Source organism: Misgurnus anguillicaudatus, chromosome 8 (genome assembly GCF_027580225.2).
Source record: "Misgurnus anguillicaudatus chromosome 8, ASM2758022v2, whole genome shotgun sequence".
Lineage (NCBI taxonomy): Eukaryota > Metazoa > Chordata > Actinopteri > Cypriniformes > Cobitidae > Misgurnus > Misgurnus anguillicaudatus.
In genome coordinates this window covers 19,269,050-19,557,407 of record NC_073344.2, presented here as the reverse complement: position 1 = coordinate 19,557,407, position 288,358 = coordinate 19,269,050, and the positions used below count along the sequence as shown (strand labels likewise).

The window sequence follows — 288,358 nt, the reverse complement described above, 5'->3', positions numbered from 1 at the left end:
TCTAATTGAACCGAAAGCCCTCACTGTCTCTTGTGGTAAGGGAGTGAGAAGCAGTAGCTCTTTTGCACTTAGGTACAGGTACAGACACGAAAACAGCTAATTTTTGCTCCCACCCAAATAGGGGCATTTTGGAGATATAATAAATGATCTGTGGGAAATTTTGAGCTGAAAGTTCACAGACACATTCTGGGCACACCTGAGACTTATTTTACATAAAAAGTGGGCATAATAGGTACCCTTTAAATTGCATTTACCTCTTCTGCCAACTACCCTATACTATCCTTATAATTCAGGCCTTGTGACAGCTCCAGACACATGTCAATTATTTCCTCCATAGTTGCAGTGTTGCTAGGTTGCTGTAAACAATGAACCACTAAACAAACATGCTTATTATGGGTTACTAAATGTCATTCATGAATGATATTCAGAACTGAATCTTCCTCCCTATCCAGAACAAGTGTTTTCAAATTTACAAGTCATGTGAACTTACTATTACTATTACTATCTGAGTTTCAACAAAAAAAATTCTGTGACATTCCGAGTTGTACAGTAAATTCCACTATTATGCTTGAATTCCATGATTCATTCCGTGTTTTCCACATCCTGGAAATCATAGGGCCTTACCTATGATTACAAGCTTAGTATTATTAAGCACCAATTTTTTTTTTTTTTGAGTGTGCCAAAGAGGGCTTATTAGTACCTAAATGATGCATATTAGTAACTCAGAGGTACATATTGGTATAGTTGTAGTTTCTTCAAATAATCTCACAGCATACAACATAAATAAGAATAGATAATTTCTGTAAACTTTATGGTGTGAATGCACTTTTATAAGTTATAAACGACAATTAAATATAATTAAGATAAAGATATAGTTAGTTGTGCTCAAGAACACCCTGTATACCGCCTCAAACAAAACTATTAAATGTGACCCTGTCTGTGAAATCCATCCAAGTCTCGTAATCTAATAATGATGATATTAGGAGCATCAAAGTTTGATTTCACATTGATTTTAATCTTTGACATGACCTGACTCAGTCAATATTAAAGACAAAAGCTGGGATTTCACAGACTAGGAGACATAAGATCTGACTAAATGAACCTTAAAGGCTTTATAGACTAGTTCCTCTTGCTCATTGCATGACCAGACAGTCATTTGTAATAAAAACACGTGGACCCTTTAGTTTGTCTGTTGATGTGCCGTCTAGTATTGCATATTGGTAAACTATGACATGAATAGTTAAATCAATATTTGGTAAAATAGTTGCCTATGAGTTCAAATAGAGTACAGCTTACTGTAACTTTGTAGGCAAGTCAGTATTGCATCAGCTAAAGCAGACATTTCCTGTAGATGAGTCATTTTCGATAGAAGTCATTCTTATTATGTGTTATCTTTACTATTTCTAGTGGGCGTAAACGATTTATTGATGAAATGACATCTGCTTTGTAACTTTGGAAGAAACCTTAACTGTGCTTGAGCTAAACATGTCATAACTGTTCACCACAAAAAATATGAACCTCGACAAATCACATCGTGCCTTTTCAAAACCACAGTTACATTCTGCCAGGTTTGGTCTAAGGCGCAATTATTATGTAGACCAATCAGAATCTACTTTTATTTGTTTTATAATCTGGGGCAGAGCCAATGACTTCTACAATATGATATAATTACACTATATATTAAAAATATATTATGTCAGCAGGTCCTAGTTTGCACAGCGATAAAACATATGCAAAACATTTATGCAAGGTGAAACTATAGCTGTGGGTGAAAACACCAATGCACATTTTCTGTCTGAAAGAACTGAATCCTCCAAACACAAAAAATAAGGTTCCCAAACACTTTTTTATATATGTTGCGCAACTCCCTCCAGAGTTTGCACATCAGGAGTTAGTTATATTACACTTCAGCCAGAAGTTTTACCAGAAAACAAGCAAATATGAATTGGAGAAGCAGGTTATGAAAGTTAGTTATATTACACTTCAACCAGACATTTTACCAGTAAACAGGCAAATCTGAATTGGAAAAGTGGGTTATAAGGAGTTAGTTATATTACACTTCAACCAGACGTTTTACCAGAAAACAAGCAAATCTGAATTGGAAAAGTGGGTTATGAGGAGTTAGTTATATTACATTTCAACCAGACGTTTTACCAGAAAACAAGCAAATCTGAATTGGAGAAGCGGGTTATGAAAAGTTAGTTATATTACACTTTAACCAGACGTTTTACCAGAAAACAAGCAAATCTGAATTGGAGAAGCGGTTTATGAAGAGTTAGTTATATTACACTTCAACCAGACGTTTTACCAGAAAACAAGCAAATCTGAATTGGAGAAGCGGGTTATGAAGAGTTAGTTATATTACACTTCAACCAGACGTTTTACCAGAAAACCAGCAAATCTGAATTGGAGAAGCGGGTTATGAAAAGTTAGTTATATTGCACTTCATCCAGATGTTTTACCAGTAAACAGGCAAATCTGAATTGGAAAAGCGGGTTATGAAAAGTTAGTTATATTACACTTCAACCAGAAGTTTTACCAGAAAACAAGCAAATCTGAATTGGAGAAGCGGGTTATGAAAAGTTAGTTATATTACACTTTAACCATACGTTTTACCAGAAAACAAGCAAATCTGAATTGGAGAAGCGGGTTATGAAAAGTTAGTTATATTACACTTCAACCAGACGTTTTACCAGAAAACAAGCAAATCTGAATTGGAGAAGCGGGTTATGAAGAGTTAGTTATATTACACTTCAACCAGACGTTTTAACAGAAAACAAGCAAATCTGAATTGGAGAAGCGGGTTATGAAAAGTTAGTTATATTACAATTCAACCAGAAGTAATTGGAAAAGCGGGTTATGAGGAGTTAGTTATATTACACTTCAACCAGAAGTTTTACCAGAAAACAAGCAAATCTGAATTGGAAAAGCAGGTTATAAGGAGTTAGTTATATTACACTTCACCTAGACGTTTTACCAGAAAACAAGCAAATCTGAATTGGAGAAGCAGGTTATAAGGAGTTAGTTATATTACACTTCAACCAGACGTTTTACCAGAAAACAAGCAAATCTGAATTGGAGAAGCAGGTTATGAAGAGTTAGTTATTACACTTCAACCAGAAGTTTTGCCAGAAAACAAGCAAATCTGAATTGGAAAAGCGGATTATGAGGAGTTAGTTATATTACACTTCAACCAGAAGTTTTACCAGAAAACAAGCAAATCTGAATTGGAAAAGCAGGTTATAAGGAGTTAGTTATATTACACTTCACCTAGACGTTTTACCAGAAAACAAGCAAATCTGAATTGGAGAAGCAGGTTATAAGGAGTTAGTTATATTACACTTCAACCAGACGTTTTACCAGAAAACAAGCAAATCTGAATTGGAGAAGCAGGTTATGAAGAGTTAGTTATTACACTTCAACCAGAAGTTTTGCCAGAAAACAAGCAAATCTGAATTGGAAAAGCGGATTATGAGGAGTTAGTTATATTACACTTCAACCAGAAGTTTTACCACAACACACGCAAATCTGAATTGGGGAAGTATTTAGACATTGCACAAGAGTTACATAACAGAGGACTGACATACAGCGAGCCTTTGAGATCAACTGATATTAAATGGCTTTGTGGATATAACTTTATGTCTGCCTACAAATTAAACATTGGGTCGAAAAGGGATGAACCTAACCTGTTGGGTTGTTATTGAACTTATAGTATCCTAAGTTGTTTCAAAGTATCTGTACTAAAATGGTACTATACATATCAGGACCTTTTTAAAAGGTAATGTCCCAGTAATACATTTTTAGCCTTTTTCTTAGAATGCAGGAAATTAAAAACTCAAATGATATTTCAAGAATGGCAAATATTAACATACAGTGAGCCTTTGAGATCAACTGATATTAAATGGCTTTGTGCATAAAACGTTGTGTCTGTCTACAAATGAAAAAGAAAATAGGTTATGCAACTTATTATATTAATCAAGACAACGGACACACTTTAACCCTTTGACCCAGCATTGGGTCAAAAAGAGACGAAATGAACTTGTTGAGTTGTAATTGAACCTTTAGTACCCTGGGTTGTTTCAACCCAAAATGCTGGGTTGTTTTAAAAAACCATTGTTGTACAGTACAAACAAACTCTCAAAATAAAAGGTACAAGAAGGTACAAAAGTTGTCATAGGGCTGTACCTTTTTAAAAAGTACCTAAAAGGTGCGTATTGGTACCAGTGGTGGCTGGTGACCTCTTTTTCGTGAGCGCACAATGCAAAGCTCATCACAACATGTATTTAGCCTGTCAGGTATGTTGCTTATCATGTTAAAATATGTGTTTGGCGCATCATGTAAACTTATGTGCATCATGCGTCATGTGAAAAAATGTGCCTGCTGCACACGCTGTTAAAATCACAGTGTTAATGGAAATATAAAGAGTTCAGAGTTAATTTAACACTGGATTGAGTTAAACATTAAAAAAATCAACTCCTAAGTGTACCCCTGTGTAAGGGGTTTATGATAAAATAGACGCTCACGAACACATATTTTGACTTGACGAGCAACACACATGACACTCCAAACACATATTTTGAATTTGCGCCCATCGGAAGAGAACTCACCGGCCGCCACTGATTGGTACCTCAAAGTATCTGTACCAAAATGGTACTACATATCAGGACCTTTTTAAAAAAAGGTACTTTCCCAGTAATAACTTTAGTAGCCTTTTTCTGAGAGTGCAGGAAATTAAAAACTCAAATGGTATTTCCAGAATGGCAAATATTATGAAATACGAGCCTTTGAGATCAACTGATATTAAATGGCTTTGTGGATATAACTTTGGGTCTGTCTACAAATGAAAAAGAAAATAGAATATACAACGTATTATATAAACCAAGACAATGGACACACTTTAACACTTTGACCCAGCATAGGGACGAACCTAACCCATTGGGTTAAAAATTTTACTTATAGTATCCTGGGTTGTTTCAACCCAAAATGCTGTGTTGTTTTAAAAACCCATTGTTGGAGTACAGTACAAACACACTATCAAAATAAAAGGTCCAAAGTTGTTACTTGGCCAGTACCTTTTTAAAAAGTACACTTTTGTACCGAAAAGGTGCGTATTTGTACCATTGGTGGCTAGTGACCTCTTTTTAGTGGGGGTACGATGCAAAGCTCGTCACAATATGTATTCAACCCGTCATGTATGTTGCTCATCATGTCAAAATATGTGTTCAGTGCATAATGTAGATGACGCATCATGTCAAAATAAGTGCCTGCTGCAGACACCACAAAGGGTTTTAAGATAAAATAGAGCTCATGTTTGCCAGATACACGTTTAATCTTATATGTACTCAGAGTTTAGTGTTAAAGGAATAGTCTACTCATTTTCAATATTAAAATATGTTATTAACTTAACTTACATCCCTCTATCATCTGTGTGCGTGCACGTAAGCGCTGGAGCGCGCTGCGACGCTTCGATAGCATTTAGCTTAGCCCCATTCATTCAATGGTACCATTTAGAGATAAAGTTAGAAGTGACCAAACACATCAACGTTTTTCCTATTTAAGACGAGTAGTTATACGAGCAAGTTTGGTGGTACAAAATAAAACGTAGCGCTTTTCTAAGCGGATTTAAAAGAGGAGCTACATTTTATGGCGTAATAGCACTTTTGGGAGTACTTCGACTCGGTGCAGTAACACCATCCCTCTCCCATTATGAGAGTGAGAAGGGGAGCGGACTTTTCAGGCGAGTCGAAGTACTCCCAAAAGTGCTATTACGCCATAAAATATAGTTCCTCTTTTAAATCCGCTTAGAAAAGCGCTACGTTTTATTTTGTACCACCAAACTTGCTCGTATAACTACTCGTCTTAAATAGGAAAAACGTTGATGTGTTTGGTCACTTCTAACTTTATCTCTTAATGGTACCATTGAATGAATGGGGCTAAGCTAAATGCTATCGAAGCGTTGCAGCGCGCTCCAGCGCTTACGTGCACGCACACAGATGATAGAGGGATGTATCAACAATTCTTAGTTAAGGTAATAACATATTTTAATATTGAAAATGAGTAGACTATTCCTTTAAGTTAGTGTCTTGCAAGTATTTTGTGAACGTGAGCATCTCTTCTATCATTAACCCTTTCGACGCATGTGCAGCAGGCACGTATTTTGACATGACGCATGATGCACATGGTTAACATAACGCAACGGACACATATTTTGACTTGATGAGCAACACACATGGCACTCCAAACACATATTTTGAATTTGGGCCCTTCGGAATAGAAGTCACCGGCCATCACTGTCCTTTTTAAAAGGTACTGTCCCAGTAACAATTTTTGTATCCTTTTTCTGTGTTCTGAGAATGCAGGAAATTGAAAACTCAAATGGTATTTCCAGAATGGCAAATATTATACGAATATACACATATTGTATACAAATCAATTATCAAAAGTAGCCATAGGACCTAGCATACCATAGCATAGTAAACAGATGTTACTTTAAAGAAAAAGCTGTCCAAAAAATATTAGCCACAAAACAAATACTACTTTGTTTAAAGTGTATCTCTTAAACCCTGAAATTCCATCAGGCTAATCTTATTATATAATAAACCACTTTGCACATTTCAAATAAATACTTATCCTAAATCCTCTATTCAACTTGTAAAAACATTTGGCTTAGAGCTGTAACATCGACCTTCATGAACCTAAATGAGAATTAGTTTCTGAAACTAATCCAGTTGGAGCATACAGCTTATTTGTTCTTCATGTATTTTGTTTTAGGCTACATTTTATGAACATTTGGTTGTATTTGTTAATATCAGTTAATGTGTTAGCTAACATACAGCATTTATTCATCTTAGTTCATGTTAATTTTAGCATTTAAAAAGCCTAGCTGTTCTTTTATAAAGAGTGCCGACTGCTTGAATCTTTAATATGCCTGCTATCATGTGGTTGTATTAACAAGCCTGTAAGACACGCTATGCCTTCTCTCATCGCCCTAAATAGTGGCCATGACTCAGCAATGGAAGGGCTTGGCAAAACTGGCAGAAAGGACATTGGCTGTTGTCGCAGGCTCGCCAGTCCTGCAACCAATGTATCAGATTTCACGGCTAAGAAAAACCACTGCCTTGTCACCTTTGGTGTTAAAATGTCATATGTAGAGTAAGTTTAGATGTAAGAAGTACAAGCCTTGGATGATTTGGCCTGGACCGTGGCTGGATTCTCCCCCAGTGGCTCAGATGACACAAAGACACGACTGGATTTTTTTATTGGGCCTACGGTGCTTGTGGATTGTACCCACGGATGCCGGCTGACTTGGCATCAGCTTGGACAGCTAAAAATATGGATGAGGGGTCCTTCAGCACCCCTAATTTTTGGACACCAAGGCAGAATGGCGTAATGCCAGTGCTCATTTAATTTTTGGACTGGGAGTTTAGTCTATATTGGATTAATAAAGAGCATAAACTCCAATGCTAACTTTTTTAAACGTTGCTTATAATACACCCATCCTCAGATTCAACAGCTTGCAGAGAAAGTGCATTGAAATATGTACAGTAAATAATCTGAAATGAAGGTTGGATTGCAGATATTGAACTGAAGAATAAAAGAAATCAGATTGTAGGGTTTTCTATCTTGCGATTCACAATTTTACATTTCCTTTGATGTGTATTAGGTGTATATTAGTACATGTTAATGATTTGCAAAAGGAACAAACACCGATGTAAACGATGACGCAAGTTATCGTCTCCAACGTAAATCTCTTTTCTTGAACTACAACAAACACACGGATTGTAGGCAACAGTTTACTTCCTAGGATTGGCAATAAAGACAGACATTATGATAATTCCTCCCGCTTTTGGCTCACAACCTGCAAGTTAACTCCTGTTAGCATTGCATTGTGGGCGAATCTTTCAAACATGGTAAGGAGCGTCACATTTCCGGCTGAGGTCAGAGCTATTCAGACCAATCACAACTTACAGATTAATTGGCCATTCAGGGACACAGAGCTTTTCAAATCGATGAGCTTTGTACAAAATCTGTGCGTTTCAGGGAGACAGGAATATCAGGAGCTACAAAAATGCACGGTATGTGGAAAATAATAGCCGTTTCTCAATACCAAGTACGCCAAACTCGGACTCGTGTCCTTCGTAGTTCGAAGAACGAACTCCTGACGCGAAATGCATTCTGGGAAACTTCGCTGTCGTCATAAGTCCACACAAGTCTCCTCTGATGCATCCTCGATAAAATGGGTGGATCAAGAACACATCTGAGGATTTTATGTAAACTTGCGCTTGATGCGAACTTTGAATTGGAACAGTACTTGGGCCGGGACTGATGACGTTTCACAAGTCCACAAGCACGCAAGTACAGACAAGAACGCATATTGAGAAACGGCTAATGTGTTTTTTGAACCATAAACCATGCGAACACATTGTAGTATACCAAATACACAAAATAACATTTTTAGCAATAAAATAGGTGCCCTTTAACACTTACTTCTTAACACTTTTCACACTTAGTAACACTACATTGCTAACTAGACTGTAGTATTTGCTCTTTTGGAGGAGTTATGCGGCTGGAGGTGAAAGGTCAGGCAATGAGTGCTGTGTTGCGCATCCATGTTTTGTTGTTTGCATTTTTTGTTGCATCATAATGATCATATTATTCACACAGATAAGGCGTAGAATCTGTTTTAATTGGATGTGAGCATATCCGTTTTATACCAGGATATTATTCACCCTGTTTTATCATCCAATACTAAACCACCCATTAATGGAAAAGACCTTTGGACGTGGTTTCGAAATAAAACCCCTTTGTGCCATGAACTCAGGCCTGACAGATTTGTGTATTCTAGCACAGCTGAAGGAAAACCACCCGCTTGGATGTGAGGTGTGATTGTTTGTCACTTGTAACTCAGCCTGTATGTTTCCGCGTTCAAAGATGCGGGTTATTTTTCACACCTTTCAAGTCAATGAAACACTTTATCTCAAGAGGCTTGAATTAACCCAAAGTACTACTAAACTTTGATGCGTAACTCATCCTGTGTAGTTTACTTGAGGCCTTAAAAAATGAGAAGAGGAGGTCAAACTTATACATTTTACCTCACTCTAAAAAAATGCTGGATTATTTTCGAAATTGGGTCAAAAAGGGACGAACCCAACCAGTTGGATTGTAATTTAACCTGTTCTGAGTTGTTTTAACCCATTGTTGGGTCAAATATTTAAAGAGCACCTATTTCATTGCTAAAAAACAACGTTATTTCATGTATTTGGTATAATACAATGTGTTCATGTGGTTTATGGTTCAAAAACCACAATTTCCACATACCGTACATTTTTGTAGCTCCAGATTTAACTCTCTTCCTGAAACGCATGGATTTAATCTGTACGTTGTGATTGGCCTGAATACCAGTGACGTCAGCCGGAAATGTGACGCTCCTTACCATGTTTGAAAGATTCGGTCACAATGCAATGCTAACAGGAGTTAACTTACAATCTGTGAGTCCAAGTGAGAGGAATTATGATAATGTCGGTCTTGTCTACTTCACCAATCCCAGGAAGTAAACTCTTGCCTACAATCCGTGTGTTTGTTGTAGTCCAAAAAAGAGATTTACGTTGGAGACGATAACTCGCGTCATGGTTTACTTTGGGGAATGTTACCTTTTGCATAACACCAAAATAAATGTAAAAATGTGAATCGGACAATAGGTGCTCTTTAACATTTTCTAGGTTATAACCCAATGGCTAAGTTTGTCCTTTTTTGACCTAACACCGGGTTGTAAGCAGCCACCCAAACATTTCTAGCAACCACATAACAACAGACTAAAAAATCTCATTAAAACTTGCATAGCAAAGCTCTGGCAACCACCAACAATACTGTAGTATTACATTTCCTTTTAGATGCCTCCAACTATGGGATTTGTAAACCAACCAAACTAAACAAAATATAAGGTTGCTAAAAATGTCTGTAAAAGTTTACTTTTATCCATACTTTGCTTCCTTCAGCCATCATGCAGATGCAAAGAGATGTCAAATTTTCACATCCAGATGTGTTAGGGTTAGAAATTGTATTATATAAAATATAAAGTAAGGTCAATGTAAAGATGAGTGCTTTTATAATACGTTAGCATACAGAGTTCCCCATGAAGTGTATAACACAAGTGGTTGCTGGTTAGTCTGGTTGATATGCACTATGGAATGAGTGTGGATGCCGGCAAGCACATTAACAAAACAAAAGCTCACATTTGTTAGCCCCATACGTGCAAAACCTCACAGACCCTGCCAAGAGGGAGTACGGCAACTGCCCTAGACTGATTGACGATGGTTTTATGAATAAGGTCTACACACCACAGCCTGTTGCCTCCCAAGGGAAATCCATGCATTTGAGGACAACAAAATATGCCTAAGATGTAGTTTATTTTTCTAAAAATGTTGCTGATATTTCTGCTATCAGGCGTCATCATACCACATAAGTTGCATGTGATTGAAGGGTTTCTTGCAAAAAGAGACGATGAAGATTTGTTTCAGTTTTGTCACTGTTTTATGTCACTGTTTTCCTGGTAATCACTATGTTACAGCAACTCATATACATATATGAAATAGTAAGTTGAAATGTTTTGTACAGCCAGTTTGGTAATACTAAGGCAGCAAAAAATGTTTATACTGTATAACAATGCAGTGTTCATTGACTCCAATATTCTTTGAAGTTTAGAGACGACGAACATCCTGCAACTGTGACGCTTCTTTTTCATTTATTTATTTAATTGAGTGTCACAATGAATCCCTTTTTAGAAATGTCGGTTTTTGTTTATTTTTCGAAAATCAAAAGAATTTAACAATGAGACAAAAGGTGTGTACTTTTTACTCTATGTTTACAAAATTCTAATTTTTTTGTGTGTGTACTTTTAATTCTTGTCTGAATGTTTGGTTGTTTCCTGCCTTTGCAGGTTGATTATTTTGTTTTCCAGTTGTTACGTATTATCCCGTCTCATCTCAGCCCTTTCCCACGATGCACTGTGAATTGTCTGTAGTGGGACACAATCCCCCCTTTGAGTTTCTCTCTAAAAACTGGTTTAATGTGCCCACAAATCTAGTTACCTAATCGTTGATCTGGCATCTACTGTCCTAAGCAGTCTTGGCACATCATGGACAGTGGAGTACAATAGTTTGAGGTGACTCCCCCAGCACAAAGTGTCCTTGAAACGATGTTGACTGTTTTACCAGAATATGCACGTGTCATGATTGCATTAATAATCTTGCCACAAAAACCCTGATACTCATTTATGCATTTGGCTTTTATCCAAAGCGCCATTATAAGGTATACATTTTTACCATACACGGTTCACTGGGTTCGAACGTATGACCTTTTGACTGTATTTTTACGTCTATACCACTGCATTACATAAATAAATAACCATTTATTAAAAAACACACACGATACTAAGCCTGGGATTTGACAATAGCATAATAATAAGCGTTCCTATAGTTAAATTGGTGAAATGTTGTGTTAGCTGTGCAAAGGTTGTGGGTTCAAATCCTATTCCTATACTGATAAAAAGTATGTAATAAAAATTTACTTTGAATGCAACGTAAGTTAACTTCATATAAAATCGTCTCCAAAATGTTTATTAATACATCAGATTTGTTGTATTGTCTTGTATTTTAGTTGCGTCTCTAATAAAGTTTGATGATTAAATATTGTCCAATAAAATGAACTAATAAGTCTTCATAACACATCCCGTATTAATCTCTTACAATTAATAGTTAAAATAATAACTTTTCAAAATAGTAACTCTTTTAAATAAAATAAAAACTCTCCAAACAGCAAAGTCATGATAAATCATCACTGCTTAGTAAAAAAAACTGTCTTGGTTATTCTAGAAAAATTGACTCAATACTAATGATGTATATGCTTGCACGCATTTGCGCATTCATTACGCTCTTTCTTAGCCAATCACAGGATAGGCCTCAGTCTGGCCCACTTCACCCTGACATTGTTGCATCATGTGCCTGCATATTGGAATTTCCCATCCATGGTCCTAACAGTATTGGCACATGAACAGTGTAGTACAATTGTTTGAAGTAACTTCAGCACAAAGTTTCTTGGACACCTATGTTCTGTTTTATTAGTGTCACGTTTGCATTAATAAACTTGCCACAAAAAAACTGATACTTATTTATGCATTTGACAGATGCTTTTGCGACTTACAGTGCATTACAAGGTATACATTTTTAGCATACACAGTTCTCTGGGTTCGAACTTAACTTATGACCTTTTGACTGTATTTTTACGTCTATAGCACTGTATTAAATAAATAAATAAATAAATAAACATTTATTAAAAAACGCACACTATACTAAGCCTGGGATTTGACAATAGCATAATAATAAGCGTTCCTATAGTTAAATTGGTGAAACGTTGTGTTAGCTGTGCAAAGGTTGTGGGTTCAAATCCTATTCCTATACTGATAAAAAGTATGTAATAAAAATGTACTCTGAATGCAACGTAAGTTAACTTCATATAAAATCGTCTCCAAAATTTGTATTAATACATCAGATTTGTTTTATTGTCTTGTATTTTAGTTGCGTCTCTAATAAAGTTTGATGATTAAATATTGTCCGATAAAATGAACTAATAAGTCTTCATAACACGTCACATCCCGTATTAATCTCTTACAATTAATAGTTAAAATAATAACTTTTCAAAATAGTAACTCTTTTAAATTGTTGCATCATGTGCCTGCATATTGGAATTTCCCATCCATGGTCCTAAACAGTATTGGCACATGGACAGTGTAGTACAATTGTTTGAAGTAACTTCAGCACAAAGTTTCTTGGACATCTATGTTCTGTTTTATTAGTGTCGCGTTTGCATTAATAAACTTGCATTTGACAGATGCTTTTGCGACTTACAGTGCATTACAAGGTATACATTTTTAGCATACACAGTTCTCTGGGTTCGAACTTATGACCTTTTGACTGTATTTTTACGTCTATAGCACTGTATTAAATAAATAAATAAATAAATAAACATTTATTAAAAAACGCACACGATACTAAGCCTGGGATTTGACAATAGCATAAAATAAGCGTTCCTATAGTTAAATTGGTTAAATGTTGTGTTAGCTGTGCAAAGGTGGTGGGTTCGAATCTCATTCCTCACACATACTGATAAAAAGTATTTAATAAAAATGTACTTTAAATGCAAATGTTTTTTAAAACATCAGATTTGTTGTATTGTCTTGTATTTTAGTTGCGTCTCTAATAAAGTTTGATGATTAAATATTGTCCGATAAAATGAACTAATAAGTCTTCATAACACATCCCGTATTAATCTCTTACAATTAATAGTTAAAATAATAACTTTTCAAAATAGTAACTCTTTTAAATAAAATAAAAACTCTCCAAACAGCAAAGTCATGATAAATCATCACTGCTTAGTAAAAAAAACTGTCTTGGTTATTCTAGAAAAATTGACTCAATACTAATGATGTATATGTTTGCACGCTTTTGCGCATTCATTACGCTCTTTCTTAGTCAATCACAGGGTAGGCCTCAGTCTGGCCCACTTCACCCTGACATTGTTGCATCATGTGCCTGCATATTGGAATTTCCCATCCATGGTCCTAACAGTATTGGCACATGAACAGTGTAGTACAATTGTTTGAAGTAACTTCAGCACAAAGTTTCTTGGACACCTATGTTCTGTTTTATTAGTGTCGCGTTTGCATTAATAAACTTGCCACAAAAAAAACTGATACTTATTTATGCATTTGACAGATGCTTTTGCGACTTACAGTAAATTACAAGGTATACATTTTTAGCATACACAGTTCTCTGGGTTCGAACTTATGACCTTTTGACTGTATTTTTACGTCTATACCACTGTATTAAATAAATAAATAAACATTTATTAAAAAACACACACGATACTAAGCCTGGGATTTGACAATAGCATAATAATAAGTGTTCCTAAAGTTAAATTGGTGAAACGTTGTGTTAGCTGTGCAAAGGTTGTGGGTTCAAATCCAATTCCTCAGACATACTGATAAAAAGTATGTAATAAAAATGTACTTTGAATGCACTGTAAGTTTACTTCATATAAAATCGTCTCCTAAATGTTTATTAATACATCAGATTTGTTGTATTGTCTTGTATTTTAGTTGCGTCTCTAATAAAGTTTGATGATTAAATATTGTCTGTGCTGATAAAATGAACTAATGTGTCTTCATAACACATCCCGTATCTCTTACTATTAATAGTTTTAACATAATAACCTTTCAAAATAGTAACTTTTTTAAAGAAATAATAACTCTCCAAACAACAAGTCATGATAAATCATCACTGCCTAGTCAAAAAAACTATGTCTTTGTTATTCTTATCAAAGAAAAATTGACTCAATACTAATGATGTGTATGTTTGCACGCTTTTACGCATTTATTACACTCACTTATCAGCCAATCACAGGGCAGGTCTCAGTCCGGCCCCTTTACCCTGACATTGTTGCATCGTGTGCCTACAAATTGTGGATTTCCCATCTATGGTCCTAAACAGTATTGGCACACGGACAGTGTAGTAGGCCTACATTTGTTTGAAGTAACTTCAGCACAAAGTTTCTTGGACACCTATGTTCTGTTTTATCAGAATATGCACGTGTCGTGTTTGCATTAATAATCTTGCCACAAAAAATATGCATTTGGCAGATGCTTTTATATCCAAAGCGACTTACAGTGTATTACAAGGTGTAGATTTTTTATGTTTGTTTCCTGGATTCGAACTCATGACCTTTTGCGCTGCTACAGTATACCACCCCTACTGAAAAATCCAGCTAATGGTTTTAGCTGGTATTGCTGGTGTAACAAGCTGGCCCAGCTGTGTTTTGGTCACTTTTTAAGCTGGTCTAGCTGGACTTAGCTGGTCATGCTGGAAGACCAGCTGGCCCACCAACTTGACCAGATTTGCCAGGCTGGAAGAACCAGCTTAGACCAGCTACTGCCACCTCTTTGCTGAATTTTTCAGTAGGGACTGCATTTTTACAGCTATACCATTGTATTTAATAATCTTTTTTTTAATTAAAAAACACACAATACTAAGCCTGGGGTTTGATAACAGCATAATAATATGTGTTCCTTTAGTTTAATTGGTGGAACATTGTGTTAGCTGCGCAAAGGTTGTGCATTTTAATCCATTTCTCACACATTGATAAAAAAGTATGTAGGTTAATAAAAAAAAAGTACTTTGAATGCACTGTTAGTTAACGTTAAGTTCTCGTCTTCTACATGTTAATTAATACATCAGATTGTTTGTATTGTCTTGTATTTTAGTTGAGTAAGTCTCTAATAAAGTTTGATAATAAAATTCTGTCAAAATCAACTAATGAGTCTTCATAACAAATTCTTGTATTAATCTATTACTATTAATAGTTTTAAAATAATTATAGTAACTATTTAAAAGAAATAACAACTCTCTAAATGAACAAACTCGTGATAAATCATCACTGCTTAGTCAAAAACGACGTCTTGGTTATTCTCATCAAAGAAGAATGGACTACTCGTGTATGTTTCCACGGTGGCACGCTCTTGCGCATCTCATATACGTCGTCACCGCAGTAACCAATCACAGGGCAGGTCTCAGTCCGGCCCATTTTACCCCGACTTGTTGCGTCATACATATTAACCCGGCGACCCCCCGACAGCATCTCACACTTTTACCGGCACGAGCAGACGATAGACATAGTCGAGACAAGACAGAGAAGGAGAAAAAACGAGACGTAAACGAGAAATAGACGATTTCGAAAAGAGAAACAGAATGCTCATAGTCTTCGCCTGAAGATACGTTACCAAGTTGTATTATTTATTTATTTATTTGATTATTTACTTATTTATTTGTCATTGTGAGTTATATTTGTAAGTTTTACGCCGAAGAAAAGCGAAGTTTGAGCCGAGTTAACGCGCGTCAAGACGTCATCGAGATTTTTGACAGAGCACGATGGAGGACGGAAAGGTACGTTAACTCAAAAAGTATTTTTCAGTAAAATGGAAAAATAGCTAAAAAGGTGAAGAAGTAAAGCCTAACAATACCATAAACTGGAAAATATACTGTTTTTACTGGTGTGTGTTGGCTTTGTATGTGTCTAATGTTAGGTAAATGGTTTTCTCTGTCAGTCAGAAAAGATTAGCAACATAGCTTCACAAGCCCGCATTTCAAGCGACAAAAGTTGACAAACTAGTTGAGTAACAACTAAATCTGACCAAAGTCATGCCATGAGGGTGTTAAAGTTTCTTACTGCCTGCCAGTGTTGGTGGTTTCCCTCAGTCGATGCCGGGAACTCGTTTGTTTAAGCTGAGAGAATGTGTCTCAAAATCCTAGGGTGCTACCTACCTAGACAGCATTTTTGAAAATCCTGGACCCTTAATTTTTGACTGTGTCTCAAAACCGTTGCTGTTAGATAGGTCAAAGCTTATTAGAAATACTGCTTTGTCTTACAAAACTAGTGATTTAAATATATAGACAGCATTTTTTTTTGTATTAACGTATGTTGGATGACTAGAATGCTGTGTTAGTGTAGAGTAGGTATTGAGACGCGGCCGGAGTCGTGGTGTACGTGCCCACCTTCATCCTTCTTTCATCCATCCTACATCCTTTCTTTCTTTCTTTTTTTCTGACCGTAGTATGCTTTTGTGTTTACTATAGTAAACTGTAATAATTCCTAAGTACAATAGTGGTTTTTAAAACCTTACTTTGGTAAATTTAAAAGTATATTAAGTACAGTTTAGTAATTCACTATAGTTAATACTACGGTTATTACCACAGTTATGTACCATAAAGTGTACTACTTCAGTTTACTACAGTTTAATATAGTAAATATTACCAAAGTATGACACTTAGTGTCTTTCTTTCCATCTATGAATAACACGTTTTTTCTAACAGTATATTTCTGCCATAAGTAGGTACATAATGTTTAAAAATACCTTGTTTGAGTACAAATTTTATTAGGCATCTTAATAGTAGGTTTAGAGCCAGAAGTGTGATGTACGTGACTGCTTGCATTCAATTGCTGGAATCAATTATATATAAGTGGCATCTTATTGGTCTGTGTTTCTTTGTTAACTGTGGGCCAGGCCACTGACTAATTCCGAGACTCATACGTGACTAGTAGACTGTTATACATGGCTAACCTAACCACTGATGTGATAGATGGAGTTAGTTGCTCAACCATGAAGCTTTACACTGTCCTGCTAGACAATAGAATGAATAAAGAGCTGAATAGGTTAAGACAAATTCATTTTTATTAATATTTGCAGTGTGTTTTTCTCAACTTTGTCCAAATTAGCACTAGTTAAAAAGTGTGGTAGTCTTTCTACAGTGTGTTGTGATATTGCTGGATTTATTTTAGTTTTCAGTAGACGTGCTGGGAATGATGGACCATTCCTTAGGGAGAGGAGAGCTTCAGCTGGCTTCTAGATGGGGAACGTTGAGCTCAAGGCTCAACCCTAAAGGTCATGTTCTTGACCTGTTCCCAGCACACACAGTGTTTTGCATTTTCAATGCTTTTCAATCAGCACAATTGTGGTCGTGTGCTCAACTAATACTAGAGAAATGTGCATACATAACATTGGTATTAACATATCCCATGTGCTTGGGCTTTTCGTTCCAGTCCTGCTTCTGGTTTGAGCTGATTTATGATGTTTTTTGTGTGGAAGAGGTTTACATATATTATCCAGCCAGACAGAAGAACATGCTCGAAGATTTCCAACAATAGCCGTTGCTTGATGGGCATCATTTGTGTTGGGATGACAGTTTTGTCTTTTTCTCTTTTGTCCATCCACATTGTCTTTGCTAATACCTTCAATATTGTGCACCCTTAGGGTGCTTTCATACTTGGTTCATTTGCCTGGTCTGAACCCGAGTTTGATTGCTCCCCCTTCCCCCGCTGGTCTCTGTTTGCATTATATCATTTGGTTCTGAACTGCGGTACATTTGCGTCATCAAGCTGCAGCCTTGAACTGATATTGCTAGGCAGCGGCTATGAACGGCTTTGTTCTTCATTTGAATCTTTGGTTTTGTTATCAAAGAATAAATACAGAAACCCACTTGCATCTGTCTGCTAGAAAAAATTCTTAAATTGTACCAAAGAAAGTGGGCCCTCCATTGTCATTTGCGGAGGCAAGCAAAAAATTAACAGAAATTATGTTTACGGCGCGTCACTTCTTATAGACTCTGAGGCGGAATTGTAAGTGCTTGTCACACCATGTGCAATGAGCACAAACACACCCATGTGCGTCATTAATAGCGGTTACTTCCACGATGTAGTTCGATTTCATTCATATGATTAGCAAACCATACCGCAATCCACACGAATCGTACCCCAGACTACCCTTTTTAAGGGGACTTTGGTGCGGTTCGCAGGTGCGCACTTGAGTTCGTAAAACAGTGTTCACATCAACTCTGGTGTCAGTCAGACCTGGGTCTGCACCAAAAGTGCTCACGTGGAACCTCCCTTAATTGGGATCTCGTGACAGAAATGATATAAAATAATATATGTAACTATATTATCAGTGGTGTTTAAAGACCTGTATTGTTTTTATTACCTTAGAATGAGCCATTTTCCTATACATACACCGCGGGACTCCATACATGGAAGTTGCCGTCATGTGACGGTGGCAGTATTTTACCACCGCAATGGTAATGCTCGAATTCATGGTTATTGAATGTGTATGTATGTGGGCGTACACACGTGCATGCACGCATTGATGCATATAGGCTTATGCTACGTATACACCAAACGCGGGGCATCGCGTTACTCGCTCTAGATTACTTGCGCGATTTAACTTTGTGTCATGCGAATTTTTCGCTTGAGTTGAATATTTTCAACTTGAGGGAAGGTGCGTTTGAGGCGAATAGCGCGTGTTTTTGCGGCAAATGCGCTACCCATATTGCGTCATTTGCATCCCCCCACACGAGGAAGCGTCTGATCGCGTCTTTGGATTGCCTTTGTATGTAATCTATTCGTGCATATCGTTGAACTCGCATTTGGTGTGTATGCCCCATTATATATAATGCATACATATATTTTGAAAAAAAAAATCGGCGCCTATGTGCATATTTATTGCAGCACTTCCATCTGTGAAACAACACATGGTTCAAGTGGTGAACTTTATTGTGGTTATAATATTTCCAGTCATTCTGAAAATGCATTGGTGTACTGGAAGCGCAGATTGATACTTTTTCACAACCTTGAGTGACCAAAAGAGAATATCTTGCCTCATTGCCAGCGGGTCATCACTGATATCAGTTGCCTTCCCTTGCAAACAGCGCACTAACTAGTCTGCTGGCCGTTTGCGTTCATATGAATTTGAAGACATCTCGCTGAGCGAGATTGTACTTTATATTTTTCATAGTTTGTGATCTGCAGATCACCGCGGTTCGCACTTCACCACCGCGATGCACCATATCACCACCATTACAACCATCACAGCCCTAATGTTTCTACTGTAGCCCTAAACGGACAAACTGATCTGCAATGCTTGTTTCGTCTCTACATTGTCTCAGACGACAAAATGTTTGTCCTGTGGCAGCTACTGTAGTTTCTCATTGCGTTTCGAAATTGAGGTTGGTTGAAATTGCAATCTCACAGCTAGTTTCTACTAAAAACATAATTAAAAGAAATGTTACAAAAGCTGTCACTGGGATGGTATCTTTTAAAAAGGTCCTAATATCTACCATTTCAGTACATATATGTATGCATTTGGCACAACTATGTGCCTTTGAGGTACTAATATGCATTCTATAGGATAGATACAAAAAAGATAACACCCCAGTGACAGCTTTTGTACCTTTTTTATGAAAGTGTGAAACAAGATGACTGTGAAATAAAATAATTGCAGGTGTTCACAGTTGACCTGTACCATATAAAACTACAAAGCTTCACAAATTCACAGATTTGTGAAAAGAGTAAGACATACATTGAAATCTTTTGATGAAACCTGATTTTAATGCAAACTGTCAGAAGACTTTGATTTCTCAAGACAGGCCGTCTATATTTTTACCTTTGCATGACTGCGTCTGACTATGCATGTTACTGTATTTCAGTCTAATATGCGCTAATATGTGATCTCTAAGGAGAGCAGGATTATGAAATTATGGAAAACAAAGAGTCATTACAGTAAATTATTCCCTTGATAAATGATGCAGAATCTGTACTGAAATGTTGTTTATCCCAAACTTTACACAGGGAGGAGAAAAAATTCTGTGCAAGATGATTCACTGTAGGTTACATAATATTGTTTGCAAGGTAATAGCCTTGTAATAACATTTCATAGCGACAGACCCAAGATTTGTAAACTCGTGTGTAATAAGTTCAAAGTAAACAACGTAAGTCAAAATGACCAATAAATTAGTTGAGTGACTTTCAAAGTTTATGAAACTAAAAGCTTCAAGTAGATGCTAGAATAATGTTGATGCTTCCAGAGAAAGGGAAACATGCCAAATGCGGCATCACTTTGAGATAAAGAAAGTTTGTCTGAGAGAAACAGAGACATCTTTGTCTGGGTTTGCAGAGTAAGCTCTTGTACTCGAGTGTCTTCTAAAAAGTTTTTGAACAACAAAGTCATTATATAAAATTTATACATTTTAATAACATGTGAAAAACAAACAGTGGCAGCTGCAAAGCATAATTTCTTTGTAATGTAAAGTGACTTTTAACAAACTGGTGTCATGGTAATAATTTGTGTGGGTGTAAGAGGTCACGTATACGTTCGCACTTGTGTCGTTTTCCACAGTCGAGTCTGAAAACCAGAAAAGATACAAAAGTTTCCAATATAAGGGTCTTCATTTTAAACAGTATTAGTTCAAAGTGTTTATTTGGCACGAGGAAACAAATTAGTCATTCTAATATGCAGTTCTGGGAAAATGATGTGATTATTATGCTTACCGTGGTACTTCTAAGTAAAAACGTCAACAAGACATTGTTTCCTTGTAAATGCTGTGGCCGTAACTATACACAGACATAAAAGCTAGACTACGGAAGTTGTTTTGTTTATCTAACTTTTTTTATCTAACCAGATACGGATCTTCACACCATTGGAGTTAACAAGGCAGAAATTTGGCCACTTACAGTTAATCCTTAGTTTAAGTGTTATTGCACCTATTTTATGATGTGTTTTGTCCATGAACAACTAACATAAGAGAGTGCAGACACATATACAGCACTTGGCTTTGGCTGGTTTCCAAATCCTGGCTTTAGAAACCTATGCAGTGTGAATATCGACTCAAATTTGTTGTGTAAGTCTACAATGAAAGAACAACCTGAGCTTTGTCATGAATAGCGAAAATCATTTGCATGCTAGTTTGGTTGCATGGACAGAGGTGATGTCAATTTGAAAACACAAATGCTTTGAACCTGTAAATATGCATTGTGATGTTAATCATGAACTAGTTTTGCCCTACCTAAACTGTATATAACTGGATATAACAAGCATGTATCGACAAAACATGACATGTGTGTACAAATGTTCATGTGTCTCTAAGTTAACTGTTGGCATGTGATATCAGCAGAAGGGCGTGTCTGTTTATGACCGCCATGTATTCGGAGAGAGAGAGAGAGAGAGAGAGCATGACAACGCTAGAAATTTCCACCTATAAACATAGGCTAGCGTAATGTTATTATAAACCATGTGAAGTTGTCAAACCGGTCCACGTCCCAAATACAAACACACTTTGTTCTATGGGAAGGGTATTTATTAATGTACTTAGTGTGACACTGTGAACAGTATGCATTATAGTATGTACTGCTGGTAGTTTAAGCGTAAAGGCATGGATCAAACAAAGGAATGTTTTATTATAGCCCTACCCCTTGGTAAGGCGCAAGTAAAAACTTCCATATTTAGAGAGTTTTCAAAGCTTTCATCTTCTTAAAGAGATACAAACCCTCTCGAGTTGTGTTTGCTATCAGAAATAATGTTTTACCAGCAGGAAGGATGTACTTAACTCCTTAGGGAAGTTAACTTGGCTACTGTTTATGGCTTTTCATATGTGAGATTATGAAGCAAGAGCTACCACTCTGACAACATTTTTTACATTATGAGCTACCAAATAAATGCTTAAATAGTCTCGCCTCTAGACAGACCTCACAAGGGTTTTGTTTGTATGTATACGTGGCATCCTGATCCAGGGCTGGTTTGACAGCCTAGCCATAAACTCAATGAACTACATTTTTCTCCTATACTGTAGGAATTAGCAAAGGTGTGTCCATCTCTGACCCCTTTTTAGTTAGCTCTTGCATGTTAAGCCGAAGTGTGTACAAGTGTGTACACGATGGCGAACACATTCGAGGATGACTCCAAAACTGGAGTCTTGTTCTTCCCAAGCCATTTGTTTATAATGAAAGAATGTAAGTGCTTAAAATTGTTCAGACATGTTAACATCTATCTAAAAAAAACAGGCTGTTGAAAGTAACCTTTAGTGCTGCTTTAAAGGGGTAGTTCATCCAAAAATGGAAATTCTTACTTATTCTGATCAGAAGCCCCATTGCCTTCTATAGTATTATTTTTTCCTACTATGGATGTCAATGGGGCAATCTTATCGGTTTGGTAACAAACATTCCTCAAAATATCTTCCTTTGTGTTTACTTTGTAACAACATGAGGGTAAATGATGACAGAATTTTTATTTTTGGGTGAGCTATCTCTTTAACATCATCACGCAACTACTTAGAATACCTTTAGCAAAGTACACTACAAATAGTGCTCGTAACAACTTGCCGATCACATAGCAATGCCCTAGCCATGTTGGCATATCCAAGCATCATGACATCTTAAAAAATGCTAATGTTTTGTAGTTTCTTAAGCCCGTAATAGCCTAGACGAAATTATAGGCTGCACCTTGAAGTAGGGTAAAGTGAAGTAAACTTTACCTAAGGAGTGCTTCAGGCTTTCTGTACAAGTTTTCGCAAGCATGTGACATCACGCCACCAGGGTTTGTTTTTCATATATTTCTACAGCTGTCAAAGATTCACATTGACAGCTCCTGTATATTTTAGGGGTAGAGCATTGCGGCAGCAGCGCAAAAGGTCATGGGTTTAAACCCAGGGAACACACATGTAATGCACTGTAGTTCGCTTTGGATAAAAGTGTCTGCCAAATACCATATGCACCATTTTTGTTCACCAAGTTTTAAAAGTGACTGTCTTGTTGGTGGGAAACTTTGCGTGTGGAAGAAAAGTCAATCTCTTTGTTGGATTAATTCAATTCTGAGATAACAGGAGCTAAATGCTGCTGACGGTGTATTGCGCAAGCCCTTTTCTTTTGGGGGTCAATTTGATTAACCCGAAATTCGAGACCAAAATGCCCTCCAAAGACTTGCATAACAGTCTTTTATAAGTAAAAGTTCAGTTACTGTATTTCCCAGACAACTTTAGCGTCTCATTCAAATCACTGCGACTGTGTCTCATTATTGCAAAAGCACTCAATAGTTTAACAAAATCAGCTTTCAGTTCCTCTTTAAGTTGGTATGAGGAAAATGATTATTCATGAACTTCCCCGTGACTCTGTTTACAGCTGGCGTTAAGATGCATAATTGGTCGATCGGATCACAAGTGGACGAGAGAGACACATGTTCATTCACACACAGTGTTTAATCCGTCTTTTTTTTTCATGTTCGACCATTTCTGCCCTAAATTACTACGAGGGGATGGTCTATGGGCGAGTCGTTAAAACATGAGCGGGAGAAATGACGGGTTTAAGTTGACTCGCATTAATATTATGTCAGAGTACCGCTGCTTGTGTTGTTAGTAAACACGCTGCACAATGTTTTGTACATGTATATGTAAGGACTTTCTCAACTATTTACTAAAATAAGCTTACGCAACTTTCACACAGTCGCAATAAGGAAAGGCAGACCGCAGTGGCTTTCGTTTCATCAACGATAGTCTAAGGAACGTGCCGAACACTGTGGGTTTGCACTAGAAGTTAGGACAGATACAAAAACATTGTGCTCGGTACATCGCACAGTACATCAATTTTGCTCTAGAAGTTAGGACCGATGTAAAAACATTGTGCTCGGTACATTGCACATTACATCAATTTTGCGCTAGAAGTTAGGACGGATGTAAATACATTGTGCTCGGTACATCGCACATTATATACATTTTGCGCTAGAAGTTAGGACCGAAGTAAAAAGTTGTGCTCGGTAGATCGCACATTACATCCATTTTGATCTAGAAGTTAGGACCGATGTAAAAACATTGTGCTCGGTACATCGCACATTACATCAATTTTGCTCTAGAAGTTAGGACCGATGTAAAAACATTGTGCTCGGTACATCGCACAGTACATGCATTTTGCTCTAGAAGTTAGGACCGACGTAAAAACATTGCGCTCGGTACATCGCACATTACATCAATTTTGCGCTAGATGTTAGGACCGATGTAAAAACATTGTGCTCGGTACATCGCACAGTACATCCATTTTGCTCTAGAAGTTAGGACCGATGTAAAAACATTGCGCTCGGTACATCGCACATTACATCAATTTTGCGCTAGATGTTAGGACCGATGTAAAAACATTGTGCTCGGTACATCGCACAGTACATCCATTTTGCTCTAGAAGTTAGGACCGATGTAAAAACATTGCGCTCGGTACATCGCACATTACATCAATTTTGCTCTAGAAGTTAGGACCGATGTAAAAACATTGTGTTCGGTACATCGCACGTTACATCAATTTTGCGCTAGAAGTTAGGACCGATGTAAAAAGGTTGTGCTCGGTACATCGCACATTAAATCAATTTTGCGCTAGATGTTAGGACCGATGTAAAAACATTGTGCTCGGTACATCGCACAGTACATCCATTTTGCTCTAGAAGTTAGGACCGATGTAAAAACATTGCGATCGGTACATCGCACATTACATCAATTTTGCGCTAGATGTTAGGACCGATGTAAAAACATTGTGCTCGGTACATCGCACATTACATCAGTTATGCCCTAGAAGTTAGGACCGATGTAAAAACATTGTGCTCGGTACATCGCACAGTACATGCATTTTGCTCTAGAAGTTAGGACCGATGTAAAAACATTGCGCTCGGTACATCGCACATTACATCAATTTTGCGCTAGATGTTAGGACCGATGTAAAAACATTGTGCTCGGTACATCGCACAGTACATCCATTTTGCTCTAGAAGTTAGGACCGATGTAAAAACATTGCGCTCGGTACATCGCACATTACATCAATTTTGTGCTAGATGTTAGGACCGATGTAAAAACATTGTGCTCGGTACATCGCACATTACATCAATTATGCCCTAGAAGTTAGGACCGATGTAAAAACGTTGTGCTCGGTACATCGCACATTACATCAATTTTGCACTAGAAATTAGGACCGATAGAAAAAATTGTGCTCGATACATAGCATGTTACATCAATTTTGCGCTAGAAGTTATGACCGATGTAAAAACATTGTGTTCGGTACATCGCACATTACATCAATAGCCGGAGAGTAGGTGGACTTTTGTGGCTGCTCGAACACATCCGATCACATGTGAGCCAACAATGCGAATGCTTTTTCCACTACAGTCTCGGAATATAGTCAAAAGTGGACAAGCTCAAAACGTTTTATGCCTGTATTTAGGGTCGTCCACATGTGATCCAATCGACCAAAACGCATCTTAATATCAGGTGTAAACAGCCCCTCTGTGAGGTATTGAATCACAACAGCCCAAACACCACAGGGTTGATATTTTCTATTGTACTGCAACAGAAGGAAATGCTTGCCCAAAGCTAATCCATAACATCCCGAAAGGAAGGGGGGTGAAGCTGGATATGGAAACAATGGAAAGCTGAATACTTTATATTTAACGCTCTTTGAAAAGGCAGCTGTTTATTATTAGTATAGTTGCTTGAAATACTTGACAAAATAAATGTTTTTTACGTTCTCCGTTCATTGGATGCCGAATTATGGGTTGTATCCAAAAACCCACAGCCACTTTTTGAGCCAATGTTTAATGTAAAAATCATAATTTGAGCCAGAAGCTGACATGTCATGTTTTTGCTTATGCAGTACTACAAGAAACAGTAATAGACTTTCATACCATTGTATTGCTAAAAATTGCCGGCTAAATTTTGATATTGTTCCCTCAACAGAAGCTGACCTTTCCGCTTATGCTGACTGTTGGGACAGCTGTGATCGGATCACTTCAGTTTGGCTACAACTCAGGTGTCATCAATGCCCCGCAAAAGGTGAGTACACACATCCGTAACCCTCCACCAGATTACATTTGACTTTGCTTGAAATCCAACCAGTGCAATTCATACGTGAATGATATATACAGCATTAGATTACACCATCTTTACAATTTCATGTACCAATCGCCCTCAAACCTTTGACGTTATCAGCCGCCCATTCAAAATAATGACAGCTGCAGCTGTCCAAAGCCCTGACTGTCAATGGCCACACACATACACAAAGATAACATGCCGTATGTTTAGTTTCAGAAAGGTAACTAAGAGGAGGTAACCTACACTGCTTCACATGGAGATTTTACCCTTTATCTACATATTCTAATTCAATTTGGACAGAAACATCGAATGAATAATAATAAGCCAGCCAACCAACCAGCCTAGATTTTGTATTGCATTAAACATTCACTGTTCAGGTACATCCTGGTGTAGGTCATTTTACACATAGCACAGCTTGTTCAGATGTACATGTTGGATTAGGGGCCAGGTTTTGCTTATGTGAATGAAGCTTTTCTGGCATTTAGACACTGGATCGAGTGTATTGATTTTAAGCTCTTACTCGTACCGTGCTTTTTTCCTGTCCTTAGAGCCCATGGCAATCTGAGTCACCAATACAAACCATAAAGACAAACACGACGTTCAAAACTTTCTTAAAATGTTTTTAAAAAATTTAAAAACCTTTTGATTTCTCTAAATGTTTGAAATGAGACAAACATAAACAAAACAAAAAGGCTTTTCAATGGAGGACTTAAACCAAATAATAAAGCAAACGCAGCAAAAAAGCATTGTGTATAGATGGAAACTTATTCAATATTGTTTATAAAACATATCAGTGTGAGGTCTTAAGAATTTCTTAGGCTTGATATGATGCCAGAAGTATGATTCTGCAAAATCTAGGCGAAGGGTGACTACTTTGAAGTAGAGATGAAACAGTATAAATTATAATCACCGCGATTATCAAAATTATCATTGCTTTGTGAACAATGTCTATAAATGTAAAAAATAAAGTACTGATGCAAACCAAATTTAAAAATGATTTTACATGTAACTGCAGTTTTTTTGCATAAACATCACATAAATAACATTAACTTTAATCATGGCACATTTGGGGTTGTGAGGTAAATGTTCATCTAGTTCAGAAAAAACACATAAACACCGGACAAATCAGCAAGTCATCTGCCGGCGTATGTTGTGAGAAATCGAGTGTACTTTATGACCCAGGAGTAAGTTGCACGATGTGCATGACCTGCAATCAAACAAACAAGAGTAGAAAGGAGCTTTAAACTCATCAGATTACATCATTTATGAAGTAAACGTGTATCAGTACAACTAGATTTCCATAAATGTGGAAAACAATTTTAGTCAGTGAAGCACTGTCATTACAAACACATGGGAGCAGAAGTGAATGAATGTATTTGGGTGATTCTCACGAAATCCAGATTTAGAAGGTGTCCAGCATCAGAACTTTTAAAAAACCCTTGAAGCTATTTTTTTTTAAATATATAAGATGAAGGTCTGTGCCCGGTTGCATGAAACTCCTTAAGTGAGGGTTTCCCTGAAGGAGAAAAAATCCCTGAGGTAAGGGATTTATTTAAGAGCGTTGCAACAAAGGTCTTAACTGTCACCCTTACCTAAGTGTTTATACTAAGTATTTTACGGTAGTCTCTGCCAAAACACGGCAGCGGAGACGCGGTTGCTATGGTTACAAAATCTCACAGCGGTAACAAATCAACGCACGCAGCTCGACAGACGGCGGATTTGTGTACAATGAAACATCGCAAATAACAGACTGTAAAGTGCCGCATGTATAAAACCTCAAAGTAATTCAAACTGGAAACACTTTAGATTGACGGACGATCAAACCGCTATTCTCCTAATAAATACGCATCACTTTTCTCTAGGGATTATTTCGATCGTTAGAAATGCGCGTTGGTACTTCATTTTCATAAATAACCATACAATCAGCCATCGCGTGTGACGTTAAGGGACCTGTTATAGTCCCTTAAGTTTTTAAGGGAAAATTGGACTTAAGGACTTTGTTGCAACGCATAGCAGAACTTAAGGTAATACTTTAGCATTTAAGGGTAAATACTTATTGACAGCCTTAAGGTTCACTTAAAGGTTTTTCTTGCAACCCATTTTTTATTAAGGGCACCCTTAACCTTATATTTAAGGGATTTCTTAGCTTAAGGACTTTCATGCAACCGGGCACTGAACTTACTATAACCATTATTTTTAGAGGATTTAAAAAATATTTCCTATAGAATTATTGAAATTTTTTAGATTATCATTCCCAAAAATTATCATTACTGCAACATGATATTACATGAAAAATATGCATTTACAAACTCATGTTTCGGTAATGAGCACTAAAAAGTTGTCTAGGTACTATGACAAACAAAAAAATAAGAACTGCTTACCTGGTAGCCATTTTGAGTGTCACAGTCAATCATGTCCCTTACAACATTTTTTTTTAAATGTTAGTTCCTTGAGGGCTTAAACAATGATTGAAAATTGTTGCGGAGGATGAGGTCTTGGACACATTTATAATTCTTATTGTTGTCTTACATTTACCAATGATCACCAAAAACCACATGTTTCTTTACTGTAAGTGTTTATAGTATAACATGCCCTGAAGCTTTTTATTTTTTAGATTTTTTAATTATAAATATTTCCATGTCAAAGAACCCAAATTCAGTCATGGACATGTTGCGGTAATGAACATTTTCCCCTTAAATGCGGAAAAAAGACCAAAATTGGTTTGCATGATGTCATTTGAAATCATGTGCAAAATAGTATGTGAAGAGATGTTTGTAACTGTATGCTTCTTTTGATACTCTTACTTTGCATTTACTTTTTTATCAACATGGTTCATGACACCTTATAAGTCTAATTTCGTGAGAATCACCCACTTGTTATTGCTTAAATTGGTTGATGCTGGACAAGGGTTTTCAAGCCATGACACTGGCACGATTAAACGGTAAATATAAAAAAATATTGCAGTAATACTAACTGTTGGGCATTTTTATAGCTATTATAAACCAAGTTGAATTGATTCATCCGCAGGCATGTATGATATTGACATATGTTTTGTAGGCTACATGTCTGCGTTACTAGTAAGATCAATAGTTTTTTCAAGTGAAGGAGTGTCTCGATAAGGGTGTGTCTGTGTGTTTGTTTGACGTAGACCTGCTCTATAAATAATCACTGAGATAAGATCCTCCAGTACCTGTCAACTAAATACTAGTGTCTTTGAATGGTTATTTCATTTCAGAGTACTTTATCTCTGGCATACGAATACAGTTTGGCCACACAACAGGCACCTGACCAAAACAAATTACTTTTAGTTTCGCACCCTGAGTGAAGCTCGTGCCTGGTGGCTGTTAAAAAACAGGCACCATAGTGTTATGTAAGTGGTTTTATACTGAGGGATTGAGACCTCAGGCACATGACTTGAACTTTGTGTGATATTTAGGTGATGCCGATTCGCTGAAGGGCTTTCTGCATACCGAACGTGTCAGACAGCTGACAGTGTGAAACAAGGAAGTGGTCACAGAGACCTGCTTGGTGACCTTAGTTGTGACGCCAATGGATCGTACAGAATATTTTGTCAAATTACGCTGGCAGGTGACAAGGAGAGAGAGTGTTTAATCCTCTTAAAGTGACAAGTTCTTTATTCGAGTTACGGACAGCGTGTGTTTATAAACACGAGCTTGTCACGTAGCACAGAGATGCTGTAGATACTTGACTCCCTTTTGTGTGTCTCGGTTTCATTACGAAACCTAATACGGCACAGTTCAGCGAGCCATCTACTGGATAAAATAGCTTATTACAGTATAGATGACTATATTATAAAGTCTGAAGAGCTTATTCATAAAAAATGTAGAATAAAAAAATCTAAAATGTGACCCTGTCTGAAATCTCAAGTCTGATTTTAACCCATTGATTTCACACTGATTTCAAACTTTGGCATGGTTTTACTTAGTTAATATTAAAGCTATCAAGGTTATCATTTCACAGAATGTACTTTACATTATGTAAAATGATTTTATTTAAATCGCAAACAATGTTTACAGCTACTGTTTATGATGCAAATGTTTACCTGATGAGTGATAACAAACTATAATAGACTATCATACACTTAAAGCCCCCATGAAATTAAAATTCAACTTTTTTCATTTTAGTATAAATACGTTAGGCTTAAGAATAACTATAAACTTGTATGGTCCAAAACGCTGATAACATTTTCATACAGAAGATATAAGCATTCAAAACCTAGTCTGGCACATAGGCTAATAAAGTCTAGAATTTTTATGAAATCACCCTGCACTTCAGCTTCTGATCAAATTTCCTGTCCAATCAAATGCTCTTTAGATGCTAAAGCATCCCGCCCTCTGGGTCTCTCTCGACTGTGTCGAAACGCCTGGTTATTAAAAAATAGAAAAAATAGGGAGGGTCTTCTGGATAGTTCCGTTATGACTTACTGTTTCAGTTAAACTAGCGTCACCACATCAAAAAAAAAATGCTGCACATTTCAAGGCACTTCAGTGGGTTATATATACAACTATCTATTTTATTATTGAGACTAGAGATGCACCGATATTTAAAAAATAATTCAATTATTCACTGCCAAAAACAGTGCCAATACAGATAGTTTGGTGGTTATATTAACTTGCATTAACTAAATTCTGAAGATGAAATTGAGTTCATTCATAAATGTTATTAATTCATATTATGACTAGTGATAGACCAATATATCGGCTGGCCGATATTTGCGAGTTTTATGTGTATCGGCTGATATGTGGCTGCTGTGCTCGCCGATTTTTCCCGCCATTATTAACAGACAGAATGCTGGATGCCGCAAGCGATTGCAGGTCATGTGACTAAAAACAACCAACCTTTCCATGACAACATCGAAAGCTCAGCCTAACAGCTGATAATGGCTGCACAAAGCGAGTTTTTATTTCTACTCTCTATGTATATATGTAGTAGTAAAGTGCTAGAAATTAATATCCTTTGCTAGTAGTTCCTCGTCATTGTGGAGAGTGCAGTTCATGGTTCCATAGCACCCTCACCTGTTTTTACTATTTGTTAAATATAGTTTTTTTTTTTTAAGTTCAATAAATGTTACTTTTTTAAATTGAGACTTGTAACATTTGGCATCGTTGCATTTTTATGATGTAAATTGAGTGAGCAAAAGCAGTATCAGCTCCAAATATCGGCTCAAGAAAATCGGCAGCCTGTATCGGCTGATGAAACATAAATCGGCACTAAACAAATCCATATCGGTCGATCCCTAATTATGACCATTTATATTAAACTAGTGATGTTTCTTTAAATTTTCTATACACAGAGCTCAAATTCATTGCATTTTCTTGTTCTCTTTTGATTGACAGGATATATAGGCCATGACTATAGGCTGTTTTTAAACTATTGGCCGATAGTGTGAAAATTGCTTATATTGTTGGATAACGATTATTGGCCGATATATCGGTTCACCTCTGATTGAGACATTTATGTAATAATCAATGACTATATGTGTTTGTTTCAGATCATTGAGATGTTCTACAACGAAACATGGTATGATCGATATAAAGAGCCCATTCCTAAAACGACCCTGACCACTCTTTGGGCCTTCTCTGTATCCATCTTTTCTATCGGCGGCATTATTGGATCCTTCTCCGTTGGGTTGTTTGTGAACCGCTTTGGAAGGCGAAACTCCAGATAACGTGACCATCACCAGTGTTTGAAAATGATTTATTAAATTTTTTATCCAAATAACAGGCCGTATATTCAATGCCTCATATCTGCGCCTGGATATATCTCATTTCCTCTTTCCTTCTTCTTTAGGCGAAACTCCATGCTCATGGCTAACGTCTTAGCTTTTATTGCCGCAGCTTTGATGGGCTTCTCCAAGATTGGTGCATCTTGGGAAATGCTCATTATTGGACGGTTCGTAGTGGGCCTTTACTCGGGTCTGTCCACTGGTTTCGTGCCCATGTACATTGGTGAGGTGTCACCCACAGCCCTCAGAGGCGCCCTGGGCACTCTTCATCAGCTGGGCGTCGTCATCGGCATCCTCATGACACAGGTACACTTTCATGAACTTGTACTGTATTCAATACTGTTTCATTTGAGGTTCGTATTCAAGTTTGTTCTGTTTGTGCGCTGTAGATCTTCGGTTTGGAGTCTATCATGGGTAACGCCGACATGTGGCCGTTTCTTCTGGGCTTCACCTTCATCCCAGCCCTGCTGCAGTGCATCTTACTGCCCTTCTGCCCAGAGAGCCCTCGATTTCTACTTATTATGCGCAACGAGGAAAATAAAGCCAAAGCAGGTAAGCGCAGACCCACGATGACAACCTTACCAGCAACAAAGACCTCAAAATGACCATCTCGCATGTTTTTAGTGCTGAAAAAGCTTCGCGGGACGACGGACGTGAGCGCAGACATGCAGGAGATGAAGGAGGAGAGCAGACAGATGATGAGGGAGAAGAAGGTGACCATACCCGAGCTCTTCCGCTCTCCGTTGTACCGGCAGCCTATCCTGGTCGCCATCATGCTCCATCTATCCCAGCAGCTGTCTGGAATCAACGCTGTGAGTGCTTCACATTTCTCTTTAATGTCACGATGTATCTTCTAGACAGCAGTGAGGTCAAAAAGTCTTCAACTTCTCGGATGTCTAACCTTTAGTTTGTGTTAATGCTGTGCAGGTGTTTTACTTCTCTACAATGATTTTTGAGAAAGCGAATGTGGAGCAGCCTGTTTATGCCACTATTGGTACTGGAGTCGTCAACACTGCTTTTACTGTAGTATCAGTAAGTATAGTAAACATATAAGCGTTTATACACTTCTAAGAGGTTGCTTAGATGTTAATCAATAATCTCTTACGCAGCTGTTTGTGGTGGAGAGAGCAGGCCGCAGGTCTCTGCAACTCTTGGGATTGTTGGGAATGGCTGGATCTGCTATATTGATGACCATCGCTCTTGCCCTTCTGGTATGCACATACATGAAGGTTATATTTATGTTAGGTAGTTGATATAAAATGCAGTTTATCTGACGGGCCAAATCACTCTCACAGGATCAGGTCAAGTGGATGTCCTACGTGAGCATAGTGGCCATCTTTGGATTCGTTGCTTTCTTTGAGATGGGCCCAGGCCCCATCCCATGGTTCATCGTGGCCGAATTGTTCAGTCAAGGTCCGAGACCCTCTGCCATGGCCGTTGCCGGATTCTGCAACTGGACGGCGAACTTTATCGTGGGCTTTTGCTTCCAGTATGTGGAGGTAAGAGACCGCATTCATGTAGCTCAAATCGTAGTGAATGATTTTGCGTTCCCAATCAGTGTAACGTTTTTAACGTTTGCTTTAATAGGAGCTGTGTGGGCCGTACGTGTTTGTCATCTTCACGTTGCTGTTACTCGGCTTCTTCGTCTTCACCTACTTCAAAGTCCCAGAGACCAAGGGTCGGACGTTCGACGAAATCTCCTCCGGCTTTCGTCAGACAGCAGCAGGTGCAGAAAAGCACGTGCCCGAAGAGCTAAACAGCCTAGGGGCGGACTCCCAGCTTTAAGCCCCACCCTTGAACGCGACTACTGAGGAGAGGGGGACGCTGGGCTGTCAATCAAACATTTCCTTCCTCCCCGGCCACTCTCCTTGTTCCCACTGAACACAAGGCAGGGAGTAAGAGTTTCATAATCCTTTTATAAAAAAAGATGTTTATTGTAAGAAGTCATGTCTGCGTCAGAATCTCTTCTTTTTATTCTTTTTTTTTCTTTATTGTTACTTCTGCTTGGGGTGGAAGATTTTACAGTCAACTGAGGTAACCTGGTCTTTCTCGAACTAGCATTTTGAAAGGTCAATGCTGAATGACCTCTTGCTGTTCAATACTTCATTACTGTATTCCAGATAACTGTAATCCCCACTGTCGTCAGTCTTCACACAAGTGCAATTGCATGAATTTGTGTATGTATGATGTCACCAGTCTGCATAGATAGCTTTTTAAAGACTGATTTTAACACGTAGGTTTATCTTGTTTTTAAGATATCATTTTTATCATATCTTTTAAATGTATTTATATTTTTGTTCACAAGGTTTTTTTTCTGGAGTGCAAGCTTTGAATTATACTTTGAGGTGATAAATACATTTCTAAAACAAATAAATATTTGTTAAGTATAATTATGTAACATAGCCAAACATCACTGATGCCTTTTTAAGAAATAGGTCACTCAAAGAATGAAATCTGTCATTAAGCTTTACATTAAGTGGAGACAAAATGACAAAAATTTAAAGGTTTGGGTGAACTAATACTTTAACCAAAGATCAGTCACTTTGTAACACACGATGGAGTGATACTTATATGTAACCATGGACCACAAAACAGTCATAAGGGTCAATTTTTTAAAAATATCATCCAAAAGCTGAATAATTGATGGATTGGGGTGCAAAAAAATCTAAATATTGAGAAAATTGCATTTAAAGTTGTCCAAATGAAGTTTTTAGCAACACACATTACTAATAATTAATAGATTTTTTATATGTTTATGGTCGGAAATGTACAAAATATTTTCATGGAACATGATCTTTTGTTATAAAAGTTGTTATAGAATTATTTTCACCCATGCAATGTTTCGTTGGCTATTGCTACATATATACCCGTGCAACTTTTGACTGGTTTGTGGTCCAGGTTCACAATATAGTATTTATAAGTTACTCTTCATCTTTTCTCAGAAAGTATTAGCATCAGTCCTATATCAACTGAATGTCAATAAAACAGCAATAAGTACTCCTTTGTTTCCCTTAGGTCACATATCCATTCAGACAGCTTTACTTCGCTTGGCTTAACTTTTACTTAGCTTTCCAGAACCAAGCTAGGTCAGAAGTTTGAACGAATGCTTTTTGCACAGTCGACTGATATATAGACTCACTGAACAGTTGTCCAGTTAGAAAACACTTTCTAAAAGAGAGACCAAAATGCACTGACTCCCATGGCATAATAGTGTACTGTACAGCCTCATATGTTGCTGCTTGCTATAGAAATGGTTTGAAAAGAGACAATAGAATTAAGATATCTGCAGTTAAACTTACTCTGAAAGTTAAGCTTGTGCCTTGCCATGTTTCTATCTTGTAGAATTTCTTTTACAAAATTTCAAATGTCTTTTAGGCATAACAAATTTGGATTGCGTTTTTTTCCATTTACAATTAACTACAGAATTTGCTTAACTTATTTTCATTTTTTTCTAAGAGAGGAAAGGCAAATGATGGTCAGCCCTATAAATTCACCCTCGTATGATTATCAAGGTGCATCAAAAGAATGCCGATGATTGAGTTTTGTGTGCTTGTGGTGTAAGTTAATATTTTCCAGACAGCATTCCTTATGGGAGTATATTTCTGTGTATTTGTAAAGTTTTTATACATTAAAAGTCCACACAGGATGTTTTCCAGCTTGCATGCATGTTCACGTATAAACTGAATGCTCAAACTGAGCGAATCCAATAGTTTTACTGAAATCTTATATTGTGTGTGTATGTGTGTGTGTTGCTGTTAACACTGAATGAAATGGATACACGCACAGACTTTTAATGTATGGAGTTTGAGTAACAGCTGTAATGTAAATAGTGAATATTGAATGTATGATAGATTTGGTTATTTTATGCATAATAAGTAGTTTTGTAGTATGGTTTGTAGTAGTACATGTATACAGGTTTCTATATCTGTTTCTTGTTTTGTTTTTTTATGTAGTATATATTTCACTCTACCCCTGATGCACTCATGGTCAATACTGTAGTGTAAGACAATGTTAACACCTTGTTGTCTTTTTGTTTACCATACTGTATTTATTAGGTTAAGTAATTTATTTAGTTTATTTTGCTTTTAGTTTTACTACTGTTTATGGAAATAAAATTGTTGCAACAACTGTACCATGCATTTTGCGTATTGTGTTTGTGAACTTTAAGAATCAGTGTGACTCGTTTTATTAATAGAGAAGTTATCTTATAGTTTTTTTTAATCAGTAATGCTAACGATAAATAAATCCTGTATGCAGTGTTGAAGTGTTAAACAACACAATTCTATAGTCGAAGCTTAATGTAACCAGGTTTCCCCTCAAATTGGCATAATATTAAAAATATTATTTGTGTAAAATATTTTCATTTATAAAACAATTAGTTCTAGTCCTTCATTCTGATTGGTCAATAGCTGTGTTTTACGATAAAAGCGCTGCACTCAGATTCTGTGTATCACTCACTGATCTGCGTAGCAGTATCCTTAGCAACGTTACGTAAACATAACACTATGCTTGGTCGACTTTATGCAGAGCTGCAAGAACCGACAGGCGGATGACGTCAAAGTACCGCGAGCGTGATTCGAGAAATCTTAGAGAAAAGTTATTTCGACTCGCTCTCGCGGTACTTTGACGTCATCCTCTTGTCAGTTCTAGCGGCACCGCATGAAGTCGAACAAACTTGTTGACGTCAGTCAGTCAGTCTTTTTCCCGCGGAAGAAAGGTTTGTAGAGATTTTACTTCATGAAATGTACTTTAATATTTGTATTGTGTGGTAATCGTTTTATGAAAGCAATAAAGTACTCTGGGTAAGTGCTGTATCGTGAAAGTCACGTCCGAAGGGTTTGCTTTAGCTTTATGTTACATTGACTTCTAGCGGTTGAACTTGGTACAGCAGTCCAAATACAAAATATTGGAGACGTTTTATCCCTCCCACCCTTTCTGGTTGAAACAGATAACGTAACAGGAGCGCAACTACTGCAGACAATGAAAAAGCACAGATTTATCTGCTCATTTTTACGTTTGGAATGTTTGTGTTGTCTGCAAATTACAAACCCGCTCGTGTCGAACTCAATCTTTGGCTCATTTCGGAGATGGCGCGTCCTCATTTGCAGTCTCATTTAAAGGGATAGTTAACTAAAAAATGAAAAATCTGTCATCATTTACTTACCCCTAAACGTGTATAAATGTATTTGTTTTGCTGAACATAAATGAAGATATTTTGAAAAAATGTTAATAAGCAAACAGATCTGGGGCACCATTCACTTCCATACAGTGGCGGCTGGTGACTTCTTTTTCGGGGGCGCATGATGCGAAGCTCGTCACAACATGTATTTAGCCTGTCATGTGTGTGGCTCGCGTTTGCCAGATACTCGCTTAATCTCATGTGTAATAAGTTTAGTGTAAAGTTAGTGTGTTGTATTTTGTAAACGTGAGCGTCTCTTTTATCATAAACCCTTTCGACGCGTGTGCAGCAGGCACTTATTTTGACAAGACTCATGATGCACATGGTACACATGATGTAACGAATAATCAAAAAATGAAACAAACGCACTCCGTCCGAGGTGCAAGTCAAAACGAATATATCCAAATATTTAGCAAAAAAATTTGACTGCACGCTCACTTGCAAAATAATTTTATTTTAACCAACGCTTCGGCAAATAGCCTTCGTCAAGGTATGTGATGTAACACATGATGTAACGAACACATATTTTGACATGACAAGCAACACAAATGAGACACTGAACATACAAATTTGCGCCCTTCGGAAGAGAAGCCACCGACCGCCACTGCTTCCATAGTATTATTTTTTCTACTGTGGAAGTCAATGGTGCCCCAGATCGATCTGCTTGGTTACAGACGTTCTTCTGTAAAATATCTTATGTTGTGTTCAGCAGAACAACATTTTTACAGGTTTGAGACAAAAAAGGGTAAGTAAATGATGACAGAACATTTTCATTTTTGATTAACTATACCTTTAAGCAACCGTTATAACTAGCACCGAGGTGGTAAAATACACTATTGGGTAAATTTGCAATAGGTAGGATAAAAAAACATAAACAGACATTTAGACAGGGAAGGGGCATTTCAAAAAAATAATAATATGGCTAAAACATTGCAAACTGATATATAAACTTAGCATGTTTCTTAAATAACTACAAATGTATTATAGTTTTCATTTTATTTTGTTAAAAAAAAACTACATATAGCCCCTTAAACTCAACTTCACTTCATACCAATGCCCTTCAGCCAAAACTTATTCATGATACAATTCAGGATGTGTTTCTGTATAGCTCAGTGGTAGAGCATTGTGTTAGCAGCGCAAAAGGTCATAGGTCGAAACCCAGGGAACACACATACTGATAGAAATGGTATACCTTGTAATGCACTGCAAGCCGCTTTGGATAAAAGCACAACCTTGCGTATTATTGCTTACAAATAATTCACACTGTATTAGGTACCATCTCAAATTTATTCTGGTAATAGCCTTTCTCTTACAAAATACATCAAATAACGTAACAGAACATGTCATGTAAACTTTATGCCAAATTTAAGTTCTCTATAAATGAATAAAATGTGTAAAAGTATGCCAAAATAAATTTAGATAAATATGTCATCTATGCATTCAAGCCCTCAACAATTTTCTTAGCATCAAGCACATATATACACAAAATATAAGGATTATATTATGCAATCTAAGACGATAAAGAGCACTTTGGTTTAAAACCCAAATCCTGAGTTTGTCTCTACTCCCACTGCCCTGCAGAGGAGATATACACTATATGACAGTTCAAGTACCCTTGACTATCTGTACTCATCAACCAGGGCACACAATAACAATATTTCAATACAAACTTCTCGAGTGCAATAAAACAATAACAGCATGTCGAAACAATGAACTACTTTGATCATGGAGGTATAAGTTCAATGATAGCTTGTATTACACAATTACCTATTACAAAATTAACTAGAGAACTTTCAAAATAAACAAGCAAATTAAACTAATAAAAAGCTTGAAAAAACACTGCTTTGCGGTAAACCTAGCTACAAATAAAACTTGTTTTGTAAGCTCCTATTCCTCCATTCAGCCTTTACTGTAGAAATGTACAGTTTGCAGTCAAAATCAAATTATGGTTACATACTTCAAAAGCCTGTCCTTCAAAACAAACGAAAACATATTTTCAGTCATTATTCGAAACCAGTGCCAACTAAAAATGCAGTCTCGAAATCAAATCAGTCAACGGATACATCGCTTAAGAAGAAGTTAGCATTTCCATAATAGTACACATTTGCATGTAAACAGCAGTTTTTGGTCGTAGTACATTAGGAAGCTGTCTGTTTAATTAATTCTTTGTGAATCCAGTGCATTTTTTTATTATATTATTTTTGCATAGAGTAAACCAGAATGATTTGAGATCCGCTCTCATGCGAGCAGGGGCTCTCCGTGGACTCTGAATCGATACACGCAGGTGTATTCCAGGTGGCCCCAGTTGCTTAAAATTCTCAGTTCCACCATGCCGTACATGTCCGATGTTTCCTTCAGGAAAGTGAAGGAAAAATGATTAAAGCTATTACCAATCAAAACCACTACTAGATTTTTGATTTCCTGTGTGTGGATGACTTACAGGAAGCTTGAAAGTCTGGATGGGCTCTCCGTCCTGGTCGTACGTGAATGTCGCGAGCAATTTTCCGTCTTCTTTCTCATTAGACATTCCATAAACATGCGACAACTCCACGTTAGACTTTTAGGGTTTTCACTCTAAGTCAACTTCCCTGACTTTTCCTAATTAAATGAACAATAAGTAGGATTTTCCCCCATCTAGTGGTGAAATTGTATTTTGCATTCAAACGAATAGTGCTCTCTAGCGCCTCGCTTATCCAAATAATATTGTAGTCTCAATTGAAATCAGTGGAGGCTTGAACCCGGAAACAGCATTCCTTACGTCAAAACTTAACAGGCAGATTACATTTTAATAAATGCAAACTGAAATTTAAAGTGGCAAAACAAAATCCCTGATATTCCATAACTTGGACAAAAAATATAAAATTCCCTGACTTTCAATGTCTGGAAAATAAGTTTTTAAAATTCCATGATATTCCAGAAATTCCATGGCCCGTAACATACAGTAGTTCAAAAGAAGAACAAATACACACAGCAAAAAATGACTTTTGTCTTGTTTTTCAAATTTCAAATCTTAAATTAAGATATATTTTCTTGATGAGCAAAATGACCTCGGAAAATAAGTCAAAGTTTATATTTTTGTCTAAAAACTAAAGTAAATTTGTGCTTAAAACAAGCAAAAAATATATATATATATGATAATGGAATAAAAGTTTACTTTTTTTATAAACACTTAATTCAAGAAAATTTTTCTTGTTCCATTGGCAGATTTTTTTTGCTTGTTTTAAGCACAAATTCGCTTAAATTTTATATTTTTTGTCTAAAAACTAGATTTTTTTTTTAGGTAATTTTGCTCATCAAGAAAATACATCTTAATTTAAGAATTTTTAGATATTTTACTGAAAACAAGACAAAAATACTAAGTAAGAAGTCATTTATGCAGTGCAGATTGTGGACTCACATAAACGGCGAAATCCTTCGGCGCGCTGTCGATGCTTCCCGTTGGCGAGAGCTCTTTGGGAAGGTGTTCGAGTGACACGTGAGTGATCCTTATGGGGTAGGACAGCGAGATCACCAGGAAACCCTGCGAGCCTCTAAACGCCCAACATTTCCCGGGAGACAGCTCTGGCTAAAACATGAACACAAAGTTTTAAAAACTCAAATCTGGTGAAACTAAAGTTGACTAGTCTTGGCGGTGTTGTGAGTTACCTGTATAACCGTGCGAGGGCTCTCCGACTGATACCAGAGGGGTATGCCGAATAAACTCAGACATGCAGATCTGGTCTTATATGTCTCTGAGCAACGTGTGTTTATTACGCTGGCACCTGTTTAAAACACACACTTACTGTTACATCATATATACAAACAAAAAAGACTAAATTACAAAAGGGAAAGAGAGGGGTTATGGGATAAAGACATGGCAGAGTCCAATAAGCATGTACACTATTCACCACATGGCTCCAGACTGTCACCAAAATTTGAGAGTGTGCCACTGAATTTTACATCCAGTCGCACATGTGCGACCAGTAAATTTGACCTTTTTTGTGATGTGACACTAAATTTGAAACAGCACATTGTACTTTCTGCATCTATCATTAAAGTATTTATTAGTAATACAGTGGAAATTAGTAGAAATGTGAATGTTTGGTAAGCATATTGATTTACAGTGTGTGCCCCTAAATTTTCTGGTTGTGCCCCTAAAATTTTCAGTTGGAGGCCACAGTACTCCTAGTGAAAAAAGTTAGTCTGGAGCCCTGCACCATGCCATGACAACATAAAGGGATATTTCATCCAAAAATGAAAATTTTGTCTCATCCTCATGATGGTAAGCACGCAGTTGATGATACCCATTGACTTCCACAGTAGGAAAAAACAACTACTATGGAAGTCCATGGGTATCGTCAACTACGTGCTTAACATTATTCATCAAAATATCTTCTTTTGTGTTCAACAGAATAAAGAAACATGACGATGAGTAAATGTTGACAAAATTTTAATTTTGGGTGAACTATCCCTTAAAATGACAGATATGACACTATATATACAGTAATATACAAGTCAACAATAAACTTGAAAAAAAGTTATTTTACGAGTTTACACGTACATGAAAATCAAAATAAAATAATTTGTATATTAAAGGGACACTCTACTTTTGAAAATAAGTTCATTTTCCAGCGTAATAATCAAGTTTCTTCCAATCCATTCAGCTGATCTCGGGGTCTGGCGGTACCACTTTTAGCATAGCTTAGCATAATCCATTGAATCTGATTAGACCATTAGCATCGCGCTTAAAAATTACCAAAGAGTTTCCATATTTTTCTTATTTAAAACTTGACTCTTCTGTAGTTACATCGTGTACCAAGACAGACGGAAAATTAAAAGTTGCGATTTTCTAGGCCGATATAGCTAGGACTATACTCTCATTCTGGCGTAATAATCAAAGACTTTGCTGCTGTAACATGGCTGCAGGAGGAGCATTGATATTACACACGAAATAGTGCCCACTTTCAATAGCTGAAAACTATTTTCGGGCGCTGTGCAATATCATTGCGCCTCCTGCAGCCACGTCGGTCTTAGTACACTATGTAACCACAGAAGAGCCAAGTTCCAAACAGGAAAAAATATCAAAACTCTTTGGTTCTTTTTTTGCGCGATGCTAACAGTCTAATTAGATTCAATGGATTATGCTAAGCTATGCTAAAAGCGGTACCGCCGACCCGGAGATCAGCTGAATGGATTCCAAAACGATAAAAATCCAATATTTAACTAGAGAGGAGCTGGAAAATTAGCATATTTTATTGAAAAAAGGGGAGGGTCTCTTTAATTCATGCGTATTTTTGGTGTGCTGTCCGAGGAGGACTCCAAGCTCGGAATTTGGCCCGAACCTCCCTCCTTAACTGGGAAAACTAAGTAACCAGCTAAGAGTGAGGTGATGGGGTGGTGGAGGGATGCTGTGAAACTTGTCTCGGGATAGAGGTGAGAGACGGCTTTATATACGGCTTCCTCTTGCACTGATTGGCTGATTACCTGAAGCGCGCCACCTGAATTGTGTTAAATAAAACTTAATTTTTAGGAAAATTATTACCAGATGATTCCAAAGCATAGTCCGCCATTCCGATTCCATCGGCCCTGTACAGATTAATCGCCCTGCTGACGATTTCTTTCACATCCTGTTACACATAAAAAACAACAATTCAAACTTCAGGATCATTGCCCTGTGGAATAAAGTACTGTATGCACTACAACAGGAAGTGATGTGATAATGTGTGACCCTGTCTAACCCCAAGTCTCATAATATCAGAACATAAACAGTACTGTGCAAGAGTCTTACTGTAGGCCACCACCACCAGACTTGTTGTTTTAGAAGTTTTAATGTCCATTTATATCTATTTTTCAATCTATTTTATTAAGATACAAACAGAAAATACAGGAAATGTGTACAAAATTAAATTTTCAGGAATAAATGTCTTCTTTAGAAATCTTTTGGCACTAAATACATCTTGAGTGTGAATGAAGTAAAAAGACTAATTTCTTTTTTATTAAATTAGGATTTAATTTTATTTAGGTTTAAAGGTGCAGTGTGTAATTTTTAGAAGGATCTCTTGACAGAATTGCAAAATAATATACAAAACTATATTATCAGGGGTGTATAAAGACCTTTTTCATAAAGAACCATTATGTTTTTATTACCTTAGAATGAGACGTTTTTATCTACATACTGAGGGTCCCCTTACAATGGAAGTCACCATTTTGTGCCACCATGTTTCTACAGAAGCCCTTAACGGACAAACTTTTTTACTAAGTTGTCTCCGAAGATAACATGTTTGTCTGGTGGCGGCTACCGTAGCTTCTCTATGCGTTTCAAAAACAAGGGGTTAGCAGTGAACTGAGCCATAGGTTGCAATTCGCAACCTCACCACTAGATACCGCTAAAATTTACACACTGCACCTTTAAGAGATCCTGCAGTTTCCTGCTATTGCTCAAGTGGAAGGGGAGTTTACCCTAAAAACCTGACACATCGGTTTACATTTTTATACAGTTTTTAATACTATATACACATTTCCTGTATTTTCTGAATATATATTATATTAAAGAAACTGAGAAACAATTATATATGATCACTATAACAATGCAAAAACAACAAATGTAATTCTGGCATGGTGGCTAAAGACTTTTGAACAGAACTGTATGTTGTATAGTCTTTAAATGGAGAAAAAAAGGTTTCTGTAGTGTCTATAAACCTGTATTGTGACCGCTCCAGCTCCTTCCTGTTGAAGTGTCTCTCCCACAGTTCTCCACGCATCCCTCACGCTCTCTTTTTCATGCCTTAGTTTGTCTAATATTTTTTTCTCCAGATCCTCTAGCACCCCCTGCAGCTCAGAATGGACGACAACGGTGGATTTCGGTGAGCTTGAATCCTTCAAGTGTTTCACAAGCCACTCCGACAGCTCTGCCTTCAGCTAGAGAGGAAATGACATCATTACTTCATTGCAGAGTTTGTCTTGTAGTCAAACCACTGTGAAACTGTGCATGTTCTCACATTGGCTTTGTGAGCCTCTAGGGCGTCAACTCTTTGTTCAAGGACGTCCAATGCCGACTGCTGCTTTGCAAGACTTGACTTCAGGTCTGAATTCTGCTGCACATGCTCAGTCTCGACACTGAGGGAGGACAATGAACATTAAAGGAATAGTCAATTTTCTTTAAAAAATTCCAGATAATTTATTCACCACCATGTCATCCAAAATGCCGATGTCTCTCTCTGTTCAGCCGAGAAGAAATTATGTTTTTTTGGGGAGAGCATTTCAGGATTTTTCTCATTTTAATGGACTTTAATGGACCCCAACACTTAACAGTTTTAATGCATATTAAAATTGCAGTTTCAAATGTCTCTAAACGATCTCAAACGAGGCATAAGGATCTTATTTAGCGAAACAATTGTCATTTTTGACAAGAAAAAAAATGCACTTTTAGACCACGGCTTTTGTCTGTCTCCGGTCCTGTGGTGCGCCAGCGCGACCTTACGTAGTTGCGTAATTCCGCTGAAAGGTCACGTGTTACATATATGAAACGCACATTTGCGAACCATGTTAAACAATAAACTGACACAAAGACATTAAACAACGTTGGAACGGTCCTCTTTCTCCACACTGGGACGTAGTTTCGCATACGTCATCCGTGACCTCTTGACATGATGACGTATTGCGTGAGGTCGTGCTGGGGCGAGAAGTTGTTGTTTAAAAGTGCATATTTTTTATTAAAATGACGGTTGTTTCGCTGGATGGGACCCTTGTGCCTCGTTTGGGATTGTTTGGAGTCCTTTGAAACTACAATTTTAAACTGCATTGAAACTGTTGGGTGTTGGGGTCCATTGAAGTCCATTAAAATAAGAAAAATCCTGGAATGTTTTCCTCAAAAAAGTATTTTCTTCTCGGCTGGGCGGGGACAGACATCAACGTTTTGGATGACATAGTGGTGAGTAAATTATCTAGATTTTTTTTTTTTTTTAAGAAAATGGACTAATCCTTTAAACACACTCTGCAACGGTTTTATTTAGTATGTGGGTGAGTTATGCATAACAAAAAAAAAAAACACAAACTTTTGCATTCGATCCTTTATGAGCCTCATATCGGTTTGCTGCATCTAGGAGACAAGCAAGCAAATACAAACTGCAATTAGGTAAATTATATCATTTCCTGTTTTGTGCTTTGTTGCCATGACAGAAAGGCGGAAGGGGTGACTGTAAAAGCGAAATCTAGAAATTGGTAATGTATGCAAATATACAGAAACCGTGTGGGTACATCACACCTACCTCAGATCTGACCTTCTGTCTGTCACTCTCCAACTTCAACAGTTCAATATCTCTCTAAAGTAAGAAAGAAAGAAATAGATATTTTATTAAGTGCACTTGTCCTGTTAATACACATACATAAATGACGGATATCATTGAATGACACACCATCAAGCTGGCTTCTCTTTCATATAAGCTGTTGATCTCATCCTTCAGCTTAGACAGATCGGCATGTTGGAAATTATCCTAAAAATAAAAAAATGCGTTGTCATGAGTTTATGCAATTATAAATAAACCAATGGCGGCCGGTGACTTCTTTTTTTGAGGGCGCTTGATGCGAAGTTCATCACAACATGTATGTAGCCCGTCATGTGTGTGGTTCGTAATTTCAAAATATGTCTTTGCGCGTCGAGAGTGTGCATCACGTGTCTTGTCAAAATAAGTGCCTGCTGCAGACGCATCTAAAGGGTTTATGATAAAAGAGACGCTCGCGTTTGCCAAATACTCGCATAATCTCATGCGTAATCAGAGTTTACTGTTAAGGGAGTGTCTTGCGTGTATTTTGAGTACGTGAGCGTTTCTTTTATCATAACAGTTTTGACACGTGTGCAACAGGCACTTATTTTGACAAAACACGTGACGCACATGGTTCACATGATGCAACACACGACACTCCGAACACACATTTTGAATTAGCGCCCCTCTGATGAGCAGTCACGAGCCGCCACTGGAATAAACTATCAATCAATTCAAGAACCAGAATCAAAGTGAATAAAGTATATGTAACAGGAGGACTCACATGAGATCTGCTCACATGAACTTCTGCTCTCACGGGTCTGTCTGAATGTTTAACAGGTGGAGGTCTTGAAACAACCTCACGAGGGCGAGAAGAGGCGACAAATGGGAACCAGTACCATATTCCTACAAGGCAAAACATTACATGTTATAATAATGCCTCACAATTCCCATGCAGCTACAGAACGGTAAAGGTTCAATTATGTACCAAATAGGAGGAAGATGAGGAGGAGGATGAGCAGAGTAGCCTTTCTTATATCTGCAGTGCACCTATAAAAAAAAGAGAGAATACATGAGGCCTTATTCAGCCTGCCGCCATGTTGACACTAAAACGAGGCTGTGAGAGATGTGAGTGTGCGCTTTAAACCTATCGTTTTGTGCCGAGATGCTGGTCAACATTTTCTAATGTTGTAAGAATGTATTTTTGTGTTTTGATGGCTGACCAGCATCTCAGTCAGTACAAAACAATACACATGCTCTGTCTGGACGTCCATCCCTCACAGCCTCGATTTGAAATCAACATGGCGGCGAACTGAATAAGTCATATAATGTTACAATTACATCACATGAGTGCATACATCGTGTGTCAGCTAGTGGTCATGGGCTTGCGTACAACAATGCCTATTAGTACATTGCATAACCAAACGCATGAATTTGTGTTATTTTTTTTACAATATAGAAGCACGAGTGCTGTACCTGCTGAGCAGAAAGACGTTGATCATAGACACACGAGAGGTGAAGCAGTACCATGTGCTGCCCACCCACCAGTAGAGCATAACCAGAGCTTGAGCTGTAACACACATGTGAACATGTGACCACATCCATTAAACTGCAGGAGAATACCAGCCATTGTTCATGTTAGTGGAGTTAATACGTAAGGAGTTTAATACCTGGAGATCGAAGCATGTCCCAAGTGGTAAACTCTGGTTCAGAGACAGATTCGGCTGATTCTGGAACAAAAGGGTTAAACGAGCTATAACTTTAATGCTGCATAAACATCAAACGTGAATCATCGCCTTCCTCGCTCTAGATTACTTACAGAATTTAACTTTGTGTCATGTGAACTTTTTGCTTTCAACTTGCTCAAAGACGCGTTTGAGGCAAATAATGCGTTTTCGCTGCAATCGCGACATTCGATTCGCGTCATTCGCACCCCCCCGCGCGAGTTCACATTTATTCGCGTTTTGCATTGACTTTATAGGTAATCTACTCGTGCAAATCGTTGAATTCGCATTTGGTGTGTACGCCCCATAACTATTTTGATCCATACACACCAAATGCAAACATCGTGTTCCTTGCTCTAGATATCTTGCGGGATTTATCTTCGTGTCATGCAAACTTTTGCTTGAGTTGAATATTTTCAACTTGCGCAAAGATGCTTTTGAGGCAAATAGTGCATGTTTTTTTGCGGCACCCGATTCGCGTCATGCGCATCGCCCCGCGCGAGTTCACATCTATTCGTGTCTTGCATTGACTTTGTAGATAATCTACTCATGCAAATCGTTGAATTCGCGTTTTGGTGTGTACGCCTCATAACTATTATGCTCTATACACACCAAACGCAAAGCATCGCGTTCCTTGCTCTAGATATCTTGCGGGATTTATCATCGTGTCATGCAAACTTTTGCTTGAGTTGAATATTTTCAACTTGCGCAAAGATGCTATTGAGGCAAATAGTACATGTTTTTTGCGGCACCCGATTCGCGTCATGCGCATCGCCCCGCGCGAGTTCACATCTATTAGTGTCTTGCATTGACTTTGTATGTAATCTACTCGTGCAAATCACTGAATTCGCGTTTGGTGTGTACGACCCATAACTATTATGCTCCATACACACCAAACGCAAAGCATCGCGTTCCTTGCTCTAGATATCTTGCGCGATTTCACTTCATGTCATGCAAACTTTTGCTTGAGTTTAATATTTTCAACTTGCGCAAAGACTATTTTGAGGCGAATAGTGCATGTTTTTTACGGCAATCGCGGCACCCGATTCGCATCATTCGCATCGCCCCGCGCAAGTTCACATCTATTCGCGTCTTGAATTGACTTTGTATGTAATCTACTTGTGCAAATCACTGAATTCGCGTTTGGTGTGTACGCTCCATAACTATTATGCTCCATACACACCAAACGCAAAGCATCGCGTTCCTTGCTCTAGATATCTTGCGCGATTTCACTTCATGTCATGCAAACTTTTGCTTGAGTTTAATATTTTCAAATTGCGCAAAGACTATTTTGAGGCGAATAGTGCATGTTTTTTGCGGCAATCGCGGCACCCGATTCGCATCATTCGCATCGCCCCGCGCGAGTTCACATCTATTAGTGTCTTGCATTGACTTTGTATGTAATCTACTCGTGCAAATCACTGAATTCGCGTTTGGTGTGTACGACCCATAACTATTATGCTCCATACACACCAAACGCAAAGCATCGCGTTCCTTGCTCTAGATATCTTGCGCGATTTCACTTCATGTCATGCAAACTTTTGCTTGAGTTGAATATTTTCAACTTGCGCAAAGACGCTTTTGACGCGAATAGTGTATGTTTTTTGCGGCAATCGCGGCACCCGATTCGCATCATTCGCATCGCCCCGAGCGACTTCACATCTATTCGCGTCTTGAATTGACTTTGTATGTAATCTACTTGTGCAAATCGTTGAATTCGCGTTTGGTGTGTACGCTCCATAACTATTATGCTCCATACACACCAAACGCAAAGCATCGCGTTCCTTGCTCTAGATATCTTGCGCGATTTCACTTCATGTCATGCAAACTTTTGCTTGAGTTTAATATTTTCAACTTGCGCAAAGACTATTTTGAGGCAAATAGTGCATGTTTTTTACGGCAATCGCGGCACCCGATTCGCATCATTCGCATCGCCCCGAGCGACTTCACATCTATTAGTGTCTTGCATTGACTTTGTATGTAATCTACTCGTGCAAATCATTGAATTCGCGTTTGGTGTGTACGACCCATAACTATTATGCTCCATACACACCAAACGCAAAGCATCGCGTTCCTTGCTCTAGATATCTTGCGCGATTTCACTAGCCTGGTTAGCCAGACCTACATCAAGATGTAAGGTCTGGCAACTCTTCACACAAACGGCTCAATGCAAGGGGCGGGATATAAGGTTGTCCCTCAAAATGCCTCTGTACGCAATAGGATAGCGCTATGACCAATCAGAGCAACGAAGAAGGTGACGTATGAGTCCCATGCGTTTCCCCACCAGTGGAGCTAATTGGTATATCAAACTTTTACCGTAACCAGTCGGCAAAACTCCAAACACACCTTTCTTGCTTAAAAAGGACTTCAGTAGGGTTATTTGCTCTTCACTCAAAGAAAAACATAAGTCTAAGTCCTCCAGAGTCGCGGCCAAAGCCGCTTCAAAAGAAAGCTGTTCGCCAGCAGCAGCAGCCATTCTTTGTTTTCAAGTAGGAACGTCGCAGGCAGCTCTGTCGTCATCATGTTAAGCCCGCCCCACAGACGCTACACACGATGTGATTGGCCTGACCAAATTTTGGTTTTTGGAGCTGTTAAGTGTATTGTGAGTGCCTAGACTAAACCCTGGCAGCAAATATATTTTGCGGCCGCTAAAGTGCGTCTAGATTTCTAGGCTACGATTTCACTTCATGTCATGCAAACTTTTGCTTGAGTTGAATATTTTCAACTTGCGCAAAGACGCTTTTGACGCGAATAGTGTATGTTTTTTGCGGCAATCGCGGCACCCGATTCGCATCATTCGCATCGCCCCGAGCGAGTTCACATCTATTCGCGTCTTGAATTGACTTTGTATGTAATCTACTTGTGCAAATCGTTGAATTCGCGTTTGGTGTGTACGCTCCATAACTATTATGCTTCATACACACCAAACGCGAAGCATCGCGTTCCTTGCTCTAGATTACTCGCGGGATTTAAATTTTTCACTTGAGTTGAATATTTTCAACTTGCGCAAAGATGCTTTTAAGGCAAATAGTGCATGCTTTTTGCGGCAATCGCGGCGCCCAATTTCGCGGCGCCCAATTTGCGTCATTCGTATCGCCCCGCGCGAGTTCGCTTCTTTGCATTTACTTTGTGTGTAATCTACTTGCCAAAATCGTTAAATCCACGTTTGGCGTGTATTCCCCATTATTTTTAATGCAAAAATAGACTCTGTGTCCGAAACCGCCTACTTCCATACTATGTTGTAGCCAAAAAGCAGTGGGTGAGGTGTTTATTTGATGGACACTTTACTATACTAACTCTATAGAGGAGTTATCCAACGAAGAAGAAGGAGAGGCATTGTTTTATTAAAAAATGCCTGAAAGTGGTAACGCGCCTCTATTCAAATGCAAATACATATATTAAACGGCTGTCCCTTGTGGTTAAATTGAGCTTGTTTAACGTCATTCCAGTTAACGACTAACTTCTTGTTATGACAACATATGTCAATTTATGTATTTACATGGCAGATGTATAGGGTTGCCAACTTTCTGAAATGGAAATAAGGAACGCCGGGGGGGGGGAACTAATTAATACATTTAGATACATATTTCATACAACTTCTTAGGCCTAAATATTTAATGAATAGCAAAGTATGCCTAATAAGTATACAAGACTGAACCACATAGATGTGAAATATAAAGGCTATCATGATCATTTTGCCGACAATGAACCATGGTTTTGTTAAGTTTATAATACGCCCTCTTCAAAGACCCCACCCCTTTTTAAACCTTGAGCTATCTAAATCCATAATTATTTAATAAGAAACCCATCAGAAATGATTGACACATTATGAGACGAGGGGGAGCGGGACACAGGAAAGAGGGAGAGCACTGGAGAGATAGTAGAGGTTTAGCCTATCACTTTCTTATCAACTATATTTGAGTTTTAAAAATCCACATAATTACATACCATATGAGCCTCTGGAGACGACTGACGGACAATGAACATTGACATTGCTCCATCCTGTGCCCGCAGCCTCTCGCTCCTCTTGTGATTATCTCCTCATGCGTGCTGCTTAATATCACACACTCCGCCGTGACAAACAGAAAAAACGCGACGGCATATGGTACAATTGGCCTTGTATTCATTGCCCCTCACGCATTCCAGCCACAGGTAAATATTTTCCCATTCAATTGTATATTTTTGTGCTCGTTTCTTTTTCGCCGGCTGCTCGGATGCAGTCATTTTTACATTTCCCGCTGTTGTCACTTGTCGTCATCGTTGCTATGATACGTGACATCACAATGACTGAAACGACCAATTAAAAGGGCATTCCCTGATGGGGCTGGAAGATGTTAAAAACGCTACGCTGATCATAGACAAACAGAGGGAGAAATGACCGCACCGTCAGGGTTTTCTTATACAAATGACGCGGTCTTCGTTCATGGCTGACATATTATAAGCTATGTGTCTGTCATGTATTTGCACTGAATTAATTTTCATAAAATACGGAACAAACTGCGTTCCGTATCAGTTCAATACGGAACAAGAATTTTATGTGTCAAATACGGGACGATTCCGTATTATACGGAACGGTTGGCAACCCTACAGATGTAGTGTGTCCGAATTCATTCATACAATTCATATTCCTACTATACAGCAGTACCTACTGTTCAACGGTCGATGAGTAGGTACTTAATCTAATTCAGTACCTACTGTCACAGTATGTGATTTCAGACTGCCAGTCAATGTGTTATTTCATAAATGAAATGTACACGTACTTGGGCTTGAGTTGAAGGGTTTGTCATAACGCTCCTCAGCTGAGGAATATCCAGAGGAGAAACCAGGAACAGCAAACGTCTTGCCTAAAAACAGAAATTAATAGAGGCAAGCTGTGATATAAGCTCTCAGCTTTAAATACAATTACTCTTGGCTGTCCTAAGACATTGTACATTATTTAATTCAGCAAAATTCAACAACTTTTCCCCCACAGTTACTGTAAAAGAGTGTATAAATTTAAAGGGAACACATTATGCAAAATTCACTTTTACAAGGTGCTTGGACATACATGTGTGTTGGCCATTGAACCAAAGCAGAGTCTCATTAGCAGTGATGGGAATAACAGCGTTATAAATAAACGACGTTGCCTTTTTCAGTAACGAGTAATCAAACAAAGTACTGTTTTCCATGTTGTAACGCTGTTATCGTTACTGACAATAAAGTGCTCAGTACTGACCGTTCTCGCTGTCATTGGCCGTGAAGCCAACGCCTTGTCCGCTTTGTATCTGACTCACGCTGCTGGCTCGGCTTGAGTTACGGGACACGCTGCCTGTGCCCTTGCGAGTGCTCCTTTTTTTAAAGATCCTGCAGGAAAGCATGTGAGACAGAGTAACAAGTTAACAGTAAATACCCACGTAAAATAAGTATTATACACTATATAGCAAACAGACACATATGCAGAGCAGCCCACCTGACAGGACTCTCTTTGTAAGAGACATGGCTGATGGATCCAGTGGAGCTGGTGCTGGCGGCATCATCATCATCGGGTGTGGGCGTCCCTTTGGTCACTAACCTTGAGCTTCTCCTGGACATCTCTGCATAAACACATTGTAGAGGTGTAAAACATGAAAATAGTGTTTAAAAACCTGTTTGTTGTGATTACTTTACAATTACATCCATGTCTAACAACAACACTCAACCCAAATATAGCACTTAAACATGGGTGATTCTCACGAAACCATTGAAACACCACGGCACTAATGATTTTAGCTTTAAAATGTGTAATATAGTAACATTAAAAAGCATCAGAATTAACACAATACTGTGTTCTACCTTGCAAAATGTGTGATTTCAACATAAGAATTTATAATTGTAAATTTTATCTAATTTTCTGCTGAAATTCTCATTACCGCAATGTGTCCGGCTGTGTTTGAACATGCGTTATGTTGTAATTTAATCAAATTAACACAAAAATATTAAGAAAAAAATAAATGAATGTTTTGCTAGACTACTTTAGATGACAGAAAAAAGATTTACTGAATATTCATGTATAATAATAATGAAGAAAAATTAGGAAAATGATGTGTCCATGCCTGATGTTCTCATCCTCCGCAACACTTTTTGAGAACAGTTTAAGCACACATACAGAATTTTAATAAAGTTTGATTTTGAGTGACCAAGCACATGGACCAGTTACTTCAAGATGGCTACCAGGTAAGATCATTTTTTTACAGTTAATTTGAAATATTGTCTTGTCAGAATGCTTACACGACATTTTGATTATCATTACCGCAACAGATGCTTATTAAATGTTAATTTAATTAATAGAAGCATAATACTTTGATTTTAAATGCATGTGGAGAATCTCCAAATTATGTTCTTTCAGGTTTGTCATGTCATTTTGAAAATATGTCAGTGTTGATGTTTTCTGACTGTTGCGGTAATGAGATTTTTTAGGTCTAATTTTTTTAATTATGTTACAAAAAGTGTTAAATGATAAGTAAAAGTTTTTAAATTAATGTTCCCATTTACTCCAGACTTTGTTTTTCAATGTCTGGTGGGAAAAAAAGTAAATTTAAGCAATTTTTACATTTTCATGCTTGACATTTTTAAAACCAAGTTTTCGTGAAAATCACCCAGTAGCTCTCCAGATTGTTTTTTTATTCGTTGTGGATCTAGGTTAAGTATAGATCCGATATAGTCCGGCTATGACTAACCCAGCTCTAGCCAAAATAAACTTTTTTTTAAGCAAGGCATTTTGTTTAATTCATTATTTATTTCTGGGCTACGGTTAAGCTAACGGTTAAATTTTCACTGACAGCCTTATTTTGGGCTGTGTTTGGACCGCTATTAGACGTCTTTCCAATGTAAAATTGCTTGCTGAGATGCAATATAAGCAGAGGCGGACACCACCCGAGTACTTTGAGTAAATTTTCCAAGCATCTGTGCTTTATCAGAGTGTTTGTCTTGGGAAAAAAATTATTTTACTTTACTAAAAAATGTTTACTACATTCCAAAGCATAGAGTCTGTGTATTCCTTTTATATTGCATATTAAAATTGATTTAATACCTAATTACATTTCACTACTTCACCTGCGCATTCAGGTCTTAATGATTAATGGTAAACAAACTTGCTGTCCTCGATGGGAGCTCTGCACCTGAGCGCTGAACCTTCAGAGAGAGCGAACCTGAGGCTGGATATTTAATGTACTTAAATATTAAATATAAACTAAAAACTTGAAATTATGAAATGTAGTGGAGTAAAAATTATAATATGCTTTGAAATGTATGTTTTCCAAAGAAAAACACCTTTAAAATACGAAAACATGAAAAGTTACTTTTATGTAGAAAGTAAAAATACTTAAGTAGTGTCCGCCTCTGAATATAAGTTTCCTCTTTATTATTATATTAACTTGCTAACAAATAAACCAAACGTTAACCGAAAACAACAACAAAAAACGCAGTCTGAAATTGATCTTTGTCTAATTCTTAATCTGAAACTGCAGGCTCATCCCGAGCACGGTGACAAAGCTTTTAGCTGAAGATTACCTGAAAGAGAGCAGACAGGACACGTGGAGCAAATGCCCAAACCAGAACAATCGACTTTATCCACTTTCTCTATGATTCAGCTGGTTACACAATGCTCTATACTCCCTTTTGTTCAAATAGACCGTGACACAATACAGTATTCATGATACGGTAATGAAAGAGTACATTCTGTTTCCCTACAAATCCCTAATCCTGATACAGCTAATACTCTTAAGCAGTATTAAACATCTTACAAACTAGTCTTTAACCAATACTAGAGAAGAAAACACTAAACTGAGCGTTTTAAGAGCAATGTGCAGCACATGTCACAATCCAGTCGCAAATCTGATAAGTATTAATATCTCTTCTTGGGTGAACAGGTGTTTTGAGTAACAAAAAATATATCTGGCTATTAATTTGAGTGTTTGAAATCTTTGGTGTCCCCAGAATACGTATGTGACGTTTTAGTTCAAAATACCATATAGATAATTTATTTCATTATTTTAAAATTGCCACTTTGTAGGTGTGAGCAAAAAGTGCCGTTTTTGGGTGTGTCCTTTAAAATGCAAATAAGTGTCATGGTTGGATAGTGCAGATTAAGGTATTATCCCTTTGTGACATCACGAGGGGAGCCAAATTTCAATGACCTAATTTTTCCACATGCTTGCAGAGAATGGTTTACCAAAACTAAGTAACTGGGTTGGTCTTTTTCACATTTTCTAGGTTGATAGAAGCACTGGGGACCCAATTTTAGCACTTAAACATTGAAAAAGTCAGATTTTTATGATATGTCAACTTTAACATGTATATTACCTGTCATAATTAAAGTATACTGATTAAACACTGCAGAGAAATAATACTGAAAAACAACCCAGTTTGCGTGTAAAATAAGTTAGTACTGAGCAAAAGTTAACAGCAGAAGTTATAAACTGTGTTATAATAAACGACGCTGCGCATATCGATTGGCGTATGACATTTATTATCGCGAGAGCACAGCTATAAATTCGCTCTCGCGGTATTGTGATGTCATAGGATAACTGTCTGCGCAGAACCTCATAAAATGCGCCAGTTTTAACCGCAAGCAGCATGTCAGGGCAGAATGGGTTTTTTTTTTTGCTTCTCCATCTATTTTGAATGTACTTCCTGTACTACAAACCCGTCCATATAACTTTTATCTAAAGTTATAATTAGACATATATGCACACAAAAAGACATTTTCCTACGGTGCAGCGCTTAGCATCATTTCAAGCCTGTGTGATGATGACTCGTCCCATAAACACGCGAGACGACGTTTTTAAACTGTGGTCACATTACAAGCTTTCACACCCGCCTGTGATCATCTTACCTTCTCGGTGGGTCTCCAGGAAAACATTCAGCCTGTCAAAAGTGTCTGCGGAGAAGCGCTCTTCCGAAACAGGTCAACGATAACGGGATAGCGAGAGATTCGTTGAGCACGCGCGAGTTCCACTACACGACGGCGCGAGTAACGCGAATTGTGTGATTTATAACGGACTTGACAAGAGTTGAGATGAGATGCTTCAGGACGGAAGCGCTCGTGTTATCAGGAAGGGTCTCTCTCTCTCTTGACAGTTGTCACAGCTCCACCTCTCGTCGTCGGTTCGGGTTGTTTTTAGAAAAGTTGAGGTAACGCCATCTTGTGGACATGCATAGTTACCTTAAAGATCGGGCTGTTCTCAATCCGAAGGCTGCAACCGCCAAAGGTCGCATTTCCAGGCTGCATACGTCATCAAGACTGTCTTATTTCAGAATATTAACAATTATAAAGTTGACTTTTATACTTAGTTAATCGTAATGTGTTGTGATATGCTTATAATTGACGTATGCAGCCGGCATATGCGACCTCCGGAGGCTGTAGCTTTCGGATTGAGAAACGGCCCGAGTCAAGACTCGTTCCTAAATGTTTCACTAAAAAGACGTTTAGTTCAGTACCATGGTAGATATAAAAATATTCAACAGTATTCAGTACATAAGACTGTGGTATACATTAACAAAATGTAAAATTATGTCAAATTTACCTATTCTCAAGCAGTTGACGTTACGTTGATGCTGCGACTACAAAGGTCTTGTACAAAAATTCGTAAGTAAATAATAAACATCATTACTTTAAACATCGCTCAGTTTGGTACATAAACAAACAAACAAAAGACCTACATCATGAAACACGAGGAAACATTTGGTGTATAATATTCATATAGTTCAATAAATCAATAAATAAAATCAGTTTAGATATATTTAATATAAGTAAGCATGTATACAAAACTATTTTAAAATTAAACACTTTTTAAAAATATAAAACAAACCATACAGTATTTGACAAGCGTAGGATTATTTTTTATTAAATATATATTTTCTGTATCCCCATTAGTTTTACATGATTCTTTTGAAGGATATAGTTATTTCATTATTACAGAAGATGGCGCCATTGAGCTTTTTTAAGACTTTCATAGACTTAAATAAGCTTTTACATATCCTTTATTTGAAAACCTTCCCTGGCTGCATTCCAATTCGCATACTATTATTACTAAAACGTCGAAATTATTTAGTATGTGCACTGTATCTCTTTCAATGCACCCAAAAGTCTATACTCCCCCCCTCGAAAAAAAACCAGCAAATATTTTTAAGGCATAGTAAGTGGGATGCAGGTAGCTATTTGTTTGCTACTTCAGTACTTTAAGTTCTTATCCACCTGTTAAATATAATTTTCCATCCCGAGTTTTTATTACATTCCCTTTATTGCTATTTTATTTAATTGATAACATTAACATAAAATTTCCTTTAAACCAGAGGTGCCCAAACTAGGCAAAAAGATACACGTCATTGACGCAGATGTTCATATTTCTAATTAAACATTTTCTAAAATGTAACACTTTTTGTTTTATTTGTACATTACAAAAATTAAATGCAAGGAATTCAAAGGAACAGTATGTAGGATTGTGGCCAAAACTGGTATTGCAATCACAAAACTTGTGGCTAAAACTGCAATCACACAACTGGTGGCCAATAACGAGGCATTTGTTAAAGATATCAGTTTAGCAACTAGTCAGACCATTACAAAAATGAAACCGGAAGTAAAGTTCGGATCCAGACGTGTATCACGTCAAGCGCACGTGCATCCGATGAAACAGTCTATACACAACATGACAACATAAACATCAGTTGAGGGCTGCAACTACACTTTTTAAATAACAATATTCTGTCCGGACCACTGTCGTGAGTGATATAAGTATTTGAATTGAAAATGGTTTCTTAATGTCTAGTGACATATCAGGGCCATTTTATGATTCATTGATATACATTTCTTACAAACTGTTCCTTTAAAGTGATTTTTTATGTACATTAATGTGTATAGCATGCATCATGAAACTCAATGAACTCGGGTACTATTGGCCAAAAATGGAGAAGTCGAGGCAGTGGCACACAGACAAAAGAAAATTTAGAAATGATTGGCAAAATGATTTATTTTTTTACAACAGCATTATTTATGCAAAAACAGAGTCATTTTTGCTTATTTGTTTTTTTAAATGTAAAAGTTTGGGGACCCCTGCTTTAAACCTTTCAAGTAAACCATAATGCACACACCTGCTCATTATAAACCGTGCGTATATGCACAAAACGGGGCTGGAAACGTGCTTACGGCAGTTTGCAAAGGTTGTGATCTGTAAAAAAACAAACTTAATGGGAGAATGGGCTTGCAGGGATCTGAGGATGATTCATGTACGCACATATGCAGGTGATCTGGGATTTATAAAGGGAACTTTACTTTGTTTTATAAGTCTTAAAGCTTACGTATCACACGCTGTTTCTGCATTTCTGATGTTAATCTGGAGTACCTATAGAGTAGTATGACATCCTTTATATCTCTGAAGAGTCTTTAGTTTAATCAGATTTATAAAAGAAAGATTAGCTTTATCGAATCTTTCCGATAACGTACGAAAAAAATTAAGAAGGAGTTACTACCGCGGGACGAGCGAGTACGAGTCATGCAACACTATACAACACTTATAACTTATTCACTACATGTTCGTGTCATTTATATAATGTGCACGCGCCTATTTCCAACATAAGACAGAAGTCTTACTTACCGCATGCAACTCATGACCCGGCTGGGAAAATCCAGCGCATCAAACACAAATGCAAAAATCCGCTGCTACCCCGGATAATAAACTATATCCATTGTTTTCATAAGGCTGTATTTCTTCTCCTTACATCCAAAAACACACTTCTTCTTTCGTGCCATTGTTGAGTTTTGAAATTAAACAAAGCTGTCGCGTGATGTGAATGTTTGTAAATTCTTGCGTCTCCCGCTGATTGACGGGTGGGCGGGGTTTTCCGGCGGAAGTGCCCATATAAAGAAGTGATACGTATAGAAAACCCCTGAAACGTCAGTTGGACCTGTAATCGAAAAAAACTTTCCGAAACTTGTACAAACCCTGGCGAAGTCCATTCGGCACAGAAATACTCTGTAACACGCCCAACTGCTTTTTTGACATTTTGCCTAAGTTTAGCATGAGGAAGCAACTATATAACTGTGTTAATAAGTCAGAATGCTTGAAATACCATTGAACCACCCCTTTAACATTCTTGGCTTTTGGGTGAACGTAGACTTTTAGTAAGGATCCTATGCACATTTAAAAATGAGGCCCCTGGTCTTGAAAAATAAAGAACACATAAGTCTATTTTACTTTGCCTTTAAAAAAGGCTTTTTCAAAGTGTTTTCATTTATCTTTTTTTTCTACATCCAGACAGGTTAATGTGTTTCGTGATCTTCTGACAACACAGACAACGCAATTTGTATCCTTCTCAAGTCAATGACTAGAGGTTAACAAAAAGCTATAAGAGCAAATGGTGTCTGTGAGGATTGGAATGATGTTGGAAATGTCACACTCATTTCCCAGAGGTACTAATGAAAATGGAGCTCATACTGAGCCTATCTTGAAGGAAACATTATAAACAAAAAGCTCACTTTCTGATACACTAACCGGGTGATTCTCACGAAAACTTGGTTTTAAAAATGTCAAGCATGAAAATGTAAAAATTGCTTAAATTTACTTTTTTTTCCCACCAAACATTGAAAAACAAAGTCTTGAGTAAATACTTATCATTTACCACTTTTTGTAACATAATTAAAAAAATTAGTTCTAAAAAATCTCATTACCGCAACAGTCAGAAAACATCAACACTGACATATTTTCAAAATGACATGACAAACCTGAAAGAACATAATTTGGAGATTCTGCACATGCATTTAAAATCAAAGTATTATGCTTCTATTAATTAAATTAACATTTAATAAGCATCTGTTGCGGTAATGATAATCAAAATGTCGTGTAAGCATTCTGACAAGTCAATATTTCAAATTAACTGTAAAAAAATGATCTTACCTGGTAGCCATCTTGAAGTAACTGGTCCATGTGCTTGGTCACTCAAAATCAAACTTTATTAAAATTCTGTATGTGTGCTTAAACTGTTCTCAAAAAGTGTTGCGGAGGATGAGAACATCAGGCATGGACACATCATTTTCCTAATTTTTCTTCATTATTATTATACATGAATATTCAGTAAATATTTTTTCTGTCATCTAAAGTAGTCTAGCAAAACATCCATTTATTTTATTAATATTTTTGTGTTAATTTGATTAAATTACAACATAACGCATGTTCAAACACAGCCGGACACATTGCGGTAATGAGAATTTCAGCAGAAAATGAGATAAAATTTACAATTATAAATTATAATGTTGAAATCACACATTGTGCAAGGTAGAACACAGTATTGTGTTAATTCTGATGCTTTTCAATGTTACTATATCACAGATTTTAAAGCTAAAATCATTAGTGCCGTGGTGTTTCAATGGTTTCGTGAGAATCACCCAAGTTTGAACTTCATTACCATGCATTGTAAGAAAAATGGTCCCTAACTGTCATTGGGGCGGCACTCTTTTATAAAGTACACATTTGCACCTAAAAAGTGTATATTAGTACCTCAAATGAATCAAATCCATATTAATATCTGTACTTAAATGGTAAATATTAAGATATTTTAAAAGTTACCTCTGCCCCAGTGACAGCTATAGGAACCATTTTTGACCATTTGTATACAGTATATATACATGATAAATGTATTTGTATATAGGATGGGACATTCTTTATCTACAGCATTTTATTGAATTAAAAAGGTGTATAACCCTTGAGTGCCATCCATGCTTTTAGTCAATTTTCTTGGAAATGAACGACATCTGTTATTTTGTCAACTGTAACAGTAAACTAGCTAGTCTGCTAGATGGCCTAACATATTTGATGTTAAAAGCCACAAAATGTTAATTTAATGATTCATTAGGAGAGACTGCAGTATTCATTTATTCCTCATCCGCTCAATGGATTACACTGTTTTATCAGACCCATGCTTTGCTCAAGGTCACAAAGAGCTGACATCACTCACAAACCTACAAATTAAGTCCAACTCTATTATAACTCAAACATGAGCATTTCATGACTCACGCAGGTGACAGTCGGCTTAAAGGTCATCTAAGATGAAAAGCAGGTGATGAATGCAAGTAAAAGTGACTTCCCAAAATTTGATCTTCAGTGCCATTTTGCTGTTGCCAAGGAAACCGCACGTGTGTCTGGGTGTATAGGACCTAGTTCACTGAATGCTTTTCAAAGTCAAAGTCAACCCTAATCAACCTCACTTGCACTTTCTTGTCGCTCACACACACACGAACATGAAACAAATCTCACACAAGGTCTTAGATCTCAATGCGGCTCTCAGTATCAATAGACATCAGACCCAGACTGAATCTGAATGGCTGGATATGTTGCGTTCCAGCTCAATCAGCTGGGGGATTTATTCATTATTTGGAAAGCCGGTCCTGATGCAACAGCTATTCAATTGTATGTGAATGGCAATATTTTCAAAGGTTGATACCACCTCTAAGGTTCTTAATAAGATGCAGAAAACACTATCTTGTAATTATGAATATGGATTAGTCTTAACAGCTGTGGGGATGAAGAGGATAAATACTGCTGATTTTTTGCTGTTAAATGCAACGCTCATTGCATTTAAGATGTTTTGTTTATGATATTTTTAAACTATTACATTTCCCCCGCATTTTAATGTGAAATATTGCACAAAATGTGTTGTTAATGTTTGATATATGTTGATGAGTTTCATCAAATCCAAAGGGACCCCAAAATTCCAGTTTATTTTGTTTGTGCAGATGAATTGGCTGATTTACAAAGAAAAGATCCATTCACGCCTTTTGTTTGTTTGCTTGTTATATATCTTGGGCTCATGTGCACCATTTGACAAGAAAAATGTTTGTGCACATGACAAGAGATACGCAAATCCATTATCACTTCCAACCAAAGAGAAATATTTTATCCTTGAAACCGAGACGTGTTTATGGATTGTTTACTTCCTGTGAAACAAATGCTGCAATATAGCTGCCGTAGCCGGTTCTGCACAATTGCAAATTCGACTTACATTACGCAGAAGCCTTTTTGATTGACAGAAAGTGGAAAGTGCTCACGGGAGAGTGTGTGTAAAAATAATTCAAGTGATGCCGAATGCAAAACAGAAATAAACAAGTATGAAGGGAAAATGAAAGATAGAAGAGAACGATTAATTATTCATCAACACTGCAAACCTGGCGGTCCCCGGGAGAGGTTGTAGTATGGAAATGCTGCATATTAAACCCCCTCACCCCTTCCCAAACATGCTAGACCCAAAGTGCACTAAGATTACTGAACTCTTGAACAATACAGGACTTTTCGGTCCTGGTAGAATGAAGCTATCTTCAATTTGTACTCCACCACTTCAGAATAATACCTGTATTATATGTATCCAAATATTTTGATACAGAGCGGCAATATATGAAATTGTCTTCTAGGAAGGTTTCCCGGAAAAAAGCTTATTCTAGTCCCAGACTAAAATGCATGTTTGAGCTGCCTTAATTTCAAAACACCTTGTAGTGATATTTTAACATAAATCAGTCCCATTGTTTTGTCTCAAGATGCATTTGTTTGTAAAAACTTAAATGTCCTAATATAAAACCTAATCCAATAAAAGCAGAATAGGGATACATTAATTTCTGTCCTCTGTTACATGATGTTATAACTATAACAAAATTTGTAACAGTGACAGTAAAAGTTATCTAATATTATTTTGCTCTTTACTTTTAAGTAAACTTACAGCAGTGTATTTACAGTAATCAACATGCAGCAATGGTTTGAGTTATGTTTAACCCTTAAATGCATACCTTTGGTCTTTAGTTACCCGGGGCATCATTCACTACCTTCCCCTTCATTCATTGTTTTAAAATACACCTCCACCATCTTAATATGTCCCAATCTGTCTTATCAAAAATAAAAAAATAGAGTCAAATATGACCCAAATATGTAGTAATGATTGTGGAAACACTCATGCATTGAGGTTTAGAAACATATGGACAGTTTAAAGACTGGGTGCATGACTAAAAAATAAACACTTTGGAAAAGGGATTCGGGGGTCGTGTCTACTAACTGACATTGTTGCCTGAGTTGCGTATGTTTGGGGCATCAAAAGAAGGTCCAGATTCTATTGGGGTAGGGGCGTGTTTATTAAGGTGATTTCAAATGTCAACATTGGCTTTCAGAGATCATGCACCCCGCCTTTAAATTATTAAAGCATCTGTCAGTGTAAAATCAAAAATTAATAAATATTTGCCAGGCTGGGTAAATATTTTTGCATTTTTTATATGCATTTCACATTTCTTTGAAAAATAATATACATTTTAATCTTTTATTTTAATCTACGTTTCATTTTACATTTCATTTATTGAAAACGTATCTATAGATAATGTTTTTTGAAGCACTTTTTAATACAATGGTATCTCTACACCTGCATAGTTGCCAATAATTGTTTTGTCATAACAATGCATGCTGGTTCTGTCTTGATAAACTTTAAATTTTTAAAGAGCCGCTTGTAGAAATTGTATTAATCGTATTATATTTTCAGGTGATCCACGTGCTTGGGAGGTGGATTGTGGCATTAACAGCGGTGTGAGGAAAGTGGGGAATACATTATTTTTTAGTTTTTTTGGATGTGAGAAATTCAACCTGCGTTTCAATGTTCCACTGGTTTAAATATTTTCTTATTTTTTATTAATATGTACTTAACCCAAAGTAAAACATAGCTCTGGTTTTTTTTTGGTTGAATTTTTTGTATACAGTTAGATACAGCCTTGATAGCATCTGCCATTCAGTGCGTGTATCTGCTGTAAGCTCCGTAACGAATATAATAAACAATAATGAGTAGTAATGTACTACAAATATTTCGAAATGGTGATTCACTCATGTTGCAAAATTACTTTTTATGTACTACAAATACAATTTACAACATCATAACCCTTGGTCAGTGCAAAGAAACAAAAACTGCATGCATCCTAATAGTGTGACTCACATTGACATCATCATGAGTCTTTTTCACTCTCAGCTCCCCTAACACGCTGGCCTTGTCTAGATTTAGGTCGCAAAGACTGCAGTGGATGCCTTTTAGTTATTGCTCTTTGATATGACCATGCTTTAAGGGTCATTACATCTACTAGAGCTTTCCATTGGCTTCCAAGTACGCTTTTATGTCCTCGCAGTGCATTCTCGGTCACTGAGTTTCTTCTATCTATACAGAAAACACACAATCACTGGTTGTGCTTTCTGAAACATCAAGCCCCTCTTGTGTAAGCAACCACTCAGAAAACATTAAAATACACTTTAAACCATTCAGAAAGCATTAATTATTACCCAATAGCAATGCTCTATGTTGAAGTGGTTGGTTATAATGTTTGCATTTACCCATGCACGTATATTCCTTTCTCTCTTGCTTTGCTATAGACCCCTTCAAGGTTTGTAAACATTGAATGACTATCGGGTGTGCGCGCAGCATGGGGTCAAACTGTTCATACCATCCAGGCTTTATAATTTAATATAACAGGTCTGAAAAATGACGACTTACCTCAAATGAAGTGAGCACTACAAACACAAGCCTCTTTGATATTTGTATTGTTCCAGTCTGCACGTTAATTGCTTGCAGCTGCAGATGTTGTATTTTTTTGTTTTTGAGATTCTGCATGAATCGCGAAAACTTAACGGAAGACCTGGTGCGATTTTCACAGCCCACGACGTAAGTAGGCATTTTTGACGATACCGAATAATACGACACTCAATCTGCTGTAATGGCTTTTCTGACCCCGACATGCGCAGTGGGAACCGCCTGTGACGTGAACCGTGAAGGGGTCTATTGGGCTTTTCAATGGATAAATTTGCAGATGGGCCATCAGTCAGACTAAACCAAGGTGTCAGGCTTTGGTTTGACTATACTTGATGATGCTGGTACCCCTGCTGTGTCTCCCTCTGTGCTGTATCATTCCAACACTGACTGATATCTTCTCAGCGTGCTACACTAAATAAATATCTTTAGGGAATAAGTATATTATACAGGATTTAGTGGATCTGCAGTGAAAGTCTGAAAGCATCTGTGGTTCTATGTTGTGTTAATCAATTTTTATTGTAAATTATATTAGCAGAATAACAATTTGAGTACATTTTGGATTTGAAAAGTTTACCTTTCGCAATTTTTTAGTATTTGGCAAGCCCACCTTTTGATTTACTGAAAGAATAGATTTGATCTGACAAAAGGTAGACATGAGTCCACACACCAGCGTGATTTGAGAATTTTTTAGGACTATCTTTTCTGACCAAAGCACTTAAAGGTGGAATGCACGATATCTGAAAAACACTTTGGAAAAGGAAGTCGGGCCAATTACCAAAACACACTTGTAGCCAATCAGCAGTAAGGGGCGTGTCTACTAACCAACATACACTGAAAAAAAAAATCCTTTCAATTTACGTAATTTTAATGTGTACATCGGTCCCACATGATCCGATTGTTTAAAACCAAAATAATTTTCTCAAATTAATTTTTATGTGTCAGACCAAAACATTTTAATTACTTTAAGTAGTCTAATAGAAATATGTTGACTCAAAGTGCTATTTCTCTTTACTATAACACATTTATTTTGTAATGTTTAAGTAATTTTATTATGTAAGGGGACTAGATTTTCATCTGTAATTCCAACATGCTTTTTTAATGCTTATATTATGGGATTATGTAACTCGAAAGCAATTTCACTATGTCTCTGGCACCAGAATAATCACCCATAATTATCCAAATGTTATTTATTTCTTTTTTAAATACAAAATACATTTGCATTGGCATAAAAAGCAAAGAGTTTTGTACAAATGTTTAGTGATATTGAGGCAAACCACTGCTTTCAGATCATCAATTCATTTAAATCACTACACATTAATTCAATAACAGTCAAAAACTATTTCAACAATCAGCACATGCAGTACATACATAAAGGGGCAATTTCCCAAATAGGTTGTAGATTAATCCATGACTAGGCCCTAGTTATATTAGGATATTTTTACAAAAATAAAGTTTACAAACAAACCTACCTTACAAAAACAACACTGGAGTACATCTTTAGACAAAACAATGGCACTGATATATGGCATTGCAAAAGTCTGGGACTAGGAAAAGCCCCATCTGTAAAACTGACCCAAATGTTTAAAATAGTTACTAGTTACTAGTTACTACAGTAGATTTAGAAGTGCTAAAGCACAAACACTGCATTCCAAAGAGACATGCAAAACAGTAAGTACTATTATTTATAAAATGGATTTACAAACTGGAAAATATCACTCCTTCAGAAAGTCAGAGCTACAGCATTTATAAACTGTTAATCAAAGATTCAACAAAACAAAATACAACAACCATTTCCAAAATTGACTCTGAGCAGCAAACTGTTAATGTATTAATAAGAGAAAACACTTAAAACAGATAAAAAAGTCAAAAATGAGCAGCACAGTCTTTCTGATCCTTTCACTGAAAGAAACTGTTCGTTAAAGTTACTCTCAATGCAGTTTGGATTTCCTCAAAAATAAAGCAGAGATCAGGATAGCTCAGGTTTAAGGCATACATCAGCTCAAACACGATGTTGCAACACCTTCATGGCTTTCAGGACTATACAAAGATCCTCTTCTTCATCACAAGAAGCATGTTGTTTGAGAGCACAAATCCCAACATTGGTGTCTTCAAATGACCTCACTGATGCTGACTTCATCCATGCCCTGTACAAAAAAAACAAATGTAGTTAAAGAAACAGAAAAAAGGTTACTGTGACAATAAAATTGTCATTGGAAATTAGTACAATGCAATCGAATATAAATGTAAGTATACAGACCCATGTGCATTGCCACAGCATGTTACAATTGGTTACAAATACATGGGTTACAAAGCAAGGCAGCTGCACTGTCCACTGCTCTGGGTGTGTGTGTGTGTGTGTGTGTGTGTGTGTGTGTGTGTGTGTGTGTTCACTAGGGATGCTCCGATCGATCGGCCGATAATGGCATTAAATGACTCGATCGGTGCTCGCTAAATCTGCCGATCTCATAAACCGATCTTTCTGTTTACTTTTGTCATCCAAAGGATCCTGAATGTGGCTGCAATTAAAGACATTTTTTTACGTAGCACAAGCATTTTTACAACCCTTTGCTCATGTGCGGCGTGCAGATTTGTATGTCTCTCTTTGCCTTTACAGAGATATGCGTATTTTCTATGAGGACGTGCTCCGGTCAACAGCGCGAGGCGTCTTCACATCCCCATCAAACAGCGTATACAACACATATCTATCACGGACAATTGCATCCTCATGCCAAAAGTTTCTTATTTGCATGCGTCTTAAAGTTTTGAGCGTTTAAACTTTTATTTTCCTCACAGCTGCTTGTCTGCGTTCAGCCGCCGCCCACACACACAGCAGCCTGTCATCAGTGCACGTGAAGAGAGCGATCTCTCTCTCTCACGTCTTAAAGCTACAGTAACCTAATTCATCTCTCGATAAAATCACTCTCTGCCCTTCACTGAAGAACTATTGTACTTCATACGAATGCATGTATATTTAATTTATACAGTAAAGACTGTGAAGTGTTTTATTTTCAGTACTTTTAGGAGACAAAAGCCATATTAAAGCCATAATAAAGTTCTCTCTGCAGAATAAATATTTGTTGTGCTTATTTATTTGAGTCACTATTAACACAATAATATACCTAATTACTGCAAGTAATATAACAAAGGCAACATCCGTGGTATTATTTTATCTAGAAAAAATGTAACAGTTACAGTCATCAAAGAGCTTGCATATCAGCTTTAAAAAAATCAGAATCGGTATCGGCCGATCACGAAGATTACAAATCGGTGATCGTATCGGCTGCAAAAATCCTGATCGGAGCATCCCTAGTGTTCACTACACTGGAATGAGTTAAATAAAGAGGCCACGTTTCGAGTGTGTGCTACCACACCTGACAATCACATCAAAAGTGAATTATCTCATTTTCTCACTCTCATGTTGTTACAGACCTGTATAAATGTCTTTGTTCTGATAAACATGAAGGAAGACATTTATTTTGAGAAATGTTTGCAACCAAACTGTTCATGAGCCCCATTCACTTCAATAGTATTATTTTCCCCACTATGGAAGTGAATGGGGCTTATGATTGGTTTGGTTACAAACATTCCTCAAAATATCTTCCTTAGTGTTCATCAGAACAAAGACATTTATACAGGTTTGTAACAACATGACAGGGAGTAAGTGATGAGAATTTTTATTTTTGGGTGAACTACCCCTTTAAATCTTCCCAGGTGTTTTAATGACCCGTGTGCCAAAAGATGTTGTAACTAAAACATACTAAACGTTCTGTACCTCCAACAATGTTTACACATTTTTATGTCTATGAATCTATATTACTTACTTCTGTCATTTGATCATTAATTGTTTGAAGTCTTTTTGCTAGCTGTCATCCTTTCTGAAAGAAGAGTTTCATCAGGTTTTTGGATTGGAGGTCCAGGTGACACGCAGGAACATTAGACAGTAGTGATTCTTTTAAATTCAGCATTTATCTGAAAATTAACCAACCATTGTATATTTGAGTACTGCGAGTAAAAGAATAATAATTGTATATTAGTTACAAAAATAAGATATAGCTCCTAACAGCAGTACAAAAGTGAAAGAAATGACTTACCAATGCTGTGTAGTGCATGAAAGGATGATGGACCTATAAGAGGAAATATTTAGAGGTGAAATCAACACACAACCTCAAATGATGAAGGTCACACATACACAGAACAATAATAAAATAAGTATTATATCTGTCCTGGGACGCAATTTTGGACAAAATGAGATCTTAAAACACGGTTCTCTTCTGAAAACGTCAGCTCAAGGTGTGGTCACTTCAAAGCAATTTTTTTTCAGTTAATATACCAGACGTCACGCGAGACATTTAAAAAAGCTTTTTCTAATAGAATCAAGTGTTGCTCGTGGCGTAGCGAAGTCACGAATAACTGACGCGGGTCTGATAATCTGATTAAGCAGACAGTTTGTTTCATACGCAATGTCATTATTAATGTAGTCAATTGATATCATCTGGTAAATTACTTACATGGATAACGTTACTCTGGACAGAATAACTTTTGGTTAGCGTTTTATTTGTCCTGATACGTTTCCATAGAACAGCTGAGTAAAAAGTGCCTCAAAAGTCAACTCAAAGCTGACAGTTTTCAACTCGGATAAAACTACCAAACGTGAAATAACGTTAAACAGCTGACATTTTTAAAACGCTGTGTTTTTCTTTATGAGCTTGACTGACTGTTAACTTACTCCACCAACCTCCTCCAAACTAATATTTACTACAAGTCATTGCAATGGCTACATATTGTAAACAAAAATAGTCTATCTAGTGAAGATATATCACGTATGAAGCGAACATAAATAAATAATAGAACGTACTTTAATAACGTGGTGTCCGTCTGAGGGAGTTCTTCTGACTGACTGACTGCTGCTGAGTCTTCATTTTGGCGCCCAAAACAAACGATCTTTATTCTTCTTTAATGGCAATCGATGTCCTTCTCATTGAGCTATACTGCCCCTGCTGCTCAGGAGGTGCCGTTTTGTGTGCGAACCCAATTTTATTGCTTTAAGTATTCAATTCAATCAATTTTAATCAATGTGAGAATAATGTGTTCATTTTACATTCAAACAAAACATTTTAATCCTAATCAATTAAATTATGTTTACACAAGGAATATAAATATTTTGTGTTGCATATAAATGTTTATTTTATTTAAATTCAAAGACCCACTAAGTCCATTTTTTTCAGTGTAGTTGCCTGGGTTGCGTATGTGTGGGGCGGGTCTATCAACAGAAGGTCCAGATTCTATTGGGGTGGGGCGTGTTTGTTTCGGGGATTTCAAATATCAACATTGGCTTTCAGAGTTGTGTTCTCGGCTTTAACATAATCAATGAGATACATTTGCTTACATTTGATTAGTGAGAAATATCAATATTTTCTCTTTGATTTTAGATTTGAACTAGACTTAATTCAGATTTTTAATGTGCAAAAAAAATGCTGGGTTATTGGGTCAAAAAGAAGACAAACCCAGTCATTGGATTAAATTAAACCACAAAATCTTTATATTTGACCCAACACACAGCAAAAAGATATTCTTTCTTAATTAGTATTTTTTTGTACAAATATTTAAAAAAAGCAAAAAAATCTGCCAATGAGGTAAGAAAAAAAGCCTTAACTTTTTTCTTAAACACGTACTTAAAAAAATAGCTTATCCAAGAGGCAGATTTTTGTTTGTTTGTTTTAAGCACAAATTCACTTAAAGGTGCAGTGTGTAAATTTCAGTGGCATCTAGTGGTGAGTATGCGAATTACAACCAACGGCGTAGTCCACTGCACACCTCTCGCTTTTGAAACACATAGAGAAGCTACGGTAGCTGCCACTGGAAAAACATGTCATCTTCGGAGACATCTTGGTAAAAAAATTTGTCCGTTAAGGGCTTCTGTAGGAAAATGGCGGCACAAAATGGCGACTTCCACGTAAGGGGACCCTCTTTGTATGTAGATAGAAATGTCGCGTTCTAAAGTAAAAAACACATAACGGTTCATTATGAAAGGTCTTTATACACCCCTGATAATATAGTTTTATATATTATTTTGCATTTCTTAAAAGAGATCCTTCTAAAAATTACACACTGCACCTTTAAATTTGATATTTTTTGGTCTAAAAGCTAGACTTAAAATACTAAGTTAGAAAGTAATTTTTTTCAGAGCAATCGGTTAAACACAAGCCTGATCTCACGAGAATTTGTTCATGTTTTACGAGTTGGCTAATTCGTATGAATTCATATGAAGTTAATCGAACAAAAACATATGATTCTCATGAAAAAACAACAACGAACAACAAACCCCTAACCCCAATGTCACAGGGGTCAAGGCAAATCGTGCTAAACCGTACGAATTTGGTCGTATGAATTAATACGAATTAGTCAATAAATATTTACAAATTCTCGTGAGATAGCAAATTAAACATTGCAGAGGTTTTGCAGTCTATATAAACATATAATGTGTTTATTATGTAGTTCAATGTGTAGCAGTGGCGGTCGGTGACTTCTGTTTTCGACGGGGCACGATGCGAAGTTTGTCACAACATGTATGTAGCCCGTCATGTGTGTGGGTTGTAATTTCAAAATATGTGTTCGCCGCTTTGAGTGATCCTATGTGCATCACGTGTCTTGTCAAAATAAGTGCCTGCTGCAGACGCGTCTAAAGGGTTTATGATAAAAGAGACGCTCGCGTTTGCCAGATATATCGCATAATCTCATACGTAATCAGAGTTTACTGTTAAGGGAGTGTCTTGCATGCATTTTGTGAACATGAGTGCGTCTCTTTTATCATAAACGGTTTAGACGCGTGTGCAGCAGGCACTTATTTTGACAAAACTCGTGATGCACATAATTCACACATGACGCAACAAACACATATTTTGAAAACACGAGCAACACACATGACACTACGAACACTTATTTTGAGAGCAGTCACGAGCCGCCACTTATGTGTAGTATAAATAGGGAGTTTGGTTTTGATGGGTTTGATTCCCCGGGAGCACACAACTGTAAAATGTACTGTAAACATGCCTAACAGTTGCAAAAAAGCATTTATTGGGTTGATAGTTGGATCTGAAACTTCTGACCAAACCTCATCTTGCACAAAGAATCATTTTATATGAAGCAACAGAACAATAAGCTCTTAGTGTTTTCACAATATGCCTCCATTTATTTTCTAGCCTCCTCCCTGCAGTCGGCATTTATTGCTTTTTTGCTAGAAACGTACTGTACAAACTCTCTTACAAGCACCTATTGATCCTGATCTTACTATGATTAGAAATTCGAAGTGGACTGCCTACACAAAATTACCCATGAGGGAGGGAATGAAGAGGAGATAGACAAACTTCACAGCTTGATCCTCTGATTCTGACAGAATGTACATCTGTGCTGGCAGTCATGGCAAACCAGACTTTCTGATATTTTTGGGATGGAAACATATGCTACAGAATTGTAGGTACCCACGAAAACACACACACACTTCAGATTTAAAAAAAAGGAGGATCTTGGGGGGATTTATGCATGATCCATTTGATCAGGAGAATACATGGATTTGTTCTGCAGAAACGTTGGATGCTATTTTGGGCTGCACGAATGGTCTGTGGTGGTAGATTCTGCAGATGTTTTTCATGGCATGCACCTTTGTTTTTTTCTCCTGCGTTGGATTTAAATTTACCCAGAATTGAACATCCCTAGTAATTATCCTTCAATTAAGCTGGCAGTAAAGCTTACTTAATTGGTAGCACAACACGAGCAGAGATTTCATTGCCTGGAGCTGTTTTGCACTTATTTAACAGTCAAAGATACAGTCAGCAAGAAATTCCCTCTCACATCAGGTCTCCAATTTCTCTGGAATAAATGACTCAGATTGTTTTATACGTGCGGCGACCAATGGCTGTGGCAGACAAGATAACGGCAATGCCATTAATAATGGGTTACTGTGTGTGGTAGTTAGCAGCCTCTGTTGCTCGATGGACCACAAATAGTTGGTGAGAACATAATTATAGGTCGGAGTGAGGGGTTTTTCCCTTATGGGTTAAAAAATGTGTTTGTGACATTGAGAGTGAACTATAAATGCTTTTTGAGTTCGAATACCTTCATATTATTATGACTTCATATAATTATTATAACAGACAGTGTCTGTTTGTCTAAATGGGTAGATGGCATATTATTAGCATGTGAGCTTTTTCAAAATGAATACAATAAATGTATACAATGTTAACTGCAGATCGGCTGCCAAACCTCCCTTCCAGATTTCACTCTCGTCTTGAACCGCATGGATTTGAAAAGCTCTGTGTCCCTGATTGGCCGGCTAATGTTATGCTCCTTACCATGTTTGAAAGATTCGTCACATTGCAATGCTAACAGGAGTTAAAGCAACACTAAAGAGTTTTTGCTCTTTGCTCCCCCTACAGGTTAGAAGCGGAATTGTATACACTGTCGTAAATAATTCAGCCTACTGCAGCATAGCTGGCTCTGATTGGATTGTAGGTCTTCCCCAAAAGCAAGTTTTTGTAGTTTTCACTCGAAACTACAGGACCGCGACCCGACGGTTGGAAACTTCTTTAGTGCGGTTTTGGCCGATAGAGGGCTGCAAAGCGAATGTGAAAGGGCCGTTCACCCTGTTTTGAGTGGATGAACGACTGAATTTTTTTTGTAAACGTTATTTTAAGGTAAAAAAACCTCTTTGGTGTTGCTTTAACTTACAGGCTGTGAGTCCAAGTGGGAGAAATTATGATAATGTTGGTCTTGTCTACATCACCAATCCCAGGAAGTAAACTGTTGCCTACAATCCGTGTGTTTGTTGTAGTACAAGAAAAGAGATTTATGTTTGACTCGTGTCAATGTTTACTTTGGGGTATGTACCTTTTGCATATCATTAACATGTACTAATACACACTGGGGGACCGTGGGTTCACACCAGCCGTGGGTTCACACCAGCCGCGTTTGAGGCATCAAAATCGCGTCTACCGTGCCTAGTTTGGCGCTTGAACAGTTTGAATGTATTCGCTCGTCTAGAGCGAATTAGACAAGTGGCGGCGCGAAAAAAGCAAGCATTTGACGCGCGTCAGAGGCGAAATCCGCTTCTTGTGGGAGGGGCAAGTGCTATGCGGTTGTTTGCAAGATGGCTAATGTTGATTGTGCATTTATCGAGAGAGTTACCGGTATGTATTTGGTCACCTTACTATAGGGGAAAAATATACTTGTCAACATTTGAAGTGGATCAAAAACGTTTATCAAAGTTATCCTAAGACAAGAACGGGTATTGGGTACTGGTTTTAAGACAACTTTTAGAAAAGGTTTTGATCCACTTCAATTGTTGACTAGTGCAGTTTAAAACGGCGGGAATACCGCGGGTCAATAAACGTCACGTGACTCAAAAGTGAAATGTGTATTTACAACTTACCAGGTTGCCCAATGTCCTCACTGACACTCTTCTAAGCGAAGTCCTTTTTATTCCTGTCTCTATAGAAATGCCTTGTCTCAATATCAAGCGTTCCTTCATGTTGAATGAGTGACTCCGGGCGGGCTGCCGCCACAGCAGCAAGCAGGCTCCTGATTGGTTAATGCAGCGCGAAAATCCACCAAAGTTCAAAATTTTCAACTCGACCATCAGCCGCAAATTCGCGTCAAATGCAGAATGCACAAAAAGCACCATTCGGGCGTACCGCGCGAGACGCTCAATTTGTCCCATTCGCGCAAACTAGATGCGCGAATGAGGTGGAATCACGTCTACCTTGCCGCGCTTAACGCCTCATTCGTGCCGCGAGACCTCCAGACGCGCATCAATGCGTCTTCACATTGACTTAACATTGAAATCACTCGCGCTTGACGCCTCTTGACGGCTGGTGTGAACGCAGCATTACACACCAAAGGAAATGTAAAAACGTAAATCGGATAATAGGTGCTCTTTAAACAAACAGAGACCGGAAGTTAAATTCCATCAAGACGCATAACAGCGATAATGCACGTGCTGCCGATGAAAGCGTTAATAGGCTACATAACATAAGTAATTACAAGACCCACCAAAATATTTTTTAATGGAAATATGGAGAAAATAATAATTAGTTATCTTTTAGTAGAAAAAGTTTTATTATCTTCTCATTGTACAAATTAAAATTTAATTAGTTTAATTGCAATACCAAAATAGGCCACCTTATGGAATGATATCAAAACCAATGGCATTCAATAGTACTATCATTAATCGCTCACTATCCTGTGTGACTCACAGAGTTTACAAACCCCTTCAAATCTTCAAATCCATTCCACTAGTTGAACGAACTCGTTTTATAAATGTAAATGTATTAATACAAGTATGTTTTAAATATAAGCAGATAAAATAAAAGAGAATGTGTGCTGGCCACAGTGTGTGCGCTCGTGCGCGTTCGAGCGCGTGCGTTGAGGAGTAATCACGTGACTCGGGCGTTCTGTATCACCGTGCTTTGAAAGAGAGGACACGCGACGCGTTCGTGGCTCTCGAGCATCTCTGAGGGGAGCGCTTTCCTCCTGTTTTTGCCTATTAAAATTAACCAACTAACACAATTCATCGTTCATTTCCTCTCAGGTCGTCAACCTTTAGTTATTGTATCACTGTTTCAACAATAAAGGTAACCCAACCTCGTTATTTTTGAGGAAGAGAGGACTGCACCTGTCCCGCATCATCTGAAGTGAGATTTCACACAACTGCTGGTAAGCCAACACTTATATGAATACGTTTTTATTAAGAACGAGCAAGTTGCATGCTTATATACAATATAATGTAATAAAGTCAAATACAACCTATCTTATATATAATGCGAGTAAAGTGAATAAACGAATGAACTAAACGTAGGGACCCTCCACGTTAGAATATACTGTAGTGTACTCTTATATTTACTATACTATAAAATTTATTGTAGTAAAAGATACTATGTGGTTTTTTAACCTTACAATAGTCAATAGTTTTAGTACAGTATCATTCATCTATAGTTAATACTACATAATGCTATAGATACATTGCACTGCAATAAGTACCATAATATACTTCAATTTACTATAGTAAATATTGAAGTATATTATAATGTTGGTTAATGTCAGTTCATCACGCTGTCCGGTTAAACCAATGATCAAATGCACTTTAGGAGCACGTGAAAATGTTCCCAGGGTCCTTTCTAGTAAAGACACATTTTAAGATTTTTAAAATTAAATCGCTATTGAGAAGTGAAAGATATTAATGTAGCTTGTTAGTAAAAATGGACCACACTGGTTAGTGATAATCATAGATAAGAAAAAATTTAGGAAGTGCACAGAGAGGAACACTTATCTCTCTTGTAGGCTATATTTGTTTTGCAAAATGTGACACTGGCAACCTTTTTTTGCTTTATTGTCCTTGTGAAGGTTGACAGCGTTCTTAGCTAAACTGATGTGTGGCTCTACTGCAACACCAGATTATGGGTTCGAACCAAGGGATAGGGCTGTTACGATTATGACATTTGGCTGGCGGTTAATTGACTAATAAATTGTGACCATTATGACGATTAATTGTCTGTTTTATTGTCATTTACTTCTCATAATTTTTTTTGTTTGTTCATGGAATAATTTTCACACTTGATCCTGTGTATTGGCCACCAGTTGTGTGATTGCAGTACCAGTTTTAGCCACAAGTTTTGTGATTGCAATACCAGTTTTGGCCACAATCCTTACAGATTCTTAAGTATAGCATCCTTCTCTTCCCTAAATTTGGAATTGCTGTTTTGAAAATGTATGTTTTACCTGGCAGTTCATACTGCTTATCAAAGTTTTGCAGCATTTCTTTAAATGTTTTTTCCACTGTATTGAATGGCTATGGCTTTACAATGTTGTAAGCGCTGCAGCCCCCCCTTGTGTTTTTTAAAGAGATGTGCAATCATTGCGGTGATCTGAAATCATCACGATTAGGTCAAACAATCGCAAGGCGAGTATTTACTCATTGTGACTAGGGCTGTCACGGTTATGAAATGTGACTGACGGTTAATTGTCTAATAAATTGTGCCGGTTATGGCGATTAATTGCCTGTTTAGGGCTTTGGCGATTAATTGTCTGTTTTTTATCGCTTTGGCATTTAATTCTCATAAATGTTTGTCCATGAAATAATTTCCACACATTGTTGTGATTATTTAAATTAAATCTTTTGCAAGGTTTACCTGGCACTAAATATTAATACACATACACAATTACTTAATGAATATATCTTTCAAAAACTGAAAATTCTTCATCAGAAATAAACACAAAAAAGTGTCTGAAAATAACTAAAAATAAAAATGCAATCAAAATAAACGGAATATACCAGAACAGGCCTTTAATAGTAGCCAAACATGTCTGTAGTGGCTGCAAAAACACAATTCCTTACAGATCCTTAAGAATAGCATTCTTTCACTTCCCTAAATTTGGAATTGCTGTTTTGGAAATGTATATTTTACCTGGCAGTTCATACTGCTTATCGAAGTTTTGCAGCATTTCTTTAAATGCAGTTTTTTCCACTGTATTAGATGGCTTTGCAATGTATCGTGTTACACTGTCAGTTAAGGAGCGCCATCTGATACGGTCCCGTTAATACAGGCTCTGCAGCTCCCTCTTGTGTTTTTTAGAAAGATTTGCAATCATTGCGGTGATCTGAAATCATCCCGATGAAGTCAAACAGTAGCAATGAGACGATTATTTAAAGCAACACCAAAGAGTTTTTGCTCTTTGCTCCCCCTACAGGTTAGAAGCGTAATTGTCCATTACCCACTGTCATAAATACTGAGGCATAGCTGGCTCTGATCGTATTGTAGGTCTGCCTTAAACAAGTTTTTGTAGTTTTCACTCGAAATACAGGTCTGCGACCCGACAATTGGAAACTTCTTTAGTGCGGTTTTGGCCGATAGCGTGCTGCAAAGCGAATGTGAAAGTGCTGTTCACCCTGTTTCGAATGGATGAACGACTGAACTTTTTTGGAAAAGTTATTTTAAGGTACAAAAAACCTCTAGGGCCCTATAAAATCCGTTTTATTTTTTCCCAAATTCCGTTTTATTTTTCCCCAAATTCCGTTTTCTCCGTTTTAATTTTTGCAAATTCCGTTTTATCCGTTTTAATTTTTGGCAATTATATTTTTTACCCTTTACTTTTATTTTAGTCATAAAAAGAGTGTGCCTTTAATGTTAATGATTAAAATGTAAATGATTTGGGGGGGAAAACTGGATAACAGGATTACTTAATGACTATAAAAGATGCATTTACACACGCACATACACGCGCGCGCACACACAACTCAATTCAATGCATTGTTTTTTAGTGTTGTTGCAGGAGGCTACAACAAGGTGTCAACGCAGTGGTGCCTTCAGAAGTGCCTTAAACACATCAATCCAGCGGAACGCGATCCATATTTTATACACAATCGCTTGAAATGCATATAACTTTACAAACATACACAGGATAGTGATCTGACTTAGGACAGCATGAGCACGCAGCTCTTTGCACGTGCGAGCGAAAGAGAGACAGAGAGCGGCGCCATGATGCAGATGATTATATTTTAAATGCGAGGGATAGTTAGTTTGGCTCAGCTTGCTTGAAATGCATAAAACTGAACAAATACATGAGGATTTGTGTTCGCACTTCGGACAGATGCGTGAGCGCGTGACCGTGAGAGGTACAGTGAGACAGACATGGATGAGAGAGTGCATGCGCTCACCGTGAACAGAGTGTTGACTAAACTTCCAAAATAACAGTTCTCCGGTCACATAAAAGTCATGTGAGACCTGCTCGGAACTAAGTGCTTAGCGTCGAATTTCTTAATTTTTTCGCTGACAAAAGCAGAGTCGTGGAGAGCCGCTTCGCCATGGTTTCAGTGTTTTGGAGGAGGTCTGAAACGACGGGAGGGGGCGTGTCGCCCAGATTTTCTTCCCCCGGTCTGCATTTCCCCCAGACATACGTTCGTCTCCCACACAAAAACATAATTTTATTCAAAATATGTAAAATTCCGCAAAATTCCGCGTTAATACTAGATTCCGTGTTAATTAGCCAATTCCGCGATTCCGTCCGCGATTCCGTGATCGCGGAAATTATAGGGCCCTAAGCCTCTTTGGTGTTGCATTAATCATTGTGACAGCCCTAATTGTGACAGCCCTACCAAAGGAACACGCAAACTTAATGTATACCTTAAATGCACTGTGGGATACTTTGAATAAAGGTGTGTGCCAAGTTTGTAAATGTAAACAACACACCCCTTACAAATTTTGCGTATGATGTATGGAAATAAGCAGGCAACAGGGCATTCAGCAGTTTATCTCCTTGGTTTGTAAGAATTGTCATTGTGCAATGTTTAAAATTAAATAAATATGATGATGACAATATTTTTTGATGAGGTAACGCTTTTAAAATTGAGCTGTGGTTTTAGTGTCAGGTCAAGTGCATGGGCAAGCTCGCTGCTCGGCATTATCATATTGCTATAATACCTGTTCTCTATTGTAATAAACTCTTAAAAATAAAGGTGCCTCACGATGCCATAGACGAACTGAATGGTTCCATAATGAACCTTAAACATCCAAAGAACCTTTCTGTTTCAAACATGTGCCTGTGTATCTAATGTGTGTTACTTTTTTAACAACCATACTTTTTTAAAACAATACACACTCTTAAAAATAAAGGTGCTGAAACTTGTCATAGCGATGCCATTGAATAGCTATTTTTGGTTCGATCCATTCAGTCAAAATTTATTTCTCAAAATTTTTCTGAAACAAAACAAAAATGTTCCTGTGTTAAAGGTTCTTTATTGAACCGTTTAGCCAAAAATGGTTCTTCTATGGGATCGTGAAGCAACTTATTTTGTTCCTAGATGTGCGCTCTTTTCTTTTCTACTGACACATTTTTTTACTTTGCATGTCTTTCTTTCTTTCAAACATTCAAGGACAAAGAAAAGATAAAAACAAACAAATAATATGGTGGCCCATCTTCCACCCCTTTATCGCCTGTGTTCCACCCTTCTTTTGCCCCCGTCGCCTCTCTTATCAGCCTTCACCATTCCGACCTCTCTCTATCTTTCACCCTCTCCCTCTTTCTCTATCTCTATCTCTCTCATCTCCCCCCTTCACTTTTCTTTCATGCTCTCTGTCATGTTTCTTTCTCTCATTTTCCTCACTCTTCTTCTCTAACAACCTCCGCTCCGTCCCTGCCCGTGGCTGCCATTATTTCGTGCTAATGTGTTTAAAGAGATGGACAGCTGTTGAGCAAAAGGTCCTGGAGCTATTTTACTGATTGTTGGCTTTTTCTCCAACCTCACAAGTCTAATGACCCTGCAGCGTTTTCCAATACAGAAAAATAACACTATTAGATTAGTCGGTGCGAGGGGCGGAGTATTGGCTTCTAGCTCCTGGCCTGGGCTAAAAGTTCAGCGTTTTCAGTTATGGAAAAGAAGCAAAACGGATTAAAGGCCAAAGATGGACAAAACAAAGTTAATTGAGTAAAAATCTAAAAGGGAAGGATTATGTGGTTATTTTTAAACATGGAGGAGATAAAAGCTAAAAGGTTTCTGTGGGTGAGACCGAACGCTGCCTCCACTAACAGCCTTTTCAAACGAACTCTGTAAAGCGATATTCTCAGCGAAATTGAACGTGCTCCAAATCTTTTACCTCTCTGTTTTTTGGATCTAAAATCACATTCAATCTGACGCTTTGTATTCTGATCTTGGCCAATTTCATATGTATGGTTTACGGGAGTTGACATTTTTGCAGTGTGTGTTCAGCGTGAACATTTGTGTCAGAATTGAGCTCTAAATTTGTCTAAAGGCATTTATCACAAGTGTGAGTCATAAAATAATTTATAAATGGTGTTGCATGAAGCATTACATACTTGTATGGCTTTACAAATGTTGCACTTACACTGCATACTGCAGAAACAGTAGAAGTTAATAAGTTTATTAGTTTATCCGTGAAATAGATTTGTTGTCTATGAAATCTGTGTTGTAAGAACAGGATGATATAGGACTTGATGGCAAATGAGTCATTAATATTTATGCAAATGGAAGCATCACATTTAAAAGGTCATTTGGCTTGTACGATGAACATAGCATAAACAAAACTATTGTAGATCACTGAAATAGATTTAGGAGCGTTTTCTGGAAGATGTGCACACTTAAAGTACATTTTTACTTGTCATTTAGAGAAGCATCTTTTTCTGTGCAGACTGAGCCTGATTCATCATCATCATTATATAATCTTAGTTTCTCATGTTCTACCATGACAGATCAGACAATGATGAGTTAATTTACAGTGTTTAAAAGTTTTTGCAATGGCATAGTGGCCATATATCATTATTTCTCAGTCCCTTAGCATTAGAATTCAATAAAAATCTGCTTATTTTTTGTATTTAGTGTGACATTCCCTTTATGTGTACATATTTCCTGTATTTTCAGTTTTAGAGACCCAAAAATGTATATGGTCAGAATTAAAAAAAAAGCTTGTGGTGGACTTTTGCACAGTACATATGCGCACGTACACACACAGTATATGATAAAACACAACACACAGACATCTGTGCTGAATATTCTTGCCAAAAAAGGTGCTAAGGGGAACAAGGACACATTTTGTGGTTTGAGCTTTCGGCATTAAGTACTGTATTTTCAGCAAGGGCAATCATGGCCAAGGATGTTGAGTGTACCATGTGTGTGTGTAGAGAGAGAGAGAGAGAGAGAGAGAGAGAGAGAGAGAGAGAGAGAGAGAGAGAGAGAGAGAGAGAGAGAGAGAGAGAGAGAGAGAGAGAGAGACAGAGAGAGAGAGAGAGAGAGAGAGAGAGAGAGAGAGAGAGAGAGAGAATACTTCCTACAGTCCCAGAATGCACCAGTCAAGTGTAGTCTCATCAGAACCACTTCTGCAGAACTAAGATTTTTTCCATTCCTTGTTGATTTTTATTTTAACAGAATCAAATTTTCTAGATTGAAACACCTGTTCTTGGAAGGCAGCACAAGAAAATTGTTTTAGAGAAGCTTGATAGTTTGATAGCAGGTTTGCTGTTGACATTGCAAACATTGTTTTGTGTCTTCTGTGCATGACAGTCAACACATAACACAATACATCTTTGTGTTGGAAGAAACGTCAATCAAAATGTAATATGCAAAAATTTTAATGATGCAATCATGCAATTGAAACCCTTCAAACTATGTTAAATTGAAAGTCAGTAGGAGAATATCTCCTTAGCCTTTAAACCCAGGGAACACATATGCGGATAAAAAATGATGTACCTTGTAATGCACTGTAAGTGCATTGACAAAAAGTGTCTGCCAGGTGTGTAGCGGTACATTCACACGGTGCGAAAGCTTTAACGCTTGACCGAAGGCTTGTCTGAAGCGTGGCCAGCAGCCAATCACAGTGGCCGCAACACATGCTCTGGTCTTGCATAAACATAATTGGCTGGCTCGCACTAGGGTATTTGCATAAGGTGACCTGATTGGCTGAAGCACGTGTTGGCGCTTGAAAAGGGAGAAATGTTCAACTTTTGTGTGATGTGACGTTGACGGATCCACAATTCAGTTCGGCAATGCATAATGTCAGTCACCCATTAAAAGTAAATGAGAAGCGTTAAATCCTTCCTAAAATGCATTAAACTTTCGTTTACAAAGAAGGGAAACTCACCGAGTGGTCAGGGGTGTTCACTGATATGCTCACACAAAAATCGCTGCAAAAGACGCATTCCAACAGGTTTTATCGTTGTTTTTGCCAACGCCATTGACTTGTATTAGATGTGCTGTGAGGTACGGTATTACTCCGTGCCGGGAACCCGTTTGTATTCTTGCATTTGGCAAAGGCGGATTATCGCCACCACCTGGGCTGGAGTATCTATTATTCAAGCTCTCAGCGGAAGAATGTACGGGTGTGAGGCATTTGGAAAAATAGGTCCACAAGTTTACAACGAATGGTAAAACAGCTGTTGGAAAGCATCTTTTGCAGCGATTTTTGTGTGAGCATATCAGTGAACACTAGGGCTGTGTATCGCCAACAATTTCCCGATACGATGCGCATCACGATACAAGACTATTTTGAATTTTTTTTTTTCAGAATTAAGTAACATTATTACTATTATTGTTTAATGTACATTGAATAAGCAGTGTTGTAACAGTTGTCTTTTTTGCCATTCATTTATTAGCTTTTGGTGTAACTCATAGAAATTCTTAAAATCTCAGAGTTAATACTTAACTTATTAGGGGTCAAGCCCAGAATGGGCGAGACCCCTATTGGGATTGTTAGTTTTTAGGGGTCAAGCCCCGAAGGGGCGTAGAACCCTATTGTATTTGTTAGTTTTCTTTTTATTAGGGGTCAAGCCCCGAAGGGGCGTAGAACCCTATTGTATTTGTTAGTTTTCTTATTATTAGGGGTCAAGCCCCGAAGGGGCGTAGAACCCTATTGTTATTGTTAGTTTTCTTATTATTATTATTAGGGGTCAAGCCACGAAGTGGCGTAGACACCTATTGTTTCTGTTAGTTTTCTTATTATTATTATTCAGTTTCTTGTTCTTCCGCCATTGAAGTCAATGGCAGCCCATAGAACCGTACATAGGAAAGTTATGAAATTTGGCACACATGTAGAGGACAGTCTCAGAAGTTACTATAGCAACATTGGTGTGTCTGACTCAAACCCTCTAGCGCCACCAACAGTCCAAATATGCACTTATGTTCATGCTCACAACTTCTGACCCGTGAGTCCTAGAAACTAAATTCTTGTTTCCTCTGAATCCTTGGCTCATGATGATTCAAATGCACACATTGATGTCATTTGTGTCATGCACATCTTTCCGCCATTTTGAATTTTTTGTAAAACCTACTTTTTCGAACTCCTCCTAGACCGTTTGTCTGATTTGCATGTCCTTTGGAATGTAGCATCTAGAGACACCCATGACAAAAAGTTATCAAAAGCTTTTTGATAGACCAATGCGTTCTCATATAAATTGACAACATATATGGCGGCGAGCACGCCAAAACGGACGTGAGGCCTTATCTTCGCAAAACTTTATTGTATCGACACGAAACTTGGTATATGTCATAACAGTCATGACCTGAGGGTGCCTGCAACGTTTCGTCACAGCGCCACCTAGTGGTCACGAGATTCGAAAAATGCCTATTTTCGCTTATAACTACTTCAAACTTCAGTCTAAAATCATGAAGGTGGTCTTGTTAGATTCCTTGAGGCATGCCGAGTCAAACGATACCAAACGGTTTTCGGTTGGCCATTTTGGGTGTCGGCCATTTTGAATTTTCTCATTAAGTTCAATATTTCACAAACAGAATGGCGTATCGCTACGAAATTTGGCTTGGTTCATCAGTGACATGTTCTGAGCGCACTTATAAATCTTTAGGACGGCGCCACCTAGTGGTCAGGATATGTAAAAACAATTTTTTAAATCTTTATATCATTTGATTAAATTGCCACTATGACATAAGACTTCACTCTATTGATTCCTTGGCTCATGCTGAGTCCGACTGTACCAAATATGTCTGAGTCAAACCTACTTCCTGTCGGCCATTTTGAATTATATTGAACACATACTTTTTCAAACTCCTCCTAGAGCGCTCGTGTGATTGGCTTGATTTTTGGTATGCATCATCTAGAGACACTCTAGACAAAAAGTTATCAAAAGATTTTCGGTAGACCTATCCGTTGTCGTATAACGTATCAAAGAGTGCGAGGGCGAGCACGCCAAAATGTGTTTGAGCCTGTATCTTTGCAAAACTTTTGCGTATTAATATGAGACTTGGGATATGTCATAACAGTGATGACCTGAAGGCGCATGCACCATTTCGTCACACTGCCCCCTACTGGTCACGAGATATAAAAAATGTCTATTTTTGCTTATAACTACTGCAAATTTGAATGTAAAATTATGAGACTGGTCTTATTAGATTTCGTGAGCCATCCGAGTCAAACGATACCAAATGGTTTTTGGTCGGCCATTTTGTGTGTCGGCCATTTTGAATTTTTCTTTAAGTTCAAGTATTTCAGAAACGCAATTGCGTATTGTTATGAAACTTGGTATGGTTCATCAGCAACATGTTCTGGGAGGACTTGTAAACGTTTCGGTGCCCCCTAGTGGTCAAGAGATTTGAAGCTATATCTCTGCATCTCTTTATCGTATTTACACCAAATTTGGTGGGTGTCATCACAATCAAGACCTAAGTCACCTTCTATTGTTTTGGTCAGTGCCCCCTAGTGGTCAAGTCATTTAAGGCTATATCTCCGTATCGCTTTATCGTATTTACATTAAATTTGGTATGTGTCATCACAGTCATGACCTGAGGCACCATCTATTGTTTCGGCACAGCGCCACCTAGTGGTCTCAATATACGAAAAAATTGCTTTTTTTTCATAAAACTAATGCAAACTTAGATCTTAAATCATGACAGTCATCACGTATGAATAATTTTTTGCCATGTTTGGCTTGACCCCGGTATCGCTGCTTGCAGCTATATTTATTAGGGGTCAAGCCACGAAGTGGCGTAGACACCTATTGTTATTGTCAGTTTTCTTATTATTATTATTCATCCTTGTTCTTCCGCCATTGAAGTCAATGGCAGCCCATAGAACCGTACGTAGGAAAGTTATGAAATTTGGTACACATGTAGAGGACAGCCTCAGAAGTTACTGTAGCAACATTGGTGTGTCTGACTCAAACCCTCTAGCGCCACCAACAGTCCAAAAATCCACTTATGTTCATGCTCATATCTTCTGACCTGTGAGTCCTAGAAACTAAATTCTTGTTTCATCTGAATCCTTGGCTCATGATGATTCAATTGCACACATTGATGTCATTTGTGTCATCCACATCTTTCCGCCATTTAGAATTTTCCGTAAAACCTACTTTTTCGAACTCCTCCTAGACCGTTTGTCCATTTTGCATGTCCTTTGGAATGTAGCATCGAGAGACACCCCAGACAAAAAGTTATCAAAAGCTTTTTGATAGACCAATGCGTTCTCGTATAAATTGACAACATATATGGCGGCGAGCACGCCAAAACGGACGTGAGGCTGTATCTTCGCAAAACTTTATTGTATCGACACGAAACTTGGTATATGTCATTACAGTCATGACCTGAGGGTGCCTGCAACGTTTCGTAACAGTGCCACCTAGTGGTAACGAGATTCGAAAAATGCCTATTTTCGCTTATAACTACTTCAAACTTGAGTCTAAAATCATGAAGGTGGTCTTGTTAGATTCCTTGAGGCATGCCGAGTCAAACAATACCAAACGGTTTTCAGTCTGCCATTTTGGGTTTCGGCCATTTTGAATTTTCTCATTAAGTTCAGTATTTCACAAATAGAATGGCGTATCGCTACGAAATTTGGCATGGTTCATCAGTGACATGTTCTGAGCGCACCTATAAATCTTTAGGACAGCGCCACCTAGTGGTCAGGATATGTAAATAAATTGTTTAAAATCTTTATATCATTTGATTAAATTGCCACTATGACATAAGACTTCACTCTATTGATTCCTTGGCTCGTGCTGAGTCCTACTGTACCAAATATGTCTGAGGCAAACCTACTTCCTGTCGGCCATTTTGAATTATATTGAACACCTACTTTTTCGAACTCCTCCTAGATCGCTCGTGTGATTGGCTTGATTTTTGGTATGCATCATCTAGAGACACTCTAGACAAAAAGTTATCAAAAGCTTTTCGGTAGACCTATCCGTTGTCGTATAACGCATCAAAGAATGCGAGGGCGAGCACGCCAAAATGTGTTTGAGCCTGTATCTTCGCAAAACTTTTGCGAATTAATATGAGACTTGGTATATGTCATAACAGTGATGACCTGAGGCTGCATGCACCGTTTCGTCACACTGCCCCCTACTGGTCACGAGATATAAAATATGTCTGTTTTTGCTTATAACTACTGCAAACTTGAATGTAAAATAATGATATTGGTCTTTTTAGATTTCGTGAGTCATGCCGAGTCAAACGATACCAAATGGTTTTTGGTCGGCCATTTTGTGTGTCGGCCATTTTGAATTTTTTCTTTAAGTTCAAGTATTTCAGAAACGCAATTGCGTATTGTTATGAAACTTGGTATGGTTCATCAGCAACATGTTCTGAGAGGCCTTGTAAACTTTTCGGCACCCCCTAGTGGTCAAGAGATTTGAAGCTATATCTCTGCATCTCTTTATCGCATTTACACCAAATTTGGTGGGTGTCATCACAATCATGACCTGAGTCACCATCTATTGTTTTGGTCAGTGCCCCCTAGTGGTCAAGTCATTTAAGGCTATATCTCCGTATCGCTTTATCGTATTTACACTAAATTTGGTATGTGTCATCACAATCATGACCTGAGTCACCATCTATTGTTTTGGTCAGTGCCCACTAGTGGTCAAGTCATTTAAGGCTATATCTCCGTATCGCTTTATCGTATTTACACTAAATTTGGTATGTGTCATCACATGCATGGCCTGAGGCACCATCTCTTGTTTCGGCACAGTGCCCCCTAGTGGTCAAAAGATACAAAAAATGTCTATTTTTTCCTAAAACTAGTGCAAACTTAGATCTTAAATCATGACAGTCATCACGTATGAATTATTTTTGCCATGTTTGGCTTGACCCCGGTATCGCTGCTTGCAGCTATATTTATATATTATTCTTCTTCTTGTTCTTCCGCCATTAAAGTCAATGGCAGCCCATAGAACCGTACATAGGAAAGTTATGAAATTTGGCACACATGTAGAGGACGGTCTTAGAAGTTACTTTAGCAACATTGGTGTGTCTGACTCAAACCCTCTAGCGCCACCAACAGTCCAAAAATCCACTTATGTTCATGCTCATAACTTCTGACCCGTGAGTCCTAGAAACTAAATTCCTGTTTCTTCTGAATCCTTGGCTCATGATGATTCAATTGCATATGTTGATGTCATTTGTGTCATGCAAATCTTTCCGCCATTTTGATTTTTCCGTAAAACCTACTTTTTCGAACTCCTCCTAGAGCGTCCGTCCGATTTGCATGTCCTTTGGTATATAGCATCTAGAGACACCCCAGACAAAAAGTTATCAAAAGCTTTTTGATAGACCAATGCGTTCTCGTATAAATTGACAACATATATGGCGGCGAGCACGCCAAAACGGACGTGAGGCCATATCTTCGCAAAACTTTATTGTATCGACACGAAACTTGGTATATGTCATTATAGTCATGACATGAGGGTGCCTGCAACGTTTTGTCACAGCGCCACCTAGTGGTCACGAGATTCGAAAAATGCATATTTTCGCTTATAACTACTTCAAACTTGAGTCTAAAATCATGAAGGTGGTCTTGTTAGATTCCTTGAGGCATGCCGAGTCAAACGATACCAAACGGTTTTCGGTCGGCCATTTTGGGTGTTGGCCATTTTGAATTTTCTCATTAAGTTCAGTATTTCACAAACAGAATGGCGTATCGCTACGAAATTTGGCATGGTTGATCAGTGACATGCTTTGAGCGCACCTATAAATCTTTAGGACGGCGCCACCTAGTGGTCAGGATATGTAAATAAATTGTTTAAAATCTTTATAGCATTTGATTCAATTGCCAGTATAACAATAGACTTCACTCTATTGATTCCTTGGCTCATGCTGAGTCCGACTGTACAAAATATGTCTGAGTCAAACCTACTTCCTGTCGGCCATTTTGAATTATATTGAACACCTACTTTTTCGAACTCCTCCTAGAGCGCTCGTGTAATTGGCTTGATTTTTGGTATGCATCATCTAGAGACACTCTAGACAAAAAGTTATTAAAAGCTTTTCGGTAGACCTATCGGTTGTCGTATAACGCATCAAAGAATGCGAGGGCGAGCACGCCAAAATGTGTTTGAGCCTGTATCTTCACAAAACTTTTGTGTATTAATATGAAACTTGGTATATGTCATAACAGTGATGACCTGAGGGTGCATGCACAATTTCGTCACACTGCCCCCTACTGGTCACGAGATATAAAAAATGTCTATTTTTGCTTATAACTACTGCAAACTTGAATGTAAAATTATGAGACCGGTCTTGTTAGATTTCGTGAGGCATGCCGAGTCAAACGATACCAAAAGGTTTTTGGTCGGCCATTTTGTGTGTCGACCATTTTGAATTTTTTCTTTAAGTTCAAGTATTTCAGAAACGCAATTGCGTATTGTTATGAAACTTGGTATGGTTCATCACCAACATGTTCTGGGAGGACTTGTAAACTTTTCGGCGCCCCCTAGTGGTCAAGAGATTTGAAGCTATATCTCTGCATCTCTTTATCGTATTTACACCAAATTTGGTGGGTGTCATCACAATCAAGACCTGAGTCACAATTTATTGTTTGGTCAGTGCCCCCTAGTGGTCAAGTCATTTAAGGCTATATCTCCGTATCGCTTTATTGTATTTACACTAAATTTGGTATGTGTCATCACAGTCATGACCTGAGGCACCATCTATTGTTTCGGCAAAGCGCCACCTAGTGGTCTCAAGATACAAGAAAATTACTATTTTTTTCATAAAACAAATGCAAACTTAGATCTTAAATCATGACAGTCATCACGTATGAATCATTTTTTGCCATGTTTGGCTTGACCCCGGTATCGCTGCTTGCAGCTATATTTAGGGGTCAAGCCCCGAAGGGGCGTAGAACCCTATTGTTATTGTTAGTTTTCTTATTATTATTATTATTATTATTTTTCTTCCTCGTTCTTCCGCCGAAAGTCAATGGCAGCCCATAGAACCGTACATAGGAAAGTTATGAAATTTGGCACACATGTAGAGGACAGTCTCAGAAGTTACTATAGCAACTTTGGTGTGTCTGACTCAAACCCTCTAGCGCCACCAACAGTCCAAAAATCCACTTATTTTCATGGTCATAACTTCTGACCCATCAGTCCTAGAAACTAAATTCTTGTTTCCTCTGAATCCTTGGCTCATGATGATTCAAATGCACACATTGATGTCATTTGTGTCATGCACATCTTTCTGCCATTTTGAATTTTCCGTAAAACATACTTTTTTGAACTCCTACTAGAGCGTTTGTCCGATTTGCATGTCCTTTGGTATCTAGCATCCAGAGACACCCCTGACAAAAAGTTATCAAAAGCTTTTTGATAGACGAATGCGTTCTCGTATACCGTGACAACATATACGGCGGCGAGCACGCCAAAACAGACGTGAGGCCGTATCTTCGCAACACTTTGGTGTATCGACACGAAACTTGGTATATGTCATTACAGTCTTGACCTGAGGGTGCCTGCAACGTTTCGTCACAGCGCCACCTAGTGGTCACGAGATTCGAAAAATGCTTATTTTCGCTTATATCTACTTCAAACTTGAGTCTAAAATCACGAAGGTGGTCTTGTTAGATTCCTTGAGGCATGTCGAGTCAAACGATACCAAACGGTTTTCGGTCGGCCATTTTGGGTGTCGGCCATTTTGAATTTTCTCATTTAGTTCAGTATTTCACAAACAGAATGGCGTATCGCTACGAAATTTGCCATGGTTCATCAGTGACATGTTCTGAGCGCACCTATAAATCTTTAGGACGGCGCCACCTAGTGGTCAGGATATGTAAAGAAATTGTTTAAAATCTTTATATCATTTGATTTATTTGCCACACTGACATGAGACTTCACTCTATTGATTTCTTGGCTCGTGCCGAGTCCGACTGTACCAAATATGTTAGAGTCAAACCTACTTCCTGTCGGCCATTTTGAATTATATTGAACACTTACTTTTTCGAACTCCTCCTAGAGCGCTTGTTTGACTGGCTTGATTTTTGGTACGCATCATCTAGAGACACTCCAGACAAAAAGTTATCAAAAGCTTTTCGGTAGACCTATCCGTTGTCGTATAACGCATCAAAGAATGCGAGGGCGAGCACGCCAAAATGTGTTTGAGCCTGTATCTTCGCAAAACTTTTGCGTATTAATATGAGACTTGGTATATGTCATAACAGTGATGACCTGAGGGTGCATGCACCATTTCGTCACACTGCCCCCTACTGGTCACGAGATATAAAAAATTTCTATTTTTGCTTATAACTACTGCAAATTTGAATGTAAAATTATGAGACCGGTCTTGTTAGATTTCGTGAGGCATGGCGAGTCAAACGATACCAAATGGTTTTTGGTCGGCCATTTTGTGTGTCGGCCATTTTGAATTTTTTTTAAGTTCAAGTATTTCAGAAACGCAATTGCGTATTGTTATGAAACTTGGTATGGTTCATCAGCAACATGTTCTGGGAGGACTTGTAAACTTTCCTGTGCCCCCTAGTGGTCAAGAGATTTGAAGCTATATCTCTGCATCTCTTTATTGTATTTACACCAAATTTGGTGGGTGTCATCACAATCAAGACCTGAGTCACAATTTATTTTTTGGTCAGTGCCCCCTAGTGGTCAAGTCGTTTTATATCTCTGCATCTCTTTATTGTATTTACACCAAATTTGGTGGGTGTCATCACAATCAAGACCTGAGTCACAATTTATTGTTTGGTTAGTGCCCCCTAGTGGTCAAGTCATTTAAGGCTATATCTCTGCATCTCTTCATTATATTTACACCAAATTTGGTGGGTGTCATCACAATCAAGACCTGAGTCACAATTTATTGTTTGGTTAGTGCCCCCTAGTGGTCAAGTCATTTAAGGCTATATCTCTGTATTGCTTTATCATATTTACACTAAATTTGGTATGTGTCATCACAGTCATGACCTGAGGCACCATCTATTGTTTCTGCACCGCGCCACCTAGTGGTCTCAAGGTACAAAAAATTGCTATTTTTTTCATAAAACATATGCAAACTTAGATCTTAAATCATGACAGTCATCACGTATGAATCATTTTTTGCCATGTTTGGCTTGACCCCGGTATCGCTGCTTGCAGCTATATTTATTATTAGGGGTCAAGCCCCGAAGGGGCGTAGAACCCTATTGTATTTGTTAGTTTTCTTATTATTATTATTAGTTATTCTTCTTCTTCTTCTTCCGCCATTGCGGTCTATGGCAGCCCATAGAACCGTACGTAGGAAAGTTATGAAATTTGGCACACTGATAGAGGACAGTCTAATGTGTCCCCACAGCAAATTTGGAATCTCTATGTCTAACCCGCTAGCGCCACCAACAGTCCAAAGTTGCACTTATGTTTTTGCTTATAACTTCTGATCCGTAAGCCCTAGAAACAAAATTATTGCTTTCTCTTATTCATTGGCTCAAGACGATTCGATTGGACCCTATGGCGTCTTTTTTCGACATGAAAATTTTCCGCCATTTTGAATTATTCGTAAAACCTACTTTTTCGAACTCGTCCTAGAGCTTTTGTCCAATTGCCACGAAAATTGGTATGTATCATCTTGAGACACTTAAGGCAAAAAGTTATCAAAAGAATTTCGATACACCAATCCGTTGTCGTATACCGCCTTAACGAATTTTACGTAGAGCACAAAAAAACAGATTTTAGGCTGTATCTTCGTCAAACTTAGGCCTATTGACACGACACTTGGTACTTGAGATGCCAGCCAGGAACCGAGGGTGCATGCATAGTTTCGTTGCAGCGCCACCTAGTGGCCAGAGAAATGTTTTATACACCTATAACTTTGGCTCCGATTGACGTATTTTCATGGGACTTGCTTCTTTGGAGTTCTGAATAGTTGCCGAGTCAAACGATACCAAACATGCCAGAATTCGCCTTACGATTAACCCTGCGCAGCAAAATAGCGCTTAAAAAACACGCGTGAATATCTCCGCGAACGTTTTTCCGATCGACTCGAAAACACCATAGGAAGAAACTAACCTTACCTTCTGAACAAAAAGTTCTATTGGTGTTATATTAAAATTTTCATCAGAAATGGCCGAAAATTGCAAAAAACGAAAAATTACCTTCAAATTTTGTGTTTTTTACACATAAATGGTTGTAACTTCGTAACAAAAAGAGATTTTTTCACCAGATTTGATACGCTGATGCATGAGCACATTCTGAGGCTACACAAAAAAAATTGTATGCTTGCACCACTAGATGGCCTTATAATTGAACAAAACCTTTGATAACAAGCCAGCCCTATGGTCATACAACTGTTTCTTCACTAAACTAAAGTGTATAGACATAAAACTAGCTAGATGTAAAACAATCATGACCTGATGTTGCATGCACAATTTTGTCATTGCGCGACCTACTGGTTTTGAGATAGAATATGGTATTTTTGCCTAAAACTATTGCAACAACACATCTAAAACCACGAGTCATCATGGATTATTCCTTTCATGGCTTTGACTATAATCACTGGTGTTTGCCAATTCACTCCCCAGCAACCATTGAGAATACCTTATCAACCGTTTTTGCAAAAGCTATATCTCTGCATCAGAACATCGTAGAGACATGGGGATGGTCTCGTTTGATTAATTAAACTTGTTGTAACATGATGTGACCCATGTTTTGCAACTGCAAACACCACGCACATGCCCTTCAGTGCTCTAATGTTCCATGATTGTCAATAACAGAAGGACGATTGCAGTAGTCAAGAACTTAAATTATTTTTGTTGATTACTTTTTTGTTTTTTCATCTAAAATTATTAGGTTTACCTAGGTTCTTCAATCTGCTTATCCAATCTCAATTTTACATCCTTTTGTGCCCTTTTCGGCTTGACCCCGGCATTGCTGCTTGCAGCTATATTTATTATTAGTTATTCTTCTTCTTCTTCTTCCGCCATTGCGGTCTATGGCAGCCCATAGAACCGTACGTAGGAAAGTTATGAAATTTGGCACACTGATAGAGGACAGTCCAATGTGTCCCCACAGCAAATTTGGAGTCTCTATGTCTAACCCGCTAGCGCCACCAACAGTCCAAAGTTGCACTTATGTTTTTGCTTATAACTTCTGATCCGTAAGCCCTAGAAACAAAATTATTGCTTTCTCTTATTCATTGGCTCAAGACGATTCGATTGGACCCTATGGCGTCTTTTTTCGACATGAAAATTTTCCGCCATTTTGAATTATTCGTAAAACCTACTTTTTCGAACTCGTCCTAGAGCTTTTGTCCAATTGCCACGAAAATTGGTATGTATCATCTTGAGACACTTAAGGCAAAAAGTTATCAAAAGAATTTCGATACACCAATCCGTTGTCGTATACCGCCTTAACGAATTTTACGTAGAGCGCAAAAAAACAGATTTTAGGCTGTATCTTCGTCAAACTTAGGCCTATTGACACGACACTTGGTACTTGAGATGCCAGTCAGGAACCGAGGGTGCATGCATAGTTTCGTTGCAGCGCCACCTAGTGGCCAGAGAAATGTTTTATACACCTATAACTTTGGCTCCGATTGACGTATTTTCATGGGACTTGCTTCTTTGGAGTTCTGAATAGTTGCCGAGTCAAACGATACCAAACATGCCAGAATTCGCCTTACGATTAACCCTGCGCAGCAAAATAGCGCTTAAAAAACACGCGTGAATATCTCCGCGAACGTTTTTCCGATCGACTCGAAAACACCATAGGAAGAAACTAACCTTACCTTCTGAACAAAAAGTTCTATTGGTGTTATATTAAAATTTTCATCAGAAATGGCCGAAAATTGCAAAAAACGAAAAATTACCTTCAAATTTTGTGTTTTTTACACATAAATGGTTGTAACTTCGTAACGAAAAGAGATTTTTTCACCAGATTTGATACGCTGATGCATGAGCACATTCTGAGGCTACACAAAAAAATTGTATGCTTGCACCACTAGATGGCCTTATAATTGAACAAAACCTTTGATAACAAGCCAGCCCTATGGTCATACAACTGTTTCTTCACTAAACTAAAGTGTATAGACATAAAACTAGCTAGATGTAAAACAATCATGACCTGATGTTGCATGCACAATTTTGTCATTGCGCGACCTACTGGTTTTGAGATAGAATATGGTATTTTTGCCTAAAACTACTGCAATAACACATCTAAAACCACGAGTCATCATGGATTATTCCTTTCATGGCTTTGACTATAATCACTGGTGTTTGCCAATTCACTCCCCAGCAACCATTGAGAATACCTTATCAACCGTTTTTGCAAAAGCTATATCTCTGCATCACAACATCGTAGAGACACGGGGATGGTCTCGTTTGATTAATTAAACTTGTTGTAACATGATGTGACCCATGTTTTGCAACTGCAAACACCACGCACATGCCCTTCAGTGCTCTAATGTTCCATGATTGTCAATAACAGAAGGACGATTGCAGTAGTCAAGAACTTAAATTATTTTTGTTGATTACTTTTTTGTTTTTTCATCTAAAATTATTAGGTTTACCTAGGTTCTTCAATCTGCTTATCCAATCTCAATTTTACATCCTTTTGTGCCCTTTTCGGCTTGACCCCGGCATTGCTGCTTGCAGCTATATTTAGTTATTCTTCTTCTTCTTCTTCCGCCATTGCGGTCTATGGCAGCCCATAGAACCGTACGTAGGAAAGTTATGAAATTTGGCACACAGATAGAGGACAGTCCAATGTGTCCCCACAGCAAATTTGGAGTCTCTATGTCTAACCCGCTAGCGCCACCAACAGTCCAAAGTTGCACGTATGTTTTTGCTTATAACGTCTGATCCGTAAGCCCTAGAAACAAAATTATTGCTTTCTCTTATTCATTGGCTCAAGACGATTCGATTGGACCCTATGGCGTCTTTTTTCGACATGAAAATTTTCCGCCATTTTGAATTATTCGTAAAACCTACTTTTTCGAACTCGTCCTAGAGCTTTGGTCCAATTGCCACGAAAATTGGTATGTATCATCTTGAGACACTTAAGGCAAAAAGTTATCAAAAGAATTTCGATACACCAATCCGTTGTCGTATACCGCCTTAACGAATTTTACGTAGAGCGCAAAAAAACAGATTTTAGGCTGTATCTTCGTCAAACTTAGGCCTATTGACATGACACTTGGTACTTGAGATGCCAGTCAGGAACTGAGGGTGCATGCATAGTTTTGTTGCAGCGCCACCTAGTGGCCAGAGAAATGTTTTATACACCTATAACTTTGGCTCCGATTGACGTATTTTCATGGGACTTGCTTCTTTGGAGTTCTGAATAGTTGCCGAGTCAAACGATACCAAACATGCCAGAATTCACCTTACGATTAACCCTGCGCAGCAAAATAGCGCTTAAAAAACACGCGTGAATATCTCCGCGAACGTTTTTCCGATCGACTCGAAATCACCATAGGAAGAAACTAACCTTACCTTCTGAACAAAAAGTTCTATTGGTGTTATATTAAAATTTTCATCAGAAATGGCCGAAAATTGCAAAAAACGAAAAATTACCTTCAAATTTTGTGTTTTTTACACATAAATGGTTGTAACTTTGTAACGAAAAGAGATTTTTTCACCAGATTTGATATGCTGATGCATGAGCACATTCTGAGGCTACACAAAAAAAATTGTATGCTTGCACCACTAGATGGCCTTATAATTGAACAAAACCTTTGATAACAAGCCAGCCCTATGGTCATACAACTGTTTCTTCACTAAACTAAAGTGTATAGACATAAAACTAGCTAGATGTAAAACAATCATGACCTGATGTTGCATGCACAATTTTGTCATTGCGCGACCTACTGGTTTTGAGATAGAATATGGTATTTTTGCCTAAAACTATTGCAACAACACATCTAAAACCACGAGTCATCATGGATTATTCCTTTCATGGCTTTGACTATAATCACTGGTGTTTGCCAATTCACTCCCCAGCAACCATTGAGAATACCTTATCAACCGTTTTTGCAAAAGCTATATCTCTGCATCAGAACATCGTAGAGACACGGGGATGGTCTCGTTTGATTAATTAAACTTGTTGTAACATGATGTGACCCATGTTTTGCAACTGCAAACACCACGCACATGCCCTTCAGTGCTCTAATGTTCCATGATTGTCAATAACAGAAGGACGATTGCAGTAGTCAAGAACTTAAATTATTTTTATTGATTACTTTTTTGTTTTTTCATCTAAAATTATTAGGTTTACCTAGGTTCTTCAATCTGCTTATCCAATCTCAATTTTACATCCTTTTGTGCCCTTTTCGGCTTGACCCCGGCATTACTGCTTGCAGCTATATTAATAATTATTAGGGGTCAAGCCCCGAAGGGGCGTAGAACCCTATTGTTATTGTTAGTTTTCTTATTATTATTATTATTAGGGGTCAAGCCCCGAAGGGGCGTAGAACCCTATTGTTATTGTTAGTTTTCTTATTATTATTATTATTCATCCTTGTTCTTCCGCCATTGAAGTCAATGGCAGCCCATAGAACCGTACGTAGGAAAGTTATAAAATTTGGCACACATGTAGAGGACAGTCTTAGAAGTTACTATAGCAACATTGGTGTGTCTAACTCAAACCCTCTAGCGCCACCAACAGTCCAAAAATCCACTCATGTTCATGGTCATAACTTCTGACCCGTGAGACCTAGAAACTAAATTCTTGTTTCCTCTGAATCCTTGGCTCATGATGATTCAATTGCACACATTGATGTCATTTGTGTCATGCACATCTTTCCGCCATTTTGAATTTTCCGTAAAACCTACTTTTTCGAACTCCTCCTAGAGCGTTTGTCCGATTTGCATGTCCTTTGGTATCTAGCATCTAGAGACACCCCAGACAAAAAGTTATCAAAAGCTTTTTGATAGACCAATGCGTTCTCGTATACCGTGACAACATATACGGCGGCGAGCACGCCAAAACGGACGTGAGGCTGTATCTTCGCAACACTTTGGTGTATCGACACGAAACTTGGTATATGTCATTACATTCTTGACCTGAGGGTGCCTGCAACGTTTCGTCACAGCGCCACCTAGTGGTCACGAGATTCGAAAAATGCCTATTTTCGCTTATAACTACTTCAAACTTGAGTCTAAAATCATGAAGGTGGTCTTGTTAGATTCCTTGAGGCATGCCGAGTCAAACGATACCAAACGGTTTTCGGTCGGCCATTTTGGGTGTCGGCCATTTTGAATTTTCTCATTAAGTTCAGTATTTCACAAACAGAATGGCGTATCGCTACGAAATTTGGCATGGTTCATCAGTGACATGTTCTGAGCGCACCTATAAATCTTTAGGACGGCGCCACCTAGTGGTCAGGATATGTAAAGAAATTGTTTAAAATCTTTATATCATTTGATTAAATTGCCACACAGACATGAGACTTCACTCTATTGATTCCTTGGCTCGTGCTGAGTCCGACTGTACCAAATATGTCTGAGTCAAACCTACTTCCTGTCGGCCATTTTGAATTATATTGAACACCTACTTTTTCGAACTCCTCCTAGAGCGCTCGTGTGATTGGCTTGATTTTTGGTATGCATCATCTAGAGACACTCCAGACAAAAAGTTATCAAAAGCTTTTCGGTAGACCTATCCGTTGTCGTATAACACATCAAAGAATGCGAGGGCGAACACGCCAAAATGTGTTTGAGCCTGTATCTTTGCAAAACTTTTGCGTATCGATATGAGACTTGGTATATGTCATAACAGTGATGACGTAAGGGTGCATGCACCGTTTCGTCACAGCGCCCCCTAGTGGTCACGAGATATAAATAATGTCTATTTTTGCTTATAACTACTGCAAACTTGAATGTAAAATTATGAGACTAGTCTTTTTAGATTTCGTGAGGCATGCCGAGTCAAACGATACCCAATGGTTTTTGGTCGGCCAGTTTGTGTGTCGGCCATTTTGAATTTTTTCTTTAAATTGAAGTATTTCAGAAACACAATTGCGTATTGTTATGAAACTTGGTATGGTTCGTCAGCAACATGTTCTGGGAGGACTTGTAAACTTTTCGGCACCCCCTAGTGGTCAAAAGATTTGAAGCTATATCTCTTCATCTCTTTATCGTATTAACACCAAATTTGGTGGGTGTCATCACAATCAAGACCTTAGTCACAATTTATTGTTTGGTCAGTGCCCCCTAGTGGTCAAGTCATTTAAGGCTATATCTCCATATCGCTCTATTGTATTTACACTAAATTTGGTATGTGTCATCACAGTCATGACCTGAGGTACCATCTATTGTTTCGGCACAGCGCCACCTAGTGGTCTCAAGATACGAAAAAATTGCTATTTTTTCATAAAACTAATGCAAACTTAGATCTTAAATCATGACAGTCATCACGTATGAATCATGTTTTGCCATGTTTGGCTTGACCCCGGTATCGCTGCTTGCAGCTATATTTAGGGGTCAAGCCCCGAAGGGGCGTAGAACCCTATTGTTATTGTTAGTTTTCTTATTATTATTATTATTATATATTATTCTTCTTCTTGTTCTTCCGCCATTAAAGTCAATGGCAGCCCATAGAACCGTACGTAGGAAAGTTATGAAATTTGGCACACATGTAGAGAACAGTCTCAGAAGTTACTATAGCAACATTGGTGTGTCTGACTCAAACCCTCTAGCGCCACCAACAGTCCAAATGTCCACTTATGTTCATGCTCACAACTTCTGACCCGTGAGTCCTAGAAACTAAATTCTTGTTTCCCCTGAATCCTTGGCTCATGATGATTCAAATGCACACATTGATGTCATTTGTGTCATGCACATCTTTCCGCCATTTTGAATTTTTCGTAAAACCTACTTTTTCTAACTCCTCCTAGACCGTTTGTCTGATTTGCATGTCCTTTGGTATGTAGCATCTAGAGACACCCATGACAAAAAGTTATCAGAAGCTTTTCGATAGACCAATGCGTTCTCATATAAATTGACAACATATACGGCGGCGAGCACGCCAAAACGGACGTGAGGCCGTATCTTCGCAACACTTTGGTGTATCGACACGAAACTTGGTATGTGTCATTACAATCATGACCTGAGGGTGCCAGCAACATTTCGTCACAGCGCCACCTAGTGGTCACGAGATTCAAAAAATGCCTATTTTTGCTTATAACTACTTCAAACTTGAGTCTAAAATCATGAAGTTGGTCTTGTTAGATTCCTTGAGGCCTGCCGAGTCAAACGATATCAAACTGTTTTCGGTCGGCCATTTTGGGTGTCGGCCATTTTGAATTTTCCCCTTAAGTTCAGTATTTCACAAACAGAATGGCGTATCGCTACGAAATTTGGCATGGTTCATCAGTGACATGTTCTGAGCGCACCTATAAATCTTTAGGACGGTGCCACCTAGTGGTCAGGATATGTAAAGAAATTGTTTAAAATCTTTATATCATTTGATTAAATTGCCACACAGACATGAGACAACACTCTATTGATTCCTTGGCTCATGCTGAGTCCGACTGTACCAAATATGTCTGAGTCAAACCTACTTCCTGTCGGCCATTTTGAATTATATTGAACACCTACTTTTTCGAACTCCTCCTAGAGCGCTCGTGTGATTGGCTTGATTTTTGGTATGCATCATCTAGAGACACTCTAGACAAAAAGTTATCAAAAGCTTTTCGGTAGACCTATCCGTTGTCGTATAACGCATCCAAGAATGCGAGGGCGAGCACGCCAAAATGTGTTTGAGCCTGTATCTTCGCAAAACTTTTGTGTATTAATATGAGACTTGGTATATGTCATAACAGTGATGACCTGAGGGTGCATGCACCATTTCGTCACACTGCCCCCTACTGGTCACGAGATATAAAAAAATTCTATTTTTGTTTATAACTACTGAAAAGTTGAATGTAAAATTATGAGACTGGTCTTGTTAGATTTCGTGAGGCATGCCGAGTCAAACGATACCAAATGGTTTTTGGTCGGCCATTTTGTGTGTCGGCCATTTTGAATTTTTTCTTGAAGTTCAAGTATTTCAGAAACGCAATTGCGTATTGTTATGAAACTTGGTATGGTTCATCAGCAACATGTTCTGGGAGGACTTGTAAACTTTTCGGCGCCCCCTAGTGGTCAAGAGATTTGAAGCTATATCTCTGCATCTCTTTATCGTATTTACACCAAATTTGGTGGGTGTCATCACAATCAAGACCTGAGTCACAATTTATTTTTTGGTCAGTGCCCCCTAGTGGTCAAGTCATTTAAGGCTATATCTCTGCATCTCTTTATTGTATTTACACCAAATTTGGTGGGTGTCATCACAATCAATACCTGAGTCACAATTTATTGTTTGGTTAGTGCCCCCTAGTGGTCAAGTCATTTAAGGCTATATCTCTGCATCTCTTTATTGTATTTACACCAAATTTGGTGGGTGTCATCACAATCAAGACCTGAGTCACAATTTATTGTTTGGTTAGTGCCACCTAGTGGTCAAGTCATTTAAGGCTATATCTCTGTATTGCTTTATCATATTTACACTAAATTTGGTATGTGTCATCAGAGTCATGACCTGAGGCACCATCTATTGTTTCTGCACCGCGCCACCTAGTGGTCTCAAGATACAAAAAATTGCTATTTTTTCATAAAACTAATGCAAACTTAGATCTTAAATCATGACAGTCATCACGTATAAATCATTTTTTGCCATGTTTGGCTTGACCCCGGTATCGCTGCTTGCAGCTATATTTATTATTGTTATTCTTGTTCCTCGTTCTTCCACCCAAAAGTCAATGGCAGCCCATAGAACCGTACATAGGAAAGTTATGAAATTTGGCACACATGTAGAGGACAGTCACAGAAGTTACTATAGCAACATTGGTGTGTCTGACTCAAACCCTCTAGCGCCACCAACAGTCCAAAAATCCACTTATGTTCATGCTCACAACTTCTGACCCGTGAGTCCTAGAAAATAAATTCTTGTTTCCTCTGAATCCTTTGCTCATGATGATTCAATTGCACATGTTGATGTCATTGGTGTCATGCACATCTTTCCGCCATTTTGAATTTTCCGTAAAACCTACTTTTTCGAACTCCTCCTAGACCGTCCGTCGGATTTGCATGTCCTTTGGTATGTAGCATCTAGAGACACCCCTGACAAAAAGTTATCAAAAGCTTTTTGATAGACCAATGCGTTCTCGTATAAATTGACAACATATATGGCGGCGATCACGCCAAAACGGACGTGAGGCCGTATCTTCGCAAAACTTTATTGTATCGACACGAAACTTGGTATATGTCATTACAGTCATGACCTGAGGGTGCCTGCAACGTTTCGTCACAGCGCCACCTAGTGGTCACGAGATTCGAAAAATGCCTATTCTCGCTTATAACTACTTCAAACTTGAGCCTAAAATCACGAAGGTGGTCTTGTTAGATTCCTTGAGGCATGCCGAGTCAAACGATACCAAACGGTTTTCGGTCGGCCATTTTGGGTGTCGGCCATTTTGAATTTTCTCATTAAGTTCAGTATTTCACAAACAGAATGGCGTATCGCTACGAAATTTGGCATGGTTTATCAGTGACATGTTCTGAGCGCACCTATAAATCTTTAGGACAGCGCCACCTAGTGGTCAGGATATGTAAATAAATTGTTTAAAATCTTTATATCATTTGATTAAATTGCCACTATGACATAAGACTTCACTCTATTGATTCCTTGGCTCATGCTGAGTCCGACTGTACCAAATATGTCTGAGTCAAACCTACTTCCTGTCGGCCATTTTGAATTATATTGAACACCTACTTTTTCGAACTCCTCCTAGAGCGCTCGTGTGATTGGCTTGATTTTTGGTATGCATCATCTAGAGACACTCTAGACAAAAAGTTATCAAAAGCTTTTCGGTAGACCTATCCGTTGTCGTATAACGCATCAAAGAATGCGAGGGCGAGCACGCCAAAATGTGTTTGAGCCTGTATCTTCGCAAAACTTTTGCGTATTAATATGAGACTTGGTATATGTCATACCAGTGATGACCTGAGGGTGCATGCACCATTTCGTCACACTGCCCCCTACTGGTCACGAGATATAAAAAATGTCTACTTTTGCTTATAACTATTGCAAACTTGAATGTAAAATTATGAGACTGGTCTTGTTAGATTTCTTGAGGCATGCTGAGTCAAACGATACCAAATGGTTTTTGGTCGGCCATTTTGTGTGTCGGCCATTTTGATTTTTTTCTTTAAGTTCAAGTATTTCAGAAACGCAATTGCGTATTGTTATGAAACTTGGTATGGTTCATCAGCAACATGTTCAGAGGGGACTTGTAAACTTTTCGGCGCCCCCTAGTGGTGAAGAGATTTGAAGCTATATCTCTGCATCTCTTTATCGTATTTACACCAAATTTGGTAGGTGTCATCACAATCAAGACCTGAGTCATAATTTATTGTTTGGTCAGTGCCCCCTAGTGGTCAAGTCATTTAAGGCTATATCTCCGTATCGCTTTATTGTATTTACACTTAATTTGGTATGTGTCATCACAGTCATGACCTGAGTCACCATCTATTCTTTCGGCACAGTGCCACCTAGTGGTCTCAAGATACAAAAAAATTGCTTTTTTTCATAAAACTAATGCAAACTTAGATGTTAAATCATGGCAGTCATCACGTATGAATCATTTTTTGCCATGTTTGGCTTGACCCCGGTATCGCTGCTTGCAGCTATATTTAGGGGTCAAGCCCCGAAGGGGCGTAGAACCCTATTGTTATTGTTAGTTTTCTTATTATTAGGGGTCAAGCCACGAAGTGGCGTAGACACCTATTGTATCTGTTAGTTTTCTTATTATTATTCATCCTAGTTCTTCCGCCATTGAAGTCAATGGCAGCCCATAGAACCGTACGTAGGAAAGTTATGTAATTTGGCACACATGTAGAGGACAGTCTAAGAAATTACTATAGCAACATTGGTGTGTCTAACTCAAACCCTCTAGCGCCACCAACAGTCCAAAATCCACTTATGTTCATGCTCATAACTTCTGACCCGTGAGTCCTAGACACTAAATTCTTGTTTCCTCTGAATCCTTGGCTCATGATGATTCAATGGCACACATTGATGTCATTTGTGTCATGCACATCTTTCCGCCATTTTGAATTTTCCGTAAAACCTACTTTTTCGAACTCCTCCTAGAGCGTTTGTCCGATTTGCATGTCCCTTGGTATGGAGCATCTAGAGACACCCCAGACAAAAAGTTATCAAAAGCTTTTTGATAGACCAATGCGTTCTCGTATACAGTGACACCATATAAGGCGGCGAGCACGCCAAAACGGACGTGAGGCCGTATCTTCGCTAAACTTTTGTGTATCGACACAAAACTTGGTATATGTCATTACAGTCATGACCTGAGGGTGCCTGCAACGTTTCGTCACAGCGCCACCTAGTGGTCACGAGATTCGAAAAATGCTTATTTTTGCTTATAACTACTTCAAACTTGAGTCTAAAATCATGAAGGTGGTCTTGTTAGATTCCTTGAGGCATGCCGAGTCAAACGATAACAAACCGTTTTCGGTCGGCCATTTTGGGTGTCGGCCATTTTGAATTTTCTCATTAAGTTCAGTATTTCACAAACAGAATGACGTATCGCTACGAAATTTGTCATGGTTCATCAGTGACATGTTCTGAGCACACCTATAAATCTTTAGGACAGCACCACCTAGTGGTCAGGATATGTAAAGACATTGTTTAAAATCTTTATAGCCTTTGATTCATTTGCCACACTGAAATGAGACTTCACTCTATTGATTCCTTGGCTCGTGCTGAGTCCGACTGTACCAAATATGTCAAAGTCAAACCTACTTCCTGTCGGCCATTTTGAATTATATTGAACACCTACTTTTTCGAACTCCTCCTAGAGCGCTTGTTTGATTGGCTTGATTTTTGATACGCATCATCTAGAGACACTCTAGACAAAAAGTTATCGAAAGCTTTTTGGTAGACCTAACCGTTGTCCTATAACGCATCAAAGAATGCAAGGGCGAGCACGCCAAAATGTGTTTGAGCCTGTATCTTCGCAAAACTTTTGCGTATTAATATGAGACTTGGTTTATGTCATAACAGTGATGACCTGAGGGTGCATGCACCATTTCGTCACACTGCCCCCTACTGGTCACGAGATATAAAAAATGTCTATTTTTGCTTATAACTACTGCAAATTTGAATGTAAAATTATGAGACTGGTCTTGTTAGATTTCGTGAGGCATGCCGAGTCAAACGATACCAAATGGTTTTTGGTCAGCCATTTAGTGTGTCGGCCATTTTGAATTTTTTCTTTAAGTTCAAGTATTTCAGAAACGCAATTGCGTATAGTTATGAAACTTGGTACGGTTCATCAGCAACATGTTCTGGAAGAACTTGTAAACTTTTCGGTGCCCCCTAGTGGTCAAGAGATTTGAAGCTATATCTCTGAATCTCTTTATCGTATTAACACCAAATTTGGTGGGTGTCATCACAATCAAGACCTGAGTCACAATTTATTGTTTGGTCAGAGCCTCCTAGTGGTCAAGTCATTTAAGGCTATATCTCCGTATCGCTTTATCGTATTTACACTAAATTTGGTATGTGTCATCACAGTCATGACCTGAGGCACCATCTATTGTTTCGGCACAGCGCCACCTAGTGGTCTCAAGATACAAAAAAATTGCTATTTTTTCATAAAAATATTGCAAACTTAGATGTGAAATCATGACAGTCATCACGTATGAATCATTTTTTGCCATGTTTGGCTTGACCCCGGTATCGCTGCTTGCAGCTATATTTATTATTATTATTATATATTATTCTTCTTCTTGTTCTTCCGCCATTGAAGTCAATGGCAGCCCATAGAACCGTATGTAGGAAAGTTATGAAATTTGGCACACATGTAGAGGACAGTCTCAGAAGTTACTATAGCAACATTGGTGTGTCTGACTCAAACCCTCTAGCGCCACCAACAGTCCAAATATCCACTTATGTTCATGCTCACAACTTCTGACCCATGAGTCCTAGAAAATAAATTCTTGTTTCCTCTGAATCCTTGGCTCATGATGATTCAATTGCACATGTTGATGTCATTTGTGTCATGCACATCTTTCCGCCATTTTGAATTTTCCGTAAAACCTACTTTTTCGAACTCCTCCTAGACCGTCCGTCCGATTTGCATGTCCTTTGGTATGTAGCATCTAGAGACACCCCAGACAAAAAGTTATCAAAAGCTTTTTGATAGACCAATGTGTTCTCGTATAAATTGACAACATATATGGCGGCGAGCACGCCAAAACGGACGTGAGGCCGTATCTTCGAAAAACTTTATTGTATCGACACGAAACTTGGTATATGTCATTACAGTCATGACCTGAGGGTGCCTGCAACGTTTCGTCACAGCGCCACCTAGTGGTCACGAGATTCGAAAAATGCCTATTCTCGCTAATAACTACTTCAAACTTGAGCCTAAAATCACGAAGGTGGTCTTGTTAGATTCCTTGAGGCATGCCGAGTCAAACGATACCAAACGGTTTTCGGTCGGCCATTTTGGGTGTCGGCCATTTTGAATTTTCTCATTAAGTTCAGTATTTCACAAACAGAATGGCGTATCGCTACGAAATTTGGCATGGTTTATCAGTGACATGTTCTGAGCGCACCTATAAATCTTTAGGACAGCGCCACCTAGTGGTCAGGATATGTAAATAAATTGTTTAAAATCTTTATATCATTTGATTAAATTGCCACTATGACATAAGACTTCACTCTATTGATTCCTTGGCTCATGCTGAGTCCGACTGTACCAAATATGTCTGAGTCAAACCTACTTCCTGTCGACCATTTTGAATTATATTGAACACCTACTTTTTCGAACTCCTCCTAGAGCGCTCGTGTGATTGGCTTGATTTTTGGTATGCATCATCTAGAGACACTCCAGACAAAAAGTTATCAAAAGCTTTTCGGTAGACCTATCCGTTGTCGTATAACGCATCAAAGAATGCGAGGGCGAGCACGCCAAAATGTGTTTGAGCCTGTATCTTCGCAAAACTTTTGCGTATTAATATGAGACTTGGTATATGTCATAACAGTGATGACCTGAGGGTGCATGCACCATTTCGTCACACTGCCCCCTACTGGTCACGAGATATAAAAAATGTCTATTTTTGCTTATAACTACTGCAAACTTGAATGTAAAATTATGAGACTGGTCTTGTTAGATTTCGTGAGGCATGCCGAGTCAAACGACACCAACTGGTTTTTGGTCGGCCATTTTGTGTGTCGGCCATTTTGATTTTTTCTTTAAGTTCAAGTATTTCAGAAACGCAATTGCGTATTGTTATGAAACTTGGTATGGTTCATCAGCAACATGTTCTGGGAGGACTTGTAAACTTTTCGGCGCCCCCTAGTGGTCAAGAGATTTGAAGCTATATCTCTGCGTCTCTTTATCGTATTTAAACCAAATTTGGTGGGTGTCATCAAAATCAAGACCTGAGTCACAATCTATTGTTTGGTCAGTGCCCCCTAGTGGTCAAGTCATTTAAGGCTATATCTCCATATCGCTTTATTGTATTTACACTAAATTTGGTATGTGTCATCACAGTCATGACCTGAGGCACCATCTATTGTTTCGGCAAAGCGCCACCTAGTGGTCTCAAGATACAAGAAAATTACTATTTTTTCATGAAACAAATGCAAACTTAGATCTTAAATCATGACAGTCATCACGTATGAATCATTTTTTGCCATGTTTGGCTTGACCCCGGTATCGCTGCTTGCAGCTATATTTAGGGGTCAAGCCCCGAAGGGGCGTAGAACCCTATTGTTATTGTTAGTTTTCTTATTATTATTATTATTCATCTTCTTGTTCTTCCGCCATTGAAGTCAATGGCAGCCCATAGAACCGTACATAGGAAAGTTATGAAATTTGGCACACATGTAGAGGACAGTCTCAGAAGTTACTATAGCAACATTGGTGTGTCTGACTCAAACCCTCTAGCGCCACCAACAGTCCAAAAATCCACTTATGTTCATGCTCATAACTTCTGACCCGTGAGTCCTAGAAACTAAATTCTTGTTTCCTCTGAATCCTTGGCTCATGATGATTCAATTGCACACATTGATGTCATTTGTGTCATGCACATCTTTCCGCCATTTTGAATTTTCCTTAAAACCTACTTTTTCGAACTCCTCCTAGACCGTTTGTCCGATTTGCATGTCCTTTGGTATGTAGCATCTAGAGACACCCCAGACAAAAAGTTATCAAAAGCTTTTTGATAGACCAATGCGTTCTCATATAAATTGACAACATATATGGCGGCGAGCACGCCAAAACGGACGTGAGGCTGTATCTTCGCAAAACATTATTGTATCGACACGAAACTTGGTATATGTCATTACAGTCATGACCTGAGGGTGCCTGCAACGTTTCGTCACAGCGCCACCTAGTGGTCACGAGATTCGAAAAATGCCTATTTTCGCTTATAACTACTTCAAACTTGAGTCTAAAATCATGAAGGAGGTCTTGTTAGATTCCTTGAGGCATGCCGAGTCAAACGATACCAAACCGTTTTCGGTCGGCCATTTTGGGTGTCGGCCATTTTGAATTTTCTCATTAAGTTCAGTATTTCACAAACCGAATGGCGTATCGCTACGAAATTTGGCATGGTTCATCGGTGACATGTTCTGAGCGCACCTATAAATCTTTAGGACGGCGCCACCTAGTGGTCAGGATATGTAAATAAATTGTTTAAAATCTTTATATCATTTGATTAAATTGCCACTATGACATAAGACTTCACTCTATTGATTCCTTGGCTCATGCTGAGTCCGACGGTATCAAATATGTCTGAGTCAAACCTACTTCCTGTCGGCCATTTTGAATTATATTGAACACCTACTTTTTCGAACTCCTCCTAGAGCGCTCGTGTGATTGGCTTGATTTTTGGTATGCATCATCTAGAGACACTCTAGACAAAAAGTTATCAAAAGATTTTCGGTAGACCTATCCGTTGTCGTATAACGCATCAAAGAATGCGAGGGCGAGCACGCCAAAATGTGTTTGAGCCTGTATCTTCGCAAAACTTTTGCGTATTAATATGAGACTTGGTATATGTCATAACAGTGATGACCTGAGGGTGCATGCACCATTTCGTCACACTGCCCCCTACTGGTCACGAGATATAAAAAATGTCTATTTTTGCTTATAACTACTGCAAATTTGAATGTAAAATTATGAGACTGGTCTTGTTAGATTTCGTGAGGCATGCCGAGTCAAACGATACCAAATGGTTTTTGGTCGGCCATTTTGTGTGTCGGCCATTTTGAATTTTTCTTTAAGTTCAAGTATTTCAGAAACGCAACTGTGTATTGTTATGAAACTTGGTATGGTTCATCAGCAACATGTTCTGGGAGGACTTGTAAACTTTTCGGTGCCCCCTAGTGGTCAAGAGATTTGAAGCTATATCTCTGCATCTCTTTATCGTATTTACACCAAATTTGGTGGGTGTCATCACAATCAAGACCTGAGTCACAATTTATTTTTTGGTCAGTGCCCCCTAGTGGTCAAGTCATTTAAGGCTATATCTCTGCATCTCTTTATTGTATTTACACCAAATTTGGTGAGTGTCATCACAATCAAGACCTGAGTCACAATTTATTGTTTGGTTAGTGCCCCCTAGTGGTCAAGTCATTTAAGGCTATATCTCTGCATCTCTTTATTGTATTTACACCAAATTTGGTGGGTGTCATCACAATCAAGACCTGAGTCACAATTTATTGTTTGGTTAGTGCCCCCTAGTGGTCAAGTCATTTAAGGCTATATCTCTGTATTGCTTTATCATATTTACACTAAATTTGGTATGTGTCATCACAGTCATGACCTGAGGCACCATCTATTGTTTCTGCACCACGCCACCTAGTGGTCTCAAGATACAAAAAAATTGCTATTTTTTTCATAAAACTAATGCAAACTTAGATCTTAAATCATGACAGTCATCACGTATGAATCATTTTTTGCCATGTTTGGCTTGACCCCGGTATCGCTGCTTGCAGCTATATTTATTATTATTATTATTATATATTATTCTTCTTCTTGTTCTTCCGCCATTAAAGTCAATGGCAGCCCATAGAACCGTACATAGGAAAGTTATGAAATTTGGCACACATGTAGATGACGGTCTTAGAAGTTACTATAGCAACATTGGTGTGTCTGACTCAAACCCTCTAGCGCCACCAACAGTCCAAAAATCCACTTATGTTCATGCTCATAACTTCTGACCCGTGAGTCCTAGAAACTAAATTCCTGTTTCTTCTGAATCCTTGGCTCATGATGATTCAATTGCATACGTTGATGTCATTTGTGTCATGCAAATCTTTCCGCCATTCTGATTTTTCCGTAAAACCTACTTTTTCGAACTCCTCCTAGACCGTCCGTCCGATTTGCATGTCCTTTGGTATATAGCATCTAGAGACACCCCAGACAAAAAGTTATCAAAAGCTTTTTGATAGACCAATGCGTTCTCGTATAAATTGACAACATATATGGCGGCGAGCACGCCAAAACGGACGTGAGGCCATATCTTCGCAAAACTTTATTGTATCGACACGAAACTTGGTATATGTCATTACAGTCATGACCTGAGGGTGCCTGCAACGTTTCGTCACAGCGCCACCTAGTGGTCACGAGATTCGAAAAATGCATATTTTCGCTTATAACTACTTCAAACTTGAGTCTAAAATCATGAAGGTGGTCTTGTTAGATTCCTTGAGGCATGCCGAGTCAAACGATACCAAACGGTTTTCGGTCGGCCATTTTGGGTGTCGGCCATTTTGAATTTTCTCATTAAGTTCAGTATTTCACAAACCGAATGGTGTATGGTTACGAAATTTGGCATGGTTCATGGGTGACATGTTCTGAGCGCACCTATAAATCTTTAGGACGGCGCCACCTAGTGGTCAGGATATGTAAATAAATTGTTTAAAATCTTTATATCATTTGATTAAATTGCCACACTGACATAAGACTTCACTCTATTGATTCCTTGGCTCATGCCGAGTCCGACTGTACCAAATATGTCTGAGTCAAACGTACTTCCTGTCGGCCATTTTGAATTATATTGAACACCTACTTTTTCGAACTCCTCCTAGAGCGCTCGTGTGATTGGCTTGATTTTTGGTATGCATCATCTAGAGACACTCTAGACAAAAAGTTATCAAAAGCTTTTCGGTAGACCTATTCGTTGTCGTATAACGCATCAAAGAATGTGAGGGCGAGCACGCCAAAATGTGTTTGAGCCTGTATCTTCGCAAAACTTTTGCGTATTAATATGAGACTTGGTATATGTCATAACAGTGATGACCTGAGGGTGCATGCACCATTTCGTCACACTGCCCCCTACTGGTCACGAGATATAAAAAATGTCTATTTTTGCTTATAACTACTGCAAACCTGAATGTAAAATTATGAGACTAGTTTTGTTAGATTTCGTGAGGCATGCCGAGTCAAACGATACCAAATGGTTTTTGGTCGGCCATTTTGTGTGTCGGCCATTTTGAATTTTTTCTTTAAGTTCAAGTATTTCAGAAACGCAATTGCGTATTGTTATGAAACTTGGTATGGTTCATCAGCAACATGTTCTGGGAGGACTTGTAAACTTGTCGGCGCCCCCTAGTGGTCAAGAGATTTGAAGCTATATCTCTGCATCTCTTTATCGTATTTACACCAAATTTGGTGGGTGTCATCACAATCAAGACCTGAGTCACAATTTATTGTTTGGTCAGTGCCCCCTAGTGGTTAAGTCATTTAAGGCTATATCTCTGCATCTCTTTATTGTATTTACACCAAATTTGGTGGGTGTCATCACAATCAAGACCTGAGTCACAATTTATTTTTTGGTCAGTGCCCCCTAGTGGTCAAGTCATTTAAGGCTATATCTCCGTATCGCCTTATTGTATTTACACTAAATTTGGTATGTGTCATCACAGTTATGACCTGAGGCACCATCTGTTCTTTTGGCACAGTGCCACCTAGTGGTCTCAAGATAGGAAAAAAATGCTTTTTTTTCATAAAACTAATGCAAACTTAGATGTTAAATCATGGCAGTCATCACGTATGAATCATTTTTTGCCATGTTTGGCTTGACCCCGGTATCGCTGCTTGCAGCTATATTTATTATTAGTTATTCTTCTTCCGCCATTGCGGTCTATGGCAGCCCATAGAACCGTACGTAGGAAAGTTATGAAATTTGGCACACTGATAAAGGACAGTCCAATGTGTCCCCACAGCAAATTTGGAGTCTCTATCTCTAACCCGCTAGCGCCACCAACAGTCCAAAGTTGCACTTATGTTTTTGCTTATAACTTCTGATCCGTAAGTCCTAGAAACAAAATTCTTGCTTTCGCTTATTCATTGGCTCAAGACGATTTGATTGGACCCTATGGCGTCATTTTCCGTCATGAAAATTTTCCGCCATTTTGAATTATTCGTAAACTCTACTTTTTCGAACTCGTCCTAGGGCTTTTGTCCGATTGCCACAAAAATTGGTATGTATCATCTAGAGACACTCATGGCAAAAAGTTATTAAAAGAATTTCGATAAACCAATCCGTTGTCGTATAGCGCATCAACGAATTTTACGTAGAGTGCAAAAAAACAAATTTTTGGCTGTATCTCAGCCAAACTTAAGCCTATTGACACGACACTTGGTACGTGTGATTCCAGTCAGGAACTCAGGGTGCATGCACAGTTTCGTCACAGCGCCACCTAGTGGCCAGACGAATGTTTTATATGCCTATAACTTTGGCTGTGATTGACATATTTTCATGGGACTTGTTTCTTTGGAGTTCAGTATAGTTGCCGAGTCCAACGATACCAAACATGCCAGAATTCGCCTTACGGTTAACCCTGCGCAGCAAAATAGTGCTTAAAAAACACGCGTGAATATCTCCGCGAGCGTTTTTCTGATCGACTCGAAAACACCATAGGAAGAAACTAACCTTACCTTCTGAACAAAAAGTTCTATTGGCGTTATATTAAAATTTTCATCAGAAATGGCCGAAAAATGCAAAAAACGAAAAATTACCTTTACATTTGGTGTTTTTTACACATAAATGACTGCAACTTCGTAACGAAAAGAGATTTTTTCACCAGATTTGATACGCTGATGCATGAGCACATTCTGAGGCTACACAAAAAAAATTGTATGCTTGCACCACTAGATGGCCTTATAATTGAACAAAACCTTTGATAACAAGCCAGCCTTATGGTCATACAACTGTTTCTTAACTAAACTAAAGTGTATAGTCATGAAACTAGCTAGATGTAACAGTCATGACTTAAGGTTGCATGCACAGTTTTGTCATAGCGCCACCTAGTGGTTTTGAGATAGAAAATGGCTATTTTTGCCTATAACTACTGCAACAACACATCTAAAACCATGAGTCTTCATGGATTATTCCTTGATTATTCCTCCATGGCTTGGATTATAATCATTGGTAGTTGCCAATTCAATCCCTAGCAACCAATGAGAATACCTTATCAACCGTTTTTTGCAAGAGCTATATCTCTGCATCAGAACATCGTAGAGACACGGGGGCTCTTGTGACTCATTTAACTTGCTGTAACATGATGTGACCTACGTTTTAGCACTGCAAACACCATTCACATGTCCTTCAGGGCTCTAATAATCCATGATTGTCAATAACAGAAGGACGATCACAGTAGACAAGAACATAGATTATTTTTGTTGGTTACATTGGCGTTTTTTTATCCGTTATCATTAAGTTTACCTAGGTTCTTCAATCTCCTTATCCAATCTCAATTTTACATCCTTTTGTGCCTTTTTCGGCTTGACCCCGGTATTGCTGCTTGCAGCTATATTCTTCTTCTTATTATTAGGGGTCAAGCCCCGAAGGGGCGTAGAACCCTATTGTATTTGTTAGTTTTCCTATTATAATAATTAGGGGTCAAGCCCCGAAGGGGCGTAGAACCCTATTGTATTTGTTAGTTTTCTTTTTATAATAATTATTAGGGGTCAAGCCACGAAGTGGCGTAGACACCTATTGTTATTGTTAGTTTTCTTATTATTGTTAGGGGTCAAGCCCCGAAGGGGCGTAGAACCCTATTGTTATTGTTAGTTTTCTTATTATTATTATTATTCATCCTTGTTCTTCCGCCATTGAAGTCAATGGCAGCCCATAGAACCGTACGTAGGAAAGTTATATAATTTGGCACACATGTAGAGGAAAGTCTTAGAAGTTACTATAGCAACATTGGTGTGTCTAACTCAAACCCTCTAGCGCCACCAACAGTCCAAAAATCCACTCATGTTCATGCTCATAACTTCTGACCCGTGAGACCTAGAAACTAAATTCTTGTTTCCTCTGAATCCTTGGCTCATGATGATTCAATTGCACACATTGATGTCATTTGTGTCATGCACATCTTTCCGCCATTTTGAATTTTCCGTAAAACCTACTTTTTCGAACTCCTCCTAGAGCGTTTGTCCGATTTGCATGTCCTTTGGTATCTAGCATCTAGAGACACCCCAGACAAAAAGTTATCAAAAGCTTTTTGATAGACCAATGCGTTCTCGTATACCTTGACAACATATACGGCGGCGAGCACGCCAAAACGGACGTGAGGCTGTATCTTCGCAACACTTTGGTGTATCGACACGAAACTTGGTATATGTCATTACAGTCTTGACCTGAGGGTGCCTGCAACGTTTCGTCACAGCGCCACCTAGTGGTCACGAGATTCGAAAAATGCCTATTTTCGCTTATAACTACTTCAAACTTGAGTCTAAAATCATGAAGGTGGTCTTGTTAGATTCCTTGAGGCATGACGAGTCAAACGATACCAAACGGTTTTCGGTCGGCCATTTTGGGTGTCGGCCATTTTGAATATTCTCATTAAGTTCAGTATTTCACAAACAGAATGGCGTATCGCTACGAAATTTGGCATGGTTCATCAGTGACATGTTCTGAGCGCACCTATAAATCTTTAGGACGGCGCCACCTAGTGGTCAGGATATGTAAATAAATAGTTTAAAATCTTTATATAATTTGATTAAATTGCCACTATGACATAAGACTTCACTCTATTGATTCCTTGGCTCATGCTGAGTCCGACTGTACCAAGTATGTCTGAGTCAAACCTACTTCCTGTCGGCCATTTTGAATTATATTGAATACCTACTTTTTCGAACTCCTCCTAGAGCGCTTGTTTGATTGGCTTGAATTTTGGTAGGCATCATCTAGAGTCACTCTAGACAAAAAGTTATCAAAAGCTTTTCGGTAGACCTATCCGTTGTCGTATAACGCATCAAAGAATGCGAGGGCGAGCACGCCAAAATGTGTTTGAGCCTGTATCTTCGCAAAACTTTTGCGTATTAATATGAGACTTGGTATATGTCATAACAGTGATGACCTGAGGGTGCATGCACCATTTCGTCACACTGCCCCCTACTGGTCACGAGATATAAAATATGTCGGTTTTTGCTTATAACTACTGCAAACTTGAATGTAAAATTATGAGACTAGTCTTTTAAGATTTCGTGAGGCATGCCGAGTCAAACGATACCAAATTGTTTTTGGTCGGCCATTTTGTGTGTCGGCCATTTTGAATTTTTTCTTTAAATTGAAGTATTTCAGAAACGCAATTGCGTATTGTTATGAAACTTGGTATGGTTTATCAGCAACATGTTCTGGGAGGAATTGTAAACTTTTCGGCGCCCCCTAGTGGTCAAGAGATTTGAAGCTATATCTCCGTATCGCTTTATTGTATTTACACCAAATTTGGTGGGTGTCATCACAATCAAGACCTGAGTCACAATTTATTGTTTGGTCAGTGCCCCCTAGTGGTCAAGTCATTTAAGGCTATATCTCCGCATCTCTTTATTGTATTTACACCAAATTTGGTGGGTGTCATCACAATCAAGACCTGAGTCACAATTTATTTTTTGGTCAGTGCCCCCTAGTGGTCAAGTCATTTAAGGCTATATGTTTCGGCACAGCGCCACCTGGTGGTCTCAAGATATGAAAAAATTGCTTTTTTTTCTAAGACTAATGCAAACTTAGATCTTAAATCATGACAGTCATCACGTATGAATCATTTTTTGCCATGTTTGGCTTGACCCCGGTATCGCTGCTTGCAGCTATATTTAGGGGTCAAGCCCCGAAGGGGCGTAGAACCCTATTGTTATTGTTAGTTTTTAGGGGTCAAGCCCCGAAGGGGCGTAGAACCCTATTGTTATTGTTAGTTTTCTTATTATTAGGGGTCAAGCCCCGAAGGGGCGTAGAACCCTATTGTTATTGTTAGTTTTCTTATTATTATTATTATTATTATTATTATTATTATGTTTCCTCTTCCGCCATTGAAGTCAATGGCAGCCCCTAGAACCGTACATAGGAAAGTTATGAAATTTGGCACACATGTAGAGGACAGTCTCAGAAGTTACTATAGCAACATTGGTGTGTCTGACTCAAACCCTCTAGCGCCACCAACAGTCCAAAAATCCACTTATGTTCATGCTCACAACTTCTGACCCGTGAGTCCTAGAAACTAAATTCTTATTTCCTCTGAATCCTTGGCTCATGATGATTCAATTGCACACATTGATGTCATTTGTGTCATGCACATCTTTCCGCCATTTTGAATTTTCCGTAAAACCTACTTTTTCGAACTCCTCCTAGACTGTTTGTCCAATTTGCATGTCCTTTGGTATGTTGCATCTAGAGACACCCCAGACAAAAAGTTATCAAAAGCTTTTTGATAGACCAATGCGTTCTCATATAAATTGACAACATATATGGCGGCGAGCACGCCAAAATGGACGTGAGGCTGTATCTTTGAAACACTTTGGTCTATCGACATGAAACTTGGTATATGTCATTACAGTCATGACCTGAGGGTGCCTGCAACGTTTCGTCACACTGCCCCCTACTGGTCACGATATATAAAATATGTCTATTTTTGCTTATAACTACTGCAAACTTGAATGTAAAATTATGAGACTAGTCTTTTTAGATTTCGTGAGGCATGCCGAGTCAAACAATACCAAATGGTGTTTGGTCGGCCATTTTGTGTGTCGGCCATTTTGAATTTTTCTTTAAGTTCAAGTATTTCAGAAACGCAATTGCGTATTGTTATGAAACTTGGTATGGTTCATCAGCAACATGTTCTGGGATAACTTGTAAACTTTTCGGTGCCCCCTAGTGGTCAAGAGATTTGAAGCTATATCTCTGCATCTCTTTATCGTATTTACACCAAATTTGGTGGGTGTCATCACAATCAAGACCTGAGTCACAATTTATTTTTTGGTCAGTGCCCCCTAGTGGTCAAGTCATTTAAGGCTATATCTCTGCATCTCTTTATTGTATTTACACCAAATTTGGTGGGTGTCATCACAATCAAGACCTGAGGCACCATCTATTGTTTCGGCACAGCGCCACCTAGTGGTCTCAAGATACAAAAATGCTATTTTTTCATAAAACTAATGCAAAGTTAGATCTTAAATCATGACAGTCATCACGTATGAATCATTTTTTGCCATGTTTGGCTTGACCCCGGTATCGCTGCTTGCAGCTATATTTATTCTTGTTCCTCGTTCTTCCACCCAAAAGTCAATGGCAGCCCTTAGAACCGTACGTAGGAAAGTTATGAAATTTGGCACACATGTAAAGGACAGTCTCAGAAGTTACTATAGCAACATTGGTGTGTCTGACTCAAACCCTCTAGCGCCACCAACAGTCCAAAAATCCACTTATGTTCATGCTCAGAACTTCTGACCCGTGAGTCCTAGAAACTAAATTCCTGTTTCCTCTGAATCCTTTGCTCATGATGATTCAATTGAACACGTTGATGTCATTTGTGTCATGCAAATCTTTCCGCCATTTTGAATTTTCAGTAAAACCTACTTTTTCGAACTCCTCCTAGAGCGTCTGTCCGATTTGCATGTCCTTTGGTATGTAGCATCTAGAGACACCCCAGACAAAAAGTTATCAAAAGCTTTTTGATAGACCAATGCGTTCTTGTATAAATTGACAACATATATGGCGGCGAGCACGCCAAAACGGACGTGAGGCCATATCTTCGCAAAACTTTATTGTATCGACACGAAACTTGGTATATGTCATTGCAGTCATGACCTAAGGGTGCCTGCAACGTTTCGTCACAGCGCCACCTAGTGGTCACGAGATTCGAAAAATGCCTATTTTCGCTTATAACTACTTCAAACTTGAGTCTAAAATCATGAAGGTGGTCTTGTTAGATTCCTTGAGGCATGCCGAGTCAAACGATACCAAACGGTTTTCGGTCGGCCATTTTGGGTGTCGACCATTTTGAATTTTCTCATTAAGTTCAGTATTTCACAAACAGAATGGCGTATCGCTAAGAAATTTGGCATGGTTAATCAGTGACATGTTCTGAGCGCACCTATAAATCTTTAGGACGGCGCCACCTAGTGGTCAGGATATGTAAATAAATTGTTTAAAATCTTTATATCATTTGATTAAATTGCCACTATGACATAAGATTTCACTCAATTGATTCCATGGCTCATGCTGAGTCCGACTGTACCAAATATGTCTGAGTCAAATCTACTTCCTGTCGGCCATTTTGAATTATATTGAACACCTACTTTTTCGAACTCCTCCTAGAGCGCTCGTGTGATTGGCTTGATTTTTGGTATGCATCATCTAGAGACACTCCAGACAAAAAGTTATCAAAAGCTTTTCGGTAGACCTATCCGTTGTCGTATAACGCATCAAAGAATGCGAGGGCGAGCACGCCAAAATGTATTTGAGCCTGTATCTTCGCAAAACTTTTGCGTATTAATATGAGACTTGGTATATGTCATAACAGTGATGACCTGAGGGTGCATGCAACATTTCGTCACACTGCCCCCTACTGGTCAGGAGTTATAAAAAATGTCTATTTTTGTTTATAACTACTGCAAACTTGAATGTAAAATTATGAGACTGGTCTTGTTAGATTTCTTGAGGCATGCCGAGTCAAACGATACCAAATGGTTTTTGGTCGGCCATTTTGTGTCGGCCATTTTGAATTTTTTCTTTAAGTTCAAGTATTTCAGAAACGCAATTGCGTATTGTTATGAAACTTGGTATGGTTCATCAGCAACATGTTCTGGGAGGACTTGTAAACTTTTTGGCGCCCCCTAGTGGTCAAGAGATTTGAAGCTATATCTCTGCATCTCTTTATCGTATTTACACCAAATTTGGTGGGTGTCATCACAATCAAGGCCTGAGTTACAATTTATTGTTTGTTCAGTGCCCCCTAGTGGTCAAGTCATTTAAGGCTATATCTCTGTATCGGTTTATCGTATTTACACTTAATTTGGTATGTGTCATCACAGTCATGACCTGAGGCACCATCTATTGTTTCGGCACAGCGCCACCTAGTGGTCTCAAGATACGAAAAAATTGCTATTTTTTCATAAAACTAATGCAAACTTAGATCTTAAATCATGACAGTCATCACGTATGAATAATTTTTTGCCATGTTTGGCTTGACCCCGGTATCGCTGCTTGCAGCTATATTTAGGGGTCAAGCCCCGAAGGGGCGAAGACCCCTATTGTATTTGTTAGTTTTCTTTTTACAATTATTATTAGTTATTCTTCTTCCGCCATTGCGGTCTATGGCAGCCCATAGAACCGTACGTAGGAAAGTTATGAAATTTGGCACACTGATAAAGGACACTCCAGTGTGTCCCCACAGCAAATTTGGAGTCTCTATGTCTAACCCGCTAGCGCCACCAACAGTCCAAAGTTGCACTTATGTTTTTGCTTATAACTTCTGGTCCGTATGTCCTAGAAACACAATTTTTGTTTCCTCTGATTCCTTGGCTCAAGACGATTCGAAAGGACCCTATGACGTCATTTTCCGTCATGAAAATTTTTCCACTATTTTGAATTATTCGTAAAACCTACTTTTTCGAACTTGTCCTAGAGCTTTTGTCCGATTGCCACGAAAATCGGCACGTAGCATCTAGAGACACTCATGGCAAAAAGTTATCAAAAGAATTTCAATACACCAATCCGTTGTCGTATACCGCCTTAACAAATTTTACGTAGAGTGCAAAAAAACTGATTTTAGGCTGTATCTTCGTCAAACTTAGGCCTATTGACATGACACTTGGTACTTGTGATGCCAGTCAGGAACTGAGGGTGCATGCACAGTTTCGTCGCAGCGCCACCTAGTGGTCAGATTAATGTATTACACGACTATAACTTTGGCTGCGGTCAATGTATTGTCACGGGACTTGTTTCCTTGGAGTTTTGAATAGTTGCCGAGTCCAACGATACCAAACTTGCCAGAATTCGCCTTACGGTTAACCCTGCGCAGCAAAATAGCGCTTAAAAAACACGCGCGAATATCTCCGCGAGCGTAATTCTGATCGACTCAAAAACACCATAGGAAGAAACTAACCTTACCTTCTGAACAAAAAGTTCTATTGGCGTTATATTAAAATTTTCATCAGAAATGGCCGAAAAATGCAAAAAACGAAAAATTACCTTTAAATTTTGTATTTTTTACACATAAATGGTTATAACTTCGCAACGAAAAGAGATTTTTTCACCAGATTTGATACGCTGATGTACGACCACAGTCTGAGGCTACACAAAAAAAATTGCTTGCTTGCCCCACTAGTTGGCTTTATAATTGAACAAAACCTGTGATATCAAGCCAGCCCTATGGTCATACAACTGTTTCTTCACTAAACTAAAGTGTATAGACATAAAACTAGCTCAATGTAACGTAATCATGACCTGAAGTTGCATGCACAATTTTGTCACAGCGCCACCTAGTGGTTTTGAGATAGAAAATGGTAATTTTTGCCTAAAACTACTGCAACAAACACATCTAAAACCATAAATCATCATGGATTATTCATTTCATGGCTTGGATTATAATCACTGGTGGATGTCAATTTACTGTCTAGCAACCAATGAGAATACCTTATCAACTGTTTTTGCAACAGCTTTTTCTCTGCATCAGAACAGCGTAGAGACATGGGGATGGTCTCTTTTGACTCATTTAACTTGCTGTAACATGTTGTGACCCATGTTTTGCCACTGCAAACATCACATACATGTCTTTCAGTGCTCTAATGTTCCATGATTGTCAATAACAGAAGGACGATTGCAGTAGACAAGAACATAGATTACTTTTGTTGATTACTTTTGCGTTTTTTTCATCTGAAATCATAAGGTTTCCCTAGGTTCTTTAGTCTGCTTATCCAATCTCAATTTTACATCCTTTTGTGCCCTTTTCGGCTTGACCCCGGCATTGCTGCTTGCAGCTATATTGGCAATTGTTTCTGTTAGTAAATTTTTCTTCTTCCGCCATTGCGGTCTATGGCAGCCCATAGAACCGTACGTAGGAAAGTTATGAAATTTGGCACACTGATAGAGGACAGTCCAATGTGTCCCCAGAGCAAATTTGGAGTCTCTATCTCTAACCCGCTAGCGCCACCAACAGTCCAAAGTTGCACTTACGTTTTTGCTTATAACTTCTGATCCGTAAGTCCTAGAAACGAAATTCTTGTTTCTTCTGATTCCTTGACTCAAGACGATTCGATTAGACTATATGACGTAATTTTCCGTCATGAAAATTTTTCCGCCATTTTGAATTATTCGTAAAACCTACTTTTGCGAACTCATCCTAGAGTTTTTACCCGATTGCCACGAAAATCGGTATGCAGCATCTTGAGACACTCATGGCAAAAAGTTATCAAAAGAATTTCGATACAGCAATCCGTTCCCGTATACCAACTTAACGAATTTTACGTAGAGCTCAAAATAACAGATTTTAGCCTGTATCTTCGTTAAACTTAGGACTATTGACACGACACTTGGTACTTGTGATGCCAGTCAGGAACTGAGGGTGCATGCACAGTTTCGTTGCAGCGCCACCTAGTGGCCAGACGAATGTTTTATACGCCTATAACTTTGGCTGTGAGCAACTTTTTTTCACAGGACTTATTTTCTTGGAGTTATGAATAGTTGCTGAGTCCAACGATACCAAACATGACAGAATTCGCCTTACGGTTAACCCTGTGCAGCAAAATAGCGCTTAAGAAACACGCGTGAATATCTCCGCAAGCGTTTTTCCGATCGACTCGAAAACACCATAGGAAGAAACTAACCTTACCTTCTGAACAAAAAGTTCTATTGGCGTTATATTAAAATTTTCATCAGAAATGGCCGAAAAATGCAAAAAACGAAAAATTACCTTTAAATTTTGTATTTTTTACACATAAATGGTTATAACTTTGCAAAGAAAAGAGATTTTTTCACCAGATTTGATACGCTGATGTATGACCACAGTCTGAGGCTACACAAAAAAATTGCTTGCTTGCACCACTAGTTGGCGTTATAATTGAACAAAACCTGTGATGTCAAGCCAGCCCTATGGTCATACAACTGCTTCTTCACTAAACTAAAGTGTATAGTCATAAAACTAGCTCGATGTAACGTAATCATGACCTGAAGTTGCATGCACAATTTTGTCACAGCGCCACCTAGTGGTTTTGAGATAGAAAATGGTAATTTTTGCCTAAAACTACTGCAACAAACACATCTAAAACCATAAGGCATCATGGATTATTCATTTCATGGCTTGGATTATAATCACTGGTGGATGTCAATTTACTCCCTAGCAACCATTGAGAATACCTTATTAACCGTTTTTGCAAAAGCTATATCTCTGCATCAGAAAATCATAGAGACATGGGGATGGTCTCTTTTGACTAATTAAACTTGTTATAACATGATGTGACCCATGTTTTGCCACTGCAAACACCACTCACATGTCCTTCAGTGCTCCAATGTTCCATGATTGTCAATAACAGAAGGACGATTGCAGTAGACAAGAACTTAGATTATTTTTGTTGATAACTTTTTTGTTTTTTCATTTAAAATTATTAGGTCTACCTAGGTTCTTCAATCTGCTTATCCAATCTCAATTTTACATCCTTTTGTGCCCTTTTTCGGCTTGACCCCGGCATTGCTGCTTGCAGCTATATTTAGGGGTCAAGCCCCGAAGGGGCGTAGAACCCTATTGTATTTGTTAGTTTTCTTAATTTTATTATTATTATTAGTTATTCTTCTTCCGCCATTGCGGTCTATGGCAGCCCATAGAACCGTACGTAGGAAAGTTATGAAATTTGGCACACTGATAAACGACAGTCCAATGTGTCCCCACAGCAAATTTGGAGTCTCTATATCTAACCCACTAGCGCCACCAACAGTCCAAAATTGCACTTATGTTTTTGCCTATAACTTCTGACCCGTACGTCCTAGAAATTAAATTCTTGTTTCCTCTGATTCCTTGGCTCAAGACGATTCGATTGGACCCTATGACGTCATTTTCCGTCATGAAAATTTTCCCGCCATTTTTAAATATTCATAAAACCTACTTTTGCGAACTCGTCCTAGAGCTTTTGCCGGATTGCCTTGAAAATCGGTATGCACCATCTAGAGACACTCAAGGCAAAAAGTTATTAAAAGAATTTTGATAAACCAATCCGTTGTCGTATAGCGCGTCAACAAATTTTACGTAGAGCTCAAAAAAACGGATTTGAGGCTGTATCTTCGCCAAACTTAAGCCTATTGACACGATACTTTGTATTTGTGATGCCAGTCAGGAACTAAGGGTGCATGCAGAGTTTCGTCACAGCGCCACCTAGTGGTCAGACTTATGTTTTACATGCCTATAACTTTGGCTCCGATTGACAAATTTTCACAGGACTTGTTTCCTTTGAGTTCTAAATAGTTGCCGAGTCCAACGATACCAAACATACCCGAATTCGCCTTACGGTTAACCCTGCGCAGCAAAATAGCACTTAAGAAACACGCGTAAATATCTCCGCGAACGTTTTTCCGATCGACTCGAAAACACCATAGGAAGAAACTAACCTTACCTTCTGAACAAAAAGTTCTATTGGCGTTATATTAAAATTTTCATCAGAAATGGCCGAAAATTGCAAAAAACGAAAAATTACCTTCAAATTTTGTGTTTTTTACACATAAATGGTTGTAACTTTGTAACGAAAAGAGATTTTTTCACCAGATTTGATACGATGATGCATGAGCACATTCTGAGGCCACACAAAAAAAATTGTATGCTTGCACCACTAGATGGCCTTATAATTGAACAAAACCTTTGATAACAAGCCAGCCCTATGGTCATACAACTGTTTCTTAACTAAACTAAAGTGTATAGTCATAAAACTAGCTAGATGTAACACAATCATGACCTGATGTTGCATGCACAATTTTTTCATTGCGCCACCTACTGGTTTTGAGATGGAATATGGTATTTTTGCCTAAAACTACTGCAACAACACATCTAAAACCATGAGTCATCATGGATTATTCCTTTCATGGCTTTGACTATAATCACTGGTGGTTGCCAATTTACTCCCTAGCAACCATTGAGAATACCTTATCAACCGTTTTTGCAAAAGCTATATCTCTGCATCAGAACATCGTAGAGACATGGGGATGGTCTCTTTTGACTAATTAAACTTGTTGTAACATGATGTGACCACTGCAAACACCACTCACATGTCCTTCAGTGTTCTAATGTTCCATGATTGTCAATAACAGAAGGACGATTGCAGTAGACAAGAACTTAGATTAATTTTGTTGATAACTTTTTTGTTTTTTCATCTAAAATTATTAGATTTACCTAGGTTCTTCAATCTGCTTATCCAATCTCAATTTTACATCCTTTTGTGCCCTTTTCGGCTTGACCCCGGCATTGCTGCTTGCAGCTATATTTAGGGGTCAAGCCACGAAGTGGCGTAGACACCTATTGTTATTGTTAGTTTTCTTATTATTATTATTATTATTATTCTTCCTCTTCCGCCATTGAAGTCAATGGCAGCCCATAGAACCGTACATAGGAAAGTTATGAAATTTGGCACACATGTACAGGACAGTCTTAGAAGTTACTATAGCAAATTTGGTGTGTCTAACTCAAACTCTCTAGCGCCACCAACAGTCCAAAAATCCACTAATGTTCATGCTCATAACTTCTGACCCGTGAGTCCTAGAAACTAAATTCTTGTTTTCTCTGATTCCTTGGCTCATGATGATTCAATTGCACACATTGATGTCATTTGTGTCATGCAAATCTTTCCGCCATTTTGAATTTTCCGTAAAACCTACTTTTTCGAACTCCTCCTACAGCGTTCATCCGATTTGCATGTCCTTTGGTATGTAGCATCTGGAGACACCCCAGACAAAAAGTTATCAAAAGCTTTTTGATAGACCAATGCGTTCTCGTATAAATTGACAACATATATGGCGGTGAGCACGCCAAAACGGACGTGAGGCCGTATCTTCGCAAAACTTTATTGTATCGACACGAAACTTGGTATATGTCATAACAGTCATGACCTGAGGGTGCCTGCAATGTTTCGTCACAGCGCCACCTAGTGGTCACGAGATTCGAAAAATGCTTATTTTCGCTTATAACTACTTCAAACTTGAGTCTAAAATCATGAAAGTGGTCTTGTTAGATTCCTTGAGGCATGCCGAGTCAAACGATACCAAACGGTTTTCGGTCGGCCATTTTGGGTGTCGGCCATTTTGAATTTTCTCATTAAGTTCAGTATTCCACAAACAGAATGGCGTATCGCTACGAAATTTGGCATGGTTCATCAGTGACATGTTCTGAGCGCACCTATAAATCTTTAGGACGGCGCCACCTAGTGGTCAGGATATGTAAATAAATTGTTTAAAATCTTTATATCATTTGATATAAATTGCCACGCTGACATAGGACTTTACTCTATTGATTCCTTGGCTCATGCTGAGTCCGACTGTACCAAATATGTCTGAGTCAAACCTACTTCCTGTCGGCCATTTTGAATTATATTGAACACCTACTTTTTCGAACTCCTCCTAGAGTGCTTCTTTGATTGGCTTGATTTTTGGTACACATCATCTAGAGACACTCCAGACAAAAAGTTATCAAAAGCTTTTCGGTAGACCTATCCGTTGTCATATAACGCATCAAAGAATGCGAGGGCGAGCACGCCAAAATGTGTTTGAGCCTGTATCTTCGCAAAACTTCTGCATATTAATATGAAACTTCGTTTATGTTATAACAGTAATGTCCTGAGGGTGCATGCACCATTTCGTCACACTGCCCCCTACTGGTCACGAGATATAAAAGATGTCTATTTTTGCTTATAACTACTGCAAACTTGAATGTAAAATTATGAGAGTGGTCTTGTTAGATTTCGTGAGGCATGCCGAGTCAAACGATACCAAATGGTTTTTGGTCGGCCATTTTGTGTGTCGGCCATTTTGAATATTTTCTTTAAGTTCAAGTATTTTAGAAACGCAATTGCGTATTGTTATGAAACTTGGTATGGTTCATCAGCAACATGTTCTGAGAGGACTTGTAAACTTTTTGGCGCCCCCTAGTGGTCAAGAGATTTGAAGCTATATCTCTGCATCTCTTTATCGTATTTACACCAAATTTGGTGGGTGTCATCAAGACCTGAGTCACAAACTATTGTTTTGGTCAGTGCCCTCTAGTGGTCAAGTCATTTAAGACTATATCTCTGTATCGCTTTATCGTATTTACACTAAATTTGGTATGTGTCATCACAGTCATGACCTCAGCCACCATCTATTGTTTCGGCACAGTGCCACCTAGTGGTCTCAAGATACAAAAAAATTGCTATTTTTTTCATAAAACTAATGCAAACTTAGACCTTAAATCATGACAGTCATCACGTATGAATCATTTTTTGCCATGTTTGGCTTGACCCCGGTATCGCTGCTTGCAGCTATATTTATTATTAGTTATTCTTCTTCCGCCATTGCGGTCTATGGCAGCCCATAGAACCGTACGTAGGAAAGTTATGAAATTTGGCACACTGATAAAGGACAGTCCAATGTGTCCCCACAGCAAATTTGGAGTCTCTATGTCTAACCCACTAGCGCCACCAACAGTCCAAAGTTGCACTTATGTTTTTGCTTATAACTTCTGATCCGTAAGCCATAGAAACAAAATTCTTACTTCCTCTGATTCCTTGGCTCAAGACGATTCGATTGGACCCTATGTCGTTATTTTCCGTCATAAAAATTGTTCCGCCATTTTGAATTATTCGTAAAACCTACTTTTTCGAACTCGTCCTAGGGCTTTTCTCCGATTGCCACGAAAATTGGTATGTATCATCTTGAGACACTCATGGCAAAAAGTTATCAAAAGAATTTCGATACAGCAATCCGTTGTCGTATACCGCCTTAACAAATTTTACGTAGAGCGCAAAAAAACAGATTTTAGGCTGTATCTTCGTCAAACTTAGGCCTATTGACACGACACTTGGTACTTCTGATGCCAGTCAGGAACCGAGGGTGCATGCACAGTTTCGTTGCAGCGCCACCTAGTGGCCAGAGAAATGTTTTATACACCTATAACTTTGGCTCCGATTGACGTATTTTCACAGGACTTGTTTCTTTGGAGTTCTGAATAGTTGCCGAGTCCAACGATACCAAACATGCCAGATTTCGCCTTACGGTTAACCCTGGGCAGCAAAATAGCGCTTAAAAAACACGCGTGAATATCTCCGCGAGCGTTATTCCGATCGTCTCGAAAACACCATAGGAAGAAACTAACCTTACCTTCTGAACAAAAAGTTTTATTGGCGTTATATTAAAATTTTCATCAGAAATTGCCGAAAATTGCAAAAAACAAAAAACTACATTCAAATTTTGTGTTTTTTACACATAAATGGTTGTAACTTCGTAACGAAAATATATTTTTTCACCAGATTTGATACGCTGATGCATGAGCACATTCTGAGGCAACACAAAAAAAATTGTGTGCTTGCACCACTAGATGGCCTTATAATTGAACAAAACCTTTGATAACAAGCCAGCCTTATGGTCATACAACTGTTTCTTAACTAAACTAAAGTGTATTGTCATAAAACTAGCTAGATGTAACACAATCATGACCTGATGTTGCATGCACAATTTTTTCATTGCGCCACCTACTGGTTTTGAGATAGAATATAGTATTTTTGCCTAAAACTACTGCAACAACACATCTAAAACCATGAGTCATCATGGATTATTCCTTTCATGGCTTTGACTATAATCACTGGTGGTTGCCAATTTACTCCCTAGCAACCATTGAGAATACCTTATCGACCGTTTTTGCAAAAGCTATATCTCAGCATCAAAACATCGTAGAGACACAGGGATGGTCTCTTTTGACTAATTAAACTTGTTGTAACATGATGTGACCCATGTTTTGCCACTGCAAACACCACTCACATGTCCTTCAGTGCTCTAATGTTTCATGACTGTCAATAACAGAAGGACGATTGTAGTAGACAAGAACTTAGATTATTTTTGTTGATAACTTTTTTGTGTTTTCATCTAAAATTATTAGGTTTACTTAGGTTCTTCAATCTGCTTATCCAATCTCAATTTTACATCCTTTTGTACCCTTTTCGGCTTGACCCCGGCATTGCTGCTTGCAGCTATATTTAGGGGTCAAGCCCCGAAGGGGCGTAGAACCCTATTGTATTTGTTAGTTTTCTTTTTATAATAATTATTAGGGGTCAAGCCCCGAAGGGGCGTAGAACCCTATTGTTATTGTTAGTTTTCTTATTATTAGGGGTCAAGCCACGAAGTGGCGTAGACACCTATTGTTTCTGTTAGTTTTCTTATTATTATTATTCAGTTTCTTGTTCTTCCGCCATTGAAGTCAATGGCAGCCCATAGAACCGTACGTAGGAAAGTTATGAAATTTGGCACACATGTAGAGGACAGTCTCAGAAGTTACTATAGCAACATTGGTGTGTCTGACTCAAACCCTCTAGCGCCACCAACAGTCCAAATATCCACTTATGTTCATGCTCATAACTTCTGACATGTGAGTCCTAGCAACTAAATTCTTGTTTCATCTGAATCCTTGGCTCATGATGATTCAATTGCACACATTGTTGTCATTTGTGTCATGCACATCTTTCCGCCATTTTGAATTTTCCATAAAACCTACTTTTTCGAACTCCTCCTAGACCGTTTGTCCGATTTGCATGTCCTTTGGTATGTAGCATCTAGAGACACCCATGACAAAAAGTTATCAAAAGCTTTTTGATAGACCAATGCGTTCTCATATAAATTGACAACATATTTGGCGGCGAGCACGCCAAAATGGACGTGAGGCCGTATTTTCGCAAAACTTTTGTGTATCGACACGAAACTTGGTATATGTCATAACAGTCATGACCTGAGGGTGCCTGCAACGTTTCGTCACAGCGCCACCTCGTGGTCACGAGATTCGAAAAATGCCTATTTTCGCTTATAACTACTTCAAACTTGAGTCTAAAATCATGAAGGAGGTCTTGTTAGATTCCTTGAGGCATGCCGAGTCAAACGTTACCAAACCGTTTTTGGTCGGCCATTTTGGGTGTCGGCCATTTTGAATTTTCTCATTAAGTTCAGTATTTCACAAACCGAATGGCGTATCGCTACGAAATTTGGCATGGTTCATCGCTGACATGTTCTGAGCGCACCTATAAATCTTTAGGACGGCGCCACCTAGTGGTCAGGATATGTAAATAAATTGTTTAAAATCTTTATATCATTTGATTAAATTGCCACTATGACATAAGACTTCACTCTATTGATTCCTTGGCTCATGCTGAGTCCGACGGTATCAAAAATGTCTGAGTCAAACCTACTTCCTGTCGGCCATTTTTAATTATATTGAACACCTACTTTTTCGAACTCCTCCTAGAGCGCTCGTGTGATTGGCTTGATATTTGGTATGCATCATCTAGAGACACTCTAGACAAAAAGTTATCAAAAGATTTTCGGTATACCTATACGTTTTCGTATAACGCATCAAAGAATGCGAGGGCGAGCACGCCAAAATGTGTTTGAGCCTGTATCTTCGCAAAACTTTTGCGTATTAATATGAGACTTGGTATATGTCATAACAGTGATGACCTGAGGGTGCATGCACCATTTCGTCACACTGCCCCCTACTGGTCACGAGATATAAAAAATGTCTATTTTTGCTTATAACTACTGCAAATTTGAATGTAAAATTATGAGACTGGTCTTGTTAGATTTCGTGAGGCATGGCGAGTCAAACGATACCAAATGGTTTTTGGTCGGCCATTTTGTGTGTCGGCCATTTTGAATTTTTCTTTAAGTTCAAGTATTTCAGAAACGCAACTGTGTATTGTTATGAAACTTGGTATGGTTCATTACCTACATGTTCTGGGAGGACTTGTAAACTTTTCGGTGCCCCCTAGTGGTCAAGAGATTTGAAGCTATATCTCTGCATCTCTTTATCGTATTTACACCAAATTAGGTGGGTGTCATCACAATCAAGACCTGAGTCACAATTTATTGTTTGGTTAGTGCCCCCTAGTGGTCAAGTCATTTAAGGCTATATCTCTGCATCTCTTTATTGTATTTACACCAAATTTGGTGGGTGTCATCACAATCAAGACCTGAGTCATAATTTATTGTTTGGTTAGTGCCCCCTAGTGGTCAAGTCATTTAAGGCTATATCTCTGCATATCATTAATGTATTTACACAATATTTGGTGGGTGTCATCACAAGCAAGACCTGAGTCACAATTTATTGTTTGGTTAGTGCCCCCTAGTGGTCAAGTCATTTAAGGCTAAATCTCTGTATTGCTTTATCGTATTTACACTAAATTTGGTATGTGTCATCACAGTCATGACCTGAGGCACCATCTATTGTTTCTGCACCGCGCCACCTAGTGGTCTCAAGATACAAAAAATTGCTCTTTTTTTCATAAAACTAATGCAAACTTAGATCTTAAATCATGACAGTCATCACGTATGAATCATTTTATGCCATGTTTGGCTTGACCCCGGTATCGCTGCTTGCAGCTATATTTATTATTATTAGGGGTCAAGCCCCGAAGGGGCGTAGAACCCTATTGTATTTGTTAGTTTTCCTATTATAATAATTAGGGGTCAAGCCCCGAAGGGGCGAAGACCCCTATTGTATCCGTTAGTTTTCTTTTTATAATAATAATAATTATTATTATTAGTTATTCTTCTTCCGCCATTGCGGTGTATGGCAGCCCATAGAACCGTACGTAGGAAAGTTATGAAATTTGGCACACTGATAAAGGACACTCCAATGTGTCCCCACAGCAAATTTGGAGTCCCTATGTCTAACCCGCTAGCGCCACCAACAGTCCAAAGTTGCACTTATGTTTTTGCTTATAACTTCTTATCCGTGAGGCCTAGAAACAAAATTCTTGTTTCCTCTGATTCCTTGGCTCAAGACGATTTGATTGAACCCTATGATGTCATTTTCCGTCATGAAAATCTTTCTGCCATTTTGAATTATTCATAAAACCTACTTTTTCGAACTCGTCCTAGAGCTTTTGTCCAATTGCCCCAAAAAATGGTATGTATCATTTTGAGACACTCATGGCAAAAAGTTATCAAAAGAATTTCGATACAGCAATCCGTTGTCGTATACCACCTTATTGAATTTTACGTAGAGCGCAAAAAAACAGATTTTAGGCTGTATCTTCGCCAAACTTAGACCTATTGACACGAAACTTGGTACTTGAGATGCCAGTCAGGAACTGAGGGTGCATGCTGAGTTTTGTCACAGCGCCACCTAGTGGTCAGACTTATGCTTTACACGCCTATAACTTTGGCTTCAATTGATGTATTTTCACGGGACTTGTTTCTTTGGAGTTCTGAATAGTTGCCGAGTCTAACGATACCAAACATGCCAGAATTCGCCTTACGGTTAACCCTGCGCAGCAAAACAACACTTAAAAAACACGCGTGAATATCTCCGCGAGCGTTTTTCCGATTGACTCGAAAACACCATAGGAAGAAACTAACCTTACCTTCTGAACAAAAAGTTCTATTGGCGTTATATTAAAATTTTCATCAGAAAAGGCCGAAAATTGCAAAAAACGAAAAATTACCTTCAAATTTTGTGTTTTTTACACATGAATGGTTATAACTCTGCAACGAAATGGAATTTTTTCACCAGATTTGATACGCTGATGTATGAGCAGAGTCTGAGGCCACACAATAAAATTGGTATGCCTGCACCACTAGATGGCCTTATAATTGAACAAAACCTTTGATAACAAGCCAGCCCTATGGTCATACAACTATTTCTTAATTAAACTAAAGTGTAAAGTCATGAAACTAGCTAGATGTAACGCAGTCATGACCTGAGGTTGCATGCACGATTTTGTCATAGCGCCACCTACTGGTTTTGAGATAGAAAATGGCTATTTTTGCCTAAAACTACTGCAACAACACATCTAAAACCATGAGTCATCATGGATTATTCCTTTCATGGCTTGGACTATAATCACTGGTGGAAGTCAATTTACTCTCTAGCAACCGATGAGAATACCATATCAACTTTTTTGCAAGAGCTTTTTCTCTGCATCAGAACATCGTAGAGACACAGGGATGGTCTCTTTTGAGTCATTTGACTTGTTGTAACATGTGGTGACCCATGTTTTGCCACTGCAAACATCACTCACGTGTCTTTCAGTGCTCTAATGTTCCATGATTGTCAATAACAGAAGGACAATTGCAGTAGACAAGAACATAGATTATTTTTGTTGCTTACTTTTGCGTTCTTCATCTGAAATCATTAGGTTTACCTAGGTTCTTCAATCTGCTTATCCAATCTCAATTTTACATCCTTTTGTGCCCTTTTCGGCTTGACCCCGGCATTGCTGCTTGCAGCTATATTTAGGGGTCAAGCCCCGAAGGGGCGAAGACCCCTATTGTATTTGTTAGTTTTCTTTTTACAATTATTATTAGTTATTCTTCTTCCGCCATTGCGGTCTATGGCAGCCCATAGAACCGTACGTAGGAAAGTTATGAAATTTGGCACACTGATAAAGGACACTCCAGTGTGTCCCCACAGCAAATATGGAGTCTCTATGTCTAACCCGCTAGCGCCACCAACAGTCCAAAGTTGCACTTATGTTTTTGCTTATAACTTCTGGTCCGTATGTCCTAGAAACACACTTCTCGTTTCCTCTGATTCCTTGGCTCAAGGCGATTCGAAAGGACCCTATGACGTCATTTTCCGTCATGAAAATTTTCCACTATTTTGAATTATTCGTAAAACCTACTTTTTCGAACTCGTCCTAGAGCTTTTGTCCGATTGCCACGAAAATTGGTATGTATCATCCTGAGACACTCATGGCAAAAAGTTATCAAAAGAATTTCGATACAGCAATCCGTTGTCGTATACCGCCTTAACAAATTTTACATAGAGCACAAAAAAACAGATTTTAGGCTGTATCTTCGCCAAACTTAGGTCTATTGACACGACACTTGGTACTTCTGATGCCAGTCAGGAACTGAGGGAGCATGCACAGTTTCGTCGCAGCGCCACCTAGTGGCCAGAGAAATGTTTTATACACCTATAACTTTGGCTCCGATTTAGGTATTTTCACGGGACTTGTTTCTTTAAAGTTCTGAATAGTTGCCGAGTCCAACGATACCAAACATGCCAGAATTCGCCTAACGGTTAACCCTGCACAGCAAAATAGCGCTTAAAAAACACGCGTGAATATCTCCGCGAACGTTTTTCCTATCGACTCGAAAACACCATAGGAAGAAACTACCCTTACCTTCTGAACAAAAAGTTCTATTGGCGTTATATTAAAATTTTCATCAGAAATGGCCGAAAATTGCAAAAAACGAAAAATTACCTTCAAATTTTGTGTTTTTTACACATAAATGGTTGTAACTTCGTAACAAAAATAGATTTTTTCACCAGATTTGATACGGTGATGCAAGAGCACATTCTGAAGCTACACAAAAAAAATTGTATGCTTGCACCACTATAATTGAACAAAACCTTTGATAACAAGCCAGCCTTATGGTCATACAACTGTTTCTTAACTAAACTAAAGTGTATAGACATAAAACTAGCTAGATATAACACAATCATGACCTGATGTTGCATGCACAATTTTGTCATTGCGCCACCTAATGGTTCTGAGATGGAAATATGGTATTTTTGCCTAAAACTACTGCAACAACACCTCTAAAACCATGAGTCATCATGGATTATTCCTTTCATGGCTTTGACTATTACCACTGGTGGTTGCCAATTCACTCCCTAGCAACCACTGAGAATACCTTATTAACCGTTTTTGCAAAAGCTATATCTCTGCATCAGAACATCGTAGAGACACGGCGATGGTCTCTTTTGACTAAGAGGATAGAGGACAGTCCAATGTGTCCCCACAGCAAATTTGGAGTCTCTATGTCTAACCCACTAGCGCCACCAACAGTCCAAAGTTGCACTTATGTTTTTGCTTATAACTTCTGATCCGTAAGCCCTAGAAACAAAATTCTTACTTCCTCTGATTCCTTGGCTCAAGACGATTCGATTGGACCCTATGTCGTTATTTTCCGTCATAAAAATTGTTCCGCCATTTTGAATTATTCGTAAAACCTACTTTTTCGAACTTGTCCTAGGGCTTTTCTCCGATTGCCACGAAAATTGGTATGTATCATCTTGAGACACTCATGGCAAAAAGTTATCAAAAGAATTTCGATACAGCAATCCATTGTCGTATACCGCCTTAACAAATTTTACGTAGAGCGCAAAAAAACAGATTTTAGGCTGTATCTTCGTCAAACTTAGGCCTATTGACACGACACTTGGTACTTCTGATGCCAGTCAGGAACCGAGGGTGCATGCACAGTTTCGTTGCAGCGCCACCTAGTGGCCAGAGAAATGTTTTATACACCTATAACTTTGGCTCCGATTGACGTATTTTCACAGGACTTGTTTCTTTGGAGTTCTGAATAGTTTCCGAGTCCAACGATACCAAACATGTTAGAATTCGCCTTACGGTTAACCCTGCGCAGCAAAATAGCGCTTAAAAAACACGCGTGAATATCTCCGCGAGCGTTATTCCGATCGTCTCGAAAACACCATAGGAAGAAACTAACCTTACCTTCTGAACAAAAAGTTCTATTGGCATTATATTAAAATTTTCATCAGAAATGGCCGAAAATTGCAAAAAACGAAAAATTAAATTCAAATTTTGTGTTTTTTACACATAAATGGTTGTAACTTCGTAACGAAAATATATTTTTTCACCAGATTTGATACGCTGATGCATGCGCACATTCTGAGGCAACACAAAAAAAATTGTGTGCTTGCACCACTAGATGGCCTTATAATTGAACAAAACCTTTGATATCAAGCCAGCCTTATGGTCATACAACTGTTTCTTAACTAAACTAAAGTGTATTGTCATAAAACTAGCTAGATGTAACACAATCATGACCTGATGTTGCATGCACAATTTTTTCATTGCGCCACCTACTGGTTTTGAGATAGAATATAGTATTTTTGCCTAAAACTACTGCAACAACACATCTAAAACCATGAGTCATCATGGATTATTCCTTTCATGGCTTTGACTATAATCACTGGTGGTTGCCAATTTACTCCCTAGCAACCATTGAGAATACCTTATCGACCGTTTTTGCAAAAGCTATATCTCAGCATCAAAACATCGTAGAGACACGGGGATGGTCTCTTTTGAGTTATTAAACTTGTTGTAACATGATGTGACCCATGTTTTGCCACTGCAAACACCACTCACATGTCCATCAGTGCTCTAATGTTTCATGACTGTCAATAACAGAAGGACGATTGCAGTAGACAAGAACTTAGATTATTTTTGTTGATAACTTTTTTGTGTTTTCATCTAAAATTATTAGGTTTATCTAGGTTCTTCAATCTGCTTATCCAATCTCAATTTTACATCCTTTTGTGCCCTTTTCGGCTTGACCCCGGCATTGCTGCTTGCAGCTATATTTATTATTCTGGTTCTTCTTCCGCCATTGCGGTCTATGGCAGCCCATAGAACCGTACATAGGAAAGTTATGAAATTTGGCACACTGATAGAGGACAGTCCAATGTGTCCCCACAGCAAATTTGGAGTCTCTATCTCTAACCCGCTAGCGCCACCAACAGTCCAAAGTTGCACTTATGTTTTTGGTTATAACTTCTGATCCGTAAGTCCCAGAAACAAAATTCTTGGTTCTTCTGATTCCTTGGCTCAAGACAATTCGATTGGACCCTATGACGTCATTTTCCGTCATTAAATTTTTCCGCCATTTTGAATTGTTTAAAAAACCTACTTTTTCGAACTCGTCCTAGAGCTTTTGTCCGATTTCCACGAAAATTGGTATGTATCATCTTGAGACACTCATGGCAAAAAGTTATCAAAAGAATTTTGATACAGCAATCCGTTGTCATATACCTCCTTAACGAATTTTACGTAGAGCGCAAAAAAACGGATTTTAGGCTGTATCTTCGTCAAACTTTGGCCTATTGACACGACACTTGGGACTTGTGATGCCAGTCAGGAACTGAGGGTGCATGCACAGTTTCGTCGCAGCGCCACCTAGTGGCCAGAGAAATGTTTTATACACCTATAACTTTGGCTCCGATTGACGTATTTTCACGGGACTTGTTGCTTTGGAGTTCTGAATAGTTGTCGAGTCCAACGATACCAAACATGCCAGAATCCGCCTTACGGTTAACCCTGCGCAGCAAAATAGCGCTTAAGAAACACGCATGAATATCTCCGCGAACGTTTTTCCGATCGACTCGAAAACACCATAGGAAGAAACTAACCTTACCTTCTGAACAAAAAGTTCTATTGACGTTATATTAAAATTTTTATCAGAAATGGCCGAAAATTGCAAAAAAACGAAAAATTTCCTTCAAAATTTGTGTTTATTACACATAAATGGTTGTAACTTCGTAACGAAAATATATTTTTTCACCAGATTTGATACACTGATGCATGAGCATATTCTGAGGCTGCACAAAAAAAATTGTATGCTTGCACCACTAGATGGCCTTATAATTGAACAAAACCTTTGATAACAAGCCATCCCTATGGTCTTACAACTGTTTCTTCACTAAACTAAAGTGTATAGACATAAAACTAGCTAGATGTAACACAATCATGACCTGATGTTGCATGCACAATTTTGTCATTGCACCACCTAGTGGTTTTGAGATAGAAATATGGTATTTTTGCTTAAAACTACTGCAATAACATATCTAAAACCATGAGTCATCATGGATTATTCCTTTCATGGCTTTGACTATGATCACTGGTGGTTGCCAATTCACTCCCTAGCAACCATTGAGAATACCTTATTAACCGTTTTTGCAAAAGCTATATCTCTGCATCAGAACATCGTAGAGACACGGAGATGGTTTCTTTTGACTAATTAAACTTGTTATAACATGATGTGATGTTTTGCCACTGCAAACACCACTCACATGTCCTTCAGTGCTCTAATGTTCCATAATTGTCAATAACAGAAGGACGATTGCAGTAGACAAGAACATAGATTATTTTTGTGGATAACTTTTTTGTTTTTTCATCTACAATTATTAGGTTTACTTGGGTTCTTCAATCTGCTCATCCAATCTCAATTTTACATCCTTTTGTGCCCTTTTCGGCTTGACCCCGGCATTGCTGCTTGCAGCTATATTTATTAGGGGTCAAGCCACGAAGTGGCGTAGACACCTATTGTTATTGTTAGTTTTCTTATTATTATTATTATTATATATTATTCTTCTTCTTGTTCTTCCGCCATTGAAGTCAATGGCAGCCCATAGAACCGTACATAGGAAAGTTATGAAATTTGGCACACATGTAGAGGACGGACTTAGAAGTTACTATAGCAACATTGGTGTGTCTGACTCAAACCCTCTAGCGCCACCAACAGTCCAAAAATCCACTTATGTTCATGCTTATAACTTCTGACCCGTGAGTCCTAGAAACTAAATTCTTGTTTCCTCTGAATCCTTGGCTCATGATGATTCAAATGCACACATTGATGTCATTTGTGTCATGCACATCTTTCCGCCATTTTGAATTTTTTGTAAAACCTACTTTTTCTAACTCCTCCTAGACCGTTTGTCCGATTTGCATGTCCTTTGGTATGTAGCATCTAGAGACACCCCAGACAAAAAGTTATCAAAAGCTTTTTGATAGACCAATGCGTTCTCATATAAATTGACAACATATATGGCGGCGAGCACGCCAAAACGGACGTGAGGCCGTATCTTCGCAAAACTTTATTGTATCGACACCAAACTTGGTATATGTCATTACAGTCATGACCTGAGGGTGCCTGCAACGTTTCGTCACAGCGCCACCTAGTGGTCACGAAATTCGAAAAATTGCTATTTTTGCTTATAACTACTTCAAACTTGAGTCTAAAATCATGAAGGTGGTCTTGTTAGATTCCTTGAGGCATGCCGAGTCAAACGATACCAAACGGTTTTCGGTCGACCATTTTGGGTGTCGGCCATTTTGAATTTTCTCATTAAGTTCAGTATTTCACAAACAGAATGGCGTATCGCTACGAAATTTGGCATGGTTCATCAGTTACATGTTCTGAGCGTACCTATAAATCTTTAGGACGGCGCCACCTAGTGGTCAGGATATGTAAAGAAATTGTTTAAAATCTTTATATCATTTTATTAAATTGCCACTATGACATAAGACTTCACTCTATTGATTTCTTGGCTCATGCTGAGTCCGACTGTACCAAATATGTCTGAGTCAAACCTACTTCCTGTCAGCCATTTTGAATTGAATTGAACACCTACTTTTTCGAACTCCTCCTAGAGCGCTCGTGTGATTGGCTTGATTTTTGGTATGCATCATCTAGAGACACTCCAGACAAAAAGTTATCAAAAGCTTTTCGGTAGACTTATCCGTTGTCGTATAACGCATCAAAGAATGCGAGGGCGAGCACGCCAAAATGTGTTTGAGCCTGTATCTTTGCAAAACTTTTGCGTGTTAATATGAGACTTGGTATATGTCATAACAGTGATGACCTGAGGGTGCATGCAACATTTCGTCACACTGCCCCCTACTGGTCACGAGACATAAAAAATGTCTATTTTTGCTTATTACTACTGCAAACTTGAATGTAAAATTATGAGAGTGGTCTTGTTAGATTTCTTGAGGCATACCGAGTCAAACGATACCAAATGGTTTTTGGTCGGCCATTTTGTGTGTCGGCCATTTTGAATTTTTTCTTTAAGTTCAAGTATTTCAGGACGCAATTGGGTTTTGTTATGAAACTTGGTATGGTTCATCAGCAACATGTTCTGGGAGGACTTGTAAACTTTTTGGCGCCCCCTAGTGGTCAAGAGATTTGAAGCTATATCTCTGCATGTCTTTATCGTATTTACACCAAATTTGGTGGGTGTCATCACAATCAAGGCCTGAGTTACAATTTATTGTTTGGTCAGTGCCCCCTAGTGGTCAAGTCATTTAAGGCTATATCTCCGTATCGGTTTATCGTATTTACACTAAATTTGGTATGTGTCATCACAGTCATGACCTGAGGCACCATCTATTGTTTCGGCACAGCGCCACCTAGTGGTCTCAAGATACGAAAAAATGGCTATTTTTTCATAAAACTAATGCAAACTTAGATCTTAAATCATGACAGTCATCACGTATGAATCATTTTTTGCCATGTTTGGCTTGACCCCGGTATCGCTGCTTGCAGCTATATTTATTATATATTATTCTTCTTCTTGTTCTTCCGCCATTAAAGTCAATGGCAGCCCATAGAACCGTATATAGGAAAGTTATGAAATTTGGCACACATGTAGAGGACGGTCTTAGAAGTTACTATAGCAACATTGGTGTGTCTGACTCAAACCCTCTAGCGCCACCAACAGTCCAAAAATCCACTTATGTTCATGCTCATAACTTCTGACCCGTGAGTCCTAGAAACTAAATTCCTGTTTCTTCTGAATCCTTGGCTCATGATGATTCAATTGCATACGTTGATGTCATTTGTGTCATGCAAATCTTTCCGCCATTTTGATTTTTCCGTAAAACCTACTTTTCCGAACTCCTCCTAGACCGTCCGTCCGATTTGCATGTCCTTTGGTATATAGCATCTAGAGACACCCCAGACAAAAAGTTATCAAAAGCTTTTTGATAGAACAATGCGTTCTCGTATAAATTGACAACATATATGGCGGCGAGCACGCCAAAACGGACGTGAGGCCATATCTTCGCAAAACTTTATTGTATCGACACGAAACTTGGTATATGTCATTACAGTCATGACCTGAGGGTGCCTGCAACGTTTCGTCACAGTGCCACCTAGTGGTCACGAGATTCGAAAAATGCATATTTTCGCTTATAACTACTTCAAACTTGAGTCTAAAATCATGAAGGTGGTCTTGTTAGATTCCTTGAGGCATGCCGAGTCAAACGATACCAAACGGTTTTCGGTCGGCCATTTTGGGTGTCGGCCATTTTGAATTTTCTCATTAAGTTCAGTATTTCACAAACCGAATGGCGTATGGTTACGAAATTTGGCATGGTTCATGGGTGACATGTTCTGAGCGCACCTATAAATCTTTAGGACGGCGCCACCTAGTGGTCAGGATATGTAAATAAATTGTTTAAAATCTTTATATCATTTGATTAAATTGCCACACTGACATAAGACTTCACTCTATTGATTCCTTGGCTCATGCCGAGTCCGACTGTACCAAATATGTCTGAGTCAAACGTACTTCCTGTCGGCCATTTTGAATTATATTGAACACCTACTTTTTCGAACTCCTCCTAGAGCGCTCGTGTGATTGGCTTGATTTTTGGTATGCATCATCTAGAGACACTCTAGACAAAAAGTTATCAAAAGCTTTTCGGTAGACCTATTCGTTGTCGTATAACGCATCAAAGAATGTGAGGGCGAGCACGCCAAAATGTGTTTGAGCCTGTATCTTCGCAAAACTTTTGCGTATTAATATGAGACTTGGTATATGTCATAACAGTGATGACCTGAGGGGGCATGCAACATTTCGTCACACTGCCCCCTACTGGTCAGGAGATATAAAAAATGTCTATTTTTGCTTATAACTACTGCAAACTTGAATGTAAAATTATGAGACTGGTCTTGTTAGATTTCTTGAGGCATGCCGAGTCAAACCATACCAAATGGTTTTTGGTCGGCCATTTTGTGTGTCGGCCATTTTGAATTTTTTCTTTAAGTTCAAGTATTTCAGAAACGCAATTGCGTATTGTTATGAAACTTGGTATGGTTCATCAGCAACATGTTCTGGGAGGACTTGTAGACTTTTCGGCGCCCCCTAGTGGTCAAGAGATTTGAAGCTATATCTCTGCATCTCTTAATCGTATTTACACCAAATTTGGTGGGTGTCATCACAATCAAGACCTGAGTCACAATTTATTTTTTGGTCAGTGCCCCCTAGTGGTTAAGTCATTTCAGGCTATATCTCCGTATCGCTTTATTGTATTTACACTAAATTTGGTATGTGTCATCACAGTCATGACCTGAGGCACCATCTATTCTTTCGGCACAGTGCCACCTAGTGGTCTCAAGATACGAAAAAATTGCTTTTTTTCAAAAAACTAATGCAAACTTAGATCTTAAATCATGACAGTCATCACGTATGAATCATTTTTTGCCATGTTTGGCTTGACCCCGGTATCGCTGCTTGCAGCTATATTTATTATTAGTTATTCTTCTTCCGCCATTGCGGTCTATGGCAGCCCATAGAACCGTACGTAGGAAAGTTATGAAATTTGGCACACTGATAAAGGACAGTCCAATGTGTCCCCACAGCAAATTTGGAGTCTCTATGTCTAACCCGCTAGCGCCACCAACAGTCCAAAGTTGCACTTATGTTTTTGCTTATAACTTCTGACCCGTACGTCCTAGAAATTAAATTCTTGTTTCCTCTGATTCCTTGGCTCAAGACGATTCGACTGGACTCTATGACGTCATTTTCCGTCATGAAAATTTTTCCGCCATTTTGAATTATTCGTAAAACCTACTTTTTCGAACTCGTCCTAGAGCTTTTGCCTGATTTCCACGAAAATTGGTATGTATCATCTTGAGACACTCATGGCAAAAAGTTATGGAATTCATGTCAATTCGTCAATCCGTTTACGTAAACCGCGTCAACGAATTTTACGTAGAGCGCAAAAAAACAGATTTTAGGCTGTATCTTCGTCAAACTTAGGCCTATTGACACGACACTTGGTACTTGTGATGCCAGTTAGGAACTACGGGAGCATGCACAGTTTCGTCACAGCGCCACCTAGTGGCCAGAGAAATGTTTTATACACCTATAACTTTGGCTCCGATTGACGTATTCTCACGGGACTTGTTTCTTTGGAGTTCTGAATAGTTGCCGAGTGCAACGATACCAAACATGTCAGAATTCGCCTTACGGTTAAGCCTGCGCTGCAAAATAGCGCTTAAAAAACACGCATGAATATCTCCGCGAGCGTTATTCCGATCGACTCGAAAACACCATAGGAAGAAACTAACCTTACCTTCTGAACAAAAAGTTCTATTGGCGTTATATTAAAATTTCCATCAGAAATGGCCGAAAATTGCAAAAAACTAAATATTACCTTTAAATTTTGTATTTTTAACACATAAATGGTTATAACTCTGCAACAAAAAGAGATTTTTTCACCAGATTTGATACGCTGATACGACCACAGTCTGAGGCTACACAAAAATTGCTTGCACCACTAGTTGGCCTTATAATTGAACAAAACCTTTCATATCAAGCAAGCCCTATGGTCATACAACTATATCTTTGCTAAACTAAAGTGTATAGACATAAAACTAGCTCAATGTAACGTAATCATGACCTGAAGTTGCATGCACAATTTTGTCACAGCGCCACCTAGTGGTTTTGAGATAGAAAATGGCTATTTTTGCCTAAAACTACTGCAACAAACACATCTAAAACCATGAGTCTTCATGGATTATTCCTTGATTATTCCTCCATGGCTTGGATTATAATCACTGGTGGATGTCAATTTACTGTCTAGCAACCAATGAGAATACCTTATCAACCGTTAAGACATGGGGATGGTCTCTTTTGACTCATTTAACTTGCTGTAACATGTTGTGAACCATATTTTGCCACTGCAAACATCACTCACGTGTCTTTCAGTGCTCTAATGTTCCATGATTGTCAATAACAGAAGGACGATTGCAGTAGACAAGAACATAGATTATTTTTGTTGCTTACTTTTGCGTTCTTCATCTGAAATCATTAGGTTTATCTAGGTTCTTCAATCTGCTTATCCAATCTCAATTTTACATCCTTTTGTGCCCTTTTCGGCTTGACCCCGGTATTGCTGCTTGCAGCTATATTTATTAGGGGTCAAGCCCCGAAGGGGCGAAGACCCCTATTGTATCCGTTAGTTTTCTTTTTATAATAATAATAATTATTATTATTAGTTATTCTTCTTCCGCCATTGCGGTCTATGGCAGCCCATAGAACCGTACGTAGGAAAGTTATGAAATTTGGCACACTGATAAAGGACAGTCCAATGTGTCCCCACAGCAAATTTGGAGTCTCTATCTCTAACCCGCTAGCGCCACCAACAGTCCAAAGTTGCACTTATGTTTTTGCTTATAACTTCTGATCCGTAAGTCCTAGAAACAAAATTCTTGCTTTCGCTTATTCATTGGCTCAAGACGATTTGATTGGACCCTATGGCGTCATTTTCCGTCATGAAAATTTTTCCGCCATTTTGAATTATTCGTAAACTCTACTTTTTCGAACTCGTCCTAGAGTTTTTACCCGATGGCCACGAAAATTGGTATGTATCATCTAGAGACACTCATGGCAAAAAGTTATTAAAAGAATTTCGATAAACCAATCCGTTGTCGTATAGCGCATCAACGAATTTTACGTAGAGTGCAAAAAAACAAATTTTTGGCTGTATCTCAGCCAAACTTAAGCCTATTGACACGACACTTGGTACGTGTGATTCCAGTCAGGAACTCAGGGTGCATGCACAGTTTCGTCACAGCGCCACCTAGTGGCCAGACGAATGTTTTATATGCCTATAACTTTGGCTGTGATTGACATATTTTCATGGGACTTGTTTCTTTGGAGTTCAGTATAGTTGCCGAGTCCAACGATACCAAACATGCCAGAATTCGCCTTACGGTTAACCCTGCGCAGCAAAATAGTGCTTAAAAAACACGCGTGAATATCTCCGCGAGCGTTTTTCTGATCGACTCGAAAACACCATAGGAAGAAACTAACCTTACCTTCTGAACAAAAAGTTCTATTGGCGTTATATTAAAATTTTCATCAGAAATGGCCGAAAAATGCAAAAAACGAAAAATTACCTTTACATTTGGTGTTTTTTACACATAAATGACTGCAACTTCGTAACGAAAAGAGATTTTTTCACCAGATTTGATACGCTGATGCATGAGCACATTCTGAGGCTACACAAAAAAAATTGTATGCTTGCACCACTAGATGGCCTTATAATTGAACAAAACCTTTGATAACAAGCCAGCCTTATGGTCATACAACTGTTTCTTAACTAAACTAAAGTGTATAGTCATGAAACTAGCTAGATGTAACAGTCATGACTTAAGGTTGCATGCACAGTTTTGTCATAGCGCCACCTAGTGGTTTTGAGATAGAAAATGGCTATTTTTGCCTATAACTACTGCAACAACACATCTAAAACCATGAGTCTTCATGGATTATTCCTTGATTATTCCTCCATGGCTTGGATTATAATCATTGGTAGTTGCCAATTCAATCCCTAGCAACCAATGAGAATACCTTATCAACCGTTTTTTGCAAGAGCTATATCTCTGCATCAGAACATCGTAGAGACACGGGGGCTCTTTTGACTCATTTAACTTGCTGTAACATGATGTGACCTACGTTTTAGCACTGCAAACACCATTCACATGTCCTTCAGGGCTCTAATAATCCATGATTGTCAATAACAGAAGGACGATCACAGTAGACAAGAACATAGATTATTTTTGTTGGTTACATTGGCGGTTTTTTATCCGTTATCATTAAGTTTACCTAGGTTCTTCAATCTCCTTATCCAATCTCAATTTTACATCCTTTTGTGCCTTTTTCGGCTTGACCCCGGTATTGCTGCTTGCAGCTATATTTATTATTCTGGTTCTTCTTCCGCCATTGCGGTCTATGGCAGCCCATAGAACCGTACGTAGGAAAGTTATGAAATTTGGCACACTGATAAAGGACAGTCCAATGTGTCCCCACAGCAAATTTGGAGTCTCTATGTCTAACCCACTAGCGCCACCAACAGTCCAAAGTTGCACTTATGTTTTTGGTTATAACTTCTGATCCGTAAGTCCCAGAAACAAAATTCTTGGTTCTTCTGATTCCTTGGCTCAAGACAATTCGATTGGACCCTATGACGTCATTTTCCGTCATTAAATTTTTCCGCCATTTTGAATTGTTTAAAAAACCTACTTTTGCAAACTCGTCCTAGAGCTTTTGTCCGATTTCCACGAAAATTGGTATGTATCATCTTGAGACACTCATGGCAAAAAGTTATCAAAAGAATTTTGATACAGCAATCCGTTGTCATATACCTCCTTAACGAATTTTACGTAGAGCGCAAAAAAACGGATTTTAGGCTGTATCTTCGTCAAACTTAGGCCTATTGACAAGACACTTGGTACTTGAGATGCCAGTCAGGAACTGAGGGTGCATGCACAGTTTCGTCGCAGCGCCACCTAGTGGTCAGACTTATGCTTTACACGCCTATAACTTTGGCTCCGATTGACGTATTTTCACGGGACTTGTTTCTTTGGAGTTCTGAATAGTTGCCGAGTCCAACGATACCAAACATGCCAGAATTCGCCTTACGGTTAACCCTGCGCAGCAAAATAGCGCTTAAAAAACACGCATGAATATCTCCGCGAGCGTTTTTCCGATCGACTCGAAAACACCATAGGAAGAAACTAACCTTACCTTCTGAACAAAAAGTTCTATTGACGTTATATTAAAATTTTTATCAGAAATGGCCGAAAATTGCAAAAAAACGAAAAATTTCCTTCAAAATTTGTGTTTATTACACATAAATGGTTGTAACTTCGTAACGAAAATATATTTTTTCACCAGATTTGATACACTGATGCATGAGCATATTCTGAGGCTGCACAAAAAAAATTGTATGCTTGCACCACTAGATGGCCTTATAATTGAACAAAACCTTTGATAACAAGCCAGCCCTATGGTCATACAACTGTTTCTTCACTAAACTAAAGTGTATAGACATAAAACTAGCTAGATGTAACACAGTCATGACCTGATGTTGCATGCACAATTTTGTCATTGCGCCACCTACTGGTTTTCAGATAGAATATGGTATTTTTGCCTAAAACTACTGCAACAACACATCTAAAACCATGAGTCATCATGGATTATTCCTTTCATGGCTTTGACTATGATCACTGGTGGTTGCCAATTCACTCCCTAGCAACCATTGAGAATACCTTATTAACCGTTTTTGCAAAAGCTATATCTCTGCATCAGAACATTGTAGAGACACGGGGATGGTTTCTTTTGACTAATTAAACTTGTTATAACATGATGTGACCCATGTTTTGCCACTGCAAACACCACTCACATGTCCTTCAGTGCTCTAATGTTCCATGATTGTCAATAACAGAAGGACGATTGCAGTAGACAAGAACATAGATTATTTTTGTGGATAACTTTTTTGTTTTTTCATCTAAAATTATTAGGTTTACCTAGGTTCTTCAATCTGCTCATCCAATCTCAATTTTACATCCTTTTGTGCCCTTTTCGGCTTGACCCCGGCATTGCTGCTTGCAGCTATATTTATCTATTATTCTTCTTCTTCCGCCATTGCGTCTATGGCAGCCCATAGGACCGTACGTAGGAAAGTTATGAAATTTGGCACACTCATAGAGGACATTCCAAATAGTCACCACACCAAATTTGGAGTGTCTATGTCAAACCCAATAGCGCCACCAACAGTCCAAATTTTCACTTACATTTTTGGTTATAACTGCTGACCCGTACGTCATAGAAACGCAATTCTTGTTTCTTCTGATTCCTTGGCTCATGCCGATTCGATTGCACCATATGACGTCATTTCCGTTATGCTAATTATTTCGATATTTTGAATTGTTTGTAAAACCTACTTTTTCGAACTCGTCCTAGAGCTTTTGTCCAATTTGCGTAAAGAATGGGTGTGTAGCATCTAGAGACACTCATGGCAAAAAGTTATGGAATTCGTGTTGATTCACCAATCCGTTACCGTATAACGCGTCAATGAATTTTACGTAGAGCGCGAAAAAACGGATTTGAGGCTGTATCTTCACCAAAGTTAAGCGTATTCATACGAAACTTGGTAGTTTTGATGGCAGTCACGACCTGAGGGTCCATGCCCAGTTTCGTCACAGCGCCACCTAGTGTTCACGAGATTTGAAAAATGGCTATTTTTGCTTATAACTACTGCAAACTTGAGTCTAAAATTATAAAAGTGCTATTGTTAGATTCCTTGAGGCATGCCGAGTCAAACGATACCAAAAGGTTTTCGGTCGGCCATTTTGGGGGTCGGCCATTTTGAATTTTAACTTTTTTTGTAGGAAAGTTATGAAATTTGGCACACTCAAAGAGGACATTCCAAATAGTCCCCACACCAAATTTGGAGTGTCTATGTCAAACCTGATAGTGCCACCAACAGTCCAAATTTTCACTTACATTTTTGGTTATAACTGCTGACCCGTACGTCATAGAAACGCAATTCTTGTTTCTTCTGATTCCTTGGCTCATGCCAATTCGATTGCACCATATGACATCATTTCCGTCATGCTAATTATTTCGATATTTTGAATTGTTTGTAAAACCTACTTTTTCGAACTCGTCCTAGAGCTTTTGTCCAATTTGCGTAAAGAATGGGTGTATAGCATCTAGAGACACTCATGGCAAAAAGTTATGGAATTCGTGTCGATTCGCCAATCTGTTTCTGTACACCGCGTCAACAAATTTTACGCAGAGTGGGAACAAACGGATTTGAGGCAGTATCTTCGCCAAAGTTAAACATATTCACATGAGATTTGGTAGTTTTGATGGCAGTCATGACCTGAGGGTGCGTGCACAGTTTCGGTACAACGCCACCTAGTTTGAGCATGTTGATGAGCATGCCGCATTGGATTTGTGGCTATATCTTCACAAAAGTTTTGCACATTGGCAGTGGTTCAGTGGTTCAGGGGTTAGTGGTGGTTGTCTACAAATCGGAAGGTTGGTGGTTCAAACCCCAGCTCCACCTGACCAAGTGTCAAGATGTCCATGAGTTATATGTCATAACAGGCATTGAAAAGTGATTTTTTTTTTTGCTTATAACTACTGCAAAATTGAGTCTAAATTCATGAAAGTGCTATTGTTAGATTCCTTGTGGCATGCCGAGTCAAATGATATCAAAACGTTTTCTGTCTGCCATTTTCAATAACAAAGCATACCAACTTTTTCAAAACTCCTCCTACATCGTTCGTTTGATTGGCTTGGATTTGGTACACACAATCTAGACTCTAGAGAAAAAGTTTTTGTCAGTTGTTGTAAAGCACATCAACAAATATAATGGCGAGCACGAAAATGGATTTGAGGCTATATCTTCGCAAAGGTTTTGCACATTGATGTGTGTATTGGCATCTAAGCCCAAATGCTCCCGATGAGCTGGATGGCTCTTGTGTGGCTGACACTGTATGAATAGGTGAATGTTTCACAACTTGTAAATGTCATGAACTGAGGGTGTATGGAATGTTTTGTTACAGCACCACCTAGTTCATCAGTGACATTTTTTGAAAGCCCTTGTAAACTTTTCAGTGCCCCTACTGGTTAAGAGTTTTGAGGCTTTATCTCCAGATCACTTTATCGTATGTACACCAAATTTGGATTTGTCATCACAATCATGACCTGAGGCACCATATTGTTTCGGTGCAGTGCCCCCAGTGGTCAAATCATTTGAGGCTATATTTCAACATTGCTTAATCATATGTATATCAAATTTTGTGGGTGTCATCACAATCATGACCCAAGGCATCATCTATTGTTTCGGTGCAGTGCCACCTAGTGGTCAAGTCATTTGAGGCTATATATCAACATTGCTTAATTGTATGTATATCAAATTTGGTGGGTGTCATCACAATCATGACCTGAGGCACCATCTGTTGTTTCGGGGCAGTGCCCCCTCGTGGTCAAGTCATTTGAGGCTATATCTCAACATTGCTTAATCGTATGTATATCAAATTTGGTGGATGTCATCACAATCATGACCTGAGGAACCATCTATTGTTTCGATGCAGTGCCCCCTAGTGGTCAAGTCATTTGAGGCTATATCTCCACATTGCTTAATCGTATGTACACCAAATTTGGTGGGTGTCTTCACAATCGTGACCTGAGGCACCATCTATTGTTTTAGTGCAGTGCCCCCTAGTGGTCAAGTCATTTGAGGCTATATCTCAACATTGCTTAATCATATGTATATTAAATTTGGTGGGTGTCATCACAAACATGACCTGAGGCAAAACCCATTGTTTCTACACAGCACTCAAGATTTGAAAAATGTCTATATTTGCCTTAATCTACTAAAAACTTCTTAAATCTTAAATCATGACGGTCATTAACCAATACTTCATTCTGGGCCCTTTTCGGCTTGACCCCGGCATCGCTGCTTGCAGCTATATTGTTTTTTTTAAAACAGTTTTACAAAGAAAAAGTGTCCTACTCTAGGCATTATATTTGTCTCTTATTTCATTATTCTATTATATCTATGAATATATGTGTAAACATGCAGTCAGACTTCTTTATAGAAATCAGATTATTAATGTGACAGCTTTGAAGTAGCTCTGTATCTCTTCTCTAGATGTACACTTTTCACATGCAAATCTTTGTCGTGTTTCTTCTCAAATGAGTTAGTACTGTTTTATAAGAGAGCGACCAATAAGTATAGGCTAAGATATCTGCGCTTTCATACTGAACTCATTGATTTTAAATACGCGTGAGAGAGAGAGAGAGAGAGAGAGAGAGAGAGAGAGAGAGAGAGAACGCAGCTCGCAGGCACGTGCGCCAGCGAGACAGACACGTAAAGTGAAAGTACACCCCGCTACCTTTAATTCTACGTACTCCGCGGGACACATACGTCCTTTCCATATAGATCACGCATCAGCACCGATTGGTCACATTACTTTAAAAAGTGCATCCGAATCGATACGGAAGATGCTGTATCGATGCGCGCATTGTCAGGCGTCCATGACGATGTATCGTCGTATCGATATTTTGAACACAGCACTAGTGAACACCCCTGACCACTCGGTGAGTTTCACGTTTTTGTAAACGAAAGTTTAATGCATTTTAGGAAAGATTGTTCCAGTGCACCTATACAGCCATTGTAGAGGTGAGAGGTGAAATAACAAACACTCGAAAATTCTCGGGGCAGCCACATATGTCGAAATTTCAGTCAAAACCGTTCTATTTCATCATAAACAATCTGAAAACAGGGCTTTAAGTGTAAAATACTGAACTTGTCCTTTAACGCTTTTACCCTGTGTGAATGTACCGTGAACGTTATATTTGTTGTGATCCGGTACTGTGAAACAATTGCTTGTATTTGGAACAATTGTGTCTTATGTTCACAATCCAGGAAAATTATTTTCAGTAGGGATTGCTTTGAGTGCTTTTCTTTTTCGTGATACTTTGGGGGTTCCAGCTTTCCAGGAAATAAATTAAAAGAGCTTGTAGCTTGGGCAAGAGGGTCTTGTTTTTACATCTTCTGTTGAAGGATGCTGGACAAGTCCATTAATCTGCATTGTATATGATGCAGTTGTAATGCATAAACATCCCAGTCTGTTACGCTGACAGGTTCATCTTTCTGGCAGAGGCAATGAAACGGAAATTGCTTGGAATTGCTTCAATTGGATAATTAGTTTTCCCTTCCATAGAAGTAGTTAGTCTTAATTGAGATGATTGAGATATATAATAAATCTTATGAAACATTTTATATGACACATACCAAGATTCAAATCATTGTAACATTATTGTCATTGGAATTAAGCACCCCCCATGCTCATTACAGTAATGAGAAATTAGTGACATACATAATATATGATAGTAGCTTTTCAGTGCTCTCTCAATTTATGCTTCTCTGCTGTGCACATCCTTGTTATCCTTTGAGTTTGTTTGCATTTCTTTGAGGTGACAGAATTTGATTTGCTGGGAGTTGCACATTATAGGTTGTATAATCATAATGCATTGTCAACATGTAGTCAAATTATCAGTGATACTATCCAGTGATTTCTACTGAATTTAAATCTACACCAGTGAGTGTAACTTGTGAACTAGTGTTGAATTATTTAAATGAACAGGCAATCTGGAGCTTGCAGTCTCTGGTTGGCACCGTATGGCTTTCGAAGATGAGATATACCGTACAGGCTGGAGAGAGCTCATGAAGGACTGCTAGTTGACCTCAGAGAAATGAGGTGAAGTGGGTGCTAAAAATGATTTATTGGATAAAGCAGAGGTCATGAAAATAGCATGGCTTACTTACTGAGGAAACTGTTTCTGACCATAACTGTAAGCATACTGTAATTTAAGGTAACGCATAGACCTTTTGCGAGTAGACGTCACAGTTACGTCACTGTAAGCTGCGCGCACAATGTGGTGGCAGGAAAACAGTGGAAATTAATTATTCACAAGTGAAACAAGCTAGATAACTCACTAGAAAATGTCTTATTGTGCTGTTGAGTCAGAATAGCAATGCTTAAAAAAGATGACCTTCATTTTTATATAGAATACTGTTGTCATTGAAACCATTTGAAGATAAACGTAGGTGTTTATGGTTGCAATAAGCCATTAAAAGGACAGACTGGAGTGATGAAATCATTTGGAAATCTATTAATAATTAGAATAGAAAATAATTAGAGAAGATGTCCTGTATTCTGTTGAAGTCTGTTCCCTCGATGTGTCTCTGATAGCGTTTTCATCAAATTTATTAATTTATGAAATATTAAAGATTTGAATAGGTTATACTGAAAAAGCATTATTATCACAATTTATTAAATATTTATTTTTACTAGGGATGCACCGATAGGATTTTTTTGGGCCGATACCGATTCTGATTTAAACAGACAACTTGTGGCCCATACCGATGCCGATACCGATATTAAACACTTGTATACAATACTATACAGTTGGTCTATTAGCTAGTTCATTTCTGCATCAAATTATTTTTACTGAACATGAATTGGATCTAATTAACATTCAACTGACCAACATAATAAGAGAGGCACAAATTAAGCTAAAACAAATATAATAAGACAGCATGACAATCTTCAAAGGTGGTTTTTGCTATTCAGCATTTATTTTATTAACAACATCAACTCATTTTTTAAATATAATGGATTTCTTTATGCAGTTAATTAATAAACAATCGGTATCGGCCTTTCTCGTGCTATTGCCGATATGCCGATGGTTTCAAATTCATCAAAAATCGGTCGATAAATATCGGTGGCCGATACATCGGTGCATCACTACTTTTTACCTTCTTCCTGTTTGTTATAAAATTATTATGTTTACATACTTAATAAATATATAAATATAATAACACACACACACACACACACACACACACACACACACACACACACACACACACACACACACACACACACACACACACACACACACACACACACACACACACACACACACACACAATGTAAAGTGTTATTAATATATAAACAGGCCTATTCATATTAATTTCTATGTAAACATAATAGTTTTATAATCGTTTAAAACAAACACGTAGGCTATAGATATAAGGAAGAAATAAAAGAAAACAGGAAAATTTGATGGTTAAGGTGGTAGGGTTGGGCGGGGCCAGGGAGCGTGACAACCAAAGGGGCGGGGTGTATGCGTTATGATGAAAATGAAAATATTTTTATTAAAAACACTCAAATAAAACTTTTATGACAAAAAATGAACACATACTAGATTATTAATGAATTAAATGTTTTTAACAGATACCTCTAACAGGAATACCTTGGTGATAAAGTGAAACTAAAGGGTTAATAAACACAAACTGAAGCAGAAGTTGTAGAACGTCTGGCGAACGATGATAGTGCGAAGATTGTAAAAATTACATTATCTTAAAGGAGTGGATCTATTGTAGCATGTAAATAATGCACACAAATAACGTGAGCAAGAGCGCTCAACAATTATATTGAATCCTAGCAACCTAGCTAGCAGTTTGCTCAAGCAACAAAATCACCAGCTAACTTACTTTAAATTTGGAATAACTATAGACTAATACAATAATAGGCTTAAATAAACCCAAAACATGCGTTTTATCAACTGGCTATCCTCCAGACATAACAGTGACGGACTAAGTCTTTCTCTCATTTCGGCCATGTTGCGCGCATGCACACTTGCGGTGTGAAGCGCATCCACGCTATTCTCCGAGATACACTTGACTGCCTTTTGTGCAGCAAAAATTTAAGGCGGTAGGGTTTTTCCAGCTTAGGTGGGCCGCCCGAACTGCAAAGTGCTGCGGGAAACCAGAAGATGATGAAATATTTAATAAACGGTATTATATAGAATACATGATAGTATTGCTTTTATATGTACTTTAGCGATTCATACTGTAAAAATAATTTATTTACCAATAAAGAACAATACATTACATACATGCACATATATCAGTAGCCAAGCCATTTAAATTTTTAATTTATCTAAAAAATAAACGTAACTTGATGAAAAGGGAAACATAAGGAAAACAGACTTTGGCAGAACACGGGATCCATAAAAATCACAGTTTCGCTAAAACACTTTACACCGCTACTGCAGAGCTTTCAGATTCTGCCACTAGTTGGGCTCCGCCCACAAAAAACGTCATCTCTGTTTGCAAACACGCAAATGGTCTATTGCTCTATCTATTGTTGAGAGTGTATGAAAAGTACATAAAGTTAAAAATTAAGCATCCAACAGATGCGTTAACTAAATTAGCACCTCTATTGGCAGCAGGTGAAACTTAATATATTAGGGTATGAAATTATATTTTGGGGTATAGTTTTGCTATGATGACATGCATTGGGATATGATTTTCAATTTAATTTAAACTGCCAGGAGAAGTTTTTATAAAACAGGCATTTAGAGCAAATGACATAACCATTACATGGTTATTTGTTCTTTTCCACTCACTCCCTCATTCTTTCTTTGCTCTGCTGCTTAAGGGTAACACAGGGGAGGCTCCGTCAAATCTAGAAGTCATTGTTGGGGGGTCAGTGGGGAGACTCTGAACACATTGTGGGTAATGACTTCTCAGTGTGCAGCACTGAAACATAGGGTCTTGTGCAGCGCATTTCTGAGAGTAGCTTACCCGATGAGACCAAATGTTTACCTATAGACCCATTTGACACATCTCTGTATTTTTTCTTTTTTTCTTTGTCCTTCTGTCTTACATTTCTGCATTTATTTGTCTCCATGATGCAGGTTTAAATGGGAGGGTCTCTGATTTCATCATAACACATCACTCACTACATTAAAGTAATAATATAAGCATAATTGTAGCATATACGCAAAATTCTTAGTTATGTACTGTTAGCGAAGTAGTGTTAACAAATCAGACGTGATTTAATGAATGTTGATGTCAGATATATCATAGAAGTTGATATTTTGGATGAAACTGTGCATATGGTTAAATCTTGCTTAACGTGCAATGGATAAATAATGGTTCTGTAATGAGACACATAAGGTTATTACTTTATTTACACTACAAATGCAGTGTGGTTACATGCAATTACATGCAAATGCGGATTGGGTTTTTGTAAAATAAACTCTCTATTTAAACTCTCAGTGTGGAATTTAATACATAGTGTAAAATAATAAAAGCCTTTGCAAATAAAATCTATAATCAAGTAACATTACTGCCTACTGTTTAGTTGTTTTGCTCAAAATAGTAGTTGAAAATAAATAAGCTTTTAGGATGATAATCCTACAATTATGTCGCTTATTAGTATTCTGATGTCTGCCTTACACACCACTGTCTCTGTCTGCGAGTCTTAACAATATGTGCCGAATGCCAAGCTGTGTCTGCGGACGGCACTGTGTTCCGAAGACAACAGATGTTTTGCATGCAGGCGTGTTTTGCATTGTGGAGACGGTTGATTTATCCTTTAATTTTTGAGGAGATCCACCAAATTAAATTAAGGTAAAAGTTAAAGTAAAAATTCTTTAATCCACTTCAGGTTTTCTTATGCTCACCAATGGCCTCAACAAAGGCATTGATTAACAATCCCTCAAAATATGTCTTTCAAGATTTATGTGTTATCAGTTTTAATTTCAAGAATCTAAACCAGACTGTTTACGTCTCTCTCAGCCTCATTGCTCTCCTAAACCAGGCGTTGACATGTCAACATTTAAGCAATTAACAAGAACGTATTGATGCGTTCATTTTATTTGTCGTCTCCTAAAAGTAGCAAAACTTGCCCATTCATCACTTTAATGCATGTATTGTATGTGTTCAGGGAAAATATTGTATGACCCAGTCATGTAAACCTCTCTGTGAGCAACAATGTCACTGTAATTCTGTGTGATATTGCCTTATAGTTTGAAGTAACAGCCCCGGGTGTGGGTGCGTGTATGTGTGCATGCGCTTGAACATGCTTATTTCGCTGTCTGCTGGTGCAAAGCCAAAGCAAATGCATGCAAATAAGGGTGGAGAATCATTGTTTGTAGTGTACAAGTAGGTCCTTTGGTCAGTGGTTGTATTCTTGAAGTTTTCATTTGGAAAAATAATGCTTTATATATTCATAAGCTGTGTAATTTCTGTCTGAATATTTCTAAACCAAACTAAATGCTTTTCCTATATTACAGCATACTACAGGGGCTACTTTTATTATTTCTGCAGCATGCATACCAATAGCAGTTTGAATAAACAAAAAATATCTGGCCGTCTACTTCTGTGGTTATATATATATATATTTATCGGCCGATTTTTGATGAATTTGAAACCATCGCCATATCGGCAATAGCACGAGAAAGGTCGATACCGATTGTATATTTATTAACTGCATAAAGAAATCCATTATATGTAAAAAAAAACGAGTTAATGTTGTTAATAAAATAAATGCGGAATAGCAAAAACCACCTTTGAAGGTTGTCATGCTGTCTTATTATATTTGTTTTAGCTTAATTTGTGCCTCTCTTATTATGTTGGTCAGTTGAATGTTAATTAGATCCAATCCATGTTCAGTAAAAATAATTTGATGCAGAAATGAACTAGCTAATAGACCAACTGTATAGTATTGTTTACCAGTGTTACCAGAAGTTGTCTGTTTAAATCGGTATCTGCCCCAAAAAAATTCTATCGGTGCATCCCTAATATATATATATATATATATATATATATATATATATATATATATATATATATATATATATATATATATATATATATATATATATATAAAACGTAAAAGGTGGATCAACTTAAAAAATTATTCAGTTGGTAACATCTATATTTTCACTAAACTTATATGTTTAAGTGAAAAACTTTATTGCATTTTATTAAAATATTTTTTTAAGTTGGTCCAACTTTTCACTTTTTAAAGTGTATTTGTCTCCAAGTATTGAAGAGGACCGTCTCTAAATTCTTGAAATCATGCATCATGAATTACATAAATCCAATAATGTATATGCTGTATATGTCTATATTTGTTTGTGTGTTGGTCAGGTCTACTGTTAACCATGCCGCAGGCGTGTCAACCCATACTGTGGGCATGAGATTAGTTGTGGAGGGGTGCGAGATGTGTGCACTCACCCGGGTACATACAGGCCTTTAGGGTCATGAGTCATGGTTAGGACAAACACATTCGCCCATTTTTTGTCCAACAACATGTCAGTCATACATCTTGGATCTAAACCAAGTTCAAGTAATTTGAATTGTCTGTGGTGAAATCAGTATAAGCGGTTGAGTCTTCAATCAGACACAATCACATCCGGCCTGTGAAATCAGAAATTACGCAGTGCAAATTGTTTCCAGCACAGATTGTTTTTTGATTCGCATAATTTGTAGAATTGGGCACTAAAACAATGCAGACAGTGGTCGGAAATAATGACATCAAGTGTGCAATTTCATCTTTAGACTGGCATTACAATTATTATTTCTACGGGTGCTAAAACTGCTAAAATATGGCTGGTCTTAACTGTAAGATTTTAGCTTCACACAATGCATGTTTTATTTATTTAAAGAATAACACTGTTTACTAAAATGACTTTTGATGGACTTTGTAAATCTCTATAATTTGACTGCAAGACGTCTAAGCTGTCAAGAGATATTGGACTGGTAAATGACAGATTACGGTTCTGTTTAACGCAGCTCAGCTGTACTGAGTCACTTCTCATTTTGTCAGCAAGCTTTTGTTGTATTTTTTTTTTTAGATTTCCATAAAAGACAGTAACTAACTTCCTCTGAGAAAATAAGATCAATTTTAATATATCAGAGAAGTTTAGGTAGCGCTTCAAATTTGAATAAATGAGTGGGTTTATGAAGCATCAGTTTTAAAAGGGATAGTTCTTCCAAAACATGCAAATTGTAATCTTCTATGTCACCTAAAATATTTGCGTTCGAGGAGTGGGGCTTAGCGATAGGTCAATTCCGCTTACGGCGGTAAAAACAAAGATGGACCTATTTTTTGGAGCTATATTTATCAACTCAAGCTGCAAAAGAGGCACTGTTTATTTACACTGCTGATGCTTCTTAAACAACAAGCTTCTTCTTTGGTTTTTGCCTTGATGCTTTAACATGCCTGTGGACATTGCCTACTAGCGATTTGTGTCATTGAAATTGCCTCGACATGAACAACGATGCAGAAATATAAATGCTGAAAACTGACGTATAGCCTACGGCGTAGAGGCTACGGTCTAGGTCCCATGCAGAACTATAAAGCCAGCTTAAGGGCCAAATTTAAAAAATCATCTGCGGGTGATTAACTGACAAGGCGCATATTAAAGAACGATTTTCAAATCGAATTTCCATAATGAGCAATGCAAATTTTCAAGAACAGTGCAAATTAGTGTAGAATTTAAGACATGCAGCGTTTTTTTTAAAGCTTTAAATAATTGCAAAAATACCAGTAAATTGATGAGCGCAAACCTAAGTAAATCATGATGTGTTGCTTTATTCATTTAAAGGTGCAGTGTGTAATTTTTAAATGCAAAATATTATACAAAACTATATGGTCAGGGGTGTATAAAGACTTTTCATAAAAAAAGTTATGTTTTTATTACCTTAGAATGAGATGTTTTATCTACATACAACCAGGGTCCCCTTACATGGAAGTCGCCATTTTGTGCCGCCATGTTTCTACAGAAGCCTTTAACGGACAAACTTTGAAAAAGTTGTCTCAGACGATGACATGTTTGTCTGGTGGCTGCTAATGTAGCTTCTCTATGCGTTTCAAAAGCGAGGGGTGAGCAGTGGACTGAGTCGTTGGTTGCAATGCGCAACCTCACCACTAGATGCCACAAAAAATTACACATTGCACCTTTAATTGCTCTCCTCCCATAAATTTTGCGTCCAGTAGGGAAACTCCTATAAATGCAATAAAGTCAGTCAAACAATTGTGTCTATGCCTTTTTAGCACATTTTTTTCATTGTGTCTTTAGTAATTCCTGACATTAGTCTGAAATCTGGCCATAATTCTGCTTCAGATATAAGGTCAGCTATGAGCATATCTGCCAACATTTTATGGAAAATAATAGCTTAAATGGGTTGTAAACATTTTTATCTAGTTTTTGACCATTTAAATATAATATAAATTATATTATTTACTACTACATTATTGCTTTTAAGAGGAATCTACTGCATAAGGCAGTTTTTCAGCACATAGATTAATGGTAATTCTAAATGCGTAATCACATTTGGCAGTGTTAATCTTGACTAAAACAAGAATTAAGCTCTATCAGTGTCTGTGAGTTGCTGTATGCCATTTCATTGAGTTACTTCTGATTAAATCATTAATTCTGATTTATTTAATGTGAGAAAGCCTGGCCGCTTGTTCTCCGCTTTACCCTGATCTCTCACCCATATTTTCCAGCCTCGATTTGAAAGATCTGTCACTGACAGATCCTAAGTCGCCAGGCATTGTCTGATGAAATGATACATGATGAAAGGAAAAAGGTAAACGGAGAACAGATCAGAATCTCTCATGTCTATCTCCGCTGACACGTTGCTTCAGAAAGGTGCATGTGAGGCTGGCTGACCGAAAGAAAGGTTTCAGATGAGGGCGAGCGGATGACAGGGATGCTTCAGGAAAAGAAGAACGAAAGCGCCAAGCTCGAATATTTTTGTGAGGAAGGGTTATGTAATTTTAGCTGTATCTTAAACCGATTTTTCCTGAAATGGTGCATATGTGGCTCACTCCCACACTGTCTGAATTTAAACTAGAAATGTTATATTGTCTGAACGTAATGTCAGCTGCCTGTGAAAAAAACATCCTGCCATAATGATAGAATTTGGGGCTAAGGTGTTCCCTAAATATCGCTTTGGCAAACTGATAACTTATTGGGAGTTCACAGCAAACACTAATTCAAAGATTTTTGAGATTACATACAAGGTCAATCCAAAGACGCAAATTGTTACGAACTTGTGCGGGGCGATGGGAATGATGTGAATTGGTTATCGCGTTAGTCACGAAAACACCCTATTTGCCTCAAACGCGCGTTTTACACTTTGCGCAAGCTGAAAATATTCAACTCAAGTGAAAAATACGCATGACATGAAGTTAAACCCACAAGCAATCTTTAGCGAGGAGCACAATGTTTTGTGTTTGGTGTGTACGCGGCAATAGAAAACCTCTCTTCAACAGGTTACACAATTTGAATGGTTTGTTTAAATTTTTTATTTTAGTTGCGATGCTTCTCTTACCAAGTAGCACAGTTAGAGGCGATTTTATGTCAGGGTGCATTAAAATAAGAAATTGAAACTTAAGCCTGTTTGAGAATATAGCACTGGGAGATCTCAGATCAGACCAGGGAGCTCGAAAGATCATTCTTTGCATAAAGCATGAGATAAACTATAGTTCAGGTTTTCAAAACCATTGCAAACACACACAGTAACTCATTTATTCATTTACAGATAATCACTTACATGTCTTGTGAGCAGTGATGTGCAGTAACGCATTTGAAGTAATGCGTTACTGTAATCCGATTACTTTTTTCAAGTAACGCGTAAAGTAAGGGATTACTATTGCAAAAACAGTAATTAGATTACTGTTACTTCCCCGTAAGCAGGCTGTGCGTTACTGCGTTATTTTTAATCTTGTTTCGTGAGACTCTCTCGTGTCGTGACGCGAGTCGAGTGACAATGACGTATGAGCGCCGCGCCGTCAGGCAGTGTAGTGTTGAACGTGAAAAGACAACATGGAGCGCGGAAAAGAGAGCAAGGCTATGCAGCGTTTAATGCTTGGAAGTACCGACATTACTTTGAGTTTAACCCAGTTAAAGGTGACAAAAACATCAGGTCCGCTGTACACTCTGCGTGGGAATAAAACTTTTATACACAGCGAAAAATTCCACCTAAAATCTGAGCAAACACCTAGCAAGCCGGCACAGGAATGTGAAACTTACTGAAAAAATCCCTCAACCCCCAGCTGACATGACCGCTGCGGCTCCATCTCATACACGTTCACGTGAAATCTGATGTAAACAGACTATATATCTATATTTCATGGATTATACGCATTTGTGGACAAGCTGACATGACCGCTGCGGCTCCATCTCATACACGTTAGATAGAATTAGTCTGAAAGGTCTTGGCCCGGTTGCATAAAGCACCTTAAGTTTTTCCCTTACACTTAAGGGGTAAATTCCCCTTACCTACAGTAAGAGAATAATTTAAGGGTGTTGCATACAATATAATCCCTTAAATGGTTCTCTTGGGTAAGGGTATTCGTTAAATGTTTCACGACAGCGACCCTGGTTTGTTGTTATAAAATACTATTGTTGCCATGGAGATGCAACAGAAAAAACGTAAGGTTTTTTTTTGCAACACCCTTAAGTTTAAGGGAAACTAATTACTTTTGAAAATAAGTAATCAGTAAAGTAACAGGATTACTTTCTTAGGGAAGTAATCAGTAATCAGTAACTAATTGCTATTTCCAAGTAACTTGACCAACACTGCTTGTGAGTGAAATGTCAAGTAGATGTAAAATTGTTTAGCAGTTCCCCAGAGTGTAAAACCGAAGGAATCTTAATTGTGACCCGGTATTGTTTATTGTTTATCTGTTGTTGTCTGTTTCTGTTTGTAAATCTGTTTATGTGAAATTCTCTACTGTGCTGTGTTGTAGTATATCTAACGTCTGTACAATCAGTCGACTTTTTGTTTCTTGTATTTCACAGTCAGTCTTTTTTGTATGTTTAAATATCTTTCTCTCCCTCACACTTTAAATGTTTTGTGGCTTAATAACTTTTTCAATCATCTCCCCCGTCATTGGTCAGACAAAGAGATAGACCCATCCCAAACCCACAACAAAAATACCTCGTTTAGACTACCAGTGACTAGCAGTAGCAAGAAGAGCGTCAAGATCTCATTCATTTTAATGGAAGCTTGGCGACTTTCAATGTAAGTGACCATTGGCGGGTCCCTCGGCTCAACAAAGTTGAGAAAAGTTTAGGTTTATGCAAATGATAAGCCACTTTTGGCAGTGACTACCAATGAGAGTGAAGCAGTGGAGTTCACGTCATCTGTCTTTCGTCATTTACTGAGAGAACGATTACTCATTTGTTTATAGTTGTAACTAGGACAACCAAAATTAGGAACGCCTCCTAACGTTCCTTTCTTTAGATTACTTGCGGGATTTATCTTCGAATCAAGCAAATTTTTCGTTCAAGTAAAAATATTTTTAAATGCATTTGAGGTGAATAGTACGTGTTTTTGCAGCAATCGCACCACCCAATTTGCGTCATTCACATTGCCCTGTGCGAGTTCGCATCTATTTGTGTATTTGCATTGACTTGGTATGTAATCTAATCATGCAAATTGTTGAATTCGCATTTGGTGTGTACGCCCCATTATAGTTGCATCTAGATTTACATTTGTGCAATTAACAGGCAGTTTTGCGAGAATAACTCGTCAATTAAGAGAAAACGCTTCCCTGTCAATGGCAAGTATTTCCGGATTTCCGCAATACTGCTATTATCCACTAGGTGCGCAAATTATAAAATCCGGAAGTATTGCCCTAGGGCAAACAGCTGTATGTCTATGTAAGTTTTGAGGATCGCTCTGCATCTGATCTTTATCAAAAATCCTTCACAAAAATTGAATTATCTCAGCGTTTTGCTCAAAATTTTGTTTTTGAAGAAACCTACCCATATTGGGAAGTGATAAAAGAGAACTAATGAAGGTAGGATTCATTTTTGTTGGTTTGTTTGAAAGCAGAGGGTCTGTTTTTTCATTTGATATATTGTATCTTTATATATTTTAAAAAGAACATTTTCTGGACGGCATTAAACTTTTGTGAAAATCATGAAAAATGCTGGCGCTGGCTGGCAACCTGGGATATGAGAAAATATTATAAAAAAAATGACACACAACACCATTACTTAAACGCGAAGAGTTACATTGACTGTATGAAAAGCAGCAACTAACATTACGATTTTATTACCTTTCTCACACCCTGTTACTCTCTTATAGTCAAATGACAGCATTATAAATTTATTTAACATTGTCATTAGTTTTAGGTTGCTGGTAAGCAGTGTGAATAATTTATACGATGTAAGCTCTCCTCTGTGCCATTGTGTTGACATAATTGCCATTCAGTCACGGATTCAGTATTGGTTTGATGGTTTAATTTTGTCATCATTTTTAAATTGGCCAAGTTTATTTGTTGTTCTAGGCCTAAATTTAATAATGTTATAAAAGGATTTTGCTGTCATTATGATTTTTGCGGCCCCGTTAGGTCTTCAAACAATGTACAATTTCTTCTTTTGAGACATTTTTTATGAAGACACGAACCCAATTAGCATCCAGAGGATTGAAATGTGCCTCATTGTTAAACTTGAGCTCAACAGATGCTGGTTTTTGCCAAACAAAAAACAAACAAACATGTATAGAAAGAGGAAACTTTCTGTATGTCAATAAGAGTTTTGTGATATTACAGACTGACTTTAATAACTCATTTGTTTCTTATACTGTAGATAGCAATAAAGTGGAGTGCAAATATGCCGGTTGTGGTGTTTACATTTTTGATAGAGCCACATGGTTTAAATTCATTCAACCCATACATTTTTTGCTCACAGATGTTTCTGTGTATGAAACTGTGATAGAAGAAAGTATTTTAATATTTAAATAATTACATTCCTTTCTTTAAAATTGTTATTTGTTCACCCGTATCCTGAGATGCTGTGATAGGCTTTATCGCTCCTGTGACCCTGCAATAGATAAGTGGGTTAATAGGTTTGGATTAATGGATGGTTATTTCTTTTAAGGAATAATGGTGTAAGGAAGAAAGTGCCTAAAAAGAAAGGAAACCTAAATTTATAGGTTGATCCAGGAACAGTTTAGAATTTAATTTGTGTAGTAAGAAATGCATCGCGCAGCGTCTGGAGAGATATCGACATAGTTCAGTTTGAGGACCAGAGTCGATGACTTGAAAGTTGACTACAAGACTGCGGAAGTAACCGGAGCGGTGTTATGAGGTCTCTGAAAGCATCTATGTTCACCATAGTGCTGTCTGCGGAGGGCTCTTATTACAGGAACACACACACCACACATCCAGGAAGAGGTTTTTTATTAAATCATTGATCATTTTAATGGAGCTGTGAAGTGCTTATGGTGTGTTACTGCAGTCTTTAGTGTGTAGTGAGAAGTGAATCTTTTAACAGACAGACACTTGTGAAGGATATAAAGCAGACGTTATCACTTGTCTTAGGTTTTCATGGATATTTCATCGGGCAGTGTGCACAATATGTTTGTGACTATTTATTATTTTTCAGCATCAGTCCAAATGGTTTTGATGTCCAGTTTTATCATCTAGCATATTAGTTAATGGGCATAACATAAAATAAATATTGGCTATCATTTTAATCACCCAAAATACATTAGTAACCACACAGCATTTGCTTATGCTTTGACTCTCATACTTTATACACAAGCTGTTTCTGCGTATCTGATGTTAATCTTGAGTACCTATAGAGTAGTATTACATCCTTCATATCTCCGAAGAGGTTTTAGTTTTTCAGATTTATAAAAGACAGATTAGCTTTACCGATTATTTCTGATAACGTATGAGAAATTCGGAAGGAGGAGTTATGAGCTGCGGGAGGAGCGAGTCACGAGTCATGCAGCACTTTATACAGCACTAGGTAACTTATGATTCACTACATGTTCGTGTTGTTTATAAAATATGCACTTACGCGCCTATTTCCAACATAACATAGAAGTCTTACTCACCCCATGCAACTCTTGACACGGTTGAGACTTTTAAATGAAATCCAGCGGTAAACAAACACACACGCAACTACCCCGGATAAACAAACTATATCCATTGTTTCCATAATGCTGGCTTTCTTCTCCTTACATCCAAAAACACACTTCTTTTGTGCCATTGTTGAATCTTGATATAAAACAAAACTGTCGCGTGAAGTGATGCCTGTAACTTAGCGTCCTAGGTTCTTGCTCTCCCACTGATTGATGTGTGGCCGTGTTTTTCGGGGGGAAGTGTCTATAAAAAGAAGTGATACATACGGCCCCTGACACGTCAGCTGGACCCTGGTGACGTGCATTCGGCACAGAAATTATGTTTTATTAATGTAGTTTGGGAGGAACACATCAAATAAACTACTGACATGCCTCCAGCTGTCTACAATCAGTAATTGACAAATACTCTAGTATCACCAGCTGTCTACAATCAGTAATCAACATATCTACCCAATCAGCATGAAGACAAGCCCATATATAATCACAGTTAAACTCACCTAAGGATTCTCTACAGTCTTCAGAATCCCTCCACCACCCCGTCTCCTCTCACTCACCAGGTAACTCCCTAAACCTAGGGGGGGGATACTCTGCGTTCGGGACCATTTCCGAGCTCAGAGCCCTCTCCCCGGACAGCACGCCAAATACGTTTACAAATTTAATCTATCCGACTTATTTGTAAGTGTGAACTCGTGAAATACTCTGTAACTTGTCCAACTGCTTTTTTGACACCTTGCATTTGTTTAGCATGAGGAAACCAACTCTTATCCTGTATTAATAAGTCAGAATGCATGAAATACCGTTGAACACCCCCTTTAAAAATGTTGTCGTATGATGTTGTTTTTTGTATTGCAATCTTTAATATTGTCTTTAAACATATGTACTGTACATGGCAGGATATGCTTTAACATTTTGACACTTACCAGTAATGTGCACTGTCTGTTCTTAGATATATAGCATTGAGTACATTGGAAAGCTCCCTTGACCTTTGATTTCTCTCTCACCTCTCTCTCTACTTCCCTGTCAATCAAACTAAACCCCCGCCCCGACCCCCAACGGTTCATAAGCGATTTTCCATTAGACACTAATTAGACATGAGAACAGTAGGAGGCAAGTAAACACACACAGAAACACCTTTTAATAGAGACAGTAGCGTCTCAAGGGCAAACAGATTATAGTCATTATTATCTTAAGTGCCTCCTGCTCATTCAGTAAGAATTCGGCAAGTTAGATATAAATTCAGTTTGTGAATGTATAAACACAACCAATTATCAGTTCAAAGTTACCGTGATGCTTTAACGGAGACAACTTAAAAGTCATTAACTCTAACATCATACATTATTCAGAATGGAATGTGTTTCATTATCTAATTCATATCATAAAGTTTCCATTTTCTGCCGGATTGAATGTTAATGGTGTCCAAGGTCCCTCTGCTAATGCTTTTGTGTTAATCAAACAAACAGAGATGCATATTGTTGCCTAATGGAGTTGCCATAGTTACCATTATCAGAATGATCCATCAGTCACGCAAACATACATACGAATCCGTTTCCGACATTTGATTTGTTTTCCAAGCAAACATCTCAGGGTTCGGCTGCCTCCCGTAAACCATTATGAATATGCAACGGTCTGGATGCAGGCTTTGCCTCCATAATAGACCAGCCTACTAATTTACCACAGTTCTGCTTAATGCATAATTGATATTCATGATGTCTGTTCATATTGCTTACCCTTCTACTGAGGCTGCCAGGAGATATTATTCCCCTCTGCTCAGACGAACAGACTGATGGGAGTTTAAACTAAACCCCATCACAATGTAATTAATCCCTGCGGGTTTTAAGAAGATTTTTAATGTTGACTGATGTGTTTTATAGTGGAAACAAACTAGTTGTTACAAAAATACATGTATCTTATAAAAACAGTTAATGCAGGTTTCACAGAAATAACAGAAAAAATGGGTCTCATTCACTAATAATTGCGTACGTTTTCTGTATTTATACGCACACTTGAACTTTTCACGAAAACTTTCCGCCTAATTCACAACACATGTGTACGCACATTAATTTGTCCTTATACTTGTTCTTATGTTAGTGAATTTGGAGTGTTTTACATGAGCGGCCACATGCACGAGGTTGGTAATTTGCATAAAACACGCCCAAACCATCTCCATATAAGGGCTTTCCACAGTGCAGCGCTGGTTCATAGAAAATGTTAGAGCTGTTTGTTAAAAGAGCTCGAAAAGAAATCCATGAGCTTATTTATTATCGGTAAAGTTCCCTTTTGCTTCGTATTTTTTATTTGGGAGGTTTTGCTGTTGCTGGAGGAAGCCAGTGCTGTCCACCAATCGGAGTAATATTAAATAAGTATTGGATCGTTAACAAATATGACATTTAATTAATATGACAGAGGCGCGCATCTGTATCTAAAATAAAACAGACAGGAGATCAAGTGATTGACGTGTGGACTTCTCATTAGATTTACATGACGTTTACATTAGGCATTAAGCAGACGCTTTTAAATAGAGATTTAAAAAGTGAGGAAGGAAAGCGTGAAGATTTATCATTATGTGCATCCTATTTATATGTGTAGAAAAAATAAGTAGAAAATAAAAAATTATATAGTAATAATATTGATCATGTATAATAATATATAATATAGAAAATATAATAATAATGTACATTTTATATATTAACATTATTATGCACATTATAATAATAGCCTAGCATTTGATCATAGGGTACGTGATTATGGCATACGAGTGGTTCTAAGTTTTCTTGAATTTTTGCGTACATTTAGAAGAAATTTAGATACAAAAGTTTTTGTTGAATTACGATTTGTTCGTGAAAACATCTGTACCCACACATCATGCACAAACTTGTGCGTACGCATGCTTAATTAAATGATAAAGCATAAAAGAACCCTTTTAAATCCCTTTTGGTATAGACGATTTCAGCAGTAACAACATAAACACGCAGCTTTCGTGGTCATCACGTAACTTCCGGTAAACTCTGCGAAGAATAAATAACAACAAAGTCCTTTTAAAGTAGTTTATTTATATAAAAAGCAAAATAAACAACACGTAGATTACATAGGAAAGCAAAACGTTTGTTATTTTTGACTAGGTATTTGTTTAAGAGTTCAGTTCAGTTTCACTTTCAGCAGTTTCAGACCATTAAACAAACAGAAACCGGAAGTAAAGTTCGTACCAGACGCTTATCGCGTCAACGCACGTGCCCCCGATGAAACGGTCTATACCTAAATGTGCAATGTGTAAGCTAAACTCTTATGGCCGCGTACCGTGTGAAACGCCCATTAAAAGGATCCCCTGACAGAAATGTAATATACATAACTATATTATCAGTGGTGTATAAAGACCTTACATAATGAACTATTGTTTTTATTACCTAAGAATAAGCCGTTTTTATCTGCGTACACTGCAGGTATCCTTACTTGGAAGTTGCTGCCAGGTTTCTACAGTAGCCCTAAAGGGACAAACTGTCCTACAAAGCTCGTTGTCTTAGACGACATGTTTTTCCTGTGGCAGCTACCGTAGCTTCTCTTTTCGTTTTGAAATTGGGGTTGGTTGCAATTCCTAATCTCACCACTGGATGCCGCTAAAACCCACATTTTACCTTTTAGGAAAAAACTTAAAATTTCTTTATTGATTTGCCAATTGATAATTTTGCTTATTACTTAAAGGCAACCTGTGTCATACAATGAATGTGGACGGTAACTATTTTACAAGATATACACATTTTTTCATCTTTTGAGTGAATACATAACGTTTTTATCTATTCTTTATTCAAATCTATTAGACTGTATAACTTTAGAAGAATATAAATACAACACCTGTATGTCATAATTGATGTTGAATATGCTTTTTTAGTCTCATAAAGAAAGATTTTGCAGTTTTGGACGCACTGTTTCTTTAAGATTTCCATATAATGCAGAAGACAGTGGTAACGATGATGATCAATTGATGCTTTTTAGTTTCTCCATCACTTGAGACAAATATCCTGCTTTGTGTTTCAGTAAATTTATTGAACTGTTGACCAGCGGATATTGAAACCATGGGCAGGTGTCCAGTTCTCTTGAGCTGAGAAATTGGCTCAGCGTGTCCACACAGAGAGTGAAACTGATTCACTCCTGCTGCACCCTGAGCAGTCTCGGAGGACCTACAAATATATAGAGCAGAAACCAGAAGCATCTGTACCGTGAAAATTAGAGTTGTTGTGCAATTATTACAGCATAGAATGCATTTGTCTGTGAAATAGTTTTTGTCTTAATTGAGAAAACATTAAGGTGAATCTCACAAAGAATTTTGCCATTTCCTTTTAAATCAAAAGAATAATTTATTATCCAATATTTGTTGTACCACTGAGTGCATTCTCCTCCATTCTTATTATTGTAATGAAAAATTAGAAGAATGATACTGTCAATGTTTTATATATTTAAAACAGCAGAAATTAGATTTAGTGCAAAAATCGCATGATAGACATTTATGATTGTACATTATGCAGTGTGCTATTTTTACAATATGGTAATGAGAGAGCTTTTTAAGAGCAACCAGCATATAAGTTAGTGAGATCCTTAATTTTGTTTGTTCATTTTTAATCACAGATGGCTCTTTAAAATCTGTTGGCTTAGGTTTTGCCCTCATAGAATGAATATAAAACATAAGAGCGTCTTTGGTCTTGGTTTTTCTCTTGTCCTATGATCCTCACTTCACTGGAGATGTGCTTCATAAATAAACCAATACCAGAATAAAAATCAGTGAGGTTAAGCACTGTCAGGCCGACCAGTGATGTACAAATTTAGCTACACATCCACATTTTTCTGCAACGTATCTGTTAACATCCAACAGTAACATTACAGAAATATATTCTTCAGTTAATGCAGTGAGGATAATCATATGTCATTGTGAAAAATTATAGCTGTTGAATGGAATTATCCTTCATGTTGCATCACAAATAATATAAATAGACAATTCACTATTTCAAAATTAAATTTTGTTTATTTCCCAATAAAATCACTAATGTAGTGAATATGATTAAGAATTCAGTTCCCAAATCTTCATACCTGTCCTATACTGAAATATTCAACCCAGGCTTACCCACTATACTTACCCTTGTCCACATTTCTGCATAACCCAAAATACATTCCTCCAGGTACATATTGCTATATAGAGGCGTTTGGTTTCGGTCCTTTTTGACGCAAGATTTTTTTAAAGTTACAAAGCAGATACATACACAAATTAAAACCTCAAGCTTTGTTTGTGCTTACTTAAGTTTAATTTAAATCTAAACTTAAGACATTCTTCTTTAACAAAGCATTCACATAAAATATGTCCAGAAAATGTACTTTTCCCGCAGTAGTTAGTTTGTCTATAGTCTCGCGTGTTTTTCGCTGCTTTTTCTGGACAAAGCCCACCCACAAGCTGTTTGACCGACATGTCAAACAACCAATCACAGTTTGTTTCGTCTAGCGTCACGTTTCGGACTCCTCACAATAACGAGCCGGCTGGCAACAAGTCAGTTATTGAAATAACCAGCTGCAATCGAATAGCATCTAAATAAACAACATTACTCACCAAAGAACAACGTTGTGCACTTCATCAACAGCCACACCAATGAGACGCTCCCGTTAAATGTCTGTTTGAAGCATATCTCTCCACTTTTTAACACATACAGGCAATTCAGGAGAACCAAACTTTTTGACTCCACTAACTGCCTCAAGCAAAACTCTTGGACGTCTTTTAGAGAGTCTATGCTGCGAACTTTGCATATTTTTGAGAGTCCAATGTTTAGCTGATCATGATAACTGCTCATTATTATCCACGTGGACATGACTGATTCTCTGCATCAATGGAACGCCAGAGCTTTGTTTTCCAGGGACCGAAACTATTCGCGACACTCGTGTCTCCTGGAAATCCGGTTTATTTCAACCAATCAAAAGACGACTTAAGACAATCCCACAGGGTTTCCAGAAAAGTGTACAAAAAACATCAGATGTTTAGCCAACAGTTTGTGGGCGTGGCGTCTGAGGCTGAGACTAGTTTGTCTAGAACAAAGCACTCACATACCTCATATGGGTAATATACTATTGCTGCAATAGTTAGCCGTCTGGAACCGAGCTGACTTAAACCACTATAATGTATGACACTTGCATTACATGCGAACGGCCCCTACGCTAATAGAACTCTGTTTTTGTCTCCCTATCTCATCCTCGACCCCGAGGACAATGACACAAACAGACCCAGTTCCTGTTGCTGTGAAGGTTCATCGCACCACTGATCTACTGGCTGTCCTTCAACGTGATGCCTAGCTGATGCGCGACCAACGACCACCGGCTGAACCAGTTTAATCCGCTTACCCGCTTCCTATCCCTACCGTATCTATATATATAAATATATTAATTTCTCCCAAGGGTTTTCTCCTAGGGGGTTTTTTCGTCCCAGGGAGAGTCAGCCAACTTTGGCTTAACTTAGCACTTTACTGTATACGTTACATTATTAATACGCTAGCTTGTACGGTTTAACCTTAGCCGCTATATTCTACATCTTATATTATCTATTGATTTTCTGTGTTCTCCTTTACATCTACTCATGTAAAGCTGCTTTGCAACAATTAACAATTGTGAAAAGCGCTATATAAAATTGAATTGAATTGAACTTATTGCATGCCTAAGCGATTTACGGTGTCCTTGTAGATTTGTTTGAACAAACACAGCAAGCAAAAACATAGAGATATGTTTTGAACATTTATTACTGTCCCGCTTGTAAATCACCACTATACTTCCTGTAAACAACAAATTCTTGACATACTTCAGCCGAACACGATCAATCCTGACAGTTAACTTACGACATCAGACGTTTATCCACCACGGTCACATAACATGAATATACGTCAATAATGTTCCCTATTGTCTGCTTTGTAACCTTAAATGAACTCGCCACGAAAACAAATGCCTCCAGTGGACACTCCATCCGAAAGAAGCAACGTCATGTGCCATGACAAACATATTTCAGGTTATGCAGGCTAGACAGAGGTAGGTAATTCCAATGAGCCTGTGTAGAAAATATTGGCATGGCTATATTATATCAGAGGACATGTCTTTATTATGCCCGTGGGCTTCCATTGCTAGTGATATGAATTATGTACATTCCCATGGGACACAGAATGGGTTTTAAGCATAAAGCATGGATCCTGTGCTTGATGTCTGAACATAGCACTTAAGTTACAGTGAAAGGGATAGGTGCATCCCAAATCGCACACTTATCTGTCTGAGGCTTACTGAAGTCATGTTGAACAAAACAAATAACAAAGACATTAAAAGAACAGTGCACAAATTGATTTTCATTGACCTCCATTGTACTTTGTGTTTGACGTCTTTGTCATCATCTGGACTTACTTCCGGTTAGTAAAAAACCATTAAGTGTTTCATTTGGGACGAGACTACTCTTCTAAAATTCATAATGTATGCTAGATGGGTGAGTACATAGTGCATAGTTTAAGTGCAAAGTAGGGATGTCAATTTATGCAATTTATTTAAATTAACGATCAATTAATCAAATAATCGTTAACAGTAATGGTGCAATAAGCCTTTACAGTAGTGGCATATAGCCAATGACATTAAAGTGTGCGTAAAAATGGCAGCTTCCTCCCGCGAATTAAAAGATTTTATTTTGTGTAAATAACATGCTAGTGGGATTGTAAAATGAGTCAATGTAGTTGGTGTTTTGATAAAAATCATCAATTTAATCTCGTAATGACATATAATGACTAATAGACACAGTAAACTGCGCCTCATAACGGGCACTCAGCACAGTCGGATGCAATTGCGTGCGTCCATGACAAAATAAAAGTTTCATTATCATCAAGTGTTATTTTTCTTGTTGTTCACATAGCTTTCTGAGTCGCTGATCGCTTGTTGTAATTACATCCAAGAAGCACACAAAGGGCACTTTTTCCGTCATCACCTCAGCTTTAGACCTGTGGCGTACTTTCAGCAAAGATGCTTATATAATGAAGATTTCAACCTTCCATTAGAAAACCCGCAACAGTGTTTAGCGTGTAGCGCCTCAGCCAGTCAATAATGATGATGATCAATGATATATGTTGCAGGCGTTCAGAGTGTAACAAGTTACAGTTTACATTTTAGTTTCTTACCAGAATTTAAGTTTTACATATTAATCTCTTCATTAAAAACGGGTTCTGGTTTCCTTCTCTGTGTATAGCACCATTAGCAGCGTTGCTCTATTAATCTTGTAGGCTTCCCTGAAAAGGGTCTTTGCTTTCAGTATCCGTGTTTGCATTTTCGGCATCGGACCCTCTCAGATCCACTGCGAATGCCATTTCGTTGCGTTAGCAGCCAGCCTCGTCTCAAATGAGGTTAAAAAGCCCAGGTGTATGTTTGGCATCATGCATCAGTGTGATCATGCTAGTTTAACTTCTTTGCGCTTGTTTAATTTTTTCACCAACTGTGTATGTGCTTTGCGCAGGCGCCGCACACACGTGCTTGCTTTTTCGACAATTGTTACGTTTTATCAATTTAATTCTTATCGACAATTAATCGAAGATCGATTTATTGTTAACATCCCTAGTGCAAAGTATTGCATGTCATTTGGGACACAGCTGGTGACTTTTGGGTGATTGCTAAGTTGTTACTTGTTGGCCCAAATCAGCGCCAACACCTGACAATATCTCACATGTTGGTGAAATGTTTTTCATTACTGTATTTATTTACTTTCCCATACCAGATGCATGTGACTTCCTGCTATTCCAGATGTATGAGACTTTTTTAAACCAGTCGGTATAGCGAAATATGCTTTCTTGTGCATTTGTCTTGGGTTTAACATCCAACCTAGGAACTCAAAGTTTAGATTGAGTTCCTAGTTCGAAGGAAAATGTGTTCAACTTAACTAACATTGTAGACTGATGGAAATGCGCATGACCCCTTTAATACCAAAGACTTGCTTATTAGCATCATCCTGGTACAAATCCATAAAGGAGACAGATGCCCAGCCATATGAATGGAGCTTTAAAATTCAAACCCTCAAGACATTGTCGTCCTATTTGGAGTGCATTTGTTGAGAGTATTAAAAACATTACCCATATGTCATTGTATTAGAACAGAATGCCAATGCTGGGCAAAGAGATTTCAAGCATTGACGTATTTATCCATCAGATGCAACTTTGATGGCTGCAAGTATGATATTTGCATATGCAAGGACATTGTATTAGACCTTCATGGAGAGAATATTATGTTGATGGACAGGAGAGATGCTGCTTTCCCAGCCAGACTTCCAATTTTCTCACAATAACACTGTCATTACTGTGGCCATTTGGTGACACGACATCACAAAGTTTGCCAGGAGCGTCAGTGCCAAGTCAGTAATGACAAGATGTTTGCTGTTTGATCTGTGACTCTCAATCTCCTGGATTTATAAAGCATTTTGTTGTTATCTCTCTCCTAAAGTAGCTCAATAGCTAGAATAGCTCCATTGCTGTAATAGTACTATAGCTAGCCTATATCTCTGGCTCTTATGAATGCATTTATGCACAAAGGTCTGGTTAGGTCACACGGAAAACACCCTGAAATCGCAGTGATTTGTTTGAAAAGGATTGTTGTGTGCGGTCAGACCAGACCTCATCATCTGCACATTTTTCAATCTCCCACATTGAAATGTATCATTTGTGATACAAGGTCCCTTCCTCTCCCTCACGCAATGATGCAAACGCACACTGCTCAGCTCTGATGTCTCAAGCCGTCTCAGACTGCCCGCGGGGCTCTCTGATGTAGAGGTCAAACACACATCGGGGGGAGAGATCGGCCGGTCTGAACAACACAGACGCTGGCATTGTAGATCTAGGGGTGGGTCAGTCTGAGAGCAATAAGCCATAAAACATAAACGCAGGCTTTGAAGATCTAACGCCCAGCCAGCAGGGTTACTGCGAAGACTATCCATATGGACAAAATGCCTAACCCACCTAAAATATGATGAAAACCTGTTGCTAAGGCCGGACTTGCACGGGAGGCTTTTTAAAATCCTGCCCGATTATGAAATATGGTTAGGAGAATCTTAACAGATTTTCTTCTCCTCAATCTTAAAGGGACTGCAAGTAGGATTTTAAGTGTTTTATTAATCAAAATCAATGTCTTTATTCATAAATATGTCCTCTTGGTGCATGACCTCTGCCAGTGATCTGACTTTTCTTTGTAAGCTTAGAATTTCTCCTCTTTACTTACATTGAACGGATAAGTCCAAGGAGGCTTCCATGTCGTTACGCTGTATTGATAAACTATAATAGCAGAGAGGGACAAAAAGCACTAGCCTACCAACGCGTTTTCATTCAAAACACGTGAACCAGCTGAAACGGACAAGGAGATCAGTGGGTACATAACCACTACCGTAGTTGCAACATGCATTTGGAAAGGCGAGGCACTAGAGAGAACTGTTTGTTTGAATGCAAAATACAATTTCACCACTAGATGGGGGTAAATCCTACTTATTGTCCCTTTAAAGGAATATTCCACTTTCATCCAGAAAATCCATGTCATCCAAGATGTTTATGTCTTTCTTTATTCAGTAAAAAAGAAATTAAGTTTTTTAAGAAAAAACATTCCAGGATTTTTCTCCATATAGACCGTTTCATCGGACGCATATGCGGTGACGCGATCCGCGTCTGGTCCGAACTTTCAGTTTCAGTTTTTTTAATGGTCTGACTAGTTGCTAAACTGAACTCTTGAACAAATACCTCGTTGAAAAAATCAAATGGCTTGTCTTCCTAGGTAATCTATGTGTTGTTTATTTTGCTTTTTATATAAATAAACTACGTTTAAAGTATTTTGTTGTTATTTATTCTTAGTGGAGTTTACCGGAAGTTACGTGTTGACCACGAAAGCCACTTGTTTATGTTGTTACTGCTGAAACCGTCTATAGTGGACTTTATTGGACCTCAACAGTTGAAAGTTTCAATGCAGTTTAAAATTGCAGTTTCAATGCAGCTTTAACCTGATAAGGAACACTGTGCCGTACACGGTACACCCCCTCCCTTGCACGTGAGGCTGCATTACGTCATTATTAACTTTGAAGCATTCAATCTTCAAAATATACGGTCATGCGGGACATCGTTGGAAAGCTTAGACTTTAGGGATTCCATTAAGCGCACACACAAAGCATAATATGATTTATAGCAGTCATAAAACTGTAATCTAGTTGTTAGTTACCTGAACCGGGCGGCTCCGATTTAGGATATTTACTTACCTACAAAATCTTCCCTTTATCCGCTTTGGTGAAATTGTCCAAAACAAATTGTTCATAAATCCCCAAAATCCAAGGAAATGGAATATCCAAGCCTTTTAATCCAAAACGATTTGTTCATCTCACAATCTTGACGTTTCTGACCGAATTACGATATAAATAGTGTATACAATTTGTTCACTAACGGACATTCATTCGAATCTCACTTTTCATTCACGATTTATAATGAATATATTCGGATGTCACGTTTATTGTGCAACGTCTGAGGAACAAATACGCCCCCTTGTGGAATTTTAGCTGCAGGGCTCGAAATTGCGACCATTTTGGTCGCATATGCGACCGAAATTTAATCTGTGCGACCTTAAAATATATTTGGGAGCATTTGTGCGACTGCCCATTTTGTTGTGACGCGAGTTGATTGTGATCCTGCGTGCTGGCGCTGTCCCAGGTTTAGTGTTCTCTCCAACGATACATAACCAATCAAATTTCACCATTAAGTTCTTGCGTTTAATGAAGACCGCAGATTGGCTAATATGAGCGTCAGTCATTCCTTGTTGCCGTGAAGCGCGGAAATGTGAAAAGACGAACGCGTCGCGAGCATGACGAGAGCGAGCCGATTACAGCCAAGGTTATTACTATATTTTTTGACGACGATCCGGATTCAAATGTAACTCCACCACCGGAAAATACGAGTTGACGTTAAACCTTTCAGAGAGAGTGGCTTAAAGATTTTGAGTGTCTCCGCTATGAAAATGTAACTTACTGTGTTTACTGTAAATCCTGTGAAATGGCGGAATCAAAACATTTTAAGCGCCAGACGTACCTTGCTTAAACATGGCGAAAGTGCCAAAAATACAAGACGTGTCATGACAAATGTGTTTATTATTGATGGAGACACCGAGCTGTCTGTCAAAGTGTGTTTGATGGTGTATGTGAGCATGCGCTGGTGAATGGACATTCGACAAACATCCTTGTGGTCCATGTTGCTGTGGAATACGACAATGCTGATGGTATGGTTTTGTTGTATTTTTTAAAACATTGCCTATTTAGTAGTAAAAGCATCCTGGTAATGCAGTTATCAATACATATATTTGCCTTCCATATTAGGGTCACTTTTGTAATGTCACAATTAATCAGTGTTTTACGTGTTTGCTAGATTTTCTATGTAATCTTAATCATGTTACCTGTAATTGTTAAATTATTATTGCTGCAATACTATTTCAACAGCATTTGGGTATTAATTTAGGAATTTATGCAGCAAAAAATAAATAAAATAAAATAGAAGACCAACTTTTAAATGCTGGCCATAGGACGTGTAAAGCCCGGTGGTGGTGTTTTATTTTTAATAAAATAAATCTATTGACATTTACATTGTAGTTGTGGTGCTTTTAAATTTTTTGATGGATGCGCCTAAATTTTTGCTGGTGCTCCTAACTCTTTAAAGTTGGGAGCACCAGTGCTACCAAATAAAAAAGTTAATTTTGAGCCCTGGGCTGTTCCATAAGAGGCTACAGGGCTCTAAACGATTCCAACAGAAGCATAAGAGTCTTATCTAGCGAAACAATCGTAATCTTTTAAACCACTTCTCGTCTTGCACTTGTCGCGTGACGCGCCAGAGTGACCTTACGTATTACATAATCATGTTGAAAGATCACGCATTACATATGTGAAACGCACACGGACCATTTCAAACAATAAACCGACACAAAGACATTAATTATATCATTGCACATACAATAACGTCGGAAATGTCCTCTTTCTCCACACTTGTAAACATTGGAGCGGTAGTTTTGCATACGTCATGCATGATCTTTTGGCGTATGTCTGCCATTCACCTCAGTCTCTCATTTGCTGTTGTGAAAGTATTGACATACTGTACTGTGTTGCTATAATAATGTTACTGGGGTGTTGACATGTGATTTTTAATTGTTTGTTTTTTGGTTTTGTTAGGGTGCAAGGGTGTTCTTTGTAGTAGCCTGCAAGACGAAAGTGTGAGTGCAAGTTTTGATGGAGAAAATGTTATTGCATTAGGGGAAAAACCCTTTTTTGCCACATTCCTGGACAAAAAAAATACTTCTAAAAAGCAATGCTTTTCTGCAGAACTTTACATTTACATGTAGGCATATAGCAGATGGTTATATCCAACATTAAGCTTTAAGAAATTTAAGAGGAGATTCAATGGAGAGACGTTTTGTCTAAACAGCCCAACCCCCAGTAAACCAAACAAGTGCAAGTTTTGATGGATAATGTGATTGCACGAGGGAAAATTCCCATAATTCCCTGCTCAGAGGCAGCCCTGTGCCTCCTAAGCACTCTGGCAACACTTGCACTGGGCTCTTACATGCCTCCAGCAGATAGCAGCTGTAAATTGATCTGTTGCTGTGGAGAACACATGCTATCTTTGTTTACGTTCACACACCTGGTAAATAGCTGGTGAAGTTTGATGGTATATTTTCATGTGAATTTTTTGTATGATCTGATTCTTGTGCCTTTCCACAGTTCTGAAAACCAAAGACACAATAGACACCAGATACAGTATGTGTTGCCAGGTAACCACACCTTATGAAGCTAGTCTTTAAGGGAGCCATATTCAGAAAAATTGTTTGTTTATCATCTTTATCATTCAGTAAGATAATCTGTTGTTTATGTGTATGAGAACGTACACGCACGGTTGAATGCACAGCCTCGCAAAGTATAGTTTATTTGACTCGTACATGTACACAGAAGTTTGAATTTGCACTCTTCTGATGACAAAAATTGCATCATGTGCACTGTACACGGACCCTTGCATATGTGTAAAACCGGACTATACTTCGGCCTTAACCATAAGCTCTTACTTTTGTCATTATGCTATATGTGAATCCGTTTGTGCTAGCAATTATAATATTTGTAAACAAATTTATTGTTTAATATCACTATTATGTCACTGTAAAATGGCAGTCCATCAATATTTCACTTAAAGTTAGAATAGAAAATGAAAAGAAATTCAATTCGGTCATCATTTACAGATATCACCTTACTTTTCTAGACTGAATTACCGTCTGTTTTCTAAAAAGCAACCTAGGGGTGTGCGATATGATTTGATTGTGAACTATTAAAATGTCTCCACGATCCACTTTTTCGGAAACATCGTGATTCGTGCCTACATCAAGTACGCGACAAGGCGTGCAACATGAAGGCGAGGTAAGGGTATACCTTTTTCTTTCAAAGTATACTTATCGCAGATGGCCACGTTCGCCACATAGGCAATACAAATGATTTCTTACTCAAATTATTACTCTACCAGACCGTCAGCACAGCACTGATTTGCAACATTTACTGTACATTAAAAACTTTAGGATAAGTAAAGAAAAGTAGCCGATCCACCATTTCAAACAATGTAATGTAAAATCAAGAAAACAAAAAACTGGAATCAAACATTACGGTGATGAAAATGCGCCACAACTCTTTGTTCTTGGAAGAAGTGTAAATAAAAGAAGAGAAAACTAGTGTGCCGATGCTGTCCATTTCCTTTGTGTAATTGTTTGTAGCGGAGTTTCCTGTCTCAATATTTTCTCGCACATGCGCTGCACTATTCGTGCACTTTTCGCGCATATATTTGTTCCCTTGTAGGACTGCATTTTTAAATGGGGGCATTAGTATGGCTGTATTAGGGCTCAGTAATGGCAAAAAAAAAACTCTTAAAAAAACAACATGAAAAGAATCGTAATAAAAATCGTGATTTTGCCTAAACCAACCGTAATATGATATTTTCCCCATATCGCTCACCCCTAAAGCAACCTGGACAATCTGCTTGATATTGTGTTTATGATTAATGGTGCTTTAGGTCCCTTTAGAAGTCTGACAGCCCCAATTTCTTTGCTTGTTTTGTCTTCTGTGCCACATTCCTAATGCTTTTCTGCAGAACTTTACATTTACATTTAGGCATTTAGCAGATGCTTTTATCCAACATTAAGCTTTAAGAATTTTAAGAGGAGATACAATGGAGAGACTTTTTGTCTAAACAGCCCAGCCCCCCAATAAACCAGCCTTAAACCTAAAACCCACCTAAAGTGCTGATTATAGTTGTGTGTACGTCCTATGGCGTCATCATTCTCGTCGACGTGCAAACACACATGCAGACCACAGTAGCAGCGCGACCGTCAATGAAGAAGCAGCTTGGCCAGTTTAAATTCACAAACGAAGATGAAACAGCAGCTTGTTGTGTATGTTTTAAGAAGACCTGCAGTGATGGAAGTAAATAAACAGCTACTTTTGTTGCAGTTTCAGATAAATCCCTCCTAAAATTGGCCCATTTATGTTCTCACCGTCGCAAACTGATTTATTTACCTGAAGGGAGGCGCTCTAGTTGACCAATCACAGTGCTTGCGGTCCGCGTAGAACTGACGCGCTGTAAAAAATTTGCGAGGTGCACGTCAGGCTACGCAGAGGCTATGGATAACCTACGGCATAGACCTTACGCACAACTATACATTGGATTTAAAAGTCAACAGACCCAGGTTACCACAACTGCTGTCCAACATGGTTCATGTCATTTAATGTCTTTTTTGTTATGAAGAGAGTAATTTTAATTCCTTAAAGAAACATTTTTGGATAGTGTGACTGAGTGTTTGTTTTATTAATGTTTGGGAATTGCAGTCTTCGCCCTCTGAAAGAACATTTTCCGATTACTTTTGACTCTTTTGACCTGCGTTTAGGTGTGTGTGTGTTTATGGGACATATCTTACAGACACTTCTTGGTGCCCTTTCTAATTGAGCTGTTCTTCATAAATTAACCAGAATAAACTGTCTTGTTCCTAAATTCAGAGGAGTGAATGAGCAAGAGAGAAAGAAAAAGAGTGTTTTTGAATTTTAAGTATCATTACAGCAAGCTGGGAACCCCTGCTTTACAGCATCATTGCAATTTTGTAAGTTTTGCAAAATTGGCATTACCTGAGACCAATAAAATTAGATTTAGATGTGTTTATACATGTTCTAAAAAAGATATCCAATGCATAATGTATTGAGCAAGGTAATGTACCGTGAAATGTACAATGTGCAATATTCTGCACATCAGTTTATGATAAAAGTCCAAATGGTTTTGCTACATTTACTCTAAAAATGCTAGGATTTTTTTTAGCCTAGCGTTGGGTTAAAAGGGACAAAAGTTCCTATGGCTGAGCACTGTTAGCAACACAAAGGTCTTGGGTTCGATTTCAAGGGAATGCACAGACTGATTACAAATAATATATACCTAGAATGCACAACTTAGTCGATTTGGATAAAAACAGTTGCCAAAATGCATGAATGCAAAAGAATGAAAGAGCAAACGTTGAGCAATGTGTTGATATCCCAGTAGTTGTAAATATACTTTGTATTAATTCAAAAAGAATTAAAGATGGAAGAAAGAGAGAGATGTTTATTAACTCTGACGTTCTCTGTCACTAGATATGAGATAGCAGCATATTGTGCTTTTGCCAGTGTTTCCATACTGTAAACATCCATTTCTTTGAGCCTGAGGGTATCAAAGGCAATTTGTCTATGTATTCTAAAGGTCTGCCTATAAAAATGATATTTGAAAATGTAACAAAACATTTAGTCCCTGAACAAGTTTTTGTGAACAATGTTTAGCGCATATAATTTATTTGAATGTATTAAATTTCATCCTCTTCAGTTGTACAGCACCATTGGGAGCATTTTATTATGTTAGAGCTTTAAAACCTTCAGCAGCAAACAGAATATTTTTGTTTTCATTTCTGTCTGCACAGACTGTTCAACAGGACAGCAGAGTACATGGACAGCATGTTTAAATTTCAGTAAAAATTGTCTTTTTATGATTTTTGTGATTAGAAATGTCATACACCCGGCACAATCCCGGTGTCTTTTGCTAGTTTTAACCCGGCACAATGATCATTTTCACATTCAGCGCCACGTTGTTTAAAAAGCAAATGCATTTGTGCCCAATTTTGCATCCATGGGCATTCTGGTCTGAAAACGAGGTGTGTTCAGGCGCATTGCTGACGCGTTGCTATTTTGAGGCAACTAAAATAGACTGCGCAATATTGTTTTTGTTATTTAAAGAGCATTTTAGTAATATGCACATATTAACAGGACGACAACCCGGGTTTGATTATCACACACGTGTTTGCGCAGCAGAACAAAAATGCTTTTAAATATGAAAAAGTAAAGGATTAAAATGTAAAAGATTATTATCGAGTCTCTTAAACATAAATGAGGACCGATTATGAGAGGTTAGAAGGCGTAAGAGCATCTGTAGCCTGGTAAGTAAATAAATGCTTTAAACTAATTTTGCATATATTTTTCAATGTTTCTTAAATGCTGTCCAACGGATTTATTGTACATGATGACTCTGTACCTGTGGATATGGTGAGATGAGAAACAATTTTAAGTAGGCTAATGCTTTTTAAAACACGGCGCTGTCCGAGTGCTGAAACGGCTCTCCGCACGTTTGTAAAATCTTTATCTCTTGTTGAGTACAAACCTTTTCTTGCATATTTGCAAATTATTTTATGAGATTACAATGATACTGTAAGATATTACCGAGCCCCTAAGGTTACATTGAAGTAAAAAAATATGTGCTCACTTGCAACTTTCATGTGCTCACGCTAGGGCTGAACGATACATCGAATTTTCATCGTCATCGCGATATGAACTCACGCGATGAACACATCGCAACAGACAGCCTTGACGCGATGAATGAAGGGAAAACAGTAAGCGCATGTAATAAACGTTTGACCTATCACGTTTAGTCCTGAAGACATGTGCTGCGCCCGAAATCGCCTACTACCATACTATATAGTATGCAAAAAGCACTACATTGCCTACTATATAGTATGGAAGTAGGCGGTTTCGGACGCAGCGATGGTTTGCGCGTTCATGCTATTAGGCCAATCAGGGGAACCCCCAAGTCAGCTACGCTCAGATTGATCTATCACGTTTAGTCTGTTAGCAAAAACTATGGCAGAGGAAGGAGAGAAGAGTGAGGAAAATGTGTTGTCAGACGAAGACCTTGTGGTGAAAATGAACAGCACTTCAGCTATATCATGGAATTATTTTGGATTTAGGAGAGATGACGCCGCAAACTCAGGTACTGTGGAAGCGGTGATTCTCATATTGCGTCTATTGCGCGCTCAAGTTCATTATTTCAAATGTATGTGTGCTCTGGAAGCGCCGCGGTCGCGACTCGCGACACGCTCGTTTTTTCCAGGTATTTCAAAAACATTTTAACTTTTCAGAATGACACAAGCTCAATGTGCAGGTCATGTGACAATAACCTACGTGTCTAGTGTTTTCCACGTGTTTGTGAATGGCCCCTAAAACATAAAAAAAGATATATATTTATCGCAACTCACATTGTCATCGGAACATTAAACAATGTCATCGCACATCGCAACTTTTCCTCACATCGTTCAGCCCTAGCTCACGCGAAACCTTCGCGAAATCGCATGTGAAAGTTTCACGTGAGCATGTGAAAGCCAAAGTTTCATGTGTGCACGCGGTAATTTCACGTGTGTATGCGATAGTTTCATGTGTGCACGGGAAAATTTCACATGAGCACGCGAAACTAAATGCGGTAGTTTCACGTGAGCACGCGGTAGTTTCACGTGTGCACGCGGTAGTTTCACGTGTGCACGCGAAAGTTTCACGTGTGCACGCGAAAGTTTCACGTGTGCATGCAAAATGTTTCACGTGTGCACGCGATATTTTCACGTTGGTGCATAAACCATTTTTCCCGTTGTTAAATTAGCAAAAGTGGAATTGGACACGCCCGTTTAGACGTAATGCATATTTGGCATTAATTTGTTATCATTAAAAACAGTAAATTATAACACTGAGAGGTCCTGCATGACAGCTTGTCATCTTTCTAGGTTAAATGAAGGGATCATGATATTTGGAATCATGAATATTATTGAACTACTTGAAATAACATCTTCACATCATAGAAAGGTCAAAACAACTATCTCTTCAAAAATATGATAATTCGACCTTCTTTATGATCTCCTTTGTGATTATTCATTCCAACAGCATCTCAATATGTCGAACATTTCTTCATCATTTTTTCATTTATGATCAAATGATCTAAGCTCTGCTGTCCACGCATTATGTTCTTACTGTACTTTTCATCTTTATGTCTTTTGTTGTGGTTGCTATGGTTTTCTTTAAAAGTAATGAAATACATTTTAAAGCAAACCTGTGAAGCTCGATCTCAGGTAGAGAGAGAAAGAGAGAAAGAAAGAAAGAGAGAGAGAGACAGTGAGGGAGGGCAGAGAGCAGACGAGAAGGAGGGACAGATTCACATGCTGGAACAGAGACATAAAAACACTTAGCCGCTGTCAAAGAGAAACATACACAAAGAATCTCCTCTGTTTGAGGAAAACTGGCAGAGGAGAAAGAGAAATTCAGTGTTTTAGCTCTGTGGACATCATGGCTCAAAGGAAGAGGAGCTTCACTTTCGGAGCATATGGGGGGTAAGAGAGACCACTGGGTATTTGTGACGTGTGTGACAGATGACTTTCCTTTTTTTTTGGTGGATATTACCATGCTGTCATAGTTAAAGAGATAGTTCACACAAAAATGAAATTGAAAGATAATGACAATGCTCGTTGCCAAACCTATTCCTGTGATACCCAAAAGAAGTCTAATTGATTTACATTAATGCATTTGGCAGACGCTCCTATCCAATTCAACCTACTGTGCATTACAACAAGGTGTACGTTTATAAGTATGTGTTCCCTGACTTTGCACTGCTAATACCAGTTGAGCTACGGGAACATCTTAAAAAATGTATGCAATGCTTTTTTCAATACAGTAAAAGCAAATAATGAAAATTTGAATCAATGCCGAGGTCATAGGTTTGATTTTCCAAAAAAAAAAAAAAAAACACACAATGACAAAAAATTGTATTGATGTAATGCAAGTAAGTCTTTTGATTTATAACTACTTTTATTTTAACAATAACAGGACATTTCTTTATCAGTTAAACGGCTTATTTATTCCCTTGATTTTTGAAACTATTACTTGTACTAATTTGTCTTTTACGGTTGCACGTGCTTGTTTACGTTATGTTTGTTTTGCCACCCGAAACCTCATTGTTATGGTTTGGTAGGAATGCGAACAGATTGACATGGATAAAGTCACGCATCACTTGAACTTGTTTCGGCAACAAAGTAGGACAATAGATGGACAGATCACACAGATATTAGCGACCTCATCTTATCTCTCTTTGTTGAAACGTTTTTAGGCACTTTTGCATGGTATGAGTCTTAATGAAAAATATATTAAGATTGCTTGATGCCCTTTTGACATTTACACATAAACACAGAAAATTTGGTTTTACTGGTTTTCATTTAGGATTGTATAAGTAATCTGAAACTGGTTCCGTTTGATCTGGTTTTGTTTACTAAAACTAGAATGTGAGGTCACTATTTATTCAAACATAACTTGTACAAACAAACATAGATCCCACTTGCTGGTTTATAAGTCTTAACATTAAACATGGCACTTTTATGAGGTCAGCCTGTGATGACGTAATTCATTTTCAATGTATTAGTGTATAATTTTTTTTCACAATACATGATTCCTAAACAGCTTCAGAACAAATAGTGTTTATTTTTTGTGTATATTGATTAAAACTGGACCCACTGTAAAAAGTTGTTGCAACTTAAAAAAGTAAGTTATATGGTTACTTAAAAATTGTAATAATTTTACGATTATTGCCAAATTATTTCCTGGCAAGACCAGTAGTGTCCCCATTTTTTCCTCCATTTTCCTCTCATTGTTATTAGTGAATAGAGTTGGTAGAAGCACCTAGTGAAAATGATATGGGTCAATACACAATACTGGACCCACACTGTAAAAAGTAAAAAGGTGGATCAACTTAAAACATTTAATTGGTAACAATTGGTTACTTCAATTGGTAAAACTTTTTTTGGTGTTAACTATTGAAGCCATTTTTAAGTAAGCTAATATTTTTAAGTTATATGAACTTAACTTTGTTGCAACTTAAAAAAAGTAAGTTACCTGGTTGCTTAAAAATTTGAGTTTAATTTAAAAATATTAGTTTACATTAGTTTTTTAAGTTTAATTAACTTGAAATGTAAAATGTAACTTACTTTTTTAAAGGGGCCATGGCACAAGACTTTTTTAAGATGTCAAATAAATATTTGGTGTCCCCAGAGCACATATGTGAAGTTTTAGCTCAAAATACCATATAGATCATGTTAAAAATTGCCACTTTGTAGGTGTGTGCAAAAATGTGCCGTTTTGGGTGTGTCCTTTAAAATGCAAATGAGCTGATGAAATTCAAACACTGATCACAATGATAGTGGTTTGTTGCAATTAAAACTCAATTGTACTAAATGGCAGTGCTGTGGTTGGATAGTGCAGATTAAGGGGTGGTATTATTATGACATCATAAGGAGAGCCAAATTTCAACGACTTTTTTTTTCATGTGCTTGTACCAAAACTAAGGAACTGGGTTGAACTTTTTCACATTTTCTAGGTTGATAGAAGCACTGGGGACCCAATCATAGCACTTAAACATGGAAAAAGTCAGATTTCCATGCCATGGCCCCTTTAAGTTGAACCAGCAAATCTTTGTTTTTTTGTAGTTGAAATATTTAAAAATGTAAATGCAAAATAAACTCTAAAAATGCTGGGTTATTTTTATCCAAACGTTTCAAAAAGGGACAAACCCAGCCACCCGGTTACAACAACCCAGCGTTTTGGGTTAAAACAACCCAGAATTACAAACCAACAGTTTGGGTTCGTACTATTTTGACCTGATGCTAAGTCGAAATCTGGGCTCTTACGACATTAGAAGAGAAACCAAGGAGATATTATTACCAATTATCAATTGCAATTACACCACCGCTGTGAAAAAAACAGTATGTCTATTTGAATAATCACCAAATTTATGCATCATTTATTAAAGTTACCAAACACACCACAGGTCACCTGCTCATTCGTTTCTCATTTGATGTTGGACAAGTAGTATAGGTTATTTAATTAATGAATGTAACAAAAATAAAGTTTAACTTACAGCAGTGAAGGGGCCCTGAGATAGTGCCAGGAGGGCCCCCAGTTTAATGACATTTTATAAAATACATTAATTTATCATACATTCTGTCTATTTATATCTCAGAAAAATAAGGCTACTAACCAACAGCACTGCATTGTATAATGTTATATGTTTTGTTTAATTCAAATTTTAAGTTTTGTAATGTTTAATGTCATATTTTTTTTTGGGAGGGGGCCACAAAAGGATGCACCTTACACAACGGGGGCCGCACGCCAAAAATGTAGGAGAACCACTGACTTACAGTACTGGTTTTCTTTCTGTAATACTATTTTATTGTCTATGTTACCAACAGGCTAAGATTGTGTTTTGACCCATATAGTGTATAAAAACTTCACAGTGAGCAAGTGAGAGTGGCAAGGAAAATTCCCACAGTTATGTTATTTATTTATTTGTATGTTTGTTTAACTCAAAATAAATCAGGATCAGATGTTAATTCTCTCATAGTGCAATTTAACACAGACTTTAGCTCTGGAGGGGCAACTAAATTATCAGATTTACCGCTCGTCCTTTGCCAAACACAAGGTTATGGAAATATTTGTTTCTCAACCTGAAGCGTTACTACACATTGTTGACATAACAGCAACACTTTCCCTTTAACTCAGCAGAAGGTCGAATAGCATGCGACTGACAGCCTACAGATTCCGATGATGGTGTGACATGTAAACTTTTGATCAAGATTATTTCCAAATTAATTCCTGGCAAGATAGAGGTCCACATTTTCCTCCATTACAATTCATTTTGTGTTATTAGTGATAGTGAATAGAGTTTGTAGAAGCACCTAGTGGTCATAAATAAAATGACACCCAGGGGGACAGGATGATATTTTAGGTTGGGGGTGCTACCAGCTTTGATGTCACAGAGGTCCGGACTACGGTAAATCTTTAATACAGTATCCTCTCTGAATTAAAAATAATTATTTTAAACTCTTTGTTATAAGGGCATTGGTGCAGCCTTTTATATTTATACTTTATACTGGCAGATACTATTTGCACCTCAGTATTTCTGCATATTAAGAGGATGCAATAATAACAGAGTGTAAATGTATATAATGTTATTAAAGTTATTAAGTGGATGCTGTATTATTGAGAGAATAAAATCCCTAACCCTATCCAATAAATACTTTTATTTTTAGTACACTTTTTAGGCACTTAATTTCAACTTTTCTTTATTTTTATAAAAAATGCCTCGCTTAGGAGATAAGCAGTGTTGAGGGTAACGCATTAAGGGCTTGTTATAGTTGTGCGTAGGTCCTACGGCGTAGCCGCGACGGCATAGGATCCGCGTCGGTTTTCATTTATATTTTTGCGTTGTCGTCCGCGTCGACGTGCAACCACACGCGCAGACCGCTGGTAGGCAGTAACCCCCGTGTAACCACAGTAGCAGCGCGAACGTCAAAGAAGAAGCTTAGCAAGTTAACCCACAAACGAAGAAGAAACAGCAACTTGTTGTGTATGTTTTGAGAAGACCAGCAATGATGGGAGTAAATAAACAACAACCTTTGCTGCAGTTTGAGTTAAATCACTCCTCAACTTGGCTCATCTTTGTTTTCACGGTCACAAACGGAAATACCTATGACAGTTTTTTTACCTGACGGGAGGGGTTCTGGTGGACCAATCACAGTGCTTGCGGTCCGCTTAGATCTGACGCGCTGTTAACATTTTTGCGAGGTGCACGTCAGGCTACGCAGAGGCTACGGACACGCTACGGATAGCCTACGCCATAGAACTTACGCACGACTATAAATCGGGCTTTATAAGTAACGTGCATTACGTAATAATATTACTTTTCTGAAGTAACGAGTAATGTAACGCATTACTTTATAAATGTACATATTAATATTTGAGTTACTTTTTTAAAAAAGTAATGCGGGTTAATTTTCAAATTAATTAATTTGATATAAATAAAAACAATGTACTGCATTAAACTGAACATATTAACGTAGATTTACGCACTCCGCCTAGGCAGAGTTTCAGTCATTTTTGCAATGGAAATATGCAATTTCTGAATGTAGAACTTCTCAGTCATAAAAGCCACCTGCAAGGCCTAAAAGAGATTAACTCTCTACAAAGTAAGAAAAAGTAGCGCAAAAGTAACGTAAGCATTACTTTCCATGAAAAGTAACTAAGTAACGCAGTTAGTTACTTTTTGGAGAGTAACTTAATATTGTAATGCATTACTTTTAAAAGTAACTTTCCCCAACACTGGAGATAAGCGAGGTTGGCAAAAATCAGATTTGAACCAGGGACATTGCGTCAAAAGCAAATTTTAGGAGCTCGCATTACCTCATGTATCAGGAAACTATTTGCACTTAGTGTAATAGACACTTCGAATGAATAAATAAATGAACCAAACTTTGTGTTGCATTTACAATCTTGTGAAATTAAAGACTCCTGCAGCATTATACCCCAAAATTATTACGTTTGCTAAAATAATTTGGTTTTCTTTTCATGCACAGCAGCCATTGTGTTCAGCATTGTGGCTGTTTTGCTATTTGGCTTCATGAAAGTCTGGGCTTTTTTAACCACAGTCATTGTCAGTGTTATTAGCACAAACACCAATCTGCTTTCTCAGAGAGAAAACTACTCAGTGTCTCACAACCTCAACCGACCTCACGACAGACACGTGCGCTTTTGTCTAGCAAAACTATTGAGTTGTCCATCAAAACTTTTACGAACAACATGCACAAATTAATGAAATGAACAGTTAAAGGTTTGGCGTACTGTACATCTCTTGCAGATGGCGGAAATGTTTCGAGGGAATTTAGAGATGGCAATTGCCTGAATTTATTGATGACGTGCTTCAGTGGTTTCTCATCATCTCATTGGCCTTCACCTTTCTTTAACTTGAGAGATTGCAGAGTCATTATCACATCAAGTCGAGTGTTAAAGAGGAGTTTGCTGAATTGATTAGCCTTTAGCATTAGCAGGCTAATGGCCTTGGGTTGAGATTTCTGAGTGTTGAATGCGCGAAATCAATTAGCGCCCTTTTTGTGCCATGTCTTCAGATGTGTTACTCTCACCTGCCCACATATGCAAACTATAAAATTGTTTTCTTCTTTGCAGAGTGGACAAACACTTCTCTAGGACAAGACATATATGGTAAGGTTACATTTTATAATTTCATGAATATGTATGCATGTACAGTATAAAACCTATATCCTTTGGCTAAACAAGTTGTTATTATCATGCTGTTGTGTATACAACTTTTTGTTAAAAAATTGTATACACCATCAACTGTGTCATTCAAAGGTCACCCAAAGCACATTTTTCTGTGTGTGCGTGCTGTATTTCATAGGTTTGGATCAGATTGTCAGATAAGTCAGATTCTCAAGCAAGCTGTTTTTGTCTGATTTTTCACCTGCTTGACTAGTGGGATTATTAATATAGAGAAGGAACTGGTTATGTGTAAGGCTGAATTATAAAGACTGTGAAGATAATGTGTCTGAAGAAATTCAGAGAGGGAGTAGAGGGAGTGTGGAATGTAATTATGGCAGGACCTGCGATTCACTCCACGTGTATCGTCCCAGATGAGCACTGTGGTGCATGATAATGTGACCAGGGAAAGACGGCATGCATGTAAACCATCTTTCTTTTACCTTTTCTCTTAAAGGTCTCGTTCTTTCTGCGTTTTAAAGCTTTGATTGTGTTTACAGTGCGCAATATAACATGTGTTCATGTTTCACGTGTAAAAACAATGCAGTATTTTTCACACAATTTACTTATCTGTGTACCGCTGTTTTCACTGTCCTCAAAACGGGCTGATGTCTTTTTTGTTCTGTGAAGTCCCTCCTTCAGAAATACGTAACGAATTCTGATTGTGTAGTTTGTTTAGTGTGTTGTGATTTGATAGCATCTTAGCTTGCCGTTAGCTTAGTTGGCGACTGATGTATTCCTGTGGGCGGAGTTTAGTCAAAAAACTGTTCTAGTGACGTCATTAATGCAGAAAGTAGAGGGCTGTAGTCCAAACCGGCTGTTCGCTGTAGGCTTTAAAAGGCAAAATCTGTTAAAGAAAATATATCGCCTGGCAGTGAACTTTGAGCTTTATCATTTTACAGGGATTATTTATGCCATTGTAGCAACATTACACACTAAGTAGGGTTTAAAAAACGGGATTAGATACACGACCTTTAAATTGTTTCTATTTTTTTTTGTGCAAAAAATCAGCGTTTTCCTGCTTAAATTTTTCAAATAAACACGTTGCATGTTATACGGCATAAAAGACATTTTGTGACGTTTTGAAAATGAATATCTGTATATTTTTATTATCGCTAGTCCCAGCTATAACCAACTATATATTTGACGTTCATCAAATACTAGAGCTGCACGATTAACCGTTAAAAGATCGTGATTGTGAGTTCTTGAGAATCGTGATCTTTATTTTAAGCAAAAGAATCGTGGTTCTCATTTTATACAGAATCGTGCAGCTCTATCAAATACTTTTAACTTCACATCTGCTTAATCCCCAACTCAGGCCATTCTGAAATTTACAAGAATAAATGTCAGACACAATTAGATGGTTTTGTATTTGAGCTCTTCATTTGTATTGGCATTAATGAACATTAACAAAGATTATTAAAGGACAAGTTTGGTATTTTACACTTAAAGCCCTGTTTCCACAGTTTTGACTGAAATTTGGACGTGTGGTGCTGGCCCGGGAGTTTTTGGGTGTTTGTTGTGTCGCCTCCCGCCTCTGCAGTGGCTGCGTGGGTGCGCTGGAGCAACCCTTCCTAGAATGCGTTAAACTTTCGTTTGCAAGGACTTGAAGCTCGCCGAGTGGTCGGGGGTGTTCACTGATATGCTTACACAAAAATCGCTGCAAAATATGCTTTCCAACAGGTGTTTTACCATTCGTTGTAAACTTGTGGACTTATTTTTCCAAACGCCTCACACCCGTACATTCTTCCGTTGAGTGCTTGAATAATAGATACTCCAGCCCAGTTGGTGGCGATAATTCACCAATTTCAGTCAAAACTGTTCTATTTCATCATAAACAATCTGAAAACAGGGCTTTAAGTGTGAAATACTGAACTTGTCCTTTTAATGCTAAAATGATAACTTTAACCCTCTGGGGTCTTTACGTTCATTGTCCCCCTTGAGAAGTTTTGACCTGCACTGACGTGTGCTTTTTTCATATTTTTTTAACCATAGACCGTAAAAAATATGGCATAGTGTCCATGACGTCACCCGTAGGTTTGTGAAGAGTTTTTTCAAGCTGAAATTAGGCGGTGCCTGCTGTCGCAATCTTAGCAAGTCACCATGCATCATTTGCACATAACGAAAATGGGCAAAGAAGCGGTTGTGAATGGAGCTTAGTTTCCAGGCTGCTAAAACGTCTCGGGTTACGTATGTAACACTTGTTCCCTGAAAAGTGTGACCGTGTCTGAGTATGTATATAAAATTTGACCAATGGTTGGGCGTGACATCAAAGACGGAAGCCAGAGACCATAAATACGCCGTAAAGGAACGCCCACTTTATCTGACATATGCCGAAGCGGATGTACAGGCACGCTGGAAGTACACTGTAAAAAAAATCCGTAGAAATTACAATGGTATTGCAGCTGGGTTGCCGGTAAATTACCGTAGATTTAAATTTATGTTATTTACAGGCAAGAGTTTGTTCAAAGTTGAATAAATTTTAAATATTAACACGTCTTTATCTTTACAGAATTAAACTATAAAATAACAGCCTCGTGCAAAGCATTCTGGGAACCAGAAATCATCATCAAACTTTTTCTGTTTTTTGCTTCAGATTTTGTTTCCCAAAATGTTTTGCTTGATGCTGTTTTTCTAGTTTTATTCTGTAAAGACAAAGACTTGTAAATGTTAAATGTTCATTTAACTTTGAACAAAATGTTGCCAGTAATAACATAAATTTAAATCTACAGTAAGTTACCGGCAACCCAGCTGCAAATTTCTACTGAATTTTTTTACAGTGTATGGCCAGGGAGACGCAGTGTCTCGTTCCCTTTTCAGAGAACAAGGGTTACATACGTAACCCAAGATGTTCCCTTTCGGAGGAACTTCAATGCTGCATCAAATCTGACGCTATGGAAAATGTTATACCCAATCCTCCAGACGAAACAGATTGTATAATTTGCCCTCACAATTGCCATGAAGGGCAAAACTAGCTATATGAACCAAAAACATTTTTTGTACCAGGCTATAAACATATTTATTTTTGCTGTAAAGTTGGGCATTTTAACATGGGATCGACTCCCTTTTGGAACCAGCCTCTAGCGGCCAGTCGATGAATTGCCGTTTAAGGCCATTCCGTGTTGGATTCACAACAGATACCGAAAGGTTGCCCCTTGTTTAAAACATAATAATGGCAAATGTTTCATAACATTGTGTTCACCACAAACTGGGCTACAATATTATGTGAGCAAGTTGCAACATATATGTACATGTTTGTATTTTTGAGAGAAAAATGTTTATGCGTGTTTTTTGAAAAAGCAAATGTTTTAAGTAGCTGATATAAAGCCACAAACTTATACTAAACATGTTTTTACAAGACTTTTTAATACTGGATCTTGTAGTCTAGAGTTTAAATGAAATTCATTCTGCCTACTTATTCACATTAAACAATATATTGATTTAGTATTTCTAAGACATTTTTTGCTTAGAAAGGCCATTTAGAATATAAGGTTTTAGATGTCCCACTTGCAATCGCGTCATTTATAAGAAAAGCGCCAAAAACATGCCTTCACCGCACTAAATGCAGAAACTGGATGGGGTATTGACTGTCCCTTAACTGTGGGGCGTGAGCCATGCATATGGATCGTCTCAGCTTTTTTACTTGTGAATAGCTTGGGTGTGCCGATCTCAGCTCATTTCATGTAATGAAGTATTAAGTGAAAATCTGTACCTCTCCTTCTTCTCATATAGTTTACACAAAGTGAGAATATTTCACTTACATCATTTAAAAGAAGTCATTCCAAGCATTATGTAGGCATTTATCTTTTGTTTGTCTGACAAATATACAAATATTCTCTAAGTTATAATTAATTTTGTGAGTGTTTCTGAAAGGACTTCACTGAGGGAGAGACAACAGAACACGCATCATGTTTATTTTCGTAATTTTACAAAAAGCACAAAATTTTGTTTTTATTGGCACTTCAGACACTTTAAACTTTTGAATGATTTATAAATGATGTAAAAATCATATCTGTATGTCCAAAATCAGCAAAGTAATCTAAGTCTCTATAGTGATTAAAAAAAGAAGAGGTTGCGGTGCCCACGCGTCCCCCTTATTGCCTATTTTTGAAGTAGTCTTCGTCCTAGAGACAAAGCGGGCATAAATTTTAAGTCACTTTAAGCACTACCACACACTTCCTGAAAAGCCTGATGTACCCACCAACACTGTCAGAGGGCTGTTATTTAGACACTGTGCATTTATAATTTTATCTATTCAGATTGGAATTACGCATTAGCCTGTATTCTACTCTACATGGCGTGAATGTCACCGGTTTGATAGCCGCATTTAAATCACAGCCCAAGTGGGCATCTTTACGCTGATGTCCTGTCTTGATCAGCAGGCCTGTGGAAATTGTCAAGACAGTATTCAAAATTTATTAGGAATGAATATGGTGGCATAAGTACAAGCTCTTTGCTCAGTGTGCCATTTTTTACTTGCTTCCTTGGGGAATTACAGTCTGTTTGAAATCAGATCTTGCATGGAGTACAGGAATACTTTTATGCAAATAAATAAGTTCTCTTATACAGTATATACACGTCGATTTACATTACATTTATACTTTTTCATTTAGCAAATGCTTTTATGTGAGTGACTTACGAATGAAAGAGCATTAACATTTAGGGCCCTAATTAAATGATCTAAGCGCATTGTCTAAAGTAAGCTGACCCAAACTAAACCGTGGGGTACTATGCAATGGAAAAGTGGCATTAGACATATCTAGTGTTGGTCAATTTTCCAAAAAGAGTGAAAAATCTTCCCATAAATCAGCCTGGCTGAATTGCGTATGCGCTAATGGCCTTGCCAAGGTTGTTGTTTAACAGTGGACATTGCTTTGCAAAAAATAAAGCTATACTGTTGAATAAGTCTTAGCTCAGGTTAATGTATACTGTATGTACGGATGCATGGACATTTTCAAACAGCACACTTACATAATTAAAATATTACTTTCTGGGAAAGCAGTTTCTCTAGAGATTAGTTGTTTTTGTTTTTTCAGACTTTAGTTTGCCCGGATACTGCGAGGACAGCAGTGGTCTTTGGGGACACAAGTAAGCCGTGTCTCTCAGCGACATATACTGTCAACTCAGATGACTCGCATAACAGCTCTCTGTGCTTTTACTGGATGTGCTTGGGTCTGAAAGAGATCATTACAGTTCACTTTACAGCAGTTCAGATAGTGTCGAACATTTTTCACAGATATTTGGTTGTTTGGAGCTTTGGAAAACATTATGTGAAATATATGAAGTGCCTTCTGAAGACAGGAGCCTTGGTTTGGTGGAGTTTGTTATTGAACAGATTGATCAAATGTAATTTTCATGGCAGATGGTAGAGTTTGGATTTGTAATATTACATTGAGACTTTTTTAATGGAGAAAATTAATATTTTATCTAGCATCAGTTTTGATATTAGAAATATTTGACAGGTCTGCTTTACTTTTCACTACTTGAAATTGTCATCAATAAAGTATGTAAAATATTATGAAATATATTATGAATATTCAGTTATGATATTGAAAGTCTAAGATTATTCAGGATCCAAAAATTCGTAGGACGTGAACCATACAAAAATATACAATTATTGGAATAAAGCAATAAACAAGCCCACTGGGACACAAGCAGATCGTACTTAAACATACAACTGTGAACGTTTAAAGTTCAAACGCAAATAGCTACCTTGTAAAAATACAGAGTGCCGTGAAATTGTGTCTGAGAGATTCTGTTTATTTTTTGTTTGTGAAAGACTTAAAACCACAGGTTTGAGGTGGAGTATGTTTGTGATACGCTGACACTGTCAGAAAAAAATAGTCCCTGCCTGTTACTGGGGCGGTACCCTTTCAAAAAGCACACTTTTGCACCTAGAGGTACACTGTAAAAAATAATATGCCCCATCTACTCAATAAAATTGTGGCAACAGATTACAAGCAATATCATTAATTACATTCAACAAATCAAAATTGATTTAGATTTATTCTATAAACTCCTTAATATTAACATATTCAAAAAGCCAAACTGCAATTTGCAATTAAAAATTTTATTAAAATTTAAACAAAAATATTGGGTATACTAGACAAAGATCTAGCACTATACAATAAAAATATTATGCCATATCTACTCAATAAAAGTGTGGCAACAGATTACAAGCAATATCATTAATTAAATTCAACAAATAAAAATTGAGTTAGAATCAATCCATAAACTCTTTAATAGTAACCCATTCAAAAAGGTAATCTGCAATTTGCAACTAGAAATTAATTTAAATTTAAACAAAATATTGGGTATACAGGACAAAGACCTAGCACTATACAATAAATACTATTCAATTATACTATTTTAATTTAACATCATACATTAATATTTTTATTAGTAATGATGAGGATTATATCTGATTTCAGAATGACAGACAAAGATGAATCAATTCTTATTTTATTGCAGTCAAGAGAACAGAAAAGCATCTCATTTTTAATGGTGTATTTGTAACAGTGTACAAAAAGTATTTTACAGTCTTTAAAGAGAACCGTCCACATTTCCAGACGAAAGGTTCCATGTTTGTGTTCTGTTACATTGATTCACACCCAGAAAATCAGACAGCAGTTTAGACTTACTGTACTGTAATCAGTTTATAAACTTTGAAGAATCCAGCTCCAAGAAAAGTTTCTGAAACACCTGAAAAGATGCCTGGGATACTGATCCAATCCAAGGAGGATAAAGCCTGCCCTGTGAACACCTTTAAGGCCTCGATAACAATTCCAGCATCCTTTGGGCTTCCACTCCTAGAAGATCCATTCTTTACAATTACAGCCATCACAAGCTGCTCAAGTCCCGCCTCTTCATCTTTATCCTGCAACATTAAACAGCAAATATGTCTTAAAACTTTTATAAATGTATACAGCTTGAATATTGAAATAATCCACACATTAAACTTGTATATTAAAATGTTTTAAAGAAAACTGGAAGATATGTGCAATGGAGTTCATCTGAGTTTGTGGCTTATTAGGTGTGTTTGAAATATGCAGTAATATCGAAAACTGATAATAAATTCTCATTGGAATTACAAATAATATCAAAAAATGTTTGAGAAGATATATAATCGATATTTATAATTAGGGCAAATCTTTTCCCTACATTTTTTTCTGTCAGACGATAGGATAGTCACATATTTATTTGTTAACCAAGTTACTCACATGTGTATATACACACACATACACTATATACACAATATAATATGTACAATATATTTATTTAATAATATTCCTCACCTTTTGTTGTGAATAAAGGTCTCCCTCAGCAATGTTTCACGTTGTCTGCAGGAAGCTGCAGTACGTTACAGGCCTTCATGAACACACAATAATAGGTCGCGAAATTAATAATAATAAATGTTCAACTTACAATATGTAGAAAGCTTAAACATTTTAAAAAGACAACTTATACATTTAATATCTTACTCACCTTTTGTGGAATTAAATGAATAATGTTATATTTCCCCTCAGTAATGATACTGTACTCCAGTAAGACGCCTTTGTCAAACATTTCAGTCAGAAATGGTTCATGTTTTCCGCGGGAAAATTCAACACAGGGCGTCGCAATTGAGCACACAATTAATTTACAGCGGAGAATAGTTTTACATTACCAATTTATTGTAATACTTTGTGGATATAATTAACACAAAACTAAATAAATCGAAAAAGACCGCAGTAAAGTCACATTTATCTTCAAAACACGAACCAAGCGAGCGAGCGGCCAGAATTTGTCATAATAGATACATAACGTTACATATTACATATCTATGAGAGTTAGTGATAAGAGAACCCACCCATTCAGAGGAACAGTATGATTGGTCAGTTTTTCTGTCACTCAAAATGAGTTGCATCTGGACCACCAATCGCAGCATGCGAATCGACGAATGCATCCTAGATATGCGACCTCCTGGGTCCTAAAGCTGAAGTTACGTCCAAACCCAGTTCATATTAATCCTTTTTTTAATTAATATTGACAAATTACAAACAAATTATACAAAGAAACACTGCTTATATACTTATAAGACCAAAGATTGCCCGATAAATTTACCCGAAATGAATTTTATCCACAGTTTAAACACTACATTGACGTCACAGCCAGCGGAGATTTTCAGAGACACTGGCCGAGGTGAGGCGCCGTTGTCCCGTATAATACGCGCGGAGCGCCCGCTGATTATCTGGAGCTCCCATCGCCACAAAACTCCAAGGAAATGTTTAAATAGGCGATATCTTTATGAACCTACTGCAGATTCTTGTTTAAAAAGCATACATTCTCGACTGAAATGCTTTCAAAACTTTGTATTTTGGCACATTAACAGAAATATTTCCTAAATCCGTCTGCTCAGCGCTCACGACCTGCATATCAACCCGGAATGGTTTTTAATTTAAAACAGCTGATTAATATTACGTTGGATTTATTCAGTATTCGCTACATGCGCAGATACACAATAAGAATAGCTAAATCATTCACAAAAACAATAAGCTGTTTTTATTTCAGTCATTTTTAAAGAATTTTAACACAAAAAAATACCAAACTACATGAAATTAATTTTATTAATAAAGTTTACATATTCAATTTCATCAAATCTACAAGCCTGCAGAATGACTTTTTACAGTGTACATATTGGTACCAAATATATACATTTCTCTACCTAAATTGCATTGGGACAAACAAATATATATATATATATATATATATATATATATATATATATATATATATATATATATATATAAATAAATATTGGGACCTTTTAGAAGGGAATTCCTACACAGAAAAGGAATTTTGGCTTGACATGAGAAAGTTTCACTCTGGAAGTTTTAATTTGTACTTTTGTGTACAAATACACGTTACACAAATAGACATTTTTATGTGCAAATTTTGTGCATCTCTCACTGTCTCTTTTACTGTATACCTGTCTGTCTGTGTAACTACTGTGAAGAAAATGCAGCATTTTTGTCAAATCAACATATATTTTTATGCTACATAAACTTACAAAATTAAGTTAAACAATGTGTTTTTATTAGTTATATATCAACTATTCACAGGTTAAAACTTAATGAATTGTCAGAGCCGATGGTGTAGTGGGCAGGGCTCCGACATGTGGTGCTTTCGCACTTTCACCGACCCGAGTTCGATTCCCGGCTCGTGGTCATTTGCCGATCCCATACCCCTCTCTTCTCCTTGTACTTTCCTGTCCTCTCCTTAATCACTTTCAAATAAAAAGACTAAAATGGCCACAAAAAAAAAAACACTTAATGAATTGGCTTGCATAACCAAGTTGTTTTAATTTCATTGTCTAGCTAAATTATATCAGCAGTTCCAAAAGGGATACATGTTTAAAAAAAGTCTTAATTTTTGTTTGGTTGGTTTTCAAAACAAGGCCCTTTTAGATTGTCTTTATAGTTGAAACTGGCCTGGTGAGAAACCAGACCGATAAAGTGGCAGATGAGGGTCTCCACCCATTGTTGTTGTTACCTGATAGCTCAATCTGAGTTCAACTAAAGGAAGAGAAGCTGACAATATTGCTCCACTTAGACAGCAGGAGACCATTCTGTTGACTCCTTTAGTGTATACTTGTCTTTATCTGTTTGTCTAGACGACATATATTTATTTTTTTATTTACTTATTTTCACCAGAAAGTATGAAGGCCAACAGAAACTAATTTTTTATGACACATTTTCAGTATGTAGCAAAGAAAACAAACACGAAAAACCATTCCAATGACAGCAAGGCCAGCCGAGAATGTAGTGTCATTTGTCTAAGATTTGACAGTTTTCTTCAAAGCATGAATAAATATTAATTTCATCCTTGTACAAACGGAAAATTCCTTGAACATATAACTTCAAAAGCAGATAAATATTTCATTTTAGAGAATGTGCAGAAGCAGTCATTTTTCTGAAAAGATTTTTACTTTTCATTGATTTACGTTATAAATCATTAAAGAGGATTTAGGGTTTACTAAACTGTAAAAACACAGCATTTTGTTACTTTAACTTATAAAATCAAGTTGAAATTGTTTAACTTAATTTTTTAAGTTTTTTTTACAGTGTTCAGGGTTTTAAACAATTGAACCCTAGCATAATAGTTTCTCATTTGACTACAGAATGTAGATTTTTTTATCTTTTTTATATAATCAAAATGCAAACCAATTTTGATATTTCGGTAACACTTTACAATAAGGTTCATTAGTTAACATAAAATTAACAAACATGAACAAACCATGAGCAATACATTTGTTACTGTATTTATTAATCTTTGTTATTGTTAGTTAATAGAAATAAAGCTTTTAATTGTTTGTTCGTGTTAGTTCACAGTGCATTAACTAACGTTACCAAGATTTTAATAAAATATTAGTAATTGTTGAAATTAACAAAGATTAGTAAATGCTGAATAAGTGCAGTTCATTATTAGTTCATGTTAACTAATGTAGTTAGCTAATGTTAACTAATTACCTTATTGTAAAGTGTTAACGATATTTCATTTCACATGCACTGTAAAAAAATCTGTGCTGCCTTAATTTTTTGTTGAATCAACTCAGATTAACTCAGAAGTCACTTATTATTATTTATCTTGCCTAGAGTTGTTATAACTTAATTTCTTCACTTCAACTTCATAAGTTGTAACAACTCATCTCTTGTCAAGATTAATAATAATAAGTAAGGCAGCAAAGAATTTTTTACATTGTCGGTGAAAGAGAGGAACATTTCCATGGTCAGTTTTTACGGCTGATTTTGTTTGTTAACCTCACAACAGTTACGGCATGGTTAAAACCATTTAGGGAGAAAAAATTGGAAAACGGGTTTGGCTTCTTTAGTTCTTCAAATACAAAGAACCGGAGGATCAGGTGGACACCTCAGATGTAAGTCTCTGTCTACTTGGGTGTGGATAAAATATTTAAGAGAAAAGAGGTCTGGTGCCGCTGGCTGTTTCTTTTCGCCGAGCTACTGGGAAGCATGCAGAGGATCTCAAAGGACAGAGGTGGCAGAAGGTTAAGCCTTTCAGAGGCCGTTCTATGTAAAGTGCATCATCTATGGTAAGGGAACAAGATTTAAAAGCACAGCTGCCACGTTCTCTCGGTTTCTAAGGAAACCTCAGTTAAAATACTGAGAGGTCTAAGAAAATAACCCACTTTACCACAGTTTTGCTAGATACAAAAAAGACCTTGAGAAGTTTTTTAGGATTGTGCAGGAAAATGTTTAGTGCTGAGAGGTTAGTTTTATGAGTAATAGTACAGGACTGATGCGGATTTAATTTTGATATGAAATTGTTTGACGGTAAATGTAACAGTTGGTTGAGTGTTGTAGCAACACAAATGTATTGGGTTCAATTCCCAGCTAACATGCATTAATAAAATGTACTTTTAATGCACTTAGATAAGAGCATCTACCAAATGCATTAATGAGTTTTGTTTCTCTGTCTTGATAAATCTAAACAAAGTTTGGGAAGGAGAAATGTGCATTGCTGACTTGGGAAACATTTAGTGCAGGGATACTAAAGAGATCTTATATTTATGGATGATTTGTCTTTCCAAATGGCTTGTGAAAGTGTGTTTTGGTGGTGGTAGAGCATAAACAAAGAGTTTCGGTTGGATTTAAATGAGTAAACTGAGGGCTGGTGGGAACTCTGTGGGTACTGTGGCTTTGAAAGGGATGTTCCTGAGGTGGTGCTTTGGCTTAATGGGTTTGAAACTGTGGGAATGTTTTGGGCTTGGCTTGAAGTACATTGAAGTTTTTCACTCTGCCAAAAGACGATCTCACGCAAATTATTGGAAATGTATCATGTTTTCCAGAGAGTTGTTGATGAGTGTTTTGGTGGCATGTAAGTTAATTTTTTCGTTATATGTTTGTTTTTTTTGGTTTCTAAGTTGGGTGTGCACGATACCAAATCCAATGCTATGTCATATTAATCAGTGTCTTGTTGACTAAAACAGCATTGTTTTGAAATATGTCTGCAGTTCTTAGCAACTTTTTTTGTGGGCTTGAAAATATTTTGACCTGGCGGGGTTAACTGTAACGCTGTGTTAACTAACCCCTCAGCACTTACGATATGAAAACTGCTAACGTTAGCGTAATTCTTGCCGTTGTTTTAAATAGGTTACACACAAATGATTGCTGGCTACCAACAAAATAAATGTGCCTGTCTTATAAAAAAATCGTGTGTCAAATTTATTTTTGTTCATATCTTTAATATTGATTGAATAAGGTCACATCAAAGATTGAAATCATAATGACATGAATGGCTAAAATCAGACTTTGATGCTCATTATCTCAGAATTTGACTGTAGTATGATTATTACAGACTTGGTCACAAACATTTTTTTTGTCATAATTGTGCTGCTTTTTCTCACGTTTAGACATTTGTATCCATTTATAATTGAACTATTGTTAGAAAAGGGCTGGATGAATGAATGCAGTGTGGATACCTGTCTATTATAGACAGATATATAAACAATATCCACTTCAAGTTTATAGAACAAATAGTATTGAAATATTTGCCTGCAAACTTAATTTTAGCAAGTGTTACAACTAACCCCCTGCCTGTTACAACTAACCCCACATATGGGGTAAGTTGTAACGTTTGCATTTCTGTCACATTTGGTGTAATTGTCCAAGAATGGTAAGTACTAGAAACAAACTTCGAATGTTTATTTGTAGCAGAGATGTGTGTGTTGCTTGTGTAAAAATATAATTAATCAAACTCAAATATTTTCGAATGATTGAGCCAAAACCAAAAAGCGTTAGGTTGTGCCCCGCTCTCCCCTACTTTTGTCGGTGTAACTACTGTGTTGTTGAAGTAGTTGAACTTTAGTTGTGTTCCATCTCATAACAAAAAGAGGCAATTCCTAGACAGGGCTTAACCTAGTCTCAGACTAAAATGCATGTTTGAGCTGCATGCCTTAATTAAAAAAAAGAAAACCTTGTATTCACACATCTTAACATCAATGCCAATGTTTTGTCTCAAAAGGATGCACACATGTATTGATTTTTTTTTTAAAAACTACTTAAATGTCCTAATATAACTAAGGCCTAGACCTGGATTAATCTAAACCCTGTCCGGGAAACCGCCACATAATGTTTAAGTGGTCATACTTTTAAAACATTGTCTTTTAAACGGTACTCATTTACCATTAAGGGTGCAATGTCTTGCCCTATACTTCCATTAAAAGCCCATTACTGTAAACTGTTTTTACAAACTGATGGACAAGTCAAAATAATATTTATGATAATTGACAGAACATCCTTTCGAGCTCAACCTGTATTCATTCCTTTAAGCCAGTGTTTTAATCGTCTGAATGCTAGTGGGAAGTTTCACATGAAAAATGGGAAAAATGTCAAAGTGGAGATAAAATCAGATAAGTGAATGTAGACTTCAAAGTAACAGATTAACCAAAAACTGGAGAATAGGGAGTGAGTCATGAAATGTAGAGTGTAGCCAGGAGGGGAGGGAAAGAGAGAGAATAAGTTAGGAGGACGAGAAAGAAAGAGAGAGAGAGCAGATGAGCAAGCAATAGGGAAAACAAGCGCTCTGTCTGTCACCTGCCCATTTGGTTCGGAGCAGCAGAACAGATTGCTTGATGTTGATTTGTCCTCTGTGCATGCTTACAAGTAAGTAACATCTCTCTCTCTGCCTTTCTATCTCTGTCTCGCTCACAAAACATTTTGATAAGATCAGCTGTCTTTTAGGTGATGTGCGGAGCTCATGGTTGTATAGTGAGACAGGCAGCTGTAGGCATGTCAGACAGCATTACTGAAGCAGATTTTGATGAAACAGATGACAGGTGTGCCCTGTGTGCATGTTGTTTGAATGCATGCATGCATGTTTCATAAAAAAGTTGTTTAGTATTGCTGTCACTTTTCATTTAGTACCGAAGTCCTGATGGCTTGAGCGTTCTTAATATGTTCATAAGCTGAGTCATTTATTCAGACCGGTGACTTCTTCATATTTTCGAAACATGTTGCAGCTTTTCTCCATAAAGTGAAAGTTACTGAAGCTTTAAAGTCACATTTTGCTTAACTTCCCCATTAAAGAAAGTCACACAGATTTGCAACAATACAGAAGATCAAAGTTTCTTTATGAATTTAATCTCTTCTATAGCTGGTAAGAAGTTTATCATAAAATCAAAATACATCTTTATGATGTGGGATGTGAGTATATTAAGTGTAAGAGTCCAGTTTTATACCAAGTACTAGAGTAGGTACGAATGGCCCAGAACCACATGGTTTACACCTATTATGAATGAGTTATGTAAGAATGGGTTTTCAATAGTGATGCACCGATGTATCGGCCGCCGATATTTATCGTCCGATTTTTGATGAATTTGAAACCATCGGCATATCGGCAATAGCACGAGAAACACAGATTGTTTATTAATTAACTGCATAAAGAAATCCATTATATGTAAAAAATAATGAGAGTTAATGTTGTTAATAAAATAAATGCTGAATAGCAAAGACCACCTTTGAAGGTTGTCATGCTGTCTTATTATATTTGTTTTAGCTTAATTTGTGCCTCTCAGTAAAAATAATTTGATGCAGAAATAAACTAGCTAATAGACCAACTGTAAAATATTGTATACAAGTGTTTAATATCGGCATCGGTATCGGCCAGAAGTTTTCTGTTTAAATCGGTATCGGCCCAAAAAAAATCCTATCGGTGCATCCCTAGTTTTCAATGCACAGATTTTTCAGATCATAATTTTGCTTGTATTCAGTTGCATTGTCTTGTCTTTTACTTTCATAAATAAAGGTACAAGCTGTGAGCTTTTAAAAGATCCAGATATGTAGACACTTGGTATCGTCCTGTACCTTTGAGGTGCTAATATGCACTCTTTGAGTACTTTTTAACATTTGTACATTTTTTTCTACAAATGTGTACCAGTGTTGCAGTGATTGTGTCTTGAACGCACACTATGTGCTGTAGTTCTTTGCTAGTGTCAGATAGCTTATTGTTAATTCATGTAAACACAGTCAAATTCATTTGTATTAGCAGGTGCACCTGACAGCATGGGAGCAGCGCTGCTTTGCATTCTCTCTATAAAACCTTATTTTGCCTTCAGTTTTTCCCTGATCTTTTCTAACCCTCTCTGGGTCATATTATAATGATTTTGAAATACTTTTCTCCCATGCGGTTTTTAGCACTAAAAACAGCCGTGGTTAAGTTTTAATTGACGATTCTCTAACCTTTGGCATTTGAATTTAAACAAGCCATTTTTGCTACTGGATCTTTTATGTAAATATCCTGTTCTATGATTGGCTAACCTTTTTACATCCTTTTAACAATGCTCTCACACAACCTGCAGTATAGTATCCCACCAAGCAATAGTTGTCATTTCCTTGTCTATTGACCCGATATAGTCCAGCTATGAGTTACCCATTTATAATCCAAAGAAACTTTAAAGGGATGTTCACCCAAAAATGAAAATTGTGTCATTAATGACTCACCCTCATGTCGTTCCAAACTCGTAAGACCTCCGTTCATCTTCAGAACACAGTTTAAGATGTTTTATAGTTAGTCCGAGAGCTTGTTGACCCTTCATTGAAAATCTACGTACGGTATTGTTCATGTTTAAAAAGGTAATAAAACATGATCAAAGTAGTCCATGTGACATCAGTGGGTCAGTAAGAATGTATTGAAGCATCGAAAATACATTTTGGTCCAAAAATAACAAAAATGATGACTTTATTTAGCATTGTCTTCTCTTCCACGTCTGTTGTGAAGCGCATGCGCGAGGCTAAAGTCACGTGTATGCAGTGACGCGGATGACGTGTTATCCTCAGACATGTTTGCAAAGTTTTTTTCAAACTTACAGCGTACATCTCCCTGTAAACAGTAAACAAAGCCCGGGCGCACAAAAAAAAAACAGCTGGGCCGCACCAAATAACACGTCGGCCTCGTCGTACGTCATCCGCGTCACTGCAGTCACGTAACTTTAGTCTCGCACATGCGTTTCACAACAGACGACAATGCTGAATAAAGTCGTAATTTGTGTTATTTTTGGACCAAAGTGTATCTTTGATGCTTCAACACATTCTAACTGACTCACTGATGTCACATGGACTACTTTGATGATGTTTTTATTACCTTTCTGGACATGGACAGTAAACCGTACATAGATTTTCAATGAAGGGTCAACAAGCTCTCGGACTAAATCTAAAACATCTTAAACTCTGTTCCGAAGATGAACGAAGGTCTTACGAGTTTAGAACGTCATGAGGGTGAGCCATTAATGACATTATTTAAATTTTTGGGTGAACTATCCCTTTAATTTGGTAATTTTTGTGATATGTTTGATATTCCATCATGTAAGTCTTTGGTTTCATTTATTTTTGGTCCGTTAGACGTCTATTACACATTCACTTATTTTGCCTTTTGTTAGCCTAGACATCTGGGCTGTGTTTGGACAGCTATCAGACGTCTTTAAAATGCAAAAATTGCTTGCTGGGATAGCATTGCTTTAAAAAACAGGCTTTGTGTCAAAGACAGACTCACAAAACAGTCCACGCTGAAATATTTCCACACAAACTGCTATAGTCAGATTGTTGTGATCATGAGTTTTCATAGTAGTTACACACAGCCAGAAACAGCATAAAATGTCCCTATTCTGTTCGATCTTCTCTTACTTTACTGCGACTGGGCACAGGCCTTGTTGCTGAACACCAAATAGGCGTAGCTGATGTGTAAATATTGGCTGTTATGTGTTAAAGGAATATTCCATTTTCTTAAAAGAAAAATCCAGATAATTTACTCACAATGTCATCCAAAATGTTGATGTCTTTCTTTGTTCAGTCTAGAAGAAATTATGTTTTTTGAGGAAAACATTGCAGGATTTTTCTCATTTTAATGGACTTTAATAGACACCAACAATCAATACCCAACTCAACACTCAACAGTCTCTTCCAACGGAGTCCCAAAGGACTACAAACAATCCCAAACGAGGCATAAGGGTCTTATCTAGCAAAACGTTTGTCATTTTTGACAATAAAAATACCAAATATCCACTTTTAAAGCACAACTTCTCGTTTAGATCCGGTCGTCATGCGCTAGCGTGATCCCGACGCAATACGTCATCACGTCAAGAGGTCACAGAGGACGAACGCGAAACTCCGCCCCAGTGTTTAAAAGTGGGGTGAAAGAGGACCGTTCCTACGTTGTTGTATGCCAACTGATACTAATTAATGTCTTTGTGGCAGTTTATTGTTTACAGTGGTCCGCAAATGTGCGTTTTATATATGTAACACGTGACCTCCCTACGTCACTACGCATTTACGTTTGGTCGCGCTGAACCGGACCTAAACGAAAAGTTGTGCTTTAAAAGTGTATATTTGTTATTTTTCTTGTCAAAAATGACAATCGTTTTGCTGGATAAGACCCTTATGCCTCGTTTGGGATTGTTTATAGTCCTTTGAAACTCAGTTAAGTGTTGAGTTTAGTATTAAATGTTGGTGTCTATTAAAGTCCATTAAAATGAGAAAAATCCTGCAATGTTTTCCTCAAAAAACATAATTTCTTCTCGACTGAACAAAGAAAGACATCAACATTTTGGATGACATTGTGGTGAGTAAATTATCTGGATTTTTCTTTTAAGAAAATGGAATATTCCTTTAATACAGTCATCATTATGAAATCACAGCCATTGAGATTTTGAAACACTCCTTCTGCAGCTTGGTGTCATATTTTGAGTTTTGATATATCTGAAGGGTACAGTACGTTTACAGATGTTTGAAGTTTAAGATGCAAGATGTAATTGTTTGATGTGGTAGGGTCTCTCTCTCTCTCTCTCTCTCTCTCTCTCTCTTACACACACACACACACATATAACAAATGGGAATGATGCTCAAAGAATGTTGCTTCCATTGGGTTCACTGTGCCAGCTCTCGGTCAAGCTTTGCTTTTGTGCCCTGACAAATCAACAGCCTGTACTAGTGTCAAAACTGTCAGTGGCCTTGAGGGGCTTTCAGCACGCAGCCCGCCATCAAGCTAATGCAGTCCCTCGGCCCCTTTAGTCCTCCGGCAGTAAAGAATTGCCACGTTTGGTGACAGGACATGATGTCATAAGCATCACTTCCGACTCATCCCAGAGAAATACATCGCATTTATGCATTTGGTAGATGCTTTTATCCAAAGCAACACACGGTGCATTCAGGTTATGCAGTGTGTGTCCTTGGGAATCAGACCCGTGACTTTTGCATTGTTAATGCAATGATCTACCATCTAAGCTATGTGAATACCTAGGACAAGTACAAGGACATGTATTTGCTTTTTGTCCTGCTGATTTGGCTACATACATTTGACCTCGTCTGCCATATTTCACAAAAGCATACACAGAAACTGCCCTACAGATAGAAAAACATAAAAGTAAACCAAATAAAGTCCTTTATTCGAACACAATAACCTCTATCAGTTTTCTGTGTAATAATGATGCTGTCCTCTGATCTCCACAAAATGCTACAACAAGCAATACGTGCCTTCAGGCAGAAATTCGTATACGGTGTAGAGGAACAGACTGAATGCCAAATGGTGGGTTTTAATTGATTTAGGATCGGTTGTTAAAAGCTTTGTGAGGGTGAGGGCAGTCAATGTTAAATAACGTGTCTGATGGCTTGAGTTAAATTACAGGCCAGTGGTGAAACGCCAGTGGCTGCTAAAAGAGACTCCGGGGCTCTTTCATCCCCCATCGCCATCGAGTTATTTGAGCTATTCTGCCGTCTGCATTCGTCTGCAAACCTACACACCTGTGGGTTTTTCGAAATGTTCATATTGATGGCCAACTAGTCAATTCCTTCCCAGTTAGAGCGATCAATGATACAGAGCTACGGCTTTAATCTGATCTCACATAGATTTCACAACGGGGTAAAATGTCTTTATTTGAATGATTGCCTTGGTTCTGCTCAGGTTTTATTCAACAAATTTGCTAAGGGTTTTTGTTATGTCCACAGGAAACAAGATGGCCAAGTACCACGTATATCAGACACGTTAGAACGGCCCATTTTGGTCAAGTCTTTACCGTCACCCGCTGGACTGACTCTTCTAAAGGTAGGACAGATTTTAATATCTCACTTCACAATGACTTTTTTCTAACTGTGATTTGTTTGGAAACATGGTAGGAATATCATTAGCTTTACCTCCTTTTTTTCTGTTTATTTGTCATTTTTCTTATATAAACTATCTACTGATACAGTAGATGAACTTGCTTTTGTTTTTGTGCATATTTATACAAATGTACCCCAGCTGTCACTTGGGCAGTACCCTTTAAAAAAGTCCTAATATGTGCAATAGGTACATATATGTATGCATTTGGTATGAATATGTAGATTGAAAAAATATTCATTAAATTTACTTAATTACTTAAGCTACAAAAATTTTGAAAAACAAAACAAAAAACTTTTAAATATAGCTTAAAAAATTGATTGCGAACATTTACCTTAAAAAAAAACGAGTAAATTGAATGAATAATTTTTTCAGTGTACCTCTGACGTACTAATATGAACTATTTAGGTGCACAGCTGTGCTTTTTGAAATAGTACTGCCCCAGTGACAGCTGGGGTACATGTTTTGACCATTTTTCTGACAGTGTGTGTACTGTATGATGTCTTACTCTCTGTTTGTAATTCTTGCTTTATCAGATGAAGTGTGTAAACAGACAATTTAAAGTATTTCAATTCAATTTTATTTACATAGTGCTTTAAACAATTGTTCCAAAGCATATTTACATTAATAAAAACAAGAAAAAATTGAAAAATCACAGGACAACAAAGTTCAGTGGCTAAAATTAATCCACACTACTGAGCAGAGTAATAATGTAGCATACACTCACCTAAAGGATTATTAGGAACATTATACTAATACTGTGTTTGACTCCCTTTCGCCTTCAGAACTGCCTTAATTCTATGTGGCATTGATTCAACAAGGTGCTGAAAGCATTCTTTAGAAATGTTGTCCCATATTGATAGCATCTTGCAGTTGATGGAGATTTGTGGGATGCACATCTAGGGCACAAAGCTCCCATTCCACCACATCCAAAAGATGCTCTATTGGGTTGAGATTTGGTGACTGTGGGGGCCGTTTTAGTACAGTGAACTCATTATCATGTTCAAGAAACCAATTTAAAACGATAAGTAGCCATCAGAGGATGGGAACATGGTGGTCATAAAGGGATGGACATGGTCAAAAACAATGCTCAGGTAGGCCGTGGCATTTAAACGATGCCCAATTGGCACTAAGGGGCCTAAAGTGTTCCAAGAATACATCCCCACACCATTACACCACGACCACCAGCCTGCACATTGGTAACAAGGCATGATGGATCCATTTTCTCATTCTGTTTACGCCAAAATTCTGACTCTACCATCTGAATGTCTCAACAGAAATCGAAACTCATCAGACCAGGCAATATTTTACAGTCTTCAACTGTCCAATTTTGGTGAGCTTGTGCAAATTGTAGCCTCTTTTTCCTATTTGTAGTGGAGATGAGTGGTACCCGATGGGGTCTTCTGCTGTTGTAGCCCATCCGCCTCAAGGTTGTGCGTGTTGTGGCTTCACAAATGCTTTGCTGCATACCTCAGTTGTAACGAGTGGTTATTTCAGTCAAAGTTACTCTTCTATCAGCTTGAATTAGTCGGCCCATTCTCATCTGACCTCTAGCATCAACAAGGCATTTTCGCCCACAGGACTGCCACATACTGGATGTTTTTCCCTTTTCACACCATTGTTTGTAAATCCTAGAAATGGTTGTGCGTGAAAATCCCAGTAACTGAGCAGATTGTGAAATACTCAGACCGGCCGTCTGGCACCAACAACCATGCCAAGCTCAAAATTGCTTAAATCACCTTTCTTTCCCATTCTGACTTTCAGTTTGGAGTTCAGGAGATTGTCTTGACCAGAACACCCCTAAATGCACTAAAGCAACTGCCATATGATTGGTTAATTAAATAATAGCATTAATGAAAAATTGAACAGGTGTTATTATTATAATAATCCTTTAGGTGAGTGTATATGTAACGTAACATAATTAAACGTAGTTCTAAGTTAAGCTAATATCAGCTGACTCCCAACACTGTAAAAATTTCTGTAGAAATTACAGTATTACTGGGTATTACTGGCAACTAGTAACTTACTGTAGATTTTACATTTATGTTACTTACTGGCAACATTTTGTTTAAAGTTAAATGAACAATTTTTTTTCAATATTTTACACTGAAGGGATTGAAAAAAACACCTAGGAGAAAAATCCTGTGGGAAATAAAGGCCTTACAAGAGAGCCAGACATAGCGGATCCTATAGAAGTACTACTACATTGAGTACTATATTATAAAATATTTATGTGAATTAAAAGTTTTAATAATATAAATTAAAAGTTAAAGGAAGCAGTTGGTTGTCGGCTGGGCCGACTTGGGCGATTCAGTAAAAAATATTTTACACTATAAGATTTATTAAGAATTAAAAAAATTACAACAGTCTGAATCTAAAAACCTGTTAATTTTCTATGTTCTTTATGTTTACAAATGCTGGGAAAATAAACATTGGTCCAAAAAGTACGACATTAGCACTTCATTACTCTAAAACCAACATCCAGCTGCTAAACTTAAAACAACAAAATGTTTTTTGGCTATAGTCAAACTCCTCAAGGACTCAGTTATGTCAATAGCTATTGCAGCTATTTTCTGAATCTCAAAAATACCCCCATCTCCCTTTTGAATGGAGTTGTTTATATCAGAGCTCAATAAGACTTTGAATTTATCCAACTTCATAAGCTGTAGATGGATCACTGTTTCCACAGTATGAGCTCAACCCATGGGATACCTACACCCTCATTTACCACCCAAGTGCTTTTTTAATTGAACAGGTTTGTGTCTTTGTGCGTATCTGTGAGCCATTATCCCAAAGGCTTCTGGGAACCCGGTGAACCGAAGTGTACGTGTTTAGGGATGTCCTAGAATGATTAGAGCATCCAGACGGCATTGCAAACAGTAGAATTACATTACAGTTGTTATGTTACCGAGTGTGTCATAATTGGGGGTCGTTGAAGCACAGCGGGGTTGTCAATTTGGCTCTTGTTTGTCTCTTTGTGGAATTGGACTATAAACAATTGTGCATAAATTGTATTCTTTATTCTGTGTTTGTGACTTTGTATTATAGACCTTTCTTGTATTTGGCATGCTAATAGTAAGCAATAATGCAAATGTGAGATTTTATTAAGCTATAAATATATGGTCAGCTGTTAGGCTACCATAATTTACTGTGGAGTGTAATTGTATTTTAGTGATTAATGTACGTTTGGGGAGAGATAAACAGACACCCACTGCAAATTCCATTTGTCTCATCCCTAGGAAGCAAAGGCAAAAAAGTAAAGTGAGATTGCTAATGTCTCAAATGTTTTTTTTTCATAGTAATGAGATATATGTCCAAATGATTTAGAGGAGATCTTGGTAAGGTCACAGACTTTGCTCAGATTTGCGACGATACTAAAGTTTTTTAATATAAACTATTCTAGGCAAATATCTTAAAAAGATTATTTTCTTTCAGCGCAGTGTCAAGAATTGTTTCATCTGTTTTTATGGAAATTGCAGGAAATACATGATAGATAAGGGTGATACTGAAAAGACAAATGTAAAAGATAGTATTGCACAATAAATTTCTCTCCACCATGAGAAAAATTTGGCTTTCTCAGACAGATTCCTTTCTGAGTCTGTAAACACATTGATCCATGTAATCGAAAGAATGATCCAGACTGAGATGTTTTGGACGCCGCTTTAAATTTCCCCTAAATCCCTTAACATTCGGCAGGATGGGTTTTACCGCAAAGTCACTTTTGTATAAATTCTTGCAGAATAAGACTAGGCAGACCTGAAACTTTTTTTTTGAAAAATAAAATAAAAAATGTATTTATGAGAATTACATCCAAACTCCCGTTGCTACTTGGTTTTCGTTGCAAATTCATCATATTCGTAGCATATTCAAGTATTTTTTTCTGTCGTAATAATGTGCCAGATTCTCACATTAAGGGTTTTGCAAACACCCAGCTGCACACAACACACTCTCTTGTTGAAATTCTGTAATCCCGCGGAGGAAATGTGTTGTGCAACTGTGACCGTAATGTGACAACAGGAAGTTATATTATATTTCAAGAACTGTGATATCATCCTTCTAGTGTACCTTTAAAATCTGATTAAAATATATTAAAATTACATCACTGACAGACACAATGTGACGGAGCGAACATTAAAGTATAATTTGTCATTAATATTTGAGGGTCCTGTAACTTGAAGGGTAGAGCAAATCAAAGGCCATGGGTTCGATTCTCAGTGAACATGCATACTTATAAAATGTACAGTTAATCTTTAATGCACTGTAAGATGTTTTGGATGAACGCATCTGTATAAATGTAAATGTAAACGTTTTGCAAAGCATTGCACTCAAACACACCACACACCCCACCTCGCCTGTTTTCTCTACTGCACCCAGAGGTCACTTAGAGGTTTTTGATTTAGATAATAAATTGTACAGTCTTAGAAATCAAAACAATGCAATACGATCTCTTATGAAGTTTTACGTGAACGTTCTTTACTGTCCTAGTTTTTGGTTGAATCTTCTAATAAATTAAATGTATTTATAATTTTTTTATTTTTTAATCATCATTAACATTAAGGCTAAGGAAAATATTAATTCTCTGATTTTAATCTTTTTTCTGTTGACAAAGCAATATCGATTCGGGAAATCCTTGGGTTCATGTTTCCTTGACCTTGAATATCTGACATATATACACACAATTATGTAAACGTAGTCTGTTGTGTTAATGTGAAAAAATTTAGAAAGTAGTCGCTTTCGAAGCACTGTTTCCTAAGGGCTTCAAAACTTTTACGAATCTTTTGTTTCAAATTATTGGTTCAGAGCGTGTTTCAAACTGGCCAAGTCACGTGATTTTGGCAAACGAGGCTTCATTACACCATAACTGCTTAGAAACGTTTTGAAAATCCAACGGTTCACCACTAGGGGGAGTCACAAATGACCAGTGTCTAATATGGTTAGGTGAACTCGGGTCAGTTTAATTATGCAAGTTCGAAAAAAAACTTATGTTAAAGGGATAGTTCACCCAAAATGATAATAATGTCATCAAAGTAGTCCATGTGACATCAGTGGGTCAGTTAGAATGTGTTGAAGCATAAAAAATACATTTTGGTCCAAAAATATCAAAAATTACAACTTTATTCAGCATTGTCTTCTCTTCCGCGTCTGTTGCGAATGCGCGTGCACAGTGACGTTGCTGACGTACAACGCTGATGACGTGTTATCCTCAGATATGTTTGCGAAGATTTTTTTTTTAAACTTACAGCGTACGCGTCTTGCTGGGCGCACCAGATAACACCAGATGACACGTCAGTAGCGTCGTACGTCAGCAGCATCACTGCAGTCTTGTGCATGCGGTTCACAACAGACGCGGAAGAGAAGACAATGCTGAATAAAGTCATATTTTTTCTTATTTTTGGACCAAAATGTATTTTCAATGCTTCAACACATTCTAACTGACCCACTGATGTCACATGGACTACTTTGATGATGTTTTTATTACCTTTCTGGACATGAGCAGTAAACCATACATAGATTTTCAATGAAGGGTCAGAAAGCTCTCGGACTAAATCTAAAACATTTTAAAGATGAACGGAGGTCTTACGAGTTTGAAACGACATGAGGGTGAGTCATTAATGACATTATTTTCATTTTTGGGTGAACTATCCCTTTAAACATTTGGACAGATCTTGTTGCTTTAACACAATTTTGACCAGCAGGTGTCACCAGCGTGTGTGTGGTGTTTTGAACGTCTCGAAAAACTGAATACATTTTTGAAGCAATTGGTTTGATTTGAAGCTTCGAAAAGCTTCGTTTCTCCCATCACTATCAGAAAGTAATCTCATGTGTAACAGTATGGGTCTGTGCATTACATATAGGTCTTCAACTGACCGCACACCAAATAAATATCCGCCAAACAAACATTTAGCATGCAATATTGATAACTAATCGATATTGGAATAAATCTAAATCGAATTGAATCAAAACAAAAGAATTGAATCAAATTTAATTGCAAAATTGGTTGGAATACTCAGCCCTAAAGAACATGCAAATTAGCATTCTCTATTTTATTATATGTAATAATGTCATGTTATGTCTGTTTGCTGCTCCGTGGGATTACACGCTCCAACAAACTTACATCTACATGCCCAAACACACAAGATACGTTTGTGTACAACCACAGCTACAGAACCATAAACACAACCATGTGTCGGTTACCAGTATTCTCCTTCATTACATGCTCAATTTGGGGAAGTTGTAACAGATTGAGGAAGCTGTCAGTCTTATCTTGCCCTCCCTATTGCATTTCTCATAAACAGAACATACACGAGAGAGAAACAGAAAGACTGGCAGGCTAGCCGAGCGGCCGAATATTACATCGCAGATTAGGAGTCAGGTTAGGAGTTGTATCTAATAGGTTTGAGTTGATATACAATATTTGCGACTTCATCATGGCTAAGAGCATGCACAGGTTTCGCAGTCCAGCCCTCGCTGCTATGCGCCAGCGCAGGAGATACAGTGATGTGAGTACAAAACAAGCTGCTGTATGAAAAGCAAAAGTAATTTGCGTGAGAAATAGTCGGTCAAAGTGCAAATGCATAAATGCTTAAATAGAAATAGTGTGATAGTGTGATGTGTAAAAATCTGGACACAGGGATTTGAGACAAACAATATTAATGCATATATATGTTATGTATTAATACTCTGGAATACTTTGTTGTTATTATATTCATATTACAATCATAAAGACAAGTGCGTCTTTGCAATATAGTAATGAGAATGATAATTCATTGTCTTGAAAAATGTCATAATGCAGATAATATAGGATAAAATGTGCATAAATATTTTTTGATGGCTTTTGTAAGCTTATAGGATATTGCATTTTATGCTGGAGCAAGTTTTTATTCAATTACAGTTTTGAAGCATATTGTTTCTGAATAATACATTATGGTTATGGTCCAGTGCAAAATGAAAAGATGAAAATAGATTTTTATTGCACATTTTTATCATATCTGCATCTGATAAAGATTTATGAATCAAACGTGCTTGCGTAGGACTTGTACTTGAACTTACTGTTCTTTACCTGCTGCGTAACTTTTTGATGCAATAGGATGTTATAGGATGTTTAAGTTGAGAAAGAATTCAAGAAAGATGTTGGGAAACTTTCACTTCTGTGTCCTGCTGACTGATTCATAAAGCTTATAAAATGAAAATTGAAAGTAGTAGCACATCAGAACTCATTCATATGTGACCCTGGACCACAAAACCAGTCATAAGGGTCAATATTTTAAGATTTATACCATTTTTAGAAGCTGAATAAATATGCTTTCCATTGATGTATGGTTTGTTAGTATGACAATATTTGGCCGAGATACAACTATTTGAAAGAGGGTGCAACAAAAAAACGAGTTATTGAGAAATTCGTCTTTCAAGTTGTCCAAATGAAATCCTAAAACTGATATTACTAATGCTAAAAACATTTTTTATATATTTACAGTATTTACAAAATATCTTAATGGAACATGATCTTTACTTAATATCCTAATGATTTTTGCCATAAAAGAAAAATAAATAATTTTGACCCATACAATGTATTGTTAGCTATTTCTACAAATATACCCGTGCGACTTATGACTGGTTTTGTGGTCCAGGGTCACACATGTCCATTGTAAATCAGTCATAAAATCAAAAATGTTCATGTAAGAGGTGAATGAGAGAGAATATATTAAATTAATTTAACTATCTTAAACTATTCTATAAACTATAACTATATAGATGATAATGTTATGTTTACTCTTAAGCTATCTGATGATTCTGCATTTTAGCAGTTATCAAGACATGCTTTTAGTTTCAAGTTCTTGTTTTTATACCGCCTGTTACATTAGAGATCTGAGTCATTTAAGGTGCCTTGAACTGTGTATCTTCTTGAGGAAAATTAGTTACAGAAGATTAGTTTTCACCAGATGGCTGCTAGGGCATCGCTAGAGACTTCTTTAGATCATCTTGTCTGGTTTATCATGAGCTGCAAGTTCATTAATATGACATCACAGCTGTAACCAGCCAGGTCACATCCACCAGATTATCTGTTCTTTGTTAAATGAAGCTGTTTCACAGTTCTCACCGTCAATTGAGATAAACGTGGTGAGAGAGAGGAAGGACATCTGATCGTGTGATGCGCTATTGATTTTTAGATCAGGGGAGGACACCTTATCCGTTACTGAACGGACACGCTCAGTATCGAGGAAGAGGTTCAGTAATATTGTCAAGCTGTTTCGCACGTTGTCAGATCTAATACCTGGAGGAACGTTGGTAGCACTCTCATTCGTCTCAGTGGCACCTGCTTGGCTGACCACCAAGTGTCTTACACAGTTTGGAATCTGCCATCTTTGCTCATGGGAGCCAATCACCTGAACTCATTTTGTTTTAATCTCTCTCTTTTTTTTCTCTCTAATCCACATGATTCTCAGACATCAGATATATTTGCAATGATAGAGCGAATTCAGGTGAGAAGTGTATTCCTTGTCCTAATGCAGTCTCTTACTTTGACACGATTTCAACCTTTGTTAACCCTGCAATAAGATGACACCTTCCCTGTCTACTGTATCATATTTACTAATTCTCCCTATTATAAAAAAAATCTTCATTCTATATTTGGGTCAGTGACAAAAACGGTCTGGCAAGATGAGAAATTCAAAAAATCTTAAAAAAACTTTTTTTAAAAGCACGCATCAGGTTTATTTCAATGCACACAGTGTATTTATGTTGATTTTATGCAATAAAAAAAATCACATTTGCACTAGTTAAGACTGAATGGACCTGAAAATGTCAAATGGTGTAACCGCCAATTGTGAAAAGAATGAGAAATATTTAATATTTTTTCCACATTGATGGCATGTAAGCGTAATCATCAAAAAGAAAAAATCATTTTAAAATATAATTTTATTAGTTATTTCTAAATGTAAATTTTAATGCGTTTTTGTAATATTTATCCTGACATATGCTGAAAACAGCTCTGTTTTATAAATAATCTTTGACAAATGATGTAAAAATTTATGTTAAAAAAATCATTATACACTAAACTAGATGATTATATTTTATTCCACATTTTTTACGAATATATTTATATTTTACATATGCTGAAAACAGCTCTGTTTAATAAATAATCTTTGACAAATGATGTAAAAATGTATGTTAAAAAAATCACTATACACTAAACTAGATGATTATATTTTATTCCACATTTTTTATTAATATATTTATATTTTAATAAAAAAAAACTAGTTACACCAATTGACACAGACCGGTTACATTTTTGCAATTATTTGATTTATTCATTATCAAAATGAAAAAAAATAGAAATTTTAGACTTGGTCCTGTAAAAAGAGAATGTATGCAAGTAATCTGCAAATTTATTTTGACATTTAACCCTTTTACCATACGGATACAAAATAATTAACATCACGTCATTGACCAACATCATCATCTGAAAATCATATTATAACTAATATTTTTTAAACTCTTGTAACTAAAGTCATTTCAATAGATGCCACATTGTGTCACATTTGCATTAAAGGGAAAGTTCAGCGAAAAATTTCCCATGATTTATTCACCCTCAAGCCATCCGAGATCACCTTTCAGACGAACACAATTGGGGTTATATTAAAAAAAACATCATGGCTCTTCCAAGCTTTATAATGGTTACTTTATAAAAGTTTTCTTACAAAATCGCATTGATTACCATCAGAAGGCCTTTATTTTTAACCCCATTAGAGCCGTATGGATTACTTGTGTGAAGGATGTATGCACATTTTTAGGCTTCAATCAAAACCATTCACTATTATAATAAAGTTTGTTTGATGAGTCATATACATCTCAGATGGCTTGAGGGTGAATAAATCATGAGGTAATTTCTTACTGTTCCTTAAAGTTAAACTCCTACCTGCAACAGAAAAGATTCAGAGTGAATGTGCTTTGGTTACTTTGTCATTGCAAATCACCCGTCTGTGTGATTCCTTTTTACAGACAAAGTTTTTTCATACTAAAAAATTACACACTTCATCTTTAAGCAAGAATTGTGTTTGTAGACAGTACTGATAATGTTGATTTGTTCTGAAATACATTTTCTGTAACACAGAGCTGTAGAATGGATGAACAGAGATGCATTTTCCCACCACCTCTCAAAGTAAGTAGGCTATATGTATTTACACACACGCTCATGCACATACAGGTATCAAGTGTTATAGCACCATACAGTATATAATGTTTTCAGCATTGTGTTCATGACATGCACGCAGATGCACACAGTGTTGCTTTTATTCCTGCATCAGATGTTTATCTCAGTCTTTATTCTCATAACTGTGAACTACATACAGTACTACATGTAGGTAAATTTACTGTATGACTTAGCTACCTATCTAGGCAGTGTAGTAAGGTGTATGCTATGTTTTTTATGCTGATTCAGGGTTCCCATGGGTCCTTGAAATCCTTGATAGTTTGTGAATCTGGGGGGGGGGTAGTTTTTGAAAATGTACATACATAGAAACAGGTCATTGAAAGTGCTTGAATCTATTGTATGCAAGAAGTTTTCTGGAAAAAAATCCATATTATTCCCTGTGTAGGGTAGGATAATATCATACATTTTTTTTGCATAGTTGCGTTTGACATATGAAAACGTCTCAGGTTACATATGTAACTGTTGTTCCCTAAGAAGGGAACGAGACGCTGCGTCTCCCTTGCCATACTTCCTGCGTCCCTGTAACGCCGTCTTTGGCAATATTTCAGATAGCGATATACTTCCTGGCTCCCCCGTTACCCTGTCTTTGTTGTTAAGCTTCACTATTGGTTGAATATGATATACGCATTCAGACGCACTTACCGCTGTTGGCGTCCCCAAAGTATCACCGCAGTGGCGCAGCGCGAGTTCCCTTGAAAGGGAACTGTAACAATGTTTCTTAAAAGGTAACACGATGTAACCTTGCTCTCACTTGAAATGTGTCCCCACATTTAGTCCTTGAATTTGAGGGTACTGGACTTGGAAACTCATTGAAAGGTCCTTGAATTTGAAGTTAGCTAAGGTGTGGGAACCCTGTGATTGGTTTACGTCAGCATGTGCATTTTACATTAGCGAGTGTATTTTAGGGCTGTCAAACGATTAATCACGCACAGTACACACATATATATTATGCAAACACAACATTTTATTTTGTATGCAATTAACTCATTCCTCGCCAGTTTTTTTATTTGAAAAGTTGGCAGCCAGCATTGATTTTCATAAGTTTCACAAAATGCCTTCCAGGAAAATTTTCTTCAAAAAATATATAAACATACAAATGCATTTTTGTGAAGGACTTTTTTTAGAGATCAGATTCAGAAAAATACACGGAGTTAAAATTAGTAAATAATTTTTTTGCTTCCGTTTTTTCATTAATTGGGTAAGTGTGATTGTCTAGTGGATAATAGCGGTATTACAGATTACCATAAAAACTCATTAGGAACATGTTTTTTCATGCAAATGTTTTCTCTTAATTGACGAGATAATTTGTCGATGGTGGGAAAAGAGTTAATAGCAATTAATCGTTTGACAGCCCTAATGTATTTACATTTAATCATCCATTTTGCATGTTTATATTGCTGTTTATAACAGCCTGCATTTTATACACAATATACAGACAGACTCATATATACAGGTACACATGTATAATTCAAAACGACACAAAAAGTATATGTTCATCAGCTGCATATTTATTGGAGCATATAGACGTGTATTATTGTTTAGATTATCATGTAAGGTCACTTTTGTCTGCACCTAACACGTGGTTCTGGATGTATTAATATTGTATACAGTTTAGGGTTTGTTTTAGGTGAGTCTCAGCAGGGCTTTTCCTTTATAAGCCCTTCATATTGCCTTTATCTGCAGCTTAGTGTGACTACATTGGAGGATTGAAACTGTTCACAGCATCTAATCTATCTATATTTCTCTACAGACAGAAGAAGACTACATCCCCTTTCCCAGCGTCCATGAGGTTACAAACAATCACGTTTGGATTTTTATATGCATGTTAAAGTGTTTGGAGTGGTTGCAGAATTTTTAGGTTCGTTTTCTGGATTGGCAGGTCTTGGGGCGTACTGGACCCTTACCACTGATTTTGCTGCCCCAGTTTGGGGGCTACTGGATCGAGGGGACCAATCATGATTTTGGATCCTCTTCGACAGACGACCTGCCTCCATGTCCTGCATCACATTGTAAACTGGAGACAAACAGCATAGCAGAGATCTACAGGAACCACTGTTTGGGCAAGGTGAGATACAGAGTATTTACTCTTACAAATAAATGTACCATAAAGGGTTCCTCACAGTGTGGATGTGGATGTTAAAGCTACTTTATATTGTAAAAAAGGTGATTCAACTTAAAAAAGTAAGTTTTACTTGCCAATTCATACTGCTTATTAAAGTTTTGCAGCATTTCTTTAAATGCTGTTTTTCCATTGTATTTAATGGCTTTGCAATTAATCGCACACTTACACTGTTACACTGTCAGTCAAGGAGCGCCTTAAAGAAATATTCAATTTTCTTTAAAGAAAAATCCAGATAATCCACTCACCACCATGTCATCCAAAATGCCGATGTCCCTCTCTGCTCAGCCCAGAAGAAACCATGCTTCCCGAGGAAAACATTCCAGGATTTCACCCATTCCAATGGACTTTAATAGAGCCCAACATTTAATACTTAACTCAACACTTAACAGTTTTTTTCAACGGAGTTTCAAAGGTCTATAAACGATCCCAAATGAGGCATTAGGGTCTTATTTAGCGAAACGATTGTCATTTTTGACAAGAAAAATAAAAAATTTGCTCTTTTAAACCACAACTTTTCGTCCAGGTCCGGTCCAGCGTGACCTAACGCAAATGCGTGGTGACGTAGGGAGGTCACGTGTTACATATATAAAACGCATTTGCGGACCATTTTAAACAATAAACTGACACAAAGACATTAATTAGTATCATTCGACAACCAACAACGTCGGAACGGTTCTCTTTCTCAACACTTGTAAACACTGGGGCGGAGTTTCGTGTTCGTCTTCTGTGACCTCTTGACGTCATGGCGTATTGCGTGGGGTCGCGCTGGCGCATCACGATCGGATTTAGACGAGAATTTGTGGTTTAAAAGTGGATATTTTTTATTCGTTTATTTGACATATTTAATCGTTTCGCTAAATAAGACCCTTATGCCTCATTTGGGATCGTTTATAGTCCTTTGAAACCCCGTTGAAAAAAACTGTTAAGTGTTGAGTTAAGTATTAAATGTTGGGCTCCATCAAAGTCCATTAAAATGAGAAAAAATCCTGCAATGTTTTCCTCAAAAAACACAATTTCCTCTCGACTGAACAAAGAAAGACATCAACATTTTGGGTGGCGTGGTGGTGAGTAAATTATCTGGATTTTTCTTTTAAGAAAATTGAATATTCCTTTAAGATACTGTCTCATGTATACAGGCGCTGCAGCTCCCTCTTGTGTTTTTTAGAGAGAAATGCAATCATTGCGGTGATCTGAAATCATCACGATGAGGTCTAACAATCACGATGAGACGATTATTTAATCATTGTGACAGCCCTAGTTGACACATCCATTTTTTGGGTGGTCAACTAATATTTTTAATTTGAATTAACTGAATTAACAATTTAAAGGCAACCAGGTAACTTACTTTTTAAGTTGAATGTTTCAATTTTCTAAGCCTAATGTCGTTTTAAACTCATTTGCTGTATTTTTTTCATTGAAAATTAAAAAATTTGAAATCCTTTTCGTATAAAGATAGCCGCAGTGACCGCATCGGGTATCTGAATCAATTCGTAAATGTAAAAGTAATTCTTTATATACTGTAACACTTGGACTGTAGTCCTACAAGGCCATGTGAGCTTTCTGTGAGGAATTATTTGCATTTTTCTGTTGTTTTGCTGTCAAACTGTCTGTCAGCCCATAGCATTTATGATCTGTAATTATAAAGTGAGTCATTTAAAGAGTTTAAGTGTGAATATATTGTGTGTCTACCCACAGGAACACTTTAATTATTACTCCATGGACAGCGTCTTGGGCCACCTGGTCTTTTCTGTAAAATACGATGTGATTGGAGACCAGGAGCATCTCCGACTGTTGCTTAGGTATTGCTTTACACACATATACTGTACGTGCACATACAGTGCAATATTGCTCTTTGAAATATCAAGAGCTTGACCATCTGAATCATGTTTTATTTGTCTCAGATGTTTAAGAAATGTCTGTTTTGACACTGAAATATCTGACATTGTCTTGTTTTATTAATGCAGTATTATTAAATATTATTATGTATTAATAGAAATGCATAAAGAATGCTGGCAGTATTTTCTCCAGTAGCCTTTATGCAATGGCTGATCGCAGCACCAGGTCGTCTCCATAGAAAAAAAATGGTTTCTTGCTACCACCTTTTCTCTCTTTTTCTTTTGTCTCTCTTTTTCATTATCTCTGCCTGTTCTTATTTCTTGTTAAATATCAAGCAGAAAGTTTGTCTGTGATGTAGGTTTAGGGCGGTTTAGGTTTACTTTAGTGTTTTGATGTATCAGGCACAGTTTGTAATGAAGGAATTGGGTTGCAACTTTGATGCCCTCCAGATGGCTCTGTGGTCTGCCGTGCATAACAACAAGCACTCTGTAAATTTAATATCTTTTAATTCCAGGTCAAAGTTTAAAACCTACCATGATGTGATACCAATTTCTTGTTTGACGGAGTTCCCCAATGTTGTCCAGATGGCGAAGGTACATTAGCACATTGTGGTTTAAGAAGATAAGTCAATAGTAGGGCTGCCAATCAAAAAGCTTTATTAACATATTAAATTACAACTTTATATTTATTATATAGATGAAATACTTTTTAAACACTTTTTTTGTAAATCTTCTAAGCTTGTCTGTGAGGAGGTGAATGTGGACAGATTTTACCCCGTCTTATACCCAAAGGTAAGCTGTAATTTAAAAATCGAACAATTCAAAATAAATGTAATTCTTGAGCTTAATTTGTGTTCTTCTTCAAGGCGTCCAGACTCATCGTGACCTTTGATGAGCATGTCATTAACAACAATTTCAAGTTTGGAGTCATTTACCAGAAATTTGCCCAGGTCAGATCATCCTGCCAATCCTGGTTTTTACTGTATGATGTTAAATATATAATAACTGAACATGTTTACTCATTCATAGACTACAGAAGAGGAGCTTTTTGGCAACAGCGAGGAAAGTCCAGCATTCGTTGAGTTTTTAGAGTTCTTAGGAGAGAAAATTGAACTTCATGACTTTAAAGGGTTTCGTGCTCATATTACCAATGATAAATCTGTTTTTAGATCTTCAAACATTTTGAACTAATATCACAAAAACACTGATTTTATTGTTGAATTGGTGTCTTGTCACTAAATTGATCCAGATCATGGGTAAATCATGTTTTTGTGTTTATTACACTGTGGTCTAGGCCTTAGTTTAATTAGGAAACATAACATGTTTTAACAAACATGCCTTACTATAAACATCACTTGTGTGCATTTTGAGGCAAAACAAAGGGCACTGATGTATTTAAGTGGATTGGTCAATTTTCTTAAAAAAAAATCCAGATAATTTACTCACTACCATGCCATCCAAAATGTTGATGTCTTTCTTTGTTCAGTCGAGAAGAAATTATGTTTTTTGAGAAAAAAAATTCTCATTTTAATGGACTCCAATGGACCCCAACACTCAACAGCTTTAATGCAGTTCAAAATTGCAGTTTCAAAGGACTCTAAACGATCCAAAACGAGGCATAAGGGTCTTATCTAGTGAAACAATTGTCATTTTTGGCAAGAAAAAGTAAAAATATGCACTTTTAAACCACGACTTCTCGCCAGCACAACCTCACGTAATACTTCATCACATCAAGAGGTCATGGATGACGTATGCGAGCCTACACCCCAGTGTTTACAAGTGTGGAAAAAGAGGACCGTTCCGACGTTGTTGTACATCGAATTATACTAATTAATGTCTTTGTGTCAGTTTATTGTTTAAAATGGTCGCAAATGTGCGTTTCATATATGTAACATGTGACCTTTTAACGTCATTACGCAATTATGTGAGGTCGTGCTGGCGCGTCACACAGCTGGCGGAATTTTATTTAATTTTTTTGCCAAAAATAACAATCGTTTAGCTAGATAAGACCCTTATGCTTTGCTTGGGATTGTTTAGAGTCCTTTGAAACTGCAATTTTAAGTGTTGGGGTCCATTAAAGTCTATTAAAATGAGAAAAATCCTGAAATGTTTTCCTCAAAAAACATAATTTCTTCTCGACTGAACAAAGAAAGACATCAACATTTTGGATGACATGGTGGTGAGTAAATTATCTGGATTTTTTTTAAGAAAATGAACTAATCCTTTAAGATACGTCAATGCAAGTTGTTTTCAGTTTGGACAGCTCTTAAATTTATTTTAGTTTAGGACTAGTCTGGGGAACCGTCCCTAAATGTTTTGACAGAATTGTGTGGGTTTTTTTGCATGTTTTTTGTTTGGATTTACCGTAAACAGCCCACTTCTTTTATTATGCAGGTTTCGTGGTGGTCTGGATGTGACACATGGCCAAACAGGAACCGAATCAATCTATCATAACTTCCATGATAAAGAGATCATGTTTCATGTGTCCACAAAGCTGCCATACACCGAAGGTGATTCTCAACAGGTAAAGCCTCTATTAAATTTTTGCTTTGCTGTTTCTGATTTGTTTTGATTTTCTTGGTTGTTTTGTTTTTTGATCAGATTTTTGTTTGCTTTGTTTTGTGCTTTGTTTGCTTTGTTTTATTTTTTTGTTTTGGTTGCTTTATGTTTTTGTCACAATAAAAACGCGCACATCTCTTATTTAGCAACAATGGCAATGATTTTACACCTGGACCATTTTATTGCATTTCTATGAGTCATAACTAAACGAATATTTGATCACACAAAGATATACATTAGACAAAATAGACAGCAACACTTAAGAAGGAATCAGCAACATCATGTGCTGTAAATTGTTATAATGTTTTATGTTTAGCGTCAGTTCTCCATACATTACCAGTTGGCCACCTCCAGAGATTTTGACGTGCACTGACCAACTGCATGCTCTGTAAATTAGCAAGCAACCCACACCACACAACAAGACCGATCCTGAAAGGCCATCTGTTGTCATCCATGCTTTGCATTGCTCAGATAGAAATCATCACCTCAGGGTTTCATAGCACAGACTGCCCTCTTATAATGTTCCCCACAGAAAATGCACACGCTTCAGAGGACAGAACTAACATATGGCTCTAGACTCATCACCTGCAGCTATTTAATAGCTATTGTGTGAGATTTGTTGCTAGTGTTATGCTAATGGCTACTAGATAGACTGTTTTTAATATGATTTAAATCGAAAACAGTTAGGGCTGCCCATCACTTCCAATATTATTTATCTAAATATTTGCAGAATTAGTAATTCACTGCTTGGGCAAGCTGTTGAAGTGAGGAAAGAAAATCAGATAAAATTTAATGAAAGATTATTATAGTTCAACGTTCAAATCTCTTGAATTCACTGCGAGTCGCTTTGGATAAACGTTTCTGGCAAATGCATAATCTGTAAATGTAATGCTCCAAATAGGATAAATGTAGTTGTTTTACATTTCATGGCTTTGACATTATTATTGTTTTAAAAGGTGCCGTAGAATGTAAAACTGTATTTATCTAGGCATAGAGATTGACAAGATGGTAATGACATATCGTGAGCCTCAAACATGATTGTTTCCTCCTTCTTATTTAAACCTTGTGGATGCAAAAGACCGCTGGAAAGAAGCCAATCTCAACATAAAACCAACTGTGACGTTACAGTCGAGATGTACGCCCAACATTAAATTACATTAATTACAATGTTGTTACAATGCAAAAAAGTTGTTAGCGATATATGCTAGTCAATGCTAAATGCTAGCGTTTAGGTTGACGTTCTACTATTAACATTACGGTTACATTTTGCAGGTCCATACTGAAAAAAAAAACTTACGTTTCCCAAAAGCATCGTTAGCCAACTACTGTCGTAAATTATGTCGTTACTGATGAAGGCCAAGGATTAGGTGTTTCCCGAGACTATAGTTCAAACAAACATTCGCAGGCTGCATCACCAACTTGTGTGGTTTGAACAGCTCTTCACCTGTTGTTAGAAGCATCATTTCTTGTTATTATAATATGTAGACTTTTGTTGCTTTTGAACAAAATAAGCAGAAAACATGTAGTACAGTCTATATCCATCATATCCTGATATCCATCATTCTAAATATATAAACATTTTATTTTACGTCTTTAAGTTTGTAAACAGAATTAAAGCGCTGCATTTGAAAACTGCGCAGTCCTACGAGCTTTAAGACCCTGGGGAATCCCTGGGAGAATTGACGTAAGAGGGAACTTGCGCATGAATTAAATATCTTGAAAATAAACAACAGATAACTAAATCATGATAACAAAGTCTTCTGATGCAATATACGTTATTTGCATCAATAATCTGACATTAAATCTAAAATTAGTACTTCACCTCCCACGTGACATCATCAGTGTTGGAGGTAACGCATTACAAGTAATGCGCATTACGTAATAATATTACTTTTCTGAAGTAACGAGTAAAGTAACGCATTACTTTATAAATGTACGCATTAATATTTGAGTTACTTTTTTAAAAAAGTAATGCGAGTTACTTTTCAGTTTAATTAATTCCATTTAAAAATTAAATAATGTACTGAATTAAACTGAACACATTAACATAGAATTACGCACTCTGTGCGCCTGAGAGGGAACCGTTTGAGTCAGAAACGGAGATGGCAGGCCAGAGCTTGACATTTTTGCGATCATAAAAAAACACCTACAAGGCCTGAAAGAGATCAAGCCTCAGCCAAGTAAGAAAAAGTAACGTAAAAGTAACTTAAAAGTAACGAAAGCATTACTTTCCATGAAAAGTAACTAAGTAACGCAATTAGTATTAATTGTTTTAACTTTTTTGGGGAGTAACTTAATATTGTAATGCATTACTTTTAAAAGTAACTTTCCCCAACACTGGACATCATCAACTATGTTGTTAAACCAACATGGTTCAAACGCGACAAAGTTACTATGCTTTCGGGAAACAGTCGTGACAAGGTAGTTAGTTTCTCCAACTACGCATCGTACTATGTTGGTTCAGCAGCGAGTTGCGTCGTTGTTCAGGAAACGCACATCAGAAACGTCCATGAAAAATCTCCAGACAAATGATTATTCCTCAAATTCTGTATCTTCGTCTGATACAAGCTCAAACATAAAATCTGTTTACACACACAGAGCTACTGAACTGAACTGCTCTGTGAAACAACCAATCAGAGCAGAGCTCAACATTATTATTCATGACCCTTCCAAATAAGGTAGTAATAGACCATTTTATTCTAAAGGCAAATCCTAGGGTTGTAAATGGACATGAAAAACGATAATTTTTGCACCTAATAAAGCCACACACTTTCTATGTAGATATCAGAGAACAATTTAACAGATTATTTCAAAGCATTTTTTGGCATCTTTAAACCCAAATGAAATTTGTATTACAGTATTTTATTATGAGTTAAATGGGTCATATGTGACAGATGAGGATTAGTTTCACGTTAATGCACCTCATACTGATAACTTGAGTGATGAAATTGGTTTAATTCCATTAGTAATAATTGTTTTAATTTTCAGCTTACATTTATTTTCAGGTTGTAAGAAGTCAATCTTTAAACAGTTGATGTTATGAGCAGCATCCTCCTGTGACTTAACATGTATCATGTTGTGGAAATTATTTCAGCTCCAGAGGAAAAGGCACATAGGAAATGACATCGTAGCTATAGTGTTCCAGGATGAAAACACACCGTTTGTACCAGATATGATTGCATCAAACTTTCTGCACGCTTACGTGGTGGTGCAGGTGGAGAACGCCTGCACGGAAGATGTCCTGTATAAGGTAAAATACCTGTCCTGTTTGAATCATTCAAATATAGACAATGAGCTTTGGATTATGTGAATCATGATCATGTAAATCAATCAAAAACAAGTGTTGATGATTCATTTTGAAAATGGTCTCACTGTAATGAATCAGACCTTACAAAATGAACTGTATTGTTTTTATTACCTTGTATCTACATACATTGCGGGTCCCCTTACATGGAATTTGCCATTTTGCACCACCATGTTTCTACAGTAGCCCTAAATGGACAAATTGCTCTATCCACCTTATTTTCGTGGAAGTGATGTGACATATTTCCCTTCTTTGTGCGAGACGTCTGTTTTAATAGCCAGCCAGTAAAAACAGTGTAGCTCTCCAGGATCGACGTTGGCCACCCCTGTAACCCCTTAAAAAGGCAGGGACTCGGTCTTTGAAGGATGTAGCTTCCGAAGTCCACGAAGCGAAGTGAGATGGGACGGTCTAGTCTACAGATGGAGTTGTGTCATCCGCTGTTCCTGCCAACTGCGCCTGTCAGCGGGACACAACAGCAGAGACGTTTCAGTCTTTGAAAAATAAATATGGAGCCAGATTTTTATTTTTTTTATTTTATAGAATGTGACTCATTGATGGAGATTAAACTACCCAACATTATATCAAACTTACAAATATATAGAAATATAAAAAGTGCAACATGCACAGTATTACAGCAATTATATGAATTCACATCATTAAAACATCATTATAGTAAAAAGCGACTAGAACCTTTAATTTTCAAAACTATAGTTATGAATGTTTATTTTAAAATAACCAAGCGTTACTGGCACGCATTGAATCTTGGAATAACCAAGGCTGTGAAGGATCCATCTGTTGTATCTTTTATTTCATGGGAAACGAAGGAGGCATTTCGAGGCCACATCTGGAGGCTTTTAAAGGAGCTTTCGGATTTGTCGCAGCATGGTGACGTCATTGGCCTTCGAATATGGCCTTCAGAGGATGCAGCCTTCGAATTGGGATGCACCCGTAGTCTCAGACAATGACTTGTTTGTCGACTGAGTCGTTGGTTGCAATTCAAAGTTTCACCACTAGATGCCTCTAAAAATCTACACAGTGGACTTTTAATTATGTTTGTTTACTTGAAAGTATTGTAAATTTATAGTAAATTTATTTTCTATTGTTATTGCAGGTGTCTGTGACGGCGAGAGATGATGTGCCTTTCTTTGGACCAGCTCTCCCAGACCCTGCCATCTTTAGAAAGGTACGCCGTTTCAGGACATGATGTTTTTCATTTGCCTAAAATGGTCCAACTCTCTTTATAACCAGGCTTATAAAACAAAATGTAGGTCTATGTGGAATCTTTTCCTGCAAAACTTTGCAAAAAGCTTGGCAGATGTTTAAAAATATTATCCAGTCTGTGAAAACCCAGCTAAAGATTTACTGTTTTCTACATAAACTCATCCTAAAGAACATCGTGTGAAAATATAATCTTGACATCTTTCATATTGACTGAGTAAGACCATATCAAAGATTGAAATTAATGATTTAAATTAAACTTTAATGCTTCTATTCTCATATTTTTATTATGAGACTTAAGTCTGGATTTCAAAGACAGGGTCACATATCTATACATTTACACCAGCTTCAAATGTGACTCTTCCAATCACATTTTTCAACTATCCATTTTAAAAATCTAATTCAGTCTGTTTTTGTCTAGAATACTGAGTTTCACGAGTTCCTCTTAACCAAACTGATCAATGCTGAATATTCCTGCTACAAAGCTGAAAAGTTTGCCAAGCTGGAGGTACACTGCTGGTTTCAATGCCTATACAGTCTCATGTTTCATGTTTGTGTGATCAGCACCACCTTGCATAATACATGAAAATGTATTTGTCCTCCAGGAGAGAACACGTTCTGCTCTGCTGGAAACTTTGTATGAGGAGCTTCATGTCCACAGTCAGTCCATGATGGGTCTGTGTGGAGATGATGACAAACTGGAGAACGGAGGAGGAGGCGGAGGCGGCTTCTTTGAATCTTTCAAGGTAGCCCATTACAACCTCTTACCTGCAGTTCATAGGCTTAACTTATACATTGTATTGTGGAATGAAGGGTGCTTCTCAGTTCTTATTTGTGCATCCTCGTTTTCTTTCCTCGCGTCTTAGCTCCACCCTCCTAGGATGCAAGCTTGGACGAAAAGCATTAAAGGGATAGTTCACCTTAAAATGAAAATTCTGTCATTTTCTCATCCTCATGTATGAATTTCTTTTTTCTGATGAAAACAAAAGAAGATATTTTGAGAAATGATGGTAAATATACAGCAGATAGTGACCATTGACTTCCATAGTAGGAAAAAATATTTTGCAAGTATTGTGATAAATGATGAAGAAGATATTTTGATAAATGATGATAAGCACACAGTTGACGGTACCTATTAAATTCCATCATATTTTTATTCCTACTATGGAAGTCAATGGTCACTATCTGCTGTGTTTACCATTATTTCTTAAAATATCTTCTTTTGTTTTCATCAGAAAAAAGAAATTTATACAGGTTAGAACAACATGAGGAGGAGAAAATGATGACAGAATTTCATTAGGTGAACTATCCCTTTAAGTGAAATGGCATATCCTCATTCCTCTCTGTATAAAATTCCTTCTTTTATCAAATTATCAAGTGCATCAAAAACCCAAAATATTTAAAAAATAAAATAAAATAAAGTTAAATACACGAGTAGAGATCATAGCCTTACTACATTAAAATAAAGACATTCTTAAAAGTGCTGTAAAATTAATATGTGTGTCTATACCACTGATTATTTATATAGATTGGTGGTCTACACATGAATATTAAATATATAGTCTGACACGAGTCTAATTTAATGATTTATGCAAGAATTTCTGTGTGTTTAAAGACGTGATGATGTGAAAAGGGGCGTTGCTAGACCCCTTTTACTGGGGCATGTGACCCCAATAATTAATTGTTTTCATTTACATTGATAATCGTGGCACATAAAAATCTGAATCTGTATGCACTGCAATGTAGTAGTAACCCAAACCACTTTACTTAAAGGTGGAGTGCATGATTTTTGGAAAACACTTTGGAAAAGAGAGTCGGGCCGAGCACCAAAACAAACTTGTTGCCAATCAGCTGTAAGGGGCGTATCTACTAATCAACATTGTGCCTGGGTTGCGTATGTTTGGGGCGGGTCTATCAAAAGAAGGTCAAGATTCTATTGGGGAAGGGGCGTGTGTGTTTAGGTCATTTCGAATATCAACATTGGCTTTCAGAGATCATGCACCCCACCTTTAACATTTTAACCGAGAACACTAAGTCCATGTCTGCGCTCCTCTGTTAAACTTTTAAATTTGTTTTTGTCAGTGGGTTAAAGATGGAAGAATTAGTTGTTGGTATCTGTGCTGTGAATGGTCATTGGGGTGGATTAGGACTAGTTGTTAATGACCACTGGGCTGGTTTTGATACGCAGATCTGGCAACCCACGTAGCCACACACAGAACTCTGTGTGACGGATTGAGATAGCCTATTGTACGCTATGAAAACTTGAAGAAACTAAAGTAAGGTTCTAAATAATATCATTAATCTTATTTTGACTCGATTTATTTTGGCTCATCTAAAATCTTTTTTTTTGCGCGAACAAGAAAAGCAGAATGGAAAGATGAGGAGTTTGTACAAGATGGCAAAGCGTAGGAGCGAAGAAGCAAATTGAGAAGCACCCACAGTGTGCTCAGGTCAATCCGGGTCATCCATGATCCGAAAACCAGTATACTTAAAGCATTCTGTATAAATAGAAAGTGAAGTGTAGTATGCAATTCTGAACATAGACATATATAATATATTTTTAAATAAGAAGGCCCGGAGTGCCCTCTACTGCTGTGCTACAGTAATGCATCTCTATCGATTTCCTTTTTAGCGAGTCATTCGCAGTAGAAGCCAGTCTATGGACGCTATGGGTCTCAGTAACAAGAAGCCACACACCGTCTCCACAAGCCACAGTGGAAGTTTTACACACAACCCTCCTGAAACCCCCAAGACAGCCGGCATTGTGAGTATTCGCGGGCTTCCAGCTGGATCTTAAATTGTTAACAAGACAAAACTTGATAAAAAATGAATGCACAGCCTACCAGATTCTGTAAACGCAATATGTCGTGAGATGCCTCCGAATGATGTCTGCCAACAAACTCTCTGCACTCCGCTCTGGCAGAGTCGCAGCTGGTACGCAGTGTGGCTTTGACCCCAGAGTTCATGTGTCATGTTGGCACATCTGTGAGGTTAGCGCTGGTTCTGGATCAGGTCTTCTGTTGTCATGTCAGATCTTCATCATTTCACTTTAAGAGATAAAACTGATCTGTAATCGGTCTTGTGATATGCTTGGATGGTGGTCAGAGGAACAGATGGGGCTCCACAAGTGACTATCTGTCCTTTTTTATTATGGCAACGAATCAACAGCGATGAGGGAAGAAACTAGTCATGACAGCTTGAGGAAAACAGCATATTTGCCATCCAGATTGGCTACTAAACACCCAAAGGAAATAAAATATTTTGTTATCTCAATTGTTCCTCCTAAACAAAAGTAAGGTTAAATGGAAAGCAAGTTCTTCTGCTATTTAAAAATGTTCCAGTCTGTTCACTGTCAGAAATGACTGGTCAAAAAATGATCCCAAGCAACAAAAAATGATCCTACATTCGGTACCAATATGTACCTTTGAGGTATTTATATAAACTTTTTAGGTAATTTTTTAAAGGGAACCACCCCAGTGACAGCTTGGGACCATTATATCGACAGTTTTATAATCTCATGTTAGTTTAAAAGGATAGTTCACCCAAAAATGAAAATTCTGTCATAATTTTCTCTCTTTCATGTTGTTACAAGCCTGTATAAATTTCTTTGTTCTGATGAACACGAAGTGAGATATTTTGAGGAATGTTTGTAACCGATCATGAGCCCCATTCACTTCCATAATAGGAAAAAATAATATGGAAGTGAATGGGGCCCATGAACGATTTCTTTATGACGGTTTATGTACAAACATTCCTCAAAATGTCTTAATTTGTGTTCATCAGAACAAAGAAATTTATACAGGTTTGAATCAACATTACTGTGCATTCACACCAGACGCGAAATAAGCGAAAAAATCACGCATAAACAGTTAACTCGCTTCATTCGCGCGTGAAGTTTGTGTCATTTGCGCTTGAAACTCAAACGCTAATACACTTAATTTGTCAGCTTTAGCTAGCTTGTAGTCTTAATATGTATGTATATATTTAAAACTTACCAGATTGTCCGACCTCCTCACTCACTTTCTTCCAAGCAAGATTCTTTATATTCCTGTTTCTATAAAAGTACGAAGATGCGTCGTGCAGCTGGTGTCCACATACAGCGACGATGATTTTGTCCTCCATTGTTGTTTCATATTTCTGCTTCAGCTCGCTACATCGTAATCATGTCACTACTAAAGCTCCTGATTTGTTAAAGCGGTGCGAATATCCACCAAAGTGTAGATTTTTCAAAATGCGTGATTCGCTCAAACGCCTGAATCGCGCCGCAGGATGTCTATCGCGTCTTTGCATTGACTCAATATGTAAATCACTCGCACTTAATGCTTCATTCGCATCTGGGACGTACCATCAGAGTTAGTAAATAATGAGAGAATTTTCATTTTTGGGTAAACTATCCCTTTAAGAGATGTAAAGAGATGACATCATCATGCAATGACATTAGAAACATTTAAAACATTGGTATTAGTTTTCAAATCAATTTAATTTACAGTGTCGGGGAAAGTTGCTTTTAAAAGTAATGCATTACAATATAAAGTTACTCCCAAAAAAGTAACTAATTGCGTTACTTAGTTACTTTTCATGGAACGTAATGATTACGTTACTTTTTAGTTACTTTTGCCTTAATTTTTCTTGGCTGAGGCTTGATCTTTTTCAGGTCTTGCAGGTGTTTTTATGAATGAAAAGTTCTGCATTCAGAAATTGCATATTTCTTCACAAAAATGGCCTGCGATCTGTTATCACAGAGGCGTGTACACATAGAGTGCATAATGTGACTATGTTCAGTTTAATTCAGTACAATTTTTTTTTATCTAATTAATTAAACTAAAAAAGTAACTTGCATTACTTTTTTTAAAAAAAGTAACTCAAGTATAAATGTGTACATTTAAAAAGTAATGCATTACTTTACTCGTTACTACAGAAAAGTAATATTATCACATAATGCACGTTACTTGTAGTGCGTTACCCCCAACACTGTTAATTTATACATCACATTTTACAATGTGCATTGAAAAGGAGCTTTACAGAAAACATTTTCTGCACAAAAACGGATAAAAATATAGATATAAAAGTTGAATGACATATGACATTGAATCTTTTACTAGCTAACCTGTCAGTTTTCTTGTTGATTGATTCTGCGGTCATTGCCAAGGACGTTCCTTTGGGTGGAGTTGTAGTATTTTGTGTCCCATTTGCCTTGGCATTTGTATGTGTTAACAAGCAACTCCCTGTACGACATTATGTTTTGCTTACAGGTAAAAATCTGTAGTACGTTGTGCAACATCATTCAAATAAGCAGGAATGGTTCCCATAGTGCCTTCATCTGTTAGTCACTATAACAAAATGCTCATTGCCTTTACTGTTATACAGTCATGGTTGCAAATTATTACATTCATGCATTCAGCAGACGATTTTATCTAAAGCGACTTACAGTGCATTACAAGGTATATATTTTAACAGTTTGTATGATACGTGGGTTCGAACCAATGACCTTTTGCGCTGCTAATGCAATGCTCAACCATACAGCTATACAGCAGCACTGTTCAGGTTGAGAGTTCAGCTGTTGAGTTTTTAGTATACAAACTACATGTAACGTACATTTAAATTGAAATATGCCTGAAGCCTTTAGTACTGCATTGAGCTAAACAGTCATATACTGCGGATATGCAAGTCACGTATGTTGTAGAGTAATTTACATTTATTTGTTTGATAGATGCTTTTATCCAAAGTTATTTGAAAAAGTATGATTCGACATTGTGACGTTGTCGTTGCTAGCTACATGCTCCACTATTTAGAAAAACACACTTATAATGTTTGAAACCAAAATAGAGAGATAGAAATACATCAAACAGTGACTTGAAATGGTTGCAAGAACAGTCCTTCAATGTCATCATTGTTCAAGATTACAGAGATGATAGGTGGTCCTACAAAAACTACAATCTGAGATCAGACTTTTGTGATCTGTTGCTATTCTGACATTTACAATATTATCTCTGACATATACACTCACCTAAAGGATTATTAGGAACACCATACTAATACTGTGTTTGACCCCCATTCTGGTCTGCCTTAATTCTACGTGGCATTGATTCAACAAGGTGCTGTAAGCATTTTTTTTTAGAAATGTTGGCCCATATTGATAGGATAGCATCTTGCAGTTGATGAAGATTTGTGGGATGCACATCCCGGGCACGAAGCTCCCATTCCACCACATCCCGAAGATGCTCTATTGGGTTCTGGTGACTGTGGGGGCCATTTCAGTACAGTGAACTCATTGCCATGTTCATGAAACCAATTTGAAATTATTCGAGCTTTGTGACATGGTGCATTATTCTGCTGGAAGTAGCCATCGTAGGATGGGTACATGGTGGTCATAAAGGGATGGATATGGTCAGAAACAATACTCAGGTAGGCCGTGGCATTTAAACGATGCCCAAGTGGCCTAAAGTGTGCCAAGAAAACATCCTCCACAACAGTACACCATTGCATTAATGAGAAATTGAACAGGTGTTCCTAATAATCCTTTAGGTGAGTGTACATTCATGCATCTGATTGACGCTTTTATCCAAAGTGACCTACAATACACAAACTATACATTTTATCAGTATGTGAATCGAACCCACTTTTTGTGCTTTACCAATTGATCAACAAGAACACCTCAGGAACACCCCTTTGTGATTTCTCCACAGTCTTTGATCATTCCTGGAAAAAGCCCAACCCGGAAAAAATCTGGCCCATTCACCCCCAGGAGGAGTAGCGCCATTGGGATCGAGAACATACAGGAGGTTCAGGAGAGAAGGTAGGAAGAGAAACTGAATAGAGGAGGATTTGGTGTTTAATGGCATTGAAAGAGAAATATCAGAGCAGTTGTTTGTTTCTTTGTCCTAGCAGTAGAGAAGTGTCTCCTAGTCCACAGAGATCGGACAGCGGCTTCCCTCAAGAACTCCGGTTAGATAACTTATCCAATCACAGCTCACCCGAGATGAACACCACTAAGATCGGGTCAGTCTATACATTTATTTACTGCTGTTTTTATTTTATATTAAAGGTGCAGTGTGTACATTTTGTGCGGGATCTAATGGTGAGGTGCTGGTGAATTGCAACCAATGGCTCAGTCCACTGCTTATCCCTCGTTTTTTAATCACATAGTGAAGCTACGGTAGCTGCCACCGGACAAACATGTCATCAGAGAAAAAAGTTTGTCCGTTAAGGGTTTCTGTAGAAACATGGTGGCACAAAATGGCGACTTCCATGTAAGGGGACCCTCGGTATATGTAGATAAAAACGTCTTATTCTAAGGTAATAAACACATAATGGTTCATTATGAAAGGTCTTTATACACCACTGATAATATAGTTTTGTATATTATTTTGCATCTCTGTCAAGAGATCCTTCTAAAAATTACACACTGCATCTTTAAGTGCAGAAAATCAATTTTTAAATTAGGGCTCCAAGATATGGAAGAAAAATGCAGTATGTGAAAAATTTATTAAAATGGGATATACAATTTGCGATATAATAATGCATTTAGATTGTAAAATCAAATTATAGTATTCAAAAATGTAAAATTATATAACCAACTTAAAAAGACAGCATCAGTTTTTTGGTCTCCTCAGTCTCTCTGCCATCTGCATCAACTTAAAACATTGACTTTGAGTAACTTTTTTAAATGTTAAAATTATTCGGTCACTGCAAACTATTCCGGTATGCATACTGCGGTATTGTGCTGCCTTATGCATTTCTTGCTGCCCTGTTTACAATCACATTTCAGTTTGCAATATTATAAAACCATTGCTGATTTTTTTAAGGCTGGACATTCTGTTATTGTCAGGAGGACATTTTTAAACTTCTTACAATCATTTAAATGTATATATTTTTCATTGACCTCATTAATATGTATATGTATTTTCCCATAGTTCTGCTCTGTGCTGTCGAGCGCCTTCCATCCCCGAATCTCAGGACCTCTCTCGCTCCTCGTCCAATGCCAGCAGCTTCGCCAGCGTGGTGGAAGAGCACGAGCAGGAAGCAACAGAGGAATATGACACAGGACTGGCAAGGCAACGCCCACTTATGAGTCATCATCCAATCAGCGATCAATACAAAACACACAGAATTACTCATATCAACAGGTGTTAATGAATACAAGCACGTACACTGTCAGAAATAAGGGGTACAAAACTGTACCTTTTCTGTCGCTGGGGCTGTACCCTTTCATAAAGTACACCTTTGCACTTAAGGATTTCATTTTAGTACCTCAGAGGTACATACTGGGACCAAAGAGAGCTTTTTAGTACCTCAAAAATACATGAGTATCCCAATGGTACATATTGGTACCAAATATTTACATATCTGTACCTAATGGTCCATACAATTACCTTTTTAAAGGGCGCTGCCCCACTGACAGCTAGGGTACATATTTTGACTTTTTTCTAACAATGTAGGTCCTAAAGGTACGGTAATCTACCCAAAAATTGTATTCTGTTTGTATTCCTGTAAACGGAAACAGCCCAAGTGACAGAAAAGGCACAGTTTTGTACCTTTATTTCTGACAGTGTAGTTCATTTGAAAGCATGTATTATTTGCTTTAAGCATTTGAAATTTGCATCTAATTGCTCAAACAGAATGTTTAATACCCTGAGACTGACTGGTTTTGTCGTTTGCATGCTGTATGTTTTTGCTCTTTCTCACGTCTAGGAAAGCCTGTCATCGGCTGGTACCCCACATAAGAGAGATTCATTTACGTACAGCGGTGTGTGGTTGGAAGACAGCACCGGTAGTAATCTAAGCAGTTCACATGGTGAGATATAACAAATATTTAATCTCTCAACTCTCAAATAAACATATTTAGCAAATATATGACCAAGTCTAAACTCATAAACTCTTCCTATATTATGTAAGGGGTCTCCAACCTTTTTGTGAGCAAGGGCTACCACAATGGATCAAATAATCTGGAGGGCTTCTTTTCGATATAGTCTACTCAAAACTTTTTTGTTTTACTTGTTGATATGTTTTATCACTGTTTAAAATGTTAACACACATAAAAGAAGCCAAACTAATATAAAAATATGTAATAAATAAATATTTCAATTGAGAATATTAATAGAATGTGCTTTGGCGGGAACCTCAAAGACTTTGTGCAAGCAACCTGGTGCCCGCGGGCACCATGTTAGAGACCACTGATGTAAAAAATATTCTTTAAAAATATAACCTTGATTTCTTTAATATTGACTGAGTCATGTCAAAGATTGAAATCAATGATTGAAATTAAACTTTGATGCTCTTAATCTCATCATTAGATAATGAGACTTTCACAGATTTACTCACTGATTTATCATAAACAAAATACAGTAATGTAGGATTTTTTTTTTTTTTGCATTAATGTACAGATTCTATAGTGTTTAGTATAGTGTGTGTATAGGTCTGTATAGTGTATAACTGTGCTCAGACTCCGATGTTTGCCTGTAGGTCCTCTTCGACAGCAATCTGAACCCCTGCGCCCCAAAACAGAGAGGCAACAATCGGTAAGAAACTGGACACAGCGGTTTTTAAACGTTCTCCTGAATTTTCTTATGTGTTTTTTAAAACAAAATACTTTGGTTCTTCTGTTTGTACACAGAACTGTTAGCTGTCCAGCAGGCTGTAGATGACTACTCTGATGTCCATAAGCATGTAAGGAAAGATAATTATAGGATTTATAAATAAACTTCATATTTTTGGCATGATACCTCATAGTGTTTCCATCACACCATTCTATTTCCATAGTAAGTTTGATGAATATGTTGTACTGTATATATCATGTTTAGCAAAAGAAAAAATCTTATTTGCTGTTATAAACTTTAATCTCACCTGAAAAGCTTCATGTGGTATATTGCTTTTGTTGGTATTAAAGCGATACTCCAGCCAAATGTCAAAATTACCCCATGATGTAGGCCTACTCACTGAAATACATATGTATATCATCTTTCATCTGAACACATTTGGAGTTATTTTAGTAAATGTCCTTGCTCTTCCAAGCTTTATAACGGTAGAACGGTACAAAATGTTGATGTCTTTCTTTGTTCAGTCGAGAAGAAATTATGTTTTTTGAGGAAAACATTTCAGGATTTTTCTCATTTTAATGGACTTTAATGGACCCCAACACTTAAAGTAATAGTCTACTCATTTTCAATATTAAAATATGTTATTACCTTAACTAAGAATTGTTGATACATCCCTCTATCATCTGTGTGTGTGCACGTAAGCGCTGGAGCGCGCTGCGACGCTTCGATAGCATTTAGCTTAGCCCCATTCATTCAATGGTACCATTTAGAGATAAAGTTAGAAGTGACCAAACACATCAACGTTTTTCCTATTTAAGACGAGTAGTTATACGAGCAAGTTTGGTGGTACAAAATAAAACGTAGCGCTTTTCTGGGCGGATTTAAAAGAGGAACTATATTTTATGGCATAATAGCACTTGTGGGAGTACTTCGACTCGCCTGAAAAGTCCGCTCCCCTTCTCCCTCTCATAATAGGAGAGGGAGGGTGTTACTGCGCCGAGTCACACGACCGGAGGAAGAGAAGTTGTGGTTTAAAAGTGCATATTTTTTATTTTTCTTGCCAAAAATGCCAATCATTTCTCTTGATAAGACCCTTATGCCTCGTTTGAGATCGTTTAGAGTCGTTTGAAACTGCAATTTTAAACTACATTAAACGTTAAGTTTTGGGGTCCATTAAAGTCCATTAAAATGAGAAAAATCCTGGAATGTTTTCCTCCAAAAACATAATTTCTTTCTCGACTGAACAAAGAAAGACATCAACATTTTGGATGACATGGTGGTGAATAAATTATCTGGATTTTTTTTAAGAAAATTGAATAATCCTTTAAACTTTATAAACTATAGACGTTTTTTTAGCATTAACAACATAAAGCGGCTGTCGTGGTCCGCACGTAACTTCCGGTAAACTCCGCTAAGAATAAATAACAACAAAGTTCTTTATACTGAGTTTATTTATAACAAGCAAAATAACAACACACAGATTACCTAGGAAACCAAAACATTTGTTATTTTCGACGAGACATTTGTTCAAGAGATCAGTTTAGCAACTAGTCAGACCATTAAAAAACGAAAACCGTTAGTAAAGTTCGGATCCAGATGTGTATCGCGTCAGCTCACGTGCGTCCGATAAAATCGTCTATAATAACTAGCTTCCGCTAACAATGCTGTCAATAGCCTCTTTCACACAGTAATTCTGGTAAATTACCATGAATTTACCAGAATGAATTTACCAGTAAATACAAAAATGTGCTGTTCACACATGCAGTGACGTTCCGTCTTTTTACCAGTAAGACATCATTTACACATCAGTATCAAAATACCGGTAAACTCGGAGAGAAAGCGGAAGTTACCTGTGGCGCGTGGCCGGCGAGCTCCGTCCGTGTCGTATTTGTAAACGGCGGGTTATGACTTAATATCCACGGTACTTATTTTGTTCTTTTCACATCTGTGGCAAACGCTGGCGGTCGTGACCAAACAACATTGCGTTTGGCAGCGTCAAACGGAACCTGGCGTTTGCACATTAGGCTTCACAGATGGTGTGCTAAGGACGTCGGCAATTTGGCACTTAGATGGTAAGCTGTTTTAAACAACTTTGGTGAAGAAATGTGGATGTTAACTTCAGGTGTGTTCGACTTTTAAGCAACATGTGTGTGGAAACGTCCGTAAACAGTCTGGGGGAAACCACGTCACCTGTATAAAAAACTTTCTGATTGGCCCGCCCGATCTGTCAGCACGGTCTGACGTCATCTAAATGCCGGTAATGCTATATTTTTCGTTCACACACAGCGCTTACTGGTAAATTACCGTTAATCTTACAACCTGTCTTACTGGTAAATTGGGAGCACTGATTTACCGGAAAGGTTCTGGTCACACATGACATGTTAACTGCAATTTACCAGTAAATTACCAGTAAAGACTGTATGTGTGAAAGGGACTATTGATTCACGCGATTTTATGAGAGTCACTGCGCAACACGGCAACGAACGCTCACTACACTTAAACTCTCTTGTGAATCCAAGATGGCGCCGCTACGGGAAGCTAGTTATTATAGTTTATAAAGTTCGAAATCTGGATATTCTTACAAAATCACATCAATTACCCACAATAAGACCTTTATTAACCTATTTAAGCTTTCTACCATTATAAAGCTTGGAAGAGCAAAGACATTTACAAATAACTCCAAATGTGTTCGTCTGAAAGATGATGGACATTTGTATCTGGGATTGGTTGAGGGCGAGTAAATCATGGCGTGATTTTTATATTTTTCTGGAGTATTCCTTTAAAGTTTGGTTTTCTCATAGCAGGATCTAATTTTCTTTTTCCGTTTCTTTTTTCTCAGCATTTTCATAAGCAGCCCTCGCGCAGCGGAAACACTGGAGTTTATGTAGAGACAGATGTGAAGGAGAGCTCACCGCTAGTTGTTCAGGCAGGTGTGCATCAAAATATCAGCACACACTTTTAAGGGCACAGACCCTTTTCTCTTCTATCATGTGGCTGTTTGCCTATAGGCAAAATGAGAAACCTGTCTAACACGTCTTGGCCAATTGTGAAGGCTGCCAACATCATGACAAGGGCCAAATTCACAATAGAAAAAGATCTCTACCTTCTGTAACATCACTTTTTAGCCGAAAAGCTTTTTTTTCTTTTCTTTCTTCTCTCTGTATACATTTTACATTCTTTATATTTATTTATTTATTAAGGAAGTAGAACATCTATACCTTTCAAACAAACAAGGTTCATCATAAACGAATCATGCTTGAAATGGCCAAACTTTTTAATACACACACACACACCCGACTAAGTGTAGTTTTGTTTCTAAAAATTGTTCTCGTTTTGTGTCAATGTCTGTGACCGCAATGAATAATGATGTTAAAAATGAATGTTAATAAATGTTAAGTGTTGTCTGAAGCCATTTCAAACCCCATTCAGTGCAGTAAAGCTTTAGCCGTTAACATAGGACAAAACAAACAGAGGTCTGTATACTTTTTCAATATTATTTATTGTGTTTTAAGCATAGGCTGATCTTTTCCTGATTTTGTATGAGCAAAGCTTGACCCGACTGTTGTGGTAAAACTGACATCTGTTCGAAATATACACTAATGTAGACATTGTGCCGTTTTACGATATGCAGATAAATAAGCAAAGCGAGCCGCACAGATTACTAACGTATGAATCTCTGATGCTTATTCAAGGGTTTCGTGTGTACTAAAGTTTCTGTTTTATTTCACTTGTATTGGTGACAGTAAGCAATATGAATGTAAAGCTGTTGAAACTGGAAGCGACGTATATATACAGGGTTCCCACATCATGAATCAATGAATTTTTATAAGCCTATTGGATTATGACTTTAACAAATGACTTTAGAAAATTGGTGTTAATTTATTTATTACCGTTTACTATACGTGACCATGTACTAATTTGTAAACAAATGTCTCCAATAATACAAAACAAATACTGGGAAATGCGTATTCATTATAGAAGTTTCATACATTTATTTATTTCCATACATTTTTCATTCACGAATATAAAACTTTCCTTGATTTTCCAAGTTTTCCATGACTTTGGGAACCCTGCATATTATATATGATTAAATATCTTGGTCTTTTTTACACATACACATTTTAAATTATTTATATAGTTTCTTTTTGTATAAAAATATTTGCATATGTCAGATCATATAATTAACTTTTATCACTTTATATTTACTAAAATGCTCTGGGTGTACCATAGTACCGCCATAATATCAGATTGTAATACTGATTTAGTGATTTACCATCAAATACCCAGTTATTTATTTAGTACTTTTATTACAAAGACTTACGTGGTATTCGCATCATGCTAATGTACAAAAAAATGGTAGGTTTGCTTCAAAAGAGGTACTAAACTGGAAATTCTCGCTATTTAAATGTTTGAAACTCTTCATGGAGAAAAAAGTAAAGACTTCAAGAAAAAAGCGAGGATGTGTTAATGCCCAAGTCTTTGCAGACTGGTTCAATTGTACATAATGCGATTGCACATAATAGAGATATTTAAGCACAAACTCATTTCAAGCAAAGCGCTGAATGCTTACTGCAATTGATTGTTTTCTTTTACTGCTTATGAAACTCAAGAAATATTGCACTGTACATAAAACAATTTCTCCTGTTTTGTAATTGAAAAATGATCAATCATGTTTAATAAAGTTCAGAGGGTTCGTGAAATCTTTATTTGTTGCCGTTGTGTATAATAGAGATTTATTATGAAATGACACACACCCAAAAGAGTTAAAAAAGTAAAGACAATGATTGTAGAAAGCAACCCAGAGTAAAACGTTTTGTCATAGCATTTTTATCCACAATTCACAGTTAAAGCTCAGTATAGCATCAAGTAAAATAATTGTAGACAAACGCAGGTCTTTTAAGCATTAAATGTTTAGTGCAATTTACAGCCACATTTGAAATGGTCTTAATTTATTCCTGCAGTCACAACTGTAACCAAAGATACAAAGCTTGATTGGTATTCAGAGTAAACAGATCTGACATTTAAAGAAAATGACTCAATTTTACATTTCGGTGAGTCTTTTACGCTTTGTTACCTTTTACTAGATAGTATTTGAAATGATTTGGTATTGCTCTGCTAGTACTCTGTTGGTTAAGGCACGTATTTGTTTAGTTTAGACCTGATAAAAATACCCGTTAAAGAATAAATTTCACTTTAAAAAATGTCAATTTGAGAAATCTCTTCTGCCTAGATGTTCTTCTCTCTCACATCTCTAGGTTCCACCATCTGAACTTCGATGCTTCGCGAAGAACATTGGAACCGCAGTGAACTTCACCCAGCTTTTTGTGGTAGGGGGCGAAGTCGTCTATGAAGGTACATTTGAGTCCCAGGGGTTCCAAAAGAGAACACACCTCCGTCTCCAGGGCACATTTGCCATTCACCTGAGGCCCAAACGGCTTTGGGATGCCCAGCTGGTTACCCAACACAAGCATGTTCACCTGATGATAAAAATATAGTTAATATAGCCAAAACAAATGAAAAGGCCACAAAGTCTGAGTAAGGTCATGTCAAATATTGAAATCAATAAGTAAAATCAAACTTTGATGCTTCTCCTCATTAGATGATGAGACTATAGTCTGGATTTAACAGACAATGGCCTGGTTTCACAAACAAGGTTTAGCTAAAGCCAGGACTAGGCCTTAGTTAAATTAAGATAGTTAACATCTTTTATAAACATGCCTTCCCTACTGAAAAATCCAGCTAAGACCAGCATAAGCTGGTGAGCTGGTTTTAGCTGGTCCCCAGCTTGGTTTTGCTGGTGTAGGAAGCTGGTTTTGATGGTGTAGCAAGCTGGTCTAGCTGTGTTTTGGTCACATTTTAAGCTGGTCTAGCTGGACTTAGCTGGTCATGCTGGAATACCAGCTGGCCCACCAGCATGACCAGCTTTGTCAGGCTGGGAGGACCAGCATAAACCACCTTAAACCAGCTACAACCAGCTAAAACCAGCTACCAGCTTATGCTGGTTTTAGCTGGATTTTTCAGTAGGGTTAGAAAAAGATGTTACTGGTGTGTATCTTGAGACAAATCAATAACGCTGGCATATTTTAAAGGAAAACACCACAGTTTTTCAATATTTTACTATGTTCTTACCTCAAATTAGATGAATTAATGTGCATCATGAATGTGTTAGCATTTAGCCTAGCCCTATTCATTCCTATGACTCCAAACAAAAGTTTTATTTTGTGCCACCATACTTACTCGTGAAACTACACATGTAACAGTCTTTAAATAGGGAAAACATGGAAGTGTTTGATGGCTTCTAAATTCATCTCTGTTTGGAGCCATAGGAATGAATGGGGCTAGGCTAAATGCTAACACAACACGCTGTACAAAGATTAAAAGTGCACGCATTGAAAAAAGATAGGTATGTATTAATCAATCTAAGTTTAGTTAAGAACATAGTAAAATATTGAAAAACGGTGGTGTTTTCCTTTAAGATCAAGTTATTTCAGTTGAGACATCTTAAACGTGTTTTAGTCTAGGACTAGCCTTAAGCCTTGTCTGTTAAACTTGGGGAATGTCTTATATACAACGCTTCCCCCATTTTTTAAAATAATATATTTTAAATCACCAAAACAAACATACCGCTACCCTCAAAAGGATCTGGATCCTCTTTTGATAGCCACACACATACGTATGCAACCCAGTCAACGATTCAGTAAATGAATGAATATATGAATGAAAGCAATCTAGGTCAAATGTGTTATTGCGTGTTTTAACATGTGAATGGTTTTGCTGTGTTTCCCACGGAGGGCGACATTTAACACCCAGCACAAGAGAAAGAGGTCGGAATGTTGCCGCAGATGAAAGCCGGGAAACAGGAGACATAGATGGCATGCACATCAGTAGTAGACACGCCCCTTACTGCTGATTGGCTACAAGTGCGTTTTGGTACTCAACCCGACACACTATTCAAGAGAGGGAGGTCTCTGCGGACCAAAAAGGTGTTTCCTAATTTTGGAGCTTTTTCAAACTGAAATAGGTGTTTTTCCACCTCTTCGTCTGATTGGCTCAAATTAAATGGGCGATTCCCAAATGCATTTTTGAGAAGGAGGTCTCTGGGGACCAAAAAGAAGCGTTTCCCAATTTTGGAGCGTTTTCAAACTGAAATAGGTGTTTTTCCACCTCTTTATCTGATTGGCTCAAATTGAGTAGGGGGATTCCCAAATGCATTTTTGAGGAGGTCTCTGCAGACCAAAAAGAGGTGTTTCCCAATTTTGGAGTGTTTTCAAACTGAAATAGGTGTTTTTTCAACTCTTCGTCTGATTGGCTCAAATTAAATAGGCGATTCCCAAATGCATTTTTGAGAAGGAGATCTCTAGGGACCAAAAAGAGGTGTTTCCCAATTTTGGAGCGTTTTCAAACTGAAATAGGTGTTTTTTCACCTCTTCGTCTGATTGGCTTAAATTTAGTGGCCGATTCCCAAATGCATTTTTGAGAAGGAGATCTCTGTGGACCAAAAAAGGTGTTTCCCAATTTTGGAGCATTTTCAAACTGAAATAGGTGTTTTTTCACCTCTTCGTCTGATTGGCTTAAATTTAGTAGGGGATTCCCAACTGCATTTTTGAGGAGGTCTCTGGGGACCAAAAGAGGCGTTTCCCAATTTTGGAGCATTTTCAAACTGAAATAGGTGTTTTTCCACCTCTTCGTCTGATTGGCTCAAATGTAGTGGGCGATTCCCAAGTGCATTTTTGAAAAGGAGGTCTCTGTCGACCAAGAGGCGTTTCCTAATTTTGGGGCGTTTTAAATATGAAATAGGTGTTTTTCACCTCTTTGTCTGATTGGCTCAAAATGAGTGTGCGATTCCCAAATGCATTTTTGAGAAGGAGGTCTCTGTCGACCAAAAAGAGGCGTTTCCCAATTTTGGGGCGTTTTCAATCTGAAATAGGTGTTTTTCCACCTCTTCGTCTCATTGGCTTAAATTTAGTGGGCGATTCCCAAATGCATTTTTAAAAAGGAGGTCACTGTCATCCAAATTGAGGCGTTTCCCAATTTTAGGGTGTTTTCAAACTGAAATAGGTGTTAAAAAATAATGATGCATGGCTTTTCGGGCTTCTGTACTTTTTTGATTGGATGGTTAAAAACACCTAATCCCAGTTTGAAAACGCCCCAAAATCAGGAAACGCCCCCTTTTTGTTCTGCAGAGACCTATACTTCCTTTTCAAAGCATTTTACAAATATTGCTTACCATACCTTAAAAGGCCAACTGAAGTGCTTTGGTATGTGCAGTATTATTTGATGTGGCGACATCAGTTTAACTAAAACAGGAAGTCATAACGGAACTATCGAGAAGACACACCCCTTTTTTAAAATAACCAATAGAATTTCATTTATGGCACAGTCCAGCAAAGACGTACTGTAGGGCTGTCACTTTTGTGAAAAAATCATTTTCGATTTTTAATATATAAGTGTTCATTGAATCGATTGTAAAATCGATTTTCCATGTCTAAAAAAGACGTTTCCATTTAACGGCAAATAACAGACAAATGCAAAGAGAGCGCCTGAAACGCACAAGTCAGCAATATTTCTTATTCCTTGTCATTAAGTTTCGTTCAGAATAAAAAACAGCAACAGCAGGTGCAACATTCTCTAAAAAAATATGCAGAGTGGACTGCTGCCATAAATGAAAAACATTACTGCAGGTTCAACAGGCTGCTTTTATGATTTAGGCAATTCAAAAATTATTTTAAATAATGATTCGATCCATTTCAAACAACTGTTCAAAAATGAAACTTTAAATAGACTTACTTGAAGTTGAGAACATGCTGTGTGTTTTTTTATTAAACGTAACCGACACTTAGGCGGCACTAGGCAGGCATAATGAAATGCGCAAAAAGACTAGGGCCATTACAAATTATTGGTCAGGAAAACAAGTCGATCAACATTTTAGGGGTCAAGAGCAGAGCGCTTTTCATTTACTATATGTCCATCTGTTGAGAAGACGCACTCCAACCGCACTGATGTCCCAGGGAAATTCGGGTACTTCGTTCGTTGCCAGCTGCGTATTTCGTACTGCCAATTTTCCATCTCAAAAGCGGGTCGCTGTCAGCTCGCAAGGGTGGCTCCTTGTCATAACTCATCATCTCCTGTAAGGTCACAATTTCGACGCTGTCTCGTGTTGCACAGGTTTATTGACGTTGTCCTCCATTTTCTTTGCAAAACATTAGATGCAGCTATTGAAAGCGTGAAACTATAGGTGCGTAGAATTGCTGGGTATTTTCTGTCTAGCTTTCGCACACCTACTGCACTTTCGGGATTCTTTATTTTCTTTTTCTGCTTGTTTGTGAGTTTTGTTACATCTATATTTTAACTGTTTAATTCTTTTAAAATTAATAGTGTACATATTTGGTTAAAATCGATTGCCTATTTTCGTTTTCGAAACGTTTTTTGGTTGGTCCGATCGATTGTGCAATCGATTTTCGAACGAAAAGTGACAGCCCTAACGTACTGTAACAAAATGTAGAGGGCGGGATGCTTTATGATCTAAAGAGCATTTGATTGGACAGGAAATTTGACGAGAAGCTGAAGAATAAAGCGGTTTTAGCGCACATGCCAAACTGTATGTTTTGAATGCTTATATCTTTTGTATAAGAATTTTGTTAGTGTTTTGGACCATACCAGTTTATATTTATTCTTAAGCGTAATGTATTTAATTACAATTTAATAGTTAATTAAAATTTAAAGGTGGGGTGCATGATTTTTGAAAAACACTTTTAAAAAGGGAGTCGGGCCCACTAACAAAACACACTTGTAGCCAATCAGCAGTAAGGGGCGTGTCTACTAACCGACATCGTTGCCTGGGTTGCGTATGTGTGGGGCGGGTTTATTAACAGAAAGTCCAGATTCTATTGGGGTAAGGGCGTGTTTGTTTAGGTGATTTCAAATATCAACATTGGCTTTCAGAGATCATGCACCCTGCCTTTAATTTTAATTTCATAAGCGCTTTAAGAAGCATTACATTAAGTAACAAATGATAGATTTGCTCGATTGACATTTTCTTGCTGGTTTAAGTGGAAAAATTTAAAAAACAAAGTGTCATTTCATTTACTGTACCATGTCTGGGTAGTAAGCCACAGCTCTGCGGTCACCCTCCTCTTCTTCTTTCAATATTTTAAACAAGATAGGCAAATCAATTATGTCATCGTCATCCAAACCGAGTTCCTTCTTCAAAACATCTCTGTTCCAGTCAATACAGTTCTGAGCGGGAAAGAAAACCGGTTTCACAAAAATCTCCTCACTGCGAGTTATTTACATGCTGATATTTATTGTGTTTCCTGACAAGCACTGACCTGCACATAATTGTTTTCAGCCTGTAGCTGCTTGTCACTCAAGATGTCGTCTACGGTAATAGCCTCTTCTAAACCTGGTGAAGTCAAATAGGTTAGCTTGTATTGTGCAGATTATCAGTCCTAATATAAAAAAGTAAGCGAGCGCTTACCAGGAAACATTTCGGCTTTTCCATGCCCACTGTTTTGTAAACTTTTAAAAACTTTGTAACCAGCGTCAGGGCTAGCCAGCAGCAACCGGAATTTCTGCATAGAAGAAACATTTAGGTAGTTAAGTGAAGGAAAAAGATAAGAAAGAGGTTTGTGCTTTGCAGTAATCTAAGATAAGAAAAAGAGGTTTGCGATTTGCATTAATCTAACTATTACATGTAAGTGCATTGCATTATGGGATGCAGTATTAGTATGCATTTTGTCAAAAGCAGTAATGTGTGAAGCCCTTGCTAAAGTCTCATAATTTAATACATTTAATCATTGATTTCAATGTCATTACTCAGTCAAATTTTAAAGATGTCAGGATTATATTTTCATACATTATATAGGATAAGTTTATGTAAAAAACAGTACATCTTCAGCTGGGCTTTCACATTAATAATAGTACACTATTTAAAATAGCCTGTTTACCTTTCGGTCAGGAGCTGGGACAAAAGACAAGAACTCGTCCACATGACCCACAACCAGCCAATCAGAGTAGAGAGCGATTGGCTCTTGAACCTTCTGTGCCCACAGGAATTCCTGGACGACTTGGGTCATGTTGCGACCAAGTGTTGCACTTAAAATGAAACATGGGTCCTCCTCATGATTAATTATTATTTAAGAGTACACAATACACTGTTAATCCTTTAGCTGGTACTTACGTAGGAAAAGCCACTCCGATGATAATCCTGCCGAGCGGGTAACTCTTTCCATTCACTGTAACTGGTGGGCTAACCTCCAAATTACCAAAGGAGTCCAGACTAGTCACAATCTCATCCAGAGCGTGCCGTGTCACATAACCAAAATCTGGCCCCTGTGACAGACATTTTAGACTTTAAATGCATATTAAATGCAATTTTAATGTAATGCTATCATGTGTGTTGCACGTAAGGAATTGTCTCTGTCACTAACCAGAAGGACATCATATGGAAAATCCTCAAGTCCCCTATCCCGAGGAGAATCCAGTACAACTGGGAATCCATGATGGGGAGCGTCAATGTAGCCAATCTCAATTTCATCCTGTACACACAGTCGGTAATATTACTTGTTTTTATATGACAACAACCACAAAGTTATCACAAACTAAAGCTATAACTACAGATTTACATTTAATTATAAATATTGTAAATGCATATAAATAATGCAAAGTCAATTGTTTATTAAGCAGTCAATTCGGAATATTTAGACCTGTGACCCTGGACCAAAAAAACATAAGTTTAGGTTTATAAAGCACAGGTTTATTGTAGCCAAAATACATTTTATGGGTAAATAAATTATTCCAAAAATAATTAGGATATTAAGTAAAGATCATGTTGGATGAAGATATTTTATACATTTTACCCTAAAAATATCAACAATGTATTTATAATTTGTAATATTTGTTTCAAAGGACTTCATTTGGACAACTTTAAAGACAATTTTCTCTTTTTTTTGTCAGATATTGTCCTAACCAAACCATACATCATTGGAAAGCTTATTTATTCAGCTAAAAAAATGACCCTTATGACTGGTTTTGTGGTCCAGGGTCACATATGTGTGAGAAAAGAAATCCACAGATGTCTGATGTTTGATGCTATTAAGTTACTAATAAAAAGTTTAGTGATCAACACAATGGCTAAAAAAATGATATTATTCCATAAATGGCATTAAAGGAAAACACCACAGTTTTTTAACATTTTACTTTGTTCTTACCTCATTTTAGACGAATCAATACATGCCTATCCTTTGTCAATGCGTGCACTTAATCTTTGTACAGCGCGTCGTCAACGTGCCAGCATCCAACCCAGCCCCATTCACTCCCCAGGATCCAAACAGGGATAAACTCAGAAGCAACCAAACACCTCCATGTTTTCCCTATCTAAAGACTGTTACTAGTTATACGAGCAAGTATGGTGGCACAAAATAAACGTGGCAATTTTTTTAAGCGGATAAAAGAACTATATTGTATGGCGGAAGAGCACTTAGTTTGCAGCACTTCCACTTTGGGCGAAAATTCTTTATCCGCTTAAAAAAAAAAATCGACATTTTATTTTGTGCCATCATACTTACTCGTGTAACTACTCATGTAACAGTCTTTAAATATGGTAAACATGGAAGTGTTTGGTGGCTTCTAAATTCATCCCTGTTTGGATCCTAAGGAATGAATGGGGCTAGGCTAAATGCTAACACATTAACAACGCACTGTACAAAGATTAAGTGCACGCTAAAAAAAAGATAGGGTATTAATTGGTCCAAGTTGAGGTAAGAACATAGTAAAATATTGAAAAATGGTGGTGTTTTCCTTTAATAGTTTTTATTTTATACAGTACATGCAACTTTGACTTTTGTTTGATGTTTTGCTCTATTTCCATCTCCATTCAGTGAAAGCACATGCTATCCATATACATTTTGTAAACATATTCGTCCTAAACAGAAACCCGATTTCTATTTTTTGTGCATTTAAAATTTCTGATTCTGATGTGATTTTGGTTCTGTATCTGCTTTTCCGTTGACGATTAGTGTGAATTTTGTTTTCTGTCAGCTGTGTGCAAGAATCACAAAGCAGTTGATACAACCAGATGATATTTTATTTTCCACGCTGGTGATTTGTGTGTAAACACAGATGAAGCTTCTTTTTTCAAAGGTTTTAACTAACCACTGCTTAATCTAACTAACCTTAATAATGAAATAAAACTGAAAATGCAGCATAATAACTGATAAACAGCCAATATCTAATACGACTCTGCTTTTGATGCTCTGCTTTAAATTTTACATTAAAAAAAGTTCTGACCTGCATCCAGCGATCACCTCGGTTCATGTACTCGTGACACACTTTCAGTTTGTACCCACTGCTCTCCACCAATTTCCTAATGCTCTTCAGGAATGCGAAGTTATCATCGGTGCTGGGAAGAAAATCAAACATCCAAATGTAATGGACATCCCACATGTCATGTTTGATTAAACAGAGACTTAATCTCTCACCTGCAAACAAACACCGTGATGGGTTTGAGGGTGTTGGGGGTCATGATCCATGGAGAAACATGAAACATGACCTGATCTGTAAAGATGGGGGTTTCAGGGCAACCCTGTTGAAGAACAAACAAATCTAATCTGTATTTTTCAAATTGTTCATTGTGTTTTCTCATGCACAGACATGCGGTTACCTTTTTAACACTTAACAACAGATTATAATAAACATGCAACATTATAATTAGCATAAAATTAGTTTTAGTTTTTACGAGCCATAGATTTGCTTTCAGGGTTCCAACTCAATGTCAAATTCCCTAACTTTCACTGACTAAACAGCTGAAATTTTATGACTTGTAGTGTAGTGTACACCGTGAGTTTTTAAAAAAATATATTAAACGAATAAACAATGGCACACAAAAAAAACAGGCCGTTTAGAAATCACAGGGTTCCCACATCTTAGTTAACTTCAAAATTCAAGGACCTTTTAAGGACTTTCCAGGTCCAATACCCTCAAATTCAAGGACTAAATGTTGGGACACATTTCAAGTGAGAGCAAGATTACATCGTGATACCTTTTAAGATACATTGTTACAGTTCCCTTTCAAGGGAAACTTCCCAGGGCCTTGAATCCCCCCCCCCCCACCAGATTCATAAACTTTTGAGGATTTCAAGGACCCGTGGGAACCCTGAAATCAGTGAAAGCTTGGACCCGGAAACGGCATTCCTTATGTCACAACAAGCGAATTACATTTTGATAAATGCAAACTAAAATTTAAATCCCTGATAGTACATGACTTAATAAATATATAAAATTTCCTGACTTTCAATGTCTGGAATAGACCTTTGAAAATTCTATGATATTCCAGAAATTTCATGACTCGTGGGAACCCTGTGCTTTGTTTAAAACAAAAAATGAATATGTCAGCATTAAAGGAATAGTCTACTCATTTTCAATATTAAAATATGTTATTACCTTAACTAAGAATTGTTGATACATCCCTCTATCATCTGTGTGCGTGCACGTAAGCACTGGAGCGCGCTGCGACGCTTCGATAGCATTTAGCTTAGCCCCATTCATTCAATGGTACCATTTAGAGATAAAGTTAGAAGTGACCAAACACATCAACGTTTTTCCTATTTAAGACGAGTAGTTATACGAGCAAGTTTGGTGGTACAAAATAAAATGTAGCGCTTTTCTAAGCGGATTTAAAAGAGGAAGTATATTTTATGGCGTAATAGCACTTTTGGGAGTACTTCGACTCGCCTGAAAAGTCCGCTCCCCTTCTTCCTCTCATAGGTCCTGTCCCAAATGGCACACTCCGGACTTGTGGTCCTCCCATAAGTGCTATTACGCCATACAATATAGTTCCTCTTTTAAATCCGCTTAGAAAAGCACTACGTTTTATTTTGTACCACCAAACTTGCTCGTATAACTACTCGTCTTAAATAGGAAAAACGTTGATGTGTTTGGTCACTTCTAACTTTATCTCTGATTGGTACTATTGAATGAATGGGGCTAAGCTAAATGCTATCGAAGCGTCGCAGCGCGCTCCAGCGCTTACGTGCACGCACACAGATGATAGAGGGATGTATCAACAATTCTTAGTTAAGGTAATAACATTTTAATATTGAAAATGAGTAGACTATTCCTTTAACATTCTTCAAAAAACATTTTTTCCTTTACACAAAAAAATATAAAATATGCCTTAAACAAAATATGTAGTAAAGAATAGCCTAACATTTACTTCCAGACCATTTGATATCTTAAAAAATGTTACATTTGAGATTATAGGATTGCCTGTCACACAAACCTTTCCACTGGGTTCTAGTAGACTAAGGTTGATGGTGACGAGGCCGTCGAAGTCTTTATCGGGAAAACGAAGGCCTTCTACATAGAACTGCAATTCAGTTTTTCCTCCCAGATAGGGCACTTCATCTGCCAACATGTCCTTTCCCACCACCATGACATAATCCTTCAGGAATAACTTCAGGAATTGGTAATCTGGTACAAAAAAGACAACTCATTTCTTAAAGCAATATGCATTATATTTAATGAAAAATTGACCGGTAGGTCATTTTATTTGAAAAACTACCTCTTAAAATTCCTAAATTCACATTATACAGGCATAAATCCTTTTGTCTGACAACATATTCAGTTTTCTTTCAGCTTTAATATTCGTTTTGCAGATGTTTGCGTCTTAACTCACGCCACTTGTCTGCTTGTCCACCTTTATTGACTCGAGGTCTGAAGACTCGGACGCTCTCAGAAGCCGACTTTGAGATGTGCATGCTCAGTTTATAGCCCTCGGGAAGTTCGGATGGCCCGTTGATGCGCAAGATCATCTTAGACATGTCCTGCAAATCTGCCATCGCAGAAAGATAAACTGTTAGCATTCTCATTTTCTGATCAAGTCACCAAGTGGTGAGACCATCTTATTGTCTTTAAAGCAAAATAAAAATCTTCAATATACAAGTTTCTTAAATGCAAATAAGTCCTTTTAAGATATGACTGTATGTAGTGTTGCGATAAAAATAGCTTGACCAAAACACAGGTGCATATGAAACAAATATGTTTAAAAATGAACTTGAACATTATAACTCACCGGAGACTTTAGTTATCTCTTTTTTTTCCGAGTCTATTTTCTTATAGTATCCCGACTCAGAATCACAGTTGACCAGAACAATCGCCCCATGGCCATTAGGACCCCACTTCCATGATGCCTAAAGCAAAATAAACAAAAAACGTTAATCAAACCTGGAATTATGTATTATAACAAATGCCTGCAGAGGGCACCAGCAGACTCACGATTGTAATTTTTGCTTTCATTTTGAATCGTGAAAATACTTACTTTTGACCAAAGAATGTTTAAATTCATTTTAAAAACTTTAATATTTGTCTAATTCTTTGCAATAGAAATGATACAGCCAGTGTAATTCTTGACCAAGAACATGCAGACATTATTGACCAGTTTCCCAGACAAGACTTAAAGGGACACTTCACCCATTTGCATTAAGCTTTGTATAGTTAGAACCCCAGACATGTTTATCAATGGTCATGCATAATTTTCTCAGTTGCCGCTGAGACAGGAGAAATACAGATTTCAGTGTTGCACTTCCTTCTTTCAATGATTTAAAAATCCTCATTTTGGATCATTGACAGAAGGAAGTCCAATATCTTTGTTGAGGGAGTGAGACTACAAACACCCCTTTTCTTGGTCAAATAGGCACCAAATTCTAAACACATGTTAAATTTCACCTACAAATATAACACACTTTCAATAAAGATTAATGTTTTTTACAGGTGAAATGCTCCTTTAAGCCTTGTCCCAGACTAAAATGAAATTTGAGCTGTCTTAACTGAAAATAACTTGCCCTGAAATATCCTAAAATATGTCAGTGCCATTGATTTGTCTCAAGATGCCCGCCTGACATTTTAAAGTGGCTTAAATATCCTAATTAAACTAAGGTATAGGCTTGGCTTAAGATAAACCTTGTCTGTGAAACATGGCTAAAATTATGTAAAGGGTTTAATGAGAGATTAATCTACTGAGACACATTACATCTGAATAATCCACATACAAACACAATACGTATCAGACTTTATACGAGTTCCCAAATAAACAGTATTAGAAACCCAAAGAAAAAAGTAGAATAAAGACAGAATATAATGCATAATGCCGAAACTTAACTTTGTGCTGATATCACAAGAAAGCATTTTACCTCCTTAAGAAATCTTGTGACATTTTAATTGTCGCGTAAGATCTCGTCACACCCTTAATGCTGCGTTCACACCAGTCGCGGTAGAGGCGTCAAGCATGAGTTATTTCAATGTTAAGTCAATGTGAAGACGCGTTGACATGCATTTGGAGGTATCGGCGCTCGAATAAGACGTTTAGCGCAGCGCAGTAGATGCGATTCCGCATCATTTGCTCGTCTTGTTCGCGCGAATAGTGCGAATTGAGATTTGCAGTGGCAAATGCGCGAGTTAAAAAAATTTGAACTTTGGCGGAAAAATGCGCAAGTGTGTTCAATACTTATTCCCTGTGTTATTTCACTTTATTTATTATGACTCAACTTGTATACTTAAATGTTCTGATTTCTTTGTATAAATTCAATATTTCCCTGCTGTATATATTCGTAACAGTTTTATCTTTAACTGTTCCCCATCTGATTCTCATGACCTTGCATCAGTTGATGATAAAACTAAACATAGGGAGGAGCCAAAACATTCAGTCCTGTCAATCATCATTAGTACAAGAGTATATAAGCCACATTCTTTGTGCTTTTCTGATGACAATTTCTCCGGCATCCCTCCTCCTTCTTAAACACATCTCCCCAAGGGCTAAACAGAACCGACCACAAGACTCCAAAAAGACAAAGCTCACCTTGTTTGGATTGTTTTTCTCAACAATGCCATCTCGGTCTGCGTCTACATCCAGAGATATCTCTGCAACAGAACAAAGAACAGATCACTTGTTGCTACATACACAAATGTTTATTAAAAAAAGCTGTGTAGTTTACATAATAAACAGCTTTAAACTGGTATGCATACACAAGCACTTAAAGGTCAGCTATGGCTTTTCGTTGTAATTACTGTGTGTGTTATGGCCGAGCAAGATGAATTAGGTAACGTACCGACGACTGTAAAGTGCACCACGGCGTTTCCAATCGTATCTTTATTTTCCTTGTAGTACCTGACAGATAACTGAAACAGATCAGATGCTTAGAAACAAACATGAAGCGGATTACTGCAAACATGAGCATGAAATTTCATGTTGTGGATTAATTTCAGAATTGTTTTAATGATTTGAAACCTTTATTTTATGCTGGCAGTTTACAGAATTGCAGAAGTGGCTTATTACTGTGTCTGAAAGAAAACCACAGTTTAGTCTGAGACGTTTAACCACATGATGCCCATCAGAGATGTTGACAGACTGTGAATTTGTTTCTTGGTTATTAAAGGGATAGTTCATCTAATTTTACAGCTCACAAAAAGTGCATTTGTTCTTAAAAAAAGAATCGTTTTTGATGGATGGATGCATTTTTGAAACTTTAAAATTGGGGCACTATCCAATGCCATTATAAAGCTGAAAAGAGCCAGGATATTATTTCATTTAAAGAAAAAACTCATATATACCCAAGATGGATTGAGGGTGACTAAATATGGGCTAATTTTCTATTTTTGGCTCAACTAATCCTTTAAGTTTTGACTACACATCTTTCACTATGTCTCTAGTTGAACATGCTTTAATCTGCTAACAGGAATGTTGTACTTTCATGTCATTTAAAGCATTTTCTCCGTGTTGGAATCCACGCAGCAGAAAGGGCAGATGTTGTCTGGACTTGCCCATTGTAATCTCTAGCTACAGGTTTCCCAGCACTGTTGTGATTGGTTAAAGTTACCTTCCTGTCATTTGCAGCCTCGCTGGCTATGTCCATAGTGATGAATAGGAGAGAGTTTGGGGTAAGTGGGTATGCGGCGGCATTCTGGTCTTTTGCCACGGGCAGGATTTTGTAATGTATTTTGGGGGAACATCTTACAGAGAAAAACCTGGATTCGGGTGGGGCACACCTGCAGAAAGCACACATACATTGCAGAGGTTACAACTTGCATGCATATACATGTGTATACGTTGTAGCGTACAGTCTTGACAGCCATGACATTTGTCAGTGAAGATCTACTAATCTTCAAGTATTATATGCATTATTTTGATAAGTATTGAAATAGTTTAGACGTAGCTGCTTAGGGATGTCATCAGCCCAAATATAATCAAGTACGTAATTTATTATGAGCAATACAATAATGATTCACATCTATGTACACTAGTCATTAATCACGCTAATGTCATAAGGGATTGGTCTCTTTCTGTATAAAAATAAGAAACAGGAAGTATTTCTAAAAGCTAAAGAAAAGCTATGAGTTTGTTTGTAAAGCTATCAAACACAATAGCTGGCAGGATCAGTTACAAACGGAGGCGTTGAGACAGAGATGAATTTGAATAATGTCACAGTACAACGAGTGCATTCATATGGGACGGAAAGAAGAAAACAATTTAACAATCCAACCAACTTTCAGTCATAGGAAATATCACTGCAACCAAATGTTGTAATGTAGCTTACATTTCATATAACTGATTATGATGAAATGTTTGCTAATGTAAGAACACATTAACATAGTTAAAGATTATGTTAACACTTAATAATAAGAAGATCTATTCATAACATTAGTTAATGGATAAACTAACAACTAATAATAATGAGCACCAGTATTTGTTCATCTTTGGGTCAATTAGTCATTGTTTGTTTATGTTAGTTAGTTCATTGTGCACTGACTAATGATGCAACTTTTCATTTAAAAATGTATTAGTAAATGTTGACATTAAGTTAACATGAATTAAAGCGATAATTCACCCAAAAAAATTAAATATCTGTTATCATTTACTCACTCTCATGCTTTTACTTTGTTCTGATCAACACAAAGGAAGGTATTTGAGCAATGTATGTAACCGATCAGAGGCCCCATTGACTTCTATGGTATTCTTTTAACCTATACTAGTCAATGGGGCCTCTGATCCGTAATTTATTAGAGGCCCCATTAAGAAATTTATACAGGTTTGTAACAACATGAGAGTAAGTAAGTGACAGAATTTTCATTTTTGGGTGAACTATCCCTTTAAATGCTGTGTAAGTATTGTTCATTGTTAGTTTATGTTAACTACCAAGTTTATAAATTAATTTATGTGCATGAATGTAATTAAAACATTAAATTAAATTAATTAAAATATATATATATATATATATATATACACAAAATAAAAGTTGTGTGCAGAGTGCTGTGTGTAAATGTTTGGTATATAAATACACATGCATTTAAGAAACATTTACACACACACAGACACACACATTTAAACATTGTGTGTGTGTGTGTGTGTGTGTGTGTGTGTGTGTGTGTGTGTGTGTGTGTGTGTGTGTGTGTGTGTGTGTGTGTGTGTGTGTGTGTGTGTGTGTGTGTGTGTGTGTGTGTGTGTGTGTGTGTGTGTGTGTGTGCGCGTGCGTGCGTAAATATATATTTTTCTTAAATGTATACATGTATGTGTGTATTTATATATACACACACAATAATACAATACACACACAAATATATTATGCAAACACAAACTCGCAGTGAGAGTAAAATGTAACCGCAATATACAGTAGTAAATATTTGACATACCCAACCCTGTTCTGTAAATACGATTAATTTCAGGTTCACTAACGTTAGTTGGTTATAAATGTGATGTCATTTCAAGTCTTAAATGAATAAAAACCCAGCCCACGGAAAACAAACAACAAAGGAACACGTTATCAGCATGCTTCGTTTGTAACCGATATCAACAAAAACTGAACCGCTCGATATTTTACAGTTATACGGTCAAAACTTAAATGTTTAGTTTTTGTTCCATGTTTATCTACATGAGTCAGACGGACATATTTGGCAATGTTTAAAGTGCTCAAGAACACTGAGTGAGTTTCATTTTAACGTCTTTAAAGATTAAAATTCAAGAAATAAATTCATCAAAGTTTCAGTGAGTATACACACGCGCAGAGCGCGTGGAAATTAATAAGCGTGCTCACCTGTCTATATTCACAATCAGCTCGGTTCCGATCACATACGTCGTGAGTGTCGTTTTTTCAGTGTCAATTCTCAATGTCCGCTGGACCACCATGATGTGTCGAGACAAGTTTCTTTCAAAGTGAGTCTCTAACAAATACCTCTAAGCCCTTTTATCAGCCCACGAGCAGTCTATTGGTTAACCGAAAGCAGGTGGATATCTAGGAAACTTCAGATGACCATTATCTGACGACTGTAAACGCCCACACAGTCATACTTCAAACGACCTACTGCTTGGGGTCGCTGTTTAGACTACTGTGCTTCCTACTTAGTACTTACTGTGTGTTTACTCATATAATACATTTCCTCTAAATATTTACTAATAATCCCTTTACAAGGTAGTGTGTTTTGGGTCTTATTTTAGTATGATTTAATGGTGCTCTATTGGTTCCCATTCACTTGATACTGTAACATTTCACAACAGAACCCAAAACATTACCAGTAGTGATCCACAGAGACCATTATAGTTTGCAATCAAAACAACCCCCATTGTAACAATTTAATCCATTATAATTGCTGCAATGGTTTCCATTGGTTTTTTAACAAGGAATATTGGCCATTATGCCAAGTACACTCGGTTCGGTTCCTTAAAGCAGTGGTTTTCAAACTGGGGGCCGTGAGATGGTGCCAGGGGGGCCCCAGTTTTATGACATTTTATGAAATACATTAATTTATCATGAATTCTGGGTAATTAAACCTAAAAAAATAAGGCTATAACCAAAAGCACTACTTTTTTGTTAAATTTTATGTTTTTTTTTTTTTTATAAAAATGTTGAGTTAGAACAGTTTTTTGTCACAAATTTTCTTTGGGGGGCCGCAAAGGAATGCACAGTTTACAAAGGGGGCCGCACGCTGAAAATGTTTGGGAACCACTGCCTTAAAGGTTTCTAAAATGTCCTTGTTGGGCTGTGTGGTTCCACAAAGATCATTTAAAGAGAACCTATTTCATTGCTAAAAAACAACGCTATTCTGTGTATTTTCGTGGTTTATGGTTAAAAAACACATTTTCCACATACCGTACATTTTTGTAGCTCCAGGTTTCACTCTCTTCCTGAAATGCATGGATTTGAAAAGCTCGGTGTCTCTGATTGGCCAGCTAATCTGTATGTTGTGATTGGCCTGAATACCTCTGACGTCAGCTGCAAATGTGACGCCCCTTACCATGTTTGAAAGATTCGCTCACAATGCAATGCTAACAGGAGTTAACTTACAGGCTGTGAGTCCAAAGCGGGAAGAATTATGATAATGTCGGTCTTGTCTACATCACCAATCCCAGGAAGTAAACAGTTGTCTACAGTCTGTGTGCTTGTTGTATAGTCCAAGAAAAGACTTCGGGGTTTGTACCTTTTGCATACGTTAACATGTACTTATAGACACTTACACACCAAAGAAAATGTAAAATCGTAAATCGAACCTAGGTGCTCTTTAACATCTATAACCTTGTTGCTCAGATTCTCTGTAGTGGATAAAGGTTGGGAAAAACTGAAAGATATATTGGCAACCTTTTTGTTTGGCTTAGATTGACTTGGTTCCGACTTGACTACAACAAACCTTTTTTTGCACCTTTTAAATATATTATGATTTCATTACATTTACACATTTGGTGCATGCTTTAATTCAAAGTGACTTACTAGTGCACATTTTTATCAGTATGCGTGTCCCCTGGGGCTCGAACCCTTTGCACTGCTAATGCTATGTTATACCACCAGAGCTACAGGTACACTAACAATTTCATAAAACTAACACAAACTATGCATTTGTTGGCAGAGCATTACTTTACCTACCTGTACAGGTTCACCTTCAATTCCGTACCAATTTTATACACGATTTTTGTGGTTTCGTTGACATCTATCCGACAACTTCGCTGATGCATGTTTGTCACCGTGTCCGAGTGCCTCCTCTTCTTGCGTGCTTTTCGAGGTGAACTGGTTGATCCTTTTTGTGTCATTTCCATTTTAATATCTTCCATGTAAACAGGTTTCAGCTAACCTGTTTCTTTACCACAGTGAGGCGTATTTTGCAGGAGATGCAATAAACATGTTCTCACCTGTCCAAGAACGTGCTCAGGGCTAGATATTTCAGAAATAATTTAAAGGGAAAATGTACCAGGTTGAGTTATGCTGATGAGTATTAACAAAACCTGTATAGCAAATGACCACAGTAGCTCAGTAAAAAAGTAAAGATTTCGGATTCACAGCTTCAAATGTTTCCCATATAAATGGGAATCTGAATTTGCACATTATTAGGTGTAGGGCTGATTTATAGGCACAGCAAAAAAGTCATATGCACTTTCTCTATACTGCAATAAACTGAGACCTGCTTGAAACTAAGCATGTTAAAACAGGAATAAGTGTCATCTTTTGGAAAAAGGGTCAAAAAATGGTGCTGTCAATGGGGCATCACCCTTTAAAAAGGTCATGTCTATTTAGGTACAGATGTGGATACATTTGGTACCAACACCTCTGAGCTACTAATATGACCTTTTTAGGTATAAAGGTTTACTTTCTCTTTAAAATAGCATTTTGAGTTGCAGTTGAGGACATCAATTCACAACATGCCCTCTCCCCCAGGCACAATAAGTAGACTATACTTGCACACTAAAAAGTACCTTGCATTATAGGGCTTGAGAGACCCACCACCCAAATATGGCTACACCCAGACATCACCTGACATACGACTATTCCCCACAGGCATTTTAAGGATCATGCTGTGATTTTGCAAAGATTTATGACAACAGTTTACAGTCTGACTCACGGTTGTGACATATACGCCTATTGCACAGGTATCTGTGCATAAAGAACACTCAAATGTCACTGGGAGGAGATCTAGCAAATCAGATACTAAAACAAACAATATAAATAGAAATGGTTAACCCCATTTAATTAAACCCAAAAACACAGGTTCTAACCTGTTGCTGCTGGTTGAAGAAACAGGCAGTGTTGACCCCCCTTTTTACTATACTATACTTTACTATACTTATTGTATAACACTAAATATCTTATTTTTGTCTGTCAATCTTTGGGACCAAAACAATTAACACATTGAATAATAATTCTAAGGATTTAAATCATTTGGGTTAATGGTGTTATGCTTACATGGTTTATTTTACTGGATCATTTACATTTGTAATTTTTTCTATTTATTTTCTCTTACTCTTATTTGCCAAAAATATTTGTTTTTTAATATGAATAATTTAAATTAAAAAGGAATATATATATAAATATATATAAATATTAATATATATAAATATTAAATTATTAATATATATTAAAAACAAAGAAAAAAATATATTCATAAATTTACATTTGTAATTTAACAGAGTAACATTAAATGTTATTTTATCACATGTATCAAAATTATACATCATAAAATAAAACAAGTGTGTTTATGTGCCCTAATATGGAAGGTATTTTTGGTCTTTTTTAAATTAATTAATTAAATGATAAAATAAAAATTAATTCACAAAATATGTCCCAAATTTGAAAATTAAATGCTTAAATAAAAATTTAAACATTAAATTAAATTATTTAATTTTCATTTTCAACGTGATGAAGCATCATTCTGGCCAAATTGAAAAATAAAATAAAATTGATGATTTGACATTTCATTTTCCATATTATATACTATCATAATATTCTGTACTTTGCCAAAAAATCTTGCAAATATTCTTCAAATCAAACCCAATACCCAATATATATTAAAAACAAAGAAAAAAAATATCTATATATATCTATATCTATATCTATATCTATATATCTATCTATCTATATATATCTATCTATCTATATATATATATATATATATATATATATATATATATATATATATATATATATCTATCTATCTATCTATCTATCTATCTATCTATCTATCTATCTATCTATATATCTATATATCTATATATCTATATATATATATATCTATATATATATATATCTATATATCTATATCTATATCTATATCTATATCTATATCTATATATATATATCTATATATATATATATATATATATACATATACATTTTTTTTCCCTTTGTTTTTAATATATATTGGGTATTGGGCTTAATTTGAAGAATATTTGCAAGATTTTATGAATATATATTCATAAATTTACATTAGAGTAACATTAAATGTTAAAAAAAAAAGAAGTTTGAATGACAAGTTCACTGGCCAATCAGGTGAGGCTCCAAGTAGCACGAGTCAGAGCAGTGGGCGGGATTACGTGCAAACGGAGGAAGATGCTTTTGTTTTCCTTGGGAAAAAGTCGAGGAACAATCTTTGGAAATGAGACTTTTCTGCAATATTTCACATCGACTTCAAACGCAAACTCACGATATCATATAGGATATTAACTCCTGCGGAACAATCAAACCGTATTTCTGCATCTTGACGCTTGTTTGACGCTCGTGTGGGAATTCTCCTCAGAGCTGCGGAGATCTCGAGGCGGAAGACGGGAATCGCGAGGGGACCAAGTGATGACTCCGAGTTACTCCAGTTTGATTTTATGCAATGTTTGCGATGCTTTTCGCATCAATTCCGATTCACATCAAAGCAAAGACATATCCTAAAACCTACATTATCCTTTCTGCATAATTAATGCCATAATTTGGACTTATCGTTCGCAATGAAGAAACTCAAAATGGCGGAGGGCTGGCCCATCCCCCAGGCCCTGCTCCTGTTAATAGTGAGTGTCGTGGGCCTGGACACTTGCCCAGCTCCTTGTGTTTGCTCCAGTGGTCCAGCTGCCTCTCAGATGTTGGACTGTAACAGAAAAAGATTGACCACTGCGTCTTTGGATGCTCCAGAATGGATCACTCATGTGTAAGTAAACATAGACTGTTGTTTACAAATTATAATGGTCACTCTACTGCAGTTGTAATGTAAAGGGAACACGTGTGAAATAAGCTTACTTATGGCTAAAATGGTTAGGGTTGCACAGATTTAAGATATAGCTCTTTTTGGCGTTATATTTATTAGTATGCAATAATTACTATTACCATGTGTTACTGAATGCATGATGTTACCTGAATTCTTCGTCTCAACACACCTTGCAAACTCCTTGTACCTTGATCCCTGGCAAACCCTGGTAACTTTGGTAGTAGCCACCCCCTTCTTGGAAAAACAATTTTAAGATTATATAAGATTTTTACACTGGAGGAGTGGCCATATTCATAAATGTTTTTATAGCAATAACAGTAACTTTTCTTTTAGTAGAGTCATTTTGTGACAGCTTCACCTATATTGACATAGGAGTGTCTCTATTTGTTTAAAGTGTTCTAGTTTGTTTAGTTTTGATTTGTTATGTAGGCTTGTCTATGGTTTTTAATCAGATCTGCATACATGTGCAAAACAGAAATACACTGTAGTAAATGTAAAATAGTGAATGCAAATAATTAAGTCTGCCACTAACGACTATTTTTATATCAACTAATCTATTGACTAATTTATAATTTAATCGATTATTCTAAATGAATAATCTACCACCAAAAATCAACAAACATTCATGCGCTCCTTTTGATCTTGTCATAAACTACAGTTGAAAGAAAAAGTATGTGAGCCCCTAGGAATTAACTGGTTTTCTACAGTGATTTGCCATAAAATGTTATCTAGGTCACAACAATAAACAAACACGATGTGCATAAGCTCACAAGACATAAATAATTCCAGTTTCTTGTGTCTTTTTTGGAAACACCCATTAAACATTCACAGTGCTGGAGGAAAATGTAAGTGAGCCCATGGACTCATTACTTTATTGAAAGCTTTTTTGTCAGAAGCTGGCAAACTGGAGTCCAATTAATAAAATGAGTTTAAATGTGTGGTTTAGTGCAACTTTGATTGATATTAAGACACTCACACATTTTAAGATTGCTATCCTTAAGAAGCATCAGCTTTTCTGAACCATGCTCTTATAAAGATATCTGATCAAGAGATGTTGCACTCCATAAGGCTGAAAAGGGATACAAAACAATCTCAAAATGTTAAGACCTCCATCAGTCTACACTTAGACAAATTGTCTATAAATGGAGACAGTTAAATACTGTAGCTACCCTTACTAGAAGTGGGCGCACAGTCAAGATGACTCCTAAGACACCATGCAGAATACTCAATGAAGTAAAGAAGAACCCACGAGTAACAGCTAAAGGCTTGAAAACATCATTGGAACGGGCACACAGCTCTGTTCCTGAGTCTACCATACGCAAGTCTTTGGACAGGCACGGTGTCTATGACAGTACACCACCGAGGAAGCCGCTGCTCTCCCGAAAAACATTGCTGTGAACCTGAAGTTTGCAAAAGAGCACCTTGGCAAACCCCAGTGCTACTGGGAAAATATTTTATGGATTGATGAAACAAAAGTTGAATTTTTGGGGAAAAATGTTATGGCGCAAAATGAGCACAGCTTACCAACATCAAAACATCATCCCAACTGTGAAGTATGGTGGAGGGAACATCATGATTTGGGCTTGCTTTACTGCCTCATGGCCTGGACCACTTGCCATCATCGAGGGTAAAATGAATTAAGTTAAAAAAAAACTACAGGATAATGTCAGGGTGGTTGTCCACCAGTTGAAGCTCAGTAGAAGTTAGTTGATGCAACAGGACAATGACCTTAAGCATTGTAGTAAATCTACTACAGACTGGCTTAAGAAAAACAAAATGCGCCATTTGGAGTGGCCTAGTCAAAGCCCAGACCTTAACCTGTGGAATGACCTCAAGAGAGCGGTTCACACCAGACATCCTACAAATGTGTCTGAGTTAAAGTGGTTTTGTAAAGGGGAACGAGCAAAAATTGCTTCTGAACGATGCACAGGTCTGATTCAGAACTACTGAAAGCGCTTGTTTGAAGTATTTGCTGCCAAATGAGGCTCAACAAGCTGTTTAATCCAAGGGTTCACTTACATTTTCCTCCAGCACTATGCATGTTTAATGGGGGTTCTCAAAAAAAAACACAAGAAACTATCTTTGGTTGCATTTTTTTATGACTATGCACATTTTGTGCTTCTGCTTACATTTCTTTTATAACTTAAATGTATAAGAGAAAAGAACTAACAGTTACATGAACTATAGGCACTGTAAATAAGCCAAAGGTTCTCTGATCAGCTGTTCAGTGTTATTTATTGTGTTGACAAAATAGCACTTTGTAATGTTATACAGGGCTCCAGAGTGCCACCCAATGGTGGCATTTTGCCACCAAAATTTGAGTGTGCGCCACTGTGTTTTACATCCAGTCGCACATGTGCGACCAGTAAATTTGACCTTTTTTTGTGATGTGACACTGAATTTGAAACAGCACATTGTACTTTCTGCATTTATCATTAAAGTATTTATTAGTAATACAGTGGAAATTAGTAGAAATTTTAATATTTGGTTAGCATGTTGATTTACAGTGTGTGCCCCTAAATTTTCTGGTTGCGCCCCTAACATTTTCAGTTGGGGGCCACTGTGCTCCTAGTGAAAAAAGTTAGTCTGGAGCCCTGTTATAATATCTATGGTTGCACTTTTTTATGACTATGCACATTTTGTGCTTCTGTTTACATTTCTTTTATAACTTGAATGTATAAGGAGAAAGAACTTAGTTACATGAACTATAGAGGTGTTTATAAAGCACCTGTTTGTTACAGTTGTGGTTTGTATTCAACATACAATATTGTAATTTTTTTCTGCTAAATAAACCATGACAGGAAACGTGCTGGGGTCAATTTGTTCTTAAACATTAGTAATACTACACACATTATTTAAAAATATACTCAGGTACTTAATTGCTTGTGTACTTATTTATAATTGAATCAACACCGAAGCAAGCAAATCAATATCGAATTGAATCGAATCGAAGCCTCAAGAATCGAATTGAATTGTGAAATTCCTAACAATACCCAGCCCTAATTATTATATGGTTCTGTGGAGATGATATACAGTGATAAAAGTAAATAATTGATATAAACATAAAAGACTCTTTTATCCAAAGTGACTTACAAGGTATACCTTGTATATACTAGGTTCAAACCCAAAATCTTTTGTGACCCTAATCTAATGCTCTACCATTGAGTTATAGAGAAACATGAAAAACTAGAATACTGCTATTTTGTATTGTACTGCTTTTTATGATTTTAAATTTCACTTTTAATAATTTTAGGTCTTTGAATCAAAATGAACTTACGGGGGTGCCTTTCCTTGGAGATGCCTCTTCCAACATCACTGTGTTATCACTGTAAGTTAATCTTTTATGCACAAAGCTGATTTTAGGAAAGATTTACTCAATAAAAAACAGAAGTGTAACAGTACACATGTTGTGCTATTGCCCATATTTCACTTTTCATTAGGAGCAAATAGTATCGGCCAGTGATATGAAAGTGGACAGATACATCTATAACTCATTTACCATCTGTTTGCAATTCACAGCGTTCATAACCGAATCTCAGAGGTTGTGGCTGAGCAGCTGTTGCCATATTCATCACTAGAAAGTCTGGACTTGAGCTCCAACTCCATATCCGAGCTCAAAGCTGGATCCTTTCCACCCATGCAGTTGAAATATCTGTAAGTTTTCCATTATTCCTACATTATTTCTGCTTTAGTAAGAGTTTGCAATAGACTTCCTATTTAAACTAAGTAGATTAGGATATCTTGAAAGGTATAGATTAGAAAGATTGTCAATACTTGTTTTTCATCATTCGATGGACAACGTTGAAGGTCTTTCTGATTGCTTTTGTTTCCTCTCTCATTATAGCAACCTGAGCAAAAACAAGATAGGTTTCCTGGAGCCCGGCTGTTTCGGAAACATCAGCTCTCTGCTTGTGTTAAAGATCAACCAGAACCGAATCTCTTTGCTACCCGACAAAGTCTTCACCCTCTCTCAGCTCCAAGTCTTGTGCGTATTTACGGCTAATGAATTGGATGTTATTGCATTGCTCAATTAGATGATATCTGACAGGATTACTGCCTGCTAAACGCACTGATATTATCTGGCAGGGCCTTCATTGTTTTTCCGTCTCTGTGCTGCAGTTTCCATTTTCTCATTGTAACGCGTTGCTTTTGAAATATGCCACTTTATTCAGGGAGTTGAGGCGCAACAGGATCCGTGTCGTGGAAAGCCTCATCTTTAAAGAACTGAAGGCTCTTAAAACATTGAAGATGCAGCGTAATGGCATCACTAAGCTGATGGATGGAGCTCTGTTTGGTCTGGAAAACATGGAGGAGCTGTAAGTCAATGCTGTCAGGGTTTTTGTAGATCATTTGTTTTTCGCTTTTTGACTCGTGTACCCCCACAGAGTGTCATAATCCTTCATCATCACTAAATCTAAAATTTTGGATGATAGGAATTTTATAGGGACTTGATAGCTTCTGGTCATTTCTATAGCATTTTTTCTGAATAACATTATTCAACAGCTAAAGTTTTATGTTTGAGTCATGGCTTAGTGGTTAGCACACACATCAAAACTCCACATGACTTACCAGTATTTCCCAAAAAACACACGACCTCTGTATTAGGGATGTACCGAAATGAAAATTATTGGCCGAAAATAAAAGGAAACCAAGGCCGAGAACCGAAACACCGAAATAAATTATGCCAATTATAAGTATCATTGCATTTATGGCTATCACTGTGCACTAACTTTACTAGGGGTGTGACAGATCACGAAACTCACGGTTCGGATCACATTACAATTTTTGAGGCACTGAATATTTTTCGGATCAGCAAAAAAGGGGTGGGAAAAATCTAATAACAAATAAAGAAATTACAAACATTTATAAAAAAGAACAAAGTTGCACATTAAGTTCTGAAATAAGCATTAGGTACAGAAATCCAATTAAATGAATCATAACACTATCTTTATTGTATAAATTTTAAAAAATTATTTTTTTAGAGCTACAGAAGTGATTTTCTCTTTGTCTTGGGTTGTTTGATTAACATTAATGACACAGACAAGTAGGTTAATTGAGGTTACTGTCTCTTTAAGACCGTAAATAAGCACAGACTGGTTTCTAACTGTAATCTATACATACACTTAAGACATAAACAAATGTTTTTATTAGAAAAAGAATACTGTGGAGATCATTTTGTTTGTATGTGCCCTGTCAATAACAGAAAGATTTTATGTTTGCTTGCTTTTTTAAACGTGTCTCTCCATGTATGCACTACTGAGTGCACTTAAACGCACGCGCACACACAGACGGAGGGTGAATTCCAAATGGCGCAGCATTCACAGTCGCTCCACATAAAAACATTGTTTTTCATTGCTCATTCGCCAAATGTATTTTAATGGACTACAGTTTGAGACACAATAGCGCAACCCTCTCTAAAGTTTACACATCAAGGGTTCTGATCTTTGAAGGGCATAGGGATCATCACGTCTGACTGGACCAGACACATTCAACCGCATGTGTGTCTGTGCGTACAAAAGGCTGCTCACCTTATTGCCTTTTTGCGGTTAAGTTGTTTAAAATCACTTGAATGTTAACATTTGCAAGCCTTTGAAACACTTTTTAATGATAAACTTTCCCTACTTAAATTTGCTTGGTAATTTGCGTATCGCATGCGAGTCGATCTATACTGATTCACACGGGGATACTAAAATACGTCCACATTGCCGACATGTTGCTTTAGACAAGCACGTGGAGGTTGCGGTTTATGTTTGCGTCATCACAACATGCGGCCGTATTGTTTCGGTAATAAAAGTCTTTCGGCCGAAAATTTGCGGTGGCCGAAGATTTGGTGCATCCCTACTTTGTATGTTTAGCTTTTCCTCATAATGTCAGACTGTTAAGTTAACCAAATCTTACAGTTTTTGTTCTGCATGCATCGGATAAAGTTGTTATTGACTGCTTTTTCCTTTGATGTGTCTCCAGAGAGTTGGAGTATAATAATCTAACAGAACTGAATAAGGGGTGGTTGTATGGACTGCACATGCTCCGGATTTTACGGGTCAATCAGAACAATATCGGATTGATCCGGGCCGACGCTTGGGAGTTTTGCCGCCGCTTGGAAGAACTGTAAGTGACTATGATTCAAAGTCTAACCTTCACGTTGAGTTTTACTTTGAGAAACTTGATCAGTTTGGGTGTCTTGTTTCCAGGGATTTGTCCTTTAACCATCTGAGTCGTCTGGAGGATTGGGTGTTCAGTGGTCTCAGCCTCCTTCAAAATCTAAACCTGGGTGACAACCAGATCACACATCTGGGAGTAGGAGTGTTCAGCAGCCTGGCAAATGTCCGCACACTGTAAGATTGCACACAATCCTCTCCTTCTTTCTATTCATACACATGGCACTGTAATTGTAAAAATAATGGTTTAAAAAAATTCATCTATTGGTCTAGTTGCCACACTAACATTTTCACTGACCCACACATTTTTACAGCTATTATGTAACAGCTATAAGTTAACTAATGTGGCCGATTCATTATATCCCTTTAATCTCCATTCCCTTTGGCACAAGGATGTCGGCCTTTCGCAGCCGATGGAGCGTAAAGACAATCTCACAATACTCCCACATGTCATCCAGTTCGCACAAAACCTCTTTTAAAGCAAACAATGACTCTGAGCTACAGAGTCTAAAGTCTCTTTCTATATGCAGACCCTCAGTCTCCAGAACAAAGTTGCTTTGACATTTTTGATGAATATTTTAAAACATTGTACTCTGCAGTTTGGGGGTTTATCAATATTCAGACAGTTCTCGTTTTGATGTTTTCCAGAGACATCCGTAATAACGAGGTAGCTCTCGCCATCGAAGATTCCGTTGGCATGTTTGCGGGTTTGAAGAGGCTGAACTCGCTGTAAGTTTGCTGCTCGAAATGTCTGATCTGCTGTGAACAGTTGGGAAGATTGGCTTGACGCCTCCATGTGCTTGTTTTCCAGGGTTTTGCAGAATAATAAGATCAGGACCATCACTAAAAGAGCGTTTGAGGGTCTGATGGAGCTGGAAAATTTGTGAGTCTCATTTTAGATTGACTTCTCTATATATATCATTTGTTAAAGGGATAGTTCACCCAAAAATCATTTACTCACCCTTAAGTTCTTAGAAACCTGTATACATTTCCACAAAGGAAGATATTTGTAACCAAGCAGAAACAGGAGCACCATTGACTTTCATAGTAGGAAAAACAATGGAAGTCAATGGTGCTCATAAACGCTTTGGTTACAGATATTGCCCAAAATATCTTCTTTGTGTTCTGGTCATTTTTGGGTGAACTATATCTTTAAAGATGGGGCCTTCAAAAATCGTTCACTTTTTTTTTAAATGTTTTTTTCTAAGCAATAAAGTTACTTCGCTTAGGACCAAAAAATTATCTATATGACCTCTGTATTCTATACACAAAGTCTTATTTGGGAAACAAAGCAAAAGTATTGTTCTGAAAACGTATAAGTAACATAAATTATGTAGACTATTTTTGGTTTACCCTTAAAAACCTATTTATGCTGGTACATTGCTGTCTTTATGCAATTACAGGTTGTTTTGTTCTTATTTTCCGGTTATTCAATTCAAAATAGTTTTAATTGGTTGTGCGTCATTTGCAGGGACCTGAGCAAGAATGGGATAATTTCCCTTCATCCGGATGCATTCTCTCATTTAAAACTCAAAACGCTGTAAGTGATTGTATGCTTTATCAGTCTTCATCTTTACATACTGAAGAAATCTATAATGAAAAGTATATATGTCAAGAAGGTAGAATAGTATATGTATATCAATTGCATTGTCAATAATGCATGAATGCATGTTTTTGTCAGTGATCTGAACACCAGCAGTCTCCTGTGTGACTGTCAGCTGCAGTGGTTGGGTCAGTGGATGATTGACAGCCGCTTCCAGCAATCCTGCATTGCTGTGTGCGCCTATCCCGCCACCCTGGCAGGTTCTAGTGTGTTTGTGGTTAAACCAGAGGAGTTCATCTGCAGTAAGTGGTGTGACACTATATGTTCTGTTTTCTACTTTCAAGCACATCTGATGCTGAGGTTAAAGGGATTCTTCACCCAAAAATGAAAATATTGTCATTAATGATTCACCCTCATGTCGTTTCAAACTCATAAGACCTCCGTTCATTTTCAGAGCACAGTTTAAGATGTTTTATATTTAGTCTGAGAGCTTGTTGACCATTCATTGAAAATCTATGTACGGTTTACTGTCCATGCCCAGAAAGGTAATAAAAACATCATCAAAGTAGTTCATGTGACATCAGTGGGTCAGTTAGAATGTGTTGAAGCATTGAAAATACATTTTGGTACAAAAATAACAAAAATACGACAGCATTGTCTTCTCTTCCGCGTCTGTTGTGAAGCGCATGCGTAAAGACTAAAGTCATGTGACTGCAGTGAAGCAGATGACGTGTTATCCTCAGACATGTTTGCAAAGTTTTTTTTTCAAACTTACAGCTTGGGTCTCCCTCAGACTGTAAACGAAGCCCGGGCGCACAAAAAAACAGCTGGGGCACACCAGATAACACGTCAGCAGCGTTGTACGTCATCCGTGTCACTACAGTCACGTGAATTCAGTAGAGAAGACAATGCTGAATAAAGTCATAATTTTTTTATTTTTGGACCAAAATGTATTTTCAATGCTTCAACACATTCTAACTGACCCATTGATGTCACAAGGACTACTTTGATGTTTTTATTACCTTTCTGGACATGGACAGTATACTGTACATATTTCAATGAAGGGTCAACAAGCTCTTGGACTAAATATAAAACATCTTAAACTGTGTTCTGAAGATGAACGGAGGTCTTACGAGTTTGGAACGAGTCATTAATGACATTATTTTTATTTTTGGGTGAACTATCTCTTTAAAGCCAACATTTGAAGCGGTTGTGATTTTTGTTACTCTATGTTCAAGCAGCTACACAAATATGTAAATGTAAAGGTTTTAAAATCTTTCTTGCATTTGAACATCTCTTCTGTTTTCCATGCACAGATGACTTCCCAAAACCTCAGATCAGCGCTCACCCCAAAACCGTTGTAGCTTTACGAGGGACCAACATCACATTGAATTGTTCTGCATTCAGCAGCAGCGACTCTCCAATGAGCACCGCTTGGCGTAAAGACGGAGAGGTGCTGTACGACGCACAGGTGCAAAACTATGCCCGCTACCAGGACCAGCGCCTGCTGTACACCACCTTACTACATCTGCTTAACGTCAACTTCACTGATGAAGGACAGTATCAGTGTGTCATCTTCAATCATTTTGGCTCCAACTACTCAACGCTGGCCAAGCTCACTGTCAATGGTTTGTGCTTCAAAAAAATCACTTTACAGGGTCAGGATTTCCACGGGTCCTTGAAATCCTTGAAAGTTTGTAAATCTTGGGGAAAAAATTCAAGGCCATGGGAAGTTTTTGAAAATATACATACATAGATACAGGTCATTGAAAGTGCTTGAATCTATTTTATGCAAGAAGTTTTCTGGAGAAAAAAAATCCATATTATTCCCTGTGTAGTGTAGGATAATATTATAAAAATTCTAGACTTTTTAAGCACACGTGCTAAACTGTTCGCTTTCAATGCTTATATCTTCTGTATGCGAATGTTGATTCATACCAAAATGCTTTTTGCACAGTTGTGTTTGACACATGAAAACGTCTCGGGTTACGTATGTAACTGTTATTCCCTGAGAAGGGAACGAGACGCTGCGTCTCCCTTGTCATACTTCCTGCGTCCCTGTAATGCCGTTTTTGGCAATATTACAGTTAGCGATATACTTCCTGGCTCCCGCGTCACCCTGTCTTTGTCGTTAAGCCTCACCATTGGTTGAATTTGATATACACATTCAGACGCACTTACCCCTGGAGGCGTCCCCAAAGTGTCACCGCAGTGACGCAGCGCGAGTTCCCTCGAAAGGGAACTGTAACAGTGTATCCTTAAAGGTAACACAATGTAACATTTAGTACTTGAATTTGAGGGTATTGGACCTGGAAAGTCCTTGATTTTGAAGTTAAGTAAGGTGTGGGAACCCTGGAGGGTATAAATGAGGTGCTTTGATGAAACTAAAAGAAGTTTTGGTGTTGTAAAGACATGAATCTATTCTTGGGTATTCATTTTTTTCCCAAAATGACATCACATCTATTCATTGTCAAATTTTTTGGACATTAGCATCATGACATTGACCTTTAGAGGGGCAAAGGTTCTCCACAGAAAATATAAAACTAGTCACACATTTAATTTTGCTGGTGTCTAGGGTTGGGTGTACCGTTCACATTTTTACCGATACGATACCTGCAATTTGGTAACGGTACCCAGCGGTCTGGTACTTTACTCTCTGTGTAGTAACAAAAGTATTTAGTTCAAAGAGAAATGTCCAAACATCTCAATTTTAACATTTTGCTATTTATTTAGAAATATTATGAGTCGATCATCATTAGCAGTGTTGGGTGTAACTAGTTACAAAGTAACTAGTTACTGTAATAATATTACTTTTTTCAGTAACTAGTAGTGTAAGGCATTACCCGTCTGAAAATGGTAATATTATTACAGTTTTCCCGAGCTAGTTACTTGAGTTACATTCGCCAGTAGCACCTTCATCACACAAGGCACAAAACACAGAGAACAAAAGGGAAGGGGAGGAGGGCGTGAATGGAACAGTGATTGGTCTAAGTAACACTCAAAAAAAGATCGGGAAAATGGAAGCGTCAACAACGGCAAGCTCTTTTTCAGAGGAAGGTTCCCAGCAACAGAAAGCTATTTTCGACGGGTGGAGATTCAGTCATATTTTATTATGTTCAACGGAAGGAAAATAACTTGACGGTGAAGTGCACACTCTTTAATGTTTTTCTGAACGCTGTGCCCCGCGTCCGGTAGATGGTAAGGAAGCCAGCATTTTCTTGGCCGTGGCTTGCCCAAATAAACATTCTTGTCCAGAAAAAAAATGTAACTAGTAATATAACTAGTAATATAACTAGTTACTTTCTCTAGGGAGTAATAAAGTAAAGTAAGGCATTACTATTTTTGAGAGTAATATGTAATACGTAATATATTACTTTTTTGAGTAACTAGCCCCAACACTGATCATTAGTACCAACGCAATTCAGTCAGTGCTCTCAAAAGCAGTGGGGCCGGTGACTTCTTTTTTTAAAGGGCACTCGATGCGAAGTTCGTCACAACATGTATGTAGCCTGTCATGTGTGTGTGGTGTCTTTTATCATAAATGGTTTTGATGCGTGTGCAGCAGGCACTTATTTTGACAAAACACGTGATGCACATGGTTTACATGACGCAACAAACACACATTTTGAAAACGCAAGCAACACGCATGACACTCTGAATACATATTTTGAATTTGCGCCCCACGGATGAGCAGTCATGAGCCGCTACTGCTCAAAAGTACTGGGTTTGGTACCCAACCCTACTGGTATCTGATTGTCAGATTGTGAAGTCTTCATCACATTAAGATGAATTAGCAAGTGTCCGCAGGCCGTTTAAATTGGTGTTGCTCTATGATCTCCACTGCTTTAAAAAGCTTTTTGGCTTCTGGTCTTATTCTGCCCTTTTTTCCCTTTAAATCTCAAGCATATTTCATATTCAATTTCTTTTGAACAAAGACTCAGAAGCCCTCTGGGATGCCGACCTCGGCAGTGTAATTACTTTGCTTACATCAGTTTATAAAACAGATCTAAAAGTGGTTTTTCCACGCTAATAGTATTACGGAAACGTGATTGAGAAACTAAATGAGGTTTTAAAATGCCATTAATGGAGCTGACACTGTTTAAGGTTTTTATTTGCCGGTGGGCTGTTATTATACTAGCTTTTCATCCAAAAGATGTACTGGGGCAGTATCGTGATTCTTGTTATAGTGATATATGTTGATGGTGAATGATTACCATATTCATGTACTGTGGTACACCAAAGTACTTCAAAGAACTGAAACAAACTTCAAAGAACGCTTCAAAGATTTTAAACTCTCCAAGGTATCTCAGATACTGCATTATTGTTTATGTACCATGGTATCATGTCCACAAATACATGGTAATGCATAAGGAAAATGTGTAAATGTAATTACATTAAAACATTGCCAGCATTTACATTTTTATGTACTCGCTTTCCCAGAGCTCCCCACCTTCCTGAAGATCCCCATGGACCTGACCATCCGCACAGGTACGGTTGCTAGGTTGGAGTGTGCTGCAGAGGGACACCCGACACCCCAGATCGCCTGGCAGAAAGACGGGGGTATTAATTTCCCCGCTGCCCGTGAAAGAAGGATGCATGTCATGCCAGACGATGACACGTTTTTCATCGCCAACGTGAAGACTGAGGATATGGGCGTGTACAGTTGTACAGCTAAAAACGAAGCCGGCAGCCTGTCAGCAAATGCCACTCTTACAGTGTTGGGTAAATCACTTATATTAATATAAATACACACAGTATTCAAAATCTATATTAGACCCTTGTTAACCTGCCTTTGGTTTAAAAGCTCTATAAAATAATCACAAACAGACACAAAGTTAGGATAGGTGTATTTTAATGATATATAATGTTTTTTCTCTTCTGTTGACAGAAACACCATCCTTTCAGCGCCCTCTAGAGGATCGTACCGTCGCCCGAGGTGAGACTGCCGTCCTCCAGTGCATAGCTCGTGGCAGCCCCACCCCACGTCTCAACTGGACCAAAGACGACGCCCCGTTGGTGCTGACGGAACGCCACTTCTTCGCCGCTGCCAATCAGCTTCTCATCATTGTAGATGCCGGACCGGTCGATGCGGGGAAATACACGTGCATCATGTCCAACACGCTCGGCACAGAGCGTGGCCACATCTACCTCGGCATCTCACCATCGGCCAACTGCGACCCGGTGACCAGCGTGTACGGTCAGGATGGCTGGACAACAGTCGGCATTGTTGTGATGGTGGTTGTCTGCTGCGTGGTCGGCACCTCCCTCGTGTGGGTCATAGTCATCTATCACATGAGACGCAAGAGTGAAGATTACAGCATAACTAATACAGGTCAGTGGACGATTGTGCACTATAATTGGTTAAAGGCGGAGTGCACAATGTTTGAAAAACGCTTTGGAAAAGGGAGTCGGGCCGATTACCAAAACACACTTGTAGCCACTCAGCAGTAAGGGGCGTGTCTACTAACCGACATCCTTACCGGGGTTGCGTATGTGTGGGGCGGGTCTATCAAAAGAAGGTCCAGATTCTATTGGGGTAGGGGCGTGTATGTTTAGGTAATTTCAAATATCAACATTGGCTTTCAAACATTGTGCACTCCGGCTTTAATAGTCAGTTCTGTTTATATTGGTTAAGCAAATATTAAAAAACAAACATTTTTAATATTTTGATGAATGCAGCACTTATAAAATAGTTGATAATGGCATTAAAGCAGGGCTAGTCAACTGGTGGCCCACGGGCCAAATGCGGCCCTCCAATCATGTTTATCGGCCCGCCGGTCATCTTTGACTGGTTTAAAATCAGCACGGTTACTTTTACTTTTCCACTGTAGTGAATTATTAACTATAAATATATGTGTAGATAAAATGCTCTTGCGCTGGAATGAGCTTCTCTCCTATGCTGACACAGATTTATGATTAAACTGAAATTTCATAATGACTGCCACTAGGGGGCGAACTCCGACAGTCGCATCCGATTGTAGTGTACAGTGGAAAGGCGGTTTAGCCTATATTTCTTTAAAATATTAAAATAGAGAACTTGAAGTGGAATTTAAGTCATTAGGAGAAGACTGGCTATATGTTGTGAATACTTGAAATGTAACAATTTATGAAAGTTAAACAGTTATAAACAAAAGAAATTTAAGAGCTCAGCATTACAGCAGTAAGTGCTATACAAAAATACATGTGTTGAGTATTTACACTTTTTTTTGTGCAATGTTCATAGTTGAACTATTAACATTTGGCCTTGCAATGTTTAATTGCAATTGTATTTAAAATAAGAAAAAGAAAATAGGAGTTTTCAGTAATTAAAAGGTAAAATACTGGATACAAGAAGTGTGCATCTTTTTTGAAAATGCATGTTTTTTAATATATGACCTATAACAAAAAGTAACAAAACAACATATGTTATAACCTACCCTATCTCACGGAAAGTCGTGTTATTGTCACAAAATATTTGATTTATTTATTTGTGTTATTGACACGATTTTCTGCTGTTTTTTGTGCCACTGGAGCACAAATGTCTTTTTCGTGTCACCCAGCACGAATTTCTATAAATCGATTTTTCGTGTCTGTGGCACGACTTAATTTATCGTGCCATTTTATTTTTTCCTCATTGTTTTTTTTCTATTTTTAAGTCATTGTCGGTTGGGGTTAGATTCAGGGTTTTGCATTAGGATGTAATTTTATGCATTGGTTTCTACATGTTTTTCTTCCGCTTTTAAACTTTTCTCGCCTGGAGTTGGGGTTAGAGTTGAGGTTTGGGTTAGGATGTTGCAGAAAGTGATTCTAACCCCAACCTCAAGTGACAATAGTAAAAAAATTGGAAAAAACAATGAGAAAACTAAATATTAAAAAAAAGAAAATCGTGCCACAGACACGAAAAACTATTTATAGAAATTCGTGCTGGGTGACACGAAAAAGACATCTGTGCTCCAGTGGCACGAAAAACAGCGGAAAATCGTGTCAACAACACACATACATTAATCAAATATTTTGTGACTATAACACGAATTTCCGTAAGATTGGGTTTGTTATAACATATAATAATAATAACAATAATAATAATAAAATATAAGTAAAATATATAAGGTAAAAATAGGGGTAAAAGTTTGGCTTGCATAATTTTTTCAATTAAAAAATCTGGCCCTCGAAGAAGAGTAGTTGAAGACCCCTGCATCAAGGCATTTGAAGCAAAAGCCATATGCTTGCAAGTAGTACAAGTTTGCACTAGTAGAAGAAAAGTTGGCACTACTAAATGCAGAAATGTCCCTGTGGGTTTGTTACAGATGAGTTGACCCTGCCAGCAGACATCCCAAGTTATCTCTCATCTCAGGGTACGCTGTCTGAACCTCAGGAGGGATACAGCAACTCCGAAAACGGAAGTCACCAGCAACTCATGCCCACTCACGTCAACGGATACGCCCACAAAGGCACTGATGGTAAGATTGTCCTGTTCAGGCCTGCAGTGCTCGAGATTTATGCTCTATAGAAAGCCTATATGTAAATGTAAAGTATGTAAAGCCTTTGTGTTGTTGCTACATGTCTCAGGTGTTGGGCTAGATTTACTGTTTATGAACCAAGATTTGGCACACTGCAAAAAATGACTTTCTTACCTAGTATTTTTGTCTTGTTTTCAGTAAAAATATAAAGAAATTCATAAATTAAGATGTATTTTTCTTAATGAGCAACATGACCTAAGAAAAGAAGTTTAGTTTTTAGAAAAAATATATAATATTTAAGTGCATTTGTGCCCAAACAAACAAACAAACAAACAAATCTGCCAATGGGGTAAGAAAAAATATCTTGAAATAAGTAAACTTTTTTTTTAAACCTAATAAACCACATTGGCAGTTTTTTTGCTTGTTTTAAGCACAAATTTGCTTAAATTTTATTTTTTTGTCTAAAACTAGACTTATTATTTATCTCATTTTGTTCATCAAAAAATAATCTTGATTTTAAGAATTATTAGATATTTGTACTGAAATCAAGACATAAATACTAAGTAAGAAAGTCATTTTTTTTGCAGTGCAGAAGTATAATTTTATGTGTGTTTTTTATAGGCGTGTGTTACGGTGATGCTAGCGGTGAGATGGATCCAGAAGCCAGTGGAATACTGGGAAGTCGCGTCGGTTCATTCTTTGCTGGCCGTAGCAGCTTTCACAGAAGCGAACCCAGAGAGGGGCAGGCGAATGTACCCAATGGTCTGTACCAGCTGTAGGCTGCATGCATTAATGTGTAATGAGGTTAAATTTGGGCACAGTTCTTACATCTGAGACCTAAATAGTCAGTTGTATTCATGTTGCATAAAAAATTCAGAGCCTGACAGTTCTTGTCTTGAATTTATTGTTGAAACCAGCTGAGTTTCTCTAATAAATAATCTCTTTTAACACGACTAGTTGACTAGTTCAATTTGACCCATCCCTTATTTTTGGCACACTGTTTTTTTATTTTTAGGAGGAACAGGCCCTTTGGTCATCTGCTCAGACTGTTATGACAATGCCAACATCTACTCTCGCACCCGCGAGTACTGCCCGTATGCTTACCTGGCTGAGGATGAACCACTGGTGGCCCAGATCTCTCAAGATGGACACCTGAATGGCCTTCAGGAGCAGCTCACCGAGCGTGCAGATGTGCCGGTGGAGGGTTTGATAAATCAGAACTCATCGGGGTTTCTCTCCAATCCTGAACCAGGACTGCAGGCATTACAACACTATGGTGCTGGTGAGACTAAACACACAGACATGAAAGAGACATCAACTAAATCAAAATTTTAATGTTACAATTGGTTGGTTTTAAAATCTAGCTTCTTAGCTTACAAGCAGATTTCTAATAAAAGTAATACTGCTGTGTATTATACATCATTGTGCAAAATTTTAAGACAGCATAGCATGGATTATTTTTAAACGAGGCATTCCCAGAATGCACTACAGTTTCTTCAAAGACTTTGAAAGGCACAACATAAGCAAATAATCCTGAAAAACAATTCTGTATATCTTTACCAAAAGCAGACGATACAATTATGCATGCACGACCAAATATGTTGTAGTTACATAGTTATAGGTTATTTCCCATGATATACTTTATTTGTTAATGTACCCGTTTCTAACATTCTTTCTTTTCCTGATGCTATAGATGTGCCAGGCAGGTCATTTTGGGATGGTGAAGAAACCTACCCCTCCATCCTCGCCCAAGGGTCAGTGACTGTACACAATCCCCCGACGTCTATTCCTACCGGGGACGATCGAGAGGAGAGGAGGGAGGCATTGGAAGAAGACTCATATAGGACTAAGCCACAGGAAAGCACCTCTGCGCCCACATAAACCCGCTTTCACCCTCTCAAACTCACCACCTCGTCCCACAGTCGACTTCCAGTGTCCCTCACCCCACTACCTCCACTGAGAAGCCTCATTTTCTGCCAAATGAAATGCCTCTCTCCTCAATGTTTACACTGCCCTTTCCCTCCACTGGTACGTGTGTGTATTGAGGAAAACAGGAAACAGAATTCCTGCTGTACAACTAACTGATCTGGTTTGAGCCCGAGACTCTAAACGTAACATTTCCAAGAGCTTCGCTAGCTCTATCGTGAGTTGTACCATTTGGCCGTGGTACCTTTACCCCATTGAGCCTTTTTGCATATGCCAAAGCTTGTCCCGGACACCTGGTAATGTGCTGGAAAAGGAGTCGTACGAATATCGACTGTGAAAATATTGACCCTTTAAAGGCGGACAACTTTCCACAAGGACAAAACAGGGCGGTGATGTCCTGTGAGTGACGTCGGAGGGTCAATAATCTATTTTGCATTTCTCGTTTGATCCATCACACGGTACTGACTGATAATCATTATTGTGATTTATTGTACGCCGGCCTTACTGTTATTTGTCGCTACTAATGCATTTTATTTTGTGCTTTTCACAAACTCAAAAGTATTCCAAATTATTCCTTTCTGTGTTTTTTTTTTTTGAAGGCACTATAATAGATCGTCAGAAAAACAAGCTATATTGCACATTTGACAATCTGCCCAACACAGCCTGTAATACGCTAAGTTGTTTTAGTTCTCTTCCATGTTAAGCGTCTTGTTGTTTTGCAGACAGATTTGAAGGGGTTATCACTGTAATTTGTCTAACCCTACTTGTGATTTCTTACATACTTGCACACTACAGTGTTTAGGCATCCAAACACGGCGCTCTCATCCCGATCAGTAAGCTCAAGGCGAGAGATTTTTGGTGCTGCTATTCACACTTCACCTTGCAGTGTGACTGTATGCTGATAAATATATGTATTATTATATATACATACATTACTTTAAGATCAGGCTACGTTTTGCCCGTCCAACATATGCTGGATTAACTAATTTTGCCTCAACTCATTTTGAGTTCTTAGCCTTTCTTTAAAATTTGTATTAGTTGTACACTGTAAAAAATGATTTTCAAGAAAAAAATTCTTCATATTTTTGTCTTGTTTTCAGTAAAAATATCTAAAAATTCTTACAAATTATTTTTCTTGTTGTCAGTAAAAAATATCTAAAAATTCTCAAATTAAGATGCGTTTTCTTGATAAGCAAAACGACCCAAGAAAGTAAGTCTAGTTTTTATACCAGAAATATCAACTTTGGGTGGTTTTGTGCATAAAACAAGCAAAAAAATATGCCAATGGGATAAGCAAAAAATCTTGACAATTTTTCTTAAACACTAAATTCAAGAAAAAATAAAGAAAATTTTGTTTACCCCATTAGCTTGTTTTATGCACAAAATCACTTGGATTTGATATTTTTGGCATAAAAACTAGACTTATTTTCTTGGGTCGTTTTGCTCGTCGGGAGGAGGCATCTTAATTTAAGAATTTTTAAATATTTCTACTGAAAACAAGACAAAAATACTAAGATTTTTTTTCTTGAAAATAATTTTTTGCAGTGTAAAGCTCCGAATTTTTTTTATCATACTCTCCATTGTGATGGAGTTAGGCACGTTCTTGCCCAGTATTATTATTTTGTATTGTTTTGGCCTTAAGCCCTGGATACACTGCACAATTTAACTCTTTCCCCGCCATTGACGAGTTATTTCGTCAATATAGAAAAAACGCTTCCCTGCCAATGACGAGTATTTTCGGCTTTCCGCGATACCGCTATTATCCACCAGGTGGCTTATAAAACCTGGAAGTATGTCCGTGTAAGTTTTGAGGATCACTCTAAATGTGATCTCTATCAAAAGTCCTTCAGAAAAATGGAATTATCTCAGCTTTTTGCTCAAAATTTTGTGTTTTTGAAGAAACCTACCCATATTTGAGAGGTGATAAAAAGAGAACTAATGGTAGGATGAAAAGGTTTTTTTTGTTTTTGAAAGCAGTCTGTTTATTCATTTGATATATTGTATGTTTATATATTTTAAGAAGAATAATTTTGGGTGCGTTGATCATTTTAAATTTCTGACAGTGTCAGAAAACTATCATAGGCTATCTTTGTACGCAAGACTGGGAAACCCGCCATCTTTGAACCTCTAAATGTATGACATAGGACCACAGGTAAAGAGCCACAATCACAGAAACCTGGACGATTGTTTCAAGATGGCAATCTTTAGTCTGGGACCGCCAAAATTTGTGCAGTGTATCCCGGGCTTTAGAAGCAAAGGTGGATTCTGACCTCCTTGTCCGTCAACATTTATTTGAAGTGGGCTGTGTCCACCAAAAGTCATCTGGTTTACGTAGTCCTTACCCAAGGAGTCAATGCCATTAGACAAGCGTTTCGTATGAAGGCACCTTTTTAAGTAAAATGATTTCAGACCTATTTTAATGTCACATTTAATGATGTAGAACAAATTTGAATGAAGATAATTGAGCGAGAGATCCAAGGGAATATTTAATGACCACAGTGCTAATATCTTGGTTGAAATTGGGGGAAAATACATTTGTAAGTTAATTTACCGCTTTACACCACTCCAATGGACCATGCGCACAGGATTATGGGATATCACAGGACACACATTTAAACATGCCTTAATGCTTTCCTACCTTGGATACCATCTGAGAATAAAAAGGGTTTTGGGTTGTGAACACTTATTGCTCCAAATCATCACTCCATGAGCTTGAAACTTTAAATTATCCTTTACTCGTAAGGATTTTTGCACTTTTTGAGCCCACAGAACAAGATCGACAGATAACTGTTGTCTGACTTTTCTTTTTTTAAATGAAAATATTTCTTTTCTAGTCACTCTCCAGCTGTGATAAAGACCCACAGATTTGCATATTCATTCGCCTCGCAGTTAGTTCTACAATGAGATTAATCAAAGACCTTAATGCCAAATGATAAAGCTGACCCCGTGCTGTCAATTTCAGCGTTAGATATCAAAGAAGTGCTCGTGTGTGTGTCATCACTGGCATCCTGCAACATTTATCGTAAAATTACTGTTAATGATTGTTTTGCCCATTACAGTGATCTTTACAGAGATACAGACGAAATGATTTCATTTACTCTGAATAATATGTGGCTTTGTTTGAAATTGAAATGTTTATCACCTTACCAAGTGTTGTTTCATATTGAATCACAATTCTGTTGACCAAAGAAAAACCCGTGTTCCTTCTTTCAGCCACACGTCTCGAACAGAAACCAAAGTTTAGCGTCAATGCTTTAATATTTAAGTGCTGCTTTTTTAATATTTTTTGTCAAGTGTATTTTTTGTATGCTGTACCTGTACATTCTGTAAAGCATGTATAAAATATATTATGTTTCCAAAAATGCCAACATTTAGCTGACATTTAAACAATAAAATGAAAATTTAGATGCATTTGAAGCGCACCATGTTATTCAAATAAACGCAGTAGTAGTTGCTTAAAGGTGAGAATGACTTACTATTGCTAAAATTAAGGGTTTATGGTTAATTTATGCTGCAGATATTAATAATACTTTTTATGCTAATACTGCACTCTGGTTTATGGTTTTAACAGCCTGATCTCACGAGAATTCGTACATATTTTATGAGTTGGCAAATTCGTATGAATTCATACGAAGTTAATCATGCAAAACGTCCAATTCTCACGAAAAAAAAAAAACAACGAAACCCAACCGTTAACCCCAACGTCACAGGGGTCAAGGCAAATCGTATAAAAACTTAACAGGGTTCCCACGGGTCCTTGAAAGTTTGTGAATCTGGGGGGAAATTCAAGGCCCTGGAAAGATTTTAAAAATATACATACATAGATACAGGTCATTGAAAGTGCTTGAATCTATTTTATGCGAGAAGTTTTCTGAAAAAAAAAATCCATATTATTCCCTGTGTAGTCTAGGATAATATCATAAAAATGTTAGACTTTTTAAGCACACGTGCTAAACTGTTCGCTTTAAATGCTTATATCTTCTGTATGCGAATGTTGATTCATACCAAAAATGCTTTTTTTGCCTAGTTATGTTTGACACATGAAAACATCTCGGGTTACGTATGTACTGTTGTTCCCTGAGATGGGAACGAGACGCTGCATCTCCCTTGCCATACTTCCTGGGTCCCTGTTACGCCGTCTTTGGCAATATTTCAGATAGCGATATACTTCCTGGCTCCTACGTCACCCTGTCTTTGTCATTAAAAGTCACCATTGTTTAAATTTGATATACACATTCAGACGCAGTATTGGATCTGGAAAGTCTTTGAAAGGTCCTTGAATTTGAAGTTAACTAAGGTGTGGAAACCATAGATATATATAAAGGCTAGATGTCTTAAGGGGGAGTCTCTAACGTCATCACCTGGCGGCCATCTTACCTCAGACAGCTCGCTCAGTCGTAGCGTCGTGTTTAATGGTGCAGGTACTTTTAAATGACCACAACTTGCTCAATTTTCCACCGATTTTCAAACAGTTTGGTTTCCTACAAATGTCATGAAAGTGGCTATAATCCTGGATGCTTTAACATGTTTCATAAAAAATATTCATTAAGTATGCAGTGTCATAGGTACATCTCTGACGTTTATGAGAAACCAAACCGTTTGAAAATCAGTAGAAAATTCAGCAAGTTATGTTTGTCTTTTAAAAGTACCTGCACCATTAAAACTCAATGCTACGAGTGAGCGAGCGTCCTGTGGTAAGATGGCCGCCACACGCGGACGTTCCACTCAATTGGCCAGCAGCGCGGGCGAGACTAGCCTTTATATATATCTATGGTGGAAACCCTGACTTATGAATGTGGTCATATGAATTAGCCAACTCCTAAAATATGTACGAATTCTCGTGAGATAGTGTTGGTTTTAACATGCAATTTTTCCATAGATTTTAAACAATGAAAAACATATTAACAAGTAAAATAAAATCAACAAGTAAATCAAAAAAGTAGGCCTCCAGAAGATTGTTTTATCCATTGTGGTAGCCCTTGCTCACGAAAAGGTTGGAGAGACCCCTGTGCTACAGTTTTAATTTGAGATCTAACTTATACCGTTTCAATACAGTGTAAATAAATTAGTGAGATGCAGAACTTTAATCGAAGTTTTATCCGAGTTAAGAGAGCAGAGAGACTGAAATTGCACTTAAGGTTTCAACTATTTTCATTCCCTTCCTCCTGGAGAAATGCTGAGAGAGAAATTACAGTTGCCAGATCAAAGCATGTGTACCTCCACCCGCTGCTAACCCTCTTTAGTGAGCTTTATCAATAATTCATTCAAACACTAGACTCGCTGTGGATTATTAAACTCATCAAATGGGAATGTGCTCTGCTCTCTGCACACATCACCCTACGCCTAAAAAAAAAATCGGCCATTTAGACCATAACTCTTGGTCTGAACTCCTGGTTTATTAGTTTTAAGAGTAGTTTCCAAGCATATAGAGGAGACGAAGGATAATTGACACAGTTTTGAGACAAAAGTCTGAAATTGGGTATAAATGTGTGCATATTACTCCCTGCCTAGTGCACAGGAGGTTCATGTTGTGACATTTTGCTCAAAGTTGTGTCCTTGGTGACGATGATGATGATGGATGAACCCGTGGCCTTGCTGTTATGCTACCAGATATAGAATTGACAGAAATGCATATTTCTCTTGATTTGGTATGTATTTACTAGCCTTAAGGTCTCTTCTACGTTTTGTGCAATAGACTCACAGGTCTTTGTTGTTACGCAACAAAAGTCCTGATGATTCTCAGCTTATAAAAACTTAATAACCGAGGCATATCAAGTATCAGCAGGTCCAGATATTTATTCAATACACGTCTACATATTGTGTTTGAATGGGCTGTTTTGTATGGATCTGCTTAACACATTGAAATTAGTTTCATGTCTGGTCTTGTGTCACAGCATAATGAACATGTCTAGTTTGTTCTGTATTTATTATGCTTGATCTCAATGCTCTGGGGAAATACAAGTGTTTTGGAAGTGGAATTAAATTGGATTCATTACAAGCTCGAAAAGGTGCAGATTTGAATTGTCGTGA

At 37.6% G+C, this 288,358-nt stretch overlaps 5 protein-coding genes and 3 long non-coding RNA genes across 16 annotated transcripts; 4 read left to right on the top strand and 4 right to left on the bottom strand.

Moving 5' to 3' along the window:
* The first annotated feature begins 15,672 nt into the window (after positions 1–15,672).
* slc2a1b (solute carrier family 2 member 1b) lies at positions 15,673–36,142 on the top strand. Its single transcript, XM_055212551.2, has 10 exons — positions 15,673–15,992; positions 26,130–26,225; positions 31,777–31,937; positions 32,076–32,316; positions 32,400–32,562; positions 32,635–32,822; positions 32,938–33,042; positions 33,120–33,221; positions 33,306–33,509; positions 33,598–36,142. Exons 1-10 carry the CDS (start codon positions 15,978–15,980, stop codon positions 33,793–33,795), a joined length of 1,473 nt encoding a protein of 490 aa, XP_055068526.1. The 5' UTR covers positions 15,673–15,977; the 3' UTR covers positions 33,796–36,142.
* Positions 36,143–39,323: 3,181 nt separating this feature from the next.
* Positions 39,324–56,825, bottom strand: sun2 (Sad1 and UNC84 domain containing 2). Of its 2 annotated transcripts, none has more exons than XM_073870430.1 (18): positions 56,696–56,825; positions 52,603–52,726; positions 52,369–52,496; positions 51,914–51,997; positions 47,100–47,159; positions 46,906–46,999; positions 46,418–46,479; positions 46,214–46,335; positions 45,583–45,660; positions 45,436–45,489; positions 45,223–45,266; positions 44,167–44,284; positions 43,868–44,086; positions 42,711–42,795; positions 40,835–40,950; positions 40,593–40,754; positions 39,630–39,725; positions 39,324–39,541 (listed from the first exon to the last, which is right to left on the bottom strand). In XM_073870430.1, exons 2-18 carry the CDS (start codon positions 52,722–52,724, stop codon positions 39,428–39,430), a joined length of 1,758 nt encoding a protein of 585 aa, XP_073726531.1. In that variant the 5' UTR covers positions 52,725–52,726; positions 56,696–56,825; the 3' UTR covers positions 39,324–39,427. The 2 variants fall into 2 exon arrangements, with proteins under 2 accessions (XP_073726531.1, XP_073726530.1); XM_073870429.1 differs by lacking the exon at positions 56,696–56,825 and adding an exon at positions 56,005–56,213.
* On the top strand, positions 56,172–63,773 carry LOC129450703 (uncharacterized). The gene is made up of 3 exons (XR_012370764.1): positions 56,172–56,303; positions 59,423–59,577; positions 63,675–63,773. It is a non-coding gene; the product is annotated as an uncharacterized lncRNA (long non-coding RNA).
* A 2,547-nt stretch (positions 63,774–66,320) lies between these two features.
* LOC141365957 (uncharacterized) lies at positions 66,321–68,838 on the bottom strand. Its single transcript, XR_012370916.1, has 3 exons — positions 68,795–68,838; positions 68,525–68,672; positions 66,321–66,847 (listed from the first exon to the last, which is right to left on the bottom strand). It is a non-coding gene; the product is annotated as an uncharacterized lncRNA (long non-coding RNA).
* A 6,309-nt stretch (positions 68,839–75,147) lies between these two features.
* rap1gapb (RAP1 GTPase activating protein b) lies at positions 75,148–243,967 on the top strand. 7 transcript variants are annotated; one of them, XM_073870427.1, is made up of 24 exons: positions 75,148–75,410; positions 189,251–189,286; positions 208,333–208,429; positions 218,595–218,642; positions 220,444–220,482; positions 220,573–220,758; positions 222,511–222,614; positions 223,166–223,244; positions 223,389–223,442; positions 223,517–223,600; positions 223,680–223,780; positions 225,045–225,174; positions 228,304–228,459; positions 229,625–229,696; positions 230,153–230,239; positions 230,337–230,477; positions 232,364–232,495; positions 236,418–236,527; positions 236,617–236,730; positions 237,645–237,780; positions 238,423–238,525; positions 239,194–239,249; positions 239,345–239,397; positions 242,107–243,967. In XM_073870427.1, exons 4-23 carry the CDS (start codon positions 218,604–218,606, stop codon positions 239,351–239,353), a joined length of 1,932 nt encoding a protein of 643 aa, XP_073726528.1. In that variant the 5' UTR covers positions 75,148–75,410; positions 189,251–189,286; positions 208,333–208,429; positions 218,595–218,603; the 3' UTR covers positions 239,354–239,397; positions 242,107–243,967. The 7 variants fall into 7 exon arrangements, with proteins under 7 accessions (XP_073726528.1, XP_055069633.2, XP_055069628.2 ...); XM_055213653.2 differs by lacking the exon at positions 75,148–75,410 and adding an exon at positions 183,428–183,576; XM_073870426.1 differs by lacking the exon at positions 75,148–75,410 and adding an exon at positions 183,429–183,576 and having other exon boundaries at positions 236,620–236,730.
* LOC129450942 (uncharacterized) lies at positions 195,789–197,885 on the bottom strand. The gene is made up of 3 exons (XR_012370763.1): positions 196,826–197,885; positions 196,636–196,708; positions 195,789–196,217 (listed from the first exon to the last, which is right to left on the bottom strand). It is a non-coding gene; the product is annotated as an uncharacterized lncRNA (long non-coding RNA).
* Positions 243,940–262,321, bottom strand: padi2 (peptidyl arginine deiminase, type II). 2 transcript variants are annotated; one of them, XM_055213661.2, is made up of 16 exons: positions 262,169–262,321; positions 258,137–258,305; positions 257,369–257,438; positions 257,119–257,180; positions 255,337–255,454; positions 254,941–255,096; positions 254,545–254,735; positions 252,746–252,849; positions 252,555–252,666; positions 250,697–250,804; positions 250,447–250,598; positions 250,214–250,361; positions 249,745–249,838; positions 249,596–249,669; positions 249,360–249,503; positions 243,940–244,744 (listed from the first exon to the last, which is right to left on the bottom strand). In XM_055213661.2, the coding sequence occupies exons 1-16, from the start codon at positions 262,255–262,257 to the stop codon at positions 244,511–244,513; spliced, it is 2,025 nt and encodes a 674-aa protein (XP_055069636.2). In that variant the 5' UTR covers positions 262,258–262,321; the 3' UTR covers positions 243,940–244,510. The 2 variants fall into 2 exon arrangements, with proteins under 2 accessions (XP_055069636.2, XP_055069635.2); XM_055213660.2 differs by lacking the exon at positions 262,169–262,321 and adding an exon at positions 260,348–260,568.
* A 2,687-nt stretch (positions 262,322–265,008) lies between these two features.
* Positions 265,009–283,473, top strand: lrig2 (leucine-rich repeats and immunoglobulin-like domains 2). The gene is made up of 18 exons (XM_055213727.2): positions 265,009–265,205; positions 268,516–268,590; positions 268,782–268,916; positions 269,107–269,247; positions 269,435–269,578; positions 271,227–271,370; positions 271,454–271,597; positions 272,069–272,149; positions 272,232–272,303; positions 272,892–272,960; positions 273,102–273,265; positions 274,280–274,591; positions 277,404–277,685; positions 277,852–278,295; positions 280,250–280,402; positions 281,024–281,164; positions 281,418–281,684; positions 282,096–283,473. The coding sequence occupies exons 1-18, from the start codon at positions 265,009–265,011 to the stop codon at positions 282,281–282,283; spliced, it is 3,153 nt and encodes a 1,050-aa protein (XP_055069702.2). The 3' UTR covers positions 282,284–283,473.
* Positions 283,474–288,358: the final 4,885 nt, after the last annotated feature.

Bases quoted from the DNA above. Each gene is read 5' to 3' on its own strand.
- slc2a1b (XM_055212551.2), top strand. The intron at 32,823-32,937 runs GTGAGTGCTTCA...AATGCTGTGCAG, and splicing joins AGCTGTCTGGAATCAACGCT to GTGTTTTACTTCTCTACAAT. The intron at 33,510-33,597 runs GTAAGAGACCGC...TTGCTTTAATAG, and splicing joins TTTGCTTCCAGTATGTGGAG to GAGCTGTGTGGGCCGTACGT.
- sun2 (XM_073870430.1), bottom strand. From the start codon at position 52,724: ATGTCCAGGAGAAGCTCAAGGTTAGTGACCAAAGGGACGCCCACACCC. The intron at 45,267-45,435 runs GTAGGTGTGATG...CTTGTCTCCTAG, and splicing joins GACAGAAGGTCAGATCTGAG to ATGCAGCAAACCGATATGAG. The intron at 40,951-42,710 runs GTAATAATTTTC...TGTTTTAAACAG, and splicing joins CTATGCTTTGGAATCATCTG to GTGCCAGCGTAATAAACACA.
- rap1gapb (XM_055213653.2), top strand. From the start codon at position 183,533: ATGGCTCAAAGGAAGAGGAGCTTCACTTTCGGAGCATATGGGGG. The intron at 225,175-228,303 runs GTAAAGCCTCTA...AAATTATTTCAG, and splicing joins CCGAAGGTGATTCTCAACAG to CTCCAGAGGAAAAGGCACAT. The intron at 230,240-230,336 runs GTACACTGCTGG...TTTGTCCTCCAG, and splicing joins AAAAGTTTGCCAAGCTGGAG to GAGAGAACACGTTCTGCTCT.
- padi2 (XM_055213660.2), bottom strand. From the start codon at position 260,439: ATGGTGGTCCAGCGGACATTGAGAATTGACACTGAAAAAACGACACTC. The intron at 254,736-254,940 runs GTGAGTTAAGAC...TTTTTGTACCAG, and splicing joins TGGACAAGCAGACAAGTGGC to ATTACCAATTCCTGAAGTTA. The intron at 252,667-252,745 runs GTGAGAGATTAA...TTTTCTTCCCAG, and splicing joins ATCACGGTGTTTGTTTGCAG to CACCGATGATAACTTCGCAT.
- lrig2 (XM_055213727.2), top strand. From the start codon at position 265,009: ATGAAGAAACTCAAAATGGCGGAGGGCTGGCCCATCCCCCAGGCCCTG. The intron at 271,371-271,453 runs GTAAGTGACTAT...TCTTGTTTCCAG, and splicing joins TGCCGCCGCTTGGAAGAACT to GGATTTGTCCTTTAACCATC. The intron at 272,150-272,231 runs GTAAGTTTGCTG...CTTGTTTTCCAG, and splicing joins TTGAAGAGGCTGAACTCGCT to GGTTTTGCAGAATAATAAGA.